The sequence below is a fragment of the Rhinichthys klamathensis genome, unplaced genomic scaffold, assembly GCF_029890125.1.
Source record: "Rhinichthys klamathensis goyatoka isolate OS25496 unplaced genomic scaffold, OSU_Roscu_1.1 h1tg000554l_1, whole genome shotgun sequence".
Classification (NCBI taxonomy): domain Eukaryota; kingdom Metazoa; phylum Chordata; class Actinopteri; order Cypriniformes; family Leuciscidae; genus Rhinichthys; species Rhinichthys klamathensis.
Genome location: NW_026607023.1, coordinates 1,679,599 through 1,967,956, shown reverse-complemented (window position 1 = coordinate 1,967,956; position 288,358 = coordinate 1,679,599). Strand labels below are relative to the sequence as shown.

The following is a 288,358-nucleotide window of genomic DNA, read 5'->3' as shown; positions in this document are numbered from 1 at the left end:
CCCAAGAGAAACCACAAAAATCAGCGATCACATTGCTGTCGTTTTATTGAACTCATTAGCTCCTTCAGAGTAAAGGTGCACCAGTCAACCACATCAACAGTACTACATAATAATGACTTTAATGGGTGGCACAATAGAACAGAATAACTGTAATATTGACCCAGTTGCGATGTGGGAATTTGTGTTTAAATGGGACCAAGATAGATATTTGAATAAAAATCTAAATTGAATGTTATACAAAATCTAACAATCTTCACTCCTCAATGAACAGCATATAGTTACACATCATGCCGAAGGGCTGCATTTTATCGGCAGAGAGACGGGTCATCATCATAATTCATCATTGTGTTAAAACCGAAGGAAGAATGGAACTGCTGCATTTTTGGAATAAGGTTTATCTTTTAGCAAAACAACTAGAGTGGCTCAAGAACAAGAAGTTGAGTGTCCTACACTGGTCCAGTCAAAGCTCAGATCTTGATCCAATTGAGAATCTGCTAAACTATTTGAAAACCGTGGAACTCATGCATCATCAAACAAACCTAAACAACTGGAGCACATCTGTCATGAGGAATGTGCCAAAATCACACCTGAGCAGTATGCAAAATTGGTACATGCTTACTCCAAAGACTTTGATTCTGCCCAAAATCTGGTGATTTATGCAAATATCAGATTTGGTCATATCATTTAAAAGATTACTTCAAAATTAACTATTAATATTTTCTAACTTACATTTATACTGAAATAATTTGTAATTCAACAAAATGAGACAATGCTTTTGAAACAAGCGTGCCGCACAAGCCCTCAAAAGTGAAGCCAAAACGTCTCGATCGCCCCCCAGTGACCGGTCCTAGTATAGGTCATAATCCCCGCCTCCCCGTGTTATTCAACGGGACGCGAGACCAACTAAACAATTAAATTACACTTCACATATCTTTTTTCTAAAGATATTTTCTGTCATTTACTGTAGTTTATATCACGTTGATGTACTTTCAAGTGTTTGTTTTTAAAATAAGTTTGTTTTTAGTTAGTTATTTGATGCTATAAAAACGGTGCTGTGACATGATTGACAGCTGTGATTGACAGGTTCTCTGTGCGAAGTAGTCACTGAAGCACCAACGGACTTTTTTTCATAATGTTGACTATGTGGTTAGTCGTTGTATTTACCTTATTTTAACGAGGTACTGCAATCAGCATACATCATTGGAGAGGAACGGAGCAGACAAGGCCACTTAAGAAAAGTGCAGGGCGTGTGCTTGCGATTGATTCAGCGAGAGTGAGGGCGGGGCCTTGATTTCGTGGCTTTACTTCCTGCTCACTATTGCGCATGACTGGTCCCGAAAAAACGCTACTGCGTAAACTCGAATTCCAATATGTCAGCGCCATATCGGGACACTGGAGGCTTCAGTTCTCTCCAATGGAAAAGAGCGAAGGGGCGTCGTCCATCTTTTTTTACAGTCTATGTTTTGAAAGCCAATGTGTATTAAGTCCTGTAAAGACACACACATGCTCGCGGTTTGAAATTCCAAACATGTTGTACTTTGTCAGCTAAAATATTCAGGTCAGGCAATTGGGCTACAGCTAAATTGGCTATTACACAAACACTTGTCCATACATCTACAACAGTGTGTTCACATTTCAGGGAGTGTGTGTGTGTGTGTGTGTGTGTGTGTGTGTGTGTGTGTGTGTGTGTGTGTGTAAATCCTTGTTAATCCTAACTCTTTCCTGCTGTCATGTTAACAAAAACATATAGATAATTTATCTATGTGGTTGAGCACACGGAACCAAGCTCTGGGGGATTGGTGCATGTCACGGTGACCTCATCTTTGACGAGAAGCATTCGTTTGTCTCATCAGCTAACGCTTTATTTATTCTCCAGGAAGAATGTGCCTCTCCAGGCCTGGCACAGCACATCAGTGAGGAATTCTGTCTACGGGCGAAGCCAGTGCCTGACGTCATTCTATGTCATGGTCATTCTTAGAGATTCACCACAGTGGAATATTTCAAGAAATATTTTGATTTTACTCTTTACTTAATAGTTTTTTTTTTTTTTTTTTTTTTTGAACACGTCCAGAGTTAGTCAAAAACACATTCAACAGGATTTCTTTCATAGTTTAGATGCTCATGTGGTCATACGCATTCGAACAGCCATAAAAGACTCCCTACTACGTGAGCAATATGGGACATATTTTGAGAAAACACACTAAAACAATTGATTAAAGCTTGTGCCAAAACAACTGAAATCGCATTTCCATTCATATATTTTCCATTCACTTCCTTTCCTGTTCACATGTAAGCAGCGTAATGGCTTCATTTATCCAATCGTATTGTGAAAGTGATGTAGAGTGTGACAAGATGAGGGTCTAGACCAGGGGTGTCCAAACTCGGTCATGAACCAGAACCAGAACCAGCTAGTCAAGTTCTTGCTAGGCATTTGTGATGGGTCGGTCATGAACGATTTGTTCATTTTGAACGAATCTTTAATATGACTCGGGACTACCGAGTTGTCTCAGAGAGTGATTCGTTCATTTTTTGTTGACCGCGCATGCGCAACATCCTATGGGTTTTGTATAGGAAACCGAAATGATCTTTCAGGTCCGAGTCTTTCGTTCTTCCTGTCCATCCCATAGAGACTGCTGTCTGTACTGGAAAGAGAAATGATTATGTCACCTCTCGAGTCATCGGGTCTGATTCTTCTGAGTCTTTCTGTCACGTGATGAACGTATGATTCGAACCCAAAGACTCAAAAGATGAACTAATCAATTCTGTATCCGGTACCGACTGCATAGCTCAGCCTATATGGGGCTGTCACGTGATGAACGAATGACTCGAACCCGAAGTCGATAGAAATGTGAACTAATCAATTCTGTATCCGGTACTACAGACTGCATAGCTCAGTTTATGAGGATGTCACGGGATGAACGAACGGCTTCGGGAGGTGAGGTAAACTAACACACCACATACCCTGAAGACCAAGATAAATTAATTAATCGTTTCTCATAATTTGGCCTTTTCCTTGCATTGCAATTTTTTTCTTATTCTAAATGTGATCAACATTTGATGTGTTTGGGGAATTTGGCTAACATGTACCATTTAAAATACATTCTGCTGAAATGAACGAAATGACTTGAAAAAAAGATGTGTTCATTTTGATGAATGAGATTCAAAGATCCTAGTCACTCAGTAAAATGATCTGAACTTCCCACTACTACTAGGCATACTAGAAACTTCCAGGCCGGTGTGTTGAGGCAAGTTGGAGCTAAACTATGCAGGACAGTGGCCCTCAAGGACAGAGTTTGGACACCCCTGGTATAGATCAAATCCGAGCACAAGTGGTCACAAGAGTCATTATAACACGCGTTAAGACCAGGTGTAAACGGTAATCTATCTCGGCTGACTACTTGTGATCAGATCACTGAAAATGCATCTTTACATATATATATATAAATACTTGTAACCAATGTTAAAAAGCATTATAATATTTGCAGATTCCTTGATACATCTGAAATTGGTTGTTTGTCATGTGTTTTTAATGCATTATACTTTCTAAAGGTGTGTTCAATGAATAGATAAGTATTGAAATGTATTATATCTGTGGTTACAATTATTCATTGGACCATACAATGCATTATGATGTGCATTACAAGGCATAATTAATGCATTAAAATTATTTTATGATGCAAAAGGCGTTAAGTAAAGTGTTGCAAATATTGCTGACCTAAATAATTGCACAATGAGGCATTAGGTTTCTTTCTTTAAAAAAGAACAGAATACTTAACAGTGAATTGGTTGACAGCCCTATTGATATTATGATTTTTTTCTGGTGATGATCCTGATTAATTGAATTTTTTTTAACTTTCTTTGACTTTCTGTGTATAACCCAACTTTGCAATGAATAAAAAAAAACATGAAAAAACAGATAAGCAAAATATCACTCTTTATAACCAGACATCCCGCAGTCTTTACTGGGTGACCGTAAACTAGCCTGCCTGGACCTGGATTAGGTTTATTTATTTCCCTGTGTTAATTTTACGTCCTCTTTCCTTGGAGCAGGGGTCACCCATGTCTTTTTTTATAATACCTCCTTGTGCTGGAGTCTGATAAAGAGACAGCGAGTCGCAGAGGGCAGACTGGCGCTCACTGGATTCATGCGCTGCTCAGCCGGGGCCAATAAATCTGAGCGTTAGTGTGAAGGAAGTATGATCCATAAAGTGCTAAGTGAGGCTGTCTGCTCCTCCTCCGTCGCCCATGGCCCAGTGTGGAGGCATTATTGGGACTCTGTGAGTGTGAGCTGTCCCGCTGTCAGCTAAATGAGCTCCTTCCAGCCCCGGTAGTGAGGCGGCAGGGAAGGGCAGAGGTGTTTGGGCTGGGATGAAAATAGATGCTTTAAAAGGCAGTAAACTGTGTGACCTAAGCAGGATTGTGAATGTTTGGGGCTTCGTTTGTAGTACCATTAAATCGCTCCAGACTCCAGATTGTGTGTGAGATGAATGCTGCCATCACCATTTAATGATATTAGTGCAGCAAAGTCTTGGCAGAGTCTTCATTACCGCAATTACTAAATAACCAGAAATTGTCTTTAAATATTCTTAAAGAGATAGATCACTCAAGAATCACTCATGTTTTTCAAAATGCATCAAGTTTGTGTATGTTTAGATATTGCACATCCACATGCTAGGTTTTGACATCAGTGTGTCTCATAATCAATCGTGACACAAGTGTTTATTCGATTCAAAAGCAGAATGGAAGATTTTTCAACTTTTTTCAACAAAATGTCAGTCACATAAAGCTATCATATGGTTTGAGAAAACATAATATACAGTAGTGTGGATTTATTTTACTGTGCTTTTTTGGAGTTTGACAGTTTTGGTTGTATGGATAAGAGCAGCATGAACATTCTACTAAACATCTTTTGTGTGCCATGGTTTTGAAATGACATCTGGGTTGGTAAATATTAGTTATTACAACTTTTGAAAAACTATGCAAAGTACATACCTGCGAACTAGTCGCTTTTCGGCGGAATTTATTCAATTAATTTTTTTCATTTATCGTCATTTATGTGAATCGTGTAGATCCAAAGAGTTATTTTTTTAATGTCAATAAAGACGTCAATAAAACGGCATGTAAACAATGTCACATAAAATCACATTTTCCTCAGAAAAGCCATTCAATGTCCAAAAACTCATTAGTCAGCTAGAAAAATTAACACAGAGAGGAGCATTTTGATAAATACAGGCACTGTATATTGCATATTCATCGTATTTTTTACTTAACTTGTTCTTCAATAGTTAATGTACTGTATGTTTGAATAAATCCGTTATATATGACAGCCACCATTTAAATGTCAAAATGTATTATTATAACATTATTATAAAAAAACGTCCTTATGTGTAATTTAAATGTAAGTAGCCTACAAATCAGTTAATTTTAACCTTAAATATTTGAATGATGTATCAACTGGGATTCCCTGTATCCTTGTTTACAGCATCAGTTAAGAGATTTTTTTGCATGTGCTGTACCTGATACGCCCCAAATTAACTTATTCCAAATCTAATTTAATCGAAATCGAATCAAATCGGATTTCTGAAATGTGTTTCAATGCCCAGCACTAGTGTCAGTAGACGTGTTTGTTTGTTTGTTTGCTTGTTTGTTTTTTACTTGAAGCAACTGTTGTCTTTTTCCTTTATCTTCTTGTCAGAGCGCACCAGAATGCTTTGTTTGCATGTTAAAATCACAAAAAAAAAAGGGTTCTTATGGGGTAGGATGACCCTAGACCCCCCTTCAGGGATCTGAATCATAAAACTTTGCAGGTCTGAAAGTAGTTGTTGTTGTAGAGTAATACTACTGTAAATGTTACTCAAACAGCACTGACATTTTTTACACTAGTAACTGTTTATCCTTTGGCTTCTCACATTGCATGCCCCTATAAACATGCAAACATCTTTTCTGAAGGAAGCCTAGGTTTGTGTGGGTTTCTGTCCAATATTCGTTCAACCAAAAACAGAGCAAATTTTGGCCCTGATGCAATATATAGTCTGAGCTAAATCATGCTTTACACCCTAATCTATTTCTGAATCTCAGAGCTGTATTCCACTTCAGGTTTTTATTTTTTTACTAGATCACGATCCCAACCCCGGATCTGCGGACAGCATTTTGCGGCATTAAAAGTAAAACAATCTACAGGGACAGCATTTGACTGCGGAAATTATTCATTAACAAACTTGGGTTTTACGGTCATATTTTTCTCATGTTGGCTCTGAAAGCGTAACGATTGCCAGAAGAAAAGTTCTTGGCCTGTGCTTGACTCGCAGTGGAAGGATAGAGTGTCAAGAAGGACGGACGACCTGTTTGGCCGGATTTCTATCCAGTTTTTTTTGTGTGTTCCTTTTCCCTCCATTCCACAATCAGAGATCCTGGAAAAGATTTGAAAATAGAACAAATTGCTCAATGAAAAAGTTCCTCGGGCTCGTGTTTGCTGTTTATGTCCTTGCGAGAGAGGCCTTAGCTGGCCTGACCATGTTTGCCCCGATCCACAAGCTGTTCCATCCCCCTCTGGGACGTAAGCCATGTGCTTTGGAGGAAAACCACACAAGAGAGACCTAGCAGGGGGTAGAAAGTTCCAGAAAAAGCCGTGGCCGCTCTGAGCCAAGACACCAGCGAGAAACCCAAGTGGATGTGGTGAAAATGTCAAATTACCAAAAAGGAAATGGAGGGGAAACCTCAAGGCGAATGAGAGCAACTATAGGCGCATTTGTATTTTGCAAAGCTGCATCTGAGAACGAAGGCCTGAGATGATCTGATTTAATAGCTTTTGTTCGTAACACTTTAGAATACTGAATAATGAATAACTACACATGAACAAACGAGTTAAGCACTAATAACACTCTAGTAACAACTATTAACTAACAAGAAACTCTGATTAACAAATTAGTAGTGCTTAGTCGAATGTGGTAGTTCACTATTAGCTAATCAATAAATAATATTTTTCATACCTCCCACAGGACTACTGATAACTAGCTACTATATAGAGGTTCATAATTACCTTGAATAATATATAATTCATTCTAAAGTGAAGGTACTGGCAACCAACTAGTAATGACTCAAGTATTACCAAATCCTTCAGAAGGAATTACTAATAATTTGGATCAGTATTCTAAAGTGAAAACATAAATCCCTAATATTGACTGAAGTCATTGTAAGCTTTTGAGGGTTTTGTAAGGGTTTGGATAGTAATTCCTTCCAATAGATTTGGTAACACTAGAGTCATTACTAATGTGTTACCATCATCTTCACTTTAGAATACTGATCCACATGATTAGTTATTCCTTCTGAAGGATTTGGTAATACCTGAGTCATTACTAGTGGGATCTTCACTAAGATCTTCACTTTAGAACTAATTATACATATTCAAGTTAATAATGAACCTGTTATGTAGTAGTCCTCTGGGAGGTATGAAAAAATAGTAGTTATTGATTAGCTAATAGTGAACTACCACATTCGACTAAGCACTATTAACTACTAATTCGTTAATCAGAGTTTCTTGATAGTTGTTACTATAGTGTTAATAGTGCTTTACTCATTTGTTCCTAGTTATTCATTAATGACGGAACAGCATTCTAAAGTGTTACCGCTTTGGTTTGCTTAAATTGTTGGAAGTATATTGCATATGATTAAAGACCCAAGACTTAAAGGTGAAGTGTCTGATTTTTTCAATGTTAAGAAATGTTATACAATCCCAGAAATATATTTCAAAGTTGATTCCCCTGAAAAGGTCAAATCTGTCTGCCTGAGTACCAAACTGAAACTGAAAATAGTCATTATTTTTGCAATTTCATTTGTTGCCAGTCAAGAGCGATTGCAAAAGCACTTCTAACACATGGCAAGTTGTTTGTGTGTTTGCAGAGTTATGAAAGACAGCTCGAATCTTTCCTTGAAAACAAAAAAACGAACTAACATGCCACAGAACGGCTCCATCCAAGTTTTAGAGGACAGAGACCGCCAACAGTTTCCTCTTCACTCTATAACAAACAGAGAGAGGCCGGGCCCCCGGGGCTTCCTGCATCCCACACACAGCCCGCAAATAAACACAATCACATTCTTTAAACCTTCAACTACTTCCCCTCCACATTTCTTCCCTCTCTTTCTTAAAAACACAGCACGTCCAGCTACGTAACATTTTCTCCGAATTGGAATGCTGCATGCCTTCATCCGCCATCGAGATGACAAAAACACGGAGTGGAACATTTGAAGCTGTCCTGTAAATACATCTAATATTCTGCTCATATTCCCCGGCTGCACGGTCAGAAGTTGAGAAACAGATTTGAGTGCACCGTTGTTACAATGTTTACTGTTAGGTAACACTTTACAATAAGGTTCATTAGTTAACATTAGTTAACTAGTTAACATGAACTAAGAATGAACAATACTTCGTCAGCATTTATTAATCTTAGTTCATGTTAATTTCATCATTTACTAAGACGTTATTACAATCAAAGGATGTATTTGTTAACATTAGTTAATGCACTGTGAACTGACATGAACAAACAATGAACAGCTGTATTTTGTAACATTAACAAAGATTAATAAATAGGCCTACTGTAACAAATGTATTGCTCATTGTTAGTTCATGTTAGTTAATACATTAACTAATGTTAACTAATGAACCTTATTGTAAAGTGTTACCACTGCATATTCTCCCATGCATTCATACATTTTACTCGAAAATCTTGATATGGATGGATGGATGGATGGATGGATGAATAGATAGATAGATAGATAGATAGATAGATAGATAGATAGATAGATAGATAGATAGATAGATAGATAGATAGATAGATAGATAGATAGATAGATAGATAGATAGATAGATAGATAGATAGATAGATAGATAGATTTTGTTTGCTTATAAAGATACCAATGTTACATTTCTCTTTAAATATGGTTTACAGGCCATTTGACTTCATTTAAAAGTCAAAGATTTAAAGTTCAACACAATTTAAACACAAATCCAAACACAAACAAGTTATTTTGCAATAAAAAGTCATTTTCTAAATGACCGTTCACTGGCCCAATTCCTGAATCCTTTGCCAGTAGAAAGTAATATAACCTGTAAATGTCCTGATCTGGCTTCAGCAACGGCTACACTTCAGCCAAATAATTATCGTCTATCTTCGTACTCCACCGCACACTGATTTGTTGAATTATGACCCTGTTCTCCTGTTGAAAGCACAATCTTACTCCTCTGTGTAAAACAAAACCATGAAAGACCTCATTCACAGCAATAAATGAAACAACTGGAAGGTAAGGAATTTTGTTTACTTGTGGGAATAAAGAGAGAAAAAAACATGAGCATGCAAATAAATCCTTAAGAAATATCATGGAATTTGTATGATTTTAATGTTAACTGTCCCTGTTTTGTGTGTTGAGGGTGAGCAGTTTATTTATTTGTAATAAAGTTTCCCTGCAGACATGTTGAATTCAAGAAAGCGCTTTTAGGACATTTTAAACTTATTAGGGTATGAACAGATTCAGTAATAATATAATGACCATGTTCAGGTTTTTTTTGTTGTTGTTTTTTTGCCTGACACCAAAAAAGGATAAACAATGGTAACACTTTATTTTACAGTGTCCCTGTTACACATCTTACATGTACTTACTATAGTAATAACAGTAAGTTATGCATAATTACATGCAACTAAACCAAACCCTAACCCTAATTATGTAGTAAGTACATGTTGATTATTAATATTACTCAGTACTTACATTTATAATTACAATTTAACAAGGACACATTAAAATGAAGTGTAACCGAAACAAATTCCCTCGTTAGTGTAATTATACATTTAAGTAATATTAATAAACTGCGTACGTATATGTACAAGATATAGTATACGCTTTACATGTTACCCACGAGGGAAATGGATTAATAATCATACTAAATTATGTTGTTGTTTTTTTAAATGTAAAAATGCAGAAAGTTTTCTGTGATGGGTAGGATTAGGGGTAGTGTTAGTGTAAGGGGAACGAATATACAGTTTGTACAGTATAAAAACCATTACGCCTATGGAGAGTTTAGCGAAACTGAGTTTGTGTGTGTGAGTAATCCATGTTTCTTTTTTGAAACACAACATTAATCTGAAGTTGAACCTGCCTCCTGATAGGTTTAATTTAACCCTCAATTTAGTCCTGGAGCTCTAGTCGTCCTCCAGGAAAACAGTTTATTAAACTCTGGACTAGACTAGGATTATTTAAAATCATGAGAGAAAGCAGATTTCCGTTAGTCTGGTTAAAAAGGCCATTTTAGTCCAGGACTAGGCATGATCCCTGTTCCACATTTGGAATTTGGAATATGACAAGGTTTTAGATTTTTGTAAAACTTGTCACATGCCTAATTTGTCAGAGGAAACTGAGATTAGACAGCTGTGGTCATGTGACTATTTGCATCATGAATTGTCACATGAAATCAATACAGTGCACTTTTATTTATTGTTGACAGGTCTGTGTACTAAATTACACCAGTTTCAACTCATTGTAGATCCCTCAAACTCAAATGTAACCTGTGGAATTAAACTGGTTAATTTTAAGATTTTCTTCCTGAGAGAGAGAGAGAGAGAGAGAGAGAGAGAGAGAGAGAGAGAGAGAGAGAGAGAGAGGGAGAGAGAGGGGCCAATTTTAGATGTCTGTAACTATAAACTTATGTAAAAAATAAAATAATACAAATATTTGTTTGATACAACATACTTATTGCGTTCATGTTGTATTGTAAAACACTTTTGCTGCTATGAGGTGCGATACGAGTAAGGTTAGGACAGGTTTAGTGCTATGGTTAGGTTTAAAGCAACACTAAGTAAGATTTTTTACCTTAAAATAATGTTTCCAAAATCGTTTCAGTGGTTCATTAAGTCGTAACAGGGTGAAACTCCGCTTTGCGGTCCTATATCTGCTATAACCACGCTATGTAAAATTGCCAGATCGGGTCGCGTTTCTGTAGTTCTAATGAGACAAAAGAAAACTACAAATTTGACTTGCTTTACGTCAAGCGTTATGTTACGTGCCACATGCACTAACACAAGAGAGCGACACCTATTAAAAGGCACCGCCCGGAGTTCCGTCTCCTGCTCCACTAAATCACTCCACAACACAACAAAAGTTCAAGAAAAGTAAACATTTATTTTTCCTTTTCCTTGTAGAAGTAGGGGTAAGATTTGGTTCGCTCAAAACAAAGTGTGAACTGAGAGGATTAAAGTCGGCCACAAAACAACAAACAAAACGGGCGTTCTGACTAGATTTTAGATAGACTTCCCTGGGTTTAGAAATAAAATAAAATACAATGCTTACCTCCCTACTAACCAATAAACAGGAGAAAAGGTGAAAAATAAACAAATGGCCTCCGTCCTCTCAAACAGTCTGGAAAGTAAATCAAGATAACAATTACCGGCCTATACCGCTAACAACATTGGTGCTGCACACAAGCAGCTTACTCTACACCAAAGAGCACTGACACACTATGATCCGACACACTATGATCTGACAATATAACACCGTGAAGCAGGAGGGGGAACTCGAGGAACAGAAGCTTCCACACAGCTTATATCCATTCGACGAGTCCATCAGCCCCGCCCACTTAAACAGCTGCACCTGTAACGCAATTAAGGGACAGGAGAGAGAGAGAGCAAACCCACAAAAGAAACAAGCACGTACACGTTCACTTGTTCTACACATTATTACTTACGTTCTGACACGTAACACTCCTCCCCTCCCCAAAGATTAATGGCTATAGCTCATTGATCCCTTAATCTATTCAGCACTGTGCGCTCTGGACAGCGCATCGGCGATTTGATTTTCAGTGCCGCGCTTGTGGATAATTTCCAAATTGAATTCTTGAAGGGCGAGAGACCAACGCATTAAGCGTTGGTTTGCGTTGTACATGCGAGAGAGAAAAACCAAGGGGTTATGGTCCGTATAAACTTTAATAGGGAGGGTTGAGCCACCCAAATAAACCTCAAAATGTTTCAACGCCATCAGTAAGGCGAGAGCCTCTTTCTCAATAGTACTATATCTGTATTGGCAGCGGTTAAACTTCTTCGAGAAGTAGCACACCGGTCTCTTGACGTTCGTTTCGGATGTTTGTAGAAGGACAGCTCCCGCGCCAACCATACTGGCGTCAACCTCAAGTTGAAAAAGACGTTCGAAATCAGGTGCGGCCAGGACTGGGGCGTTACATAACAGATCTTTCACTCCTGAAAAAGCGTGTTCACACGTAGAGGTCCATTGAAAATTTTGTGTCGGGCGGAGAAGGTCTGTTAGAGGCGAAACAAGAGTAGCAAAATTGCAACAAAATCCGCGATAATACCCAGCCATACCGATAAAACGGCGTAACTCACGTTTGTTTGTGGGTCTAGGGAACTCAGTGATAGCCGCAACTTTAACATCCAGTGGACATACCTCACCTTGACCCACACGTTTGCCAAGATAGGTAACGAAGGCTTTGGCGAATTCACATTTCGTCAAGTTCACGGTTAACGATGCACCAGCTAACCGACGGAAGACGTCATATAACGTTGCAATGTGCTCTTCCCACGTGGACGAATACACAACAATGTCGTCAAGGTAAACAGTACAATCTTGTACATCACGTAGTACCAGCTGCATTAGGCGTTGGAACGTGGACGGAGCATTCCGCATCCCAAACGCCATCACGGAGTATTGACAGAAGTAGTCAGGTGTGACAAATGCTGAGATTTCAGCAGCGCGCGGAGTAAGAGGCACCTCCTAGTAGCCTTTTAGAAGGTCAAGTTTCGAGACGAACTTGGCAGGTCCGACCCGATCGATGCAATCGTCTATTCTTGGTAAAGGGAAACAATCAGGTTTAGTGACAGCATTAACTTTTCGAAAGTCAGTACAGAACCGAAATGACGAATCGGCCTTAGGCACCAACAGGCAGGGAGAACTCCACGCGCTCTGACTTGGTTCTGCTAACCCATTATGTAACATGTATTCAACCTCTGTTTTCATGATACCACGTTTATGCGGATTAACTCTGTAGGGGTGTTGTTTAATCGGAGACGCATCCCCAACGTCGATATCATGGAACAGCACATTAGTGCGAGATGGGACATCAGAAAAAATACTGGGAAAACTGTCAATCAATTTAATAATATTCTCTCTTTGTCGACCTGGCAAGTGAGTAAGGAAGGAGTGCAAATCGCTGAGTATACTAGAGTTACGCAAGCTATCCCCTGGCAGCGCTGGAATAGATCCTCCAATTTCATCCACAATATCGTTCAGGAGAACAGAAGGGGCAACTAAGGTCACGCTCTTAACTGACGCTTCAACTTGCTCTCTCGTGTGATAGGGCTTCAGCATGTTGATGTGACACGTTCGCATTTTCTTTCTACGGTCCGGCGTTCTCAGTATGTAATTTGTTTCATTCACCTTTCTTTCTACAACGTAAGGACCAGAAAAACGGGACTGCAGAGATGTTCCAGGAACCGGTAACAAAGCCAGTACCATCTCACCAGCAGCAAATGAACGAACCCCGCTTTTGCGATCATAATAGTCTTTCATGACCCTCTGTGAGCTTGCCAGATTCGATTTTGCGAGGTCACAAGCGTGTTTTAAACGTTTGCGGAGTGTAGCGACATACTCAGTCACCGGCGTCGGCGCAATCTCGTTTTCAAGAAACTGTTCACTCAAAAGTTTAAGGGGACCACGAACAGAATGACCGAACACCAACTGCGCTGGGCTGAAACCGAGAGAGTCTTGCACAGTTTCACGAACGGCGAAAAGTAATAAGGGCAAACCTTCAGCCCAGTCTTTCCCCGCTTCTACACAGTAAACACGCAGCATGGTTTTGAGCGTTTGGTGGAACCGCTCCAGCGCCCCCTGCGACTGTGGGTGGTAGGCGCTGGACATCTGATGTGACACTGAAATCCTAGATAGCACTTGCTTGAACAGTTTCGATGTAAAGTTAGTTCCACGATCTGTTTGTATTATACGCGGCAGACCAAACAGAGAACAAAATTTGATTAGTTCCCTCACGATCGTCTTAGCTTTTAGATTACGGAGAGGGATCGCCTCCGGAAACCGAGTGGTTGTGCACATCAGCGTAAGGAGATATTGGTGTCCGCTTTTCGATTTTGGGAGCGGTCCTACGCAGTCTAATATTAGACGTTCGAACGGCTCCCCCACCACAGGAATTGGGTGTAAGGGCGCGGGTCGAATGACCTGATTAGGTTTCCCCGCGATTTGACACGCATGACAAGAACGGCAGTATTTCGCGACACTCGATTTCACTCCGGGCCAATAAAAATACTTGGTAACACGTTGAAAAGTTTTATTGATCCCAAAGTGTCCTGCCATTAGGTGATCGTGAGCGAGCTCGAGCACTACTGACCGATAACACAAGGGTACTACAATTTGATAAGTAAGGTCCTCTAAGCCAGCCTTGTCCCCAGATACTGGAAGCCACTTACGCATTAAGACATCCCCATCCCAATAGTAACCCATCCTTACACAAGCAAGTTCATCTTTTGTTTTCACCGCGTTTTCAACACAACGTGACAAAGACGGATCTGCCTTTTGTGCCCTACTAAGCTGCTTTCGTCCGACTATACCAGTTTGGCCCTGAGAACGCACATTAGAGCTTGTCATTAACACATTGTCATCCACTGACAATGACAGCTCCGTAGCTTCCGAATCCGACAGGAACGAGTCAGACAGATCGACCGTGTCTGCGAACTTCCGTGACTGTGAGCGCGTCACCGCACATGCTGGAAGTAGAGGAGGAGAGACATCGAGTGAAGCTGAATTTTGCGCAGGACAGTCGGATACTACAGGAAAGGGAAAAACATTGCCTCCTGCCAAATCATTCCCTAAAATAAAATCGACACCTTCAATTGGTAGTTTGACACATACTCCCACGTTTACAAGACCAGAGACTAGCTCGGATTTCAAAGAAATGGAGTGAACAGGAATTTTCACGCATCCGAGCTCAATTCCACGCACTAATATATCAGTCCCTGTATACGTGTCCGCGAACAACGGGAGTACCTCTTCGCGAATGAACGAATGAGCCGCGCCAGTGTCACGCAAAATGGTAACATGTTTTGACGCATCGTCCGGAGAAATGGCAACTGAACCGCTCATCAAGAAAGGTTTAAACAACTCTGTTCCAGGTGAAAACGTCTCAGCCATCTCTACTTGCGGTTCAAGAACCAAATGCGCAACGCTTTTTGCTTTAACAGCCGCATTCTTTTGTTTCCATGCCCTGCAGTCTGCAATCAAATGACTGGGATCAAGACAGAAGAAACACGCGCGTTTAGACTCTGTGTTTTTAAACGTACTTCTCCCGGGCACGCACGCACGAGTGTCGGTTCTTGGGTAACGCACGTCTGACGAACCCCTCTCAGCAATCCCCCTAACATTTTGACTCTGTCGGGGCGTGGGAAAAATGGTTCGGTGAGTCAGTACGTATTCATCGGCAAATACTGCAGCTTCGGACAAACTAGAAACCTTTTGTTCGTTCAAGTGTAACACTAAGTTTTCAGGGAGACAACCTTTGAAATCCTCCAGTAATATTAATTCTTGGAAGCGCTCAAACGTTGTAGCCTCAGACGCAATACACCACTTCTCTAACATTGCCCTTTTATCATGCGCAAACTCCACAAAGGTTTGTCTAGCCGCCTTAGTATGATTTCTGAATTTTTGCCTGTATGCTTCTGGCACGAGTTCATATGCTCTTAAAACCGCTGCTTTTACTACATCATAATCGAGGGAGTCATCAATGGGCAAGGCAGAGCAAACCTCCTGTGCCTTGCCCACGAAGCTGCTCTGCAACATCACTGCCCACATATCTTTGGGCCAGGCCAGCTTCGTTGCAACCCTCTCAAAAGCCGTAAAGTAAGCATCTACCTCCGATTCTCTAAATTGGGGAACGAGCTTCATATAACGAGTAGGATCAAATTGGTTTGACCTATAAGAACCCTGTGGCTCACTAACGGAAGGTTGTTCTCGTTCCTCCCGTTTGGTTAAACGAACCAACTCCAGTTCGCGTAAACCTAATACACGAGTTTCGTGTTCTTGACGTTTAATCTCTAATTCTAACTCTTTCAATTTAAATGCCACATCAGGATCAAACTCACGTGCAGGAGGTACATCAGGTTCCTCGGTCAAGAGACCAAGAGAGATCATCTCTGACAGGATTTTCTTTTTAATATCAGCTTTTAGTGCCGAAGATGACACGGATATTTTAAAACTCTCCGCAATTTGCAGCAATTCTTTCTTTTGAAAACGATCCAACTGCTCGACAGACGGAGAGCTAATAAAAGCTTCAATCTCCTCTTCCATAATTATTCTCTTCCCCACCCAAAATTATTTTATCTAAAGTTAGATAGGAGAGAAAAAAAAGATTAGTTTTTACTCACCAAATTTGAGGTTTTGTACTTTGACCGAAGAATTATGAACTTTGATGACGAGCCCCCATTATGTTACGTGCCACATGCACTAACACAAGAGAGCGACACCTATTAAAAGGCACTGCCCGGAGTTTCGTCTCCTGCTCCACTAAATCACTCCACAACACAACAAAAGTTCAAGAAAAGTAAACATCTATTTTTCCTTTTCCTTGTAGAAGTAGGGGTAAGATTTGGTTCGCTCAAAACAAAGTGTGAACTGAGAGGATTAAAGTCGGCCACAAAACAACAAACAAAACGGGCGTTCTGACTAGATTTTAGATAGTCTTCCCTGGGTTTAGAAATAAAATAAAATACAATGCTTACCTCCCTACTAACCAATAAACAGGAGAAAAGGTGAAAAATAAACAAATGGCCTCCGTCCTCTCAAACAGTCTGGAAAGTAAATCAAGATAACAATTACCGGCCTATACCGCTAACAACATTGGTGCTGCACACAAGCAGCTTACTCTACACCAAAGAGCACTGACACACTATGATCCGACACACTATGATCTGACAATATAACACCGTGAAGCAGGAGGGGGAACTCGAGGAACAGAAGCTTCCACACAGCTTATATCCATTCGACGAGTCCATCAGCCCCGCCCACTTAAACAGCTGCACCTGTAACGCAATTAAGGGACAGGAGAGAGAGAGAGCAAACCCACAAAAGAAACAAGCACGTACACGTTCACTTGTTCTACACATTATTACTTACGTTCTGACACGTAACACGTTACAATAGTCATTGTTTGGTTTTTCTTCGTTTCTGATGTCGCAATACATCATACTTTCATGAAATCATACAACATACTCTAGCTTGTCTGTGGACATCGTTCATTCCAAAGCCGGTGCTGGATAAACAGCAAGCGTGTGTGCGACAGTAGGCTGCGGTAGGCTAAATTATTTACGACAGCGGTAATGGACAATTCCGCTTACAACCTGTAGGGCGACCGCAGAGGAAAAGTTACTTGGTGTTGCTTTAAGGGTGGGTTAAGATGTAAGGGAAGGGTCGACAGTGTACTTATAGATGTAATTACAGAAATTGATTACAGATGGAATTACATCCCAGTATTTTTACAATCCAAGTAAAATATAACATATGCACACAATAAGAGCACTTTGTCAAATGATTCATTTAAATGTTATTACATATAGTTAAAGATTCCATGTAGAGTGGGTCCAAATACTCCACTGGTGTCACATATTAAGAGATATTAAAAATGTCATAAAGTCAGCAATATACAATGTATATACAAAATATATACTTAGTTGTGGTAATTTGACCTAGTTGTGCTATTCACATTCATTTTAGCTCTAAAATCTTACTGTAGTCTATGTCAACAATTGTTCCATTTGTGTATTATTTACTCTACGAGGATATTTAGGAGAAACAGATGAGACAAAGTTAATGATTGCATAAAACATAAATAAAAACCCAATCATGTCTCAGAAGAGAAACCTCTGGGAGCGGGAGAGATGGAAATGATTCAACTTGTTTTCAGGAGAACTCGCAACAACCAAAGTGACAAATGCAAACCTCGCAGGTGCATATTATCTGCAAGCTTTGTCATGTCAAACTTTATTTAAATGGGTCCTATTATGCTTGTTCAACTTTATTTAGTTTGTAATGTAAAAAAAGATCTACAAAGTTAAAAGCTCCAGACCAAAGGGAAATCTTTTATTTAACAGAATCCACTTTCCAAGAACTACAACGAACAGCTTGTTTGGACTACAAAACCTTTTTCTTTTCTGGGCTTTATGAAGTCATAATGTTACTCATTTAAATAATCCCGCCCACGAAATATGCAAAAAAGCGGACAAGGCCTGGTTGAGCTGCATGCTTTGTCAAAGAGATGCTGATTTTTTTTTCCACAACTGATTTGTTAGACCTTCCTAAGGCTGACGAACTTAGATTGGGTACAATTTATTTCAAACACTGATTATAATCCTAAAATGTATCTGTACGCTGCACATTTTACGGAGAACAGCTTCCAGAACCCCAACTACGCACAAAAGCTTCTTCTGAAATGGAACAGTTTTCACTTTGTCAGGACAATCTGTTGTTTGTGGATCACAACTTGTAAGTATGCCTTATTATTTGTAGTTGCGTTTTTCTATTAACAGTTCCAATTATACGTTTTATGTTTTTGCTACGCTCGCCTGCTAGCCAACATTAGTGTTGATAAAGTGTTGAAGCTTTTGTAAGCTCTCGCTGCCCCTTAGGAAAATCAACCATGGTTTTGTGATCGATTAATGTTTGTTTTATCATAGTATTTTGACAAATATCATGATTAAATGGTGTAACATCGTATATAAAATGTATGGGAAGATTAAAAAAAAACGTCCTGTGAAATCCGTGCATGAAAACTGTTCTGGACGATCCTCTTGTTTGTTAACGTTGTCAGGGTCTGAATCGATCTCAAATTGGTTTGAAATTGCCGCCATCCTTAATATTTACATAGAGCAAAACTCGCAATTATGGAGGGGCGGGACATTTCCCGAACACACTGGGCCAGCTAACCAATCACAGCACATTTCGTATTTCGGAAGGAGGGGGCTTCATTGAAACCGGAACTAAACAACGCGTTCGGGACAGACTGGCGAGTGAGGAGCTGTAAACTTTTATATTCTAGTACACCCCAAAAACAAAATCAGGACTTTGTAAAAGGGCATAAAAGGCCCAATTGACTGGCATTGAGATTGCTCTGTTTGTATACAGCAATGTGCTCAAATGAGCTTCAAAAAATCTGTAAATATTTACAATGCAACCTTTATTTAACACAAAGGCTTCCTTTATTTTACTGCTTCTGTCATTTTAATATTTTGACATATTATGTGTGCATGTTTTGTGTCTTCACATGCTGACATTTCTAGTCACATTTCCAGACATTTTTGTAGTATTTTGTTCTCATACACTGGCAGGGAAAGCCCACCAGGCCACTGGGATCAAACAGTTCCAACAATCACTGCACAATTAGCAATCACGCTTAATGCACTCCCACTAATTTGGGCCAATCATCTGGTATTTCCACTTGATGCCCACATCCTTGTGCTTTCATCCACCCTTGGTGCATTTAGTCAGGTGAATGATTACAGTGCTTAACACCGCTCTCCTGGAAAAAGCTATTTTAGGAAGCACTTCATCTGGCATGTGCTGACAGATGCCGTCATATTTTAATTCAGGTGCATAACACAAAAACAATGCAATGCACAGGATTTGGGGGTTGCGTGGGCGAGAAGAAAAGATCACATTTTGCCAGTTTACACTAATATTAATGTTGTAATTTAGGGCACTGAATTTGCAGTCAGGGGGTTTACGCACCTGTCCACATCTGCACTAAGATGAGCGCTCTTCCCAGCGGGTCCCGTGAGCCTCTGCATCCCACTGAATGACTTTTTTCATCTTGATCTAGTTAACCTGCGACATGCCTCTTTTTCCCTGGTGAAAAAAACATCCTGGATAAATATTTGAGCAGGCGGTGTGAGCGCTCAGTCCCGGCTCTCTCAGAGGCCCTTCCTGGCCCGTGTCAGCCAAGATTAATGTAGATTCACTAATGCACTGGGGTAGGAGGCTCACACACACACACACTTACACACACACACACACTTACACACACACACTTTTTTACCAGATCTCCTGTGCCCAAAGTTTGTGGAAGGACTATGTACATGACTTGGGAAACCGTGGAGAAATCAATTCAGCTGATGTGTTAGGAAAGCAGACCGTGTTTCCAGTAAAAGAACCAAATGATAAATTAATGGACAGGAAAGAAAAAGGTGGAAGCGAGTTATTAGGAATGGATCCTCCTAAAATGGCTTCGCTAAGACACTTTAGCCTTCATAGGCCTACATATTTTTTTAAATGTAAGGAATAATGCAAAAACATTTGCAGATAAAGATAGAGTTTTTTCATACAGCTTGTTCAAAGGAACAAAACAGTTTCTTCTAGAGAAATTGTCACAGAATATCAATGAAAATGGAAGTTGTAGCCACATGAGAAGCTACTGTGGCTCTTTTTTTCAAGAAGTTGGTGCTTAGAGCGCACAGATAAAATGCTCTCATGAACTTTGTGTTTGCAAGCAATCAGCAGCAGCAAATTCTTTACTTTTGGGAATGCATGTCAGACTAATTATTTTGATGACAATCTTTGTCTTCACCATTTGAGATGCTATGCGAAGATGTTGGTCAGCTGATATTTTCTTCACTGAGAGATTTATTCAGTCACATATAGGCACACATAACATTGGATACGTTTTGTTACCGAATATTTTTTTCCATACTTTATAAGTGAGCTTTTTATGGAGATTTAATTGACATATTTATTGAGTCCATGTTATAGATCTTATTGTGAGTAATTTATCCGTGCATATATTAACTTTTTTAAGAAGTTATGACCTCGTAATGCTTAATCAAAAATTCATAACATAGACCTTCAAATGAAAACTTCTTTCTGACGATGTAAAGGTGAAACTCGTAAAAAAATTCACTTTGCATGTAATGAGTCTATATAATATATTAGTTTCACCGTTTAAGTTGAATTACTGAAATAAATGAACTTTTGCACGATATTGTTGTAGCTGGCAGTAATATAATATGATTTACAGTAGCTGGTGATGTCACTTTGTAAAGAAACACTATGCGCCTATAGACTGAACACAAAATACGTCACCATTTTTACAAATTCGTGTGTTTGTACCTTAAATCGAGATGGTAGCAGTATTGTTCTCAAAAACGTACACTTTGAAACTCGTTTTTAAAAGTTTTCGCGTTTCCAGGCACACAAAACGCCGTTGCCATGTAAATGAACAGCCGAAACGCAAAAAAAGTTTTCCGTTTTTATTTGAAAATGGTGTCGTGTAAACTGCCCCTTAGTCCCCACCCTACAGTTTTTCTTTTTCGATAATTCGTTACACTCGGAAATATGTGTCACAATACAGAAAAAATCTATTGCTACTTCTGTTTCGTCACAACTTTAAGTTTTTTTTTTTTTTTTTTTGAGGCACAGCTAAAGGACGGAGAGGAATTGGATCAGGAAAGGACCACAAGCAAGGACTCACCCAAAGCGAGCACTGCCAAGAAGGCTATGGCTCTGAACCATCCAGCACTTTTTATGCAATATCCAAAAAGCACATAAATATATGGTAATCAAAACCTGGCTACAGTGTTGGTGGCGAAGCCGGTACCCAAAAAATTAAACACAGTTTGTGTCGGTAAGTAACTTGCACTGATAGTTCTCAAAAAATATGTATTACATATTTGTAACAAAGTTAAGGCTTAGGGAAGAAGGAGGCGGGAACCGGCAAACGATCAAAGTAAAGTTTAATCATAAAATGAACAACAAAACGAAAGTAAAGCGGCAGCCCCTCAATGACAACTCCATCCAACCATCTTCCAAGCGTTATTCCCGCTCATTTGCAGGGTCCGCTTCACACACACATTTTGATTTGGCACATGTTTTATGCTGTTGTCACTCCTCCTTCCGGAGCTCCTCCGTGGGACTCGAGACCGGTGTGGCGCGCAGGTGATGCGCATTAACACTCGCGCCACCGGCTTTGCTCCGTTCTTACTGCCCTGCTTGACAGAATAATATAACTCCATCCATCCATTCTCCAAACCTCTTTATCCTCCGCAGGGTCGCAGGGATGCTGGAGCCTATCCCAGCATTTCAGGGCACAGGAGGGGGACACCCTGAAGAAATGGCCAGTCCAAATTTTTTTCTTTTTATTAGTTTTCAATTTTATCATGCTTTCTTATGGCATCATACCCCTGACTTTCAGCAACTCTAGCACCATGCACTTAAAGGTAGGTAGAAGAGTTAAACAAAGGAATAAAGGTAAGACTGTGATAGATATTGTTCTTTTTGCGTGCAGATTATGTAGTAACATAGTCATGTCATTGTTTAGCTGTCAAGTCGATGGAAAAGAGGGAGAGAAATCTGAAGCGAAGAACCCACAATATTGTAGTAAAATTATTACAGTTAGACATATGGCTGGGCAAAGTCTGCTCTGAGTGGGCAAACCGTGGGGCTGGACGAGCTGGAGGAAAGGGCCTGGCCACTGTTGTGAGGCTGGACAGAGGTGCCTTTGTCTGGAAGCATCCGTTGCTTAGCAGGTGCTTTCAGCTGCCCCAGGGGGCTCCTGTGTTCAGCCCTTCTGGTGGAGGGACGAAAGAAGGGTTAGCAAGAGGGTTAATGCACGTCTCTTTCAGCTTCCAGACAGAGCGAGAAAAAGAGAGAAAGCAAACAGCTCTCTGATAACAATATGAAAATTGTTCGACATAGTGTTGTCTTTTTTGAAGAACGCTAAAGTACCTGCAAATAATGTACCATACAACCTGACTATGGTAATCATTCAGTACCTTGATGTTACCATCTGATTCCACAGTCAGAATGACTGGACAGAACTGTCAACCCTTATAAACGGTAATCACCTTCTCAATTTAAAAAGCTTGTGACTTCAACATTAAGTAATTTAGAAAGAAAGAGATGTGCACTTTTACCTAACATGTTGTGATGGATAGCAAGACTGTTTTCTAGGAATGGATCTCAAAAGCAAGAGTACCAGAACAAGAAGCCAACACTTCACACACACCTGGCTGATCTGCATTCTTGGGTTACAGACCTCACAGTGTTCCCTTGAGGCATTTTTACCGTTTTCAACAGACTCTTGTGGTGCTTGGGTTGTGTGAGTGTGTGTAGGGTGCAATTTAAACACGACTCTTTTGTTTTACACTTTATAATCACTACTCCTTGGAGATCTACCCCAACATTTATTGGTGTTATGTGTATATAGGCACCAGTTTGACAAAAAACAATCTCATCAGCTTCGGGACTCTTGAATCAAACGAACTTCAGTTGAGTAATTGTTACACAAGCATATTCCATACCACAATGACATGCAGTGGAGATATATTTCAAGCTGTGGTCACCACTTAAATTTGGTTCCTGTTGCGGCATTCCTTTGAACGTCACTGTGGCAAAAGCTTACTCCATCATTACGGCTCAGAGCACAGAGGAATTCTCAACATTCAGAGCCGAGTTTAAAGGAGAATGTGGAAGTGTTGTGTGACATTGCAAAAAACTCTAATTCCTGGATGTTTAAAAGCTCATCTATATCCTATGTTTTCCCACAGCTGTTTTGAAAGTCTTGGAAGATTCTTCAAGGGGTCATAACATGAGAAATCGGATTTTCCTGAAACGACTGCAAAGGAACGAATTCACTTATATGAAAACGCTGTACATTTCAGAACTTCCTCCTCTGTCCAAAATGAGCATTTATAGAACCTAAGCTGCAAAAATCTCATTACAAACGTCAACAACTTACATATTAGAACATATCAACAAATGATTGTCAACATTTATAAACTATTAACAACAACTGGGCGATTAGAAACCCATCCTGTCACAAAAGAGTACGATTATTATTAAACATTATTATATTATGAAAAAGTACCACTTCAATAGCAAAATGCTGTTCCACTGGTCAAATGACACATAAGACTGTCTAAGACACTGAAAAAGAAAACTTTTAAAAATATATATATACTTTAAACTTCGTATGCAATATGCTTATAGCTGTAATGTTTGTATTAATGTTGTTTTTGTATTAATGCTTCAAAAACCCTTTTACAACTAAAGTTCACATACATCATGACTTATTCATGCATGTACCATATGAAATTTTTAAACATGAACTAACCTTTCCAATGACATAAAAAGGTCAAAATCTATGATATTTTACGGATTTAACGGATCTTGACAAACAGTCATAAGGGTCTTCATGGGTCCTCTCTATGATATCACTTCCTGTTTAAGGTTTTTTCCCTGCATGTTTCTGATGTGGTCGTATAACTCAAGAAGTGTATCCATTTTATGTATGAATTGCTTTTTAATGTATTTATGAATAAATTAGTCGATCAGCATATTTGCATATCATTCTGAAGGTTTCCACCATTAAAAACGAGCATCTGAAGTTTACAAATATGCTGATGATTTTAGCCTGTTTTTCACAGTTTGTGTGGAGTATTTCAGCGTTAATCGTTTTGTGCATGTCACAATGTGATCTTTGCGAAGAGAGAATCACGACAACAAACACACTTTGCGAACAAGCTTTTTCTTATTTTACATGTGAAGAGGGTGTTTAAATTAAAGCCTTTAAGAATAAAAAATAATCAAAGAGAAATAAAGAGGGAAAAAAACGGAATAAAAAATAAAATTATAGAAAACCTTTTTTTTTTTATTCAACCTCATTTTACAAGGTATAATGGTTATTAAAGGCTTGGGGGGGGGGGAATAATGAATGTTCAAACTTGGCAGCTTGTGAATTTTTCGCCTGTCATGTATCATGGCATTTGTTGTATCGTGCATCAGGAAGCCAATGTGTGACTTAAAGGATGTTTGTAAAAGTAAGACCGATCGCACCCGGTGTTTGCTCAAGTGTGGTAATCCATAGCTCAGTTTGCTGACAGTCAAAGTTCGTCCTTCTTATCATTGCCAGGACTTCAGCTCCTATAGCACATGATAGACGGGTATGAAACAGGCCATCAAAACACCCCCATTCCCGGGTCTGGGTTCGAGCTTTTTACTTTTAATCAGATTGGCCTAATGCCTACAGGTCGCCCACGCAGCTTGAGCAGAGGAGACAATTGATACATATGCTTGTCCCTTTCCCCCTCCTCCTCTCCGGAGTGTGACAACAAAGCGTCTTTGTAACCTCAAGGAAGGGACACAGTGGACCTTTATCTGTATGTCTAGTGCATCCAAAAAAAGAAAAACCCGCAAAACCTTTGTTCAGTTGCCTTCCTGTGAGGTCATACATATTACATAAGGGCTTGCTTCCTGTTGCACTGACCTGGTGATTTTAGGCTAGACGTTGGATGGTGTTTCTCGGCAGTGGCCCATGTCTGACAACCTTTTGTTGTTATGTCCTTTGGCAACATCCGGTAAAGAGCACATTCAGTCACATCTTTTTCCCTAGAGACAAAAAGAGTTCAAGGACTAGTTCACTCGCAAATGGAAAGTCACTCTTATGGGTTGTAAACCTATGACGTTCTTCTGTTGAACACAAAAGCAGACAATTTTCAAGACTGTTTTTCCATGCTCTTTCAGTGCAATTACAAAGAAAGTTTAAAAAGATACAAAGGCAATTCAATGAAATCAAAGCAAGGTGTGTGCCTTTTAAACTGTTGCAAATTAGAGGTCATTGAATTCGGAATGAATGAGAAGGTAAATGCAACAAGTAGCTGATTTGGTACACAAGAGCGTACCATGTGTCCCACTCCCACAAAGTAAATTAACAAGAGAAAGACTGAATGAATACAACAACCATTTGAATACAGTAATTAAAATATGGTTAGAATCATCTAACATTTTATCTAGGAGCATACATGAGAAAAACATCCAAGCCTCACAAAAACACATGCAACATACTGACCATTTCATATCAAGACAGCCAGTCAATGTTACAACAGTAATTCATGAACTCTTGCCTTACTACAATGTCTCTTGCACCTTAAACAATTTTTACAGGCTGGCTTGAGCTCACATCCTCAACATTGCCCTGTTGCCTCATAAGTGCGGCAAGCTGACCAATTACATTAGCTTACATACAAAAGCCCCAACCTTCAAATCTCTATTCTACAGAGTGCCCAACTCAATTGTATTTGGTCAGCCAATGTTAGACTGTCTTTCACATTGCCTCTTGAATAATCCTTTAATTGAAGAAGGCTAGGAAACTGGTCTTTTGCATTAGCTTTAGAGCTCTCTTCTTGCTACAAAGTCTCTTGCATCACATTATCCTAAATGGCAAAATTACTATCGCACTTCCTTGAATACTTTACAAATGGGGTTATGTTGCTCACTTTCATTTGGGAATGACACTTTGTATGGCTGTCTCTTTCCACAGTACCCTTCAAGGCCACAAAAATGCCCTGAATGTGCAGTGCTGTGGGTCCCCAGGACCAGGATTGAAAACCACTGGATTAGCACATTCTACAGCAGGGTTTCTTAACTCTGGCCCTTGATGTCCACTGTCCTGCAGAGTTTGAAATCAAAAATACAACTGTGTTAAAACTTATTTGTCAAGGATAACTCAATAAAGTTGCATTAACTTATTTCCATTGTGGTCCTTCATTTAAAAAAAATCTCCAACCCTAATCAAACACACCTGAACAAGCTAATCAAAGTCTTCAGGATAAACTCTGCAGGACAGTGGACCTCAAGAGCCAGGGTGAGTTGAGGAACCCTGTTCTACATTCTACAGTCTCTCTCTCTCTCTCTCTCTCTCAAAAAAAGCTTAGAATATGCTACAGGGTGTCTGCCTCTGAAGATGGACAGCCAGTGTTAGACCTGTCTTGCATTAGCAATTGAAATCTCTTCTAACTTCAATTCATTTTGCATACAAACGCACAACGTCACCATTTCCCTTATACAGCCAAATGAGTACAATGCACTGACCAATTGTGCCACTAGAGATGGCCTTTCTGAAAAAGAACACTGTGAGGTCTTACACTGAGTGCAACCTGAAATATCTCAACGGAAAAGTAGCACAGATGTTACAGAATGACTACCTTAATGGCCAGCATAAACTTGAACTTGAAATTCTTGAACTCAATGTCTCTTGCGACCTAAAATTGCCAGTTGAAGCTCACAAAATCATGCTCTGTTGCATACTTCGTTATAAGTACTGCGTACTGCTGTGTAACACCTTATGGGCACTATCTTACACCCGGCGCAATGCAGCGCCAAGCGCAACGTAAGTGTTTTTTGCTAGTTTCAGTCTGACGCAGTTTTCATTTTCATGTCCTGTGCACGTTGTTTAAATAGCAAATGCATTTGCGCCCATTTGTGCTCCCATGGGCTGCTGGTCTGAAAACGAGGTGTGTTCAGGAGCATTGTTGACGTGTTGCTATTTTGAGGCAACAGAAATAGACTGCGCCATTGACCAACTGAAACCTGGTCTAAAGTCAATGGCGCAATATTTTTATCTTTTTTTATTTAAAGAGAGCATTAGTAAAGTGCGCCTATAGGCGGGTCCACAATGCGCGTACACTCTGCTTATTAAACACACAGGGATGCACAGCAGCACACAAACATGCCAAATATCTTAAATAAAAGGATTACAATGTAAAAGGTTTTTATTGTGTTCATAAAGATATGATGGATCCGGCTTGTCCCGTAGATGGTCTGCTTGCGCACTTTTACCTCGCGCACGTGCAGTTCCATTTGCGCCTTGGAGACGTGTTCGGTCTTTTTCCACTATCAAATTCCGTCATGTAAATAGCACATCCGCCATGGCGCAAGCGCAACTGGCATTTAAAGGTAATGGGAGATGAGACTCTCATTGGTTTAACGCACGTAAAACCCAAAACACACCCATTACTCATTAAGAGAATAGGGACAACCCTTTTTGACTATGCGCCGGGCGCGCCGACCATTTTTCCCATCGTGAAACTAGCAAAAGTGGACACGCCCTAAGTGCACTTGCGGCCTGCGCTTTAGACCATGCGCTTAGATCGTTAAAATAAGGCCCTATAAGTTCCTTCCCCAAACTGATTGTGCCACTCAAGCAGCCATCTTAAATCTTTATTACAAAACACTATATAGGGGAATGCCAACTTAAAATGGTAGATTTTAGAATGAGGCTACTTACACCCAAAGTCTTGCTCGATGTAAGATTAGTACATGCTACAGAGTGTACACCTTTTTTTTTTTTGCATAAGCTGTTGAGCTCTTCTTACCACAATGTCTCTTACATCCTAAAACCATTCTCCAGGTGGGGCTCCAACTCTGCTTTGCATGACCGATTACACTACTGGAGACGCCTTTATTGAAACTAACCAAAACCAGAAATCATTCACAAGTCCCAACTTCATAGAAAGAACAACACACATGCTATATATTTTTGCACTTTGATTGAAAATGGCCAGCCCATGTTAGACATTTTTTTTTTGCGTCAGCTCTTGAACTCTCTTCTGATTTAAGATGGAACTCCACAAAAAGTCTTTTTGCAGACTACATTGCAGTCTTTTTGTACTACAATGTCTCTTGCACCCTAAGATCATACTCCACTTGCAGAGTAAAAACTCACAACCTCAGCATTGCCCTGCTGCTTAGCATCTTTCAAGCACTGCGCACTGACAGTTTGCGTCACCAGAGCTGCTATAAACACCACAGGATAAAGGTGAGGCTCAAACTCAAAACCTCACAACCACAACATAGCATCCATATAATTTTATGTGAATGTTTTAAATCTGTATCATAAAATATATGTAACAGATTCAAGCTAGTAAGAGCTGTGTGACTCCCCTGACCTCATAAGGCATGCTAGCGACTTATGTTAGCGGCTGCGGAGTTAGGTGTCTGTTAGCGTGCCCGCCTCCCTTGCCAGAGACGCCGCTTCGAATCCCGCTCAGAGCAGGTTGAGTAGGACCAGTTACATGTGGTGCCGTGACCCGGCAGTGGGGTTTAGGGGAGTGAGCATAACGGAAGCCAGCTAGTAAGAGCTGTGCGGGTAAACCTCACTCCCCTGGCCTCAAGAGGCACACTAGAGACAGATGATGGTTCGAATTCTCGGAGCGAGTCGACTAGGACCATCTTCCTCATATCTGCTCTTTATTGTGATGGTCCCCCAACAGACATTCTACTGACTGTAAGTAACTTTGCAAGTACCTCAACTTATTCTAACCCTAAACCAGTCTACCAATACTCTACTAACATTCTAATGAGAGTTAGTAGACATGTAAGTGCAATGTTACTTATAGTCTACAGAATGTGTTAAAGGGACCATCAAAATAAAGTGAAATTCAAGTTCATCCCATTAATAGTCCCCTTTTTACTTTTTGTGTAAGTGTTTTGGCTTTACCTCTGTGTTGCAATACAGTGCCCCCCAAAAAAGTATTTTTACACTTAGATAAAATCCACATTGAGATGACAAAAGATTGCAAAATATCAGACCATTCTGAAAGAAATATAGCACAAATACGCTTTTAATGAAGCTTGTTAGGTTTAAATTTTAGTAGAAAACCAGATTTACTACTCAAAAAGATTTGGACACTTTCGGGTTATGAAATGTTAGCGGAACATGCCGTGTGAACTCTGACAAAAATGACTCAGAAAAGTACAATTATAAAGTTATCTGGTATATAATGTATAGCAGCAATTGTTTGCAGCAACTGTGTTTTTTTAAAAGCACTGTATATTATCAATTGTATCTAACATTATTAACATTCATTATCATATATAAAGTAAGTCAAAAGATCGCTGACAATTTATTTAAAATTTGATTTATTTATTTTTATTAAAGTCAGCATGAGAAGCTGTGACAGTCCTATTGTCACGTATATATATCCGAGTGAAATGGCTTCTCAAGCAAGAAAAAAACTGCAGCCCTCGCACAAGTAAGCATGTCATTGGAGAAAAGATGTTGCTGCAAGAGGGAGGGGAAGTTCTTAATTAAATCATTTATAATAAACATTGCAATATCCATTTTGTTTTCATGGTGACTTTAACACTTTTTCCTGTCCTTAAAACTCACTATCTTTATAACTATAATGAAGTAAAAAGAAAAGCAATGGGTCGAGGACTTGTTGAGCGTGGTGCAGCTGTCTTCGGTCTGAGCGCCATGCATGTATGAAATGTCTCTGCGGTCGTGTCGGTCTGTACACTAGAGGAAGTGTTTGGCTTTTGACAATGAGCTCCCTAGGAATGCACCACTGCCGAGGCCAAGTGGGCGTGTTGCACTTCTGATATCGAAAGCCAAGTTTGGTTGGCTCTGTCCCCTCCGGCGCCTGTGGGGGGCTGCTGCGCTCAGTGGAGGGGCTGTTTTCCACACAGCCCGCAGATAAGCAAGTCTTGTGTGTGTGTGTGTGTGTGTGTGTGTGTGTGTGTGTGTGTGTGTGTGTGTGTGTGTGTGTGTGCGTGCACGTGTGTATGCTTGCAACAGTACTTGAAGCATCAAAATCTGCAAACTGTAAAACAAAGACAGATTACAGATAATGTTAACACGTAATACAATGTTTCTAAATGCATGCATTCCTATTTTGCTTGTTGCTTCCTGTTCCTGTTGTCCAGCGACAAAAGACGGGGCTTTAGGAGAAAAGGTATTTCATCATGAAGAACTTTTTTATTAGAACATGGCAAATTTATGGGGGGAATGTAAATGAGTATTTGTAAGACAACCTTGCTATGCGTTTTACAACTCTGCATTTGGAGCACTGAAAATCCATTGGGGTTGGGTGTTAGCACAGACCAGGCCACTGATACAGACCGGCAATAAATGGTGATAAGAAGTGCTTTCCGGAGCAGCAGTAGAGAGGGGAAATGATGCAAGACAGTAGCCCTTTGTTTTTAAAAGTTGCTCGCTTGGGTCTGTGCCATGGAGTTTGCAAAATTAGTGTTGCGAGCCGATTGGAGCTGAAAGATTGGGCCGATTCTCTGTGTCTGGCTTTCCTTATTTCTCACTTTTCCTCACCTCTGATGATTTTATTTGTTTCCTACATCACATTTACATTTATGCATTTCGCAGATGTGTCTATCCATGCAAGGTGTACGATCCATGGTAACTATATTTGTTTTGCCAAAAATTTCACTGGTATTACAGTAAAATTCTGGTTGATATTAGGCACCACTGACATTAAAACAAGTAAATAAAAAAATAGTAAATAGACTTAGATATAATTTATTTGTTATATATTTATTCCATTTACATTTCTTGGCAAAAAAAAAAAAAAACATCTATAAAATGTATTTTATTAAAACAAAAAAAATGAATGAGATCCAGCATGATGATTTAATTGTCAATTGTTTAAACCTTTTAAAAACAGCAAATGCTGCTCTGTATCTGTGAGTATAAAAGAAGATATTTGTAATTTGATTATTAAATGATTAATAACATTTACAAATCTTGTTTATTCTTGTATATTTTATAGGCTATTTCAATAATGTTATTAATAATTCACTATTTAATAACACCATTTAGTAACAAGACTAGCCTTTAGAGGAGATTTTCCGGATTTTTTCTTATACAACTGAGACTATACTTGTTGACTTGAACACATCAGACTGGTCTATTTAGCTGTAGTTGTGGGCTATCTAGTAGAGACTTTCTGATTAAACCTTAAAACCTAAACTAAGAAGCTTAAACCACTACTTAAGCATTCAAATGTTTAAATTCCACACATTGAGTATTTCTTTTTGGTTATAATAGCCTTAAAGAGCATTTAATCATGATGAAATTTTATGTAATATTTCTTATTACAGAAAGTTATTCATACAAAATACTGTATAACTCTGAAATATATAAAACACACTTTTAGCGGATTTTAAGCATAATGCGTAGGAATGGCTAAAAAGTGGCTAAAACCACTCATAAATCCTTAGCAATAGCCCTGTCTAGAATGACTCTAATTTTCTTAGTCTAGTATTGTATAACCTTGTTTTAGTTGAAACACATCAGATGATTCAAGTTCAGTCAAATACACTTTTTAGTAGACTTGAGGAGGAAGGGGATGCGAATAAGAATGAAAATGAAAATGAGAGGGGAGGGCATGAGTACAGCACCAGATGTGCTCAGGAGTTTTGCAATATGTCATTCGCAAGAGGACGTTTTCTTGAACCAAGACACCGTGGATGAGTTCACTTCGGAAATGCACATGCAAACCAGGCTCTCAACGCAGACTGAATTGTACAAAATGACTGGACATGTGACTTAGCGAGAGCAGATGCCAGATAGAGCTGCTAGGAGAAAGTTCAGGTCTTTGATGCATGCATTGAGTTGGTTTAAAAGGGCTACTTGGTGATGTTTGTAGATAAAGTGACCCGTTTGGGTAACACTTTATTTCGATAGTACACTTTAGACATTCTATAAGTAACTTTGCAGCTACATGTCAACTAGCTGTCATTAGAGGATTAGTAGACTGTCTGCTTATATCTGCTAACACTTTATTTTGATGCTCCCCCAACAGACATTCAACTTACCATTAGTAACTTGGCAACAAGTCAACTTATTCTCCTAACCCGAACCCTAACACCTAGCCATAACCTAACAGTCTACTGAAAGTCTACAACAGCCTACTAATACTCTAATGAGAGTTAGTTGACATGTAGTTGAAAAGTTACTTATACACTCTAAAAAATGCTGGGTTGTTTTAACCCAATTTTGGGTCAAATATGGACAAACCCAGCTGTTGGGTTAAATTTATAAAAATTGCATTTTTAATCCAACATGTGGGTTTGTCCATATTTGACCCAAAATTGGGTTAAAACAACCCAGCATTTTTTAGAGTGTAGTTAGTGGAATGTCTAAAGTGGACTATCGAAATAAAGTGTAACCCAAATGGGTGGTGTTTCTTTTGCTTTTACTCTGACTACCTACTAACCCTAAGTATTAAACGTTTTGTAACCCACCCTTCACAGATGACATGTATGACACATTAAATTATTTGAGTTGTTGTGGAGAGGTGTCCAATTAATCTTCTGAACAGTGAACAGATTAACGATTTACAAATGGTGGGCAATTAAATGATGTTTAATTAAGAAAGTTCGGGTGGAGCACGTTTAGAGAATCTACCCAATCAGGGGCGAGGAGGCCTATATATAAATAGCCGACTCACCCCTGTCCCATGATAGTGTTCCAGCATCTCTCCTCCACCCAAACTCCTCACTTTCAACTGTTCCTATCCCAGCCAGGGATGGGGGGAGTACTCTGGGCTCGGAGCCCTCGCCCCAGACAGCAGGCCAAATACGCATACTCTTTATTCTATTCGATTGTAAGTGTGAACTAGTGAAATGGGATGATAAAAAATCCTGTAGACCCACACTGAATGAGGGATGCAAGCCATATCTAGACATCAAAAATGTCATAAGCTACGTTTATGCCATTAAGTAATCCATTAGTAATCGGATTGATGGCTCAATTGGACTGATAAGGCTTCATGTAAACACCTCCATCGATCCTATTAACTTCAGCCTGAATTCAATTTTGATCGGATTGGAAAGGGTGGTGTAGACCTGAAATAATCTGGTCAATAGGAAAAAAAATAAGCATGTAAATGCTTGAATACGACTAGTTTCAGATTAAAAAATACCTTGTGCACATGCGGTGATTTTTACGTCTCACAAACATCCATGTTTATTTACGTCTTACGGACTGGTCAGTGAAGGACACTAAATTTTAAAATGTATTTACTAAATATTTGCTTAAAAAGCTCTTCTGTCACATGTGTCAGCTTTCTTTTTAGATGTCATTGAGGCAAAAACAACAATAGTGCTGCACTGAAGACATTTTTTTGTGGGCAAACCCAGAATCTATCTTCCCTCAACAAAATCCCAATAGGATTTTTTCATTGGCTTTTAGATTATTGCAGAAAATAAGCTCTGTGATCAACAAAAATGTTCGATTCTTACATGTTTTTTTTCATCATGATAATCTTCACGAATTAAATTTGAATTCTAAATACCTTCACCAGAAGTACAAACCTAAACTTAGGCTGTAAATTGCATGACTTCAACATCACCACCATTAAGCAACTCTTTCATTCTTTAATTAAAAACCTTTTTCCCTGAATGTTTGAGTTAGAATAGTTTGCAAGAGCACGACTATAAACACAACGAGTAGGTGAGTTTACCTATTCGGCGTGATGACGTTTTATGTTCCAACAACCTCAGTAGTCCCATTTAGCCGCATGCTAGCAACCACCTTTTACAAGACAAAAGCTTTAAAAAATCCCCAGGGGGGTGTTACTGATGTATTCTTTGTTGTAGAATGAAACTATTTTGAGCTTGTGTTCACCACAAATCTTATTTCAGGCCATTCAGGACTAAGGAACCGGAAATGCTAAAATGCTAATTTGTTTCTGGGTTTTGGCTTACAAAATGACGTCGTCCCTGCAGCACTCTATTTTACTCACGGTAGGTGCGGTGACAGTGCGCATATGCTGAAGTTTCATATGCAAATGTAAACAAATTTGTGAATCGAATGGAAGTTCAGGGTTCATTTAAACAGGACTTTCATAAGCTGAAATTGGACTGGATTCATTCAGATTAAAAAATACTAGTGCATGTAAACATACCTATAGAGACGTGGAGGTGATCTCTGTTGGCCTGGACCAATTTGATACCACCTAGAATAACCTAGAACACCCTAGTTATTACCCAGAAATCCTAGCAACTGTAAAGGGTAACTCTTTATTTTACAGTGCCCTTGTTACATATGTTACATGTTACTATAGTAAAAACAGTAACTTATGCATAATTGCATGCTAATAACCCTCAACCAAACCCTAATCCTATCCTAACTCTATAGTAAGTACATGTAGTTAATAAATATTACCTGTAACCAGTAACACTGACACTTAAAATAAAGTGTAACCCTGTATAGCAACCCATACACCTAGAGAATGTGATTCCATTATGTTTTGACTCAAAATAACATATCTGCCCTTTAGCATCCCACATTCATGACATTTTCCATTATGGAGAACTATTCAGCTGCATATTTTTGTGCAAAAATTACTAAACACTGCAATTATCTACAGTCCAAGGAAAATGATTTCATACATAGCTGAACCACTCTCATGTCTTCATCGTGGAATAAAATGATTTCAACTCACTATTTCATGTCCATTTCTTTGGAAAGTAGCCAGCTGATCACTGGATTTATATTGCAATAATAACGGTTTAATTGTATTTTATTTCTTTAACTAAAAAGTAGTTTTTTTATCATTTGAATTTGACCCATTTAACAAATGAAAGTCAAGATATTGTTGTAAAATAACATTGTTTTAAATGATCATGTTTTCCAACAGCATGTTTTGTATGAATGCAGGTTAGTGGACACTGAAGACACGACACAAAGAGTTTTATATTTAACAATATATATTTTCCGATTTCAATGTACATTCCGTTTTGACATAAGCTTTTATTCACAAACAAAAGTAGGCATCTAAATAAATACTATATAAAATAGAACTTCAAAATAAATATATCTATAAAGGGACATTTTCATATGTGTGAGATTTTTTTTTCTTTTTGCTTTTTTAAACAAAACAAAAGCACATTTCTCTTTTCTTTAATCCTCAACATTAACAATGAAGCCAAAAAAAATGCAGAGAGTACAAGCACAGTTTGGAAGGCAGCTTAAAGTGGGTTAAAAAGAATAGGTTTCTAGTGGCCAAGAAACTGTACCACAAAAAGACATAGCGTACTGATGGAAATATCTCAGCAATGGGTTGATAGAAGGAAGATCGTTCAATTACGCGTAGGCCAGATTATTATGTGAACAACCATAAAGTTTCTCTGTAGTCAAGAGAAATGTGAAAGATGGGTTGGGGCAAAAACCAAATAGGATGGAATGTAATGTTACTTGAGAGGGATCCCCGTTCCTCCCAGTTCACGCACAGCAGCTGTATATGTCAATCAAGCACTGAAGATGTTGCACCATTTTAGGAGGAAGGAGGAAAAACAAAATGCTTGGCCACATTCGGGTAACAAAAACCCCCAAAAACGTTACTTTGAGCGTGATGAAATGCCGTTCCTTCGGTGAATGCAATTAAATCTACAGTTTCAGGGGCACTGAGGAACCGGGAATTAGCCTTGCCTCTCTCGTGCTAATGAGGCATGGCTAGCATTAACAGAGGTATTTTTATTGCCTGGCACACTTTTCTAAATCAAGTGCTTGTAATTGAAATACCTAAAACACCCTACCTTCTATGCCACAGCCACATAATCTTAACCCCCACCCGCCCCCAGCCCTCCCAAAAAATATAATAATTCATTTATATACTTTTGTACTGAATTGTAATTAAATTGTACCATGCAATTTCTCAGGACATTTGAAACATATTTTAAGATAGCTAGTTTCTTGAGACTATTTACAAGAACGTGTAACCTGCATAGGTCAAAATCTAAGATATCTATGGTACATTTGCAACTCTTCTCTATGCAAGCTTCTCCATTCAGAACTACTCTGGCACTTATCCACGGGTTAGATTGCAAACTTAAACTTAAACACTAGCCTTAAACATTCAAGACTAAGAACAGTAGTGTATTTCTGCCTTTCTGATTTGTGCAACAAGTACAAACGTTGGAGTATGTGGGACTAAATGAGCGAGGTCCGAGTTCGGTCTAAATGCGTGAACCGTGGGTTTGTGTTGAGCAGGCAGAAAACATTCCCTCGTGCTCCAAGACTCTAGGAATCCTGGGAAGTAGAGCACCGTACCTTTAAGAGCTTACTGTCGCACTAATTGGCTAGAGTACAACAATGCATGCTCACTTGAAAACAAACAATTAGAATTATAAAATGGTCAACGCAAACTCCATGGTGCACTCCTTTGGCAAAATCTCTATACTCTACATATAACAAAAATATATGCGGAGAAAGCAGTTCGATACTAGGGCACGTTGATAGAGCGTTGTGTTTGGTGGTGGTATGGTGCGTAGTAAACTAGAGGAACTTTTCCAACTACAGTGAAACACTTTGTACATGCTACTGTACATAATACTGTGCTTTTGCCTTATTATAATGGTGATACAATTGGCATGTTTAGTTTATTAGCGGCAGAGCAGTAAAAGCTAACTTTATAGCTTCTCCTTTTCCCGTAACTACTGGCCCTATATTTCTCATAGCTTATGAATGCTTGGTGTCTGAATTGCTGTTTTTTTACTTTTTTCCCCCAAACAATTCCACTCCCTGTTTCCTTAACTCTAGTCACCAAACTAGTTCCAAGCTGAATTCACACGCTGTACGTAATTCAGATGAACTGATGATCCCTGAGGTCATTATCTACAACAAATTGAACCGCTTACATTTGGAAGAATCATTATGGAAGTTCATGTATGCTATGGCATGTCATCAAAGGGACTACTTATGAAAGCTATTTCACCTATTTGCCGTCAAAAACAAACAATATGTCCCCACAGAAGATAGAAACATCCTGCCACGTGGTTATGGGTGGTCACCAACGTCTTTCGCAATAGTACACATTGCATTTAGGGACATCAAGGGAACTTAGAATCCTTCAATGAAACGAAATTACCTCCTATGTTTGCATTTCAAACAACAGAAGAAATAAAGCTCTATAACAAGCTTGTAAATGCACTATGCACAGAGATGAAGTCTGGTTATTTTGATTGTGACATGTTATCAGCTTGGAATTCGCTGCAACCTTTCCACAGTGCCAGATCCGGAGAGGGATTGCCAAAGTATAGAGTGTTCTTGAATGGGTGATATTTACTTTGACTTTTCAAAGCCACCCAAAGAGAAAATAAACATCAGAGAAGAGATCAGAATCTTTTTAAAAAAAAAGACATTTTGCTAAAATGCAGCATTCTGTGTTGGCAAGTTCTTTTACTAGGGGCTGAAATGGCAAATACTTTGATCCCGCAGCCATTGTGAGAACCCCAGGAAAAGAAAATGCAGGCCTCTCCTCTGTAGTACTGTATAAACAAGTAAAATAATGGTTTGTGCCCGTTGGTCAGTCAAACACTGCTACTGATTTACGCCAGAATACCTTGAGCGTGAGGATAATGCGTGAACCTTAAGTACCATGATTTTGGGAAGTACACCACTACTGGAGAGGGTCCTGCAAACTTTGCTCACGAGTCTTTTTGTACTCTCCATTTCTGGCACATCATCACGAGGCTTGCTTTTCCAGCTGACAGGCCTTGACCTCCGCCACCTTGCAGGACTGGGTGCTTTTGCAGCGGCAGCCTGGGCGGCTGATGCCATCGTAGCACTTCTGCGAAAGCTTGGCGCAACCAGTGGCGGGCAAATAACACATCAGGCAGGGCAGCACCAGTGAAACGGCTGCCATGAAGGACCATCGTGCGCAACAGTTCGAGTGCGAGCAGGAGCATGGCTTGTCGGCACAGGAGCCTTCCTCGTCCTCATCAGTGCAGTGGTAGAAGACGCCCTTGACTAGACACATGCAAGTGACAGAGTCCACTAGGTTCTGCGCTGAGCACAAGCAGTCTTGGTTGCAAACCCAACAAGAGGGCAAGGCCCGAGGCAATGTGCACTCCGTACATCGGCATTTGCCACACTTGTCACACAATAGCACATGCTTCTTCTCTACTGGCAAGGCCGTCACTGCCTTCAGGTTCTGAGTCTTGGAGCTCATCACCTTGGGTTGCTCTGAACCTAGAGTCCTGCCATGGCCATTGCCAGTAGTGTATGGATCCACAACAGGGGGGGGAGCTGCATGGTCCAGCAGCCGTTGGTCGGAGGAGGTGCTGCTGGAGCTGCTGATGGAGCTGGGCCGACCGCTGAATGAAATCCACGGATGTGTGGTGGCATCTGGGACCTCGCAGCGGGACAGATGAGGATGGTGTGGGGCTCCCAGCAGGACTTCCTGCCCCCTCGTGCTTGCCTTGTGGCTTGGTGGCTGTTGTGAGATCACAGCAGGGGTGTCAATGTAGTCATTCTCCAAATGTAAAGATTTCATTTGGTCAATGGGATAGATAGTTAATGGGTGCTGGAGCCGTCCGTAGGGAACTCGGCTGTCCAGCAAAGGCTGCACCATGATGGAGGAGGAGACTCCAGGAATGTGGTGAGGAACCCTTGACTCCATCTGTAGGTTATGTTCCTCATATACCAGAGATCAGGTCAGCATTTAGCACTCCTGCAAAGATAACAGCACAGCTTAGTACTGAAAAGCACCCTCATAGGATTCTATTCTTTTCACACTTTTTTTTTCTTGCCAATAACAAGATTGGTTTGTGTGTTGGAAACACCTACATCTAAAATAAAGTTGGCCTTTGCATAACAGAGCAAATTGGAGCTTGAAAATGACATGTGTAAAATAATTAGGGTTAACTGAAACTCGTAATTATAAGTAAAAAAAAGAGTGTTTAAACCTTCACATCAACAATCAGATTTATTTGTATCAGTTTAGAGTACAAGCCCGCACTAGTGTTCTGAAGGGAGGGGTTTATTCAGAATAAACCAAACACAAGTTAGTAAAACCACACATAGGCTAAATTAAGAGTTACAGCTTTTTAAGTTACAAATCAAATCGCTACAAGTTGAAGTCGTCAAACCGGGATTCATTATGATTAATTTGACGTATACTCAAGAGTGTAAGGGTTCAAATCATCTCTTCAACGCAGCTGCACGTTTGAAACATTTAATCCAGGGAAATATTTTCGTTGGACGGTCCTGTAAAATGTTACACAGCCTATGTGTCTCTATATGTTTGCTACAGCGCTGAAGATAGCCTCTAACTGTATATGATGTGGGGGGAAAAATCAACCTGTTGCAGGATTTTTGCGTGAGCTATCTAATATATTATTGAAGTGGCACAGGATACGTTTCGAATTAAGGGCTTCTGTGCTTCTCTTAAGCAAGCTTGCACCCTACTGTCGTGTCGTCTATTAAAACGACAGTTTATCCTACATGCTGGCGTGCCTCAATTACAGTTTCATACAAAGCAGTCTACATTCAAACGGCGTGTTTAATACAGACTTTTACATAATTACTACAATATAATTTAAACGCCTGTCTCTGACTAATCTCCGTAAAGTTTTTTACTCATTAAACCAGTGTTAATATCGAATGCGCGAGCTGCAGTGAAGCGTCACGCGATGATATTCGACAGAACGCGAACGAACGAGCTGCTCGCGCGAGCAAATGGCACAGATTCGTGATACGCAACACGAAATCCTGTTGTTTCTCCGATCAAATGAAACGACGTGTACGGTTAACCTCGAATCCTCACCTGTTTTACGCGTCCATTTCATTCTTAAATCGCATAAGATCCTGTCGTGGTTAGTGTCCGTAGTTAAATATTTACACAAGGCACATACACATAGAATGCATGCGTTGCTAAAGAACGGCTGTATCGGCGCTTTGTGATAAACCAGCAAAACGACTCGATTCGAAAGAATATGAAACTCCGTGTTTCAGCGTTGTCTTTGACATTTGTATTATAGTATTATAGCCTATTACAAAAATATAAAGTAGGCTACATGGCATGCACGCACACACACACACACACACACACACACACACACACACACAGGCTATATAGTAATATATATAGCCTAGGCTATATATAAAATAAAAAAACTAAACGAAAAACTCACTTGTATTAGAAAACAGATCATTTCCTTCTCAGATGAACAGATTATTGCGATATATTCCAACAATAGATAGATCCAAACGAAGCCACGAAGGGAAAAAAAATCCGGACGACTATCCGTGCGATGTGCACTGCAGTAAGGACACAGTCTTCTTCTCCATACGATGTTGCAACTACATGAGGGAAATGGCTTTTTATGAATGGGAGGGTTAGAAATGTACTGCGCAGATGCTTTGACAGATTTTTTTGTGAATGGGAGGGCATTACGACTCGGGGGTTACACTTTTATGAATGGGAGAGCTCCGGATTTTACAGCGCATGCGCCATTTCAAGATTTCATGAATGGAAGAATGGGGGGCTTTTCGTCACAAGGGCAATGCCAAAGCGGATTACATGAAGAAGGCGGCCACAACTGCTTTAATTCATGTTTTCTATACATTGCCTTGTGTCTTCTTAAGGTCCTGACCTATTATGGTATGGAAGTATTCTTCTCTTTCAACGAAATTTAATATGTAGGCTATAGGCTACAGGACAAATTTTAACTGCGGTGTTCGTCTGTTATTGTTTGATATGACGCACTGGGAATGTAAAATTGTTGGATAGTTAGATAACGGTTTAGTCCTAAACACTTCCGAGTTTCGTCAACACCTGTTAATTTGTAAGCCGATCCAGTGCACTTTATCCTCTTTTTTTTTTTTTTTTTTGGATAATCAGAAAACAGGGCAGGAACAATCGGCATTGCTTAAAATGAAGAAGAAAAATATATATATATAGAGAGAGAGTTTAATCAGTTCCATTTTGATTTCCTATTTGATTGAGCTCGCGCACTGGAGTAGCAAAAACACGTTTATGACGCAGCAGCATGAGGTCATGCAGGATCAACAAAAGAACAGGATGTTGTCGATTTGTAACGATCCCACAAGCAGGAAATGTGTGTGGATTTCCTTTTTAACACCCCCCTGTCTACCCTTCCCCCCACGGATAATTCCCAGCTTGTGGCTTGACTAATGCTGTCAAATGTTAATGGCAGCCTCCACATTAGCACACATTTCCATGACAACATCTGCTTTCATATTAAAAATACAATCACATTTTTTGATGTGCTTAATTTAGGAGAGAAAGGTTTTCATTATTATTATTATAGCTTTGTTAGGTAAAAAAAAATACTGTGCTAAAATGGTATATCCCTCTAGAAAAAAAAGAAAGCACTTTCAATATTGATTAGATGGAACCTGAGGGAGAGAGAAAGAGCTAAATATAGTGCATGCTCTCTCTCTCTTTGAACACAGTGTTTCCCATTTGGTGCAAACGACCACAAACTGAGAACAGGATTATCAAATGGGGCAATTTAACATCTCCAATACACAATGGGTTACATAGCATACCATACCATGGAAAATCATTCTGCCAAATGTCATATAAATCTAATGACACATCGTGATTATTATTTTGTATTATTTACGTTCTGCCAAATGGCATACAAATCTAATGCTGAATCATTGATTATTTATTTATTTACGTTCTGCCAAATGTCATATTTCTAATGATGAATAATTGATTATTTATTTATTTACGTTATGCCATATGTCATATAAATCTAATGATGAATCATTGATTATTTATTTATTTACATTCTGCCATATGTCATATAAATCTAATGATGAATCATTGATTATTTATTTATTTACGTTCTGCCAAATGTCATATAAATCTAATGATGAATTATTGATTATTTATTTATGTATGTTCTGTCAAATGAGATATAAATCTAATGATTAATTATTGATTATTTATGTATTTGTTTACGTTCTGCCAAATGTAATATACATCTAATAATGATTTATTGATTATCTATTTATTTACTTTCTGCCTAATTTCATATAAATTTAATGATGACTCACTAATGAATGGGTAATTCATTAATTAATTATTTAATTCATTCATTCATTCATTCAATCACCAGTCTATTTTTTATCTCCCAGTCTATTTTGCTTTTCTGACTTTAAAGGGTTAGTTCACCCAAAAAGGAAAATTCTGTCAGTAATTACTCACCCTCATGTTGTTCCAACCCCGTAAGACTTTCGTTCTTCTTCTGAACACAAATTAAGATATTTTTTTTTATGAAATCTGAGAGCTGGATCACTCCTCCATAGGCTGCTATGTAATTACATCTGCCGGCCCAGAAAAGTTAGTAAAAACATTGTTAAAATAGTCTAAGTGACTACAGTGGCTCAACCTTATCAAGCGACGAGAATACTTTTTGTGCGCATAAAACAAAACAAAAATAACAACTTTATTAAACTATTCATCTTCTTCTGTGTGGGCCTCAGAGTGAGTTCACGAGTGCCATGACGCATGCGCGAGAACTGAGAAGATGATGTGATGGGTTTCGATGTAGTGTTTAAAATGGTTCTAAAGTGTGCATTTCCTGGATGTCCGAATCGGTAAAAGTGCCTTACCAATGCCACAAAACGAATGGCTTACCTTTCCCATCAAATGTTCGTGAGCGTTGTCTTAGTTCTCGCAGATGCGTCGTGGTGCTCGTGAACTCACTCTGAGGCCCACACGGATGACAATCAATAGTTGAATAAAGTCGATTATTTTGGGGGGGGTGGTTGCGCACAAAAAGTATTCTCGTCGCTGGATAAACTTAAGGTTGAGCCACTGTAGTCACTTAGACTAACAATGTTTTTACTAACTTTGCTGGGCCGGCAGATGCAATTACATAGCAGCCTATGGAGGAGTGAGACAGCTCTCAGATTTCATAAAAAATATCTTAATTTGTGTTCCGAAGATGAACGACAGTTTTATGGGGTTGGAACAACATGAGGGTGAGTAAATACTGACAGAATTTTCATTTTTGGGTGAACTAACCCTTCAACCCTTGTTTTAGTGTTTAACGTTAGATTGTTAGAGATTTATTTTTGTGCAACCATTCATAAATAAAAGATTATAAATATAATTGGATTGGTAGTTTGTAACTCCAAAAATTCTCACCCTCATTTTTTTTAACAACCCCAATGTATTGCAGTTATAATCTGCTTAAAGTTTTATCACTTAGAGCTGTTCTTTGTAAATGATTTTTTATGATACTCGATGATAAAAAAAATAAAATAAATACAAAATACTCGATTATCACTAACTTAAATCTGTGCTGTTGCTTTTAGGCTAGACTTGAGTAGTGACCTGATTTAAAAACCAGCAGCCTGTGTCCAATTGGGGGGTCCCTCAGCTTCAAGCCAAGTCCACAGGAAGGAGCTTGTGAGAGGGATATATGCAGAGAATGCCCGCCTTTGGAGATCTGGGCCTGTGTGGGAAGAAGGGGAAGGCCCCTTCTGGTCCCCTGCTGATAGGGAAGGGAAAGCCGAGCTCTTGGTGAGATGGTGACCCTCGACCCTTCTTCAGAGAACTGACAGGAGTGGCCCTGAACTCTCACCCATGGGACAAACTAGCGATGAAGCGTGACCTGTTGCTGGGGGCGTGGACCTGCCATTCAGGCCGCAAGCATTCTGGGCATTCCACGCGTCATTCCCCTTACATAGCAGACTCCCCCCTCCCATGAGAACCCACTCCAGTACCCCACTATCCCCATCACAAAGTTCCCATTCCACACCATCAATGCTAGACACCATTACCTGCATTTCCACACAAGCCTTTTATAGGAAAAAGCCAGAAAAGAGGACTTAACGTGTCAAAACAGAAACCAGACAGGACGCTCAAATCCAAAGGTTTGCCAAAGACTTGAAATTTGAGGAAAAATAGTGTGTTTTTCAGCCTCTTTATATGTATGTTTGCATAGATGAAAATCCCCACTTCCTGTGACAGCAGCTGGTTTTCGGCAGAACTGGATAAAATCAAAAGAAATGTGTGAAGCCTGCAATAACATGCCAGCTACTCTTCTTGTTAAACAACCTGATCTTATCTTTATCAAAAGTATAGCAATATATGGACTTCACCATGTTCATGTTATAGTATTTTGCCCATTTCAGTTATATGTTGAAAAAAGGGGTTTGAGTCAGCTGTTATGAATCTGACCATAATGCCAGTCAGTGCAGTTGGGTGGCAAAGTAGGAGGTCAACCTTCATGCTGTCCTCAGCGCTACTTGCTGACATGAGAATGCCTGACCTTCATTAGTAGTGCATCATGGAGTCACTAACAGCGGGGAGCTATATTTGAGACCTGAATCAGCAATGCTGCCCCAAGCAAAGCACAGTGGATCAGCATTATCCATCCCAAGGAGGCCTTTGTTGACAAGCTATCAGCTAAAATAAGCTCCAGCTGGGAGGAGGCACACATTTCCATCAGCAGCCCACTTCCTGTGAGACAGCGTTTTTCTGAATGATGAAGGAGAAGCGTCCACACATCCACCAGACATTACTCTATTTTGTTTTGTGAATAAAACTAATTAATGATTAATGAGCAGGAGGGCTTTGAGTGTCAGGCCTTGTTCACACTAATACGTTTTCGTTTGAAAATGCATCTCTTTCTCTCCATTTTGGCCTTCTGTCCACACATGTTTATTAATGAAAAAGAAGCTTTTTGAAGACGCTCTCCAAAGTTTGAAAACGCCATTTTCACGTTGTAGTGTCGACTGTCAAAACGGTGGTATTTAAAACCGATGAAGTTTGGTCATGTGACGCATACTGTACCAATAGATTTTTTACATATTGTGCCTGTTATTCACTTTCACACTGTTGCTTAAATATGTTACTTTGCACACTCTTCATACCACAGTCCTGCAAAGATGACAGAAAATTTACTCACATTTGCAGTCCTGTGGCAAAACATAAGAGCAGTTGCGTTTTAGGCCAATCATGGTGACTGAGTGTGACCTGGATGCATCAGTGAATGATGAGATATTTTGCTAAATAAAACGCCTGAAAATGCTAGTGTGGACGCAGAGCGTTTGTATGCGGATTAATGTAGACGTAGCCTCAGTCAGTGAAACAAGATTAGGAAGTGCTAACATCCAGAAATATCTACATAATGTGCGTCCTTAGGTATTTGTAACATTTTGCTTGGCAATCTGACCCGAAATCCCTGATATATTCAGAGTTTTTGCTGCTTTACTGCCGTTTCCATTTTGTTAATTAGCCCTATTGTCTGCTTATCAATCAGATTAGCACTGGGGGATCTGGGTGGAGGGTGCTGAGTAGAGCAAGTTTACCCAGGAGGAAGTGCAGGGCTTTGATCTCTGCTAATGAGCTGCCAATACTGCCCTCAAGGGCCACTTCCTGGGGCCAGCTGGAAGCCTGCAAGATAGGCCACCTGAAACAACACGTACTCTTTCCCTTTCCAAGTGCCCTCACCCCACCTGCCCTTCCCCCAGTTTTCTTCAATGGTAACCCTTCCACCAAATTGAACTCTGTGATAATTGGAGATAGAGGTGGGCTACAGTCACCCAAGGTTCTATTGTCCCTAGTGTATTAATACACTCCTTAGCCAGTGGCCTGATGTTCTTGGTGACACTTAGCTTTTTTATTTAGATAAACTTTTCCCTTTTGGGAAGCGTTTGGTAAATGATGGATGCGACATTCTGTTTGTTCTGTCACTCTCCTCAAGCTCAGACAGATTTTTCAAAATGAAATGTTCATAATCAGTACTTTGAAATAGGGTTAATTGAACATTTGAACTAGATTACGATTAATGAAATATTTGTTTTTGTCTGACAATGTTTGTCTTGTAAATATGCTCAACTATTAAAGGTGGGATTTTTTTTTCTAATTAAAGAGTGCATTTCTTATCTTTGTGATTTGAAAATAATTGAAGGAAACAAACTTTGATGTTGGCTTGAGAAAGTGTCGTAGCGCTGCCCACAGTGCTATTGCTCCGACATGACAGCTCTCTTTCTTCAGTTATTGTGTCTATGGGTCATACCATTTCTTAGAGATTTCTGCTTGTTGACACTGCGTTTTTCTTTGGTACAAGCTGCTCCTGTCGCTCAGTTGACTTGGCGTTTGAGTTCTTCTCCATGTTCCTTCCATGCCGCTGACTAGACGGGGCGGAATCACGTGACTACACACGCGGTAATATGTTTTTAAGGGGAAAGTATTAGCAGGATTAAAAAACGAAATAACCGACATGGGAAAATTGCGTAGGTTAGAGGTTCTAAATTTCGGTTTCGATTACTTTTCGATTAATCGTCCCGGCCCTACTCTGAATTATGAAAGCCTCAGACAGATTACTTTACAGTTTCAAAACCAGACATCTCCGTTCCATGGAATGTCCAAACAGGAGTGTGTGATTCTCTCCAAAACGCCCCTTAATCCTCACTGCTTCCAGTAAACCTCTCACTGTTGGGTATCCTCTCACTCCTTTGTGACCGTGGGAGAGGGTTGAAACAGAAAGCTCAGCCAATCCTCAGAAGCTCTGTTTCACATCCATTCTCTTCCTTGATCCAGCTCAGGTACCTGCAGTCCTGGGAAAGAAGCGACTGGCCATGTCTTTCCCCACTGGACATTGAGCCATGCTGAGGTTGATGGCGAGCACACAGCAGCCCCTTTCATGGGCGTGGGGACAGGGCAACACGGGACACTTCCTGGGCTGAATGGCGCCCCGACACTCGACACCTGGGACAGCGGCGCTTCGACGCTGGCCCGGTGCCAACCTCAACGAGGCACCTTTGTGCTCCTGGTCTCAGTAACCTATCCGGAAAGATCTCTCAGTGCTGGTTCCCATGCATCACTCCACTCTACTTCACACTGCCTTTGTGCCCAACTGGCTCGGGACTCTCCTCACTTCCTTTCGCCTCAATCCAGGCTATAATTGCATGGTCCCAGTGAAAAGCAAGTATGAACTTGAAAGGAGGGGTCTAACTCTTGCTTTGCAGTAGCCTTTGGGCTCGGGCCACTGAATACAGTTTCTTGTAAATGTAAAACCATTCTCCAGGATTAATTTGAAGGCATTGTTCAAACATGGCCTATCTGGTGTCCCACTGTCTTTACTGCTGCTCTTTAAATCGTCCTCACAATAAGGTACAAAGTGCTTCATTCTCCTACATAAAGGAAGCACAAGAATCTCTTGTTGTGACCATCCACTATTGCGCTTGAAACAGGACATCAAACATACATAGAAAATATACAAATTTTGCTAGAAATTTTAACCACTGTGATCCAGGCACATAAAAAGGGTGTTGAGCCTGTTGAGATGTGAAATGGCTAACCACAAAAAGCCATACGATGGCAACATGTGCACTGTTCTTAGGTGTTGCCTCCAAGCTCTATGCAGCTCGGTCCAAACCCACCGACCCGTCTAGCTTTTCAGACGCACAAGGCTGTCTCCCCAGGATGGTTTAGTACATTGTACAAAGTGACAAACCCATCAAAGCAGCCGGGCCCAAATAAAAGGTCTTTTTATGACTTTCCTTCAAAGAGCGGCTAGGAGTTCAAAGCACACACAGTGAGAGCGAGTCGATGGAAAGTTCAGAATCATACGGAGAGGCAAAGAGATGTGGGGGTAGGGGGTGGTGAGGGCCTCAAAGGGGATTCAATATTGCTCATGAAAGGCCTCCCCCAACCTGCCATACTCTGTGTTCTCCTAGGCAGTAAATCTTCAACATTAGGTTATCATTCTCCTGTACACGTCACCTTGCCGCTGCACTAAATATATTTCAATTTCATAAACATATGACGTATTCGCGGTATCTTCTGCAGCATATGGCCTGTCTTTTGAAGACGAGGCAGTCAGTGGCTGTACAGTTTAGCCTGCACGGCACAGATAAGAATGCAGCTCAGAGTTGGGAAAAATGATTTTGCTTCCTGCCCTCAATTTGTGCCTCCCTTTTCAGAAACAGAGAGAGCTCTTTAATTAAAAATGGATGTCACTTGTGGTAAAAATCCTTATTTATGTGCATACAGTTGTATGCCTAACATCAAATGCATCTTTGATGTGAAGGCATGTTAAACCCAAATTCGGTCTCAATTTACAGCGTAATGTGAGCTTTCAATGAATGCACAGCTTTGATGACTTGATGGCTGCACTGCATCTTCTATTGTAATCTGAATGCAGTTTCTGAGTAAACCTTGCCATAGTTTCATTGGAATGAAGTGAATCAGCCCAAATTTATTTGCTATCATGCAGTGGTGAGGAATGATGTATCATCAAGAGGACCATGTGTCCAGTTTGTCAACGTCCCTTCTACAGTCACTGGATTTATTTTTGATGAGTCATGTTGAATCAACGTAGAGCACGTTAACGTAACTTGTGCGCAGACAACAATTACATTATATGGACAACTTTACAAGCGGAAACCCTAGAACTAGGACAGACTTACGATGACCCAAATCTGCGTATATCTGACGCTCAGGGGTGAATCCATTGTTCTGCTATAGTAGAACATGTTAGCATGCTGATGGGATAATAATAGTGACTGAAAAAGCCAACTTGGAAATCTTTTTCATTTGTTGAATAACACAAATAAGAGTTTAGAACAATCTCCCTCAACCAAGTCTGGGTAACTCTCCAAACAAACATTAACAGTGAAGCAAAGAATCAACTCCAATCAAATGCAAACTATGAGCATGTGTGTGCGGCCTCACTAATTACAAAGCAGCCTGAGTTTACGTTGGCCGAGCGACAGTGAGCGCTGCGGGCTGATCCACTAACCAGCTGACAGATTGGCCATCCTAAAGTTTGGCTTTGGCAAGTGTCATTCCATTCACTCTGTGCCGATACCATATCAAGTCACCCATACCATTGTAGAAATAAAGGTATGATTTCCGCTCGTAGATATATAATGCAGGTATCTCCTTACCAAGCCCTCCCTTCACACTGGCTTTGTGCCTCCGCAGTGCTCCTGAAATCCCCCAGCCCTTTTAATCCCCACAGCAACAAGGGTCTGTTTCTCTGCTTTATACTGAAGTAGGCCTCTGAGGCCTGCTGTATGCCTGTTGGCTAGAAGCCTCCTGTTTACAATTTCCCTATTCCTGTTTTTAATGTTGCTCTGAGAGCAGCCACAAAGGGCCAGTTTTGTCCGGCATGAACAAGGGAGCCATTAGAACAGAGATGGAGGAAGGAAGGAAAGGAGATTTGGGAGGGTTGGGCTTGGGGGGGGGGGATCAGGTGCCCCAGGGGGGATTAGTTATCCCAGCTGCTCCCTTTGGGGTAAGACATGGAAGGCATTTTTATTTCAGAAGGAATCAAGAGTTGGGGACAGCTATGGATGCATTGATAAAATTGAGGAATGATATGTCCTGATGACATGACACAATTATGATGGTTCATTGCCACTGTCGCCTTTGGCTTGCTTAGTTGGGGACACTTAATATTCGACAATATAATTGATCTGCCTGCATTGACACCATTATATGAGAACTGAACTGAGCTGGACGATGACATCACAGTTTTCTCCAGAGCGGCTCGATATATAAATGAACTGAATTAAAAACTTTTTTACGACAAAAATGAACCATCACCGAACTTACTTAAACTGGAATATGACGCTATTTTCTTCTAGATCTGCTGTACAGCAGAAACAAACTTTGTTGCATTATTTTCTTGTTATTACTGACAAGCTGCTTTGAAACAATCTGAATTGTAAAAAGCGCTATATACATAAAGGTGACTTGACTTGACATGAATAAGAAGCTTATTCACATAAATGTGTAATCTAGAGAAGTACATGTGTTCTCAGAGGTGTCCTAAAGACATGGGATGATAACGCTTGATTTTTGAAAACACTTTGCTCATTAGACACCAAACTGAGATTTAATTTAATTGCAACTAGCTAAAAAACTTAACAAGTAGCAAACACTAGCTAAACTTTTGAAGAAAATATCAGTGTGTTTGTTTGTGGAAATCTATCTATCTATCTATCTATCTATCTATCTATCTATCTATCTATCTATCTATCTATCTATCTATCTATCTATCTATCTATCTATCTATCTATCTATGTACCTACCCATCCTACCATCCATCCATCCATCCATGTGAGCTGATTAGGGAAAAATATGCAGCTAACAAGTGAGTTTACTTTAACATTTGGCAGTTTCCCAAAGCATTAGCTCTGACTATGGAAATACAGACCCATGGCTTTTCTCTGGTCCTATCTATGGAAGAATTCTCCAGGGTAACCCCGGACTGGCCAGCCCTCATAGTGGAAAAGCAGCATGAGTTTTTCTTTTCTCCATATGGCAGCCATTTGTCTCAAAGAGCTCTGTCAAACATAAATAATATGTTATGAAAAAAGGGGCAGAAAGCATTACTTCCTCTGGGATAGGATCTCTGGAGGTCTGGTGTCCTTCACATCCTTGTCATTCACAGAGACAGAGAGCAAGAAAAGAGAGAAAGAAAGACTAGTACAGACTGGCTGCAAATGCATGCACACATACAAGTCTGGAGAACGCATGTAACTCTTAATCAAAACAGGCCCTGAAAACTCAGCCCATCTGTTTGTTTGCAGTGGATACTGGACTCGAGCTATCAGGAAAGGACAGCAATGGAAGAAAAATCTGCAGAAATATCACACAACTCACTCATCTACAAGACACCAGATATCTGTAGATTTGGCCATTTAAAATGGAACTCTAAAATGAGCGTTGCAGTATTTGGTCAAATGCTGTTTTCAACAATAATACATATAGCTCAATGCAATTTGGTATTTCTTTTTTAAAAGTTTTGAAAGTTTTGCTTTTGTTTCAAAGTAACTTCATGGACATCTCAGCACTGATACAGGTGAATTTTCTTTCTTTTTTTAAACAAAAATATCCTGACAAAATGAATCCTTTAACTCTATATCTATTTCTCCCTTTCCTTCTGTTTCTTCACCAGCCCAGGCTCAAGCTTTCCGTGAGTGCCGAAGGGATCATGATTAACATTCGTTCAATTCGCTGAGGGACACGCATTCTAAGCCCTTCCTTCCTGCTGCAAGTGGAATTCTCATTAAGTCATAACTACTTTTCAAGAGCAGCATTCCTGCTAAGGAGTCCCTCCAAGATTCCAGCACAATGATTTTCTTAGCTGCAAATTAATTGCTGAAGACGACAAAGAAAGAGGGTCGTTTTTCTTAGATCTGACACAAGGTAATTTATTACAAGAAAGAGCAAGTATAACTGTCATGCATTAATGAATGAGGTCTTGTCAGGAAGTCAAATCTTTTCATATTCAGACATGCACAGTGTTTAAACTTCTGATATGTGATATCCATCATTTCATTTGTTAAAGTCGACATGAAGTCCAAATAGATCTTATTTACCTTCTTAATCCACGGTCTTACTGTGTATGATGTACAGTGTTCCATTTTTTTCAAGTTTATAATTAATTATAAAAAATGTATGATTAATTTATTTATGACATCATTTGTCATCAAATATAATTACTTTTGAAATGACTTTTCTCTCTCAGCTGATGTCACAAATCACTCTGACTTTTCAACCCTCTGGCTCCAGTTTCCACTTTTCATGATCCCAATGGATAAAATCAAGCCCCGCCCTAAATTTTGTTTCTGTGATTATATGGTTTCTCTTGGAAATACGCCAGATTACGAAAGTAAAATTGGTTGCAAAGAGGCTGCATTTCATGTTGATTAGAAATTATAATTCTAACCAGGGACAAGATCAAATCAAGTCACCTTTATTTATATAGCGCTTTTTACAATACAGATTGTTTCAAAGCAGCTTTACAGAGATAACAGGAAAATAATGTCATAGTCCAGTTTAAGTAAGTTCTGTGATGGTTAATTTTGGTTGTAAAAAAAGTTATTAATATAGTAGTTTATTTATCTATGCGGCCGCTCTGGAGAAAACCGTGATGTCATCATCCAGCTCAGTTCTGTTCTCATATAATGGTGTCAATGCAGGCAGATCAATAATATTGTTGAATATTAAAAAAGCAAGGAACCAAAACTCCATCAGGTGACAGAATGGAGAGAAAAAAAACCCTTTGGAGAACCCAGGCTCTGGCCAACGAACGAATGATTACCTGCATAAAGTAGTTTGGCCATTGAAAACAGAGAAAATAACCGATGGAGCCGCCTGTCCCTAGATTTCCTTTGGCACTGCAGGGCTGGGCACAGGCCTTCTCGCTCTTGGGTGCCCCCCTACTTGACTCATTTAGTAATTTGTCTGGCTCTTTTCCTTCTTCCCTACAGCTTGTAAAATGATCCAGCAACTTAATTTCCCCCTTCCCTAAAAAAAGATGGATGCTAATTCTGTAGGAGAAGGAGAGGAAAGGGCTGTAGGCACTTAAAATCAACCCTTAAAACCTAAAGACTGAAGGCAACCTCTTCATGTAAGAGGGCCTCTCACAAACACACATGCATGTAAAATCTCATGGCACATATTAAAGATCCCTGTGTCTTTACAGTTTGCACAACATTTTCCTTACAAAAAATTACTGTCAAATTATGGTACCTATATATACCATGGCATTTACATGGTACTCCAAATGCTTTAATGTTTTAATGCTTAAAAATCATGTCATTAAAAATATCTTCTTCTAGTTCACACAGGATAGTTCACCCAAAAATAAAAAATACTGTCATCGTTTACTCACCCTCAAGTTGTTCCAAACCTGTATGAATTTTCTTCTTCTGTTATTCACAAAAGAAGATTTTTTTTTGAAGAATGTTGGTAATCAAACAGTTGACGGTAGCCATTTACTTTCATATAGGAAAAAATACTATGGAAGTCAATGGCTATCGTCAACTTTTTGATTACCAACATTCTTCAAAAATATCTTCTTTTGTGTTTAACAGAACAAAAAAAAACTCATACAGGTTTGGAACAATGTGAGTAAATGATGACAAAATTAAAAAAAATTCGCTGAACTACCCCTTTCAATACTGAACCCATGGTATTACCATGAATCCATGGTAATTATTTAAGTGTTTTATCACCATCATGCAATATTTACAATGTTAAAATGCACAATGAAATGCAAAGAAATTGTCAACAAAGGAAAAATACCCGTTTTAACAATGACCCTTTTACAAAAAAAAAAAGTCAGAGTTGGTCTTGGAGACGAATTTCACAGAAACAATGTGATAGTGATAGATGCATTGTCACTGTCATCTTTTTTTTTGCCTGAAATGTTTGCTGTCAGCAGATCGAGTAGCGGTTTTATCCCACTCACAGCCATGGTGCATCCATGCTGGCCGCCGCTTTGCTGATGTGAAGTGGTGCCGGGGACCGGAGGCACACTTCTAGACTTGTGGATGAGGCAGAAAATGCATTATGGTCTGTTATGGTTGGCTGATCGCTCCCATTCAAACAGTGAGCTGCCCACAAAAGGGCCAGGGCCGAGTTCAAATAATGGATCGACTCCCACCCCCCTCTCCACCCTGGCCGCCCCATTTAGATGATCATGAGGCACTTTTGGTGGCAGGGCAGAATCTGTGCCCCGTATCCTGGTCTTGTTGTTGCATACTGGTGATGAACAGCAGGCCTATTGGTTGGACTTCCTGTGTTTCAAAGAGGGTGTTGCTGACCATCAGGAAGGGAATCCTGAAAGGCGGAACATGGATGCAGGGTTGCTCATTCAGATGGAGAGGAGCCCTTGGGGAGGGGAAGTTGGGGATTTACTTCAAAGCATCCACAGACAACTTTTCAGAAGGTTTAGAAGCAATGCCATGCATGTACCAGTCGAGCAGTTCTCATTAAGTGTGTCCCTCGCAGCCAAAACTAGCCGACAAGACTTGTTCTCTTCTCTAAGTTCATGCTAATATGACTACAGACACTTGACTTTTTGTGAAAATTATACGAAAGTCCTTTGGGTTGGGGGTTGGGGGGTGGGGTGACACAACAAAAGCACAACAAAGTTGTAGTTCTGCCACAGCAAAGAAATAAGTGGAAAAGAATGTGGTTTCCAAACTTCCATTTGTCTAAAAATACAGATTTAACTCTGAAAACAAACAATATACATGGTGCTTGCAAGGGTATTCTGTTGAGTTGCCTCAAAAACCAAAGCTCAACAAAATTCTTGAAAATATTTCAGGTGTGAACATTAAATTTCAATTCCTCTTTTATTTGTTGCTTGTCTTAAGGTGTCTCTTATGCCCTCAAGCCATGTTCTTAAATGTCTTTGACTTTAAGCAGAACATTTATGAGACAGCTTCCAAGGCTTAACTTTAATTTTGCTTAAAAGGACATCTTTTGCTTTCCAAATGTAGATGTTTGCTGAGTTGTTCTCCCATCTAATAATGGTATGAGAATCTTCTTCGTGAGAAACTCATTCATTTGTGCCACAGGTGATTTTCACCTTCTGGTTTTCTACCCCAAACCAGGCTACATCTAGTCTGAAACGTACAGGATCCCTAGTTAAAATTGTTTATTTCAGTTCTCTTGCATTCACTTGTGAAACTTTTGCGCTCCCCTGAGAAACTATGGATTCGCCCGCAAAAGTTCTACTACTCTGCTCATTTGGCTCGTCCTGATTTTCCCGAGTTTCCTCCAGTTAGTGCGGTTCATTTAAATGAGTGTGAACGCTGCCATCTGAACCCTGGTGCGCACCAAAAAAACCAACAAACTGGTGCAGTTTGACTGAAATATGAATGCAACACGGACCAAAGACATCTAAACAAACCAAAAACAGAATGTGATGTTTCATACGCTACACTGCCCATTAAGTTCGGTACAGGTGTAGGAAGCGCTGTCTGCTTGCAGTAGATCTTCATTTGTGTGTAACACAGGAATTCCGGACACTGTTTTGACTCCTTTACACATTTTATTAGTTCTCAGCTGGTAAAAATATCATCATATGCATGCACATTTAGCCAGCGCACAGCATTGTTCTGGATGTTCAGTAAGTTCCGTCCAAGTGAACCACACTACAAGTGTGAATATATACATATATTTATTTAAAGCTGCAGTCCGCAGTTTTTCCTCTTTGTCGCCATCTCTGTTCGAAATCTGCAATTGCAGTCATTCGCGGAATTATCAACTTTACGTCAGTTGTACTTCGACACGGCACAGCGCGGATGAACACAATGTTTGAGGAGACTGTGAGGCTGTCAGTCGCCGCGCCGGTGTGGATAATGGCATTCAGAATCACAGATTATTCTTTTTGGAAGTATGACCAACATATTAATTTTCACCGGAAAATGTCATCTGAACAAGTAAGAAACATCCACTTTTGTTCTGGTTCTAACATTGCAGTAAAGCGGGCTGATTAAATCTTAAAATCGCTTATCATATCACGCAAAACTGTGCAAATTATACTTTATTCTCAAATTGTTAATGTTAACAATGTCAGCATTGCGTGACTACATGTAATGTCCTTCCGATATGTATCCTTGTTTTTTCGTATAGGTTCGGTTGCAGTCTCTTTTTTTCTGTGGCCACTCCGAAGTCCGAACGAAGTCTTTTGTATTTTACAGCGGGTGAATCTCTAGTTGTCACTGGTGATTGTCGTTTGAACCTTTCTGGATCCGCCATCAAATTGATAAGTTTAATTATATCAAGTGCTGTGAGAAAAGGCTATTGTCATGAACTGCTCGGTGGAAACAGACAGTGGTGATCCAAATGCAGGCTTTATTGAGAGGACAATCCAGAAACAGGTACGAGACAACAGGCAGATGTCAAAACCAGGTGAGCAGTCCAGATCAGCAAACATATAATGCAAGGATGAGGCAAACGGGAAGACCAGAAACAGGCAGGGAGTCCAGGAACCGTGAAACTAGGAAACACTAAGGAACTAGGAAAACGCTTAGGATGCAGTGAGACACATACAATACTGAGCAATCAACCAAGGGAAAACTCAGGCTTAAGACAGGTGCGCTAAACAAGATAATCAAACACAGGTGCATGAAATCAACCAAAATCAGTCCAGGGTGAAACCTAAAGGAAACAATAAACTAGGAAGGAGTGCCCCCCAGAGGCTCAAGCGGGCACTCCAGCCGCAGATCGTCACATAACCCCCCCTCTAAGGAGCGGCTTCCAGACGCTCCTAAGAGCTCCGGAGGGAGGTCGACGGGGGATGGGATGGAGGGCCAGGCCCGTGGAGAGGCAGGGGGCCAGGCCCATGGAGAGACCTGGGGCCTGGAGACCAGAGCAGGGCAAGAGACCATGGGTGAGCACACTTGGAAGGGGACCAGGACGGAGCAGACTCGGACGGAGACGAGGGAGGAGCAGACTCAGACGAGGGCAGAGCAGACTCGGAGGGAGACGAGGGCGGAGCAGACTCAGACGAGGGCGGAGCAGACTCGGAGGGAGACGAGGGCGGAGCAGACTCAGATGAGGTCCATGTCAGCGTCACCTCCATGGCCCTCACAGAGTACCTACTGCCCCCCCCAAAAAAATACTTGGGGAAATTCACAGGTTCAGGAAAGCCCTCCCGGAGCTTGAAGGGCGCAGGCAGGGCGAGGCGCAGAGGCGGAGCCGGCAGGGCGAGGCGCAGAGGCGGGGCCGGCAGGGCGAGGCGCAGAGGCGGGGCCGGCAGGGCGAGGCGCAGAGGTGGGGCCGGCAGGGCGAGGCGCAGAGGCGGGGCCGGCAGGGCGAGGCGCAGAGGCGGGGCCGGCAGGGCGAGGCGCAGAGGCGGGGCCGGCAGGGCGAGGCGCAGAGGCGGGGCCGGCAGGGCGAGGCGTCTGGGAACGCCCTCCGGAGCCTGGCGAGCCAAACGAGTCCTCCTCCTCCTGCGACGGCGCTTCACTGGGCTTGAAACTTTCACTTGGCTGGATTCACTTGACTTGGAACTTGACTCACTTGACTTGGAACTTGACTCACTTGACTCACTTGACTCACTTGACTCACTTGACTCACTTGACTCACTTGACTCACTTGAAGACTCAGAAGACGATGCACTTGACTCACTGGAAGACTCAGAAGACGATGCACTTGACTCACTGGAAGACTCAGAAGACGATGCACTTGACTCACTGGAAGACTCAGAAGATTCGGCTGGCACGCGCTTAGACTCAGTAGAAAACTCTTGAGGCAGGAATATAACGGAGCTTACGTGAAGTGTTAGAACGTCGGGATTCACATGTTGCGTGGATACGGCGGACCCTTTACGAAGCGCTGGTTCAAGTGGGCTTTCATGTAGCGCAAACTCGGCGGAGCACGTGTGAAGCGCTGATTCACCGGGAGACACTTGATGCGTGGATTCAGTGGGTACCTTGTACAATGGCGAATCGTCGGATCTTTTGTGAAGGAAAAGTTCCAAAAAATCCACAGTAAAAAGCGAACCGCTCATGGAAAAGGCCAGGTCAATATATTGAGTAAGAGTCCAGCTTGAACTCGGAAACGGTATAGCAGAGCCGAGTGGTTCAGACAGTCCTCCCCGAAAGAACATCATCAAACAGAAATCATTCAAGTAGGACTGACGAGCGAGCTTCAAAAAATCTGTCACAAAAACCTTGAGAGGACGTTCTCCTTGACGGAGGCTTACGATCTGCGCTGTGGGATCCATATCGAGGTCCGTGTTCCTCTCAGCCGCTGGATCAGTAGTGGCTCAGTATTCTGTCATGAACTGCTCGGTGGAAACAGACAGTGGTGATCCAAATGCAGGCTTTATTGAGAGGACAATCCAGAAACAGGTACGAGACAACAGGCAGATGTCAAAACCAGGTGAGCAGTCCAGATCAGCAAACATATAATGCAAGGATGAGGCAAACGGGAAGACCAGAAACAGGCAGGGAGTCCAGGAACCGTGAAACTAGGAAACACTAAGGAACTAGGAAAACGCTTAGGATGCAGTGAGACACATACAATACTGAGCAATCAACCAAGGGAAAACTCAGGCTTAAGACAGGTGCGCTAAACAAGATAATCAAACACAGGTGCATGAAATCAACCAAAATCAGTCCAGGGTGAAACCTAAAGGAAACAATAAACTAGGAAGGAGTGCCCCCCAGAGGCTCAAGCGGGCACTCCAGCCGCAGATCGTCACAGCTATAATCTCCACCTCCAGCATCCTCACACGCAATATAGCCTACTAGCCGAGACTCTTCTTTATGTGTACAGATGTGTGTGTACAGATGTGACGTAATGACGCAAAGACATGCTTGAATCTCCCGCGGAAATCCACCAGTAGCACTGGAATTAAAAACATTATTACAAGCTTACCGCTTTGAATCGAGCTAAGGCAAGCAGAGAGTTTTGAACACTGGCTGGTTATGTATTTTCTCAAATATGTATTTTGGATCATTTTTAACCCAAAAAAAGCTACGGACTGCAGCTTTAAGCACTGTGTCACCACTTGATGTCCGATATAAAATCAATATTCTAAAGCAAAACCAATTGAGAAACACCAGTTGAGTGTTCTTAACCCAGCCCAACCGTCTACTTCTCCTGTCTTCTTCTCTCCTTCTCTGATTACAGGGCACAGGCAATGAATGAAGTTGATGTTATCTGGTTTTCCTGCTCTCTCGTCCGTTCTCCTTCTGTTCTTTCCTCTCGTTTACTGTACAGTAACAGTGGTGTCTTTCAGCTCTCGGAGAGTAAATGAAGTTGTAGCCGTGTGTTGTGGGTCCAGCCTGGAGACAGGACTCCCGGCCCACCTCAAGCTCTCAATCAGAAAACAGATAATACAGAGCTTCTGCTGGACACACTGTAATAAAGCACACATGTGTGAACCAGATCCTCATCCTCTCTTTCGCAACTTCCATGTTTTCCCCACAGACTTTTCAGGAGGATATCTGGTCAGTTGTTACATACGCTGTCAGATATGCTGACATGAAGGCATCAAGCCAGTTTTGTAATGGCGCAATGCTGGATTGCAGTATTGTGTAATAAGCCTGTAGGTCATGCTTAGGTGAACTATGCAATAGAGCTGGTTGTTTTCGAAAAACACATAATTTTTAATGATTACTCATAGCTGTACAGAGGGAAGTTGTTATTGTAGCGGTGCTATTATCTAAATCTGGTGGTACTTATGGTGTGGTGGTTTGCTTTTATTTTTTTATAATGAGTACATCTGAGTTCAAGTTCAATGATTTAAACTAACAGGTCAACATAGAGCTGTTTTTATCAATGTTCTGCATCATAGCATTGACTTGTACTGATCTACACTTTTAGGGTCAATCTCATGAAAACATGCAGGTCAAATTTAGAAAAAAATATCTATTTCTGCAAAATATTTTGAAAATAAAGTTTCTCCTATTTCTGGACCATAAGGATTATATGTCAAATTGTGGAATAATTAATTGATGGAATAATAATGCTTTTTTAATCATTGTTTTAAAGTCTCATGCTCATCAAGGCTGCATTTATTTGACGACAAATACACAAAAATGTTTGAAATAATATTACAATTTAAAAGAACTGTTTTCTATTTGAATATATTTAAAAATACTGCTTCATATATTTGTGAAAACTGAGATACCCTACAATTCAATTTTTTTGTGATAGTTAAAAAAATAATAAAAAAAAATGAAAGAAAGAAACAGTGACAGTGAAGACATTTAAAATGCTATCAAAAAAATATTTATATGAAAAAAATGTATCAATGTGTCCATAGAAATTTAAGCAGAAATTATTGTCTACATAGATAATAATAATAAAAAACATTATTAATAATTGAGCACCATTAATAAGTAAGCTCCAAATGAGCATCTTAGAATGATTTCTAGTGATTCTATCAAACAGTATCATTAAATCATAAATGATTGAATACTGAAATAATTAATATATATCAAAATACAGTAATAACAATGTGATTTTTCTTTACACATTATAGTTATGAGAATTGGGGGAGAAATTGTCATAGAAAAAAAAAATTGTTAATATTTGTAAAAAAAAAAAAAAAAAAAATCTTAATGTAAAATGTCCACAGATGCCTTTATCAAAAGAATCTTAAAGTGCATTAAAGGGTTAGTTCACCCAAAAATGAAAATTATGTCATTAATGACTCACCCTCATGTCGTTCCAAGCCCGTAAGACCTCCGCTCATCTTCAGAACACAGTTTAAGATATTTTAGATTTAGTCCGAGAGCTTTCTGTCCCTCCATTGGAAATGTATGTACGGTATACTGTCCTTGTCCAGAAAGGAAATAAAGACATCATCAAAGTAGTCCATGTGACATCAGTGGGTTAGTTAGAAAGATTTGAAGCATTGAAAATACATTTTGGTCCAAAAATAACAAAAACTAGGACTTTATTCAGCATTGTATTGTCTTCCGGTTCTGTTGTGGATCCGCGTTCAGTGCCGCCGCTGACGTAAGACGCTGCTGACGTGTGTCTGGTGCGTCTGTGTATTCGGGTTCAAATAAATATGGCTGGGCAAAAAAATGCAAGTCTTCCTCTGTGTCGAAATCCTTAGACATGTTTGCGAAGATTGTTTTGTTTACAGCGTGCGTCTCCCTCAGACTGTAAACGAAGCTCGGGCGCACCAGACACACGTCAGCGGCGGCACTGAACGCGGATCCACAACAGAACCGGAATACACACACACACACACACACACACCAGACACACGTCAGCAGCGTCTTACGTCAGCGGTGTCACTGAACGCGGATCCACAACAGAACCCGAATACACACACACACACACACACACCAGACACACGTCAGCAGCGTCTTACGTCAGCGGTGTCACTGAACGCGGATCCACAACAGAACCAGAATACACACACACACACACACACACACCAGACACACGTCAGCAGCGTCTTACGTCAGCGGCGGCACTGAACGCGGATCCACAACAGAACCGGAATACACACACACACACCAGACACACGTCAGCAGCGTCTTACGTCAGCAGCGGCACTGAACGCGGATCCACAACAGAACCGGAATACACACACACACACACACACACACCAGACACACGTCAGCAGCGTCTTACGTCAGCGGCGGCACTGAACGCGGATCCACAACAGAACCGGAATACACACACACACACACACACACACACACACACACCAGACACACGTCAGCAGCGTCTTACGTCAGCGGCGTCACTGAACGCGGATCCACAACAGAACCAGAATACACACACACACACACACCAGACACACGTCAGCAGCGTCTTACGTCAGCAGCGGCACTGAACGCGGATCCACAACAGAACCGGAATACACACACACACACACACACACCAGACACACGTCAGCAGCGTCTTACGTCAGCGGCGTCACTGAATGCGGATCCACAACAGAACCAGAATACACACACACACACACACACACACCAGACACACGTCAGCAGCGTCTTACGTCAGCAGCGGCACTGAACGCGGATCCACAACAGAACCGGAATACACACACACACACCAGACACACGTCAGCAGCGTCTTACGTCAGCAGCGGCACTGAACGCGGATCCACAACAGAACCAGAATACACACACACACACACACCAGACACACGTCAGCAGCGTCTTACGTCAGCGGCGTCACTGAATGCGGATCCACAACAGAACCAGAATACACACACACACACACACACACACCAGACACACGTCAGCAGCGTCTTACGTCAGCGGCGTCACTGAATGCGGATCCACAACAGAACCAGAATACACACACACACACACACACCAGACACACGTCAGCAGCGTCTTACGTCAGCAGCGGCACTGAACGCGGATCCACAACAGAACCGGAATACACACACACACACACACCAGACACACGTCAGCAGCGTCTTACGTCAGCGGCGGCACTGAACGCGGATCCACAACAGAACCGTAAGACAATACTATGCTGAATAAAGTCGTAGTTTTTGTTATTTTTGGACCAAAATGTATTTTCGATGCTTCAACACATTCTAACTAACCCACTGATGTCACATGGACTACTTTGATGATGTCTTTATTTCCTTTCTGGACAAGGACAGTATACCGTACATACATGTTCAATGGAGGGACAGAAAACTCTCGGACTAAATCTAAAATATCTTAAACTGTGTTCCGAAAATGAGCGGAGGTCTTACGGGCTTGGAACGACATGAGGGAGAGTCATTAATGACATTATTTTCATTTTTGGGTGAACTAACCCTTTAAATCTGTACCTTTTATCAGAGCACATGTGGCCCAAACAAGTTGTTGACAGATTTCACTCTTCAATATGATTGAACAAATTTCAGCCGTTTGACTGATAACATTTCTCGTGCTCCGCTCTGTGTCTTCACTAATGTAAAACACCTTTGTAATGTAAAAAATGTAAAACAGTCTCAAGCCTTCCTCTTCCTCCCCTTGTAATCCATCTCACAGCCTCTCCTGTCTTCCTGCGCTCCCCTCCTCCTTTCGGAGAGACCGAGAGTTAGTGGCTGATAAGGGTGATGTCATACCTCCGCTTCCTGGGGATGTGAGTAACTGTATATGCTGTGCTGAGGGGCACGGTGGGGAAACCTCTCACACACACACACACACACACACACACAACTCCATGAATGCCGTGTCCACCTCCGTTTCAAAGCTTTGCAGAACATTTCAAGCTCAAACATCCTGTTTGTCTCAAGATGCAAACACAAACGCAGATGCACAGATTGTGGGTTTGGTGAAAATCTCTCTCCCTCTCTCTCTCTCTACACCTGAGAATAGTGATCCTGTTGGTTTTCTTTCCTAAATTACTCCTCTTTCATTTTAAAGTCAACATGAAATAAAATACGGATGTGCCCAAAGCCTAAATCTGAATTTGGGAAGGCACAGAAAACTAATGGTGCATTTTACAGATATAGGCTTGCTTTAGTAGTCGGTTACATTACAGAACATGTGACGAGAGTAAGGAGAGATGACTGACAGGACGATGTCAGAGGATTTGGTGCGCAGCAGACCCTGAGTGTCATTGGCTATATATTATCTTGTAAACTGTGCGGTCAATACCAGTATTAACAACTACCCAACCATATAATTGTGAGAGAATGCAAAAGCATTGAAATATATTTTTTCATCCCATCTTATATTTGTTCCATCACCATGTCCTTTTAAGGGCTCCGTAGAATGCTTAATTTCATTTTTTTTTAACATAGTATTCAGCTTTTATTTATATATTTTATTTATAACTTTAATATATATATATATATATATATATATATATATATATATATATATATATATATCTTTCCAGTTATCTTGTACACGTTCAACCTACACAATTCTCTGGTTAATGTCCTAAAAGGAGGCATCAAATAGAAAACAATTCCTTTTGTCACTGTCAAATGAAAACCTAGGCCCTTTTAAGAGTGTAAACTGATATTTCCCCATTTACGGTACGGAAACGTGAGTCTACATGTGTCTGTCAGCAAGCTGTCCTGTGCCAAGTATCTCTTTCCTGTAAGAGATTACGGTCTTGGAGGTTTGCTATGTAGGTTTAAAAAGATCAGGATGTGGTCCATCTTGTAATTTACACCATGAAGAAGAAGAAGAAGCAAAAAAAAAAAAAAAGAAGAGAAAAAAAAACAAGGTACGAGCAAAGTTGCTCGCAATGGGAAACCAGCAAGTGGTTTAAAACTCAGTGTTCCTCTCTTGAGAATATCTCGAGTCAATCGTGTGTGATTTAAAGAGTGAACGGACAGAAATTCTGCCTCTGCTCCTCACAAACTTTCACCCACATCCTTTTAATTCCACATGCATACAAAGACGCAGGCGAGCAGTGATGTGTGAGCTGGCCTCCGCTGGCGGGGCCCCAAAGGCTCCTGTTCTTCTCTAGTCTACCGTGGAACTGCTCCTTTCACCGGCTCCAAAGGGACCTCTGATTAGAAATCCTTCTTCGCTGCCGAATCTCCTGTCCTCCTCTTGCTGTGGAGTCTGACAGAAAGAAAGAACTTAACAGAAGCTAACACAAGGACAAAGCAAACATTGCATTTCGTGAGCCGTGTCTTCACCGGCCTGGTGTTATTGGGTTCTTTGGGAAGATTCTGACATTATCATTTCTTCTCCGTTTAGGTTACAGCAATGTATGCAAAGAGACAGAATACAAAAGAACCTATATTAAAACTTTAAAAATGTACACTGGTGTGAGAATAGTGTTAGTTTTAGGCAAACTTGGGTTTTATTTGGTTCTGCTTTGCTGTTGTCTTGACACTCAGTGCGTCACTTGTTTTCCGTCAGCTGTGCTCAAGAATCAACACCGCCATAGACGCAAGAAAGAAAAGACCAATCACAATTCAGTGCGCCAATAAATAGTGATGGAAGCTTCGAATCGTTTGCGAATCATTTCGAATCGGCGCTTTGAAGTGAACAAAGTCGTGTGATTTCAGTAAACGAGGCTTTGTTACATGTCATAGCTGTTTCTAAATGATTTGAAATTTCAATAATCACCTCTAGGGGTGATCTCATGAACCAGTATATGATTTTTTTCAATTTGAAGCCCTGCAAAAAAAAAGAGAAAGAAAAAAAAAAAGCCTACAATTGAATAAAATAGCACATATTATAAAGACACTGCATATTTAATGGTATTAGATGAATTATTAATTGAATTTAAATGATTACACCTTCAACAAAACATTTGCAATTTTACAATGAAAACATTGCCACTTTGAAAAAGGTGTTTTTATATGTTTGGACTGAGTTTTTGCTGCATTTTCACTGTTATGACCAGCATTGGCAACCAGTGTGTGGCGCTTCGAAACTACGTCATTTGGCGAAGCAATTGCTCCAGTTGATTCGAAGATTCAAAAAGTTGTTTCACTGCTAATAAATACAAGAGAGAAGACCAAATGCAATTAAGTATGCAAATCTTACAAGAAAAACATCATTGACATTAGATTTTGAATACAGATGTTGCATAGAGTTGCAAAAAGATAAAAGAGCTGGATCTATTCGCAGTTTTCTTTAAACAAAATAAACTCAAAATTACCCTTCTGGAAACAAAAACACAGGAAAGAGAAAAACACTGTATTATGAGACGAGATCTGACAAAGAACAACTGAACCTGAGGGCTATATATACTCAAGGAAACACTCGGGACTAAACGAGATATTAACAAGACACAGGTGAGACACATGAATGCAAACCAAAAACCATGGCAACAGATGAGTATGAACAAAGAAAACTGAACGAATAACCTTTCCGTTTTAAATACATCGTTGCCATGTAAACGTACCCTAAAAGTCGCAACTGAAGCAAAACACAAACACAGACCAGACGTGACAGCAGAACTCGAACTTTAAAGTGTAACGTTTATGAAAAGCCAACATGTAGCGCACTGAAAATGATCTGACAATCTCTAAAATAAACCACTGAATGTAGTCAAGCTGAATTTATACAAAACATTATGGAGAGTAAAGATAAAAATAAACAGTTTGGAAAAGTTCTTGAATATTGCTTAAATACATAGTTTATTGTTATATTATTTATTTGTTTATATGTACAGTATATGTGCAATGTATAGTAATAATATAGATGTTAGAAAGAAATTACTAATCCCAATTCAGAATACCAATAAATACCAAAAAAAAAAAAAAAAATTGCAAATGTTACATTGATGCAAACACTGATGGTTAGATATTTGAAGTATAATGTTACGTTTATTTTTCAAAAATTGCACACACATCTATGAAATGATCTCCAAACAAAATGTGTATGGAGTTTAAGCTGAATTAACCGTAGTTAATTGTATAGCGAAGGAGAATAAAAAGATCTGCCTTCCAAGCACTGTGAAAACAAACAGTCACAGAGGAGTAAAAAGAAAAAGATTACTGAAAGGACGAGTATGGCACACAGTTAGACAAATAGGGAGAAAGAGATCTCTCAGGATCCAGGGACAGCTCATCTCTCACACAGATCTGTGTCCGGAGCTCTCACACACTTCCAGACAGGAAGCGACACGTCTCCCCCGACGGCTTCTTAAAGGGCCCTGCCAGAATACGACCAGTAAGCCTGAAAATCCCCTCGAACCACCTCTCACCACACCCACCTTTATTACACCCCTAGCAGCCTGTCCTACCAGAAACTAACTCTCAATGCAATGCCAACAACACCTGCGGGTTTCCTGACCAACCCATTCCTGTCAATACACAGATGTGTGATCCATTTACACACACAGGCCTAGCATTTTCTGTGTTGCTTTTACTGTATTCTTAAGCTGGAAATTAGTAGGATACAATTGGGAAATAGTGTGCAAGCACCAGGGGCATTTCTAGCCTTTCACGAACAACCTCAGACTTTTTTGTGAACCTGTTTATCAGATTCGATCAAAAGAGTGATTTATTGTCAAATCTGGCACCATTAGTTCTGATAAAACAGTGGATAAAAAACAATCACAACATGATTGCTAAAATATTATCAGCAAAGCAGGACACTTGCCACACGTTTTATAGCCTCCCCCCCTATCACATATTTTAGTAATCATAATGAATTAGTTATCTTTCGAAAGCTTGAAATTGGTCATTGCATTTCCATCGCAACTGTACTTTAAATCCTTGTTGCGGGATCTTCCCCCTGGTGGGCAGTCTCATGTTTCACATTTTTACAAAATTGACTGCATTTTTTTTTTTTTCTAATCTTTACAAAACAGATTGTTGGAAAGATCTGAGATTCAAGGATTCAAATTAGTCCATTGTTCTGTTAAAAAGTGATATTGTTTCAGAAATTCTATGTAATGTGTGTGTCTCACTGTGGCTAATTTTGTTATAGCGCCTGAACAAATTCTCATAGGGAACCACAATTTTTGTGATTTTAACTTCACATTTGGAACAAACCTTGGTTAGACATGGAGTTAATTTTTATAACAATGTTAAAGTCCAAATTAGTTTCTAAAATATATATTTTTCTATAAAATATGCCTTTTAAAGTTTAGTACAGTACATTTGCTCTATACACTTTAAATTTTTTTTAAATGGTTTCACGTCAGCACTTCTTTAAAAAGTGACCACCCTTAGGTCTGTATTCAGTAATTACAACCATTTAAGTTCAGATAGTTCACTTTTAATTCTATGCTCAATAATGGGGGTAAACGGGTCAACTGAAAAGTTCATTGAAAGTCGTGCCATACTTACAATATAAAAGACAATACATAGTACATACAAAATATCTTTAGTCCCTAGTGTGTAAGCCAAGACAACAGTGGCAAGGAAGGAAAAACTCCATTTAATGCTGGATAAACCTTCATTGGGTGAAACCAGGTGACCATTTCTCCTGGCTGTGTAATTTTAGGATAGTATAGTGTGTTTATATATTATGTTGTGTTGTGCCATGTCCTGTCCTGCTTTTAGGATTCCGTGGAAGGATGTTACTCTTTTGTGTAATGTCAGTCTAATCTACTTTTATGAGAACTACATGCATCTCTCCTCCCAGGAAGCATCCGATTATCTGTCCTAAAATTAGGACTTTGGTCAACATGGACTTTTAGGGTCGGGGGAGTGCTTGCGTGGCTTCACTCGAGACATTCTGTCCTCAGGAAGCTGCTCCGTTCCTCCTGCGCCAGACCTGATCCACTCCCACATCGAGACAATGGCCCGCTTCAAAAAGGCCTATTTGTTTGGACATTCCTGTGAATAAGGGAATAATTACAGCAGGTCTCCTGCTCTTTCACAAGAGAGGATACAGCTCAAAAAGAGGCAATGAATGAAGGACAAAGAATGGGTGTGTGTATACATGCATAAGTGTGTGTGTGTATCCTGCAGCATTGACATCGTAAAGGGAAGGAGATGCCTGGGTTATTCTTGGTATGTGAGGCATTCACCATAAATAGAGCCACAAGTCAGTGGTGGTTTTTGTTTGTTGTTAGGTTAGACAGTGACTATTTTAATTCCAATGGGATTCTATCTAGAGAATGGCTGGAAAAGGAAAAAGGAAGTGATGATGGATGTTAAACCAACATTCAGAGGCCACTTTTTTTGTTTTTATAGCTAACCGTTTTTTTCATTTTTTTTTTCATAAGGACATTACAGTTATAGTTGACACTAGGTTTTAAAATTCAATCATCATTGACACATGCTGTTCCAAATTGATAAGATTTGAGTTGTTTTTTACTAAAAAGACGGACATCTAGGCGTCAAACCTGGTGTACCAATATACGTAAACGTGAAACAGAGAGAGCTGAGGACAAGGTAAATAGGGACTGTTCACCCAAATTCTGTCTTTCAATGAAAATTCAATGACTTTTTGGTTTCTTCTGTGGAAGCTTTCTTCTTTAGTGGGTTTTTTTTTTTTTCATACTATGAAAGACAATAAGGTCTGATGCTGTTTAAACAGTTTAACAGTTCTTCAAAATATATTTTCTTTTGTGTTATGCAGAATTTTGAGCAGATTTTCTGTTTAAATTTCGTCACACAAAGCTACTCTTCCTCAGTAGACTTTGAAATATATCACACATATATGTACAAAGTGTACAGGTACCACTTGTATGATACTTTTAAAGTGATTTTGGAGTTTGACATTTTCATTGTGTGGAAAAGAGCAGCGTGGCCATTCTGCTAAATATCTTCTTTTGTGTTCCACATAACAAAGACAGTTAAAGGAATAGTTCACTTCAAAATGAAAATTCTGCCATCATTTACTCATCCTCAAGTTGTTTCGAACCTGTATGAATTTCTTTCTTCTGCTGAACACAAAAGAAGACATTTTGAAGAATGTCAGAAACCAAACAGTTAATGGACCCCATTGACTTCCATAGTATTTTTTTTCCCTGCTATGGTTACAGACATTCTTCAAAATATCTTCTTTTGTGTTCAGCAGAAGAAAGAAATTCATACAGGTTTGAAACATCTTGAGGATGAGTAAATGATGACAGAATTGTCATTTTGAAGTGAATTCCTTTAGGGGGTTTCTTAACCCATTCCTTAACATAGTTTAAGACTATTTCCCCAAACCCCAATGACTGGGCTTCTGGGTAGTTTAAAAAAAAGTGATTATCATAACATGCTCTATATGACCCAGTTTCATGCCAAAAATAAAAACTCTTTAGCACACATCACATAAGAGTGCAGTTTAGATGAGATCAGTCTTTCTGACGGCCACTTAATTATTGAAACTAATGTCAATATCCTATTTCCTGAGGATGTATTACAGCTCATCAAAGAAATGGGACAGGGATAAAAGATTGTAATATTCCATTCACACTCTCCTGCCAAGAGGGTTTATAATCAGGAAGTAGGAAAGACAGGAGGTGGACTTCCTGTTCTTCTGGATGGAGATGTAATAGCTTGCGCTGTATCACATCATGGGAATATAGAGAACGCATCCTGCCGAGAGCCTCGCTTGTGTTAGCGTGACGCACAAAGGGAGAGTACAGCTGCCATGTATTTGTTATCGTAACACCACATTCTTTTTTAGATATTTCAGCGGGTGAGAGTCTTTTTTTAGCTCTTTCCGTCAATGAATCGGTCAGTTGTGTGGATAAGAGCGGGAGGTGTGACAAATGAGAATGTGGTGGGCTAGCTGGGATTCTGGTTGTTATGGAAATCTGACTGATATCTCACAGGAAGAGGAAAAGGTGACCAACACACTGAGCAGAAAATACACAATGCATTCCCAATGAATATAGTCAGTTCATTTCTGTGGGATTTTCTGTTATTATGGAAATACACATTTTTTATTGTATTTAAGGATGTCAGATTGGATAATATTACAAGTTTATGAAATCATAAATAACTCCAAAATGTACAGTTTGGCCCAACATTTCTCTAATCTGGCAGGTCCTGTATTACACAACGTCATTTATTTTCAAAATCGTTTTTTCATCATTATCATTTGTTCATTTACATTAAGGTGATTTGTTTAGTTTTTCCAGCTCGCTGTCATCAGGATACCTTCACAATCCATTTTACTTCCATATTCGTACATATTTTTGAATATTTGATTGGAGAGTGTATGGTGGGTGTTGATTTTTTTCCATCAGAAATGGATTGGATCGTGAAATGTGGTTAATATTTGACAGGTGGTTGGGAGGAAGGGATTGAAAAATACATAAGCTTGATGATGTCAGCCGAAAAGCAAAGTCATTTCAGATGGAGAGCAAGTTATTACATTTTGATAAAATATTCATATCCTTCACCAAAAAGATTTTTTCGCAATGATTAAGAACATAATAGAGTCAATTTAGTGTGTTCTTACTGGCCAAAACACAATAGAAAACACTGAAAAAACGGTAACCTAAAAATGGTAACATCTATATTAACTGATGTTCACTAAATCAACCTAAATACATTCATGTATACCTACGAACTAATTTTTATGGGTTAAATCAGGTAGAAATAGCTACCAGCGTTTTTTAACAATTTTGAACCACCCAGAAGTCCCAAGCAACCATTCAGAACATCTTAGCAACAGCATAGCAACAGGGTCAACGATATATAAGAGCACCATAACATTTTACAGCCTGAACTAACCTTGACATGTCATAAAAAGGTCACATTTTCAGATTTTTTAAGAGACTTATTGACCTTAGCACACACAGTCATGGAGGTTACAGGGGTCAGTGACACGATTTCCTGTTTTATGGGTTTTTTTTCATTCATGTTTCTGCGTGTTGGTTTCATCACATGATTTTGTGTATTGTTTGAATTAATTAACGGTGGGACAAAAATGAATCAAGTCACTAATAACCTGGGAATAACCTAAAAAAAATGGTGTGACCTGGGATAAAATATGAATAAGTTTGCTATTATTAACCAGTATAGTAGAGATGGCATATATTTGTAGGCCTAAACCTGGAAACGAGTTAGCATTTTAGCACTTCCGGTTACATCGTCCTGAAGTCAATGAGTTTTTTGAATGGATGTCTGATATAAGATCTGTGGTGAACACAAGCTCAAGATATTTTCATGTTTTATTCTACAGCATAAAATAGATTAATACCCCTTGTGATTCTTGTCCCTTTTACTGGTCTTGAAAAAGGTGGTTGCTAGCATGTGGCTAAATGGGACATTGAACGTCATCACGCTGAACATGTAAACTCATCTACTCACTAGTCCACGGTCGAGCTAAACTATTCTAACTTTCAGAGAAAATGTCTTTAATTAAAGACTGAAAGAGTCGAAGCGTTGAAGATTCTCGGGATTGTATTTAGGCTTTAAAATGCATTCAAGTTGTGTTCATATGTGATGGTTATCATGATGAACAAAACATGTGTGAATCATAAACTTTTGTTTTTCACAGAGCTTATTTTCTGCAACAACCCAAAAGCAAATGAAAAAAACCCTATTAGGGTTTTGTAGAGGGAACCAGAGTGATGCTAACTTCCGAGGTTGGCCTACGAAAATGTGTTATTAATGCAGCACTCTATAGAGAACCTTAGTGGGCCCGCCACAACGTTCTCCGGTTGTCCCCCGGACGACATCCCTGTGATAACAGTATAAACGAACGTTTAAAGAATGATTTATCTGAAGAATGTGTGCACACAGCCCAGGACTGCAGTTTTGAAAACGAGAAGGCCTGGATCCTAATAAGCCGCTCTCCGAGGCCCTACCGCAAGCATGCGAGGCACACCGTAAGGAATTCGCCATTCTACCCCAATTCTTTCTTCCTCCCTCCATCCTCTTCATATCCCCAGCCTCATAGCTTTTGCAGCCGCTCGGGACGTTGCAAAGTGTTTCAGCAGATGGAAAGCAGTCTTTAATTACAGTGGAATCAGCTGACCGGCATGCATCCCCTCTTTCCGTCCTGGATGGACGGAGGCTGAACAACAGCAAGGTAGAAAAGTAAGGCCGCACACACATGCATTCACGCAGATGTCAACAACACACTCCGGTTTGAGACTCCTCCAGAGGCACGTTGCAGGGGTGTGTGTGTGTGTGTGTGTACTTGAGGTAATGAAGAAGTGTTTGTACAATTTTTAAAGGATTTGTCTTCCGCTTTGACAGAGGTCTGTCAAAGTGCTTTATAATGCTGGTATCTTGGCTGCAGTTGCGCCGGGGGAGTCCCAGAGGAAGCTGTTGCTTGTTCAGTTTACAGTGAATGGCTCCCTTCCTGCTCCAACCATGGCCTCAAAGGCTGGAGGCCAGGGTGCAGGGCTGTGTGTGTGTGTGTGTGTGTGTGTGAGAGAGAGAGAGAGAGAGAGAGAGAGAGAGAGAGAGAGAGAGAGAGAGAGAGAGAGAGAGAGAGAGAGAGAGAGAGAGAGAGAGAGAGAGAGAGAGAGAGAGAGAGCTCCCTTGTGCTTGTGTGGGTGGATATGCAATCGTACATCTGTTTGTTTGATAATGTGTGTGTGTGTTTGTCATTTAACCACACAGATTTGCATTATTAAAACAGTTCTTGGACTTTTTTTAATTCTTCAACTTTTAAAGAAGGGGTCTCATTTCCAACCAATACTGTTGCAATTGGCCATTTGCTTCAGCTGTCCTTCCGTAAAGGTAGTGAGGTACCGTTTTTTGATTTTTTTGCCCATACTAAATATCAGTCAGCAACCTGGAAATAATTTACACTGAAACTCTTACAAGAAAGTTTCACTAATATATTCTGAGGTTACTCTGAAATGTGTGGAGTGCTGCCATTTTCAGCTCAAGTCAACTGAAAAGTGGCTAATTAAATACATACTGCCCTCTGCTGGGGAAAGAACACTCTGTGTTGTGTTCAAAACTATTTATCCTGATAAAATCTACATTATATTGTAACTCATTTGGGTGTGTGTGTGGGGGGTGGTGTGTGGGGTGGGGTGGGGGGTTGCCCATACAAAACCCACTACCATGATACTACAGTTGTCACGTGTATAGGTTCTGTTTTGATTTTATTCTAGTTCCAATCTTCTTTGTTTCTTATTTTCCCGCCACTGGTATGTTTCTATGGTTGTTAATTAGTTCCCCACACCTGTTCTGTGTACGTTCTCATTTGTGGAAAGTGGTTGCTTCCCCAGCTTGTTTTGTGCAATCTTAGATTAAAGACTATTTGTATTATTCTCCTGCGTTGTGTGCTCATTACAGCAGTCCAAGAACGCACCCCCACAACAAGGAAAGTTTCAAAATGGCCTCAAATGCGTCTTCTCCTCCACCCTGAACAGAGGAGCCTGTTGGAGTATTTGGGCTAGGTACTCAAGCACGACGGGATCACATCACCAGCCCCTCTCTGCACCCAGAGAACAGCCAGACACCATCTCGATGCACGGATACGACCCAGTGGGTGAACGTGATTCACCAAGTGCACATGTTCCTGGCTCAACATCTTTGTTGATCCTGGATCAACTTTCCAATCAACCAATCAGATTTGAGGGACAAGTTTACAGGTTATGTCAAGTTTAGGCTTAGAACCAGGGTGAAGTACTTAAACATCAGTGTTATTCACCTTTCATTACTCTCTGATTTTAGGGGAAAGTTATGGGTAGGGTTGGGTTTAGGGGTAGGGATTGGGTAAGAACTACATTTTGGGACAGGAATGTTGATCCAGGACCATGTCTTACTTGGCAAAATCACGGTGACCCTTCTTCCCTCTTTATATAGCAACCAGTCTGTTCTTATAATCCAATCAGAATGACACTGACTTTTACTCATTACACTTTCCCATGTGCTGATGATATGATTAGTGAAATGATGTTAGCTGGTCATTTTGTTTGGCAGCTTTTTGCAATTATTTCTAATTCATCTGATCACTCTGCACAATAATCTAGAAACAATGAGAATCAACACCACAACAACTTAAGCAGCAAACTTTTTTCTGTCAGGGAACTGGGAAGCCAGAAGCTTCATTTTGTGCTCAGTAACACATTATTGTGTTGATTTTGATGTTTTGTTTTGATGGAAGATCCAACTACGGCCCATTATAAGATTTCTAGCAGGTTTTGATTTTTTATCTGTTGGTATTTGCTAGCGACAGCAACATAGTGTCGGCCCAGATCCGGGCCACATCTGGTTCATGTGGATTCAATGTGGGCCGGATCTGGGCCGACACTATGTTGCTGTCTGAGATCAGTGATACCATGTATCTGAACAAGATGTCCAGCTAAAAAATAGGCCCAGAACATTAAAGATCCAGCAGTGTATTTCACCGTGGGCATGGGGTACTTTTATCCCTGTTTGCACCAAACACATCTGCCAAAAAGCTCTTTTTTAAAGTTTCATCTGGCCATATAATCCAGTCCAGTGTCTGTTCCAGCTGTGTCTGACAACTGAATTCGCTGGAGTTTGTTTTTGGATGAGCGAGGAAGATTTTTCTTAAAACCCTCCCAAACAACTTGTGGTGATGTAGGTGCTTTTTGTTAAAAAAATTAAGCTTTCTGACCACAAGACTCAACTAATGTCTGCAATTCTCCATCTGTGATCCTTGGAGAGTCTTTGGCCACTCAAACTCTCCTCCTCACAGTGCATTACGTACATACAGACACACGTCCTCTTCCTGGCAGATTTGTAACATCTTTAGTTGATTAGAACTTCTTAATTATAGCACTGATGGAAATGGGGATGCTTTATCTATTTTCTTACAGTCACTTTCTATTTTGTGATGCTCAACAATCTTTTGAACTATATTCTTTGGTTTTACTCAATGTGATGGATGATTAAGAGAATTTGGACTTTGTGTTTCCTCATATTTATACTTCTGTGAAACGGGAAGTCATGGCTGGACAATTTCATGCTCCTATTTACTCTGATGTGCAAAAAAAAAAAGCTTAATTTTGAATGGGGATACATACTTCAGAGATATTTTACTCATTCGATTTTCTAGGGGTGCCAGTAATCGTTGCCAACATGCATCGGAGAAAAACATTTATTTCATAACGTGAGTTTCCCCACACTTCCAATTGTTTTACTTCAATGAAAGGTTAGAATTTCAATTTTGTGAATTTTTATAATGAAAGATCAAACGATAAACGGATATATATATATATATATATATATATATATATATATATATATATATATATATATATATATATATATATATATACACTCACCGGCCACTTTATTAGGTACACCTGTCCAACTGCTCGTTAACACTTAATTTCTAAGCAGCCAATCACATGGCGGCAACTCAGTGCATTTAGGCATGTAGACATGGTCAAGACAATCTCCTGCAGTTCAAACCGAGCATCAGTATGGGGAAGAAAGTTGATTTGAGTGACTTTGAACGTGGCATGATTGTTGGTGCCAGAAGGGCTGGTCTGAGTATTTCAGAAACTGCTAATCTACTGGGATTTTCACGCACAACCATCTCTAGGGTTTACAGAGAATGGTCCGAAAAAGAAAAAACATCCAGTGAGCGGCAGTTCTGTGGGCGGAAATGCCTTGTTGATGCCAGAGGTCAGAAGAGAATGGCCAGACTGGTTCGAGCTGATAGAAGGGCAACAGTGACTGAAATAACCACTCGTTACAACCGAGGTATGCAGCAAAGCATTTGTGAAGCCACAACACGCACAACCTTGAGGCGGATGGGCTACAACAGCAGAAGACTCCACCGGGTACCACTCATCTCCACTACAAATAGGAAAAAGAGGCTACAATTTGCAAGAGCTCACCAAAATTGAACAGTTGAAGACTGGAAAAATGTTGCCTGGTCTGATGAGTCTCGATTTCTGTTGAGACATTCAGATGGTAGAGTCAGAATTTGGCGTAAACAGAATGAGAACATGGAACCATCATGCCTTGTTACCACTGTTCAGGCTGGTGGTGGTGGTGTAATGGTGTGGGGGATGTTTTCCTGGCACACTTTAGGCCCCTTAGTGCCAATTGGGCATCGTTTAAATGCCACGGCCTACCTGAGCATTGTTTCTGACCATGTCCATCCCTTTATGGCCACCATGTACCCATCCTCTGATGGCTACTTCCACCATGTCACAAAGCTCTAATCATTTCAAATTGGTTTCTTGAACATGACAATGAGTTCACTGTACTAAAATGGCCTCCACAGTCACCAGATCTCAACCCAATAGAGCATCTTTGGGATGTGGTGGAACGGGAGATTCGCATCATGGATGTGCAGCCGACAAATCTGCGGCAACTGTGTGATGCCATCATGTCAATATGGACCAAACTCCCTGAGGAATGCTTCCAGCACCTTGTTGAATCTATGCCACGAAGAATTGAGGCAGTTCTGAAGGCAAAAGGGGGTCCAACCCGTTACTAGCATGGGGTACCTAATAAAGTGGCCGGTGAGTGTATATATATATATACATATACACATTTTTTTATTAATATCATGTACAACATTACCCTTGGCCAAAGAAAAGTTTTGTTTCCCTTGGTTCATTTTGTGATCTCAAACTCCTTAAACTACTTAAAATACATACCGATTGCTGGTGGAAATGATCCCAAACCACTGTAAGGTGGGACGCACAAAGCAGAAATATTTAGTAAAATTCCCAAACTTGTGCTGTTATTACCAAATACTCCTCAAAAGGAGCAATTGACAGGTCCAGAATGAAATCTATTGTTCAGTTGTCTAATACAGTTGGATTTGTTCTTTAAAAGTGTAATTTCACCTAACAACTGTATCTAATTAAATGACTTCTTGCATTTAAATGCCTAATTTTTTTTAAAGCATTTAAATATGTGACAACAGCATGGGAATATAATTTTGGCCACACAATTATATAAAAAATAATACAACCTTTTGTTTCTAATGTGTTTTTAACCACAAAATCAATTGTATTGCCTTTTATTTGATGTTAAATGGTTAAACATGATTTATTGTTGCACTATTGAAAGTTTTTCACAGTCACAGTGAAGCTATGCCATTTAAGATATATTTCAATTCTTTTGTACAGCATAAATATACAGTAAAGTTATTAGCCTATACAGTATATTTACATAGGAAAGGATCAGACATTATTAAGATATTTCTATATCAAAGGCTCCAATAATAACAAAATACTTGTATTGGTTTTAAAAAATACAATAGTAATATTTCTTTTCAACTTTCTTTACATTCACCTGTACAGACAAAATGATCTAAAATAAATATAAAAAATAAATGTTTTATTTTTATATAGACATATATAGATATAATGGTTATATATAGATAATATGCTTATAACTAGGCATTGTCTTCTCATCTACTTATTTAATTTATAATTCTTAATAGTGCCAGGGGTGTTTTGAGAGCCTCGACATGCCAAAACATTACTGTATGCTGCCATCCACTGGAATTGGCAGGAAGTAGATCGCATTTTGGCCCTTGTGTGTTTTGGAGCCGCTTTTTGTCCGCCCATTCTTTCTGATCCCCACGTACCAGTCTCCGTTCTCCTGATACCTCTGTGAACGATATGTGTTGTAGTGGTTCTCCTCTATCTTCTCAATGAAGTAACACTCATCGTTCAACATGGCCTGACACACAGAGATCAGAGATTAGAGCTGTTACAGTTCACAGATCATTTTAATGAATCAGAGTTCAGGAATTTAACAAGTTTAAACATCATGCTCCGGTTTAAAGAACGATTAAGGTGTTAATATGTTCAATTTAATTTGTAGGAACAGAAATATTCATTTTTAAACTTATATCAAAGTCGTGAATTTGCTCAAAATGTAATTATATAACTAACAACTTACAGTGCCATAAAGTCTTCCACATTTGTCCATTGCCAGGAATAGTCCAGTCTCATGACCTCTGATGGCCACCAATCCTGCTTTTACAGCTTTTACCTTCAAAAGAGCTGTCATACAATAATCATAACACATTTATACTGTTGATTGTTCTTACCTATATGGTAAGGTAACAATATGTAACCATGTAACAGTTGTTACAATTCACAGGTTCTTATAAAGTGGCATTTTCCATTATTTTCCTTGAAATGAATTACATTTATAGACAGTGCATGCTATACTCCTATAACATTTATATTGCATAGGTATTACATATGTGCGCCTAAATTACACGTTTTCAAGTGCTTTTAACATTATTTCATAGATATTTAAGATAACTTTTAGCTCTGTGTTAGGAAATAATCAAGAGAATCTCAGTAAGCTTCAAACAAATACTAACTGTAAGCGTCGTTATCTTGTCGACTCGCGTCCACAGTCCCGCTGGGTTGGATCCGGAGATGGTATCCTCCATTTCTGCAGTAGAGTTTTTGCAGAGAATTATGTTTGTAATCTTTCTGGTCGGTGGTCGTCGGTAGCAGTGTGAAAGCTGGGATATCCCGCTCGGTCATGGCGCAGAGTGTTGCTCTGAGATGTGCTGTGCGCACGAACACCCCTGTGACTGAAATGGATCCGTCTTCCGAGCTCAACTACCACTTATAACGAGTGTGTGTCATGCAACCTCCTTCACACTGTCTTATTATAAACAGCCAAATTTGTTTTGCTATTCTGAAACATAATTATAATTATGGTTCTTATAATTTTGGTCCATAAGAAGTATATTAAAAATGTGTGTGTGTGTGTGTGTGTGTGTGTGTGTGTGTGTGTGTGTGTGTGTGTGTGTGTGTGTGTGTGTATAAATAAATATTACAATATTACAACATGACATCATGACTTTGCGTAAACATACACGCCACTTTCAATTCAAGTGGCGCCACTTTCAATTCAAGTGGCGTGTTATCTATACGCATTTTGAGCTATCCGCGTGTATGTCCACGCCGAAATCTTTTGCGTGTATGTCTACGCCATTAAACGTCCGAGTGATTCCGCGTGTATGTGTACGCCGTTAAATGTCCGAGCGAAACGAAGCAAAATCTATATTCTACATCTGTGGAGCGATATTTCTTTTCCTAGGATGGTAGGAGAAGACTCATAAATGGTATTAACCCCAGTGACGGGTAGGTTTAGGGACGGGGTTGGGGTAGGTCATATATTTATATGTACATAATACAGTAATATAACGTAAAGTCAAAGGCGTTGATAAACACGCTGAAAAGCGATTATGCGTGTTGATAGCACGCCAAAAATGGAAATACGAATTGGCGTGTCATACATACGCCATTTCATGAGATCAGTCTGAATATTATGTCACTTTTACGCAAGAGAATCCTTCGATTACAAAACGCTGAAATCTAAAATGCATAGCCAGGGTTGACAGTAGGCAACACATACAAAAGTTTCTCATAATAGAACACATTTGTAATTGTATGTCCTTTCAAGATCCTTTCTTAAAGGGATAGTTAACCCAAAAAAAAAAAAAAAATCATGTTGTTCCAAACCCAAAGGGTTTAATCTTCAAAACACAAACGAAGATATTTTTAATGACACCCGAGTGGGTTCTGTCTCTCCATGGTATCCAAAACTTAGAAGATCCAATTATGTCATAAAAGGCATAAAACATGAATCCATATGAATCTTGTCAAGATATATAATCACTTTTTTATGATGAACAGATTACATTTAGGCTGTTATTCACATATAACACATATATCTAAAACCACATCACATATGGTAAACTGTAAACATGCAAGCTACCATATGTGATGTGCTCTAAGTGTATTTTGTTCCATTTTTGGATGAACTATCCCCTTAAGGCCAATAGGTAGTTTGGTTTTCATTCACTTCAAAGGGCCTCAGCCAGACATCACATCTGAAGTGGTTTGAAAAGCTATCAGAAACATGTTCGGAGAGCATGAGAGAACAAACAGAACAGGAATGCGTTCGGCCTACACCGAGCATATTTTCCAAGCAGCCACTGCAGGGATACATTGCATTTATTGGAAATAGAGCCTTAGTGCCAGACAGGTTGTCGAGAACACTGTGCAAAGCAGCCAGTGTGAATGATGGTCCTCAATGGAGTGCTAATGAACTGGGTTGACCAGCAACGTTTGAGACTTACCTGTGACTTTGTTTCAGAGCTGCAAAGAGAAATGCAGTCTCATTGTAGCTCTGGAACTGAGTTTGTCCTTTTGGTTTTTTTTTACTCTGGATAGTCTGGATAGAGTCAGTGGGCAGGTTTCTTCTTGTTCTCTTGAAGGATGACTAGTATTATGAGATACATCCCAGGGCAAAAAAGGCAGCTTTTGCATACTATCCAGTGCAGTCTATGTGTGTGACGTGGGCCTACGATATGCTCGGAAAACCTGCCTGTGTAACACCATCTGGTTATCAACTGACCTGAACTCTGTTCACTGAGGCAGGACTGCAGTTGATGCGGTCAGATCTGGTAGAAGATATGTGACCTCATCTTTTTCCCAGACAGTGAACTGTATTCATTTCAGGACATTCTATATTTAGATCTGTCTGTATGGTCGCTATTTGTTGCACATTTGTTTACACACCCAGTTTTTCTGAACCTTTGACATGCGGTAATAGTTTAACTGTGTTATATGTTATATGTTTCCATATGTGGTTACTGGATAAGATATTGTCACAGTCTGTCTTGTCTCCGCCTCTTCACTACACTTCCCAGCATCCCTCATGTTTTCGCACCTGCCTGTCATCATCGTTGTCACCTGTGTCTTGTTAATTATCATCATCTGTGTCACCTGTTTCAGTTCATCAGTGTTTGTATTTAGTTCCTTCAGTTCAGTCAGTCCTTTGTCTGTAGTTATTCGTATTTAGCGTGTGTTATCCTGCCTGTCTGTACCTGCCTGAAGTTTCTTTGTGAGTAAAAGTAATTGCATTGGAGTTCTTGCCTTTTCGTCTTCTTTTGCCTGCACCACGCTGTGACAGGACTACAGACCGCCCTAAGATGGACGATGGGGTAAAAATTATCGTCCTGACTGAGAAAAGCCAACACTTCCTCTCGTTGGTCAAGGGGTTTGTCCGCATTGCCATCCACAGCACCCTTGACGACGAGAGGTTGTGTACCTTGTTCCAGCTCGTGGCCATCTTTCACCACCGGATCGTCCTTCCAGACACCACTGGACTCAGCTGGAGGGAGACCGTTATCCGGTGTCTGGAGAGCGTCGATCCCCGATCTGGAACACAACCTGCCAGTCCTGCCAAGACCACTCCTTTAGGGGATCTACACATTCTGGACCAGCCCATTCTCCACATCCTGCCTAAACCCTTGTCTCCAGCCAAGATGGCAGAGCCTTTACCGCTGGTCCCGTCCAGCACAGAGGCTTCACCGCTGGTCCCGTCCAGCACAGAGGCTTCACCGCTGGTCCCGTCCAGCACAGAGCCTGGGCTTCACGTCAGCCACGCCGAGCCTGCGCTCCACGTCTGCCTCCCCGAAACTGAGCCTACTGTTCCCGAGCCTGAATTCCCACCCAGCCTCCCTCTCCCACCTCCTTCCATCTGCCTCTCTACCTTTCCTCCACCACTGCCTGGCAGCCCCTCTGCTCCTGTATATACCCTTGAGGAGGTGGAGTCGCCGAGGATCTGCCTGCCACCAACGCCTTCAGGGTCGGTGGATCCCCGGTCTCTGCCTCCAACCTCCTCAACCAGGACTCTACCTCGGCCCTTCATTCCATCTGTTCCACCTCAGCTCTTACCTCCCTCAGCTCCACCATGGGCCCTCAGTCCCCCAGTTCCACCAGGCTCCCTCGTCCCCCCGGGTTCACTTTTGTCCTTCGTCGGCCTTCCCTCACCTCTGGACTCCTCTCCTCTGGCTACGCTTCGTCCCCTCAGCTCTGTTGGACTCCTCACTCCCCTCAGTTTTCCTTTGGTCCTCACTCCCTCTGTCTCCACCGTGTCCTTCTGTGTCCCTGTCGACACTTCAGTCGCCTGAGCCTTCGGTGTCACCATGTCCCTCAGCATCACCCGGTCTCGTCTGCTCTACGGCTCCACCCGGTCTTCTCTCCCACCTGCTCTGCCCCCATCAGTCGGCCCCCTGGAGTCTTCTGCCCTGTCCCCTCCATGGCTCCTCCCTCCGTCGTCTCTGCCCTGGCTGCCCGCACTGCCTGATCCGCCCTGGTCCCTCTCTCCCTCTGCTGTCGGTCCTTCTACGGCGCGAGGACGCGCCTACCGGAAGGGGGGTGTAATGTCACAGTCTGTCTTGTCTCCGCCTCTTCACTACACTTCCCAGTATCCCTCATGTTTTCGCACCTGCCTGTCATCATCGTTGTCACCTGTGTCTTGTTAATTATCCTCAGCTGTGTCACCTGTTTCAGTTCATCAGTTTGTATTTAGTTCCTTCAGTTCAGTCAGTCCTTTGTCTGTAGTTAGTCGTATTTAGCGTGTGTTATCCTGTCTGTCTGTACCTGCCTGAAGTTTCTTTTGTAAGCAAAAGTAATTGCATTGGAGCTCTTGCCTTTTCGTCTTCTTCTGCCTGCACCACGCTGTGACAGATATAATATAGATAATTTAGTAAAATAATTATATTTGATTTAAAACGCAGTAAAAACAGTAATATTGTGAAATATTATTACAATTTAAACTATATTTGATAATATTTTAAGATGTAATTTATTCCTGTGATGGCAAAGATGAATTTTCAGCAGCCAAGTCAAATCACCTTTATTTCTATAGCGCTTTATACAATGCAGATTGTATCAAAGCAGTTTTACTGTGGTGAACAGGAAGATAATTAATTCAATTCTGCAGTTAAGCAGCTCTAAAAAGACGATATTCAGTTCAGTGTTGATTTGGTTCAGTTCAATAACTCTGCAAACTTCATCAAATATCAAATGAGTTCAATTCATCTATAAAGCAGCTCTGGAGAAAGCACCAGTGTCATCATCTAGCTCATTTCAGTTCTCATCCAATAGTGTCTGTACAGTCAAATCAACAATATTGCTGAATATTAAGTGTCCCCAACTAAGCAAGCCAGTGGCGACAGTGGCAAAGAACCCAAACTCAATCGGTGACAGAAAAGGAGTAAAAACCCTCGGGAGAAACCAGGCTCATGGGGCCAGTTCTCCTCTGGCCAAACGAATGAACACGGAGTTATTATGATTCAAGGCTGCATTACGAGTGAGATTGTGGTTTGATATCATTCAGAATATTTCAAGCATTTCCTGCTTGAAAATCGTGATACATCATGCCGGCATATGAAGGAAGGAGAAGTTGAAGCTGGCCATAGGGTTTCTGTGCAGAGGACTTGGTCCTCATGGTCTTTGCTGAAGACTCCAGTCTTCAGTGTCACATGATCCTTCAGAAATTATTCTACAGCCATGGCCAAAAGCAGGGCCAGCACCACACGGCAATTTGTTCCCCTTCCACCCCCGAAACTGGGTTGATTTTAACCATTTGACGAGTACGATCACACCAGTGTCCTTTTGCACTTTGCTGGCGCTGAGCCAGAGACTGACGTGCTCAGCGCTTTTCATATATGACTTGACTTGACTTGATATATCACAAACTATTCAGTGTTTTCAACCACATAATGTTTTTTTGAGATTTCAGACATTTAAATAGACATTTAAATGAAGTATCAAAACCAACATTTATAGTGTGTTAAATTCAAATTACATACACTGATGTCTATGGAAGCTGCAATATTAGGGTATTTTATTGCCTTCAGATTAGCTCAAGACCAGTGCGTAGAAAGCTTCATGGAATGGGTTTCCAAGGCTCAAGCATCTGCATCCTAGCCTTACATCACCAAGTGCAATGCAAAGTGTCGTATGCAGTGGTGTAAAACACGCCGCCACTGGACTCTGGAGCAGTGGAGACGTGTTCTCTGGAGTGACGAATCACGCTTCTCTGTCTGGCAATCCGATGGACCAGTCTGGGTTTGGCGGTTGCCAGGAGAACAGTACTTGCCTGACTGCATTGTGCCAAGTATAAAGTTTGGTGGAGGGGGGATTATGGTGTGGGGTTGTTTTTTAGTGGTTGGGCTTGGCCATAAGATCCATAAAGACATGAATGAGCGAGTTTGGTGTGGAGGATCTTGACTGGCCTGCACAGAGTCCTGACCTCAACCTGATAGAACACCTTTGGGATGAATTAGAGCGGAGACTGCGAGCCAGGCCTTCTTGTCCAACCGTGCCTGATCTCACAAATGCGCTTCTCAAAGAATGGTCAAAAATTCCTCCTAAACCTTGTGGAAAGCCTTCCCAGAAGAGTTGAAGCTGTTATAGCTGCAAAGTGGGCCAACTCTAAACCCTACGGTTAAGGAATGGGATGTCATTAAAGTTCATGCATGTAAAGGCAGACGTCCCAAAACTTTTGGCCATATAGAGTAGTTTATAGTGTATATTATCATCATTTGCACTTTTTTAAATATTAGTACGATAGCACTCATTTCTTATTTCTTGTTAATTTTTATATATTATTTATTTAAAAAATTTATATTGTAGATCAGTACAGAGTCGGAAATTACTTGTTTGTTACAATATGTGTGGTGCTGTGCTTTTGTGTGTTGAAGCTGCCGTGACAATACAATTTCCTGCAGGATAAATAAAGTATCAACAATGTTTTTACCCCATGTGCCTATATACATCACAATTAATTCAAAGTATAAAGAAGGATAATAACGATCAGATGACATATCATACCTTATAAGGTAACACTTTATAATAAGTTTACAGTAAAAAAAAGTATTTACAAATAATTTGCAAACTATTAGCTTATAGTTAATTAACAGTTTATAAGCTAGTTGATACATTAATAAACTATTTACAAACAATGAGTTCTTCATTCATTGTCACTGATATTAACTAATTATTATTGTTTAATTAGCTCATATATAAAGAGTTAGATAATGATTTGTTAACAACTTATTATGTCACGGAATATCTCAAAATGTCATTAATTAAGTGCTTTAAACCTAACTTTATTGGACATTAATTACATTATCATTAAGAGTTCCTTAAAATGTATACAAATACATTAAGTCTATCTCCTAAGGAAGCGTATTGCATTCACTTGAGGAAAAAAATCTACTCTGTTTTTCTGAATTAACGACTTAATTATCTCAGAATTACGAGATAATTTTTCATGGAAAAAAGTTTTTCCTCTGTTTTTCTGAATTAATGACTTAATTATCTCACAATTATGAGTAACTCATTAATTCATAAAAACAAAGTGAAAAAAAATGTTTTTCAGGAAAAATGTATCTCATAATTCTGAGATATTAACTCGTTAATTCAGAAAAACAGAGCAAAAACTTTTTTTTTTCCATGAAAAATTATCTTGTAATTCTGAAATAATTAACTCGTTAATTCAGAAAAACAGAGTAGATTTTTTTTCCTCAAGTGAATGCAATACGCTTCCGTAATCTCCAAAGCTAAATATAACCACTTAAAAAAAATTAAATAACAAATTGCTGCCAATATGAATACAAAAACTCAATAGGTCACATTGTTAAAATAAATCAGTTAGGATTAGGTTTATAGGGGACAGAATATATACAGTTTGTACAGTATAAAAATCATTATTTCTACGGAAAGTCCCCATAACACATGGAAACCCAGCATGTGTGTTTGTTCGCTGTATTTGTAAAAAATGTAAGGAACTCTTAATGTTCCTATGTGCATTCTAATGTAATTAATGTCCAATAAAGTTTGGGTTAAAGCACTTAATTAATAACATTTTCAGATATTCCATGACCTAATCTAAAGTGAGAACTATTTAAGGTTAAGTTGTTAACAAAGCATTATCTAACTCTTTACATTTAAGCTTAAACAATAACGCTTTGTTAATTACAGTGATTATACTATTTGTATAAAGTCAATAAATGTATTAATTACAGTTTATGAACTATTAATTAACTATGAACTAATAGTTTGCAAATTATTTATAACTATAAGTGCTTTGTTACTGTATTGTTACCCAATATAATTGATGTCCATTTTTAGACACATGGTGGCAGTGTACTCCACATCAGAGATGCAGACAGCTGTGCTGGATGGAACAAATGCACTCATTAATAACAAGACCAGCAGGTATGAATTGATATGAGGCAGTTCTTATGACACTGAGATATACTCACGCCCAGGGAACATTTATCAGCCATCGGTAGAGACTCTCGGAACACGCGATTCAACAAGTTTCCTTTCTTTCTTAACCAGTCAATACAGCCTGCTATATAGCAACACCAAAGTGAACTTCCCCAGCAGCGATGGCAATATGGTATCGGTTCTTCTTTCAGTTTATGTTATAAATATCTGTGCTTTTCATTAGCAGTGCCTTAAATGGCTTCAGGAGATGCTGACAGGTTTGAACAAGATTCTGACTGAAATATATAAGTGAGACAAACCCTGGAGTAAAGTGGGAGCAAGGAATTCAGGATGGTTCGGAAAAAAAGTCTGACCCCGTCTCTGTTCCAGTATTTCTAAGCTGTCATTCACTGTAAAAAAAAGTTATATGATCAATAAATTATGACAACATGTGTTTTTATGTCGCTTAAACTCATCATCATAAGTTAAGCAATTTTCAACTTTAGTTATAAGATTCAACTCATTTTTTTAAAAGTCAGTTTAATGTAAGTAAGTTGAAATGACTTAAAGATCCAAGTTGATTTGCAAGGCAGTACCTTAGCTCAGAGCTCATACATTAATCTGTGCACTACAAAGATAAGTGGATAGCCTGATAGATAGATGGATGGATGGATGGCTGGATGGATAGATGGATAGATAGATATACAGTATATATATATATATATATATATATATATATATATATATATATATATATAGATAGATAGATAGATAGATAGATAGATAGATAGATAGATAGATAGATAGATAGATAGATAGATAGATAGATAGATAGATAGATTTTTACAATGGGTTTTACAGAGGGAAAATGGGTTGGAAAATGTGTCAACTGAACTATGAAATCCTCACATCGTAGTGACATCATCGCTCTTGACCATCCAACCAATCACGTTCTTATCCCGTCGTTCACCGCCCGCTCCGGAATCCCGCGACACCATTGGCCGAAAGACATGCCAATCACAGGATTATCCGCTTCATGGTAGGTTGGTACAGACGCGTTTAAAAACGCCCAAGCTGGAGTCCGCAATTACCGCGTTTTGTTTTATCGTCACCCTACAGACGAACATTATGACGTCGTCATGAGAAGCGCACGGGTATTCCGTGGATTCCCTTGATAGACAGATCGCTTCAAATATTTTTAGATTTTTTTTTTCCAGCAGAGGCTTTGTTGAAGAGATGCACTTGTGATTTTTGTCAGACTGCATCCGTTTCCGACTACAGCTATGTAGTTTCCACTTCTATGCCTTTTATTATTAGTTAAAGTTGCGGTTAAGTTGCATCTGCATTGCATTCCTCTCTTGTCCTGGACCGAGCTGGAGTAAGAATGGGATTGCCTGCGTTAGAGTTCAGCGACTGCTATTTGGACAGCCCGCAATTCCGAGAGAGGCTGAAATCTCATGAAATGGAATTAGAGAAGACAAATAAGTTCATCAAGGAGCTGATCAAGGACGGGAAAGCTTTAATTCAAGCACTGAAAAGTAAGATACATGTTTGCTTTGCTTATGAATGCAGGGGGGACATGCACTTTGTTTATTAAGCTGTAACATATTGTTTATTACACAAGACAACGAAGCAAAGTTCGATTAATATATAGTCAGAATAAGTGATTGTTTTATGTCGAGACATAGTAGGCCTAGAGAGCTTAACATTTGTAAAATTTGTGTTTCTTTTGAATAATCTGTCGATTTTAAGACAATCATAAATTATCATCACATCCAGTTGCCCCAAAAAGTCACACTTAAAAATATTTGAATGTCATTTACATTAACAAAAATAGCAAACTAAATGTTCTCAAAAAAAATTCTCAGGGCTATTTTTTTTTTTGTTGCAATTATTTTAATTACAACTGAGTCATTTCCCTTCAGGTTTACACAGGTGTTCTTGCAGAATTCATTAACTTTGAACAGGTTCAACTAACATTTCAGAAGTGCACCACACAGTCGCAGTGACCCACAGATTCAGACCTGAAGTTTCAAAACAAACACAGCAAATCTGACCCTAGCAGAACAAGCGCGTAACTTACATCCAGTTGGAATTGATACCAAACCGGCTCTCTGTGTTGACCCAAGAGACATGTCCTAAGACGTAAGGTGTTGAATACAATACCGAGGCGTGTCACGGCTCCCAAGTTTGACAGCTTCAAATTCCTCAGGTTTGTTATATAAAGTTGTATAGCTGGAAAAGCCTCCTCTTAGATGTGGTTTCTAATATTGGAATCATCATTGGGCAAGAAGTCCCGAATAATCCCTGAAAATGAAGATGTTTGCTTGTTAAGTTTCTCTTGCTTCTCTATTACACTTTTTGTTGTAATACAAAATATCACCAAATGTATGAGATTTCCACCAATTTGCCTAGCATAAAATCATTACAAATAGTCCCTGTGTTGGATTTCACGTGAGACCGAACCCCTCCTGTCCTCTTTATCCATGGCTGATGTTTTGCTCCTCTCAATAGCTTATGCGATGTGTAAACCTGTCATGAGTGAGAGACTTCATAAACACTAACTTGTTACTTTGTGTGAACATAGAGCTTCTTTCCACAGTCTGAGACCTGATATCATGTTTAATCCCTCCATAAACACTTATCACAGGTCTTGTACTCCACACAGGTGTATTTTTCATATCCTAATTGACATTAAAAGACAGATGATGAGTTGATGTAGGCTCAAAGGTTATAAGCAAATGTTCTCAGCGACTCATGTTTTGGCAACACCCAAAAAATGGCTCGAGGAAGGACTGTTTTATAGGGGAAGCATGTCCTTTTTTGACATGTATGGCATAGGGTAACAGTATGGTATTGTTATTGTATTGTCATTATGGTACATGTATCAAGTTCCCCCCCCCCATTTTGGTCTCTATGGGTCAGATCCTGTCTTCAATATAAGGCTATGGGATTTAAACACAATTGCTAACCGAGTCTCTCTTTTTTAAACATAAAGTTAATGTGTACCAATATCACTGGAGTCACATTTCTTCTGAATGATTCTGGCTTGTAAAGTTGTGAATTGGAGTTTAATCACTACTGTTTGGTTGCTATGTCCAAAAGGATAGAGAATTCACACTTTTTGTAACTTTGTTAGTTTTTATTTCCCAATGCCTGAATTCCCTGAACTCCCTACCCTTCCTCTTTCTTCTTCTTCTTACTTATACGTGTGTATGACATTGTCTTGCTTCATTCCACCAGTGACTGGTTTGTGATTTGCTTGGACTTTTCTCCTACTGTCCTGAGGGCTGGTCACCTCTGAACCCGCAGAAGCGTGCGAACGGCTGCTCTGTATGTCGGTTGAGCTCGATCCATGAGCCCAGATCTGCAGTCCGGTTTGAGCTGTGACTGATTCACAGACATCAGGGACACCGTAACCTTCTATGGGCCTGTGCATTGCTGCAACACAGTTTTTCAGCTGGAAAATGCAGCCTTTCCCTGGAATCATTTTTATGGTTTTTTTTTTATTGTTTTTGGAGTGACTAACATGATGCTGTGGTTCATGGATTGTTGGAAAGTCAGGGTGCAAATTTACTGAGGGGTCTGACCCCCCTAAATAATGTTTAAAGGAGTTATAAAAAAAATTAAAACACCCTGCTGCAGTCAACAATTTTATCCATTAAAATTCATCTTTGATAATCAAAATGACATGTTTAAACTAGGTTTAAACTTAATCGCGATTAATCGCATCCAAAATAAAAGTTTGTGTTTACATAATATATGTGGGTGCACTGTGTATAATTATTTTATATATATAAATACACACACATGCTTGTATATATTTAAGAAATATTTTCATGTATATACTTTATATAGATTTATATATAATTTGTATTATATATCAATATAAATATTGTATATATAAATAATATTTTTTTCTTAAATATACATGCATGTGTGTGTATTTAAATATATAAAATAATTATACACAGTGCACCCACATATATTATGTAAACACAAACTTTTATTTTGGATGCGATTAATCGCGATTAATCATTTAACAGCCCTAGTTTAAACTTTAAACGTTTTTTTTTCTTTCCTGTTAAAATAATTTCTTCATACCATAAAGGGATAGTTCACCTAAAAATGAAAACAAAACTCTGATTACATTAACTACATTAATGAACATTAATTACTCTAATGAAAATTAATTTCTCATTCTCATGTCGTTCCAAACCCTTTAAGACTTTATTCATAAACACAAATTAAGATATTTTGAATGAAATCTGAGAGATTCCTGTCCCTTCAATTTACAGCTACGCAACTAACACTTTTTTCAAGAAGTTCAAAAAGAGATCGTCAGATTACTTCAAATGTGTCAGTTTTGTGAACTCAAAAGAAGAGGAAAGTTCTAAATACTCATAAAAGTTCATTTGATTAAACTCATTTGTTTAATTTAAGTTTACCCTATTTAACCCAAATAATTATTTTGAGCATTAGGGTTTAGCCTATAGTAATTGATATGATTAGCCTTTGGCTCGACTACGTTATCAAACAGCTAATAACGTGTTACTCAAACCATGTTCCCGAGTCAGGCGGCTGCCTTCTAAAAATCTGCATCTTTACACTGCAGTTTTAATGAGAAAATAGTGCACATGTTTTGTCTCAAAGCATATTAAAAACACCACACATACATATAAACAACATTAAAAACTTGATTTTCACCACAGGGGGTCTTTAGAAAGTTGAGTTCACACACTGCAGAGTGTTTCTCAGGTTATGAACTGAAAGAGAACATGCTCCCGGTGGATGAGGCTGTTTTCACACTGCACAGCTGTGAATGGGGAAAAGATACATTCGCTAGTGCTAAGTGAGGGCACATCCACAGACGAATGCACGAGAGGAGAACAAAGAAACAGCGTGTGTGTTGTGCTTGGTGTGTGCTGTGTGTGGAGTGGGCTGGAGGGGAATTAGGGCAGCCTCCTCTTGATGATTATTGTCGCTCTGTAATCTCAGCCCTGTGTCTGGAGGCGACCTATAGCTGGCGGAGCTTCAGTCTCTCGTTGAGCATGAGTAAAGCAGGATTATCGTTATTATCACATATCCTCTTTAATAAAGAAACTGCTCATAAACTCAGGATTACTATCAATCAATCAATCAAGTGTCTTTGATGGAGGCTCTCTATTGCTATAGTAAGCGATGGTGTTGCCTCCAGATGCATTATTAATGTATGGTTGGCATGTTCCCTCTATTAAATTAATTTGTCCTCTGGCTGGTAATTGGAATACATAGTTGCCTTAAATTATTGGTAACGCTTCCTTTTACAGTCCTGTTACCCATGTACTTACTATGTACTTAATATAGTAATTATAATTACTGGGTAATAGGTACTAACCCTGAACCTACCCCTAACCCATGTACTTAACTTATATTAGCCAGTACTTTCTAGGTAAGTACACGTAAGTACTGTACTGTAAAAGGAAGCGTTACCAAATTATTATTACTGGAGAAATATATTATGAAATATAAGTTTGTAGCATGATTATTACTGTTGCTCATATAAGTTAAAATCACTAAACTTAAGTTTTAAACTTTTTTTTTGTTACTTGTCATCCTGTGCCGTCCATCTATATTTTTTATTTTTCACATTTTCTTCAGAAAAGATATATCGGATCCATATCAGTTATAGGCTGATAATATATGGTTGATATTGGATTTGCACGCTCATTTCTATATTTGTGCATTTAGATTACAATTGCACTCACATAAAGTTAATCTTTAAAAACACCTGCAATTTTAAATATAATCTTTTGCTCGTGTCAAAATGAAAATACATTTATATTTTTAATATACATTTTTCATACTGTTCATTATAATGTTGGGATTCCTAAATTCACTTGTAGTAGGCTTATTTTAAATGAATTATTTTTATTTTCTAGTGTTTTATTTTTTAGAAAAACATAGTATTGAATTTTAATATTGTCCATTCATCGCTTATTGACCACAGCATGAAAATAATTATTGTCTTGTCCTATTGGCCAGAATTTTAACATTCGGTGCATCCTCAGAAAATCCCAAAAAATAATTGTTATAAGCTTGTGTTGGTCTTTAGGTTTATAATAAAAGACAGTTTGAGGTTAAAGGGAAAAAAGCGAGGGGAATCATTATGACCTTGTTGGGTTCATTTTAGGCCATCATGCAGTGGAAAAGGTATCGAGCCCCACAGTTTTCAACATCCTCTTTCCAGGCAGGAAAAAGAAACCATTCAAGAATGTTCCAGGTTTTTTTATTTTTTTATTTTTTTAGATAAGCTTAACTTGTATTGAAGCAGGGGCATTCCTGAATGTTTAGGCCTGCTTCTTCTATGCTAAATGTAGCCTATAATCATTTTATTTTCTGTTGAGTAAAAAAAAGAAAAGAAAAACTGCTGCTCACAGCTTCTTTGAAGTGTCAAGAGGCATAACATTTGTGGAGAAGGGGCAGTATATTGACTCATCATGGCTACTTGTTTGTGGCTTTAGACCGTCTGCTCTGGGATAAGCAGTTCTCGTATGCTGTGAAGTACAAGGCCTTTAGGTAATGGGCTGTGATTCAGGAACGCTCCACACTTTTGATGCATTGGTCTCAAACACACATTCTCACTGGTTAAGACTTCCTGTTTAATTCAATGTTTCACAATTGAGTGGCCACTTTGACCAAAACATCCTTCATGAATTCATAGCATGTGTCACAATCTCTCCATGCTACAAATTGAGCTACCAATCTTGTCATCTCTGTCAGCCTCAACCGGGTCAAGTTTTAATTTGTACATTTGAACATTTTAATATTTCTGCCTAACGAAATGGAAGTAGTTTACACAAACATAAAACAAAATCTTGTACATTAACAACAATACATTAAATGTATGTATTTTTCTTGTTGTTCCAGAAACCCAACTTGACTTTCTTTGTTCTGTCGAACACAAAAGGAGATATTTGGCAGAATGTTTAAGCTGTTAAAGGGATAGTTCACCCTGAAATGAACATTAAGTCATACTTTACTCACCCTGGTGTTGTAATGCAGTATGCCGCGGCGCTAATAGAGTCTCACAAATGTGCAGTCGAGCGCAAAAGACCAAGGTCAGGATTTCTGTTAAATAGTACTTTAGATTTTGGTTTGTTTTTCACTAAACCCTATCGTATATCCACAGAACACTTGGAATATCGGGATTTAAATAAAAAAAAAAAGCTTGATGCTGGTCGCTATTCACTTTTTAAATATTCTCCTTTTGTGATCTGAAAAAGAAAGAAGGGGATACGGCATTAGAACAACACCAGGGTGAGTAAATGATGACTTGATTTTCATTTTAGGGTGAACTATCCCTTTCATTTTCATACAATGACAACTCGTTAGATTTATAAACAAACAGATGCGTTAGATGTTTTAATTTAATAATTAATTTAATTTACTTTAATAGTTCATTAGTTTTTTAATTTAATTTAATAATTTAATCAATATTAAATGTAAAAAAAACTGAAATAGATAACATATTATCATATTACATATATATTATATATCATATTTCCAGTTTTGTAAAAATTTCTTCAGAATTATGTAGAACTATATGATTATTCGTTAAAAGATCACGATCCCGATTCAGACAGCCACGCAATCTTATTCCTAAATGACAGCGATTCGCCATTGTCTATTAAACCTTTGACAAAATCACACCAGAACATTTCAATCTGAGTTGATTACAAATATTTAAATGATCACAGAAGTACTGGGATAAAAGTGTATATTTAGCTTATAAACACTGATGTCTACGGTCTACGGTTTGAAAGTAACTTAGCGCTTCAAATACCGATTGTATTGATCACATGTTACGCCGCTAAGTGGCAACAAGCGACTGTTAAAAAATTGCATTTGTCATTGAATCATTCGTTCAAGAGAATCGTTCAAAAACGCTGATTCATTCAATAATGAAACAAGTGAAGTATTTATGAGTGTCATTGAATCATTCCTTCAAACCACTTTCTTTTAAAGTAATTCATTCTAAATAATTTAACATTTTTAAATAGACTGCAGCAAATACTATTTTGTCAGAACCTTTAGTAAATTACGTAACTTAGTTGTCTGTTCAGAATCGTGGGAGTATCGTGCAGCAAACTCTATTTGAAAAAAAAAAAAAGAGTTATTCTCAGTTTATCCAGAATCGTGCAGCTCTAACACGTCTTATAACTCTGCTTAAATGCTCTTCGTTATAACTTTTAATAAAGAGCAGCTTGGACATTCTTCAAAATTGATTCTTTTTATTAGCAATATGAGAGTGGGTAAAGGATGACAGATATATATATATATATATATATATATATATACACTCATCTAAAGGATTATTAGGAACACCATACTAATACTGTGTTTGACCTCCTTTCGCCTTCAGAACTGCCTTAATTCTACGTGGCATTGATTCAACAGAAAGCATTCTTTAGAAATGTTGGCCCATATTGATAGGATAGCAGTTGATGGAGATTTGTGGGATGCACATCCAGGGCACGAAGCTCCCGTTCCACCACATCCCAAAGATGCTCTATTGGGTTGAGATCTGGTGACTGTGGGGGCCATTTTAGTACAGTGAACTCATTGTCATGTTCAAGAAACCAATTTGAAATGATTCGAGCTTTGTGACATGGTGCATTATCCTGCTGGAATAGCCATCAGAGGATGGGTACATGGTGGCCATAAAGGGATGGACATGGTCAGAAACAATGCTCAGGTAGGACGTGGCATTTAAACGATGCCCAATTGGCACTAAGGCGCCTAAAGTGTGCCAAGAAAACGTCCCCCACACCATTACACCACCACCACCAGCCTGCACAGTGGTAACAAGGCATGATGGATCCATGTTCTCATTCTGTTTACGCCAAATTCTGACTCTACCCTCTGAATGTCTCAACAGAAATCGAGACTCATCAGACCAGGCAACATTTTTCCAGTCTTCAACTGTCCAATTTTGGTGAGCTCTTGCAAATTGTAGCCTCTTTTTCCTATTTGTAGTGGAGATGAGTGGTACCCGGTGGGGTCTTCTGCTGTTGTAGCCCATCCGCCTCAAGGTTGTGCGTGTTGTGGCTTCACAAATGCTTTGCTGTATACCTCGGTTGTAATGAGTGGTTATTACAGTCAAAGTTGCTCTTCTATCAGCTTGAATCAGTCGGCCCATTCTCCTCTGACCTCTAGCATCAACAAGGCATTTTCGCCCCCACAGGACTGCCGCATACTGGATGTTTTTCCCTTTTCACACCATTCTTTGTAAACCCTAAAAATGGTTGAGCGTGAAAATACCAGTAACTGAGCAGATTGTGAAATACCCAGACCGGCCCGTCTGGCACCAACAACCATGCCACGCTCAAAATTGCTTAAATCACCTTTCTTTCCCATTCTGACATTCAGTTTGGAGTTCAGGAGATTGTCTTGACCAGGACCACACCCCTAAATGCATTGAAGCAACTGCCATGTGATTGGTTGATTAGATAATTGCATTAATGAGAAATTGAACAGGTGTTCCTAATAATCCTTTAGGTGAGTGTATATATATATATATATATATATATATATATATATATATATATACTTTATATATATATTTTTTTTTTGGATGAACAACTAATCCTTAAATGTGGAAACAGAACCACTAAATCTAGATTTCTTGTTATGACCTGACCTGTGGACCTAGAGGAACTTTTGCTTGAACATGACCTGTGTTGACTCATTGGTGAGCTTTGCCAGGGCTTTTTAATTAGAGAGCCACAGCCGTCAGGGGTTGAGGAACCATGTGTGGTTTGGAAACCATGCTCAGCCTGTGTGAGATTTTGTGTGCGTGTGCCTTTACACATTAAATTGATCTTATTTTAACATTCTCCTGGTGTACCATAAAAGTGAATGAGTTGGAGGGCAGAGAGAGGACACAGGAGATGTTTTCTTGGATTGCTTCATGACCGTGTCCTCACTGCTGTCCAGCTGGTTGTGAAACGCAGTTAGGTACTGTACCTGCACAGGAAATTATTCCAGCAGTTCAGTGAGATTAAAGGAATAAAAGAGCCAGAATAAACTTTTGAAGCCTTTATATGAGAGATTCCTTAAAGAAAAAAACAAAACATTTTCATATTCTACTATAGAATTGTAGTCCTGCTAATATAATAGTAATGCTAAAACTTGAATTATTACACGGAGAGTCCCGGTCTTTGATTCTGATTGGTTTTGCCTTGTTCAATAAGCACTGTGAAGCCACAGTTTACTGTGAATTTAGTTGTGGGGCTAATTGCTTTATTAATCACATTTTTTTTTAAATCAACCCTCAAATAAAAAAAAGCTATAAGGCAGTTTTTATATTAACTTTTCAAATTATGTTAAAGTCCCCCTGTGGTGTAGAAGTGTTTGTTTGTGGTGTTTAAGCTTTTAATGTCGTTTATATGTCTATGTTGTGTTTTTTATGTGCTTTAATACAAACCATGTGCAAATTCATAAGTCGACAGCATTGCTGAGTATTTTCTCCTTAAAACTGCAGTGAACCAAAGACGGTTTGAAAGCGCTGGTGTTTCTGACGTCACAAGCAACCTTGTAACCAATTAGATCAACGTGTGATCGTCAACGAGTGGATCTCTGAGCCGCTGTGAGTGAGTGGAGGCGGGGCTCATTTGCATATTCATAGAACCGCGTATACTAAATGAGGCAAGGGTGTGGAGGTACATTCAATTTATTTTAAGTAGGGTTGCCACCTGTCCCGGTTTTACCGGGATTGTCCTTCTTTTAATAACTTGTCCCGGGAAATTTATGCACTCCCGGTTTTCGAAAGGCTACGTGAATATGTTTAAACTGTGAAGAGACCTTGCGTGTGTGTGCTAATGTGCCTCAAAAAGCGCATGTAAGAAGCGTGCATGTAATCGCCTTCCCCCGTTGGGCGGGTCATCGATATGTAAAGACGCGAATGTAAGATCCCCCCAACCAAACCCCACCCGTTGGGCGGGTCATCGATATGTCCCGGTTTTTTATCAGACATAGATAGCAACCCTAATTTTAAGGCATGAAGAAATTGTTTTTTTTTTTCAAAGAAATAACGTTAAAATATGTCATTTTGATGATAAAAGATACGATTATTGACTACAGGGGGACTTTAAAATACATTAAACAATGAAGACAACAGGTTCAAAATATAATGCATATGTAATATAATGTAACAGATAAAGCGCTGTGAATTCCGGCTCGCGTACCCCGAAGTGATAAAATAAAACAAAATTCTGTATGAAAATTTATAGGCAAGAAAAGTAGTTTGTTTAGGCTGGGTTGTATGAATTACAAACCTGCGCACATATTTTAAAAAGCACATAACTATAGAATTCTGAATGAGCATGTGAACGCCGTCAGCGTTAATCACAGGTTCGCGTTTAAAGTCTGATCATTTCGACGGAGGTGAATCAATCAAAGTTAACTTTAGCTGGAAGTAACATTATTCAAGAACCGCTATAACGCCAAAACAATCTGTTACCTTAAATTATATGTTTATCTCTGTAAAGCTGCTTTGAAACAATTCATTGTTAAAAGCGCTATATAAATGAAGATGACTTGACTGGACTTGACTAATATATTGTGCATAAAATTATCGAAATGCTCCTCTAGAGTTATTTTTTTCTATACAATTAACAAGCTTTGGACTTTGAATGGCTTTTTTGAGGTAAATGTAATGTTGCATTACTGTTTACAAGCTGCTCTATTGACGTCTTTCCACGGCTGAAACAGTGATTGAGCGTTTTAGAGTTGTACTGCTTTTTTTCATCATATCTTCTGAAGTTCACTAATGTTTATTGTTTGTGCTATATAACTATAGGTTCACTTTGTGCTCCGTGCTGCCACTTGATCTGAGTCAAAAACAGCGACCTGTCACACCAAATTAAGGAGCGCCGGAAACCACATTTATTGTTTGAATTTCATTATAAAATTGACAGAATTCGAAAGATTAAACTTTGTTTCATATCAAAGGTAGCAAAGCACAAGGCTTAATGTGATTATTGGATAGTGTAAGCACTAAATTTTTTTATTAAAAACGAAAAATCGGTATTGCCAACCCATCACTAGCTGACATGTTTACCTGTTATAGCTTAGGGTACGTTTACACAACAACTATGAACTAAAACGGAAGAGGTTTTACTTTGCGTTTTTTCAAAACGATCCTCGTTCACACACGGATCCACAAAATGACTAAGAACGTTGTATTATGCTGCCAAGCCAGTAATAATTCATTACATTTATATAAGTAGTTGTTGGCGATGTTACCTTGTAATTAAAACACTATGCGCCTGTGTTCTGAACACATACTATGCATGATGTCACCGTTTTCATTTTGTGATGCGGCACACATTACATAATCACGTTGAAAGGTCACGCGTGACGTAGACGGAAGTACCAACCTAGTGTTTACAAAGCGAACCTACAAAGACTAAGTCAAACGCCCTTTACAAAAAAATAACAAAATAAAAGGTAAAACAACGATGTCGAACGATTTTGAAGTTGGAGGAGAAAATGAGATGTTTTTCACCCTTCGCCCTACCCTACATTTTACGCCTACGTCAGGCGTGACCTTTCAATGTGATTACGTAATGAGTGCCGCATCACAGCTAGTAAAAAATAAATGTTTGTTTTTGTTTGAAAATGGCCGATCGTTTTGCTAGATGAGACCCTTATTCCTCGGCTGGGATCGTGTAGGGCCTTTGAAGCTGCATTGAATCTGCAATTTGGACCTTCAAAACGTTGATAACCATTGAAGTCCACTATATGGAGAAAAATCCTGGAATGTTTTCCTTCTTTTCGACTGAAGAAAGAAAGACATGAATATCTTGGATGACGTGGGGGTGAATAAATTATCAGGAAATTTGAATTTTGAAGTGAACTAATCCTTTAACACAAAATGGGATAAAACACATTTGCTGATACAGACACAATATTTTAGCTGGCTTCTACGTCTTTGAGCTCTTTTATTGAGACTCGTGTTTCACAGGACTCATATTTGAGCCGTGCTCTGCATGCAAAACCCAATGCTGTACCAAGTGAGCTACCGAGCAAGTTTACTACATCAGCAAAACGTGCTATGGTAAAGCGTTTTGAGGTCATAACATAGTATTGTTCAAAGAAAGTGGGAAAGTAAGTCTTTATTTGATAATCTGCCCCGTAATCATAATTTGATATAAAAAGGAATACAAGTTGTTGGCGTTTTGCTGTGGCGTTTCTAGTGTTCATCTGAAAACTGCAGTGAATTGAATAGGTTCGTCTTTGGAGTTCTGAAAACATGTTGGTAGAGGCATGTTTTTCCAATGGGCCTGGGTTGAGGAAAAGAGTGTTGAAAATAAGCTTACAGTTTACCAACACAATGGAAATTCAAACCCAAGTTTTGGCCTCAAGCGGTACATATAATTCAATTCCATGAACTCGGACTTGTGTGACGATGAGTAACCACAGTAACTAATAGCATAGTATCATTATACCACAGGCTCTGTTTCAAATAACAAGTGTCCAATTGGTTAAATGTTCTCTTGTATGTAAAAGTGCGGCAAGGCGTAGAACTAAAACTAAAATTAGCGTGTTGGACGAAGCACTTCTGCATTTTGCTCACAGCTCTAAGTGCAACCCGCCGCATTTGGGCTTCATTAGCGTGTTGCTGAGACTTGCTGTGGGTGTCACGCTCAGCATTTTCCAGTATTTGCTGTCTCATTGGAGAGGAAAACAAAACGCAGGTGTTTTTTTTTGACATGTGATTCAGACAGATGTTGTTAATAATGATTTGTCCTCGTCATTGTGCCAAATTGTCCATTGACAGGCCCTTCACTGTCTGTTGTAAAAACCTCTCTTTGGCTCGGTGACGGCACAGGAACAAAGTGGAAGTGGGCGTTCAGGCAAGAGGCAGTACTGAGTATTGCTAAGAACACAGGCCTTTGTTCCATCTGACAATCCCAGAAAATGCTCTAAGCACTTTGGAATTTCGAAACGTATCTCTCTGATTTCTGCATAACTGATGGATTAGAGATGAACATTACTGTTTGTTCTGTGATTTTTTTGCCTGGATAATATGTATATTCTTTCTCTTACTCATCAGTCACGTGATCCACAGTCACTGTCTCAAATTCCTCTTTTCCAAAGCTGTTGAATGTGTGGGCTTTGGGTAAAGTCCCCTTGGGTTATTTAACTCTCTCTGTCTCTGAATGCTGACCATTGTGGCCCGAGGCTGTTCTCCCATGTCCTAACTCGATGAGTGTAGAACCAGTGAGTCCCCAGGAGGAGCGCAGTAAGACAATGGGCCAGTGTTCACAGGGCCTGGCTGGGCCGGACTGATCCGTTGAGGTCCAGATTGCTTGGAGATGAGGCAGGAACTTGAAATGTCCTGCCAGTGTTCAATAGTTGATTAAGTTCTTCTTAGTAACTTTTCAAATGAATGCTTGATTTTGCTGCTTTAGGTTACAGGTTACACTTTAAACCAAAGACTGCAGGCTCAAACGTTAAAGCTACACTGAATGTTGAACCTGAAGGTCAAGGTCAAGGTCAAGAGAAAGAACAGCACTGTTTTCAAGTAGTTTATTGTCCTAAACTTTTGGTGCCTGAAAGTTTTCAGTTCACACTAGAAGAGTTTCACTAATGAACTGCTGGCCACTTTAATTATGCAGCTTTTTTATTTATATTTTGTGGAATTAAAACAAATAATAATTATAATTTAGCAACATTATGACTTGGTTTCACAGACCGGGCTTAGATTAAGTTAGGATTAGGCCTTATTTCAATTAGGACATTTAAGTACCTTTTATAAACGTGCGTTAGAAGAAAAAAATAACGTTACTGGTGTGCATCTTAGGAAAAATCAATGGCATTGACATGAAACAATGAACCAATCAGAAAGTGACACAAGGAACAAAGAACCAATGAAAATAAGACACATGAACAGGGGAAGCACATGACAGGGTCACATGATGGGGTCAGGGAAATCACATGACAAACCTGGAACATGACACTGGGAAAACTTCTAAATAAAAGACATGAAAAAAAACATGAAACAAAACCAAAAAACAGACATGACACATATATGTAAAGTACTTGAGGTAACACTTTATTTTACAGTGTACTTGTTACGTATGTGTCCACCCATTTTCTAGTGAGGAAATTGCTGATTTGCTGGACTGAGGCATGTGAAAAGGAATTGACTGCAGGTCATTCTGTGAGGGAACCGGATGAATAATTAACCAGGATCGTTGACTGGGTCTGTCATCGGCTCTTATCTTCCCTTACAGACTTTTACTGGCCGGGCCGTCAGTTTTAACAAAAACGCTGTGTCAGCAAGCAGTCACAAGGGGTGGCGACCAGATTCCTGATGCCTTTCAGCCCCAACACAACTATCATTACTGTACAGACTGAAAGAATTCTTGTATAAGATGTGAATTCATAGGGGAAGGGGAGTCTTTCTTGCTCAGAATCATGAGATTGGTTGTAAAAGCTAGTGAATAGACTAATTGACTACATAATGTAGGCAGCACTGAAAGGGAAATATATATATATATATATATATATATATATATATATATATATTTATATTTATTTATTTTTTCAAGGTAAAAAGTAGTAATTGTATTGAATGTGCAATTGTAGTGTACTTCAAATCGTATGAGTATATTTTTGAAGAAAAGAAAAACTGTACTTGCATATAATATAATATTAATTAAATAAAAGTGTAATGAAAGACAGAACAATTTAATGACCTGGGCTGAGTTTCCCGAAACCTTCTTAACACTACGTCGTTCTTAAGTTACACCTTAAGCTGTACCTTATCGTTAATACGTGTTTCCCGAAACGCTCTTAGTTAAGTATACCTTCTGTAAGTCATACGTCCGGAAGGTTGGTCTGGACCACTCTTAGCTTTACCTCATCACTGTTAAAGGTCTATATGAATATAATTCTGAAGTTTTAATACACCCAGACAGTGTTCAGTTAGGCAAATTCAAGTGTTTTCATGCAAAGAATAAAATTGTCATTACACTGATTGTTGTTAGAATTTTAATTATATTATTATATATAATAACATTTTATAAACTTATTTTAATTAAAGAGCGCTTTTAAAGGCCAGTGAAAGCATAGGCTACTGTCAGTTAAGTCCTATTCGGACGCTAATATTGTTTATCATGGGCTCGTACGGTATTTTCAACGCTATCTCACGACCAATTCGTCCGAATTTGACGAGTGATTAAAAGATGGCTAATTCGTAACAATTCGTACGACCTCACTCGTACGAATTTGTACGATTTGTCTAAACCCACGTGATGGGTAGGTTTAGGGGCGGGGTCAGGGGTAGGTCATTCGTACGAATTCATACGAATTGGGCAACTCGTCAAATATGTACGTTTTAGCAAAAATCGTACTAATTCGTACGAGTGAGGTCGTACGAATTGTTACGAATTAGCCATCTTTTAATCACTCGTCAAATTCGGACGAATTGGTCGTGAGATCGGGTTGGTATTTTAAACATTTACAGGGGTAATTCGGTTATTTTAGTGCCGTCCGAATCCATAATATCAGTGTTTTTTCTCACCCAACCCGCGTAAAAATCTCTGTCCAAATTAGTACCTACTGATTTTTGACAAACAGGTCGTGTGGTAAATTAATTGCCGTCTGAATCCACATCTCTGAGTTTACAAGAAGAGATTCAAAATTCACTGTTTAAATCCTTTTTGATCACTGCCGAGCACCGTAGCTACGTGACGTACACTTTTATTACTGAAATGCTTGAAAGTATTTACAAGAACAATATTTCATCGCAGCTTACCTCAGCGAACAAAAATGGGAAAGAGAAGAAAGCACATAAAAAATTTAAATGGTTATTATGGCAGGAATATATGATACAATTTTAAAATATGTAGGCAAGGCTATTATAGGCTGTTATAGTTTGGATTATTTTTTATAATATCCCATGAGTCCTAGTAAATGCAATTTCAACTATTTCTGAAGTGCTTCTTTTATAAAGAACAGCGCTTTCTCAAATAAACAGCCCCTGCTCGAGAGAATAATTGATTCTCGAGTCATCGATATCAACAGATTCAGCAGCATCGCCACGGACAGCACCCGGTAACGTCGCACGTAAGAAGGTATATCTTAAGCAGGTTTCTAAGGTATAGTTCGGGGAACACGCCTAGAAATGGTATACCTTCAGTTAAGTTATACCTTAAGAGTCTTCGTAGCGCGCTAAGAGACAACGTTATCGGGAAACTCAGCCCAAGTTTCTTAACACATAATTTTGAAAAGTGCACTTTGTAATAATGTCAAATTAAGTGTTACTTTAAAGTACATTATAAATCATCATGTCATTTTTTAAAGAAGTACACTTATTTTGACGTGTTGACAGTGGCATGTGTTGACACATACTTAAGTAATGTAAAGTACTTCATTAGAAATTAAATTAAGTCTATTTTACACTTTAAACCATATTTCAAAGACAATAGAATTAATTATGAAATTACATATAATGTACTTACCTGAGTAAAAAAAAAAAAGCTCCCAAAAATAAAAATGATAATTTACTCACCCTCAAGCTATCCTAGATGTATATGACTGAGTTCCCTATCAAGGCTACGGAACTTCGACATTACGAATGTCGTATATGGGAACTCCTCTCATCCTTCACTTCCGCTGAAATCTTATAGGCTAACGCCAGCAGAGCTGGCCAATTGACGCGAATATGCAAATACTGACACCTCGTAGCAGTATATATGCAAGTGAGCGCCAATTCCTTCTTTAGAATCTCTCTCTTCACGCTCAAATCGTGTGCTAGAGAGCTGATACTACTCTACAAACTTTGGATCATTTCGCTGTCGTTGAAGGTGCGCCGGAGATACCTGAACTGTCTCCAGCATCCGATGGCGACCGTTTGCAACCTATGCTCGGGCCCCATAGTGCCCCCAGACATGCACCTGTTTTGCGTCGCGTGCATGGGGCTGGCCCACGCTGAGTCAGGCCTCAGGGATGGAGGGTCCTGCGATCTCTGTGCGGACATGTCCCTCCGAGCCCTCAAGGCCAGGCGGGATGAAGCTCGCGCTGCTGCGGGGATTGGGCCTGCTGCCGCCTCCGTGCTGCTGGCAGGCCCCCCCAGCCGTGGAGTCGAGGTTCGACCCCCGGTGAGTTTCCCCGACCCTTCCTTTCAACCCCCTCGCGAGGTCGCTGACTTCGTGTCCTTCGGGGCGAGTGAGGAGGAAGACTCTATGTCCTTGTCGGCCTCCGAGAACGACTGGGGTGCGGAGCAGGCCGCTCCTCTGGCAACCACGGAGCAAGAGACCCCGGCGGACCTGCAGGAAGAGCTCTTCCGTATCCTCTCGAAGGCCGTCGAGGAATTGGATTTATCGTGGAAAGCCCCCGATGAGCCACCAAAGAGCAAGCTGGATACGTGGTTCCTCCAATCGAGCCGCCGTCAGGCCGCTTCGAGAAGAGGAACACCGTTCTTTCCCGACGTGCATGAGCACGTGGTGAAGTCGTGGGCGGCCCCGCAATCGGCGCGCACCCTCACTTCAACCCAGGCCATGTTTGCCCCCGTGGACGAGGCGGGAGACCATGGCTACCTCCGCATCCCCCCTGTCGAGGAGACCGTCGCCGCACATCTCTGCCCGTCGGCTCCCGCCCTGGGCTCGGACTGCAGCCTGCCGTCCCGAGCTTGCAGGTTTACGGCTCACCAGGCTAACAAGGCCTACGGCGCCGCGGGGAGGCGGTTTCTGCACTACACGCCATGGCCGTTCTTCAGATGCTGCAGGCCAAGCAGTTGAAGTATCTGGATGGCGCCGCCTCTGTCGACGCTGACGCCATCCGGGATCTCCGTTCGGCCACGGACCTCGCGCTCCTGGCCACGAAGCGCTCGGCCCAGGCGATTGGCCGTTCGATGGGGTATCTGGTGATCCTCCACAGACACCTGTGGCTCACCCTATCGGACGTGCAGGAGGCGGACAGGAAGACGCTGTTAAATGCACCGATCTCCCCTGCAGGTCTGTTCGGAGACGCAGTGGAAAAGGTAACCGAGCGATACTCCGAGACGCAGAAAAAGGCGAAGGCGATGAGTCACGTGATTCCTCGGAGGGCGCCGATGCCTCCGCCGCCGCAGCCCCGCTCTCGCTCGTCTTCCGCCTCGGGTCGTCAACCTCAGGCTGCGGCCAGGCATCAGTCAGCGCCGCGCCCGGGACCGGATGCCCGTAAAGGCCGAAGCGGCCAGTGGCATGGAGCGGGAAACAGGAGGCCGGCTCAGAGGAGGCCGGAAGCCCACCGCGTCCCCGGCGAGGCCCAAGCAGTCGTCCTGACCGCTCAGGCAAGAAGGAGAGGAGAGCGCCAGGATGGCCCCGCGTCCAAGCGACGCGCTCGAGAGCACGTGGTCCCTCAGCGTTCTGCGAGCGACGCTTGCAGTTATGTTGTGAATGTTGTGTGTTCAAAAATAAAGCAAATTACTTCTTCACAAACAGAGCTTTTTTCTCCTCTTGCACCACACACTGTGTTACCCGCCCTGCCCTCGAGCAGCGCAGAGTCACGGTCATTAACTATAAAGGCACCTCACGGGAAGCGCGAGTTGTCTATTTCCAGCCCTCACATAGCGGCGATGACCGCAGGTTTAGTTCAGCCCACTCTCAGTCGTTTCCAGACAGCGTGGGAAGCTATTCCGGGCATTTCGCCGTGGGTGTTGAACGTAATTCGGCGCGGGTACACACTTCAGTTCAAACGCAGACCTCCCCGCTTTCGCAGCGTAATTCAGTCATTAACTTTGCCCCAAAGTGCACACATACTGAGACAAGAAGTGTGCAGCCTGCTCGAGAAGAAAGCGATAGAACCCGTCCCCCCGAGCGAGCGGGAGAGCAGGTTCTACAGCCGCTACTTCGTAGTGCCAAAGAAGGGAGGTGGTCTCCGCCCTATACTGGATCTGAGACCCGTCAACAGAGCGCTTCACAAGCGCGCCTTCAGGATGACCACACTGAAGCAAATCCTGGCGCAAATTCGCCCCAGGGATTGGTTCGCTTCGGTGGATTTAAAGGACGCTTACTTTCATATTCAGATAGTAAGGCATCACAGGCGTTTCCTGAGGTTCGCGTTCGAGAATTCAGTGTACCAATACACGGTGCTTCCCTTTGGGCTAGCTCTCGCTCCTCGAACGTTTTCAAAATGCATGGACGCGGCACTTTCACCCCTCAGATCTAGCGGGATGCGCGTTTTGAATTATCTGGACGACTGGCTGGTTCGCGCGCAGTTGAAAGAAACGCTGGTCAGCCATGTGGAAGTCCTCCTTCGTCACTTGGAGATGCTCGGTTTGAAGGTGAACTTCCAGAAAAGTGTGCTCACACCGAGTCAGACTTCCTCTTTCCTGGGAATATGCTTGGATTCGGAGAGAATGAGAGCGCGTCTCTCCCCCGAGCGAGCGGAGGCTCTGAGCTCTTCTCTCGGTCGCTTCAGACCAGGCAGGCTCGTCCCTCTGAAGGAATTTCAGAGACTATTGGGACGGATGGCAGCGGCTTCTTCAGTGTGTCATCTGGGGCTGCTGCATATGAGACCGCTTCAACACTGGCTGAAAACGCGCGTTCCCCCGAGTGCGTGGTATTCCGGCCACAAGCGCATCATGGTCACCCGCGGATGCGCCCGCGCCCTGGCCCCGTGGAAGAACCCCGAACAAGCGAGCGGAACGATCTGGCATCACAGCCCCGGACTGTGGAGCCTTCATGTGTGGCCGCTGCAGGGTCGCTGAGCGGGCGGGATGCACTACATGCGCGAGTTTTGAATACCATCGCGGAAGCGAGAGCCCCGTCCACCAGGCCCCTGTACGCTCTGAAGTGGGGTGTTTTTCTCAAAATGGTTTCAGGATGACGATATAGACCCAGCGAACTGCTCTGTGTCGGTTATTCTGCGCTTTCTTCAGCACAGGATGAAGGGAGCCTTCCATCCACTCTGAAGGTATACGTGGCCGCTATTGCAGCGTTTCACCCCCATGTTGATGGACAGTCTATCGGCAGGCATGCGTCGGTGACTCGGTTCCTCAGGGGAGCTAGGAGATTACGCCCTGCACGGCCGCCTTCGGTGCCGCCGTGGGATTTAGCTTTGGTCTTGGAAGCATTGTCACGACCGCCGTTTGAGCCCTTAGCTTCTATTGCCATTAAGGAGCTTTCGGTCAAAACGGCGCTGCTTCTCGCTCTCGCTTCGGCGAAGCGGGTTGGGGATTTACGGGCTTTCTCTGTAAGTGAGGATTGTATTCGCTTTGGGCCGGGAAACTTTAATGTAACTCTCAGACCGAGGCCGGGCTATGTCCCTAAATCGCTCAATACCCCGTTCAGAGCGCAGATAGTTTCTCTGCCGTCACTGTCTGCTGAGCCATCAACCTCCCAGGGTTCGGATGCTCAGAGTGCTATTTGCCCAGTCAGAGCACTTCGGGAATACATTTCTCGTTCGGCTGCTTTTCGGAAATCGGACCAGCTGTTTGTGTGCTTTGGTGGGTGCAACAAAGGATGGGGAGTCTCTAAACAGAGGCTTGCTCACTGGATTGTGGACGCTATTGTTTTGGGTTATGATCGCCTGGGGCAGGATTGCCCCCTTAACGTCAAGGCTCATTCGACTAGGGCGGTTGCCTCCTCGTGGGCTTGGACTAAGGGGATGTCTATTCAGGATTTATGTCTTGCGGCTGGCTGGTCTTCTCAGAACACGTTTGCCAGGTTTTATAAGTTGGATTTGCCCTCTGTAGCGTCTCGAGTGCTTTCGGTGAGTTCATTGTGTACACAGCATTGAGAGAGCTGCTCTGCGCTTTGCTCATGAGTTGTTCTGTGCTTTTGTGTATTTTTAATGTTGCCACCGCTATGCGTTGGCCTTCTCTTACTGTTGTTGTTGCCCTGTTGTTCTTCAGTGCAAACTTTCCCCGGTTATACTGCTCGGGATATGCAAATTCTGGCAGTGTTTTATAAGCTTGTGATAGGTCCCTTTGGGCCTATCAGAGGTTAGTGGTTCGCTACTGGCCAATCTCAGCCTATCGGAAGCTTGCATGCTGGGAGGGCGGTTTTGTGGTATTGGATCTGTGTCAGTGGTTTGTTTTGGCTACCACGGCGGGATTCTATACTGTTCCCATATACGACATTCGTAATGTCGAAGTTCCGTAGCCTTGATAGGGAACGTCTCCGGTTACTTACGTAACCTCGGTTCCCTGAGAGGCAAGGAACGAGACATTACGCTAGCCGCCGTGTTCGCTATTGATTTTAGCGTTTTGTTCGATTCTAAAGAAGGAATTGGCGCTCACTTGCATATATACTGCTACGAGGTGTCAGTATTTGCATATTCGCGTCAATTGGCCAGCTCTGCTGGCGTTAGCCTATAAGATTTCAGCGGAAGTGAAGGATGAGAGGAGTTCCCATATACGACATTCGTAATGTCTCGTTCCTTGCCTCTCAGGGAACCGAGGTTACGTAAGTAACCGGAGACGTTTCTTCTTTCAGCGAAACACAATCGGAGTTATATTAAAAAATATCCTGACGCTTCCAAGCTGGCGCTTCTCCTACATCCTACGTCATGCGTCGGGTCAGAGGTCACTCTTCCGCCAGAACTCGTGTACGACTGTTACCGAAAGCCAGTGATTATAGTTTATAAAGTTATAAATATGGACATTTTTCTTACAAAAGCGCATCACTTCAGAAGGCCTTTATAACCCCCTGGAGCTGTATGGATTACTTTTATGATGGACGGATGCACATTTTTGGACTTCAAAATCTAGGGTACCATTCACTTCCATTATAAAAGAAGAAAGTCTGAAAAGAAGCTGAAAGAAGAAAGTCATATTCACCTAGGATGGCTTGAGGGTGAGTAACTTATGGGATAATTTTCATTTTTGGGTGAACCAACCCTTTAATTCAATGCTCATTGCAGTTAAGAATACATTTAATTGTAAATAGCGTAATTATATTATTTCCATAATAAGCACTCTTTTAAAAGTATGCTAAAGTGTACTTCTTTTTCCACAAGGGAAGATTATACCATATAGTTTTAAAAGATTTTCATTTTTAATTAGGCTTTTTACCTTTATTATCTAGTTAGCTAGTGTCACCCTAGTCTCGCAAAGCCAGACGTTCAGACTGACGACAGAAGGTCTGGACTCTATCGCAGCTTTTCTTGGCCATGGACCGCCCAAGAGGATGTTTGACTGACATGCAACGCAACCAATCACAGTTCATTTTGTTCCACGTCATGTTTAGGGGCGTGACAATATTATGTCGATGTCCCTACAATAACACACCGGTGTGCATCTAATAAATTATTCATTCAAGAGCGTTGTGCAAGTTTACTGCAACAATGGAGCCGCAAACTTCACATACTTTTGAAAATCCAGCGATTGGTTGATCCTGGTAAGCGCTTATTGTCACAGTTGTAAACACAATGGCTTTCTTCTTCCACGAGGGGTTTTGGCGTCACAGAATTTGTTTCCACGTGAACCGTTAAAGAACGTGACACACGCGTCTCCCGGTCATCCTGTAGAATTCAACCAATCAGATCGCGACTTCGACTTTGAAAAGTGTTTCCAGAAAAGTGTGCCATATGCATCAGACGTTCAGCCAATGGTCCGTGGGCGTGACGTCTGAGGCTGAGACTAGTGTCACCCTGACATTTGGCTAAAAAGAGACTTCAAATAATTATGTGCATTAATGGTCCAAGTTGCTTTTTTAACGTCACTAATGTAAAGGCTGAAATGACAGATGGGTCCCCCCCCACGCCACCCCCATGATCCCGGTGGTCTCTGGAGGAGGAAGGGCTAATGGCTGTGGACTGTGAGCAGGGATGGCTCTCCGCATGCCAACTCAAACAAACCACAACACACTGGCAATAATAGGCAAGCTCCGGGGCCATTTCCCTCTCGTACAGCTCCAAAAATAACCCCTGCTGACAGTTTTTTAATCTCCACACAACCCCCTCTAGGCTCTAGGGGTTCGAGGAATACTGTTGGCCGGAGAGATTTCCAAAATTCAAGCCGTGTGCTTGCTTTTGAAAGAAACTGTGAAATCTGGGAGCGATTTGTAGATCAGCACAGAGTGATTCGGTGATTAGCACCTGCATGTGCACTGATCCAAAACCTCAGCAGCCAAGACCTTGCTTAAGCTCAGTATTGACAGAGCTTTTCTTGATGCATAACCTTATTAAACAGTTTACAAGATGAGATGCATTCAATTCAAGATGAGTCAATTCACAGCATATATATATATATATATATATATATATATATATATTTTTTTTTTAAAGATATCCAAAGCCAATGCTTTGTATAAAAATTCCTTTAAAGAATGCAGTCAAAGGAATGTCAATCTTCCATGTATTATTGTCTCATAAACTTCATGGGATCATATGATTTTCGCCTTATATAATTTGATTGTGAATACAATGAACAAAGGTTCGTATATTGACGTAGCCCATGACATGAGTTTGGGGAAGGACTACCTGATTGTTTGACTAATGTCAGACAGGATAAGTATTTGTGAAACACGTTTAAAACAAGTTTACTGACACCATTTAAAAAGTGACAACCTGCAGCAGAGAGTTTTCTACATGATCTATCCCATAAAAATGAGTTTTATTGAAACAGGGTTGATTCAGTGATGTTAAACGGATAGTGAAGCCATCCTGAAGCCATCCTAGGTGTATATGACATTCTTCCATGACAAGTCCATTCAAGCGCATCCATCCATGATAAAAGTGCTGTGGGGGTTAATAAAGGCCTACTGAAGCGAAGCGATGCATTCTTGTAAGAAAAATGTCCATATTTAAAACTTTATCGACTAAAATAACTAGCTTCCGGCAGACGGCCGTACTCAAGTCGGCTTACGCCAAAAGAGTAACACTTGACGATGTATGACGTAGGATGTAGGAGTAGCGTAAGCTTGAACTCTCGCGGTTCAAACAAACAGGACTGGGCAAACGCGTTCGTCTGTACGTTGTGCGTCAAGTTCAAGGGTTAGTCTTTCGCCGTAAATCGATGCGTACGGCCGTCTGCCGGCCCGAAAGCTAGTTATTTTAGTCGATAAAGTTTTACATATGGATATTTTTCTTACACGAACGCATCGCTTCACTTCAGAAGGCCTTTATTAACCCCCAGAGTCGTGAGGAGCACTTTTATCATGGATGAATGCGCTTTCATGGACTTCCAAAGACATACAGCCTTTCACTGCCATAATAAAGCATGAAAGAGCCAGGACATTTTTTAATATAACTCAGATTGTATTCGTCTGAAAGAAGAATGTCATATACTGTACACCTATGAGTAAATCATGGGCTAATTTTCATTTTTGGGTGAACTATCCCTTTAATGTTTTTGACTTAAATAAAACCAGTCAATATAGATGTTACCAATTTTAGGTTACCATTTGTTTTTTTTCAGTCACTTCAAGCTCCTTTAAATGCACAGCAGCCAAAAACAGACTAACTGTCACGTGTGTGTAAAAATGATTTGGGAAAATATGTCAATTTTTGGCACAAAAACTTTATTAACAATATATTGTACACTATTAGTATTATATTGTACAGTATAAAATTATTGTTTTAAACAATGTAATTTTTTTTAAATATTACACTTAATGTTTTTGAATTATTAGTGTTTTTAATATTAACTTAAGTTTTTAACAACGTAAGTCTGCAGTTTCTACAGTTTTATTTTTCTTAAGTTTGAATATCTCAATATAAGAATTAAGTATATTCATTGTTTTGCTCTATAGCAAACATAATGAGGGCCAATTTATTTTTAAAAAATCATTATTCAAACGTTTAGAGATGCTGCAGTCTCTACACTTTTCTTTTGCTTCATTTTAATAGCTCAGTATATAGCTCAGAAAAGTATATTCGTTGATTTGCTGCACTATGAGTTATTTGACAGTATATTCAAAGTAAATTACTGGCAATTAGTTACATTACTTTCACAGTAAGTTACTGTATCATTTTTACATTAAATTTGGTTTAAGTGAAATGACAGCTGTATACTGTGACCTCACAGTTGTAATTCCATTGTATTACTGTGATTTAGCAGTATGCTCCTGTAAAATGACTTACTTAGTTTTTAACTGTGAAGTTACAGTTAATGACATCGGATTACTGTGATATAGCAGTATGCTGCTGTAGAATGTGTAAACTATATTAGTAACTGGCAACTCAGCCAGTAATGTGCTGTTAATTTACACTTAAAAACTATTGTAAAATACTGTAGATTTTTACAATAAACGTTTTTATCTGTTAACCCATCAATAACCTATAACACTGAAAAGATATGTTAAATTCAAATAAACACAAAAACATGATCAATTTTGTATTGCGGATGTATAATTATGGCCAAATCTTTCTATTATTATTCTAAAGTATTGAGAGATTTGTGACTCCAGTGAGGCATGAAGACTACAGCTGACCTACTAAAGCCTGTCTTCATTCATTATGTCATAAATTGGCTTATTTGACCTGGAACAGAGGATGGTTAAAGTAAAAAAGAGCATAGATGCTTTTTGAAAAAGGTCAGTTATTTTCTTCATGAGACAGGAGCCAGTGAACTTACTGAAGCATGTGAGTTTGCTCTTCCGGCCTATTATTCCTGTGAATCCTGGAGTGCCAACAACAGCACAACACCAAGAGGATACAGGCCGTTTAGCTCTGAACTTGAGCACTTAGTCAGAAATTGCTGTTCGTTCACGTGTATATAAATATAAATGGAGAAGTGTGGAGTGTTGCAGTGATCTCAGAGGTATTTGTGTCTCAGAAAGGGGAAGAAGCAATTTAAAAGGGTTTCTATAGCTGCTATAAACGTAGCTATTTGTCCAGTAGGCTGACAGAAACTCAGCTGTTTCAAAATAGCATGCCGCAGAAACCAGCTGTTTTTTTTTTCTAGTGAAGTAGATGTATGAAAACGCAACACATTAACTTGTCTCAAACCTGGTTTAGTTAAATGAGTCATCTGTATGACAGATTAAAAAAGAATTGTATTAGCTGCATTTTCATCTTCTACAGTGTTTTAGCGTAAGTATATATTTTGCTGCTCATCGTGTTTCTGCTACTGTTATTAAAACCCCTTAACTGTCACCGTCCTTTACTTCACTATATTTCTATTAAATCCTAATCTAATTATGACAAATTATATATCGTTGGCAAGGTCAAAGACTTCTAAATAGATATTCTACCCCTGTTTTGTGTTACAAATTATGTAGGAAGAGTAATTGATGAATTTATGACAAGAGTGCACCTCTTGGTCTGACCTCGAGGTCTGACCTTTGTCACAAAAAGTCGATGCACCCACTTTTAATCATTGAAACTTCTATTTTTATGCTAAAAGTTCATAATAAAACATATAATCTAGTATTTTTCAATAAAAAAAAATAATATAACATTATCCTCTAAAAATTATAATATATATATATTATCCTCTAAAATATAATATTATCTTTTTTATCGCCTTTTTTATTATATCACATATTTTAGTAGTTATCATAAATTAGGTATCATTTGAAAGCTTATAAACTCAGAATTCATCCTGTGAAAACCGTTTTATAATTCGTTACCATAGAAACGGTACTCTAAATTATTTTATCAGGCTCCTCCCCTTTTAGGCATCATATATTTCATAATTTATGATCAAAACCTTTTCTAATCTTGACAAAACACATATTGTCAGAAAGGTCTGTGTCTCAAGGTTCCAAATTTTGTGACAGAATTGATATTTGGACAGAAATGTATTAATTTGTTAAGGCAGAATGTATACAACTAAATGCAATTGAATTCAATGGCACCCGGTGGCTATTTTTGGTACTACGCCTAAACAAAATCTCATGGGAACTTCAATTTTTGTGATATCAACTTCAAATTTGGAACATAACTTGGTTAGATTTATGGATTTGATTATATAGTAATTTTAGACTAAAAAATATATTTTGTAAAATATATATTATTTAAAATAAAAAAATATATAGTACAGTATATTTGATTTACTGTAAATTAAAACTTTCATAACTTTTTCATACTTTAATTTTTTGAAGTTTTCTCACGTCAGCAATAATCTGCTGAGTGTTTTCTTTAAAACAAGACCAAACTTGGGTATATATTCCAAAGCATTCTTGAATTACAACCATTTAAGTTTGAATAGTGCATTTTAACCCCCATTCTCAAAAAGGGGGGTGACAGCTAAGGGGTTAAAATAACCGCGTCGCCTTCAGCTCTTAATGTGGGGCTTGAATTAAGCACATTTGGCTCTAGTAAAAATATTATTGATATAGCTCCGAAAGATCATTATCATAAACAAACCCTGAGTGCTTGTGGTGAACGGCTCCGTTGTTTTGACGCGCTGGTCTCTTTAATCGAATGGAATGGCGACGGCGTTCTGGTGTTCTGTTGCGCATGCGCGACTTTAACTGATACTTCGGGAGAACAGCCATTGTCGTTAATACGTGACGTATATTTTACGTATATTTTATAGTTATGTGGTTTTTTAACTGTATATGTACACTGTAAAAAATAAAACCGTAATTTTTACGGTAAAAAAACGGCAGCTGTGGTTGCCAGAACTTTACCGTCAAAAATACGGTAGCAACATTATTGCTTTTACAGACTTAACTTAAAATTTACAGTAATAAACTGTATTTCATTATCTGATATAATGTTAATTTACCAACGTATTGAAGTATTAATATCTGTTTGGTACCATTGTAATACACTGACAACCAACAATCATCACAGCAGTGATGAGTCACATGATCAATCAAAGCTCATCACAAGCAGCTCTTCCACAAGAAGGTTGATACTTATATAAAGAAGCTGCACAGTGTCATTCACACAAACATTAAACACCATCATGAAATTAAAAAAATGCAATAAACATTAATTTAACAACATTAAATGTAACATAAAACCCTAATGTACATAACTGATTAGAAAAAAAAAACAAGAAAACTATGAGGAAACATAGTTATTTCAACAAAAATACATAAAATGTGAAGTGTCACACAGGGAATTGTGGGAATGTCAATTTATGGTTTTTCACTGTAAATTATAAAATGAGTTACGGCAGTTTACGGTTTACTTCCGGTCGCCGTTGCCGTTCCATCAGCAGCTGTTGCTTATGTCCTGCGGTCCGGATGGAACCATAGACTGTAAAAAAAATATAGATGTAGTGTATGTGATGTCACCCGTAGGTTTCTAAAGAGCATTTTTGAAGCCCAAAGTGGGCGGTGCCGGCCGTCGCCATCTTGGTTCGCAGCGGGTCAAACGAAAATGGGCAAAAAGGCGGGATTAGCTGAGGTGACGTGACACTAAAAGACAGCAGACAAACGGCTAGTAGTGACAGCAGCGGAGATCCGTCAAAAATCAGCCCTTCACAGTTTTCATGAAGGGCAAAATTAGATATATAGACCAAAACCACTTTTAGTACCAGGCTGTAAAGAATATTTTTTCTGCTGTAAAGTTGGGCATGTTAACATGGGGGGTATATGGGATTGACTCTCTTTTGCAGCCTGTCTCTAGCGGCCAATCGATGAATTGCAAGTTAAGTCAATTCTGCGTTGGTTTCAAGAGAGAGACAGCTAAGGTTGCCGCTTGGATGGAACCAAGCCGCCATTTGGCTAACACTGATATAGGCTGTTGTAGGTGGTTGCTAGGGCATTGCCTTGCAGTTGCTAAGGTGGATGCTTACTGGCTCAAATCAAAATAGCCCACCATGAAGTCTTTATGAAAATATAAGATTAATTGATTAATAAAAGAATGCTTGGAAAAGTAATAGCATACCTCTCCATTTTATAAGTTCCTTGTAACTTACTATTGTTATACTACAAGTAGCTTGGCAACAGTTTCAAAGCAGCTTCCCCAGGTCTCATATAGCCTTTCATTGCCTTCTCCTCAAATGGACAGACATTTGGGTTTCATGAAACCCTCCTAGTCCTTCACGGTTGGGGTGTCTGCTGTCTGTTTGGTACAGGCACTTTCCTCAAGCCCTTCTGCCCCGTCCAGATAACAGCGATCACCCGCGCCTGCTTACTAACTAGCAAGCAATCCATGCCAGCACGTCCGTTGGACAGCACCAAGAGTGGCAGGTGTTTATTTTACATTCTGACCGATGAAAAAGCAGCTTATGCGAGCAAACATTCGGCCCCCGATAAACAGAATTAAACACACTCTCTGCAAGAAGTGCTTGAACAGCACAAAAGCAGACAAACACAAGTGAGCGCAAAAGCTCATGCATGTAGGCTTAAAGTTGTCCGTCATGGCTTGCCATAATAATGGGATTTCCCTGCTGACCTAGAATCCTCTTCCTGGTGAGCAGAAGCGGAGATCCCAAGCAAACTGCCAGCATACACTCATCTCGGGACGTGTGCTGCCCTCCCTTTCTCCTGCAAGCATAACACACGCACATGTTCAGCATGTTGGCATGCCGATCTCATGAATAATTTGAATGATTAATTTCTACTTGGGGAAATCAAGCGATGCTTGAAGGAGTTCTAAGAGGATCAAAGGGAATATTGGTTATCCACTCCAGATTTGTTGTATCAGACTTCTCCTTAGAGTCTAATTTGCAGTGGTATCAATTGAAAGACCACAGAAAGGGCCTGAGTGATCATTAGCATAAACACTGTTTTCAAATTAATTAAAAATGACAAGCCAAACAATTACTTGCATCAAACTGTAAACATGTAAAAGTCAACATGAAATCAAAAGTTCCCTATTTTCTTCTGGTGTTCTTCAGTCATTTTGAAAAACATTTTGGTTTCTTAGAATTTGTTACTTCATTGGAATAGTGCGAAACTTGGTAAAGGTTTTGGCACTTGCTATGTGAAAACACACACACACACAAAATCATGATTTAACTTATTATGTTGACAGAGTAATTGTTACACGGATAAACTAAAGAATTACGTAACAGTGAATGATGTAACACGTTATTCCAATATAACCTAAAAGTATATCATCATACGCATTCAAAAAGGTGTAAAAGTAAAAAGTTACGTTAACATATTCACAGTGCATTCATTGTTGACATGTAACGCCAACTATTCGACAGTACTCCATGCACATTTATGTGGAGCTCCTTTTCCCGACGATTCTTTAAAGTTTCCCCATTCATAATGAGAGCTGACGGAAAGAGGTCATGGAGTCACCTCGGAAACCTGTCAGCCGGAATAACGGATGCAGTTCTTTTAGGTCAAGTGCCATATAGATACAGCTAAAGCTGTGAGCCAGGTGCAGGAATGCTGTTTACACCCAATCATTTTATTGGATTAAATGACTCGTTTTAAATAGTTCATAATGACTCTTTTGTATTCCAGCTGGGCCCGAGTACTGTCCTTCCCTACTGGAAATGCTGCCAGATGAGGTTACAGCACCGTTAGTTAGCAACATATGATGAGATTACACGCCCGCAGAAGCATCACTGATCTATATCACGTGTCATAGAAATTATACGATGGTTCATTTAGCACTTCGTTCAACATTTATCGACTGGGAAAACCAGCAGTTTGCATGTTTGTTTGTATCTATATTATTTGTTTAAATCATTTTATATATTTACTTGAATCCTACATTAGATATATACACATAAAAGAAAAACTCTCAGATTTCATTGAAAATATCTTCATTTGTGTTCCGAAGATGAACAAAAGTCTTACGGGTTTGATAATTTAATTTCATGCCCCCATTCTTAAGTTTTATTGTTCTGTGAGGTTACATTCACACAAGGCAACTTTAAATTGCCCATGAACAGGATAGTCTAGTGGTTCAATTATCAGTCATCTGACAAAAATGTTTGCGATGTGTGTGATCAATCTTCGAGCACACTGTTGCCAACTATAGCTTATAGAAACTGTAACTACACCCTATGAATTAAACGTTGTACAATGGACTTTAATTATACCTAAAATCATGCAGCTTGTGGAGGAAAAGGTGTGCAATATCTATACAACAGGGGAGGGGCGGGGAGATAGACCGGATCAGAGGGAATAGTACATACACTCACCTAAAGGATTATTAGGAACACCATACTAATACTTTGTTTGACCCCCTTTCGCCTTCAGAACTGCCTTAATTCTACATGGCATTGATTCAACAAGGTACTGAAAAGCATTCTTTAGAAATCTTGGCCCATATTGATAGGATAGCATCTTGCAGTTGATGGAGATTTGTGGGATGCACATCCAGGGCATGAAGCTCCCGTTCCACCACATCCCAAATATGCTCTATAGGGTTGAGATCTGGTGACTGTGGGGGCCATTTTAGCACAGTGAACTCATTGTCATGTTCAAGAAACCAATTTGAAATGATTCGAGCTTTGTGACATGGTGCATTATCCTGCTGGAAATAGCCATCAGAGTATGAGTACATGGTGGCCATAAAGGGATGGACATGGTCAGAAACAATGCTCAGGTAGGCCGTGGCATTTAAACGATGCCCAATTGGCACAAAGGGGCCTAAAGTGTGCCAAGAAAACATCCCCCACACAATTACACCACCACCACCAGCCTGCACAGTGGTAACAAGGCATGATGGATCCATGTTCTCATTCTGTTTACACCAAATTCTGACTCTACCATCTGAATGTCTCAACAGAAATCGAGACTCATCCAACCAGGCACAGTGGAGATGAGTGGTACCCGTTGGGGTCTTCTGCTGTTGTAGCCCATCCGCCTCAAGGTTGTGCGTGTTGTGGCTTCACAAATGCTTTGCTGCATACCTCGGTTGTAACGAGTGGTTATTTCAGTCAAAGTTGCTCTTCTATCAGCTTGAATCAGTCGGCCCATTCTCCTCTGACCTCTAGCATCAACAAGGCATTTTCGCCCACAGGACTGCCGCATACTGGATGATTTTCCCTGTTCACACCATTCTTTGTAGACCCTAGAAATGGTTGTGCATGAAAATCCCAGTAATTGAGCAGATTGTGAAATACTCAGACCGGCCCGTCTGGCACCAACAACCATGCCACGCTCAAAATTGCTTAAATCACCTTTCTTTCCCATTCTGACATTCAGTTTGGAGTTCAGGAGATTGTCTTGACCAGGACCACACCCCTAAATGCATTGAAGCAACTGCCATGTGATTGGTTGATTAGATAATTGCATTAATGAGAAATTGAACAGGTGTTCCTAATAATCCTTTAGGTGAGTGTATATAACCATACAGTGGGACTCTACAAAGAGACTTCTCGAGCTGGCAACTTATCTAGATAGTTAAGTAGTGGTCTCCACTGAGTATAGAACCTGTCAGATGACCCCCTAAGTGAGAATTTGATCATCTCCAGTTTCAGAAGACCTAAAATGTTGTGTAGCCAGACTTTGATTAATAGTGGTTGAGGAGACTTCCACAATCACAAAATTCTCTTGCGAGCAATAAGAGAGGCGAAGGCAATAACGTTATTTTGAATGGTTGTGGTACGGAGGCCGTCCGGGGGCTTGCCGAAAATAGCGATATGTGGGGTTGGAGTTAAAGTTATGCCTAATATATCTGAAATTGTTTTAAAGAATAGTCGCCAGAATTCAGACAACTTGGGGCATGCCCAAAACATGTGGGTAAGATCACATGGAGCCTGCGTGCATCTACTACAATTCTCATCAAATTTGTCTGGATAGAGCTTTGATAGTTTGTCCTTACTATAGTGTAGCCTGTGGAAGACTTTAAATTGTATTAGTGACAGTCTAGCGCAGCTGGATGACGAGTTAACAACCCCCATGGCTCCCTCCCAGAAGTTCTCAGAAAGATTCAATTGGAGTTCTGACTCCCAGTTCATCTTGATCTTATGTAAAATAGATTCACTGGCTGAGGACAATAAATTATAAAAAAAGAGATATGGCCCTTTGACAGGGTTTTTGCCTCAAGAGCCAGGTCCATCCCGCTGGGAGTTGGGAAGCAAGCTTGTTGAGAACCCAAGTGCAGTTTATTAACAAAACAATCCAAAAACTAGATCAAACGAAACACAAGCACAGCATAAAACTAGAAACAAGAACATAGACTAGACATGAGAGGCTTACAAACAGCGGAAAAACAATACTAGACAAAGACACAGGGCAAACATGAGGGCATAAATACACAAGACTAATAACTAGACAAGGAACACCAGGGAACAATTAAACAATGAACCACTGACAGCATGACACAACAGACAAGGGAACACGTGGCAGGATCACATGACTAGAACAGGGGATCACATGACAGACAAGATCCAGGAACCCAAACAACCCAAAACATGACAAGTATGCAGTGTACTTAAGTGTACTTATTTAAAACACATCAAAAGAATAATAAAGCATAATGATTTAAAATGTACTTAAAAGTAGAACTTTTAATTTGACTATATTACAAAGTGTACTTTTTAAAAGTGTACTTAAGTGTGTTAAGAAACATTGTGATGAAAGTGTACTGTCTTTAAGTACATTTAAGATAACTTGTATTTCATTCATATTATATTATCTGCAAGTGCAGTTTTTTTTAATTTACTTCAAAGATTTGAAGTACACTACAAGTGCACATTCAATACAATTAAGTGAACTTTTTTTCACAAGGGTTAAGATCATTTTATATAAACTTGAATATTTTTAAGGATTTTACTTGGGGTAAACCATGCATGCATAACCAACAGTTGCTCGTGCTGTTTTGAGCACTTTATGGTTTTCCTGTTGCAAACCAGCATTCAGTTTCATTGTAGCAGCGTGTTAAACATGGCAGAAGTCAACACAGCCCGAAGTGCGGGGGAGCGTGCTGCGCTACCGTACAGAACCTAGGAGTTTTCATTAGATTTTTTCGGTGTGACCTCCAAACCACTTTTATCTCTCTGGGTCAGCATCAGCCATGGCAAAAGCCTGAATCCTTAAAGTAGGATTCCGTCAGAGGGGGGAAACAAGGGAGAAAGAAATCTTCCTGACTTTGTTGGGAACCTCTTTGTCGGGGTTGCTAGGAGACTGGGGCTATGTGGCCGAACACTGCAGCGAGAACAGGATGGGGAGGGTAGAGAATAGATATGGGACAGGCCGAAGGACAGAAGAGTAAAAAGAATGAAAAGATGGGTGAAGGCTTAAAAGAAGAGACTCCATTGAGTTAAACTCCTTATTTATTTGTTTTTGCATCTTCACAGTCCTTTTAATGGTTCTTAAATGTCTTTGCTTCCAGAGACTAGACATGAATGCTTGAAGCATTAGGCTTCTGAGCCTTAGAAATGTCTGGTACGCTGAACTGTATTGAATGTACACTTGTAGTGGACTTCCAATCTTAAAAGTATGCTATATAAACTTGCATAATAAATTAATGAAATACAAGGGCGTTTAAGTGTACTTCAATACAGTACATAGTTATGACTATGTTTCTAATCACACTTAAGTGCACTTTAGAAAAGTGAATTCTAAATCGTTGTTTTAATAATCTTTTGTTGTGCTTTAAAGCAGTACACTTATTTTAATGTGCTGACTAACATACTAAAGCACATGAAAAGTACTTGATTATAATTTCAACTGTAGTGCTTTTCGATATTACATTTAAAGTTTAAGTTTATTAACACTCACTGGCCACTTTTACACCAGTTTTCCCTTCTGAACTGCCTTAAGTCTTCGTGGCACAGATTCAACAAGGTGCTGGAATCATTCCTCAGAGATTTTTGTCCATATTGACATGATCGCATCACGCAGTTGCTATTGATTTATCAGCTGCACATTCATGAAGCGAATATCCCGTTACAACACATCCCAAATGTGCTCTATTGGATTGAGATCTGATGACTGTGGAGGCCATTTGAGTAAAATGATGTTCAAGAAAGTTGATTTGAGCTTTGTGACATGGTGTGTTACCCTGCTGGAAGTAGCCATCCGAAGATGGGTACACTGTGGTCACAAAGCGATGGACATGATCAGCAACATATTTTTCCACTCTTTTTTTGCAAAAACTTTCCAGATCTGCTAAACTGCGAGGGCATCTCCTGTCCTCTTCAAATGTCCTATTAAAGTGAGGTATTAAAGTCCTCTTCCTGTCCTATCAAAATGAACAACGTGCGTTATTCAATTTAATAAATCCTTGGGAGCAGAAGTGGCAGTGTGCCGGTTCTTGTTTATTTTGAATTTGATGCTTCATTTGATCGAGCACCTGCCAAACGTTTTTTGGATGTGCGCACAATTTCTTCCTTTTCCTATTCATGATTCCCCCTACCTTGACTAAAGCCCCAGTTCCATTTGAAGAAAAGCAGCCCCAAAACATGATGCTTCACCACCATGCTTCACCTTGGGTATGTTATTCTTTAGCTGATGTGCTGTGTTGTTTTTGCACCAAACATAACTTATACAATTTTGGACAAAAATGTAAATCTTGGTCTTATCAGACCGTAACACATTTTCAACATGGTTTAGGAAGACTGATTATATGTTTTTACAAAGTTTAGCCAGGCTTAGATGTTCCTTTTAGTCAGAAAAGGCTTGTGTCTTCCCACCCTGCCCCATAGCCCAGACAGATGGAGAACATGGGAAACAGTAGGGAGCAACTGAACACCCTTCTCTTCTGTTACAGATAGTTCCACCCCAAATGCATTTCTTTTTTTTTTTCCTTCTTTTTTTTGGGGGGGAAAACAACCAGTATTGCATATTAACTTAAGCAATAAATAAACACTTAAGCTTTAAGGCTGGTTTTTGTGGAAAAATCCATGGCAGTCATGGCAACAGTTAATGATATTTTAAACTGTTCAATGTTGGTCACCAATACAATTTGCTTTCATTTTTTCATGCACACAAAAACACACCTGCTCACTGCTTTTCATGCTGACACTTGCTGGTTGAATGAAAAGCAGCTTTAGCCGAGACAAAGGGTGTGTATCCAGCACATGTTCGACTGCTCTCTTGTACACCACCAACAGATCCATGTCACGAGATCCCTCCTGTTAATCTATCCAGCACAACATGTAATGTTGTCTGTGTCCTCACTTATCACACTTTAAATACACAAAGCAGCTACATCTGTTTTATATACTGTTTTGTTTTGTTTCTTTATACTAATACGAAGAGCACAACTGCTGAATTTGGCCTTTGAGCTTGACACATTCTCTTTATCATACACATTTTTCCCTTAAGTTCACTATGTTGTGACTGTTTTGTTTACTACACCTTTAAGACTAATACATGTAAATGGTCGCTGTTATGATTGGCTAACTTATTTGAATGTGCAATGTGGTGCGGTTCATCAGTGGCTAAATTCTGAATAGCAATTGATTTATTAATGTGCACAGATGTTTGTTAATGTTCATGGTTCTAATGTCATAAATTTTTGACAAAAGATTTGTGCAACTTAGGCTAGTTCTAATAAACGGTCATTTTTGGCTTTTCGATGATCATTTTGGAGTAACGAACGTTACATAGACGATCAAGTTATTTTATTCAAAAGAGCAAGACAATCCTGTTTTTCGTGATATGTCGACTTTAATATTAATCTTTGTTCCTTTGTTTGTCCATGCTTTTCACACTTCTCATCTCACAATTCTTTAAGCGACCAATTGACTATGTTTATACAAGTGAAAGTAATTAACAGGATATTGAGAGGTATAGAGAGTGTTGGGGTTACAGACTTTTTCATTTTGTGGTCTGTATCTGTGTTGATTTACATTTTGGCCTTCAGGAAGCAGCCGGTTGGGGGGGAATTGGCCCGAACTCTGTGTTCGGAACAATTACCAAGATCAGAGTCCTCTCCCCGGACAGCATGCCAAATACGTTTACCAATTTATTCTATCCGACTGATTTGTAAGTGTGAACTCGTGAAAACATAGTCTTACACACTGGTGCAATAAATTCAAAACAGCATTTCCAAAACTGGTAAGTTGTTGCTTGTGGTTTCCCCCCTCACAAACCTTTTCACATGATGAACACAAAAGACACAACCAATGTATAACTAATGAAAACTCTGTATGTGAGGCAATTTGATGCATTTCTTTTTTTTACAGTAGTATAGTGCAACAGCTACAGTACATGTATGTGTTGTAACAGCACATAGTACCGCTCTCAAAAAATACAGTAGAGAGCAGTCTGAAGCACATCTACCTGTTTTTCTCCCTGAAGGTTCTTATGATTGAGGCAACGGTGAAGCGACTCAAATTTGGCCTTACTCGTAGCCCAGCCTCCCTCATAGTCATACCATGGACAAAGACATGGGCAAGAGTGGCACAAATTTTATCCGAGACTTGTCTCCTTGCCCTGGCCCTTCACCTTCCTCCTCCTCCTCCTCCTCCTCCTCCTCCACTCCAGTGTCCTCAACCTCTTCCTTCATGTCTTTCTGGATCCATTGTTCCAAAACCCAGTGAACTGACTCTGGCCCTTTTATCTATTGATCTATTTATCTATTGAAGGTTCTGATTGTGATCAATTTTGACTCTTAGTGTTTCCACTTGGGTAATTGTGTGCCAACTGAGCTGAAGCTGTGCTGACTTGAGTGAACAATATTGAATGCTAGTGCTTTCTAAATGACAACATGGTGTAGGAAATGAGAAATGAAGGGATTTGTGTGTAGAGTTTGGCTGATTCCCTAGAAGTGTAAACTCGCTGGTGCTCTGTTTGAACATCCCAACCAGCCTGACGCAGCAAAATTGTCTTGAACAGTGGCATGAGTTTGGAGCAGGGTTATCTGCCTGGAGACAGGGGAGTGTTCAAGAAATCATTGAAAGTGGTTCAGAAATTACATGATTACATTTTAAAATTAGGAAGTGAAAAACTGGCAAATCAAATATGAATATTAGATATACATACTCATGTCTACAGAAAAAGTATAATGGATTTTTTTGTATTTGACCATAAACAAAAAAGACATACTACAGTAATTGTTGACATAGATGAAGGTGGAGCTAGATGAATGGAGGGTCAGAGTGACACCGTAGGCTTGGAGGACCAGTGTGGAGCCGGAGGATTAGAGGACCGAGGTGAAGCCGTTGGGAATGAGGACAATGGAAGTGCTGGAGGGGATAAGGGCCCAAGTGCAGCCAAAGGCCCAGAAGTCCATGGTGGAGCCAGGGGGGCGACAGACCAAGGAGAGACAGTGGGACAAGGGAACCCAGTGGAACAAGATGAAAGACAGACTACGGTGGAACCAAGGGATCAACAAGCAACGGTTGAGCTGCAGGATCGGAGGGTCGAGGAAAAAAATCATGGGCTCAGAGCATCAAGGTGGAGCAGAAGGGTCAGATCTGTTCCCAATTCCACAACTCCCAAGGCCATGGTGGCTGAGAAGAGTCGGTAGAGCAGGAGGATGAGGAGGAGCCAGGGAACTGGATGGAACCAGGGAGTTCACATGGCTGGCAGAACCAGTGGATGAAGAAGGGCCAAGAAACTGGACGAAATTATAAAGTCTAACAAGCCGGATGGGACCAGCAGAAGAGGAAAACTTTAGGGGTGGTTTTCAGGCTAAGAACTAACTCCTGGTAGGACAGGTAAATGAGCGCTGGCTCCAGGACAGACATGCAGCCGGAGGTCCATGTCTGTGTCCTCACTTATCACACTTTGAATACACAAAGTAGCTACATCTGTTTTATATACTGTTTTGTTTCTTTAGACTAATACTAATACACATTTTTCCCTTAAGTTCACTATGTTGTGACTGTTTTGTTTACTACACCTTTAAGACTAATACATGTAAATGGACGCTGTTATGATTAGCTAACTTATTTGAATGTGCTCTATGGGCACCCAGGGTCTCGAATTCTCCTCCTCACCTACTGTGAAAGTGGATCCACATTGAAGGAATACCCACTCACGAAATATCCCTTGAGGACTATCCTTGGGCAGTCGTGCCTTTGTGGGTGGTTTGAGTCTAGCACAAAAAAACACACACAGAGGCAATCACCGGGGTAGTCAACGATGTCACACGTGTGGTCCTCGGAGGAGGATTTGTACCACTGCTAGATCCATTTTGGTTGGTTATTCTGTCACATGTAGGCAAGAACAGTTGAGGTGAGGATCTAATTGAAAATGCTGTCTTTAAAGGGGTCATGAATTGAGAAATGAAAGTTTCCTTGATCTTTTGACATGCAAGAGGTCATTGTACTATAGAAATGTCCTGCAAGTTTCAGAATTCAAAACTTCCTCATTAGTAACAGCTTTTATAAAAACCAAGCTCCTAAAATGACTGGTTTTGGATTTTGTAACAGTATGATGTAATACTACAACAAAAGACCTCCTCTGCAGACAATCAGCGTCAGCGCCTTATTTTACATCATTGCCTCTTGAGCCGCGCCCACCAATTTGCTCATGTCATGTAGTAGTAAATACGAGAGAGACACAAACACAGGATATATGGAAAATTATATTATTTTCGCTAATCCGCTCCATGTTTCCCCGCTCACTCCCCAGCATCACTCAGTCTGTGCTCTCTGGAGAGTGGATATGACGGTTACAGAATGTCGTCCCATTGAGAGGTTGATTCCAAATTACAATCCACATTGCAGACAGTAGTAAGGGAGTGACACAAGCACGGCGGCGGCGGCGGCGCCACATACAACAACAACAAACCAGCATGGAGGAGGCTATCGGAATGTTCCTGTTCTGCCTTGCCGGGAGCTTAATAACGAGTACGAACGGCGGCGTTTAAAGACTATGCTTGAGTTCTGTACAGAGAAACACAGAAGACGAAGGCTCCAGCGTAATATGATCTTAAGTAATATAATGGAAGAAGATAGAAGAGCAGAGCGCAGGAGGCAAACAAAACGACGGGTAAGTTTAGCAAGCATAGCAATTAGCTGGTTGAATGCGTTATGTTTGTCTTAAGTTATGAGCTAGCATAGCCTACACAGGCGAATTGCAACAGACAGTGAAGAAAATGTGTTGACAGTGGGCGTGACTTATAAGTTGAACCAATCAACGTAGACCTAGGGAAAGGGAACTAAAAAAGTCCTCGCTCTAGACTAGGTACTGAAAGAGTTATAGGAACTACGGTCTGAGGAACTAAAAAATCCACAACTTAGTCCGGTCGGAACACGCAAAAAAAAGGTTATAGGAACGTTAGGTTCTAGGAACTGCAAAAGTCCCTCCGGTCAGAAAGCGGCTATAGCTAACAACTTGTGCATAATATCCACATGGAAGATAATTAGAATTCATGTCTAATAAAATTATTTTAACCAATCTGATCTATAAATAACACCAAATTTGTTGTTGTCGGCACACTTTGTAGACAAAAAATAAATAAAATTGCCTTCACAAAAAAGAATAGAGAGAGAGAAAGAGCGAAGGGAGGCTGCTAAAACCTGTTCAACATTGCATGCATGGATTCAAAGCTCCAGCATGTCAGCGGCTAAATCATCATATAGAATATTTAGCAGAAAGTCGTAAGGTATATTTCCCATTATAATCAATTGTCTTAGTTGATACAAGAATCTATTACATACATCATATTTATAATATTTTATTAAGACCATATCAATAGTATACATGATTAAAAAAGGTTATATACAATAGATTTTCAAAAATGAGAAGTATCTTAGCATAGTACAGTATATAATATAGATTTATGCTGTATAATGTTAAAATGAATTGTCTCATATTTCCATTCAAGATGAGGCAGAGGCAGGCTCAGAGAGTGAGGGAGAGCCCACTGACTGAGCATCTGCCAAATCAGACAGTTAAACTGGCTGACAGTAAAGGAATATGCTAGAGTGTGATAAGAAGAAAGATAAACATTGAATTATTTGAATTGAAGAGTAATTGCAACAACATAAATTGAATTAGCACTAAGACTAATTGAATTTACAATATGATTGTAAAAGGTTTGTTATTCATTCTCTATATTAAGATCATTCTGCCTTAGTCGACTCAAGAGTAATAATTTAAATATGTATTTTTTAGAAAATGCAATACTGTATAACACCTTGTAAATGTCATGCCAACCACTATTTCATGTGTAGACAGTATATTTGCAGAACATCTGTCCACAGAGAGTAAAGAAAGAGGGCACAAGAATGACACAGAACCAATATGACCAAAGACAAACCAGAGACAGCGTTTGCTTCAGGGCTACTTGCTCTTGCTTTGCTAATTGTAATAATAATATCCTAGTGTATAATTTTGACTTGTTTGATGTTTTGATCATATGCATATGCTAATGACTCTGATTACTGCCTTCTGAATAGTCATAATCTCTCCACTAAGTGCTCCGTGCTGATTACACTTTAATTTTAATTCCATGAATTATTAATGTTGCACCAGCCATTCAGTGTATGGTGGACAAAGGGATTATGCAAATGTAGGTTCATAATATCTGGCATGAAAACTGAGACATTTTAAATGTCGTTACAGGCAAATTTTTCCAATGAGCAATTTTCCATTTTAGCACTGATCTCACTCAAAGTACCTTTAGACAAGTCATTTCACTCGGCGGCCATCTTTGAAACGCCTCTCGGGCATGCAAGTGCAGCTCCTATCTCTTTGAATGGGAAACCATCAAATTCTCCAAAACTGTTCGCCAAGCTTACAATTAAATTTCATATTTGAAATCACCAATGAAATCTGACAACAACTGTCTCATAAATTTTGTTTCTAAACTCTCGAATCAAGACAGAAAACAACAAGCGCGTGTCTGACTGTTTCTAAAGGAACTGGAGCTTCTAACGGTGTCACAGTTGTGGTGCGGGTCGAAGAAGGAGGCTGAGGCAAAAGCTCCAATGCAAACATTTACTAAGTGTAAACTCAAAAACAGGTACAAGCAGGCAAACAGGCAGAACAACTCACAACACTATAAGAAAGACTAACTACTGACAAAGAGTGACTGAACTGAAGGAACTAAATACAAGTACAAATCAAACATAACAAGGTGAAGACAGGTGACACAGATGATGATAACGATGAACAGGTGGATGATTGAGGGAGTGAATTCAGGTGTGGAGACAAGGAGGATTCTGGGTAGTGTAGTGAAGACAAAGACAGACAGGTGCAGACGAGGACTGTGACAAACGGCAGCTGCAGTGATGCGATGACTTTACCAATCGGCGATTGGCTCTTATTTAGAAGGCGGGACTTATTTCGCCCTATTGAGCGTTACACTTTGTTTTCCCATTCAAAACAATACGAGAGACGAGTCTTGTGTTATTCTTTAGTCTGATACTACTTTTGAGATTTCTACATTTCTAGTGTAATTCTACTTCTATGTAACAATATTACTTATGGATGATTATGAGTTATGAAAAAGTATTGCTCATTCTTTTGTCACGTGTGTTCACAACTCACTTGCTCAGTGAGTAGATCAGAAAATTTAGGAATAACTGCACTACCAGGTGAGCTACAAAATACACTTTTTTTGCACTTCACATGCTAAAAAACAAACATATATATTATAGCAAACCCTGAAGAAACAACTATGCAATGTTGAAGGCAGACGGACCGCCAACAAAATAAGTTGTTTAGCAGTTGTTGACATCTCTTACCAAAATAGTGTTGGTTTGAGTCTACTAGTGGGACAGGGCCTTTAGTGAGTTTGTTGCAGTGATTCATGTGTATTTGCTGACATTGCAGGGATTAAGTATCCGGTTGTAACTCACTTCCTACCCTATCATTCATTTCCTTTTCCTGTGGCATACCACCGTCCTCCTCTCTGAAGGACGCGTGCATCAGTGTCGGAAATCCACTTTCATGCTCCATCGGTACTCAATCAAAATCCACTTCATCCTGTATGCATGTTACTACAGCAGAGAAAACACAAGATTTATTTCATCGGTATTTACATTTTCGGAGAATTTCACTGACATTTTTTTGTTTGTTTTTCGCCTTGAGGGCTGCAAATGGAGGAAATGTATTCCAGCGTCCGTTTCTGGAAGGTTAACAAGTCATTTCATGCTCATTGAGTTGCTAACACTGCTGTAACTGTACTTCAGCTGCAAGCGTCAGTCAGCGCAGCGGCCACACAAATCCCAGATGCCTGCAGCTTTCATCTTATCTTGCTGACTAAACTAAATGAGCAGGAATTGCAGTGCTCTGAAATGGACCCAAAAACAACAAGAGTCAATTCCACAGAGGTCAATTAGACTAGAGGATGTAGAGTGAAACTGCAGGGCTTCATTCTTTGAGCAACTGCTCATCTGTCTCCTTCATGTTTGTTTACTGTGTTGTCGACAAAGGTGTCGATTTAAAAAATGGATAATTGGCCTTGTTTCAAAAAGATTTCTCCTTTTCTGTGCTAAAACAATAAAAAATACAAAAGATAAAACTGTATAAACTTTGTAACGCGCACACTGAGGAGGCTAGTGTGTGGTGAAAGCGGTCAAGAAACATCGATATTTCATCCCGAAATCAAAGGAAAAATCCCCTTAATTCTCAATAGCCTTATGTACAAGTAGCCAGATGTTTCTAGTTGACATTCACATTAGAGTATCAGTGAAATTGCAAAGTTACTAAACAATTGTTGTCGTTCATCTTGTGCAGTCGTTTTTTGTTTGTTTGTAGATTTGAAATAGACATTATCCTTAACAGTGTGATCTATCGCAATGGCATCATTATAAGTATGACTTAATGTTTATTTCCCTTTGTTTATACAAATTCCCATTTGTATGTGCAACATGTTTGGTCTTTGACAACCCTGTTATGGTCCATATGTCAGAATGTGTTTGTTTTGTTATGAATGAACGAACTCGAATGCATATCTGCATCTTCTTCAAATTATATCTAAATTGATTTGCTCCTATAAGTGTTCCAAGTAAAATATCTCACTGGATATTATAATGTGTGTGTGTGTGTGTGTCCAACAGTGATGTGGCTGTGTTTTGCTGAGTAGACTTTGGCTTCTGACTAGCTCTCACTGTGTGGCCCAGTACAGCTCCCTGCTTGTAAAGTGCTGTGTGTAATGGAAGCTCTGCCGTTTGGACCATCTGGAGAGATGTGTCTTCCAGGTCTTCACTGGCCTCCATTACTAAGGCTTTTATCACATATACTGCTCTAGATGTGACATTTTTTTCCCTCAGTATCAGAAAGAATGCAAATAGATGGAAACAAAATTACCCACAGAATTGGTTATTGCTTATTTATTATTATATTATTATATGAAAAGATGTATTTAACTTGGCTGCCAAGTTAAGTATTTTTTTAAGTCTTAAGTCTTCTGTATTCATTTAGCTTAGTATGAGGAATAGACCAACATTTACATTATTAATATTCATTCATTTCCACTGTAGCTCTCAATTCAAATGAGAACCTTTGGGAAAAGAATGTGCTTAAAAATTAAAATTTATATTTAAATATTTAAATAAAATTGAATTGCACGTTCATCATTACAAATACAAATATATTTAAATAGATGACATACAAATTTCAGTAGAAATTGTGTAGGCTAGTAATTATGTTCATAAATGTTTGCCAGTACAGTTTGTCGGCTGTACACTTTAACCATATTTCAAAGACAAAAAAGTATTTATGAAATGACTGTACATATAAAGGTATACTTATGTCCTACTAACTTATAAAACTTAATAAAAAACACTCTTAAGTTTAACTAATTGCATTGATATATAATTGTATACAATAATACATTTTAATTTAATTGTACATAACATGCAGTTCGTTTTCGAAAACATTGCATTCATTTCTCACTTTTTCCGTAACAAGTAGTCTTTTTAAAACGATAACAATAACCAATTGTGTAGTGTTACAACATGTAGACAGATCTCCCTCAGAAAGTTTGTGGTTTTTAGGTTAGCATCTAGTTTCTGAATACATAACACACATGTTTAACAGAGCTAGTGGGTTGTTCAAAGTGACTGCTAAGTGTCTTCCGTAATGGTCTTCTTGAGAAACAAATTACACTCCTTCTTCACTTGGCTGAGGCTGAGTTATGTGGTCCTGGACCTCAACCAATGGCTCTGTTCATGACATCTTTCTGTTAGCATTCCAAAACACTTCCAGGTTACAATCCAGACATTTGCATTGCAGAAATTTTGGGTAGCATGAGAAATATTGTATGTTTGGAAGAAACTGCAGTTCACTAAGCTTCAAGATACTCATAATTTCATGTATTTAAACTACAAGCTACCCATTTGATAACAGAGCTAGCTGCACTACTAGGAAAAAGCTAACTACACTAAAGCTAGGGTAGCCAGACCTTCTGCCGTTAGTCTGACAGTTTGTTTTGTTCTGCATCATGTTTAGGGGCGTGAAAATGTAAAGTTGATGTCCCTACGATAACAAACCGGCTTGCATCTACTAAGTTTACTGCAACAATGGTGCCTCAAACTTCCCATACTTGTTAAAAATCCAGCATTTAGTTGATCCTGATAAGCGCTCATTGACACACACAACTTCGCAAAAATCCTGTAGAATGCAACCAATCAGATGACGACTTCCAAAATCCCAAAGTGTTTCCCATTTTGCGTTCCTTATGCGTCAGACTGTCCATGGGCGTCACGTCTGAGGCTGAGGGGCTGTTTACACGACACCGCTTTCTACAAAAAACAAAACTTTGTATGCGTTTTGGCCGTTCATTTACACGGCAAAGCCGTTTTGGGTGCCTGAAAACGCAAACTTTTGAAAACGGGTTTCAAAGTGCACGTTTTTGAGTCTCTGAAGACGATGACGTCATGACGTCCCAACCCTGTTCCTGGAGGCACACCAACACTACACATTTTCCAACTCTTCCTAATCGATCACACCTGAATCAACTCATCAGTAGAGATTTCAAGACCAGAAATATATGGGTCAGAAAAGGGAGACATCCAAAATGTGCACTGTTGGTGTGGCTCAAGGAGCAGGGTTGGGAAACACTTGTCTATAGTGTTACATCGCAGAATACAGCGTTTTTAGTCATTTTCGTGGATCAATGTGAATGGGGATCGTTTTGACAATGGCGTCGTCTGTACGAGAAAACCTCAAAGGAAAAACTTCTCAGTTTTAACCATATTGTTGTCGTGTAAACAAAACAAAGAAACCAAAGATTCACTAAAATAGATTGCACCTCCAGACACTACGGTAGAGAGATTCTAGGAAAGCGAGTAGATTCGGCATGTAGCAATGTAGGATTTTTCCATAAAAAATTCTTACTGGAAAAAACGAGTTTTTTGTTGTTGTTGTCATTCATGCTGCTTAAAAATGTAGGCACTTTTGTACAGTTTTAGTTTTTAGTTTTGTACTGTTGCTGGTTTTAGTTAGAAACCTTGAGCTCATCTGTTAGTCTTTGTATGATTCATTCATCTCATTTGAGAGATTAAAAAAAATGCACATGTTCAGGAACATCCGAAATAGTTGATGAAGGATGATGAAGGATTTGGGAGGGCCGGATCCCTCACATAAATGGGAGGTCCCTGCAGACAGCAGCTGGTATCCGTTCCACACCAGCAGCGGTCTGTCTCATCCCAGTGCAGGAAACTTTCCAAACAAGGCCAGATTACATACTTTAGTGTTTCCATTTTCTCACTGTCACTGCGGACATGTTCACACTTCAGGTTTTGGGGGTGACAACCACATTCAAATGCATGTTATTGCTCATTGTGTGTAAAGAATACAGGAATCACTCCCACAATTTTTTTTTTCTGTGTATGATATTTCAGTATTTTTATGCAATTCAAAAAACATTTGAATGTATTTTGAATACATTATAAGATAAAATGCTATTATGTACAATGAACTTGAATACAGCTTGAAAACATTTCTAAATTAGGGGAGTATAAAGTCAAAAATGGCTGGGTGGCACAAGTGTGCTGATATATTTCAGTAAAAAAGCCTCATTAAAAGAAAATAATTCAGGAAAAGAAAATCCTTGTTTGGAGGAAACTATTATTATTATTTCTTAGGGGGAAAAAAGTGGTTTTGTTAAAGGGATACAATTTTTAATTCTGTCATTTACTCATCCTCAAGTTGTTCCAAACTTGTATTTATTTTCTTCTGCTGAACACAAAAGAAGATATTTTGAAGCATGTCGGTAACCAAACAGTTGATGGACCCCATTGACTTCCATAGTATTTTTTTTTCCCTCCAAACTATGAAAGTCAATTTGGTCCATCAACTGTTTTCTTCAAAATATCTTATCTCAAAATAAATGTATACAGGTTTGGAACGACTTGAGGGTGAGTAAATGATGACCGAATTTTAATTTTGGGGTGAACTAACCCTTTAAAATATTTGAAAAACTTTTATGTGGTGTGACCAAAAGAAGCCATGTGGTGCGCACCAAACATGTAGGACAAAAACTGAAAAAGGTTTCATCAAGAGAACTAAGAAGTCTCTTGTGAAAATGAAATGGACCTTTTTATGACAGGGCATGGTTAGTTTAACTTTAGATTAAAAATGCCTCTAAAACTTAGAGGAAATTTACTAAAGTTTGTTAACTAAAGTTTCCGGGTGCACTGAGCCTTCAAGCGTCAGCAGAGTTCCACTGGAGCCTTCGGAAACAAAAAATGCTGCAAATTTTTTTTTATTTGATTTCCTGTCTAGTTGGCTTGTATTTGCGAGTGTTTGTGCGTACATACACAACTGTACGTGTGCATTCCTTCCGGGCGCTTGGACGGCACTATTGTGTCGCTGGGCAGAAGGCAGGAAGCAGGGCACACTGGAGGAGACAAATTGTGGGGAATTCTGTGTTCCTGGAGGACATGTGGAGGAAAAAGCTTGTGGATGTCAATAGAAGCTGATTATTTTTAGCGCCGGTTGCTACTTAACAATTCATTCTTGGATTCCCGGGTGCTAAAATAACTGTCCGTAGATACCAAGTGGAAGATTGTTGGAAAGTAGCGTTGTCACTTTACCAAAATCAACAGTCGATCCCAATGCTAGTTAAATAAAATTATTATTGATGCCACGGCAAAAACGACTATGCTTTTGATTATACCCATGAGATGTCATAACTTCACTGGTAATTGGTGTGAATTTTTTTTTATGAGAGATTCATGCAGATTTAACAATTTTACAGTTTTGTTCATGCATTTTAAAACGGCTTGTAACCTCGTAGCTTGGTAAGCCAAAAAGTGTCGTATTTCTTTCCGTGAAGAACTGGTTCAATTTGTTTCACAAGATGTAAATGTATGTCCTAAAGAATTTGTATGCTGGCACACTTACAACTGAGTTGATCATTATTACTTATGTCATTTGTATTTGAGAGAGTTTACACACAGGGAATTAAGTTTGCCCAAAATGTGCTTTTGATTTCGACACGTTGACAGTCACACACACAGAATGTTTGGCTCATATCGCTGTGAGTGATCCATTCTTTTGAAAAGAGCTGCCAAGCCAAATCCTTAAGTTTATTTATTTATTATTTTTATTGGCTTGGATCCACAAGCAAGTTGTACATTTTCAAAACTTTTAGTTATAATCTGATAATAATAATTAAAAATGTACTTTTATTTTTTCAAACATCTCAGCATATTTTCAATTGTTAGTATGGTGCACAAAATTACAAAGCATGCTTTCCACTACATATAATATGTTTAATCTATATCAACTTTTCATTAACAGGAACTATTATGTTAATACTATCAGGACATTATGTTAAGATAAGATGTCTTATCTAGTATGACTCACTCACAGTTAGACAAGGGGAAACCAGTCTTACTTTTCGGTATCAGATAAGGCCAATCTACGTTCTTATGTAACTGATTAAAAGTTATGAACGCTCTTAAAAAAAAACATTTTTATGTCTAACTTGTAAGAGTCTTAGCGGTCTATGCATCCGACAGCAGTTTAATACATTTGTCTATCATTTAATCCAAGTGATCTTAATGATTAATCATTCATTTGGAACATCTATAGATTTCTATAGATAATTGATTCTATAAAACTGGTTTGCAATTTCCAAAATAGATAACCAAATGTAATGAATTATTGTTAAAGTATATGCGATTTACCTCAAATGATAACTAAAAAGTGCTACAGAGGTTGACATCTAGCTCGACTCATTTGCGTGCAAGTTTTTCTTTTGTTTGCTATTTTGAAGAGGATTTTTTTCCACAGTTATGACAATCTAAAACCAAGGGGCCTGTCTTCGATTTCTAAGCTGATCTGAGCAGCCAAATTCTCATTCCATGACAAACAGTATTTATTTTTAGGGTCTTTTTGGGCTCATTCTGTCTCTTCTTAGCTTTCTTTCTTGGACATTTCCCCCTTGTAGTCTCTCTTTCTGATTCCCTCACAGAACTCTCACTGACTTTGTCAGTCTTGAAAGACCCAGGCAGCTCAAAGTTTCCAAAGTCAAGTACATGTCTCTCGGTTTCTGACTCACAATTTGTGGTTTTGTCACCCTGTGTTATTCTCGTCTCGTATTCTTTTAACACATCTCTTAATCACATCTTTTGCAGATCTGTCCACAGCAAAGAGAAAGTTTGCAGAGTCGCTGAACGAGTTTAAATTCCAGTGCATTGGTGATGCAGAAACAGATGATGAGATATGTATTGGTAAGATCACAACATTGCTTCTTCTGAATGTTTGTTGTTAAGGTCAGTGTAATGAAGAAGAAAAAAAAACAGCTTTAACTTCAGCATGAAGTATTATCAGCATTAAACCCCAAAACTTTGTTCAATGTACTGTATGCTATTATACATAGAACATTTGTCGAAAGCATATGTGATCTATGAACTCAACCCTAAAAGCACCAGCTTCATCATTGTTTCTCTAAAGGGAATCGGTTGAGTACAAATTGATCCATGGCCATCTGATTCCACTCCAGTTCTTACACAATATATTCATTACAAGCTTTTAACTCAAATAGACAGATTTTACTGAGCGCCATTTAATTGAGCCCCGATTAAACTAAGCTCAACTTTTATGTATTTGCCATAATTTCACTTGACGGTGTGGCATCAAAGACTTAAGTGTTGGAACCTGTGGGAATTTTTGTGGCTTTTTGTAAGTCCTGGCACCTTACATGGAAACTTGCTGAAATCCTGCTTGGCTGAATCTGAAGAAGGAACAAGTATGGACTTGCCTTTCTTCTGATCTCATCTTCAATTGCAGCCTTGCAGTCTCTTACTTTCTGTTGACAAGTTGAACATTAAAACCATAGGCCACAGCAGAGCCCACTTTATTATATCTGGACTCTGGAGTTTTCTTAGTAAATGCATCCAGTGCATGTCTGAGGTTGAGTATCTTGAGAGATTTGATGAGTTAGCTGCTTTAGTTTCGATGTTCTAGTGCCAAGCAATGAAAGGCAAGCATCATTATTACGACTGCACATAGTTAGACATACATGTTTGCTGCAAGGTGTTTTACTAGTTTTATAACAATTTGATGTTTTTGCCTGGTGGGCAATAAAACAGGCAAAAAAAAAAAAGAAAAGAAAAGAAAAATCAACCAGACTTGCACTAAAGTAAGGACCTAATCAGTATCTAGGGACCAACATTTTTTCTTTCTTTTTTTGACTTAGTATAGCATCATGCAAATACCACCCTAAAACCTTAGCAACGCCCTGGCAACAGTCCAGCCCTTGTGTGAAAAAGAAGTGCACTTTAGTGTACTTCAAATCTGTTTCATATTAAAAGTTTGACTTTAAAGTACATTTTAAATCATTATGTTCAAATAATCTGTTGTATGTTTTAAAGAAGTACACTTATTTTGATGTCTGGACTAACATACTAAAGCACAGTAGCTGAGTATGATTTTAACTGTAGCGTGTTATTTGATATTACATTTATAGTTAATAGATTTTACATGTGCTAAATTGCTATGTCATCATTATAAATGTGTAATTACAATATATTTAGATACATCACATTAAGTATATTTGATTTGACCATAAATGTCTGTACATTCGGCTGTACACTTTAAAAGATGTACTTAAATCCTTCTTAAGTGGGTTAAAAAGCAACTAATTGCAAATGTAAACGATACAATTTCATTAAAATGCAAATGACAAGCATTTTGCAAGTTTCTGAAAACATTACATTCAGTTCACGATTAAACTTATTTGAAAGTATATATATATTTGTAATAAGTACTTAAGCATTATGTTTTGCATGGGCAAGTACCTTACATTTTTTTCAGAAAAATAACAGAATCTAGTTGTATTTATTATTATTATTATTTATTTATTTATTTAATTTTACCATAGGCACAGATACAAACATTTGGTTAATTTCAGGGACATTTTTTTTTTTTTTTTTTTTTTGTCCTTTGTTTTTCTAGTGTTAACCCTCTGGGGACCAGAAACGCGCCGGCGCGTTTTGCTTGTTTTTTTTCACATAGCAGAAAAATAGACTTAAAGTACTACCATCATTTCTGTTCATATAGAGTTAAGAAATATGAGAAAATAATCTGTTAAATGTCTACTTTTTTATGTGCCCACATATAATCGAAATAAAATATTGTGCTTTTGTAAAATAAAGAAAATAAACAGGGTGTGCGTTCTGCCTCTCGGTCACCGTGAACTTTTTTTCTGGAGCACGTCTCTAATCTTCAACACAACTCAGCTAATACTATTCACCCAGCCATAAGCAATATATCTTTTAAATCATTTGAGTTTGTACTTTTAAATGATCCGATTCAAAACTAAAATTATTATTCTCCGTTTATGTCATCTATATAAAAAGAGAGACGTGTCAGCCCGTCTCATTATCGTTCTCTCAGCTGATTATCCCTGGTAATGTGACACGCCCACGGAGAGCACGCGCTATTCAAACGCAAATATGTGAAGCAACACATTGAGACACGTTACGCCCATAAACTCTGAAAACACACATTATTTTTTAGTCAGATTAATCTACTGTCGTCTTGCGCGGCTATATGAGGAACAATCCTGGGACATTTACCACTGGGTTTATTTTCACTTCGAGGATGAACAGATTCAGCTGAGAAGTAAGTGTTTTTTGCAAGTGCTTTGTTCTAATCGCGATATAGAATAACGTAGTGTCTGTAAACGGAAAAATAGCATACTGTTAAATGTGAATCATGTTTGTGTGTGTGTGTGTGTGTGTGTGAATGAATGAATGAATGAATGAATGAATGAACGCACAGACATGCACTGTTACAGACTAAATAACAGACAACATTTCGTTGACTCGTTTTGGATAAAGTTTTTACTCTAAAATAGACATCAAATAAGCTTTTGTTAGGAGTTTCTGCTCATATGTTAAATATATAGTATGTTTTGTCAATAAACTAATCAACTAAGATGTTATAGTGTTTGTTCAAGCTATATCAAAATAATGAATCCTCAACTTTGAAATATGTATGATCAAACTAAGACATTTATGGAGAAAGACAATTTTCTTTTCAAGATGTTTCCAACTCTAACTTTGAACTTTGAACTGAAATAAAACCATGTCTATATGGTGAAGGGTGTGTGATAGAAGTGTCCAGACGTATGCACCCTGTATTTTCCTTATATAAATCCAAACAATCTAAAAGCCATTCTTTTTTAAATCTCCTCATTCTTTGTGCAAGGCTCCTGTAATGATATGGCCTGTTAGCACCTAATAGGGCCATGAGGGGAGGGTCTTTGTCTTTCTCAGGTGTGGAATGCCATACATATTAATGAGAGATCACGCCTCCTGCATAAAGCTTTCTCAAACAAAACACGTCATTAAAAATGTCAAATACTTTATTGACTTATCTGAATGAGTAGTCAGGATGATTCTCACATAGTTTTGGAGCAAATATTCTAGGCTATGTGATACAATTTTCAAAAGTCTTGTGAAGAAATTATCAATATGTGTTTTGTGGTCTTATTTCAGCAACTTTCATTTTTATTTTTTTCAATAACCACGCATAAACATTATTCAATTAAAAATACAAACATGTACATACATGTTGCTCAGATCTCATGGTAGCCAAGTTTGTGCTATATAGAGTGAATTTACACCTTTGCCATTAACATGTTTATAAATAACTGAAAAAAGCACAAATGTCAGTGCATGTCAAAACATCCCAAGGGCCCCAAAAACACTCTGGTCCCCAGAGGGTTAAACACAGTCTTTTCAGAAATGTTGGTATTATTTGGCCACTGGTATTTTGTAAGAGCACTAAACACATGGTAGATCTGTGTTGTCACCTTCTCATGGTTGTCACACGGACATATTATGCTTGTTGAACACAAACCTGCTGTCCTGGTTTCTGTGGTAAATTATAAAATGACAAATGTCTGACTTACTGAAGATGCCAATTAACGTAGTATGGCTAAGATGTTGTGTGTGTGTGTGTGTGTGTGTGGTCACCAGTCTCATATTTTTTCTTTCAAAGCTAAATCACTACAGGAGTTTGCTGGAGTCTTACAGAACCTGGAAGATGAGAGGACACGAATGGTGAGCTGGTTTCTTCATCATCATCATCAGCTTCATTTTCATTATGCTTATCACTAATATTTTAAAGGAATAGTTCATTCAAAAATTAACCTCATGTCGTTCCAAACCAGTTCCATTGGACAGTATGACGATATATATATATATATATATATATAGAGAGAGAGAGAGAGAGAGAGAGAGAGAGAGAGAGAGAGAGAGAGAGAGAGAGAGAGAGAGAGAGAGAGAGAGAGAGAGAGATTCTGCCATAGCATTTATACCATGGTGCTACTGACAAAATCTGACATGAAGGAGATAAACAGCTACTTTGTACCGTGCTAACTGTCACATTGTAGGTAGGGTTAGGCTTTGTGAGCTTATGGATGTGATTTTGTTTTTTCACACTTGTTAGATACTGTGTAACTGCAGGTGGTTCACAGTTTCCAAGCAAAGTTGCAACTTGATGCAACTTGCTGATGCGTGCTTACACCATCATACAGTATATATCCGGTATCAATATATATCATGAAGTGCATTAAACATTAAAGGGATAGTTCACCCAAAAATGAAAATTAGCCCATGATTTACTCACCCTGAAGCCATCCTAGCTGTATATGACATTCTTCTTTCAGACGAATACAATCGGAGTTATATTAAAAATGTCTTGGCACTTCCAAGCTTTATTATGGCAGTGAAAGGCTGTATGTCTTTGGAAGTCCATCAAAGCGCATCCATCCATGATAAAAGTGCTCCTCACGGCTCTGGGGGTTAATAAAGGCCTTCATTTTTGGGTGAACTATCCCTTTAAGTCAGGGCTTCCCAAAATGGGGTTTGTGAAGGAACACCAGGGAGTTTAATGAAAAGCTAATAATTAAATAAATCATACAAAATTTCAATTAAAATATATAACTATAAAATAATTTAAAAAGTGTTTTAAAGACAAAAGCCTTCCAAAGACATAGCGGAGGTTAAATGACCTACTGATAATTCAAATAATATCAACGTGTTCATCAGGAGTTGATCGGATATGCAATGTTGCAATGCTGAGAAAATACTGAGAATCAAATTCATTTAACTAATTCATTCATTCATTCATTCATTCATTCATTCATTCATTCATTCATTCATTCATTCATTCATTCATTCATTCATTCATTCATTCATTCATTCATTCATTCATTCATTCATTCATTCAATTAAGGAGAATCAAATAAATGATAAATGGTTTACTGCCATTGTGTGAAAAAAAAAATGTAAATTTATGTCTGATTACGAGTATTTAAAAAAATATAATCTAATTACAAGTGCTTATTTTTTGGAATCTGATTATGTAATCCAGATTACATGTAATCAATTACTACCCAGAACTGGTCACGCACTTTTAAATTTATAAAAAAAGATCTGTTACTTTTTCACATAACTAACACAAGTTCATTTGTTTTCTCATGAATTGCCTGACACCCTCTACTTGACCATGGTGAGAGCAAGCTGAAGTAAAGGTGCAAAAAGAGATTCAGTAGCCTATTCCTCAACATAAATAAAAACAGTCAAATTCAGATTATTACGCAAACCTGCAACAATTAAATATGTTAAATTACACAAATATGTTATGTATTTAATCTCACTTTATTAACCAATGTCTTTGCTGCTGACTCTTGATGATCTAATTCAACCATACGAATAAGCAAAAATGACTAGGAAAACATCATATTTGCAATTTCTGCATCATATTCTTCTGTGGTCCAGAATGGCAGCACATCTGAAAGGTTTGTTTTAGCTGCGCCCTCTATTGTACAGGAGTGAATGTGCATGGCACACTTCATGTGGACTAGTGGTCTTGTGGCCTTAAATTATTAAAAAAAAAATCGTTATTAAAAACAAAACAAGCAATTGATTAAAATTAATTACTAAGACAAACTATATGGCCATATAATAACTGTGCTTTCACTGAAGAAAATGATTGAGTGTGCATTTTCAGGCCTGGCACATGTCATGCTGGTGAGTAAATGTTGACTGAAATGTCAGTTTTGGATGTAAGTAATGAAAGGAACTCTGCGACTTGTGTCTCTTCAGATTGAAAATGCCAATGATGTGTTGATCTTGCCGCTGGAGCGCTTTAGGAAGGAGCAGATCGCAGCTGCAAAGGTGAGAGTAGAAGTTCAAACCACTTTATTGTGTTGCTGAACTCATCACGTAACAGTTTAGTTAGCAATGCCGTTGAAGAAGTACCCTGTTCAAAGGCAAATGTGTCACTTATGTTTAATGTTACAGAGTCAACGCGTGGAGATTCCTTGTGGGCCGAGCAAATACAGATCATAGTGTTTCTAAGAAACTGCCTTAACGTTTTAAACAGCACTGCCATCTGTTGGTTATGTTGTGTAAGCACTTATTATGGTGTTCATGATGAAAATAAGATACAATTAATACAATTAATTGTATTAATCTGCTTAATTTGATACATTTAACAGGCTGTGCATTAAAAACATTAAAATTGAATGCCAAACTGTGTTGAAAGTACATTTATCAGAATACAAATGGAATGCATTTAGGGCATAGTATAAGTAGGCAAATTGGTTTATTTCTGTCACTGTTTTGCCTGTGTTTCTAATCTAGTTCATCATTAGTTGTCATGGTTTCTGATGAGTTTCACACCTGTTTCTTGTTCTGTTTATCATTCCCTCTGTTTATTTAAGCCTTCAGTTTTCTCCGTTTCGTGTTCCGCTTTAATGGTTTATGTGTAGTGTTTTACGCTCGTTGTGTTTATTAAAGACTATTTCATCGTTCATTCTGTCACACATCTCTCTTGTGGATTTACAACACGCTCATCAGTGACAAAAGCATGAGTATTAAAACAATAATTTAAAATGTACTTTAAGTAAACCTTTTTTATTTCATACTACTAAAGAGTGCACATTTTTCAAAACATTTAGTCGTGAAATTACTCTCTTTAAGCACTCTTTAGTGGTCTTTTATTTCATTCATTTTGTATAAAACTATATTTTACATGTACACATACACTACATACATGCAAGTCGCCTCATATAGACTAACTTTACAGCTGTTGTCTGTTTGAGTTGACTCAAGAGTTTGCATTTTTATCCCATAGGAGGCCAAAAAGAAATATGATAAAGAGACAGAGAAGTATTGTACAGTGTTGGAGAAACATCTCAGCCTGTCCGCCAAGAAGAAGGAAGCACACCTTCATGAAGTATGTTCTGCTCTCAGTGCCAATCTATGTATACTGAAATGACCGTTTTGCATGCGGTTAAGGGACCAAAAGCCACAAACCCCCAATTTGATTTCATGTGGATTTGTTCAGTTGTGTATTCTGTCTGATTTCCTAAACACATTTCCCCACAGGCGGACAACCAGGTGGACCACGTGAGGCAGCACTTCTATGAGGTCTCACTGGAATATGTCTTCAAAGTGCAGGAAGTTCAGGAAAGGAAAATGTTCGAGTTTGTGGAGCCGGTAAAACCTCATCTCATTTTATTGCAGTGGTTCTTCAAAAATACATGGTATCCCATCCCAGCAAACATTTGGACGTTTAATGACCGTTGAAAAGACGTCCCCCCGACACGTCACGGTTGGAGAAAAGTTCCAAAGTGAAAGTTGAACGGACGTCTTTGACGTTATCTGTTCTGTGTTACATCTTTTTACCGATTTATGCCGTCCTACCGCGACTATTTTTGGCCAGGGACACGACGTTGCCGTCGGACCAGTGTTTGCTGGGATGGTACAGTCTGGTACTTTTTTGTTAGTAAAGCTCTTATAATTTTGACTGAAATTAAATTATTAAATATGATTGCAATTATACATATTTAAATTAAATTGTATTTCCTGTTCACGACAGCTGCTTTCCTCTTTGTTGTTGTGTGTAGTTGCTGGCTTTTCTACAGGGTCTATTTACATATTATCATCATGGGTACGAACTGGCCAAAGACTTCAACCATTTCAAGACAGACCTCACTATCAGCATTCAAAATGTGAGTCCATTTCTTACAACAGACCCTCACAGATGTTGATATTACACATTTTAAAAAAGCAGAGTTAGTTCAGTTTATAGCATTAAAATTCTGTCATTAATTACTCACCCTCATGTCGTACCAAACCCGTAAGATTTTCTTTCATCTCTCGGAACACAAATGAAGATATTTTTAATGAAATCTGAGAGATTTCCATCCCTCCATTGACAGCTACGCATCTACCACTTTGACGCTTCAAAAAGTTCATAACGAGATCGTAAAACTTATCCATATGAATTGAGCGGTTTAGTAAACATTTTCAACATTTGAACAGATTGAATTTAGGCTTTTATTCACATATAAACATTGATCACCTCTCACATCAGTTGTGGTTAACGGAAGCTCAAGCATGTTTGCTTGACATGTGAGAACCAATGAGGCTCATTCTCGTGTTACGCAGCACGTTTGTGCTTCTGCAAGAACCAATGAGATTCATTCTCGTGTTACGCAGCACGTTTGAGCTTCTGCAAGAACCAATGAGGTTCATTCTCGTGTTACGCAGCACGTTTGAGCTTCTGCAAGAACCAATGAGGTTCATTCTCGTGTTACGCAGCACGTTTGAGCTTCTGCAAGAACCAATGAGGTTCATTCTCGTGTTACGCAGCACGTTTGAGCTTCAGCAAGAACCAATGAGGTTCATTCTCGTGTTACGCAGCACGTTTGAGCTTCAGCAAGAACCAATGAGGTTCATTCTCGTGTTACGCAGCACGTTTGAGCTTCTGCAAGAACCAATGAGATTCATTCTCGTGTTACGCAGCACGTTTTAGCTTCTGCAAGAACCAATGAGATTCATTCTCGTGTTACGCAGAATGTTTGAGCTTCTGCAAGAACCAATGAGATTCATTCTCGTGTTACGCAGCACGTTTTAGCTTCTGCAAGAACCAATGAGATTCATTCTCGTGTTACGCAGAATGTTTGAGCTTCTACAAGAACCAATGAGGTTCATTCTCGTGTTACACAGCACGTTTTAGCTTCTGCAAGAACCAATGAGATTCATTCTCGTGTTACACAGCACGTTTAAGCTTCAGCAAGAACCAATGAGGTTCATTCTCGTGTTACACAGCACGTTTAAGCTTCAGCAAGAACCAATGAGGTTCATTCTCGTGTTACACAGCACGTTTAAGCTTCAGCAAGAACCAATGAGGTTCATTCTTGTGTTACGCAGCACGTTTGAGCTTCTGTAAGAACCAATGAGGTTCATTCTCGTGTTACGCAGCACGTTTGAGCTTCTGTAAGAACCAATGAGGTTCATTCTCGTGTTACGCAGCACGTTTGAGCTTCAGCAAGAACCAATGAGGTTCATTCTCGTGTTACGCAGCACGTTTGAGCTTCTGTAAGAACCAATGAGGTTCATTCTCGTGTTACGCAGCACGTTTGAGCTTCTGTAAGAACCAATGAGGTTCATTCTCGTGTTACGCAGCACGTTTTAGCTTCTGCAAGAACCAATGAGATTCATTCTCGTGTTACGCAGCACGTTTAAGCTTCAGCAAGAACCAATGAGGTTCATTCTCGTGTTACACAGCACGTTTAAGCTTCAGCAAGAACCAATGAGATTCATTCTCGTGTTACACAGCACGTTTAAGCTTCAGCAAGAACCAATGAGGTTCATTCTCGTGTTACACAGCACGTTTAAGCTTCAGCAAGAACCAATGAGGTTCATTCTCATGTGTTACGCAGCACGTCTGAGCTTTAGAAAGAGGTTCATTCTCGTGTTACGCAGCACGTCTGAGCTTTAGAAAGAGGTTCATTCTCGTGCGTTAAGCAGGTTCGGTTGAGTTTCTGTTTATGTTCGCTGATCAATGTTTAAATGTGATAAAAGCATAAATTAAATCTGTCCATCATATAAAGCGATCGAGTCTCTTCAGAAAATTTGGACTAAAACACTCAATTCATATGGAATAGTTTTACAATCTCCTTAAAACCTTTTGGAGTATCAAAGTGTTAGTTGGTATCAATGGAGGGACAGAAAGCTCTCAGATCTTAATTTGTGTTCCGAAGATGAACGGAAGTCTTATGGGTTTGGAGCAACATGGGGGGTGAGTAATTAATGATGGATTTTTCTTTTTTGGGTGAACCATAACCTTTAATAATTTGCAAATGAGAATCATCACCATGTCATGTTCTGTTAAGTCCATTAAGGATGAGTGTATGTTCACTGGACAGGATCAACATGACCCCTGACCCCTGATGGGAGCAGTCAATGTCCTTTTGCCAAAATATAAATTACAACTATGATAAAACTGGCCACTTCACAATGAGCCTGGTCAGATATGTGTTATATTTAAGCAGAAGAGTAGTTTAATGTAAGAGTTTTTATTTTTGGATTGTCTTTGTGGTCTTTCAGACTCGGAACCGGTTTGCGAGTACACGTTCAGAGGTGGAATGTTTGATGAAGAAGATGAAGGAAAACCCACACGAACACAAGAGCATCAGTCCGCACACAATGCAGGGATATCTGTTTGTGCAGGAGAAACGTAAGTTGAAAAGTGTGGAGCTTCTCTCTTGTTTCTAAGACACAACTGATCACACTGACTTGTGGCCTCTGTAGAAGTTAGTGTGATTTTATTTTTCATTAAGTTTAATTTTCAATTACTAATCAACTACACTACCCACAATACTAACCCAATACTAATGCAAACTTCTCTGAATGTTGGGTCGCCATACATTCAGAGAAGTTTGCATGGACACAGAAATTGTTAATTGAAAAAATTGTCACAGAAACAAAGAATGTATTGTATTTATCAAAGACTCTAATTCAGTTGTTTCATATTGCAGGCAACTGTTGTTATATTATATGATGTTTCACTATTCACAGAGCTTTGTTGCAACCCAGGCTCATGAAAAATATGTGCCTGCGGTGTCATTTTTGCGAAAATATTACTTGTTTTTTGCATGGTTCATGGCAGTTTCCAACTGAAATGTTCTGAAACAAATAAATATAACTGTGCCAACATTTTATAAGATTGATTTATGCACTCATTGTGCCAGTTTAAAGGAAATGTGCAGTGAGTGGTAATGCTTTGTCGTGTTTGAGGATAACATAATAAAGTGCTTTGGGAAGTTTGCTTGTGTCAGTCTAAACATGAAATGGAACACACTAGGGTTATTTTAGCATCAGGGTTATATTAGCATAAAATATATTCTATTATAGCAGTGGTTTTAATTCCTGATCCTGGGGACACTCTTCTCTGGATATTTTAGCAGCGTCCGAATATTTAAAGTGTACCTAAAGTATATTTGTAAATGTTCCATTTCCTGTCCCCTGAGATACCTTCATCTGATCGATTTTTGAAGGCAACATAGATGTATCCTTCACCGCCTTAGATATCCCACAATCCTGTGCTTTCCATTCTGTGACAGTTGAGCTAGAAAAAGAAACATGGCATCTGAAAGTTGCAGTTGCTGGTCAGTTTGTGTGTAAATGTATGTTTTTGATCAATGTTTTCCGATTTTGATATCATTTCCAGTAAGAAATTTCTATTGTAGTAAATTAATATTCGAGTTGATTTGCTCTATTTAGAATCTCCATAGAGTTCCTATAGGCCCCTCTAGTGGCAATTATCACAAAATGCAGATTAATGTAATTTTTTTCCACAAAAGGGTCAGCAGAGACACACAATGACTGAATGCGAGACTTATTATGATGTATTCATTAGAATTGGACTGGAATGATGTCTTTTATTTTTTGTGAAATAATGTAAAACGCATACTTTCAATTAAAATAGTAAAATTCAAGGATTTAGAGGTAAATCAAATAAAAATCACACACATAAATATCAAAGAGTAATATTTTATAATAATAGACTGGTATTAAGATATCTGGACAACAACAAAAGCAGTGGGGACATCTCCTTGTGGGCCAAAATGACCTGGAGACTTGTTACACTACTTTTTTTTTGTCCAGATATCTTAATATCAGTCTATTTTGATTAAATATTACTCTCTGATATTTTATTTTATTTGCCTCTAAATTCTTAAATTGTATTATTTCATACTTAATACTCTTGGAAGGAGAGCTTTGTGATCTGTATCTTGTGGTCTAACTGTCTTTTTCTCATGTGGCTCGCTGCTTTGTACCAAATCAGGTCCCTTCGTGTCCACATGGGTGAAGTACTACTGCTCCTATCACCGAGAGCCCAAACGCATGACCTTGATGCTGTTCGATCAGAAGTCTGGGGGCAAAAATGTAGGTTTCTCTCTCTCTCTCTCTCTCTCTCTCTCACACACACACGCACACACACTCTCTCACGTACAAACTCCCTCGCACCCTTTCACTCAGCAGCATGTGCAACCTTTGGAATGGAGAGTGTATTCTGGCACTGGCCACGTGCTTGTTCCCCATGCTGGCACTGACACGACTCTTATCCTGCACAGAAAGCTGTGTGTCGCATGGTTGAGCTGGCACTAATGTATGCACCTGGCTCTGTGCCCGTCCCACTCTCCACAGCCACACACACACACACACACAGGGTCAATAGCACGAATCTCACACAAGGGACTGCATGCGTCCTGATTACATTCCGACCACTTACAACCAAACTAAATACACAAGCCTGCCAACCGCAAGAGAAAAGCAAACAGAACAACAGTTTTATTATGATTGTAAATTCAATTCAGAATCAAATTGTTTCTTGATTTGTATGGTTTATGTTATTGCTGACATATTTCCTTAAAAATGCACGAAATTCTCCTACATTCAATTGAATATAGGCAAATTGCAGAATGAAAAAAATTGCTTTCGATTCTTGAGTTGGAATTTGAATTGCTGTCACCCACTGGAGTTTCAAGTGGAATGGCAGGAAGAGCAATTTACCGAATTTCAATTTTAAACAATTCAACAACAGAGGAGTTCCATGAGTCCAACACGTATAGCTGCACGATTAATCGTTAATACATAATGACCTCGATTCGATCACCCACCTGATCTCATTCCTAAACGACAGCTGTGTTAAAATAATTAAAATGTTTACAGAAGTACTGGGATAAACGTTTATAGATTGGATATAAACACTGATGTCTACAGTAGAGATTAAAATAGAGTGACTCACCTTCTGAAAATATCTTGACAAGTGACTGTAAAAAAAATGTATTTGTCATTGAATCATTTATTCAAAAGATTCATAAAAAAATGATTCATCCAGTAATGAAACAAGTGAAGTATTAATGAGTGAGTCATTGAAAATCAAATTTGAATTAGAATAATGTTTGCAGTCTCAGTTCAATACAGTTCAAATTCATTATAGATTACAGAAGCGTGTGTAGCCGCTTCACACAAACACCAATTCTAAATAGAATTAAAAGATTGAATTTGTAATTGATGTACATTAAATATTCATATACATTCCAGTCATTTTTTCTAGTTTTTTAAACCTAATGTTTCACATCTGCGAAACCAGTCGACTGCCTGTCCGCTCATCTTCAACATATTTGGCATGATATTTTAGTGAGCTATATATTGATAATATTAATGAAAAATTAGTTTTAGAAGAGAAGTCAAATCTGGCACCAAAAAAAAACAAAACAAAACATTGAATTAAACATGCAATGTGATGAGTTAAAAATATAACTTTACACAGACAAAGCTTGATAAGCAGAGGTTTTGCTAAGGTGGTTACTAGGGAGTTGCTAGGGTGTTCATTGGCTGCTTACTGGTCCAAGTCAAGTATTTTCGTAATAAAAATTGTAAGTGTTATCAATTCCAGTAGTGATAGCTCACTGCACCTCAACAAAGCACACAATATGATAATTCATGTTTATAGCACAAACGGTGTGGTTGAATTATGGACCAAAATGAAATACTTCTGGTTAAGGGTTCAAATTCTAATAATAGGAAACATTATTAAATAACCTAGAATATTCCTTAACACATGCCTTTATCCCTAATTTTGCACTTAAAGTCTTGCACACTTATTGTAGACTAGACTGCAGAGTGTCCCATTTGTCATTTTTAGTTTCCGATGAGTGCTAACATGAGCTCAGTTTGTTTAGTCTGCAATCGTTAACGCTAGCTTTACCTTATCACCTTTTCTGGTATGATAAGAGAGACAGAAAACTAGAGAGAAGTCACTCAGTAGAGTGGGTTGATAGAAACAATTAGACTGTAAGTGGAGAGGTCACTGAAATAAAGAGAACGCCAGCGCTCTGGTAATGAACTCCAGAGGCATGTGTGTAATGTGTTGTTAGTCGGTAAAGGAGTTGTGAAGTGTTGGAATAAAAATAGCTGACCGCATTTGAACACCCATTCCTTGGCCAGACTTTGCAAGAAGATATGGAGTAACCTGACACTTTATCATACATTTATATAATCATTTATGTGATGACAGTGTAGTCTGTAAATATAGAACATCTGGTCATATTTTCCTGTCAGCTGTCCAGGCTCACGTAAAAATCAGTCAAATAGTGAGAATTTGGTGCCTATATTCAACCTTGTGTTTCTCGTTCAGGGAGATGAGGAAAGCTTTACGCTCAAATCTTGCACCAGAAGGAAAACGGACTCCATTGAGAAGAGGTTCTGCTTTGACATTGAAGCCGTGGACCGGTGAGTTCCCGCCACCAGATGGCGCTTTAGTCCACATAACATCCAGCGGGAGTCACACTTCCTGGCTGCTGCTCAGGAAAGGGGGTGGAGATTTTAACTAGGTCTGCCAGGCATAAAAAGAGTACACTGCAGATAGCTTCAACCTGTCATAACTGTTGCAGTAACTAGGAATGCAGAGGTAAAGTGGCCATCTCATGGGTTGAGGGTAGGAGAAAGCAGGCGATTACTTTATACTTTAGGCCAAAATGTCCTCAGCCCTCCTCAGAATGGTGATGCAATGTTGGACTGTTAGGTAATAGCCCGCTTTGCACATTGCAAAAATATATATCTTGTTTTCCAGCAAAATTGTATTTCCACAGAATATATATCTTGAATTAAATCAGTTTTTCTTTCCCCACTAAGATTCAAGTATATACCTTGTTATATTTGCGTTTAAAGGCACAGTATGTAATATTGACAGCTAGCGGTTGAAATGGGTAATGCAGTTCAAATTCAAAATATTTCAGAGAGTTGTTGTTTCCCCCGCCTCCTCCTCAGACTCGACGCTCGCGCAACAGGAACGAGCGGAATTTACAATGGAAAGCGACGAGCCTTACAACACAGTACATTTATCTGCATTTTAATGTGTTTTAATATGCCTCTGGTCATAGAGCGGTAACACTTTACAATAACTTTAGTTAACATTAACTAAGAATAGACTGCACTTCTACAGCATTTAATAATCTTGGTTAATGCTAATTTCAACATTTACTAATACATTATTAAAATTAAAAATTTCTATTTGTCAACATTCTATTTGTGAACTAGCATGAACAAACAATGATTATTAACTATCATTATGACAGATTAATAAATACTGCACCGGCGGTTCTGAAATGAAAGCTGGGTCCAACCCTAGCAAGGTGTACATAATAAAGTGGCCAGTGAGTGTATGTCTGAATTCACTAGTCTTTCTTACTGTGGCCATTTAGTAAGCAAAGAATTTCAGTTTATGTTACCTAATGATTCAGCACAGTGTCAATGTGTCATGATGAACATGATTTCCAGTTTTCCATCTTCTCTTTCCACACTGACTGCTATTCTCAGATGGTGTAAAAAGAAAATCTTATTACCGTATTTACCCGACTATAAGACGACCCTGAATATAAGACGACCCCCCCATTTTCCAGACTTATTTTTTGGGGAAAAATCTGGTTTTCAACAGAAAATTATTTTAAGAGCAAATTTCCGAGGCGTTGTTCCAAACGCCTCGTATCACATGTGCCTCGTGTAGAGGGCCGCTCGTCGGCGGAGACCGGCACATACGCGCTTCCTGATTGGCCATGACTGCGGCTGCCCTGAGTGCGACGGGATGGATTTGCGACTGGCCGTTTTCGTCGACGATCCGGCTCCCGCTCTCTCTCTCTCTCTCTCCCTCTGCTCGAGCCGCGCAAGAAAAAGCGCCGTTCACAGAGGATGCCAGAGCGGACGGAGACAAGCGAGCAGAGACCCGCCCCCCCCTGTTCACATATCGCGTAAGGTCCTTATTTTTAAAGGTAGGAGCGCGGTGTGCGTGCTCATAATGAAAGCGACACGCTCGTTTTTCCAAGAAAAAGGCTATCATTCGATTGCTCCACTCGAATATAAGATGACCCTGAATATAAGACGACCCCCCCCATTTTTCAGCCTATTTTTAGGACAAAAAACCTCGTCTTATATTCGGATATATACGGTACTATAGCAACCGATGTAGCTATCACGGATATTGACAACATTATTTGGACAAACGGATCAGATTTCAGGATCTGCTAAATAAGAGTATGAACAGTCCTTTGACAGTCCAATCAGTGCTCTGATAAAGTTTTTTTGCCAAGCGAAAACCTTTCTGTAATTCAGCATACACCGGTCCTGTATAGCCCCTGCTCATCAATACCTGTTATAGAAAACGTCTTGGTTACGTATGTAACCCTCGTTCCCTGAAGGAGGGTTAGGAGACGTTACATCAGAACGGCTGATGAATTGGGATCTCGTCTGAGAGCCAATGCACATTGGCATGCGAGATTTGCATCGTACACTCCGCCCCGCAGCGCGGGTATAAATATGGAAGCGTGTGCGCTCGCATTTCAGGTGTTTGCTGAGGAGCCGAGCACCGGCCGCTCAGTGGTGGTACAGCAACTGTGGCGACGGGACGTAACCTCTCCGTTCCCTCCTTCAGGGAACGGGAGTTACATACATAACCGAGACGTTCCCTTTCAGTCACATCTTGGGACTCAGCCGTTAAGCCAGTGCTGAGGCGGCCTCATATGAAGCAATCCGAGCGGCAGCAGATGCCATATGCCCCAGGAGCCTCTGTGTTTCAGTGGGGCCACTGTCATGCTCCTGAGTGAATTCAAGTAGTTCAACACAGACCGAGCACATTCCTCTGTGAGTCCAACTCCATAACGAGAAAAGAGATCCTCTGCACAGGGGAGAGTTTGCTCTTCTCCCAGTGGACCCGAAGTCCCAACTGGCTGAGGTGCCTGAGCACCAGGTCCCTGCGTTCGCACCACCTCTCTTGTGACTGGCCCAGTATGAGCCAGTCGCCGAGGTAGTTGAGGACGCGAACGCCGTGTTCTCTCATGGGAACACGGGCCGCCTCCAAGACCTTCGTGAAGACGTGAGGCGACGGCGACATCCCGAAGGGGAGGACTTTGTACTTATATGCCCGACCCTTGAACTCAAAGCGAAGGAGAATCGAGATATGAAACTTTCTGGTCGATCGCTGCAAACCAATCTTGGGGACGCATTCGAAAATGCGATTCTGCGCTATCATTTTGAATGGGAGCTTGTGAAGGGCCCAATTCAAAACAGACTGAGGCGCAGCTCACGGTGGCCTGGTAGCACTTCGGAGCAGGCTTTTGATTGCCCGAAAAGACCACCTTGTGAGATGGGAGCATCGAGAAAGCGCACTTTGTCGACATCTCGCACCCCTTCAAGGTTTAGCCAGGGAACACTTCTGGACCACCAAGGCGGACATCGTCCGGGCCGAGGGCCCGTGCTGCGACTTGATCACGGTCATTCATCACGCGCAGTTCCTGCATCAACCGGCGGCTCGCCGGCACACGACACGGTGAGGAGTGGGAGGTCCACCGGGATTTTGCCCGGCGGATAGACTCTCGCTGAGATCCTCGATCTCCCAAGGTGTCAAGCAGCGGCTGGTCAACAGCAGAGGGGACTCCAGCTTTCCGGAGAAAGAAGAGTCGCGGTCATGCGAAAACATGAACCTCCCATAAACTCCTCGTTTAGTTTACACTCGATAGTGATTGGGCACTCAGGCGAGATCCCAATTCGTCAGTCGTTCTTCTGACGTAATGTTGAACGTGATTGACTGAAAGGGAACCACAGACTTTCACATGTGCTGGTCACTCTCGGACCTTTATTTCTGAAGAAATATGGCTGTACCTAGCATACAAGTAAAAGCCAGTGCACTGTGCCGTGTGTTGGAAAACCTCTTAATATTTCAGGATGGTTAGCTCTATCAGTAAATCAGTAGCACACACTCGCACACCATTAACCCGTGTGACAACTGAAGGTGAGGCCATGTCGGGTCAGGCAGAGTGATGGTAATAGAACTGGGCTTTTTAAATGAGTTTGTGGACAGAAGCCACTGATAAATTTACAGTGTGTTAGTGTACTGGTGGTGTGGAAAACAATGAAATTTTGTCTACGTGATGTTCTTTTCTTATTGGCTAATCCGACATATGGGAAGGTGTTTGGATAGGGTTTTGGTGGGTTTGCAATCAGAAAAACAAACAAACATTTTGTAAAACTGCAATGTGATTTGTATAAAATATATTTGTGAATAGTTGGGAATAATGGGTGTTTCTTCAACTATGAATGCTTTTGTCCTTGTTAAAAAAAGTACACTTTAGCACACGTTTAAAAGTTTATTACAGAAATAATATACTTTAAAAGAATATACTTTTTGACCCACTTACTGTAAGTAGGACTTAAGTACATATTTATATGCAATTTAATACTTTCTTGTGTTTGAAATATGGATAGTGTACTGTCAAATGTACTGACAAGCATTTAAGACTTCTGTCATGTATTTTAAATATATTTGTAATTTCACATTTTTTAATGATGCAGTTATAATTTACTACATTAAAATATATTTACTTTTAAAAGGGGCAGTAAGTGATTTCTGAGAAACGCTGTTGAAAATTTAAATCAACATTTAAACAAATAATTTTGCCAGTGTTTGCTAAATGTCTGTTCTGTGTGTGTGTTCAAAAAATATTGTGTTTGTACTTTGTACATAGTCCTTGCTGTGTAAACAGGAGAGAAAAACGATCCACGGATCACTAAAACACTCTTGCAAGCAACACAGAGGTTGCTTTGTTTCTGCTCAATACGTGATTAACATTGGTTTTTGCTATGTTTCACAGAACCAAGATATGCTGTCGTAGTTAAATTGCAGCTGATTCATCCACACTTGCGCCAGCTGTCTGAAGTGGTTAGTCATTGTCTGTGTTGCATATCGTACAATGAAGGAAGGGGTGTATTTCTTTTAGGTAGGGGTGTTTTTGTTTGGGTGTCGATTTCAAATATCAACAGTGTTTCTCAGAAATCGCTTACTGCTCCTTTACCGCTGGCCGCATTGAGTTCTCTTTCACACTTGAACGGACAAAAACACACACAAGAATGCCAAAATGCCCGCTTTGTCGAGTGTCCTCGTAAGCACAGTCTTAAATTAGTTAAATAAAGTCTTAAATGATCACAAAGAGTTGTCAGGTCCGCGTCATGTGCGGCAGGTCTTAAAGTGACAGCAGCCTAATAAACCTGCTGCTGTGATGTCTGTCATTTATGTAAATAAAAGAACAAAAGACAAAGAGAAAATCACTCACTGCTCTTGACTGAATAACTTTTGTAGCTTTAATAAGGATTCATCTATTTTTAAATGATAATTTATGCAGTGAAGACTGTGTTTGATAACTTTATATTATTATTCTGCATTTGGAGATTAACTGTGAAATGATTACAATATAGAAATATATTAAAAACTTTGTTAGGTGTGATTAATCGCTATTACAGAACAATTTGCAATTAATTACTACTTTTTTTTTAATCGCATGCATCAGAGGTGTATGCGTGTGTGTGTGCGCATGGATGTGGACTGTACCCCTGTGACAAAATGTCCCCAAAAAGATGACAATATCCAGAATATTTGTCCTGGTGGGGAAATTCTTTGGTCCCCATGAGGAAATCGGCTTATAAATCATACTAAATGCAGAACGTTTCCTGTGATGGTTTAGGGATAAGGGACAGAATATACAGTTTGTACAGTATAAAAATCATTATGTCGATCCCAACACGTGTACGTGTGTGTGTGTGTGTGTGTGTGTGTGGGTTGTACCCCTGTGCATGCCTACGTGTGGACATGTGTGCATGTTTCAGGCCTGGCGTGATCACCATGCAGGCGCTGTCAGAAGAAGACCGCAGACTCTGGATGGAAGCCATGGACGGAAGAGAACCGGTACTCTATCTGAGAGATCATACATTTTTTTCGCTTTCAAATCTTAAGAGTGTTTCACATGCTTGGCACTGCTGTGCATCAGATAAAGTGAATTCTCGTTTTGAACGCATATTCATGAGACTCATTGCGCCTCATAAATATGCATGTTAAGGCCTTTAGCCTGTGTTCTCTGATCTGAATTCCCATACATTGGTTTAGTTAAATATTTGCTTCATAATTGAATCTGCAATGTATTGTAGGATGTTTTAGGCTCTGTCTTATAACCTAGTGATCTGCCTTGCTTGTCTGCTGCTGCCTACATGTTTAAGGGCAGCATGCTAACCTGATTAGACCAGAATCAGTGACTGATGAAACACTCTTTAGGCAACATCATAAATAGTGCTTATCACATAAGAAATAAACAACGCACAGGACAAAAACCTTCGACAGTTGATTTTAATAGTTAGCTGTTAGCATGCTGCATAGCTAATCAGCATAAAAATCTATAGACCGCACAAATATTTTGTAAAATAGTGAAAATTTTATCAAATATTATTTGGTTTTGAATCAATTATACATTTATAATCCATTTTCCAGTTGTCCGCCATGCCTATGAAGGCAGCTCACTAGGTTTTGAAACTGATAACGTGCTAGCCTAGCATGCTGAATGACTCTTTAGTATGGTGAAGCCTGATTTCAAAAGCACTAACCAAAGAGATTATACATGTAAAATAGTGCAAATGAGGCGTCTGCATTGTGTGCGATGATGGCTCGACTGGTAAAAATAAATTGTACTTGTTAAGTAGGAGATGATTTTCTGTGTTAACAGCCACAATCTTAACCACAATGTCTTCTCACAGGTGTACACCCTCAATCGGGATAGCCAGAATGAAGCCAGTAAGTGTGGAGCCAGTTCAGTCATCTCAATTTGAAAATCATAATTCAGTTGAAACACAGAATTGCACACTCTTATCATGTCATTTTCATGAACACTTGTATGTTTTATATTACTGTTGATTTTACCATGAACTCGTTCTGATGTTTTCTTTGTCCCAATGTACTTTCTGTTCAAGTGGCCCAATTAGATGTCATCGGCTTCAACATTGTCACAAAATTCATCTATGCCGTAGAAACCAGAGGTACCCACCCTCATATTGTTTTTTGTTCAGAAATAAAGGTCAGATGGTGACCAGAACATGATTAAAGCTACGTCCGAAATCACATACTCTCTTGAGTAGGTACATATTTTGAATAAGTAATTACTTCACGACCGCTAAATAAGTATGTTCTATATATAGTACGATTGAGTGTAGTATGAATGTAATCCAGCCATATTACATGTACTGTACCATGATGTCATTATCATGTGACCTACCAGCGTCAGTTACGTCGCGTCACTGCCGTTCATAAATCCTCTCCCGTGGCCTCATGGGATAGTAAAGTGTCCATCATATGCACACTTCAGAATCTCACTGGAAGTAGTTGGTACTTTCCGCCTACTCTTTTATGAGTACTGTGAATTCGGACTTACTTAAGTATGCGATTTCAGTAGTCTGACAACCTTTGGTTTCCTATAACAGGTATTGATGAACAGGGACTATACAGGATCGTCGGCGTCAACTCCAGAGTGCAGAAACTACTCGGCCTGGCCATGGGTGAGCATCAGCATCTGCTGCTCGTCATTTTGCTTTAGTGAATTTAGGAAATTAAAATTAAATGAATTTCAGCCATAAATGTCACCTATACAATTTCTCAGCCTTAAAATTGTTTCAAGTAACATATTAGGGCCTTTTCACACATACCGTCTTTAATGTGAAATTACCATGAAGAGATTATGTGTGAACAGGATCTTTTCATAAAAAACGGTAAATTTGTTCTGGCAAGTTTCTGGTATGAAAAGTTGTGTCCTAAACCATAATGCTCTGTTTGAGCTGTTTACAGTAAGATGTAAACATACGCTAGACAGACGTCTGACCATCTCGAGACCCTGCCTTCTTGTCCATTCATGAGCTTTGCGAGCAAACATGACGTTCTCAGCAAGATCTTCCAGCAATGCCAAGATGTGCCATCCTCAAAACAAGTTCAAAAGCAATACATTCTTTAGACATTACAGACAAGCTTGTTTCCGCCACTGAATTTAAAAAAATAATAATAATAATTGCGACTTTTTATCTCAAAATTGCGAGATATGAAGTCAGAATTGTGAGAAATAAAGTCGCAATTGCGAGATATAAAGTCGCAATTCTGAGAAATAAAGTCGCAATTGCGAGATATAAAGTCGCAATTCTGAGAAATAAAGTCGCAATTGCGAGAAAAAAGACAGAATTTTGACTTTTTATCTCACAATTCTGAATTTTTTCTCACAATTGCGAGTTTACATCTCGCTATTCTGACTTTATAACACATAATTGTGAGTTTATATCTCGAAATTCTGACATCTTTTCTCAGAATTGTGAGATATAAACTCGCAATTGCGAGTTATCAGGCCAATTCTAAGGAAAAATAAGACTAATTTTTTTCCTCTCAGAATAGTTTACATCTCACAATTCCGACTTTACAACACGCAATTTCGACTTTATATCATGCATTTCTGACTTTATAACACGCAATTGCGACTTTATATCACGCAATTCTGACTTTACAACACGCAATTGCGACTTTATATCAATCAATTCTGACTTTATATCTCGCAATTCTGACTTTATTACACGCAATTGCGACTTTATTTCACGTAATTCTGACTTTACAACACGCAATTGCGACTTTATATCAATCAATTCTGACTTTATATCTCACAATTTATATCTCGCAATTCTGCCTTTATAACATGCAATTGCGACTTTCTATCTCGCAATTCTGAGAAATTCTGAAAGATGTAAACTCGCAATTGTGAGAAAAAAAGTCAGAATTGTGAGATAAAAAGTCGCAATTACCTTTTTTATTTTTCATTCTGTGGCGGAAACACGCTTCCATAGACGTCTGATTAGCCTGCTGTACACATGCGTATCTGCGTCTATATCCAGATACTTATATATACATATTTTACTGGTTAAAAGCTTTGAAACATTGCTATTTTTAATGTTTTTGAAAAAAGTCTCTTCTGCTCATCAAGCCGGCATTTATTGGATAAAAAAAAATATTTAGTGAAATATTATTACAATTCAAAATAATGGTTTTCTTTCTATTTTAACATACTTTAAAATATAATTTATTTCTGTGATGCAAAGCTGATTTTTTCATCAGCCATTACTCCAGTCTTCAGTGTCACATGATCCTTCAGAAATCATTCTAATATGCTGGTTTGATACTTAGTTATTAACAATGTTGGAAACATTGCTGCTTAATATTTTTTTTATAACCTGCGATACTTTTTTCAGGATTCTTTTAATGAATAAAAAGAAAAAAAAGAACAGCATTTCTTTAAAATAGAAATCCTTTGTAACAAAATACACTACCGTTTCAAAAGTCTAGGGTCAGTAATTTCTTTTCTTTCTTTTTTGAAAGAAATGAATGATTTTATTCAGCAAGGACGTGTTCAATTGATAAAAAAGTGATAGTAAAGATTTATATTGTTAGAAACAAATTCATTCATACGCATGCTTCGTGAATGAGACCCAATGTTGTCAAATTAGACAGTTAGTGAAACTAAATAGATAGCATTGACCATGTTGTCTATTGGTACCATGGTATCTAGTTTTATTGTAATGTGAGGGGTCTGGTTGTCACGTTGCGTCATTGATTTACACTGTAAACTGTTCGTTGATTATAATGGAATGTATCTAGGTTTGCCACATTCCAGTTTGCCACATGTGCAGACGGATTTATTGATTACAGTGTGTCATGCAGTGCTCTTGTACAGACAGATATGTTGACTACAACCGCAATGATCTTTTTTTTTTTTTTGGGATCGTTTGCATGGTAGACACATTTTCTTTTCTCGGATCAGCTTGTCAAATCAAATGAAAATTCGGATAATTTAAATCCTACCCAGCTTTGAATACCTTGACCTTGTTCTTTGCAACCATGCGGAAATCCATGTTCAAGTCTCTCCCATATTACAGTGTTCTTACTGTACTTTCAAAGAACATCTGCCTCATTTGTGTATAAAGCTTCACTTTGCAAGGAACCGTAATTCTGCTTGGTAATTCCGTACCAATGTTGAGCAGAGGTAACCATACGATACTGTAATCCCTCCTCTAGACCCCAAAACCTGTGCAGATGTGGAGTTGGACAGCACAGAATGGGAGATCAAGACCATCACCAGTGCAATAAAGCACTACCTCAGGTACCAACATCAACGTCCCACTCACACATGACCAGAGGGGCATCAATCCAGTTATAACAGTCTATGCAGCACAAAATGTGTTTTACCTACCTCGCTTTGACTAGCCCCTGTAGTATTTCAAAAGTTAGCTTGACCGCTAAAGCAAGCATCATTTCTAGTAATCCTTCATTTATATACACCGTTATTTATATAGCGCTTTATCCAATACAGATAGTTTCAAAGCAGCTTTAAGGGCCGTACACACGGGGACGAATATCGGCGCGCGTTATTCGCCAGCGTTTTCAACGCGTTTTTTGTGTTCACACCCAAGCGATTTTCGCTGACGATGAGCCGAGTGAACACGCAAATTCATTCCCTGACATTAGATGGCGCTTAATGTAAAACAGAAATAGTCCTATTTTGTAGTCGCTGTCGCGTTTGTCATATAGTTCTTTATGTTCCGACACCAACAAGACCAGCAGCTCTACATTCATCTTGCCTTGCATCACTTGGCGTATATCTTCTTCGCCGTTACGTATGTGTGCTCGGCAAGACCGTTTGGTGTTTGAGCGCCCTCAAGTTGTGTTTTACTGTAACTTCAGAAGCTCCAGACACGTGAGCAAAAGCGCCAATCTCATTGGTCGGATAGTTTTTGACGTGGCGCGTCAAACCAAAAAAAACGATTTTCTGGCGTTTTTAAAAAAATGACGCTTTTACGCTTGGCGTTTTTCGCGTCGGTGTGCACCCTCACATTGGCGCCCTTTGTTTAGTCACGAGGCGTTAAACGTCGGCGAATATCGCGCGCGAAATTCGTCCCGGTGTGAACAGGCCTTTACAGTGATAATAGGAAATTGAGATTGTTTTGGCTGTACAGCAGCTCTAGAAGAAAGTCATTGTCCAGTTTAAGTACGTTTTTGATAGATTCATTTGTGTTGTAAAAATCATTAGTTATTAACTTAGCGCTTACACGACATCGTTTTCAACGGGAAAACAGAAAACTTTTAATGCGTTCTGGCCCTTCATTTACACGACTACGCCGTTTTGGTGGCCTGAGAACGCAATCTTTGAAATATGTTTTTTTTGAAAGCGATACCGTTATCATCTCCTTGTAAACTTCAAAAACGTGAATCTGTGAAAACAGTGCCGGCATGCACGCGCGCACGACGTGTTCAGTCTATACCAAGACAGCAACATAGTGTCGGCCCAGATCCGGCCCACATCTGGTACGCGTTGAATCCACATGTACCAGATGTGGCCCGGATCTGGGCCGACACTATGTTGCTGTCTGGGTAGGCATGCGCGTTTGAATGCGTATGTTCGCGGGCGTATAGTCTTTCTTTACAATGTGACATCGCCAATTACTTGTCTGGCATTCATAATACAGCGTTTTTTTGTAGTTTCCGCTGATCCGTGTGAATGGGAATCATTTTGATAACGTTTTCTTCTGTTTAGATGAATAAAACTTTTGTCTCGAGTTATTAACTTAGCAACCATGCAAAACACCCTGGCAAAAACAAAACAATCTGGCAACCACCCTCAACATGCTAGCACTGTGCCATCAAGTTTTGCACGGGCAATTAACACATTTGTGTTAGAAAGTGTAAAAAAATCTATAGTCATTAATGTTGTAAGCATAAGATGTTTTCCAACAAACCGTCTGATCATTCATATTATTCAACAGCATTGCTAATACACTACAAATTAGCCTCTCGGAAGTTAGTGAATAAGTAGTGTACAACTTTAAAACCGGTCAAGGAAGACCTTCATGGCTTCAAACGCTCTCCGGTTATTCTTTCTGGACGCCATGATTCCTTTTGTCTTTGAGTCTATTTGTCTGTTATCTTTTCTCTTCTTCTCTCTATCAGGATGCTGCCGGGCCCTCTCATGACATACCAGTACCAGAGGAACTTCATCAAAGCAGCCAGTGAGTCTCTCTCTCCAGCTGTCAATCTGATCTATGAATCTATTTCGATTGTCCGATACTATTTGACTACAGTTGGACCGTTTACAGAGTAGGAGTGCTCAAGCTAGTAAGACTCAGTCCAAAGCAGGAAACCAGGGTGCAAAATAATAAAAAATGGATTCAGAGCGTGGCGGCTGTTTTCCGAGACCTCGAGGGATGCTGTCCCTCCACAAGATCTTCTTTTTGTAGACCTTAAACTTTCATTTTCACACTGCAAAAAATAACTTCGATTTTAGCTTTAAGCACAAATTTTCTTGATCGGTATTTTGTGTCTAAGACTTGTTTTCAGACATTATTTTCTTGTCTTAAGCATAAGTATACAACATTTAGTGAAGTTTATTCTTAAAAAATACATTGATTTTTTTAATAATATAATATACACATAATGGAATATTTTTATACTGTTTTATAAATAAATAAAGCTGTGGCTAATTACCTATAAAGCAATGGTTGAGCTACAGAAATATATTAATGCACGACATATTCCCCCCATTGTCAGCCTCTTTTATACCTCTCTCTCACTTTATATTTTTACTGGGGATTATTAGTGTATCATTCATATTTGAGTGATCTTCAGTCAGAAATTTCACACTTCACCAACTTCATTCAATTTGATCTTTGCTTAAAACAACCGTTTGCTAAAATGATCCCAATTATTTGGTAAAATATTAAAATGGTTAATTACAAGCATTTTTTTGTAACTACTGGGGGAAAATGATTATAAATTTATAAAATATTAAATTATACATTCTATAGGGAAAAAAAAGCATTTTTAATGTAATTTTGCTAGTAAATTTATAAGGATGTTTGAATATTTTGTTCAGGAAAACAAGACAAAAAAAAAAATGATTAACAAGATATTTTTTTCCCCCACATTGTATCTCATGCTATCTTCATCTGATCTCGGTTTGCTCTCTATCATTGTTTTCGTTTTTGTTTCTGTTGGTCTGTCTTTCTCGCTGCTTTTTTCCCAGCCCTTCAGGGTGACGTTAGGCCCTTATCCTCATATGAACTCGTTTTTTTCGGAGTGCTCCACCCCTCCCTTTCTGCCTTTCATATTCACTCTTTTTTTCCACCCCTCCCCTCGTTCATTCCTGTCTATACGAGCCGTTTATGTGGTAAAGAGCAAGGTACCATCTGGAGTTTGCCCCTCATCAGAGAGAGAGATGGGAATATGGGAGTGAGAGACGATGTGAATGTGGATGTAACTGGAGAAGACTAAATCAAGAGAGAGAAGAAAGTGTGAACATGTTTGTTTACAGTCTACTGGTTCAGTTTCTGTTCAGCACAATGAATACATGTCTGGTCTGGTTATGTGCTATTTTTATAAAACTGGGACTTGCAGTTTAATAGTTGCAGGAGATCATTTCCTTTATCTGTATTTTGTGTGTAAAAAAAAACAGTTGATTAAAATATATTTTTGAAATTATTAACTAATTAAAAGCATTTTTAACTAATGGGGAAGGAAGAAATAATTATAGATTTGTTTTTAATGCTTTATTTCCAACAAATAGCAGTACAAGGGTTACTTTTATATTACATCAGAAGAACATATCACATGCTTAACAATACAATATAAATGACCAAAAAAGAAAGAAAAGGGGGGAAAAAAGCACAAAATAATTATAGATATACGGTACAAGTTCTGAAAAACACATTAATAATTTCTTTTTTATACTATTTTATCAATAAATAAAGCAGGCATTGTTTGTTCGAATCCAGGTTGCAGCATTTTTTTTATTTTTTTTTAAGCAATGAATGTGAGGCTACAGAAATATAATAATCCACAATATATTTTCTCCCTTGTTATGTCATCTATATACTCTTGTTACTGGGGATTATTAGGATATCAAGGCAGCCGGTTAGATTACTCTAATGTTTCAGTGACCTTTAAGAGCCGCGTCTGGTGGCTTATCCTTGCCCTTAAACACTGCTGCAGCCGTCACGTGCACTAGGTGGCACAGTTTCTGTGCTTTTACATCCAGACAGACACAAACACACACACACGAGCATTAATATCATTTTAATTGGAATAATGCGTCTGTGTTGGTGCAGACTGTGTCAGCAGCAACAGATGCAAATTTTCAGCCCTCAAATCTGTCAGTGAATGTTAAAGTATACATCAAGACTTGCATGGCTGAAGCCAAAGGGACTGGAGTCTAGTTAAATACAACAGTACGACGCTAACAGTTCATGCGGAACAAAAGGAAATGTGCTTGTTTTCCTTTGCAAACCCCTCACTCTCTCGCTTCCTCTTTTCTCGGTCTTCCTAGAACTGGACAATCCCGAGGCGAGGGTGGCGGAGATCCACTCCATAGTGCACCGTCTCCCAGAGAAGAACCGCCAGATGCTGGAGCTTCTCATGAAACACTTGGCCAAGTGAGTTTTGGGGTTGACGCCCCTTTTTACACGGCGTTACAGAGCCAAAGACCTTAGAGGATTGCCATTGTAAAAAGCTCAAGCATGCTGATGGCAATAAAGGCCTCAACTTCCCCTTTGTGTTTGTCCAGCTGAAAAGAGCGGCTTGTTTTCCTCCACCTGTCCTTTCGTCAGTCTCCTTCCCTCCTGTACCCGGCTCCGTTTTCTTTTGTGCGAGTCTAACTTGACACCCTGATTGCCGAGCTCTGCAGAGTCGTTTCTCACTAATGCTGGCAGGTTTGGGAGTTTTACAGAAAACTTCTGAGCGAAAATCCTTTTTAAAAGATCAGATTCATAATCCGTGAGAATTTTGGGATGCAGAATTTGAATATACCCAATTTATTTATTTGCATAGCCTTTATCGCTGGCATTGAATGCCGTCCTCGTCGGTTGGATATGATCTTGTCATGTGGAATTTTAATAAATCTCTTCACCTGAGAATACCAGTGAACACAATAGCCAGTGTGCATAGGATTCATTCGGAAATCTTTTGCTTCTGTTTACACTAAATCATCATTTAGTGTTGAGTTTGCTCATCAAATTCACACACGCACATACTCGGTTTTGCTATCTTTGTCTGGACTCTCCATAGGCGTAATGGTTTTTATACTGTATCTTCTAACTTCTATCCCCTTACACTAACACTACCCCTAAACCTACCAATCACACACAACTTTATGAATTTTTACATTTTCCAAAAAACATCATTTACTATGTTTATTAATACATTTTCCTCGTCGGGACCGCTGGCTGATCCCCACAATGTAGGTGATCTTAGGTTTTACTATTTTACTTGTGGGGACATTTGGTACAAAGTAATATAAACCTGTATACACACACACACACACTGACATACAAGACCATTGACGTCACACAGTTTGTCTTGGCTTTTACCCAATATTTCATTAACCCTATAAAGCCTACTTTATCATATTTGATATGCAAATGTCCAAGTCCTCTAAATTATTAACATGACCAGCTTAGGTTTACTTGATCATCCATACAGCACCTTTTTTTTTTTTTCATTAAAATGTGAGTATCAAATATGGTTTTTGAGGAAAGCTTATTTGTTCATATCTCAAAATAACAGAGCTTTGATAATAAAACTAAGCATTTAAATATCATCTTACAAAGACATATTATTGGGATATATTGAGTGACAGCTGATACTTATATGCATTTTATTAAAGTAGTCTGCTATACTGTTCCAAAGATAGAATTGATTTACATTACAAGCTGTAAGAATTTCATCATACTTTTTGGCCATAAATATCAGCAACTGCACCAAATTGCATTTTTTATTCTAATTTTGGCCCACTGAATAAAACTGAGGTGTGTTGTTTTTTTGTTCCTTTGTGTTTTGTTTCAGTTCAGTTTGAACTTAATTACTCCCTGTTAGTTGCCTTGGTTTCTGATTGGCTCCACCTGTGTCTCGTTTAGTTCTCCCTGTGGTTCTGTTCCTAGTCGGTTCTTGACTTTGGGGCTGTTTATACAACGTAAAACTTTTTATGCATTTTGGCCGTTCGTTTACACGACAACGGCGATTCGGGTGCCTGAAAACGCAACCTTTTGAAAACGGGTTTTGAAAACTTTTGTGTGTGTGTTTTAGGATTTCAGTTATAGTACATTTATAACATAAATTTGATGTTTAGGAATGCATAATATATTACAGCAAGTTTTAAAAGGACAGCAACATTTACTCATGTGCTGTTTTTTAGAATGTAAATGATCCCATTATAAGAATAAAAGAGTACATTATGAGTAAAGAATTTGTTCTTATACTTTAATTGACATCATGAAATTATTTTTTATTGTTTAGTTAATGCAGCCCCATTTTTGTTACCCTGTAAATAAAGCTAAATATAGAGAAAAGCACTACACTATAATAATGAGATATGTTACTCTCTCCACAGAGTGGCCAGTCACCACCAGCAGAATCTGATGACGGTCGCTAACCTCGGCGTAGTGTTCGGCCCTACACTTCTGAGGCCTCAGGAGGAGACCGTCGCAGCGATCATGGACATCAAGTTCCAGAACATTGTGGTAGAAATCCTGATCGAGAACCATGAACGGGTATGTTTTTTATTCCCAGCTAATAATTTTGAGTTCCCAGAACGTTCTGGAAACGTTAGTTTCTGGTTCCCAGAACAGATAGAACTAACGTTCTCTGTTGGTTAGCCAGGAAAGTTTTCTTCACGTAAATATAGCGTTCTCCTAAGTTCTCAGAACGGTCCCAGTAGGTTTTCCTAACCTCTTTACTCTGATATCATATAGGATGGATGGACGGACGTCAATAATCAGTATAGCCTACTACTGTCTTGTTTTGATCTATTGTTTAACCAATAGGAATAATCCAAGCACATAAATAGCACATTATATGGAGGATTAAATAAGATTAAATTTGACCATTAAAATGTAAGATTTCATAGAACTTTTATGTACCACAATAACCCAGATTTTAAGTTTCTTCAGCACCAAATAACAACTTCAACACATTAGGGTTTTTAAAATATGAAATGTATTCACAGGCATTCAAAATGAATAAACTATTATTTATGGAAGCTTGTTTCCACCACAGAATAAAAAATTTGAAAAGATAATTGCGACTTTTTATCTCACAATTGCGAGTTCACATCTCACAATTCTGACTTTATAACACGCAATAATATTTTAGCTATGAAATTGTATTTATCTGATCATTATAATGCGTTTACCTGATCTAATTTCCACTCTTTATTAAAAGCTGTATTCAACTCATTTCAGACATGTAATTCTGCAAAATATACTTTATGGTTAATAAAAATGACACATTTCAGCATTAGAATAATCTCTGTATTGGTCAAGTTTACATAGTTATGAAAATAAAACATATAACCTGCAAGGAGCCTTCTGGGAAGGTTCTCTTTAGAACCTCCCTGCTACGTTCTGGGAGTTACAAAAAAAAACATAACCTACAGAGAAAGTTCCTACGTTATTTGGTTCCAAAAGAAAAACCTCAAATGGGAACCACATGGGAACGTTGGGGGAAAGTTCTGTGTTTACTGGGTTGCTTGTAAGATATGGATACTAGCTGACCAGAATAGCCAGTCATAGACTATGAAACTTGGGTTAAGCATGTTTCTTTCTTCTGAACCTTTGGTGATGATCTGCACAGATTGATTTAATCAATTTGTCACCGTATTCACCCTAAAGGTGCTCACACCAAAGTGTGAAAGAAGGATGTAATTCCTCTATTAAAGGAGGCGGCACTGATTCAGCAGCGAGACCCTTTTTAAGGGACACACTCAGACCATGTTTGCTGTAACAGGTAACTTCAAAGCCAACAGGAGCTTAAGGGTAAATCAGCTTAGAGTAGTTACCATGGCAACATGCAAATCGGCTCATGGCTGATTCCTCAAGCTGACCCCACAGTCACATGACACAGAGCCACTCCCCCCTGCCTGAAGGGGTGAAGTAGCCTGGGTAAGTTTTAAGATCAAGGCTGTCACCACGTCCTGTGCACTTAACCTTCCCATGTCTCGTCCCCGTAAAGACATGGCATGTGGTTTATGTGACTCTGTGAATGAGGTTAACCTGTAATGAATCCTTCAAGCATTATAGGCTACCTATCCTATATCTGTCAGCATGTATACACAGTTATGTACACAGGAAACAAACAGTAAACTGACTGTAACATAAACCCGATCCTCAAAAATCGTTTCATTTACAAACACGTACAGTAATAGACTCTTTTTGCATAAAAACTTGTGACCTTCATTCATTTTGTGTCTCAAGAGAAAGGGATTTTTCTCAGCATTCTTAATAGCATAGTTCACCAAACAAATTATATTTTGGCATCTTTTACTCAATCTTATGTTGTTCCACAGTCATATGAATAATTTTACAGAATGCCCTAACTGTTCTTTTTCCTTGTACTCCATTCACTGAGGCCAGAATAAAATGTAAAATCCCTCTGTCTATTTTCTTAATGGATTTTATTGGTTCATTTGTTCGATTAAAAAACGCATTTAGTCATTTAGTGTGCTTAAAGGGATAGTTCACGCTAACAACATGTCCTAACCAGACGCAACGCCGTGACGTGATAAAAAGTACCTTTTTAATGTTAATCAGAGTTTTTGTCCCAACTAGCCATGGCGTCGACACGAGATGCTTCTTTTTTAGAAACGGTTTCTATTTTTCTGTGACGTCGCGACAACACAAAGTATGATAATCACAGATACTGTTTGTGCTTTATTTAATGTTACAGTTTTTCTCAATCGATTTGACACATTTCTCCAAACTCAGGTCACTGTTCTCAAAACAGTTAACACAGTAATCTGAACACTTTGTAATTTTCCTGAACAGGTTGTACATTTTACTTAATTTCATGCACATGCATCACACTGTGCACAAAATTCTCACATGTTTTCACAGTAGTTCATACAGCCAACCAAACTTTTATACATCAGGAAAAAACAATTGCAACTTTTTTTATTGGCTTTACAAAAATCACAATCACACACATTTGTGCCCCATTTTCCCAAACACAACAAACAAAACTCTGTTATTTGTTAAATTCTCAGTTGCACTTGGAATGTTCTCAATAAGCCCCAAATCTGCTGAGTTAGTAATGCACACAACACAGGAAATGCAAATTTCCTAACTGTTTACATAGCTATCTCAATTACAAAAACTACAAAAGGGGAAAAGAAAAACAACAACAAAATAAGAAGAATGGGAAAAGGAGGAGGTGTTAAGCTGCGTTTCCTCCGAAATTGCCTGGAACAATTTGTCCGGGGAACTTTTTGTCCCCCAGACCTGTTGCTGTCTGCGCTTCCATCGTGGTCTAAAGTACTGTGAAGATTAGGCAAATTAGTCCGGTGACGTAGGACTACTCGCTACATCCTATGAATTCAAGCTTAATAAAGCCTGAACCTCGTCGGCGGCCCATCGGTCATATTTTTTAAACTCCATTGTTGATTCGAATAGCAAACAACTCTTACTGCACGCACCGCAACTGACTTCTAAAACCACCCCGGAAAGTTCCTGAACTTTGAAAAAGTACTACCTCGTGAGCAGGGACTTTCTGAGGGGGAAATTTTTAACCAGAACTTCGTTTAGACACTTGTTCCTGTGGTCGAAACACACCGAAGTACCACCCCAAAGTCCCTAGTTCCTGGGGACAGTTCCTGCGGTGGAAACACGGCTTAAGGGTGAGAGGTTTTGGAGAGGATAGAGAAAGGGAAATATTGAGAGGGAGAGGAACAGTGGAAGAGGTAGAAAGAGATGAGGGGAAAGGAATAGATGGTATAGGAAGATGAGATGGAGCAAGAAGAATTGAGGATGTAGGAAGAGGGAGAAGAGAAGGTTGAGTGGAAGGCAATGGTATTAGTAGAAGGAGCAAGAGAAGAAAATATAAGAAGACATGGACAGAGGAGAAGTGGAGAGCAAGGTGTAAGAGGAGGGAGGAGAGGTACAGTATAAGGATAGGATACAAACAGGTTTCAAATGAAATCAGAGCCACCCTAATTGACCATGATAAAAATGATGGTCTTTCCTTGAGGGAAGCTGAACAGAGAGTTCAGCCCAATATAAACATTGTGCCACAGACTAGTCAATGTCCCTGGTCAGCAAGTGCTGCAGTCCACTGGTGTTGTGGCACACAACACTGTCTTTGGGCCGCACAACACACAAAGGCTTCTAACTGTGAGCCGGAGAGAGCGTCAAAATGGCTGGAAGTCATTCATTTTCAATGTGAGCCGGCGGCGAGCTCCAGTGAGGAGAGTTTAAGTCAGGTCAACTTTATGGTAATGAGCTATGACACGATTCGGCGGCAACCAATCGGAATGTAGAAGTCCTCCGCTTGAGAGGATTCCAGAGAGCGCAGTCAAGTAAACTTTGGTTCTGACCACATTAGTTCCAAAGCAAAATGGAGGAGAGGTTGATCATGTGAATTTGATAAGATGCGCAACACTATTTATAGGCAATATTTTCGCGCTAGAACACTCGTTTTTCTGCGGGAATGCAATTAATTTGCTCAGATCAACACCGACCAATTGCATTAAGGCTACACTTCAACCTGGACAGTTATTGTAATGTAGGCTGCACACAAATTAATGTTAATTAAAGAACAAGGCAAGTAAACGTCTCCTATAAACTCCTATAAATGTTGAAATTAGACTAGCACTTAACCATGAACACAAAAGCCACATTACACACATGGCTTTAAATTGGTTTATTTCTTTAGCAAACATGTAACTATAATTGTTGAGTTCTTTCCATCGCTAATTTTTTTCCTTCTACATTTAAAAGATTTCATGAGGTTAACTTATAACCTACTTGTGGTCAGTCTGCACAAATATGCTTCAACATGCTTGTTTGCTTTGCTGCCCCTTTAAATAAAAGTAGCAAAACCAAGCATTCGATCTACGTCAGAGCGTCCAGGAATCTTTCTACGGCGTTGTTGGCAGGGCGGCGGATGCGAATTTTGACGCGCTCTGTGGTGGCGAAAATTTTAAACGAAATTGTATAGTTGTTTTGGACAATTTTCAAATTCACCATTTAGCACTGGTGCAAGAGTGGTTTGAGCATCACACATGTCAGGATGGTGTTCCTTCCGGCAAATTTTCCTCTTGGAGATGGAAAGTATGTGTTTGCAACCCTTAAAACAAGTAAGTCTTCTTCAAGCGATAGAAGAGCCCTTTGGAGAAGCTGAGGCACAAGGATGGATCCAGCATTCACAGCTTTTTTTCCCACAATGCATGACTCGTGAAAATATACACTCACCTAAAGGATTATTAGGAACTAGTGCTGGGCAACGATAAAAAATTTTAATCGCGATTAATCGCATGATTTTTTGCGATTAATCGCGATTAATCGCATTGTTACGCGCAAACTTTAATAATGAATTCTAAAGTAGTGTATTACTCACTTTTGATTTAAATGTACTGCTATATACACAAAAGTGTAATAACATGTGGTTTGCAAAAACTTTAAACAAATAAGGTGCTTTATACCAGCAGTATTCCCTTTACACAGCAATAAAATATTTATTGTAAATCTCAACTTAAACATTAATGTAATCAAATCAAATATTAAAACAAAGCTATTTGGCACTGCCAGGGCATTACCTTTTATCTAGCTTGTTAAAACGAGTCCAGTTTCCTTTTTTTTTTTTTTTTTACAGGTATCAACAGGTGTCTTTTAGCAGCAGAAACAGTCTATGTAGTCAGAGGTCATGAGATATAAGTCGACCAACGTTACTTCTCTGATAGTAGCTTAGGTTTGGTCATGCCATGGTTTCCCACGTACACTAAGATTGCATTAAACAGAGGTAAAGCCCAATTTATACTTTTGCGTCGAACTTACGTCGTACCCTGTGCACCTCTCCAAAAATGTAACAACGCGTCAATTCAACGCGTACCGCAAGCGCTGTGATTGCTAGAACCGCTCCACGGGTTTCACATGCTCCCTCTGCATGTGTAATTGCGCGTCAACGCGGACAACGACGCAGAAGTAAAACCAACCAACGCGTAGTGTATAGCGTAAGTCCGACACAGAGGTATAAATCAGCCTTTTAGAGTGAGGTGAATTGGTCGAGCGCAAGGTGCAGCGACAAGCGGGTGCGTTCTGTGAAACTGTTGCGGTCATGCTCGCCCCACGCGCTCGCCTCACGCACGCGCCCGTGCCCGCCCGTTGCCGAAGTTGAATTGTCTAAAAGGACTTTGATTGTCTATAACTTTTTGTACACACCGCGCAGTACAAATCATTGGAAGAGAGACTGATCCTCGGCTCGCTGTTTGTGAGTTTCCAATATTTAAATAGTTGTCAGGACATCAACAGAAGGGAATTCACATTGCAGAGCATCCCCGCCAAACTACACGCAGGCACATCAGGTAAAGTTATGTATAATTTTAATTTAAGTTAAAAAGACTACAGCTGCGTAGCGCACAGAAGCCGTTGCCATGGTTACTATCCATAGAGTGCCTGTCATTCACTCGCGGAGCGCTGTCTCCCTTTCTGTTCACCTGAGAGAACCTGCCAAAGCCTCTCTCCACTGCTGGTTTGGGTGGGTTATTTGCTGGCTGACCAACATCCCACCCCTCCTGTGATCCATGGTTTGACTGTAGGCCTATGTCCTATTCATAGCCAGTGTGCAACGGACTTTCAAAAAAAAAAAAAAAAAAAAAACTGCGTTAACGTGCGATACAAAAATTGTCGGCATTAATTAATAAATGTGTTAATGCGATAATAACGCGTTAACTTGCCCAGCCCTATTAGGAACACCACACTAATACTGTGTTTGACCCCCTTTCGCCTTCAGAACTGCCTTAATTCTACGTGGCATTGATTCAACAAGGTGCTGAAAGCATTCTTTAGAAATGTTGGCCCATATTGATAGGATAGCATCTTGCAGTTGATGGAGATTTGTGGGATGCACATCCAGGGCACGAAGCTCCGGTTCCACCACATCCCAAAGATGCTCTATTGGGTTGAGATCTGGTGACTGTGGGGGCGATTTTAGTACAGTGAACTCATTGTCATGTTCAAGAAACCAATTTGAAATGATTCGAGCTTTGTGACATGGTGCATTATCCTGCTGGAAGTAGCCATCAGAGGATGGGTACATGGTGGCCATAAAGGGATGGACATGGTCAGAAACAATGCTCAGGTAGGCCGTGGCATTTAAACAATGCCCAATTGGCACTAAGGGGCCTAAAGTGTGCCAAGAAAACATCCCCCACACCATTACACCACCACCACCAGCCTGCACAGTGGTAACAAGGCATGATGGATCCATGTTCTCATTCTGTTTACGCCAAATTCTGACTCTACCATCTGAATGTCTCAACAGAAATCGAGACTCATCAGACCAGGCAACATTTTTCCAGTCTTCAACTGTCCAATTTTGGTGAGCTCTTGCAAATTGTAGCCTCTTTTTCCTATTTGTAGTGGAGATGAGTGGTACCCGGTGGGGTCTTCTGCTGTTGTAGCCCATCCGCCTCAAGGTTGTGCGTGTTGTGGCTTCACAAATGCTTTGCTGCATACCTCGGTTGTAACGAGTGGTTATTTCAGTCAAAGTTGCTCTTCTATCAGCTTGAATCAGTCGGCCCATTCTCCTCTGACCTCTAGCATCAATAAGGCATTTTCGCCCACAGGACGGCTGCATAATGGATGTTTTTCCCTTTTCATACCATTCTTTGTAAACCCTAAAAATAGTTGTGCGTGAAAATCCCAGTAACTGAGCAGATTGTGAAATACTCAGACCGCCCCGTCTGGCACCAACAACCATGTCACGTTCAAAATTGCTTAAATCACCTTTCTTTCCCATTCTGACATTCAGTTTGGAGTTCAGGAGATTGTCTTCAGGAGAAAGCTCATTGTTATACAACTAAACTCGTCATTAAAGGCATTTGAAGAACAAATTCGCGAAAAACATACATATATATATATATATATATATATATATGTTTGTGTATATACAGCTGAATTTGTGTATCTACAGCATTAACAGCAAGCCAAAGAGGGCAAGGTTTCAACTGAACTATGCATATTCATTTTATGCAATTATGTTATGTCTTGCTTCATCAATGCAACAAGTCGAGTCAAGTCACATTTATTTATATAGCGTTTTTTACAATACAGATTGTTTCAAAGCAGCTTTACAGAGATAACAGGAGAATAATGCAAAAAAGTTTGTTTCCAGAAGAAAATAGCATCACCGTCCAGCTCAAGTAAGTTCAGTGATGTTTCATTTTTGTTTAAAAAAAGTTATTCATTTATTTGATTTATATATATAGAGCCGCTCAGGAGTAAACCGTGATGTCATCGTCCAGCTCAGTTCAGTTATTGTATAATAATGTCAAGAAAGGCAGATCAATATTATTGTTGAATATTAAATTAAATGTTAAATTTAATGTCAATAATTTAATTCACGTTCTTAAATGAGCGAGGTTTTCTAGCATATTTCATGGTATGATCCATTTTAGTGATGGCCAAACGGCACTTTAAACTCAGTCAGATATATAAAAATTCATATTCATATTTACAATTTTTGATATACACTCACCGGCCACTTTATTAGGTACCCCATGCTAGTAACGGGTTGGACCCCCTTTTGCCTTCAGAACTGCCTCAATTCTTCGTGGCATAGATTCAACAAGGTGCTGGAAGCATTCCTCAGGGAGTTTGGTCCATATTGACATGATGGCATCACACAGTTGCCGCAGATTTGTCGGCTGCACATCCATGATGCGAATCTCCCGTTCCACCACATCCCAAAGATGCTCTATTGGGTTGAGATCTGGTGACTGTGGAGGCCATTTTAGTACAGTGAACTCATTGTCATGTTCAAGAAACCAATTTGAAATGATTAGAGCTTTGTGACATGGTGGAAGTAGCCATCAGAGGATGGGTACATGGTGGCCATAAAGGGATGGACATGGTCAGAAACAATGCTCAGGTAGGCCGTGGCATTTAAACGATGCCCAATTGGCACTAAGGGGCCTAAAGTGTGCCAGGAAAACATCCCCCACACCATTACACCACCACCACCAGCCTGCACAGTGGTAACAAGGCATGATGGTTCCATGTTCTCATTCTGTTTACGCCAAATTCGGACTCTAACATCTGAATGTCTCAACAGAAATCGAGACTCATCAGACCAGGCAACATTTTTCCAGTCTTCAACTGTTCAATTTTGGTGAGCTCTTGCAAATTGTAGCCTCTTTTTCCTATTTGTAGTGGAGATGAGTGGTACCCGGTGGAGTCTTCTGCTGTTGTAGCCCATCCGCCTCAAGGTTGTGCGTGTTGTGGCTTCACAAATGCTTTGCTGCATACCTCGGTTGTAACGAGTGGTTATTTCAGTCACTGTTGCCCTTCTATCAGCTCGAACCAGTCTGGCCATTCTCCTCTGACCTCTGGCATCAACAAGGCATTTCCGCCCACAGAACTGCCGCTCACTGGATGTTTTTTCTTTTTCGGACCATTCTCTGTAAACCCTAGAGATGGTTGTGCGTGAAAATCCCAGTAGATTAGCAGTTTCTGAAATACTCAGACCAGCCCTTCTGGCACCAACAATCATGCCACGTTCAAAGTCACTCAAATCACCTTTCTTCCCCATACTGATGCTCGGTTTGAACTGCAGGAGATTGTCTTGACCATGTCTACATGCCTAAATGCACTGAGTTGCCGCCATGTGATTGGCTGCTTAGAAATTAAGTGTTAACGAGCAGTTGGACAGGTGTACCTAATAAAGTGGCCGGTGAGTGTACATAATAATCATGATACATTATACTCCCCGGTTTCGGTCGTGTGATTGTCAGTCTCTGCTTTTCCACTATATACTGAAGCCGCTTTTGAGTGTATAACGCGCAGGCTTACTTTCAGCTAATAAATACTTTTTTGTTTTTGATTGGTTTGGGCTTTCTACAGCGAATCAGACTTCTCAAAATACAGCCTCCCTCAGATTGTGTTAAGACAATGCCAAATAGTAAAAAAAATATTAACAGGATCTGTGCCTAAATTCTGATTGGGTGGACAAGTCCGACATTTGGTTGGGCTCAGCCCACCCCTGCCTATGCCTAGATCCGGCCCCAATTGACAATAATTATTTAGTTTGAAGTCACCATTGTTATCAGCCATTGTAATATTTTTAAGTTGGGAACTTCAGCCTTTTGCAATTATAATTAAGTCTCTTCCAGCTAACGCAGCCAACTTAGGAGAATAACATTAGATTATTGGCTGAGTTTAACTCGACTTCCAATCCATGCTTAAAATTACAGTGTTGAATATCTATTTTAGATTTCTGACTGTTTGCAAATGGAGCCTTGAAAATAGTTTAGAATACAAAACTGCAAAATCACAGTAATTCCATAGTCAGTATCTCCAAATTGTTTAATGCTTTAGTGCTATTTTCACAAACAAGTGGTACATTTTCTCTATTTCTTCTCTCTTAGATCTAATCTCACAACAAAAATTCACTTTTCTCAGAAATGTTAGCATATTTTCAATTGTTAATACAATATACAAGATCGCAAAGTATTCTTTTCACTACACATAATATATATACATTTCATTTATGAATATTCATTTACATAAACTTTTCATCCACAGTTATTGCCTTTCTTTCTTAATGTCATTACTATCAACTTTTCAATTGCATAAAGGTATAAGGTATATTCTCCCAGGATCAGTAGCAGCATTTCAGTCTGTTCTATTTTTGTGGAGACACTCATCCCATCATTGTGGCTCTCTGACATCTTTATGCTGATTTGAATTTCCTCTCGACTCTGCAGATTTTCAAAGACATGCCAGTGTCTGGAGGAGGGCAGGGCACCACCCAGCTCAACCTGCCCAGGCGGAGAAGTGCAGACGCCAAGGCCCCGTCCTGCAGTGAGAGACCCCTAACGCTTTTCCCCACACCCACATTCTCAGAGAAAGACAAAGGTACACCAGCAAGTGCTTTCTTTAAAATATTTAAAATTATAGTTCTTTAGAACTAAAAAAAATGCTAGAATACATGACTCTGTACATGACCTTCATGACTGTGTAGCCAGTTCTATTTCATCCCGGTCAACACGCTTCCATATGGGTCAGCCTTGCTAGAGGGCAAGCTGTCAGGAGATCGTATTTCAAATTAAACACGCTCCACCTGCGCAAAATTAGGGCTGTCAAATTAAAATTCGTATTTCTAATATTATTTCAAAAACATTAAAACCCAACAACGACACTTACATCGCCATCATTGCATATCGTGCACCACTGATAAGGCTTCCTGTCCTCAAGTTGCCTGTTTTGGCAGTACCAACGACATCTGTTTTTGTTAGAGGCTCTCATCGTCAGAAATCCGAAGGGCCGAAGAGCTACAGTCTTCCTGGAAGGCACCACTTGTGCTAACGCCTTACCCAAAACACAGTTAGTTTATGTGTCGGGGCTGGATAGCTGTGGCCTTGCCGCAGTGCCTCTGGTGGGACCTACATTTGATATGTTGGCTGAAGCAACAGCAAGAGCAGATAGAGACAAAATCATCGAGACAAGCGCAGCAGGGCTGTGGATGTTCAGCTGTGTAAAGCTTATCAGGCATCAGCTTTAGCGGCAAGGCTTTCTGGCACAAGTTTCCAGTCCATGGCTTCAGTGGTCCAAGCATGCCGCCAGGTTTGGTTATTAGAAGCAAATGTTTCTGACCAGGATTGTGCAACAGTGGTAGTTGTACCAGGGGAGGTTTTTGGCCCATCATCAGGAGCAGCCCTGGAACAGGCACGGAAAGCAAGGGAGTTAACTTATGCAGTGGGACAGATGGGGCAAATGGGACTGTTTTTGGCAACAGGAGGCTAGGGTCGTTCAACCTCATCTGTCCAAGACTGGGGAGGTTCACAGCGTACTTTCACCCAGAGTTCCTTGGCAAACCCAAGGAAGGGCAACCGCCACTCATTTTGCCAGCAGCAGCCAACAAAGCAGCTAGAAATGCGACTGTTAGGATCCCTGGGTACTCAATACACTAAGATCAGGATACAGGCTCAGTTCAGAACCAAGCCACCAGATTACCAGGGTATTGTTCCAACAGTCTAACAGGGAAATGCGTAGTGCAAATCCCTCTCGACAGAGGTCTCAACACTATTGCGGAAAAGAGCAATAACACTCCTGCCCTCAGAGTCAGTAGGGCAGGGGTTTTATTTGGCCTACTTTCTAATTTCAAAGAAGGATGAAGACTGGCGTTCCATCTTTAATCTGAAACAGTTCAATTGGTCTTTAAAATGTCTACCTGTTCGAATGTTGAACCTGTCAACCCTCTTCACGAGCATAAGACAAGGGGGACTGGTTCACTACTAGGGTTGGGTACCGAAACTCGGTGCCAATAGGGAACCGGTTCCGACGTAAACGGTAGTAACCAGACCGAATAAGAACGAAAATTTCGGTGCCTGATTTCGGTGCCTAACTTCATTATGCACACACGCACACACACACACACACACACACACACACACAATGTCTCTCGCTCTCTCCCTCTCCGCCGTGCGTGTGCTACACAGTTTGGAGCACAGTTTCTTCTGTCTCGCATGCGCGCTCTTTCTCGCAAGGTTTGGCTGCATTTCACGTGTAAAATTACGCGTCAGAACGCCCTCTGGGTGTGCCGATAGTCTGAATCCCATATAGAATCAAGCCAATTCATTGGCTGATGGCGCGGGCGCCGCATCGACGCACATCGACATTACGTCGTCATATGTTGGCGCGCGCGCCATCTGCTCCTCTGATTTCTCTGCCGAAAAAGGAAGCTGGTCGGCAGCGCGAGGAGCTTGGCAGCGTCCCGTTCCCTATTGAGAGAACATAGGTTACACCAGTAACCAGAGATGTTCTCTTTCATAGGTTCACTCAGCGCTGCGTAGCTAAGAAGCAGTGGATTTGTATTTGTAGGCTGCTGTATCACGTGCCGTTTGAACTGACGCGCTACAGCGATCTGTCACATTTCAAAGAGCCAAAACGTTATTTATTGTGTGAATCTCGTAAAAATATTGACAGAATCTGACAGCTGTGGATTTGTTCCATATCAAAATAAGTAACCTTCTCTGTCTTGTAGGGGTGGGGGAAAAAATCGATTCTTAGATGCATCGCGATGCGGACGTGGACGATTCTGAATCGATTCACAATTGTCAAAAATCGATTTTCAAAAAAAAAAAAAAATTATATATATATTTATAATAACGTAATATTGACGGAACGCGAAAGACGGAACTCTGAAGCGCGGAAGTGCAGTGGCCGGACCGTCTGTGGCGTGCACGTAACAGACGCGGACGCGATGGCTGAGCGCCAAATCCAAACACCCTCCTCGTTAAAAGCTGACGTGTGGAAATATTTTGGCTTCTGACGTTGAAGGGGGAAAGGAGCTGGACAAGAGCCACACTAGTTGTAAGCTTTGTAGAGTAAAACTAAAATATTTCGGAAACAAGACACATATGAGAAGCCATATGACACGTTTCCAGCCAGAGGAGGAAAAACACTCGGCTGTAACGTTACCGGTCGTTGTTATATTATTAATTTACTACAAATATGCTGCTGCTAGTTCAGACACACATGTATTTTCCTGTTGGTTCTTTGCAATGTTAATAAAATATATTGTACGTTAATTCTTTATGGGTCATTACTTTCTACTTTTAAAGCAAAGTATTTATAGTCACACACACACAAAAAAAAGATTCTGATAATCGATTTAGCATCGAATCGCAGCCCTCTGAATCGTAATCGAATCGAATCGTGAGGTGCCTAGAGATTCCCACCCCGACTGTCTTGTCTGTCGGTGTCAGTGTACTCTTTGTCCGCGATTTCTCTGTGTGAAAAGGGTCATTTGCGTGAGTCTCACGGTCAATGCGTGAGAGTTGGCAGCTCTGCTAGTAATCTCTCTTAATCTCCAGTATTATTACATTGTTTGATACAATATTGTTTCATTTGATATTATGTAAATATGAATTTTTATTTTATATTGGTCTTATTATTACCATATTTTACTTGTATTTATATTGTTTAAAGATTTAAGTTAATATTGTGTCCAGTTTGGCCCTGTAAATTAAAGGGTATTATTTTTTGATAAAGTGTGTGCGGTTTCATTTTCTTAAGTACCGATTTAAGAACCGTTTAAGCACCGGAACCGTTTAAAAAATACCGAGTAGGTACTGGAATCGGATAAAACCCAAACGATACCCAACCCTATTCACTACAGTGGAATTCTGAGATAAATTTTTTCACATTCCCATCCACAGTGATCACAGAAAGTACCTCTGTTTTTTCTTTCAAGACAGCTCGTAAGAGTACAAGGTTCTTCTTTTTTTAACTGTCTCTGGCTCCTCAAATTTTTACCAAGTACATGGATGCAGCACTCATTCCTCTCCGTTGGCAGAGAATGTACATCATAAATTACTTGGACGATTGGCTGATTTGTGCTCCAACCAAACAAGCGAGGAGAGACACAAAAGACTTGGCTTGATGTTGCAAATGGATCCAGAGTATATCCCAACCATGAGATGGTGGTTTTCAATGTCAGGCCTCCAGCAAGGGGTCTGGGTCAGGTTTGTTCAAGAGAAACAATAACTACTGATGCATCCAAAATTGGCTGGGGTGCAATGTGGAAAAACTGCCCAGTTAGAGGCAGCAGGTTGGCCTCTTGGACAGGAGTTCATATAAACCTGCTGGAATTGAGACTGTGCATCAAGCCTTGATGCATTTTCTCCCAGACCTGGGGAGAAAACATGTCATTGTGCGCACAGACAGTTCTCCACAGTGGTGTACTACATAAACCTGTACCATAACCACTAATTCTCTATCTCTTCCTGGCAAGGCCTAAGAGCTCCTCTTATGGGAGCATCCAAATGGTATTTTGCCTTACATCTTCAAGTGGTGGGCAATGTGGCTGCTGACCGCCAACCCAGGAGAATGGCACCCAGAGACTGAGCAAGTCATTTGGGCTTGATTCGTAAGGGCTCAAGTGGATCTCTTTGCCTCTGGGGGCAAATGCCCTAGCACACGATTGGCCTCGGGGCCTTCTATATACTTCCCCCCCCTTTTCCTCTTCTATCAGTAGTATTGGCCAAGATTCAAGACTCACAAGCCAGAGTCCTGCTCACATGCCAGAGTCCTGCATCCTGTCGGTATGGCCTCACCACATTTCTCTCCTGACTTTATTCGGTAAGCTTTTTACCCATATGGTGGCGTGTTGACCAGGATGAAACAGAACAGGGGTTACATAGGTAACCGAGGTTCTATGAATAAAGTCAAACCGCCACTTAACGTGGTCACTCTGGGACTATGTGGTGCCAGTCGACAAAATAAGAGAATGTGCTGGTGCTGTTTAAGTCTGTTTAGATTCATTGTGTTTTGGTTTTGTTTTCATTTTGTTCCCAGTTCTGTTTATTAGTTAGTTTCCTTAGTGACTGATTACTGTCACCAGAGTTGTGTTTAGTTTTCTTGTAGGGATGCACCGAATGTTCAGCAACCGAAATTATTCGGCCGGAAATAGCAAAAAAAGCACTTTTGGTGTTTGGCCGAATAAACAAAAAGACCGAATAAATTTTACCGAACAATTATGTTTTTGATGACGCGATCAAATAGTAACCTTACTTGCAGCACTAAAGTGACAGCTCGCCCTCTAGTGTGGCTTACCAATATGGTTACCTACTTAACACTCAGTTTTTAAGCCACGTTTGTTCTACAAATAGGACTTTTGTTGTTTGAGGGAAGTTTTCTGAGACCATACATGACCAATTTGATGTATCTTAAAAAGGATATCTAGAGATTTTGGATGTTTAGGGGTTAGGTAGAGTCAACTTCCTCTTTTATATATATATATAGATATATATTTCACATCAAATATTGTTATATACACTCATGGTCAAAAGTTTACATACACCTTGCAGAATCTCCAAAATGTTAATAATTTGAACAAAATAAGAGGGATCATACATGTTATTTTTTTTGCAATGTTATTGCAAATAAATGCATTTTATTTATTTAGTACTGTCCTGAATAAGATATTTTACATAAAAGATGTTTACATATAGTCCACAAGACAAAATAAAAGTTACATTTATAAAAATGACCCTGTTCAAAAGTTTATATTCACTTGATTATTAATACGGTGTCGTTACCTGCATGATCCATGACTATTTTTTTGTTTTTGTTTTGTAATGGTTGATCATGAGTCCTTTGTTTGTCCTGGGCTGTGTTTCCCAAAAGCATCGGAAGCCTAAGTTGCTCGTAGAGACCATTGGTGGCAATTGTTCAATGATCAACTTATGCTTATGATTCTTTTGGAAAACGCAGCCTGAGCAGTTAAACTGCCCAATGTTTTTTTTTTAAAAAAAATACTCCAGTTCCCGCAAATTCTTTGGTTTTACAGCATCTTTTGCATATTTTACCCTTTCCAGCTGTGATTGTATGATTTTGAGATCCATCTTTTCACACTTAGGACAACTGAGGGACCTGTATGCAACTATTACAAAAGGTGAAAACATTCCATGAGGCTCCAGAAGGAAACACAATGCTTTTAGAACTAGGAAGTGTGAACTTTTTGAATTTGAAGATCAAGATAAATTGTACTTATTTTGTCTACTGGGAAACATGTAAGTAGCTTCTGAAGGGCAGCTCTAAGTGAAAAAAATATTATCTTTAAACAAAACAAAATGTACACATCTTTATCTTGTTCCCGTTTAAAAAAGTTTTCACCCCCTGGCTTTTAATGCATTGTTTCTCCTTCTGGAGCATCAGTGAATGTTTGCAGCTTTTGTAATAGTTGAGAATGAGTCCCTCAGTTGACCTCAGTGTTAAAAGATAGATCTCAAATTCATACAGTCACTACTGGAAAGGGTTCAAATATGCAAAAGATTTTGGAAAACCAAGGAATTTGGGGGACCTGGAGGATTTTTCTGAAGAACATACAAGGGACTCAACCATCACAAAACAAATATATTACAGCATTTAACATTTGTTAATATTAGTGGTAACACTTAACAATAACAGGGCATGAATAATCATGTACTAATACCTGAATAAATAGTTACTTTAACATGAGCTCATGATTAGTGAAGATATTAACTAATCATGAACCAATGAAGAGCGATCCTTAACCACGACAGGAGTAATAATGATTAATGCATGAATAACAGCAGCCTTAAACATGTTAGTACATGTTTGATAGTTAATTCATTAATTAACGTTTAGGGGTAAACTAAAACAGTCAGGCTCTGTAAGAATAAATATGAAATATTTTGACTTTGAAACACATCTAAACAATTTATTAGTCATAATTTAAACTATTGACATCAGCAGGTTCGTCATAAACATAACTGAAAGGCACAGGATTAGTATTTCATTGTAAGTTTATGATAAATCATCAGCTGAAATTGGTAAGTAGTTAACAGTGAATTAATTATGATGTGCCCCCTCAAGTAAATTCATGCCATTACTTTATGTAAGTGTATGGGGTAGTTAATCATGAATTAGTAATGATGTGCCCCCTCAAGTAAAGTCATGACACAATGATGCACTTACAAATCATTAACTAAAATATGAATAAACACATACAATAAGAGTACCATCCTTATTCCTTTACAGTTTACACCCATGGTACAAAAAAAAACAAAGATAAAAATTATGCATAGTTATTTTATTTTTATTTATACAATTAAACATATATGGACTTAAAAGAAAGCCCAATCATACCTGTAAAGACACACATATGGCACCTTTACATGTAAAATAGGGCATAAGCTAATGCTAATCGAAGCATACATTTAAACAACACAAAATACAGTTATTGTACCTAACCTCCTTAAAACTCCCAAATACAACATACATGGAAACAGGTCTTTAATTACTAATTCTGTTTACCAAAGCAGTCAACATTTATGAGATTAAAATGCCAGCATTGCCATAGGAACACAACTAACGTGCTGAGCAAGCACCCAGTGCACCACTAATAAGTGTCCCACCAGAAACAAAACCTACATCAGTAATGCCAACTATTTTCAAAGGAAAGTAGCTAAGGCCTTCCCTAAAAGTCGCTAAATGTCGCTAGATGACGTCATACGTCAATTAGCATATTATTGACGTCATCGCGTCGTACTTGCGTTCTGTCAGCCTAGTGCGTTTTCTCTCTAAATTAATGCTCTATTCAATATAATATAGCCGCATGTCAAATAAAGCTGTTATCATTTCCTATTTTTTTGTTGTCAGACAATTGAACGAGTAGCTATAATATAGTGAATGATTATATTTTTTATAGGCCTATGTGGAACATTATCTGAATTGAGAGAGTTAGGGAACCGGATGAACTAAGCTCTGTGCTAGTGAGTGTTACAAGTAATAAGCACAAGAAAAGAAATAAAATTAAAATGGTCAAACTAAATTCTTTAAATATAAAACAAAAGAAAAGCAGATAAGTGATAAGTCCATGGAAAAACACTGCTCATTCGCGTCTGTCAGCGGCCGTGCGCTCCTCTCAGCCATTCCCTGAACAGGAGAGACGCAGCTAGAGAGAGTGACGACAGGGAGAAAGCAAGACCTCGCGCTCGCAGGACAATACTGGCAACATTTGGAGGTTACTGAGGTTTGTCCAAAAAGTCGCTAAAATTGTCGCTAGTCGCTTTTTTGAAAAAATGTCGCTAAAGGGGTCTGAAAAGTCGCTAAAAATAGCGACAAAGGCGCTAAGTTGGCAACACTGACCTACATACTGTAGTTCCGGGAAGAAAAGTAGCTATTACTAACGGAGGCCTAAATGAACTATAAAATTCAGAAAACAGTTTAGATCAAATAAAATTTATTAGTGGTAGTTATTAGTCTATTTTCCACCTTGATTTAGATGGATCTGTGTAATTAATGGCTAAATAATCATGTGCCATTCCAATTATTTGTCACAAAGCTGCAGATAGCAGATTATGATATTACAGTTAAATTATGACTGTATTAAATCATATGTTTAATTCAAATTTAGATTACTTCTTATTTATTCTTACAGAGCCTGATTGATTTAGTTTACCCCTAAACGTTAATTAATGCATTAACTTTTAAAGATGTACTAACATGTTTAAGGCTGCTGTTATTCAAGCATGAATCATTATGACTCCTGTTGTAGTTAAGGATCGCTCTTCATTGGTTCGTGATTAGTTCATATCTTTACTAATCATGAGTTCATGTTGAAGGTAACTATTAATTCAAGTGTTACCATATTAGTTAATAAAAGGTTAATGCTCACAGTGCATTAACTAATGTTAACAGATAAAATGCTTTTGTAAATGTTGAGATTAACATTAGGATGAATAAATGCTGTAGAATTATTGTTCATGTAACTAGTGTAGTTAGCTAATGTTAACAAATGAAACCTTAATTGTAAAAAGGAAATCCCAAAGATAGTTTTGCATTCTCCCAGTAGGTTGTTTACATGCAAACGGTTTTACATTGCTAAGCTCTGTGCAGCAGGTCAGCCGGAGAAGGAAATTCAGTTTGAGGTCTATAAATTGTTGTGCTATAAATGACAATGGAATCAATTATTGAAACAGTTTCGGGTTTCAAGTTGGCACACCTACCGTATGACCAGAAACCACCCTGTTCGCAATTACAAAAAAATGCTGCCAACCCCTTCTGGGCATGTGACAATTAACTAGTCCACCAATATTAGATTCCATTTAGTTATTGTCTAAAGACAGGAGTCACTAGAAGTGTAACTTGAATTGCTTATTGAAATACAAACCACCATTAAAAAAATAAATAAAAAATGCAAACCACTAGATCCCACCAGGCCATGTTTTAGCCACAGGCTGGAGTAATCATATTAGCATACCATTAACCCTTCATTAGGATAACAACATTTTTGCTTTTCCATCAGCAGTGGAGAAGAGGAACAGTGTGGTTGTAAACTCCAGTGCAGACTCAGTAAATTGCAACAGCACACATAACTGGACTCGACTCAACAACCTGCCCACCGGAGACGGAGATCATGATGGGCTTCAACTAGCCAAACCGAGTCAGCCTAATTCACTGTAAGTGTACAGTACATGCTTTAAAGCAAAAGTGTGTTAAAATACTGTCTCCCATTCTCCTCGTTGCCTCTGTTTATTTGAGCAACACAGCCAGCCCAACACAACAACATTGGCCGAACCAATGCCATGAGTTTGTTCAACCAACAGAAGGTAGGGGGAGTGTTCAAGAAACTTATTTAAAAACCATCGTTTTTCAATCATCAAACCAAGCAGCTTTTTAATGGTCAGTGCTTGTGACCAACTTGGAAATCTGTGTGTGGAACTTTTTCGCCCTCACGCAAAACTCTAGATCATGCAGATTCCTATTGGAATGACTGGATTTTGATAAACTAATTCATAATTGGTTTTCAGATGGATTTTCCTGTGTAGACTAAAATAGTATGCAATTTCTCCACACACAAACACATTCTGTTTATCAGCATCATTATTCCAATATCAAGGGCAATAATTGATAATAATGATGCAAAGCATCTCAACTGGAAAAAAACCTGCTGCGCTACCAAAACGCTCTCAAGCGCCCACAGCTAGGCGTTTTCAGCAGAGTGCCTTGCGTTTTCAGACGTGCTTTGGTGGACACGTGGCCTTAATGCAAAAGTTCATTTTTGACCCTGGTACATCTGACCCCACACCTTTAGTCAGGGTTTCTTGCACCAAAAAGTTGTCAGAATCTAGTTTTACTTGACCATTTAAGACTGCACCTGCACCTTTCTTCCAATATGCAATGAGGTGCAGCAAAAATGTCAATGTTAAAAGCAAAATTGAGATGTATTTTCTAAGTAGATTTGCCGCAAGTTGCAGGCCGGACTTGAACCTTTGTCGCACACATAAAGCGTATGTGTTAACTTCTGTTAGATTTTGCTGTATTTGGCCGAGCAGTGGTTTGGGTGGCTCGCCAATGTATTCGATTTCTCCAATACATAAAATAAGTAAGCTTGACCAGAGTTCTTGTGGGGAGAAGAATTTATTGAAGGTTTGTAGTGTAGCAGTCCTTCAGCAGCGATGTTAGCATGTCACCCTTCAACACCCTTCAAGTGAGACAGAACTTTATACATGAAGACATAGCCTATGGGCTACAAACAATAGAAACCTGTTAGGACCTCCCACAGGAGATCGATCTAACTTGCTAATCCACTCTGAGCAATGCTGATTCTTTTTATTCATTCACACCAATCAGTTTCTATGGGCCATACATCTGAATGGGCCATTCATCTGAATGGGTCATTTGGCACACACCTTTGCAGACACAGACAGAGTGGATTACATCTGATACACAGTCACAATGTAAATGAATCTGATGACTGAAAATACAAAATCTATCTCTGCTTTGCTGTTGGTTCAATGTTAGAGCACATCTACAAAATAGATAAAACATAATAGATCTTTTACTTCCAAAGTAAAAAAAAATCCTGTTTTCCTTGATACATCCCCTTCAAAGCAAACATATACCCTCTCACATGGGCTGCAGTAATGATTTTCCCTGTAACCTGTCGAATCTCCTACAGCCCTTTTCCGCTGTTCGCACTTTCTAATTCACACTGTTTGAAGTATGCATCTCACTGTCTCTGGTAGGCCATGGGTCGGTAATGGATTTTTGAACCACTATCTTGGGCCCATTTTGATAGCTCTTAGCTGTGCACAGCTATGGCAAGAGATGAGGGTAGTTTTTTTAATGCTGCTTCTCTGCAGCATAAGCACATACGGAGCAGATGTTTACTTCCTTCCGAATGGCAAGGACAAACATACAAAAAGTCCCCATGTTCTCAAGATCTTGATCTCAGTGAAACACGCTTATTGCTTTGCTTTTTTTGGAAACCTATTAGAAATCTGAATGCAAGCAATTTTCTCAAAGATTTTACTCTGCTGACTGTGCCGAGGTCAGTTTAAACTTTTTTTAAAAGTTTGTATGTTGTTAGTGGTGTTTGATAAGGCAAGCATTTCTACATGCGTTGTTCATACGGTGGATTTGAAAAATTCCAAAATTCGAATTATATTTTGGTGTGTGTCTTATAATGCACTGTTTGTGCTACAGATATGAATGATATCAAGTCAAGTCACCTTTATTCATATAGCACTTTATACAATACAGATTGTTTCAATGCAGCTTTATAGTGATAACAGGAAAATTATGATGATTTCAGCTGAAGTCAGTTCAGTGTTGATTCAGTTCCATTGTAAAGATCATCAATTATTAAAGCAGTTCTGCAAAAATCTAATGTCATTTTCCAGCTCAGTTCAGTTCTCACACAACAGCGTCAGAACAGTCAGATCAATAATATTATTGAATATTAAGTGTCCCCAACTAAGCAAGCCAGAGGTGACAGTGGCAAGGAAGCCAAAGTGACAAGGGAGAAAAAAAAAGCCTTGGGAGAAACCAGGTTCAGTCAGGGGATCAGTTATGATGTGACTATGATTCAGGCTGCATCACAAGTCAGAAATCAGATCAGGATGGGTAGTATTCAAATATTCATCCAAGTTCTTTAGCTTCAAAATCGATTTCTAGAGTTGAGAACAGTGTGTTCAAATAGATGCTACAAGGTTCTCTTATCAAAGTACTGAAATGGGTGTTCCACAAGGGTCAATATTCAGACCGCTTATTTTTACATTATATATTATGTATTAGATTATATATTATTTATTATAGACTAGATGTGGCATTAATATTTTATTATAACACTTTCAGCAATTAATTGGACCAAATGCAATGATTGGATACATATTAATATTTAGACCACTTCTATTATTGATTGCTATCGGGATGTGAAGAGTTTCTAGAATAACAAAGTGTTTATAAAAAAAATGCCAACCCTAACATTAAATTATTATTTGTTGTTGCTGTTGTTTTCACATATATGTTATTCATGTGTTTTGAATTTGGTTGTTGACTGTTATATTTCTTAATTTCTGCAAATCATCTATTATCTAGAAGCATATAGAGGGTATTGTCCCTGTCAAATGAACAATAAAATAAAATAAATGAAATAGAGACATCATAGAGCAACCACCCAGAACATCCTAGTAACCACTATAGTAGCAATGCCCTAGAAACCACTCAGAACACCTTAGCAACATTCACTTATGAATCACGATTCTATCTTATGCAATTCGCAGAAGACTGCCATTCATATGTGTAATGATTGCAGTTAGCTTTGACATTTGTTTTATAATGTTGGGTTGACTAAAATGGGGGAAAAAACCCAATACATTTCAAGGTTTACAATTAATTCAGTGAGATTTTTTTCTTTTTCTTCTAGACCTATTAAACTGTCTACCGCAGTCAAATAAGAAAGGTAACACAAAACAGTAAATCACCCCCCCGCCCCCAAATATTTATAATTTAGTTTATTTCATTATCCTCCTGTTTAATATGTTTCATGCAGATGTATGCTTTGAAATAAATCAAAGAAATCAAATTCTCCATCTATAAACTATTTTGATGAGCCGAGTTGCTTAATTTGGGCTTGTTTTGCTTGTTTTGTTTTTGGCAGCACTGGCCTCTCTTTCTCTTTTTATTTGGTTAACATCACTCTCTTTGTGGAAACCAAATAGCACAGCCAAATCTGCCACGTTTAACAGAGCAAGCTCAAAACTCTAGCATTTCCCAGTACCAGAGGGCTGCACAAGCCAAAAACATGCACAAGAACATACATAATTAGAAGTAAACAGAGAACTAAGTATCAAATGTGAATGCATAATTAATAAGCATGTATAATTTAGATTTTATTGATCTAATGTGTGAATTCTGGGTATTCGGTATTGGCAAGTGCTATTGCTTTTTTTTTCCCCTTTGTGATATTTCACTATGACTCAGTTTGACAGGAAAATAATAAAGCCAGTTGCAACAAGTGAGTGATAGAGTTGTATCTCTCTCACTGATAAGAAGTTTCATATGAGATCAGTTATGTGGATATCAGGAACGTTTTGTCCGTAGAGGCATCTGAGGCGGTGCTTTTTCAAATAAGTGTCCAAGACAGAAAAAAGACACCAAAGACATGTTACAAAATATTAGATCAAATAGCGTGTGTTAAAAATAATTTCTATTCAGCAACACTAACAATAACGTTTACGTGGGAGGCAGCAACTCTCCCGACTCCCTCGAGTTTACTGTGTTCTCACTGAGCTCCTGAAGCATGGCGTGAATGTGAAAAGAGTAACTGAAAAATGTAGGTTAAAAAAAAGTTATGTGATTGAATGCTGATTACCCTGTCTATCATCATTGCAGCCGATCCACAAATTGGCCTAAATGAGTCAAACTGGTTTAAATGTACAGACTAATGTACTGCCATCACGATGTCATGGCGATTCGTAACTATTCTGCGGTTTGGCAAATGGGTGGCTTATTCATATGAATTCGTAGAATCTCATTCATATGTTTCCGCCCCAGTCACATATAACTGTTTCCAGTGAGATCGAGTTGTTACTGCAGATTTGTTGACAAATGGCCTGAAAACAAGGTGACTAATAAAAATAATGTAGTAGTAACAAAATCTACACAAAATATGCTTTTTACAAATGTTTTGTTGTTATTATAAAAGAAATGCTGATGAGACTTTGAAGTGACCTGTTTGTCATAAATAGTATATTAATATGAACACTATAGTAAACAGTACACTGTATGAAACAATCAAAAATGTATATTATACAAAAACACTTTGAATTCTCATTTTCAGAAGTATTAATAGGATTGATAGTTTAGATAGTTCCCATTGTTTTTATAACTCAGCCATTATAGAGGAACAGAATAAAGGTTAAACCATTTAACCAATTTTAGATTAAAATGCCAAAATATTACTTACTGCTGTGAAATGCAGAGACATTGAGCAAAATAGGATGGTGGCAGTATGATGACAGTATGACATTAAATATTTTCATGGATTAGGAGAAAAGATCCTGCTTTTGTAACATTGAAATCTATTTGTTTTGTAGTCATTGAAGGTTAATCCAGATAAGCCATATATCCATGATATTAATGGATTAATAGTAACAGCACTGCTGTGTGGTTCAGGTATTTTCTATGTTGTAGGGAGAAACCAACCCCACAAGGATAGTAATACCAGAAATGTTTTATCTTGTGTGAACATTTTTCATCCATATGATGAAAACAGCTTATGAATTATACAAAATTATTAATATTATTATTATGGTTTAGGGCAGTGGTTCCCAAACTTTTTAGAGTGGAGTACCCCCTGAGACATTTACCATCCTTCTGCGTACCCCTTCTCTTTCAGTTAGACCTCAGATTTCCATTAAGAGACAATATTTGCCCCCTTAAATTGATTTTGAGTTGTTGTAACCCTATTAGATGTATGTCATGTTTTATGTCAAATTCTTAAAATTCCATTCATTTAATTGATGTAATAAAATAAATTAAACTAAATCAATAATTGCAATCAAATGAAATCAGTATCAACAAAAGCCATCTTTGCACTGCAGTGGCATAAGCTGCATCTAGATATATTTACACACTGTTACAATACAGTTGCAGTTACAATGGCATAAATAATGTTATGAGATATTTTAAATAAAAAATGTTAAATAGAGAAATAGGAAATTGTGGTAAAACCAAAGTGATACTTTTAAATATTAAACTAAAACCGCCTGTAGGTGGCAGTGAGTCACTGTCTTAATGAGTGAGTCATTGAATCATCGTCTCTGCTAATTTGTTCAAAGTTGGAGATTCTTTCACTAAGAAAACACCGCTGTGTGTTGCTTGGGACATATGCACTCTGCTTATGTGGATGCAGTCTGTTTTGGCCACAAAAGATGAGGTAATTTGATTGGATGTCATGTATTTGAACTTTTACGGCACTACCATTTTCCTGTTTTTACACTACAGGCGGCATTTTGCCAGTTAGAAATACATGCTCTGTTTGGGGTAGAATTAGATGTACGCCAAAACTCAGCATTTTGTTTGTGCACCGCCTCTATCACCTCACGAACACCCAAGGCTAGGCATACCCTAGTTTGTGAACTACTGGGTTAGGGGATATTATATACAGTTTGTACAGTATAAAAATCATTATGTTTTTGGTAAGTCCCCATAACACCTGGAAACACACGATGTGTGTGTGCGCTCGTGATCGGTGGTAAAGGTCTATATATCAGCTGTGAGGATCAGTGGTTCAAAGCCACAAGACTGAAATGAACGCTGTCATCTATATATAGACATATATATATATATATATATATATTAATTGTGGCTGTGTGCTGATATACCCACCTCAAAGGCCCCAGAGCACCCGGCAGGCTGCAAATCAATGGTGGCCTGAGATTGATGAACTACTTGAGAAAACGTGTTATCAGTTGAATTATGTTGGCCGAGGCAGCCAATGTCACATTCTAGAAAATTAAAGTGGTGCCTTGAATGCAAAGGCCAAGTGTATGCAATTATCTACAACAGGGGTGTCAAACTCAGCTCCTGGAGGCCCACAGTCCTACACAGTTTAGTTCTAACTCTGCTCCAACACTGTATTTTTTGGATAAGCCTGAAGCACTTGTAAGACTTGAGAAATTCAAAAATTCCGGGCCGTCTGGTTAAGGAACGACCAATCCCAGAGAAGACAAAGCACGTTTCTGGAAATTAACATTTGAACTTTCTCTTGCGAAATCACCATCCCCATCCGAGGCGCACCACACCAAGCAGTTCGCACCCCACCCTTACAGACTCCTCATTACCCATCCCAGTTTTTAGGAGTTTAGAGATATCTTGCTTACAGAGGAGGGTGGGTCTTTCATGCAAATGGCATCCTGCCCTCGAAAGGTGTAAACTCTGGAGACCGTGATTAATGCAAATTCCCATTGTTAGCACATGTTTAGGTTTCTGTCGTGGTCTGAATTTATAAAGAAATGTCTCAAGAAGCTCAGGGCGGTTTGTGATGAGAACAGCCCGTAATGCTAAATGTCTTTCAGACACTTAGCATTACGTATCCTTTTTTCCTGAGTCAGCTATGCATCTTTTATTCTTTACCTCAGAGTATCGATCATCTTTGAATTGATTCTGTAATTGGTATGATACATTTACCTGACTAATAATCATTTGTTACATTTGATTTTAGTCTGACTTTTGTAACTTTAGTTGATTACGTTTACGTGGCACATCTGGTGGCATTCTAGATTTCTGACTAACTGCTTGACTTTAACTAAGTTGTTATGCAATCGCATTATAGAAAGCTAGATACAAATACTATTGGGGTAATAATAGCAAGCATTGGAGTGGCAGTATCTTAATGCACTAGCCATAACCTCTGATTATTGTTTGGCCTTTAACTAAGTTGTTATATAGGCGACTGTAGGGGGCTAAATGGGTACCTTTTAACAATAGCAAGCATGGGCGGCATTGTTAAATTGCTTTAGCCATAACCTCTGGTTATCAAAGAGTTTGTAATCGTGGGCACGCATAAAAATGAACGGGACCCTGTCCGACTTTGGCACCTGAATGAACAAGTACAATAAGAGTAAAGAGTTAAATAGAATAATCAAATGTGTAGATAAACTATCATATAAATGACCAATAACCAATTGGCACTCCAACCTAAATTTGAGGTTGTGATAAAATGGAGTCGGATAAAAGTTTAATTGGAATTAAACTACGTTGTCCACAAATTCTGTGTTGTGAATTTTCTAGTAATCAAATGAAGACATGATAAAACATTAATTTAATTGATCTTTTATATGAAATTGAACTTTTTTGTCAAATTACATGTGGCACAACTGAGCTTTATACTGTTAAAATTACAACATAGAAGAAAAAGTGTGATTATTCCTTAAAAAAATACATTTTTGATAATTTATTATTATTAGTGTTACTATTATTATTAAATTGAGATATCTAAATTCTACTGTACAACAGTAATATATTATCAAGTTAAACCAAACTTTTATTTTGATGGGTTGTGGTGAAGACCTTTGAGTTTCCGTGTGTTAATGATGTAACGAAAGTTTTTCTTAAATGAAAAAAAACAAACATGTGCAAACGTAGGGGTAGTCAAGAGAACATAAGTCACTAAGAGCAAATCACAAACAATCCTAAAATGGCTGTGACCAGATTCACATGGTATTTACAGATCAATGTTCCAACGATAGGTATGTGTCATTAACAATACATTTCATGTCAATACATAGAAGTAGTTTCTGAGATAATGACCAATTTCCTCTTTGGCAACTTTTGCAAGGATGCATTAAATTGATCAAAAGTGACAGTAAAGACATTTACAGTGTTACAAAATATGTATTTCTATTTCAAATAAATGCTGTTGTTTTGAACTGTCATGTGAATCTGACTGGAGTAATGATGCGGATTAGCTTTGATAACTAGAAACATGTTTTTTTTAATATATATATATATATATAAATAAATAAAACCTAAAACTCTTTCACAATATTACGTTTTTTTACTTTCATTTTGATCATATAAATGCAGCCTTGGTTAGCAGAAGAGACTTTCTAAAATATACACAGTACAAATTACTAAAATTACAATTATAAAATATCCTTTAGACTGGTCTTTTTTTTTTTTTTTAAGAAAATTCCTTTGGTTTCATCCTTCTGCTGGAAAATATAGTCCTCTGAAAGTTTATAGGCTGCACAGTGATACAAAAAGTATCTAGATAAACAGATATTTAGCGTTGTAGTCGAATATTATGTTTTAGCATGGTTAAAACACTCTATTGACCAATGAGCACCGGAACTTTCCATCGTTCCATCGTTTAAACAGGAAATACAGAATGGTAAGGACTAAATGTGACAGCATAATGTATTTTCACTGAGTGAGTGTCCATTAACATTGCTAATGTATGGACATTTAGATTATTCAAGTTAACTCGTCACTTGAAGTCACACTGTTCCCATGACAACCCGACTATCTACTGCGAGTAGTGTAATGTTAGGTACAACGTACTTCTTGTGTTCATGATGCTATTGAGATGGGCTACGGGTAAGGTTAGGGTTAAAGGAAGGGTCAACAGTGTAATTATAGAAAATGAAATAAATTACAGCTGTAATTACATTATTTAAAGATAAGTACAATGCATAGAACATGTATGCACACAATATGTGCATTGTATCAAATATTTCATTGAAATGTTATTACATTGTAGTTAAGGTGGGACTGTATGTCCATAAATGTTTACAATGGAGGTTAAAAAGGTTGCTTTTGTCTTGCTGAATGTTTCTGACGTGTAAAAACAGTCGATACAGCTGCTTTCCCTCTGATAAAAGGTGAAGTGTGTGGTTTCTGTGCCACTAATGTCACCAAACGGAACTGGAAAAATAATGAATGTTTTAGGTCATGCAGGTTTCTCATCTTACATTGGTTGGACAAACAGATAGTTACGTCCCAAACTCATGCTATTGGTTGAGTCACTGTTGGAAATATTTAGGAAAGCCCGAGGCCAGTGGGAGAGAGTTTCTGGCCAGTTGATGGAACTGCTATATCTTACAGTATTTGATCATGAACATTACACTTAAACTACTTTTTTTTTGTGGTATTGTTATTAAACTTGTCAGCTATGCAACATGATATAACTGAATAACATACTGTATATGAGATGTTGTCAAAGCTTGAAGAATGATTTGAGATCATGTAGCATCAGTAAGAATGGGTTAAAATTACAAACCAATCACTATTGTTTTGACATGTATGCCATTATCATGTGTTTTTTTCCTGCAATTGTTGGACATTTTTTTATTTTAAATAAATATATATATACATTTCTCATACAGAGTGAAAACTGTATAAAATAAATATTTTTAAATGTAAAAAAAATATATACTTATACTTTTAAAGTAAAAAAAAATGTAGCAATAATAATATGTGAAAATGTCGGCAGAGCTAGAAGTACTTGCCTGACCTTGCAAGGAGCAAGGCTAAGATAGCAAAAATTATTTTAACTTTTTTTTCTGTAATTTACAGTCAAAATCCGAAGGTTCGCAGCAGTATGTCAACAAGGTAAGTTGATCAAGTTTGGGAGCCAGCATTGATGTATTTTTGGACAATTTCGAGAGAGAGAGAGAGAGAGAGAGAGAGAGAGAGAGAGAGAGAGAGAGAGACCTCACTCATTGTGCTACATTAACAAATTATCACTAATGTTTTACTCAGGAACAGTTCCACTAAATATGAAAATTCAGTCATCATTTACTCACCAAACCAGCATCTGTATGACTTTCTTTGTTCAGTAGAAATCAAATTAAGATATTTTGGCGAATATTTACGCTGCTACAGTATTTGTATGCAAAAAAAAAACATACAGTAACAAAGGGCTGTTCTTTCTGGTGCTTCACTGTGTGCATTTGTTGCACAAAGATAAAAGCTCTTTTGTGTTCACACATTGGAAAGACATGTTGTGTAAATGATGACACAATTGTCATTTTTGGCTGAATGGTACAGTAAGCATGAAACTCTCAAGCATGTTTTACTGTGTTTATGTCTATTTCTTTATGCTGACTTCCTCTTAAAGTCTCTTGTGAAAGTTCTAACTCAGCAGCTGCTATAACATAAACATTGGTGCTGGGATGTGTGTGTGTTTGTCACAGCCCAGCTTCACCCAGTCCCACTTCACCGCGCTCCCCCTCGTGGCCGATGTTCTCTGCCCCCTCCAGCCCCCAGCTGGCCTCCAGCCCCTCCAGCGAATCCTCCCCCCTCAGGTGTGTGTCCTGCTTTGGCCTGCTTAGATCACTATCTATAGCGGTTTTCTAATCGTTCAGTGTTAAGCTTCAGCTTTGCAAATTCACACCTTCCCCCTCAAGTCTGAATGTATACACCAACTCCACTAATATTAGTTTTTAGTGCTATATTTAATTTTTGTTAGACAAAACAGAATCAAATTTTAAAAACCATTTATCGGTTATTAGCTATAACATGAAAATAATTATTAACATCAGCCCATATTTTCATATAGGGGCATCCCTATTATATATTGTTGTACAGAATGATTACTGCATTTTTGTCCTATAGTATTTACAGTACTCAGCATAAATGACTACACCTCCTCTGAAAGTTAATAAAGTTAGCAATTATTCTTTATGTAGAAGAAGACATATCTTCCTTGAAGATAAAATGTTCCAGCAAGTCTGCTTGATCAGATTTTAGTATCAAAGGGATACAATGTTGTGTTGCAAAAATGAGTACACTGTCCTAAGAGTTAAAAAATAAAGATTTTCTTTTGCAAGTTCAAAGCAATTTTTTAATCAACGTGAGTATGTTAAACCAAAATATTTTAATACAAGCAATTTCTCGACAATTAACCCTCTGGGGTCTGAGGTGTTTTCGGGGTCCTTGAGATGTTTTGGCATGCTCTGACATTTGTGCTTTTTTCAGTTGCTTATAAACATATTAATGGCACAGGTGAAATTACACTCTATATAGCACACACAGGGCTACCATAATATGTTATCAACATGTATGTACATGTTTGTATTTTTGAGAGAATATTGTTTATGCGTGGTTATTGAAAAAACTAAAAAATAAAGTTTCTAATATAAGGCCACAAATAACATACTAAATATCTGTCCACAAGACTTTTGACTAGTGGATGTTGTCGCCTAGAGTTTTTGCTTCAAATTGATCTGAAAATCATTCTGCCTAATCATTCACATAAAACAATAGATTGTTTTAAATTGTGAAAAAAAAATTTTTGTTTGCAAAGGCAATATGCGGAATCATGAATATATATCCCCTCATGAATAATTAGGCAGTTCTCACCTGAGCAGACTGCATACTAATGAGCCTTTCATTCAGGGGTGTCACACAAGAAAGAATGCAAGGACAATATATATATAAATAAATAAATATTTATATACACACACACACACACACACATATATATATATATATATATATACAAACAATCAAAATATAAATGAAAGCCAAAAGCACATTTTTAGTCACACCTTTTAGCAATCCACCGCGGTAAAAATAAACCAGTCGCATTTCATAGTCGTACGCGAAATGACCGCCAGGTGGCGCAAAGGGACATTTAGCAAAACGTAAGTGGGGCTAATGTCTATTAACAGTAGCCTGAGGATGAAATACTACAAGTTATGGTAATTTCCAAATAAGCCTACAACAAATTGATGGTATAATCTATATAAGATATAATCTTTTAAAACTGTAAAAGGCTAAAGTATAGGCCTACACTCACAGGCTAAAGACAAAACGTTTTCTCGCTCATGTGAGAAACAAACGTTTTGGTATTTCTCAGTGAGAAAAATCATAGCCGAGCGGTAGAACTTACGTTTCATCATCAAGATGACACGGGTTCAAATCCCGCACAAACATGGTCTGCTGTAAATTTTATATTTATTTAGATTTGTCTAGCTCTAAAACTCTGTTACACCATACAGTTTTTTTGCTTATATTTATAAAATACAATTATCATGCATTTCCATTTTACACTAAGAAACAAAATAGTATCCAACAGAACGACTTTGCATCTGTATAATAATAGGCTACCAATCGTAATTTAAAAAGCAGTTCTGTAAAAAAATAAATTATATATAGCCTATATATATATAGGCTATATATATATTTTTATTTGATTCCAGGCTCTCACGCCACACCCCCGATTTCTCACGCTGAAGTGTCAACCCGGTCGGTCAAATTCCTGAAAGATATAGTTTATCTATAGATCTACCTGTTGAGCCACTCGTGATCGACTAGTTATACCGCAAATTAGTTAAAATATCCCGTAATCTATCTAGAGCGAGCGTGCATGCGAGACAGATATTGTGCTCCAAACCATGCGCGCGCATGGCAGAGAGGTCTGTTCCCTACAACCTAGAGTTTTTAAAAACATGGTTTTAAGTAAAGTGTGATTTGCCAGGGGGGACTGGGATTTCCTTCTGGTCTAAGCATCCCTGCTTCTGCTGAATTATTTTAATCCCCACACCCCTCCCTCCACAGTTAATCAATGCTATAGGCTACTTCACCAATATCAAATATATAAAATAGAGATATGCAACAGGCACGTTTAAACGACAAACAATAAAATCAAAACCAGCGTTTCAGTTGTTCATTAGTTCCAGTGGCCCTAATGCATGCACGGCTTTTCAAAATTTCACAAAGCGTGTTGAGATTATTTTGAATGAAATATTGAAGTTTATAATTAAGTGTTTTGGCACACCACGCCGAGTGGCCCAATGCATTTTTCTAAAGTCGGGTTTTATTCTGGCATCGTGAGTTAGTGTTCGACAAACGCGGTGGAGCATTCATTTAGATTAATTTATTTTTCTCATTATTACAGCTAAAATAACTTAATAGGCGACTCCGTAATTTTTTGGTCATACAGATAAGAGTAGAGTAGCTTACATCGTTCAAAACTGTAAACTTGTATTCATATTAGGCTAACGACAAAAACAGTATGTGTCTCTGTCTCCGGGAACTGCGCATCACAAAAATGAACCGAAAGCCACTTCAGCTCAGTCACGATAAGAAATCGGCTAGGTCTAAAGCCTTTAAATGTCTAAATATTTAGGCTAATAAATGTTATCTGATTGTGTAGGCTAATCCATATGAAAACGAGAGGTAGGCCTACAGAGGATCTACTCAAACATGCCTAATGTAAGCGCTTCCCAATGAGAAAATGACAAGACAAGGGTGAAAATCTCGCTCTAATTAAATGTAGGCTAAATCGCCCTGAATTAAAATCTAAAAACAGATCAAATAATGTATTTGTCGAAATGTTGCGATATTGTTTCATTTAAGTTCATAATTATTATATAAATGTTATTTAATTTAGCAGCATTACCATGAAGCACCGTGTTTCGATATTTATTTGAATAATACAAAATAAAATAAAAACTTAATTCACAAATTGCATGCCTGGTTGTAAGGATCCAAAGATCCCTGTAGACTTTAATATTGAGTTGAACATTTTGTTCATGATTTTGTTTTTCAGATTATATTTAGTTTTGCTTGGAAAAAGCTGTCCCAAACCAGTTTTATTTCATCAATTATTGAAATAATGAAATATTTAGTAATAAACTTGACAGAAATATCACTAGGCTACATGTAACTTAAATAATTTAATTCCTTCATTATCAACACTGTCTAGAATAGCGATTTAAGTGTGAATTGCGACTTCTCTTTGTGTTAAGTCAGCCTCAGACTCAGATAGCCTGTGGGGGGGTTGGAGGGACAGTTGCTGGACAAAGGTGTTAATGTTCCTCTTTCATATGGAGAGTGTCGGATAGCCAGCCTGATGAGCAGGCAAAATTATTGTAAGGATAAATCTGTGTCCAAATGTAGGCCCCATATCTTATTAAATTATAAATATTGTAGTTTATTTATTGTAGCCTATTTAAAGTTTTTTTCACACAAAATTTCAATTGAAGTTATTGTAAGGTGAATTCAACAAGGCATGCTGTGTCTTTGAAGCAACAATTAAAGGCTAAATAATTTTTTCGTGATTTGTATGGCTGACACGCAGCGACATATACAGTATTATCAGCTGTATGATGTGTTTTTACCCTGAAATGTTTAATTTCGAGAGAGACCCGGTGCGCGCAGCGAGGGAGACTAAATAAACTTGTTAAAAAGAGATCCAGCGCGAGAGAGGCAAAGAAAAACGCATGTTTTTAATTTAATTATGTTTCTTTGGACAATTTTCGTTTTGTACTGTTTTAATTGTTTAATTTAGCTGTAATTTCTTTGGCAATACAAATTTAAAATGTCGCAAGAATAAGATTAGCCTAGTGTTTCTTATTTTGCATCGCAAAAGAAATAAACTCTAAACCCGATGCAACCCTGTTTTAAATTAAAAAAAACTGTCCCGACCCTTTATTTAAACCTTTAAATGTTCGAACTTGGTTTCAAACTTAAGTAATTTTAGTGTTCTTTTACATTACACAATAATTTAGCAGACTAAAGACGAGCTTCTTCATTTTCATTTTCTGACGCAATCGGCTGACAATCTTCCTTCATCAGTTTGTCGTTTGTGCAGCGGCTGCGGTTCTACAGGAATGTAGCAAATTTATGTTGTAATGATAATTAAACAAAACTCTTGACTTTAAATAAGTAAACAGTTATAAACAGTTACTATTTAAGCATCAAGGTGGTAAAATATAAACGCTGTAGGACAACATCGGTTAACAACATGTAGGCATATGCTAGGCCTACATTGAGATTCGATCTCGGGTCGATTGAAGCTCCTCGAAGCTCGTGTTGTTGCGTTGATCACTGAGCTGTCTTCTGTATGCTGTTAAAGTTGTAAAGCCTCATTGATGTAGCCTAAATGTTTTTATTGCAATGTTTTATGTTGAAATGTTTTCATTATTTATTCAATTACATTTCAGTAGCCTAATTTCAGTATTGTGATTATGAATTATTTTAGCTACGTTTCACTTGTTGAATTCATCTGCTACCAGCTTTCAATCGCTCTGAATCAGCGCGGTGTGGCAGCAGATAACGCATTAGGGAGAATAAACCGGAATAAACGAACACTTTTATGATTGTAGCGCCTCTTAGCGGTAAAAGGCAGCAAATACACCACACATTTTACCTCCGCGGTGGAACGGCTGATGTGGGCATTGTCATGGCTTGCCTCGACATTTGCGTTTGAATAGCGCGCGTCCTCCGTGGGCGTGTCAGATTAACGCGTAATGAAGTGTAATGAGCTAGGGAAAAAAATACTGACAGCACTCTCTTTTCATACAGATTGCATAAACTGAGAATATTTGTTTTTTATATAAATTACTTCATTTAAAAGAAGAGAATTCAAGCTTCATAAAGAAAAATCTCTCGTGCCTGTGTGACAAGTAATCGCGGAGTTACAGTTAATCTTAGGACGCGTTTCAGAATGGACTTCACTGACAGAGAGAACGCAGAACTCGCATCATGTTTGTTTTTCTTTATTTGGTGAAAAGCACAACACTTTGTTTTTATTGTGAGTATCCACAAAAAAAATAGAAAACTTAACAGGATCTAATGATGTATAACACTTAAACGTAAGATCAAAATAAACCGAGTATTTTGAGTCTCTTTTGCACTGATAAGAAAAAAAGCGAGCAGATCACGCCGGCGTGATTGCCGACCTCAGAGGGTTAAAAGTGTTATATAGACTGTTGAATCCACTTGGGATAGACTTGTCCAGATTTTTGTATTTCTTTTCACAAAAGAGGACAATGGTACAAGAGGATTCCCAAAACACATGTGAAAATATAGTTAAAGAAACAGAAACTCAAAAAGAATGGACTTGTGACAAAGTCCCTGAAACAATCATGCCTTCCCCTCAAGCTTTAATTTTTTTGATGAGTGATTTTTTTGCTAAGAAAAGAGCTGGAGAAATGGCAGCAAGTGTCTCAGAGCTGACAAAAGCTGTGAGAAAAGTGATGCAATGTGCAAAAGTAAAATGCATTGTTTCCCTTTCAAGGGAACTCAATGCTGCGTAAGAATGTTGATGCTATGGGAACGCTTCTGCTACTTCAGCCAGAAGTACGTTCTGTGGTTTCTTCCGGACTGAGTGAGGCCCCGGGGTTGGCTATATCAGAGTAGGCTATATCCCGAAGAGAACAAAAAAACAGTGTCGCTTTTTTAGACTCCCTTCAGAGAGACTGGGGGTTGAGGTGATCAGGGCCGAAGCCTTCCCAGAGGCAGACAGATCTGAGGACTGTCATCATCTCGAGGAAGGCTTCAGGCAAGAAGTCCTGACGTCTGAGGGCTCAGGGTGTCGAGGACAGGCTCCTCCGAAGTTGCCCACTCCAGGGTTAAGTGTGCCCAATTTTTTCTCAGTGCCCTCGGGAGGCCGGTCTGCCAACAACACCACTTCGGGTGTCCTGGGGCGCAGCGGTCTCCAGCGAGTTTCTCGCCCAGTCTTTGCCCGGGTATGTTGTGAAACTGGGGTGATCGCTCCCTCTGGGGAGGGTATTGGGGAAGTATTTTCGGTCGTTCTGTACCGGCATATTACCGGCAGCATGGAGACTTCTGCCAAATGTCTCATTGGGTTATGCAAATTGTAGAAAAGGGTACAGAATTCAGTTTGGTTTTCATCCCCCATGCTTAAATGGAGTACTGTCCACTGTGGCCAGCTCTGAGCAGACTCAGGTGTTATAACACACTCTTTTTTGGCAAAAGAAGCCATAGAGCGTGTTCCCTTTTCCCGAAAGAGACGGGTCCTCTACAGCCAGTACTTCATAGTTTTGAAGAAAGATGGGGATCTGCTTCATCTGAACCGTACTGTGCGGAAACTTATTGTCTCTCAAATCAAGCCCAATTACTGGTTTGTGACAATAGATGTTTAGGATGCTTCCTCATTTCCATCCTTCCTTAACACAGGAAGTTCCTCAGGTTCGCTTTCAGGGGCAAAACTTACCAATATCGAGTACTTCTGTTTGCCTAGCCTTGTCACCTCACACCTTCACAAAGAGCACGGATGTAGCTCTGGCTGTGTTGTGATTCCAGGGCATTTGTGTACTCAATTACATCGACGACTGGCTGATCCAAGCTCAGTTCAAAGAAATGGAGATTCGGCATTAAGATATTGTCCTCACTCTCATGAGGTGTTTGGAGTTAAGACTGAACTCCAAGAAGAGTGTGCTTTCTCCACTACAGAAAACCACTTTTCTAGGGGTGATTTGGGACTTGCATTGACTACAAGGCAGGCACATCTGTCTCCTGCTGTTATCAAGTCAAGACTTTCAGCCGTAGGCAAAATCAGGCTAGGCCAAGCTGCTAACGACAGACACTTCCCTCATGGGCTGGATTGCGGTCCTAGATGGCCGCTCAATTCAGGGTCTGTGGAGAGTTCTTCATCTTTCATGAAACATAAATAGCTTGGAGATGATGGCTGTATTTCTATACTTTTGCCCAGATCTCAGAGGCTACCATGTCCTTGTCCATTCAAACAACATCAGTAGTCTCATACACAAATCACCAGGAAGGTCTGCGTTTGCACACTCTCTATGCAGATTGCCGCAACAGATCGTCCTCTGGGCCCAGGGCAAGCTTATCTCGGTGAGGGCAGTTTACATCCCTGGGCATCTAAATCAAGGACTCCACCCAGAAAAAGGTTCAGCCAGGCAGAAGTGGACTTGTTCTCATCAGAAGAAACGGCACACTGTCTGCCCTGGCTCTCCCTCAAGCGAATCCAGCTCTTTTGGGGTTGGATGCCATGGTTCAGACTTGGCTGAGGCTATGTCTGGTCTCATTTCCCCCAATCAATCTGCTCCTGGGAGTTCTAGAGTGGTTTTGCAGGACGGGGTTCGTCTGTTAATAGTAGCCCCATTCTGGCCGTCCCAAGTTTGGTTCTTGGACCTGATGTCTCTCCTGGACGGCTCTCCATGGGAGATTGCCGTCAGGAAGTATCTTATGTCTCAAGTAGGAGGCAATATTTATCACCACAGTCTGGAAATATGGAATCTGTGGGTTTGGCCCCTGAGGGGTAATACACTCTTGGATCTCTTGTCTCTCAAACGAGGTTGTGGAGACCATCCTTAACTCTAGAGCTCCCTCCAGGAGGAAACTTTATGCATTTCAGTGGTGACTCTTCACTTTATGGTGCAGAGAGCATAATTTGGACACAACTGCCCGGTTGGTTCAGTGCTGGAGTTCCTTCAGGATTCCATTTCTGCTGGGTTAACACCCTTCACATTGAAGGTGTACGTGGTGGCCATTGCTGTTTACCACACCTGCCGGAGTCTTTGGAGAGACAAATTAGTGTCTCATTTCCTACATGGTACTGTACAGCTGAGGCCTGCATGTTATGCAAGAGTTCGGCCTGGGACTTGGCCGTAGTACTATGACACCCTTTGAGCCTTTAGAGTCAGCTGCAGAGAAATTTCTGACTCTTAAGATGACATTCTTACTTGCAATTACCTTGTTTAAAGGAGTAGAAGATCTGCAGGCCCTGTCTGTTTCCTCCTCCTGCTTAAGGGGCCGATATACTCAAGGCAAAGTTATTTTTCGTTCTTCCTTTTTAGGTAAAATTAAGGTCGAAATACGTGAGCAGCGATATACAGTTTGTGAACATCTGACACTGCCCAAACTGCTGAGAGCAATGGTTAGATGAATATGTAAATATGTGCTGCGCTCTTTCCTCTTGGTAACATTAAATACACAACAAAATTGAGAAAACAGCAAGCATTTTTTTTTAGTAATGCATAAGAAAAGAATCTAATCATAGAAATGTGGATATGTTTGCACAACCTCTGCAATTCAGCACTCTAGTAGTCACGTCACGTTTATATATATAGAACTTTATACAATAGATTGCTTAAAATCCAGTAGCTTTAGCGTATTAAACATAAACAGTGTCAGTGTCTTGTTTCATCAGAAGTACAACTTCATTTTCTACAATAAAGCAGCTCCTCCAGTGTGTTCATGTTTTGACTCACGGATGTCTGATCTCAACAGACTTGTGAGGAGAAATAAATGAACTGGAAAAGATTATCCCAAATTTACTAAAAAGTTTTGAACACCACAAACTGATGATTGTGGTGTCAGTCTCCACAGTGAAGTTCGGTGGTAGTAAAGTTCTTATATAGGGATGGATGTGGGGGAGTTGTGCCTAATCAATAGTGTCATGAATTCACACACCATTGTGTGACGTAATTGAAAATCTTGAACCCAACCCTAACCAAACCTATAATTCAAAATCTAGAAACAGAAGATGCAACTCTGAGAACTCTCTCCTTATTCCTTGCATTGGTGGGCACTTTTTCAACATGACAATGACTCAATACATACTCTCAAGGTGAAAATACAAGGTGAAGTGAAGGCCAAGTATGGTAACCCATATAATAATCGGAAAAAAATGGTAACCCCAAATAATCGGAATTTGTCCTCTGCATCAAACATCAGGGTACTCCTTCACGAGTTCAACAGAATAGATGTGACAATTTGTCATAAACTTGTACACTCAATGCCAAGAAGGGTCAGAGAAGTATACTTAGTTATGGAGGACATACTAGAATAGGGTGCTTTTTTTTTTCTCTTGTGCTTTTAATTACCGTAACTTTTATTTTGTTTCTTGCTTCTTTGTTTTCTTTATTCTTGCTTTGTTTTTTGTTTTGTTTTTCTCTTATTTTCCTGTGCAGCACTTTGGCCAACCAAGGTTGATTTTAAATGTGCTTTATAAATTTAAAAATTTAAATAAATTAAAAAATGTTATTTATTCCTGTGATCAAAGCTGAATTTTCAGCATCATTACTCCAGTCTTCAGTGTCACATGATTCTTCAGAAATCATTCTAATATGATTTGATGCTCAAGAAACATTTATTAATATTTTAATAATTATTATCAATTTTGAAAACTGTTTTTGCTGCTTAACATATTTGTGAAAACAAGGATACCATTCAAACATTAGTAAGATAAAAAAAAAAGAGTTGTTCATAATTCTATTCATCAAGGATACATTTAATTGATCAAAGGTGACAGTAACGAACATTTATAATGATACAAAATATTTTTATTTAGTAAATGCTTTAATAAATGTAATAAATCAGTTTAATAAATACAAATAAATGCTGTTTATCGAACTTTGTATTCATCAAAGAATCCTGACAAAAGTATCAGCACATCAACAAAAATTCAACATTGATAATACTATCAATAATAATAAATGTTTCTTGAGTAGCAAAGAAGTATATTACAATGATTTCTGAAGGATCATGTGACGCTGAAGACTGGAGTAATAATGCTGAAAATTCAGTTTTGCCATGAGAAGAATGAATTCTATTTTAAAATATATTAAAATGGAAAACACTTCTTTTCATTTCTAACAATGTTTCGCAATATTTGTAATAAATAATATTACTGTTTTTACTGTATTTTTTATTAAATAAATGCAGCCATGGTGAGCATAAGAGACTTATTTTAAAAAAAAACATCTTTTAAAGTTTCTAAACTTTTTACAATTGTTTAATGTTTAATACATTTCAATTTTGTCATCTCTCCATGAGTTGTAATAGTGATCAAGAAAAAAAATATATATATATTTACATTCCGAGGGGTGTAATTTTTTTATGAGTCCTGCACATGCTATCCGAAGGTACTTCAAAGACTTGATATGATTTTTTGATTTTTCTGGTAAATTTACAAAGAAATAAACAAAATGTGATTACACTAATGTCCCCTTAAGCGTACATTTAAACATACATTTATGCACCCTTAAACGTGCATACATTTGGAGCCATTTCAGCTTGAAGTCTGCAAACTTAATAAAGCCTTTTTCATGTATTTTTCTGAGCAGATACTGATATCATGCATTTAATTCAATTAAAATGTTGAATTCATTACTAGCCCTAACAAATGTTCTTTTCTTTTCCAGCACTCCGCTCCGAAAAGCACGTGCACTCTACGCCTGCAAGGCTGAGCATGACTCTGAGCTGTCCTTTATCGCAGGGACCGTATTCGACAATGGTACGTCTCCGTTTTTAAACCTCAGTATCTGTACTATATTTGGTTAGTTAGGGAGGTTGGAGCCTTGAGCGTTGGCGTAGGAGCAGCAAATCGATATATCTGCTTTGTTCCAGCTCCTGCCCCTCAACAGGTATCAGAGATCGCACCTTCCACGGTTTGACATTTGACACTGTGGAGCAGTAGATTAGATTAGTGTTTAATGAAACCTCAGGCGTGCTCTACTGCAAGATTCAATAGAGGCTTCAAATTCTCCAGATGATTTTTTTGGGGATAGTCAACTTCTATTAGAACTCAGGGATGAGTCGACGGTTTTTTTGGTGGTGGTTAATCAACATTAAGCAACAGATGCCGCACATACTGTAGAGCTTAACTTGAATCTGGAACACTTATTCCTTTGTGCACTGTGGAAATAAGAGGATAACTAGAGGATAAAGTTGTCAATGCGACCCCAAAACAATCTTGCTTTTTGCATCTTTGTCTCATAGTTCATCGGTCTAGAGAACCAGGTTGGCTGGAGGGCACCTTGGATGGGAAGACGGGGTTAATTCCGGAGAACTACGTGGAGTTCGTTTAGACGCTGTTGGTTGGAGTCGATGCTTGGAGTCTTTGGCGAGGCAAAAAACTGGACTTTGACAGAAAAGCCACATTAGCATGCCTGAGCGTGTCTGTCCGATGTTATGGGTTTTTGGCAACTGTGGCATTTCTCTAGCGCATCATTGGGACCCTGGGACCAAGTTGTCGATGCCGCTTCGGCCACAATCAAGAAACTCTTAGATTTTCAAACAGGGCTTATCATGATTTTTTGGGTTTTTTTTATAAATATGTGAGCACTTCCTGGTTCACCATGATGTAATATGTGCTGTTTCTATGCAGTCTGGGGCTTTTTGAATGTGTTTTTTTGTGTCTTTCATGTCCTCATAACTGTTTTGTTTAGAACTACTAAGAGATAACTGTTAATTAGGGGGGGAACTATTGCACTCTTTTGTATATCAGGAAGCAATTAAATCTTCTTTTTTTTTTTAGAATTGAATTTTTTCTCCTTTCTTAGCATGTAAGTGGAAAAGCGTAAATTATTTCTTAATGTGAATTAACGTCATGTAAACCACTCTTATTTAAGCATTATCTCTGATGAGATTTGTGTTCTTTTGGAGTGTATTAACATTGTAAATAAGCGACAATTGATAAAGTATAAAAAATTTTTGTAAAATGTGAATTATATATATTTTTATTGTAGCAAACTAACTTAATTTTTTTGATAGCCCAATTGATCTTTTTACATTAAAAAAAAAAAAAAAATCGTGTACAATTTTATGAGCCTTAACATTCTTTAGAATATTGAATAAATAAAAACATGGTTCAGTTGTTTTGATTTTTTTTCTATTCAATAAAAATGTTTATTGTTCATTTAAATACAAATTTATGTTTATTTTTTATTTATTTTTTATGGGGGGGGGGTTAGAAATTGCTTGATTTAATTGGAATACAATTGGTTCAGAAGAAATATTGTACAGGTCTTTTTTGTTGGTGTTTTTTTTTTTTTTTTTTAAACGTCAATCGGTTTCTGAACATTGCGGACCAGATATAGGATTGAGAAGAAAATAAACCAGCATGTCCAAGTGTAGATTTGTGTTAACATTCAGATACAATGGGGAAAAATAGCAAATTAGCACATTGATCTCACAGTATAAAAACACACAGTCCTCCTCTGAACAAATTTTATCCAACATTTAATCAAATATGTGTAATGATCGACATTGACTACAGGAGAGGTGTAATACAGAAATCATACAAAACTATTTTTCAAACAAATAGACATTGTATATCCTTTACATTGGATTACTTTTATATAACTCAAATGCAAATGCAAAAAAAAAAAAAAAGACTTTAATGAAAGCCATATACCAGTGAAATATGATTTGCCCTTAATCTTTAAAGATAGTATTTGCATGAAATTTTGTACAAAATATACTATGTCAAGCCAGTATTAGGGTAGTGCAAATTCTCAGGCTCTGATACATTACTTTTACACACAGCTTTATTTTATATTTTATTATTATTTTTTTTTACTAGTTAATTTTACAGCATTATGTATGAGACCAAAGCCTAAATCTTTATAAAAGAAATAGAAAAGGATAAAATAAAGTACTAGATTTGGGTAGTAAGTGCTACTGTAAAATGTAACTGCTTTAAATATTTCTTTTTCTCTCTCTCGTTTTTTTTTTTCTTTTCTTTTTTTTTTTTTAAATCTGCGTTGCTTTGGTCACTCTGTTCCACTATACAAACTATACTCGCGACCCCCGACTTCTACCTTTAAGCTCTCATTCTTTAAAACAGTGATTACTTGTATATTCCCTATAGATTTATAGAATTTACATTTACATATAACATCTGCAATACAGTTCTTGACACAAAAAAGATAGCAATACAACTTTATGTATTAAAATTTTCTTGTAAAATGATGTGTATATCAAAGTGTATCTGTAATTATATTTTCATTTAAGTTACTTTTAAAAATGATCAATGATTACCAAACAAAAAAAAAAATATTTTTTTTTAGACACTTCAGCTTTTTTCTGAATTTATACAACCTCTGGTTTATGGCTCACAAACTCCCTTTGCAAGGCCTATTGTGAAACAATTAGAAAATGCGTCATCTCAGAAACCTAGCGAGAAATTTGTAAAAAAAAATAGTCTCGTAAAATACGCCAAAATATGTGATTGGGATTTTTACCGCGTACATTTCGATTTCATGTCATATTAATGAAGCTGTTGGAAATTAGCGTTAAACAAACAGTGGCTTGGTAACACACCGAACACTTCAACACACACCGGATTATGTGACGACACTCGGCTGGATTACTGGAAATGAACCTTTAACCCTCTGCTCACCATGAGAGTTTTAATACTGTACATGACCATAGCGGCTAAATAAATGGCGGAATCTTGTTAAATGACCAAATCTAGTTGTATTATTTTTTAAATAACATTGTTAGTTCAATCTTTGAATGTTCAGTTGTCTTATACACTCAAACAATGGGAATTCCAGAAATGTGCATGATACTTAAGTGCAACATGTATCTTAAAAAAAGGAAATATTTCACCCAAAAATGTCAATTCTGTCAATCACCTTCGTGCCGTTCCGACCCCGTATGTTCAAAGAAGACATTTCGAAGAATCTTCACACGGCACTTTTCAATACAACGGTTCATAGCGACAGAAAAATAACAGCATGAGTTTGGAACAACATAATGATGAGTAAATAATGACAGATTTTTCATTTTTTAGTGAATTATTCCTTTCGGCTAATAATGAAGCTTAGCTGGTGCAGACACCCTAAAGCGCAGTAACACACACACTCGAGCACGAGAACAGCAAATGTTCCTTTTGTTCTGATGTTACCAAAAACAAAAGTGGTCACAAATAATCCGAGGTGTCCGAGACGCACTTAAACAAACGCACAAACATTCACACAAAGACATGAACAGACCACAGTCGAGAGGAGGGGAATGCTGGGATATGCTAATCTGCTGAATATGGACAGGAATTTGACAAAATAACCCTGAATTATCCACTGATTCCAGGACTTACCAAGTGCTGATGGTCATTTATTTTACGTGAACCTGAGCTAATAATTAACATAAAAACTCAATTAATTTTAATAATTAACTGTCAATATAATATGTTTAAATTTCAGTTAAATAAAAAGTTCACCCAAAGAAAAATCTTTTTTTTTTTTTTTTTTTTTCAGTGTTATTTAAGTATAATTGAGATACTATTACGTATTTCCATTTTAATTGTAGTGAAATAAGTTAGTTTGTAATATCTTATTTAAAATATATATTAAAATGTTTCTCACCCTCATGTTATTCCCGTATGAATTGCTTATTTTCGTGGAACACAGATTTTTATTTATTTGATTTTTTCAAGATAATGATGATCAAAATCATTCGTGAATGATTCAAATTCGCAAATGAATGATTTGTTTATGAATCGGACTAGTCTGTTCTCATCGAAGTGGTACATTTTCAGTTTTGCTCATCCCACCATGCTATCTTTTGAATTCATCAAACCTGAAACACACAACATAAGTGGTATATGAGACACTTTAACAATACATTTATGGCGCTTTTGTGTATTTTTTGAAGCTTGAAAGCTCCAGCTGAATTGAAAACTGACCAGGGAATTATTTCGAATTCCTCCTTTTGTGCTCCATGGAGTAAAGAAAGGCATACAAGTTTGGAACAACACGAGGGCGAGTAAATGATGGAAGAATTTTCATTTTTGGGTGAACTATTTTAAACAACTTAGTATTCGCTGCCAGTCATGGAACAGATCTTGATTCGAGTTGAATTATCATATGGCATTTCCACGGTGGAACTTCAATGAGATTGAAAAACAAAAAAACAAAAACAAAAAGGGTCTCATGTTTCATGGGCTGCTTCAAACTTTTGAGCACCTCAGAGGACCGTTAAGCTGCCACCCTACAGAGAACCATCTTTGACAAGAAATCAGACGTGACGAATGGGAGTCGTCGACATAAAGTGTGTATGCCAAGTCATTGCGTTAGCCTGAGAAATGTCTGAAATTGATTTCGCAAAGCGCAAAAAAGGCACATTTCCCTTTTTTTGATATACCTTTGTAAACATTTCAGCAGTGTACATGCAAAAAAAGAGAAAATATCACTAAAATATGTCTTTCTGAAAGTCATATTCCGTCTGCTCCGAGTACATGACTCTGCTTTGTCCTTTGTCCTGCTCCACAAACATTTGTGAAGAGCCAACTTCACCTCTCTCCTCTGAGAATCAAGCAGAAGCGATTGCTCAATTCATTCAGGATGTTTGGGGGCAAGCGGGCAGGTTGGACTGGCGCTGGTAAGGGAAGGGTGGCGTTAAGGCATTGTTATGATCTAAGGCAGTCATTTCTGATGGAACAGAAGAGGCTTGACACTCCCATCTTTAAATTTTGGTAGCTGATGGCTGATGATCTCTGCCAACATCTCAGGAAACTCCACACTCAGAGATTTATTCACAAACGTGTAGAAACAGAAGTCGAGAAGCCCTTCCACCATCTGTGGACAGAAGTAGCATTTCAATAGAGCTTTTACATACATGGCACTAACAATCCAACCGCAGGACAACACGTGTCCTAAAAAATGTCAGTGGTACAACTGTCCCGATATCATCATGAAGAGAAGAGCCTAATAAAAAAAAAAAGGGGGGGGGGGGGGGGACCTAGTTTTGCATGTTTTATTATTGCTTCTTAGAATTTTTTGTTGTTGTTGCACCAAATCAAGTCATGTGGCGCAACCGACATAACATTAACATTAAGTAGTAGCATAGGGAGGACAACTGCAGACCCTCATGACTGTCTGTCAAGGTCAATAAGTCTAAAAATTTCACATAATTTAAAGTACATTTTATATGAGATTTTTATGAATGTTTTGGTTTGTTTAGGTCAGTGGTTCTCAACCCTGTCCTGGCGTACCCCCAACACTAGTGTTGGGGGTACGCCAGGACAGGGTTGAGAACCACTGGTTTAGGTAGTAAAATGTCATGTGGTACAACCTCCAAGTTAATCTAATTCATAATATGTGTAAAAAAAAAAATCACAATAATGGCTAAGGTGTATACATTTACAAGTAGTGGTTGAATGATATTTCGCCAAGGCTGACGACAAGTTTTTCTGTTGGGCTGTTACGTGTTGTAAGCGGGACTTTTATTTTGATAGCGCCGAGAAACCGTCTTCTGTAGTTTACAGTCTTAGTTGAACAGTTCTGTCTAATAAAAAAAAGGCAAACACTATAATACTTTTTAAAGTATTCTCGGCATTCAGTTTCCCCGGAGGCGCATTGCTTGTCGGTTGAGTCATGTAAGGTGGTGTTCAAATTTCAGATAATCACAGCACTGTTGTTTTGTTCCTGAATGAATCAGCGTTTTTGAATGTGTTAGTTGAATGACTCGCTCATAAAGAGAGTAAAAAGCCACTATTAACCTATCACAGTCATGTAAAGGAAAGAAAATACCATCAGAATCTTAAACAACACCGTTAAACAGGTTTTGGGTCGTACCACACTACACTAGGATCTTCCTGCTAAATTCAACTCCAACCCTAATCAAACTGAACCAGCTGATTAAGATCTTCAGGAACATCTGAAAGTTGCTGACAGGTGTGTTTGAGCAGCTCTCTAGCTCTCTATGGACAGGGTTGGGCTTTAAAGGGATAGTTCGGCCAAAAATGATATTTAACACATGCATTACTCACCCTCAAGCCGTTCGAGATGCATATGTCAATCTTGTTTCAGACGAACACATTTTCAGTTATTTTAGAAAATGTCTTAGACCCTTCAGTGGATATAATGTGAAGCAATGGGGTCCAGCTCCTTCAAGTCCCAAAATGTGCATACATCCTTCACAAAAGTAATCCATCCGGCTCCAGGGGGATAAACGAAGGCCTTCTGAGGGTAATCCGTGCGGTTTTGTCGTAAAAATATACATATTTAAAACTTTATAAATGAAAATATCTGACTTCCGGCAACGATCGACGCGCGTTCACGGGTGATGGAAGTCGGCGTACGAGGTAGGACGTAGCGTCGGAACCGTCGTGACGTAGAACGAACGCGCCTGCGCAGCCAGAGAGCAGAGCAAAACAACGTCTACGTCACGACGGTTCCTACGCTACGTCCTACCTCGTACGCCGACTTCCATCACCCGTGAACGCGCGTCGATCCTTGCCGGAAGTCAGATATTTTCATTTATAAAGTTTTAAATATGTATATTTTTACGACAAAACCGCACGGATTACCCTCAGAAGGCCTTCGTTTATCCCCATGGAGCCGGATGGATTACTTTTGTGAAGGATGTATGCACATTTTGGGACTTGAAGGAGGTGGACCCCATTGCTTCACATTATATCCACTGAAGGGTCTAAGACATTTTCTAAAATAACAGAAAATGTGTTCGTCTGAAACAAGATTGACATACGCATCTCGAACGGCTTGAGGGTGAGTAATAGATGTGTTAAATATCATTTTTGGCCGAACTATCCCTTTAAAGGATTAGTTCACTTCAGAATTAAAATTTCCTGATAATTTACTCACCCCCACGTCATCCAAGATGTTCATGTCTTTCTTTCTTCAGTCGAAAAGAAATGAAGGTTTTTGTGGAAAACATTCCAGGATTTTTCTCCATATAGTGGACTATGGGACAATGGGAACCAATGGTTTGAAGGTCCAAATTGCAGTTTCAATGCAGCTTCAAAGACACCAGGGGTGCCCAATCCTGCTCCTGCCGATCGACTGTCCTGCACAGTTCATCTCCAACCCTAATCAAACACACCTGCCTTTAATTTGCAAGTGATCCTAAAGACCTTAATTGGCAAGATGAGACCCTTATTCCTCGGCTGGGATCGTGTAGGGCCTTTGAAGCTGCATTGAAATGGCAATTTGGACCTTCAAACCGTTGGACCCCATTGAAGTCCACTATTTGGAGAAAAATCCTGGAATGTTTTCCTCAAAAAGCTTCATTTCTCTTCGACTGAAGAAAGAAAGACATGAATATCTTGGTTGATGTGGGGGTGATTAAATTGTCAGGAAATTTTAATTCTGAAGTGAACTAATCCTTTAATGCAGTATGTGCAAAAAGCAGAGGTGGGAGCAAGTAACGTGTTCAAGTCGCAAGTAAGTCTCTAGTCCCTACTATCAAGTCTCAAGTAATTCTCAAGTCACAGTGCAGACAAACCAAGCGCGTCAAGTCGAGTCCTGCTAAGGGTCAAGTCAAGTCACGTCACAGTACCAAACAAGAAACAAGTAGCCTAGAGTTTATATTGGCCACGACCTGCTTAACTTCCTTAATTTTACATTTATACCCTAATATTAATGATAATTTATTATAATACATATTTATAATTATAAATGTATCAAGTCCTTAAATTTGCGACTCGTATCAAGTCATGTGACTCGAGTCCCCCACCTCAAGCAATAAGTATGTAGGCCAGACATTTGCAATGTGCTGACCACACGGTTCCATACTTGCAAGAAGCGTTTCTGGCCTAGCATGTTTTTCTCTCTTGTATGCGCAATAATTCCGTCAGTGCCGATAATGTCTCTTATTTGCATTTGCTGATTGTAAGAGATGCCCTCTTACCTCCTGCATGGTGTCCAAAAGCTTAGTGAGCTGGTAGAACCTCTGCCAGTTCTGGCTGGAGTTCTCCTCTCGTTTAACAATGGCTTTTCCAAGCTCCTTGATGTACGACATGCGGATTTCATCAAACACAGCTTGGCTTTTAAGGCCATCCTTTGGTACTGTGAAAACAGATGGGGTCAGGATTAGACGTTAACATTACATTATTGCCTTTTAATCAAAGTCGTAGCAAAGTCTGTAAGTCATTATGTCATTAAAGAATCAGAATTAAACAAATGCCAATACTAAGAGTGTATTAGTATTCACACTCAGGAAAGGTCTGACAGAGCATTTCACTAGGAACATATTAACCATATTTTTCAGAATTGCCCTACTGACTAAAATCGGCACATCAATCTTCATCTTCAAGTTATATGTATATATACACCTTTGTGCGGAGACACACCATAAAGCTTATTAAAAGAGACTACACCATATGTGAGAGTTCCTCTTGCAGCGGTCCTACCGGCTCACATACAACTCAAAGGAAACTATGGAAAGCTGGGTCCCTGAGGCGTTCAGATAAATGGCGTATCAGCCAGGGATATGAGGCCCAGGGATGCTGGCAAACACAAACGAACCTATGCAAAACGCAGAAGACGTTGATAGTCTTGGTGGAATTATATCCTGATCTCTAATCATATAAGACAGCAGGACTTCAACATAGAGAGATCTGAGGCTCATCGGAAAGTATGACTGTTTGTCAGGATATTTACTGAATTTTAAGCACTATAAACTATTGCCAACTATGTTTAAAACGGAACTGAAAGTAAAACAGAATGCAAGCATGCAAAGCATTCCTTCTACATTGTTCTCGTATAACATTACTATGTGCATGTTCAATTCAGCACTGGTGTCCAGTTATCATCTGGGTTATTTAGCTAAATCTACCCGATTTTTCATATCAACAGAAAAATATAGCGGGATAACCTGGCTCTCGAGACTCCCCTGCTAGTTCACTGCTAATGATATGCTAAAGCCAGCCAGCACATTGACGTGATTGGTGTAACGACTGAGACAAATCAGACACAATTATTTGTTACATTTAACAAATGATCTTTAAAACTCACTGTGGGATCTATGGTCCCATCCCCCCAACAAGACCAAGAAGGGTCTTGGTTAACATGACTACGATCAGATAAGTTGGTTTTATTGCTGTTAAAAATGTGGTCACGTGGAAAAAGCAGAGGCCATAGAAAAGACCCACAGCCCTTAAACAGACTTTCCTGGGCATTAATGGACGAACTGATCTATAAATGAACATGCACCCCAGAACATTGTGTGAATGATTTACTGTCCAATCGTGGGAGGGGCGTCCGACCGTGTGACGTCACACGGTCAGACGGCTCGATTTGAGACGGGGAAAACATATATAAGGAGATAAAAAAAAAAAAACACTGGATGGATTTTTATCATTATATGATGGTTGTGTACAGGCACTGCCAACACACATTTCAGTACAATCAACTTGTAAAAGTGCATGTACCATTATATGACCCCTTTGATAGGACTTTAGTGTGAAATAAACCTCTCCTGTGTAAAGTTAAATACAATTTTACAACTTTGTTTGCAGAATTAACTGCCATAAACCCTAAAACGACTGTAAATACGATGGTTTAAGGGGGTCATGAAGTGTATTTTTTATTTCGTTTCCTGAGGACACGTTGTTAGTAGGATTTTTACATCAAAAACTGTCAATTTAGAAACAAAAATAAAATGTTCTACCCTGATTTTAGCCCTTTGATTTGAGCACTGTTTAAATGGGCTTCTCTTCAAAGTAAACGCCCACTGCTGTGATTGGGTAGCATTGTTGCATATGAAATAAGTATTACATGTGGAAATCTTGACTAGTTTTTACGATTACAGCTGCCTAGATGAACTAAAAATGGAAAGTCTTGATTACAGCATTATATTTAAATAAATATACTCTAAATAAAACATTGCAGCACTAAGCATTTTAGCCAATCACAGTCATGTCTATTAAACACACAAATGAGCTCACTAGTACTACTTGACTTTACTTAACTTTCACAAATACTTTAATCATAAAACTAACACAATGCAAGCACAATGTAAATATACGATATTCATTGATCAGTGTAGACCGTGTCATTGATTTTAACCAGAGTTTTGGAAAGGGCATGGTAAAAGGAGCCTTCTTTTTCCAAAGAATCCTCCGGTATAACTCAACCTCACGGTGAAAGCCCTGCACAATTAATTCCATATTGCAACTAGTTATTTATTGTTTGTTGCATATTTGTTTGTTATTAGCTGTCTATAGACCTAATAAAGTTACTATTTTTTTTTATGTTTTTGAAACATTATATTTTATACTAAAATAATATTATATTTTTAAAATAATATATATATATATGACATGACACATGTCATGAATATGAAGGAGCTATCATGCATGTTTATGACAACTGTCAATTAGTGTCATTCGCTCAATTATGACATTTTTAATGCAAATATGACATTGTTTGAGATGGCTTGGTAATGAAACCTTGACATAAACCAATACATCATAACCCGCAGTGTCTTTGTCATGACAACTTGACATTACTAAGACAACACAACCTGTCATAAATATGTCATAAACATGACATAGCAGATTATTGATCAAACTTAAGAAATCACTTAGCTTTATGGGTTAACATTACATTCAACTGTCAGGTAGTTTTGTTTTGACATTGAATTTGTCATTAAAATGTTAAAATCGCCTCATGACAGCCAATTTGTACCACTGTAGTTGAGGTCAAGAAAAATATTCATGACAGTTATAATGGCCTCATGACAGCCAATGTCAAAACCAACCACCTGAGAGTTTAATGTAATGTTAACCCATAAAACAAATTGGTTTCTTAAGTTTGATAATTAATCTGCTATGTCATGTTAATGACATATTTATGACAATTTATGTTGTCTTGGTAATGTCAAGTTGTCATTACCAAGACACTGACAGGTTATGATGTATTGGTTTTAGAGATGCACCGATTACAATTTTCTAGGCCGATTCCGATTTCCGAGTTTGACCTGCCGATACCAATTTTAGCCGATTCCGATTTCATTTTTTCTAACCACTTTACAGCACAAACAAATATTTATTTTCTCTCTTTTCTTCAGTAGAACATTTTACATTTTGCATAGAACATTTTTGAACAGTAATAGCTATAAAATAGGACTATATAAATGACTCCTGGTGTGGGAAATTCACACACATCTAAAGTGCAGTGTTATGAAAGAACCATTTCCTTCTTTTCACTTAAAAAATATCCACTTAAAAAATTTGTTCATTTCAAAAAGAAAATTCATTTTCTTTTCAGACTTATACTCCAGTTCTTGTTAAAACACTCCAGACATGCAAATTCTGTGCATTTTGGGCACTTTTGTGTGAAATTATATTTATTTTGTCCATCAAAAGTGTGCTTTCACTTAATTGAGCGTGAGCAGCGCAGCAAAAATAGACTCTGCGCCGCAACCCGCGCTTCACCGCTGCTCCTGCTCGACTCTCACGCGCTGCTACTGCTCCCGGTGTGAATGCACTCATTGATTAACATGCACACCGAAAATAATACGCACTGCTCACGTTTGCGGTGTGAAACGGCCGAAATTCACGAGGTTTCCTACATGTGCGTTCCGTGTGCACGTGTGATGCTGATGTTGCGCGATGTTAATCATGCGGCGCCCGAGTGCATTCGACCGGCATAAAATCGGCATATGTCAGACTGACCGGCCGGTCGCCGATCACGTGAAAATCGGCCAATTCCGGTCACCAGCCGATCAATCGGTGCATCTCTAATTGGTTTATGTCAAGTTGTCATAACGAAGACATCTCAAACAATGTCATATTTGCATTCAAAATGTCATAATTGAGCAAATGACATAAACATGCATAAAACCTCCTTCATATTCATGACACGTGTCATGTCATGATTATGAAGGTGTCAGGTCTTATGCACACCCCTTCAAGTAAAGTGTTACCACAAAGACACTGTAAAATAGTGTCACCATATAACCAATATACCATGGAAAATAGGCATAGGACAGTAAAACAGTGGCCTGAAAATCTATTTGGACACTGAAGTCACATGACTGCATTAATTCACCTTACACAGGCATCCTAGGAAAGTATCCACAGGTGTATTTCATCACATTAATTATGAACATGTTCCACTGTTGTCTGATAAAGTGTCCGAATACATAAACTATACATTGTTTTATAATTTGAAACCACAAAATTGTGAAATATGTGCTTTCTCTAAAATAAATAACTTTTTAAGGACTTTGGTGTCAAAATACTTTTTTGAGGTCACTGTAAGTGCGATATACTTGTGAATTCTGATGACAGCTGGTACAGTACCTGTGCTGAGGAGGAGAAGCACTTTCATGCAGAGATACTCGTCGTAGGACACCTGCAGCCGGACCAGCTCACTGGCAATCTTCAGCATCTGGTTACACTGGTCACCCATGTAGGGCAGTTTCATCCTCTCCCTTTAACACACACATATTTATATTCTAAAAGCATTTCACAGCACCAAAGAGAGAGAGAGAAGGCCAAACATCATGGCAGACAAAAGAAACGGTTCAATCATGACATCTTGAAATGGTTTTAGCATGATAATGAATATGGCAATGTTAATGTATTTGGTCTTGGCGGACTAGATCTTCTACGCTTCAGCTGCACAAGTATGAACTTGCTACTGCTTATAGATACGGAGACACGCTGCTGTGAACATGTAAAGTATGTGTCAGGGCTCTGTCACTTCTGTCTAGTTTATATCTTGGTTTGGTGACAGAGCTCTGAGTGACACTCCCGGTTTGTCATGTGCTTGTGTTATAGTCCTGTATGTTGTGAGCACATGGCTTGTCATGTGTTTCCTTGTGCCATGTGCTCTCCTGTCGATTGTCTAGCCCCTCCCATCTTGTTATCTGATTATTGATTCATTTGCCCCACCTGCCTTCCCTTGTTACCCCTTTTTATTTGCTTCCCTATTTATTCTCCCTGTGTTTGCAGTCCTGTGCTGGTTCGTCATCTATGTATCCTTGTGTTCTTGTGTCCTGCCATAGTTTCTGATGTATTTTGATGCCTGCGTTGTTTTTCCCCCACAGGGATGTTTTGTTTGTATTTTGTTTCCATTTTGTTATAATTAAAGATCCTTCCATTCTCACACTTGAATCCTCGCTTCACCATTATTCCACCCGTGACAATATGTTGCTGCTGCATAAATAGACATACATAAATCCCGTAGCAGATCTAGGCAGGTGGAGCTGGGGAAGGTGAAGGGTTTTACTCTACAGCAAACACTGAACCAGACTATTTAAATGTTGGGCAAGCAATCTCATTGGCTGCAGGATCAGCTGAGACAGCCATGCGGTAATGATGTGATTGCTTGCAGATTTCATGTAAAGGACAAACAGCCTGCGCCATCTAGAGTTTTATGACTGAACTAGATATTTATTCTAACATCCGATCATTTTATCTTTGACATGGACATAAAGCAGCATGCCTGTGAAATTATACAGGTTTAATTGGATTTATTGACGATAGGATTATATATATTGACAGAAAAGAATATGCGATATAATGTGCAATTCCCAAACTGACAAATGCAACATGTAGGATTTGCATTTCCTAGTTGTGCATCAAATGTTTAATACCCAGAAGCTGTCATTTCATTGTCATTCAATGCAATACATATGACTAACTAATATAAATAGAACATATTGTGTAATTAAATATTATTCACTTTTAAAAGTTTTTGTAATGCAAATTGTATTATAAATATGCAATAAAGCTCCTAGGCTGCTACGATAAGCATGTCTGAGAAAGAAGTAGTTGACGATTTGCTAACTTTTGCGAAGTTCAATGGATTGAATATTCACACACCATGTCCTTTCTTTGTCCTATTAAATTTACATTTCCGTCCCTCTAGGACCAGAGCTAACATCTCAAAAGTCAGCGCACAGCCCTGCTTTGCTCATTATTCAGATATCAAAAGACCTAGATTTTCATTAAGAATAACCCAAAGGAAACACTTACATTGAAATAGAGCACATATAACACTTACAAGACAGGTCTAGGGGTTTTCATCATTAAACAAAAGTCTATTTAAAAAGACAAAAAAGAAAAGTCTGATAACCGATAGAGAAAGATAATTGACTTATGGTCAATATAGTCTGGAAGTTTAACAATGTGTGTTGAAAAACACATAACCTGGCATTAAAAGCCAAAAGATTCCAACTGTGGGTAGTAAAGATGGGCTCACTCATTGATGACGAGGTCTGGAGCGAAACACAGCATGCCTCCATCACACTGCTGGTAGGATCTCCAGCCCAAGCCGAAGGACATGAGGAAGAGCCAGGAGCACTGCAACAGTGTCATCTGGTCATCCAAGTGCAGGTTTCTGAAGCCTGAATATGACAGGGACGTTAACACTATAGGAAGTATACACTCTTAAAAACACCATAACTCAAGAGTCCGACACAAGCAAAACAGTTCATGAAATAAAGAACATTCTCTGCTGAACCAAAGAGCTGCAAAGAATCATCGAAGGGCCTCGTTTCAAAATGTAAAATGGTTTGAATTACACTTTGTTTTTGAGATTTAGCCTGTACAATATTACACGACTGCTCTTGCTTCAGATCTCTCTGAAGCAACTTCATAATTACATCTCTGTTCTGATTTTGATGGCACTAAAATCAAAACCAAACCTTCTTTCCTGACATCAAAACCCTCCAAAGACACTGGGCTTTATTCATGAAACTGGAGCAGAACAAATTTGTGTAAATTGTTCGTGAAACCATTGTTACATAAAATGTCAGATTCAATTGAATGAAATAATCATTAGGGCCAGATATACACATCACATAAGAAAACAGAGAGAAATCATTATCTTTGAACTTCCACATGTGTGTCATGTTTTCAAGTCGTGGCCTAATGGATAGAGACTGGTAACCCGAAGGTTGCGGGTTTGATTCTCGATACTGGCAGGAAATGATGAGGTGTTCTTGAGCAAGGCATCAAACCCCCAATCGCTCCCCGGGCGCCGCAGTGAATGGCTGCCCACTGCTCTGGGTGTGTGTGTCCACGGTTTGAAGTGTGTGTGTGTTCACTACTCACTACTCCTAATGTGTGTGAACTAACTTGGATGGGTTAAATGCAGAGGACAAATTCTGAGTATGGGTTACCATAATTGACCATCACGTCATGTCACTTGAAAAAGAATTACTGTTGTCAGAATGCTAAAATGGCTATAGTATAATGTTTTCTTCTATATGTCTCTTTAAAGGGGATGTACAGCTCGAAATGAGTTTGCTCGACCATGTGGTTCTTTTTGTAATCCTTTTCCACAAGCATTTTTGCCCAGTAAGCCCATGACACACTGCCAGAGCAGAGAATATCATGTGCTTCTTTTCTCACGCCTTTGGTCGGTGATGACTTTCTAGTAGCCCATTCATTGAAAATAAAGTAAAGTAAAATAGTGCTGTCAAATCGATTAATCGCATCTAACATAATAGTTTGTATAATATAATATATGTGTGACATAAATATAATAATAGATATACACATATATAAACACTTATATATGTTAGATGCGATTAATTGCGATTAATCGATTTGACAGCACTAGTTCTGGCATGATATAAGGTATGGGTAATTCTGAGGGCTCACCAGGAAGGGCTTTGGCCCACTTGACTGCAGAGACGACTTGACGGCCGCCCAAGCGGTTAAGTGTCGTCATGAGGCGGGTGGAGGTGTCCGGGATGGTGCTGTCGTAGCCCGAGTAAATGATCTCCGGCTCAATGGCTTTGAGCAGGGACAGCATGGTGGGCACCAGCTGGGGCATGGCCTTGGGCACCAGCGAGCACATGTTCTCTTCGGGCAGAGTGGGCGCCTGCTCACTTGAGGACGAATGTCCCCGCAACCGCATTAGTTTCTTGTTTTTTCGAGCTGAAATAAAAGAGAGAAATGTGAATATTAATGAATCAATGAAGACATTGATCTAAAAAAAACTATTTAATCTGAATGTTTAATATGGCTAGGCATTGGCACAAATTTCATGATTCGATGCGATTTCAATTCACAAGCTTGCTATTCAATTCGATTTCAGTACAGTACATGGCAAAAGATATCTCCCAACTAATGCTGTAAACTATACAGGAAACCCAGTTGGTACATCACTATAATATTAAAGGTTAAAATTAATTGATTTGTATACTTACTGTACATTAACACATAAGGACGTTTTTTATAACAACGTTTAATAATACATTTTTATTGACATAATTAGGTTTCTACTCATTTATGAACTTAGTAAACATTTAAATGTTGGCTGAAGAATGTATTCAAACACAATTAAATATTAAAGAACAGGTTAAGTAAAAATACAACGTATATGCAATATAATATATATATTTAGCAAAATGCTCCTCTCTATGCTCATTTTTTTCTAGCTGATTAATGAGTTTTTGGACATTGAATGGCTTTCCTGAGGAAAATGTGACGTTACATGACATTAGGTGCACTCACTCCATGTCGTAATTACCGTAGCGATTCTGAACTGTAAAAAGCCTTCACGTGCTTGTAGAACTTGTAATTACAACGTGTAAACTCGTAGTTTTCCGAGAGCAATGAATCGTGCCGCGCGGCCGCTGTACCACCTGATCACTGCAGATTTAAGATGCGTTCGACTCGAGTACCGCGAGAGCGATTCAAAAGCATACAGAGCTAGCCTAGAAATCTAGACGCACCCTAGCGGCAGCAAAAATTATTTTGCAGCAAAGTGTGGTCTAGCAACTCTCCGTTGGCTTTTCGAGCTGGAAAAACCAAACTCTGGTCAGGCCAATCACATCGAGTATAGAGTTGGTGGGCGGGCTTAACAATGACGGCAGAGATGTGACGGTTCCGCGTGATTTCCATAGGTGATTTCCCTGCTAACGTTACTTGAAAACAAAGAAGATGCTGCTGGCGAACAGCGGTCTTTCGAATCGGATTTGGCCGCGACTCTGGATGACTTGGAGTTAAGAGAACGTAACTTAAGTCATTCTTAAAAAAGGAAGATGTGTTTTGAGATGAGTTTTGACGATCGGATACGGCAAAAGATTAATATATCAACTAGCTCCGCTGGTGGGAAAACGCATGGGACTCACACAGCCACAGCCGTTCGTTGCTCTGGTTGGTTGTAGCGCGGTCCTATTGCGTGCCGAGGGATATTGAAAGACAACAGTTTATCCCGCCCCTCGGATTGAGGTATGCCAATTGTAAGTTCCCAGACTTAACATCTTGATGTAGGTCTGGCTTGCCAGGCTAATACAGAGCTTTATTTACGATAATTACAACATGGTATGAATGCAGCCAATGCATTGCTTACAATCTGTTTTATTGATGACTTTCGTGATTGAAACACTGATTGCGCGATTACATGAGACATAATACGGATTTATGTAAGTTGCACTGTATCTTTTAACATACCTTTTGATGTCCATTCATGTTATTTTTTGTTGTTGCTGTAACTAGTAGTAATGCGGAAGAGATGATTTGTTCACGTGAGCTCCGTTCTGCCGCTTCGCTTAAACTGCTATGCAATGTGTACGCGCCACATTAAAGAGCGCCAAAATTGTTTGAATTTCACAATAAAAATGACAGAATTTGAAAGCTGAGACTTTGTTTTATACCAGAAGTAGCGTAGCACAAAGCTTATTGCGATATATTGGATTGAAGGCGCGATACGAAGCTTTGTTCATTCATTAACTGGAAACAACACAGACTGAAAGATCGATTCTTGGGATTTAAGTGCAGACACCTACATGACTAAATACTTTTATCTTTTATCTTGATACAGCCTTTGGGAAATTCATTCTCATATATTCTGTTGCTGTTCAGGTTTTGCAAATGATTCAGTGACACTGATCTCAAAGATGAAAGATCTAGTTTAAACCACATGTGCTAGTTCTAAGAACAATCATTGCTGAAAAACATTTGCATCTTCAAAACAAGTAAAAAAAAAAAATCATATGGTAAAACCTTCAAGTACAAAGTAAATTTCCTGTGCACGTCGAGTCAAATTTATTTACAATAAGGTTCCATTAGTTAACATGAACTTGCAATGACAAATACTTTTAAGCATTAACTCTATTAATCTTATGTTCATTTCAAGTTTAAGCATTTAAATCATTAAAATCAAAAGTTGTATCCAACAATATTATTTATACTACGAGGCTGTTGAATGCTTGAATCTGATTGGTTGACGAACGCTCTAAGGTGTGCAATTATTTTCAGGGAAACGCATGGCTAAAGTAGTTCCAGCCAGGTCTTGACCACATTACAGTTCCATATCACTTCGCCAAATGATTCCAGTTATTTCGAAACAGCAATAAAAAAAAAATTTTTAAAAAACACAACACAACAACACTGACCAAATAAATAAATATCGTAAAACAATAGGATAAAACCGTCAAATTATTTCCATGTTTTTTTGCAACAAAATTAAGTTTTACTATGTACGGAAAGCATACTCTCTTTCACCCGCTCTCTCTCCCACTCAAACACACACACACACATACAGTACACACACACTTGGCAAAGTAATAACGATCCTGTTCTTGGAGCAGATGAACGTACAGTTTCGCTTTTAGTATGACACCGTTGAGAGACGCACACAGAGACTCACAGTAATTCACATACGCTTAATCTCTTTCTCTCTCTCTCCATAACTGCATTAATAACTGCTATCAGTGGCTGAAATGTCGAAATCGGAATGGATTTTGACGTTGTTATTGAAATTGGGTCTGATAAAATAACTTTTTGGCAACCACAGGTAAATAAAGAACTGTCCTTTGGGCATATTGGACAACAAAAATATTATAATAATGTATGATTTAAACTAAGAACATATTCATTGCAGAATTTTTTTTATATAAACATATCTGAACAACATATATGTATATATACTGTATATATATATATATATATATATATATATATATATATATATATATATATTTATATATATATATATACTGTATACTATATATACACACATATAAATGAACGTCATGAAACCAAAAGCAGAAGCCCTCTGTCCAAAAAGCTAATTAAAATCAACAAATCCAGATTCTAATGTTCTATATTAAAGACAATGTTCTCAAGTGACGTAATGACTACCACAAAATAAGAATTAGCATGTGCTTTTTAGTCATTTATTGTGAATTCATACAATTATGGAGTTCCTATATGAAGGAATATTCCAGTGAATCTTTCAAATTTTAGCACATAGACTATATAAAAAGAGACATGAACGCCTGTGTGTTTTGATGTGCGAACGCCTCTTGAAGGTTTTCTCTCGGAAAATCGCAGTTGTTGATTGTGAGCTTACCATCAAGCACAATGTCATTTTGTCCCACTTTCTAAATTTTCTGCCATAAATGTTTCTATGGCAACTAAAAGCCTCTCTACAACCCCAGATTTAGTTAGCAGCTCCTGCATCAAGGTCTTTTTTTTCTCCTGTTTCGGTGCTTCACGCAAATAAGTCACCCATAATTTTAAAGGCTTGCACAGAGATGGATGAATCCTGTCCAATATCTGTGAAGTACATCAGCACGCTGTCAATGAGGCACTGCTGCCTTCTTAAAGCTTTCTGGCCATTTGAGAACTTCCTTCATCTTTTGCGCATGAAAGAAAAATCTGCACAAACAGTCTTTGGTCTCACCGTGTTTTCTACCACCTACTTAAGGACGTGCACTGAAAAAAAAAAAGCGTATTTGTTTCAAAGAAATACTGGAACTGGATTATTTGATGACATTTGTACAGTTGACATTTCTCGATCATTGATGCGAAAAGTGTACCATATTAAAATTGAGTTTTTCCCTTCAAAGCGGTTCAATCGAAATCTATCATTTTTGAGAAACTCCTCACAAATGTCACTCCTAGTAACTTGCTGGTTTGCGCTCCTGTGCTGTGGCATATAAAGGTCATATAAATCACTCAAGTGAGCCACATGACAACCGCTCATCAATCCATCAGAGCATCCTCACCTTCCAGATTCATGCCGGCCTGAAGACACTTGCGGAAGCGGCATGCCGGGCAGTTTTTCCTCCTTATCTTGTCGATAATGCAATCATTTCTTCCAGCGCAGAGATAGTTGTGCTGCCCTGGAAAAAAAGAATTACAATTGCAATGAGCGCCTCTGGTGTTTGGGGTTATAGCATCACCCCCCCCCCACGCCCCCCCCAGTAAAGTGATGACTGAATCCATAGTTCTGTAGATTGAACTTATTTCCCTGTAGAATCAGCAACAATCAGGAAAAGTGACACACCGATTAAGTGTCTTAAAAGTAAAAGTAAAAGTAACTAAAGGGGCTTTCGCACCGGAGGAACCTTTTCATAGTTTCTAGAACTGATGGGAGTTTTGGTTCCTTGCCACTGTCGCCTTTCTTCGCGTTTTGCTTACTTAGTTGGGGACATTTAATTTTATATTTAACAATATTATTACAACATTATTTTCCTGTTATCTCTGTAAAGCTGCTTTGAAACAATCTGTATTGTAAAAAGCGCTATATAAATAAAGGTGACTTGACTAGAACTATTGGCGGAAGTTCCCGGATTTTGGCGTGTTCGCACCGCAGGAACTAGTAACGATTTTAGTTCTAGGAACTCCTTTTGGAGGAACTAACTCGTACTTCAGAGTCGGGTCTAAACCAGCACTATAGGAACTATCCGTGAAGTTAGTGTGCGCTGATTGGCCGAACGCACGCGAAACACCGGTACCCACCATTTTTTAAAAAGCTGTGATTAATCACACAGATTATAGCCTATATATTTACTCCAGAAATGAACTCTACGAACATGGAAAACAGTGATAGATGGACCTCTTAACCTTTACCTATGAAGAAAAATCCAACGCAACTTTGAGGGAATCAAGCCAAACATGATTATGTATTTCCGCTCAGCTAGCAAACACTGGACATCAACCACACGGCATTCGCTAATAACTTTTCATTACTGTCTACTTTCTATGTAAAACAGTTCTATTTAATAACGTATTAGACAGGACTGTTAGACAGATTGTAAACTATTGAACACTGAGAATGCGAGCACTGTTTGTTTGCTCAGGCTCTGGCTGGCGTTCTCAGCACTGTCAAAATAAAGGTCCGCCGCGCTGTAAAAATAAAAGTCACAACAACGAGCGCGGCTTACGTCACTTCAGAGTTCCTACTGGCAGTGCGAATGCAACCAGGAAAACGTTCCTAAGGGAACCATTAGTTCTCGGGGAACCACCCTGGTGGGTAGCTCCTAGAACTGGTTGAAGCATCCCTGTAAAAAGCCATTCCGGCACATGCTGTACACATTATGAGAACATAACAGTCACATCTTTATTCATTTCTACAAACTTCTGAAAGCTTTAAGTCAGACATGCTTGGAATTATTACAGACTTGTACGCCAAAACAGATGAATAATCAAACGCCACCTCTACCAATCTACTGCCAAGCACTCAGCCCTTTGAGGATCCCTCCATTTGGTGTGGAGAACATGCCATCCAACAGTCTGTAGAGACCCAACTTACAGAATTGTTCATTTTGAAGCATTTCAAAGCATCCAATTGCCAAGTATATGCTGCTATTTAAAAACAGTTTCTGTGTCTCTTTGTTCTATTTCTCTCTAACTATAACATTGCAGGGAGGATTTTGTGTGACAACCTAATTAGAAGCTAAACATAATGTTCTCTAATTGTTATTTTTACATTATATTTAATAATGAACAGTGCTCTGCTGTTTAGTTACTACCTATTTGTATGTGTATATGCATGTACTATATGATACATATGTTTGATGCTGTGTTTGTGTACAACGACCTTGAACTTGGGAAAGGCGCTTTATAAAAAAAAAAGATTATTTTTATAAAAACTAACATTCCCAAAACATTTTGGGAACCATGCATGGAAATGCAAGTAGTGACAATTATATTTACATTACATCTGCATAGAGAAGATTGAGAAAACTTTACATAATATATCTTCGATTAAGCATATTTTTTATTTAAGCTTATTTTTCACCTGATAAATAGAGCTTGGAAATCCATTTCTGTCTGCCTTTCAACTAAATAGATGAGGAAAAGTGATCAAAAGACAATTTAGCTTTATCCTCATTTCCCAGAACACCGCTTGACACCCAACGTCCTCTTTTCATTAACTGTTCAAATAAAACAATAATGCCCCAAACATGTTTAGCAGGCTTTAGCACTCTGACTCAAATGTCTTCCCATTAGTCATAGTAAAGACACATCAACAAAACCGATCAATGCAAATGGACTCATACACCAACTGTGATGCAAGCAAAGTCAAGTCAAGTGCAAACTATGATGATTATCAGAATGCAAACTAGATACTAAAAACTAGTGCAGTTAACATGCCTGTGAGCAGGGTCAGAAATCAACTTGGGTTGAATAACATAGTGACAAATATGTCCTAAATAAATATTAACTGTATCAGAGGCAAGTGCTGTTCTAGCTAACTTTTAAAAATTCAAACATTAAGAAAATATTCATAAACTTAACATAGAGGTTAGTAGATTGATGTAATCAAACAACACATGTGCCCGCCAATTATTTCAAATATATATTTTACGTGTTCATTGTGTTATGATATCATGTGCATTATTGTCAGCTACTTGAATTTAATGCTGAATTGATTTTACACATAATGGCCATAACTGAGCCATAATAATGGCCAATAATGAAAATAGGTTGTTTGACATAATTGGAGAAACCGTTTTGGTAACACTTTATAATAACTGCATGCTATTAATCATTTGTTACGCATGAGTAAACAGTTAATTCATCATTTATAAAGCATTAATAGACATTAATAAGCAGTTTATAAATACAGCTATAAACACTTTTTTTCTTGATTTATAAGCATATCTATAATGCGTTTAATAATTGTATTTTCATACTTTGTTAATGATCAATTAATAATTTCTAAATGAAGTACAGCATTATTTATAAACCAGTTATTTAAGAGTTGTCAGTTATTCATAAGATCACTTAGAAAGTGTAAGTAAATGTAGTAAATACAGGTAGTTATAAAGCATTTAGTAGTGGTCAGTTAACTATTTTGTGAGCTAATCTAAAGTGAGGACTATTCATGCCTTGTAAAGCATTTATAAAAGGAGATTTAAAGGCTCATCAATCTTCTAAACAGTAAAATGTAACAAACACAACACAGTGATACACAACATAGAAATATTTAACAGCCTTTAAATCTCCTTTATAAATGCTTTACAAGGCATGAATAGTCCTCACTTTAGATGAGCTCACAAACATAGTTAACTGACCACTACTAAATACTTTATAACTACCCGAATTAACCCTGAATTACTGCATAAATACATGTTAATAAAGCACTTATTAACACACTAAGTAACCATCACTATATGTCTGAATAATAAGATGTATGAATGTACATTTAAATAGTTTATTAATCATTTACTTACACGTTCTAAGTAATCTTGTGAACCACTGAAAACTCTTAAATAACTGGTTTATAAAAAATGCAATTAATCATTTAGAAATAATAAATTGATCATTAATAAAGGATGAAAATACAATTATTAAATAAATTATAGATATGCTTGTAAATCAAGAAGAAAGCATTTATAGCTGTATTTATAAACTGCTTATTAATGTCTATTAATGCTTTATGAATGATGAATTAACTGTTTACTCATGCTTAACTAATGATTATTAGCGTGTAGTTATTATAAAGTGTTACCCATGTTTTTATTTGGTTCGAATGAAAAATGTCCTGATAAAGGTTAATAGAATAAAAAAAGGTAAAAATAAGTCTAGCTAACCATTCATTTCTGACAGTGCTTGTGGGTGATTTCTTTTCCCGCTCCAAGGATTGAGCTTCATTGTACCAGTGTTACTACTATGAATTATTAGACAAAAGCATTTAAGCACAGGTGCATTGTGGGGCGACTGTTAGCAAAAGCATTATTTAAAGTGAATTTATTTACCATCAGTGTTTTGTCGTGCTCTCCATCCTTCACCATTGCCAGAGCAACCGAAGAAATCAGGGAAGAAAAACAAAAATAACAGATATAAATGTATCAAGTGCTGAAAACACAGCTCAGTTCATGCTGACACTTTGACAACAAATGATGTTGGTTAGCGAAAGTTAATCATTTCAGTTTAGCTACAACTATGAATTTTACAATATGAAGAATCCTCTATGCAGGACACATTCATATCTGTTATTTTTGCATAAAAAGAACAGAGGCTTCTCGCCACAAAACCAGTCGTTTTACAAAACCACCACCTTCAAAGAGTGTCCACACAACTAGTCTTTTAGTCACACTAAATGCTAATACTGTGCAACCGTTGTTTTTATCTTAGTTTCGTTTTCAGGGACTTTAAGTTTCTGTATCTTTAGTTTTCTGGTTTCCTTTGTTTGACTTTCCCAACACTCTTTAGTGGTGGGAAAGATACCCACATGGTTTTAACATGGTTACTGAAATGATTCATTATTTTAGTTCTGCTGTATTTCATTTATTTACCTTGTTTGTACTACTACTTGAGGTCCTCCTTTTCTTTTGTTTAGTGTCTGGTCTCGCCTGTGTAATAGTGATGGGGAGTTCGGATCATTTTACAGACTCTCTATCGCTCTATCTCGTTCATCAAAATGAAAGAATTTTTATTCGAGTCATTTCGTTCATGATTGAGCGGCTTTAAATGTTAAACTTTTAACAGCCAAATTCCCCGAACACATCCACCTTGATCATATTTTGAATGAAGAAATCATTATAATGCATCCTTCCGAGTCTTTTGTTCATTTGTCATGTGCCAGACGCAATGAACGGATCATTCATGAATCACCCATCACTACTGTGTAAAGAGTGTTTGCACCAACCTTTTGTTCTGTGGCTATGTGAATTATTATTAAAACTTTGTGATGAAACTTCACCATCATCTGTGTATTTGCCTGCAAGTTGCAACACATCGTGACAGAAGACCAGACCCACAATTGATTATGCAGCGAAATTGACTGTATTGGCCCGGAGAGGACTGGAAATGATGGACTTTACAGTGGAGTTTTGCAGCCTCGCCGCCAGCGCTCCTTTTGACGACGAGACCATCAAGTCATTGTGTTGGATCAGGGCAAATTACCATCATCCTGTAGACATCCTGGAGAGCACCTACCCTCGATCCAGACTACAGCCAGACCCAGAGCCCAGCTCACCACCACCCACCACCCTGGAGATTTTGCTAGAGCCCCCCTGCAGGCGGAGAGCTTCCGCCCCGCCGCGATGAATGAGCTCCGCCTCAGCTGGATACCAGCAGCCCTTCATCGTCCCATGTGATGCCTTGTGCTGTTGTGAAGCCTCGGGTCGTGCATTCACCAAGCGAGAGGATCCCTCGTCTCCGCCTCGGCCTCTGATCCCCACGCTCCACCACGGCCTGTCGGGTCCTCCTTGGCCTCTCCCACCCTTGGCTCCACCAGACCCTCGGCCTTACGGCTCCACCGGGTTCCATTCCATTGCCTTACGGTTCCATCGGGTTCAGTCGTCACTCTGCCTGCGCCATGGACTTGCAAACCTTCCGCTGCACTCTGTCTCTCCATCCCTACGGCTTCAGCAGGTTCCTACGGCTTCAGCAGGTTCCTACGGCTTCAGCAGGTTCATACGGCTTCAGCAGGTTCATACGGCTTCAGCAGGTTGGCTTCAGCAGGTTCATACGGCTTCAGCAGGTTCCTACGGCTTCAGCAGGTTCATACGGCTTCAGCAGGTTCATACGGCTTCAGCAGGTTCCTACGGCTTCAGCAGGTTCCTACGGCTTCAGCAGGTTCATACGGCTTCAGCAGGTTCATACGGCTTCAGCAGGTTCATACGGCTTCAGCAGGTTCCTACGGCTTCAGCAGGTTCATACGGCTTCAGCAGGTTCATACGGCTTCAGCAGGTTCATACGGCTTCAGCAGGTTCATACGGCTTCAGCAGGTTCCTACGGCTTCAGCAGGTTCATACGGCTTCAGCAGGTTCCTACGGCTTCAGCAGGTTCCTACGGCTTCAGCAGGTTCCTACGGCTTCAGCAGGTTCATACGGCTTCAGCAGGTTCCTACGGCTTCAGCAGGTTCATACGGCTTCAGCAGGTTCCTACGGCTTCAGCAGGTTCCTACGGCTTCAGCAGGTTCCTACGGCTTCAGCAGGTTCCTACGGCTTCAGCAGGTTCATACGGCTTCAGCAGGTTCCTACGGCTTCAGCAGGTTCATACGGCTTCAGCAGGTTCATACGGCTTCAGCAGGTTCCTACGGCTTCAGCAGGTTCCTACGGCTTCAGCAGGTTCATACGGCTTCAGCAGGTTCCTACGGCTTCAGCAGGTTCATACGGCTTCAGCAGGTTCCTACGGCTTCAGCAGGTTCCTACGGCTTCAGCAGGTTCATACGGCTTCAGCAGGTTCATACGGCTTCAGCAGGTTCCTACGGCTTCAGCAGGTTCCTACGGCTTCAGCAGGTTCATACGGCTTCAGCAGGTTCATACGGCTTCAGCAGGTTCATACGGCTTCAGCAGGTTCCTACGGCTTCAGCAGGTTCCTACGGCTTCAGCAGGTTCATACGGCTTCAGCAGGTTCATACGGCTTCAGCAGGTTCATACGGCTTCAGCAGGTTCCTACGGCTTCAGCAGGTTCATACGGCTTCAGCAGGTTCCTACGGCTTCAGCAGGTTCCTACGGCTTCAGCAGGTTCATACGGCTTCAGCAGGTTCCTACGGCTTCAGCAGGTTCATACGGCTTCAGCAGGTTCCTACGGCTTCAGCAGGTTCCTACGGCTTCAGCAGGTTCCTACGGCTTCAGCAGGTTCCTACGGCTTCAGCAGGTTCATACGGCTTCAGCAGGTTCCTACGGCTTCAGCAGGTTCATACGGCTTCAGCAGGTTCATACGGCTTCAGCAGGTTCCTACGGCTTCAGCAGGTTCCTACGGCTTCAGCAGGTTCATACGGCTTCAGCAGGTTCCTACGGCTTCAGCAGGTTCATACGGCTTCAGCAGGTTCCTACGGCTTCAGCAGGTTCCTACGGCTTCAGCAGGTTCATACGGCTTCAGCAGGTTCATACGGCTTCAGCAGGTTCCTACGGCTTCAGCAGGTTCCTACGGCTTCAGCAGGTTCATACGGCTTCAGCAGGTTCATACGGCTTCAGCAGGTTCATACGGCTTCAGCAGGTTCCTACGGCTTCAGCAGGTTCATACGGCTTCAGCAGGTTCATACGGCTTCAGCAGGTTCATACGGCTTCAGCAGGTTCATACGGCTTCAGCAGGTTCCTACGGCTTCAGCAGGTTCATACGGCTTCAGCAGGTTCATACGGCTTCAGCAGGTTCCTACGGCTTCAGCAGGTTCCTACGGCTTCAGCAGGTTCATACGGCTTCAGCAGGTTCCTACGGCTTCAGCAGGTTCATACGGCTTCAGCAGGTTCCTACGGCTTCAGCAGGTTCCTACGGCTTCAGCAGGTTCATACGGCTTCAGCAGGTTCATACGGCTTCAGCAGGTTCCTACGGCTTCAGCAGGTTCCTACGGCTTCAGCAGGTTCATACGGCTTCAGCAGGTTCATACGGCTTCAGCAGGTTCATACGGCTTCAGCAGGTTCCTACGGCTTCAGCAGGTTCATACGGCTTCAGCAGGTTCATACGGCTTCAGCAGGTTCATACGGCTTCAGCAGGTTCCTATGGCTTCAGCAGGTTCCTACGGCTTCAGCAGGTTCATACGGCTTCAGCAGGTTCCTCCTCCGGACCAACGGACTTATTTCGGATTTTCCTTTACCTTTATTTTTTTACATTTCCATATTTCACATCAACATTATGAGTTGTTCTGCAGTAAACTGTACTAGTCGATTCTGCGGGAGTGTGGGCTGATACCTGATACCGAGGCTCCACTTCACGCTCACTACTGCGCAGTCTCGGGTTCCGAATCAGCGCAATATGTCAGCGCCATATCGGGACATTGGTGGCTTCACTTTTCTACAATGGAAGATAGTGAATGTGCATCATCCATCTTTTTTTACCGTCTATAATTCAGATGCAAATGCTTTTCTAATTGATGGGTTTTTCTTCAGGATTATGGGTAATGTAGTTCTCCACTGTTGTTTTTTTTTTAATGCAACGGAAATGACTTTGACTTGTGTGCATAGCTTCCACAGAAACACCATCACTTCAACCTCTGAGTACATGGAAGGTCTGTTCTGAAAGGTTTATAAGTAATCTAATTTGAGGAGAAAATGAATTGTATTTTATTTTTGGAACTCTATTTTGTGCTCTTCAGAGAATGGATAGTGGATAAAGCCAAAGGAGTAGATATTGCAGTGAATATTATGCAGGTGCACTGCCCTGTAGTTCAGTATTCGGATGGAGCATGTGTTTAAACAGTAGGGTATTTTGTCAGGTAGCCAAGCACACATGCCTTATTGCTGCATGCTCTTTTTCTAGACACATTCTGTGTTACAACTCTAAAGAAATATCTTATCTCAAGGTAACACCTCCACAGGAAACCACACTTTGACAATGTTTCAGTTTTTTTTTCTTCCTGTGATTAATTGAGGCAAACCCGATCATCTGTCTACTGAGGTTTACAGAAACTCTGATTGATGGAGTAGATCACACAGAAATTACTCAAACGATATAGATTAAGGTCATGCTCAGTACACAGTGTAGGTGACTATTAGGCGAAAAAAGCAGTGGTTCAGAAGTCTGAGTAAATGAGAAATATTTCAGATTCTCCACTGTTTCTAGGTCATGAATTCTATATTAAATTTTAATATAGAATCATGCTCATGCTTTCAAACACAAGCTGTATTGAGTGATTTACAAAAGGATCACAATAATAAATCCACACCTTGCAATATCAGAATTAATGCACACATATTAAATGCACACTCACCGGACGATATAAAATAATATCATTAATGATTGTATTATTTAACTTTCATTAAATAATACATAAAATAAATGCTCATTTAATTTCATCAATTGTCTGTGCAACTCATTTGCTACGTACTATTTGATGTCTTTCCAATATAAACTAGAGGTTAGAGCATTAAATATCAATGGGCCTTGTGCTATAAATAAAAATGTTGTGTACATTCCAAAAATAAATCACACTTTTAACATATAGATGGCCTAACAGACATGGACGAAAATCATCAAAACTAAATTGAGTGTCCATATGCCATCATTTTATCAGCCATTGTACGCTATTCAAAATGTATTCGACAGGACAACCTGATTACATGCAATTCGTTTGTTGTTCACTGTATAATAAAATGAGAATCAACGCATTTATCAGCCCAGTGCCGTCAAAAAGGAAGATGACGTAGTAAGTGTAAGTCCTGCAGGCTCACCCTCTACGGCTCTTTTGAAGAAAACCTTGCAGCTGCCACAGGTGAGCACACCATAATGACATCCAGAGGCCTCATCTGAGCACACCAAGCAGATCTTATGGCCGTTTCCGCTGGGCTTGACTGATCCGGACGGATTGGAACTGCTCACTTCAGGCCTGGCCAAAGAGGAAAAAAGAATACAAAGAAAAAAAGTTGAAGGCATTTCAAATGAAATTAAATAGCTCTTCTAATACAATCAACAAAAGACCCATATTTCACATTGGACATTAAGTGGCCACCTAACAAAGTATTTAATATTGAGTTTAATGTAGCCTGCTATTACCAAGTCACAAATGAATTTGCACCAAAAGAAACACATAAAAAACACAAGTTTACTAAGAAAGCGCAGCACGAGCTCAGAACAGATTTAATTTCGGGCCGATCTCGATCTCGAGAGCTGGGAGATCAAGTGAGAAACTGTTTGAATTCGCCACAGTATTAATAACACTGAATCGAGATCTAGTGAGAAGCATTCAAACTCAGTGCAGAATTCTGTTATAAACCATAGATAGATATCAAAATAAACAGCGTCGACGTGGAAATCGGGAGAAATGTGTCATGAGCGAAACAAACAACTTATAGAACGCTTTTCAGTCCACAAATAACCGACATCCACAATGGATTTAATGTAGAAACATTAACTGTAACCATGGTATTGTGGCAGAAATAATATTTTCAAGGTTCGTACAACCTTTAGAGACTTCAAATTCGAATATTATCAAATGTCTAAATATTATCCCATTATTCAATTTAAATGTTATTTTAATGTGATGACCAAAAACATTATTTGTTCATCCTTCAAAGATTGTTCCCATAATTAAAGGTTTCAACTCAAGATGTAGGAAAACTAACACTTCGTGGCAAACAAAACACTTTTATTTAAAAATAAAAAAGACTAGGAGGAGCAATCATTGGCTTATTAGGCAGAATATATTTTTACACAAGTTTTGCTTTTGGATTTATATTTAGACATTAGAAAAGTCACTATTATAAAATATCAAATCATCAAGAAATATTTTATTGTCAAATTTGGCACTTTTTTGTACTAAAGTATAAAGTAGAAAAAGTCAAAAAGTCTCACGAAAAACAAACTTTTCTTTAACTTGCAACTGAATTACACAAAGCAAGAGCTCTCCTTTTATAATGACTGAAGCTGTCCGTCAGTTCAGTATGATGCTATAGAAAAACAATGGTACATTTAATAAGTAAAATATTTCTAAAACACATTTCTGTTGTTAATCAAAGTTAATTTGATCTGCATCTCAACTCAAGCTCAGTGCTTTGCTGTCAAATGTGCATTTCCAAGACATAAACGTAATATTATTAGTATCTGTAGAAACTAGTGGCACCGGTGCTACTGCTCTCGAGTGTTAGTCTGAAGCCCTGGGCAAGGTGCATGTTGTCTCCTAGCTAAGAAGGGCATGCTTGAACTGGAAGGAACATGAACCTGATAACACGTAAAACTCAAGTGACAAAAGAAGGTACATTTAAAATCAGTTATATCCTAATCTTCAATTAAATTCAAATAATGGTGTAGCAGTCTTCGTCAAATGTGGTACTAAAAACAAAACAAAAATGGATTTAGACATTGTGGACAAATCTTTCCAAATCTAGAAACACGGATATAAGGAATTTAAGTAACTCCATCAAACAAAACATATCTTGCAAAGATTATATGGCTTTGGCAAATCCAGCAACTATTTCTGGGACTTTTGTTTCACCCAGAACCCTGATTTGACCAGCTCATTGCCATTTTAAGTCTGGAATACCTAGACAACTTTTACCCAAATGTCTGCCCCGATTTACAGTCTGGATAAGTCGACGCTTGTTGCTGAGAGTCGGAGCATGTCTGTAGACTTGAGCTGACAGATTTCACAGGAGGAGAAAAAAAATTCCCAGTCGTAGGACATCAGAAATTTTTTTGAGCCGATTTTAGAATTTTTTTTTTTTTGTCATGCAACGATGCACGTTTCTACACGCGTTTGTTCCATGATGTGATATATAAATATAATCAAACCGTTGAAATAGTGTTTTCAGATTTCATCGGGGCCCTAAAATAATAATTGTGTTCAAATTTTGATAAATTGTTGCTAAATTATAGAATATGTCATGATTTCGATTATTGATTACTGAAATTTAATTTAAACATTAAAACAGAAACCAGTAAAGTTCTAATAAAACTGATTTCATAGGGCCCCTGTTAAGTGTATGCCCATGCCCAGTGTTTTCCTCTGTAACCAAAGTCGGCAAGTGTATGATGCCTTGTGTTTTCAGATGTGTTCTATTCCAGCGTTCAACATGACGCCATCTGAGGGTTAACACACCATTAATTATCTGGCAGGAGATGCTCAGGACAGCTAATAATCATTGGCGGAATAGTGCCACTGATCATCAACAAGTGTTAGAGCAATTTCACTCTCCCGATAGAGCTTCATTTGTGCTGGTTTACCGCTTTGATGATCTGCTTTTTGGTATTACAAATCCCTGACACCTTCTCAGGTAACCAGAACTGTCTGACAGGTTAGCCAACATGCCGCAAGCTGCCATATTTAGCTCCCATCTGCATGAACACATTAAGCTGTATGTCAGCTGATTGACAGGCTATTCGGAGCAGAGCAATACATACATTGTTGCAAGTAATACCTTCACACCCATTTAAAAACGACACCAATTGCAATAAGGGTTTCGGGTTTCAGAATACTGTAATACCAGGCCCCATGTTTAGCTCACAAGAACGCTTGTATTCTCAAGCCCAACAAGTCTGACCTAAAGTTAGAGTAGAGGGGTCACTAGAAAGATGACACCGCTCATAAACCGGTGAGGCAGGCTCTTTCATGTCAGCCAAAATTACTCACGCTATACTGCAATTCAGTTCAACTGACATGTAGTATGAGTAATCGTTTCCTTTAAACCTTTTTTACTCCCTGTGAGTTACAAATGCTTATCAATCAGACGACTGTGCCTAATGATCTTTGATGAGATTCAAAGATTTTGGATCTTTTGGAAGCATCTCCTTCCATAAACCAGCAGTATTCAATTAGAGCTCCAGGTGGTCCATCGCAACACTTATTTCCCAGCAAACTTGTGTATGGCTAAGATGTACATTTCAGAGCTAGGCTACTTATTGTTTGTTTCCAAATTGGCAGCAATAGTAAGAAAAAGAATAAACCCAGTCATACAACAAATCTCACAATATGTAAGATTTTTAAATTAAAAATATCCAATGTTACATTATCCCAAATGTTTCCAAGTGTTTAAATCCAGAGAAATTAGCTATTTTAACCAGTGTAATCCGCAATATCCGTGCTACCCTTGATTTCCAATTTTTAATATATTGTGTTTAAAAAGACAGGTGAGCAACTGTTTGGATACTTCTATAGACCGAAAACTAAATCATTGTTATATAGCTCAACACAGAATTGTTGTTTGAATCCCTTGTTTTACCGCGAGCAACATGTTCGTACCATGCCTCAGAGACAACACTATTTTGTCAAGTGGCTAACACAGCATAATCAGAAAGATCTAGTTTCAAGTGTCAAGTTTATTTGTCATATGCACAAGATGTCAGTGACAGTTTGAACATTGAAATGCTTGTTGTGGGGCTCAGGCATTCAACAGCAGCAAATACAAATACAGATACAAATAAAAAGAGTAAGATGTGTGAAAAGAGTAAAGATGTGCAGTATGCGATTTTTCAGAATCGTTGTTGAATACTGTTGGTATTTGAAATCAACCCAAACAAACACACCCCTCCCTTCATTGCACATATATATTTCATTTGGATAAGATGTGATTAAATTTGTGTGCATATGCGGTTCTGGTTCATGTTTAAAGCACTAGAGCATATTAAATATGCTCATAAAAACTTGAAACATGCTTGCTCCGGTCCGTAAACGATCTATACAATCCGCGTTGTTTCGAGCGTTGTTCCAATCATCGTGACGTTCTTCCTCCACTGTAATGCGATCGCATGCGTAATACAGCGCAGTAATTGGGTTAAAACAGTTCATTCTCATGGATAAATGCAAAGAAGCACTCAGAAACTGCTGACGGAGAATCGTGCCGGCAGCCAATCACACACTCCTAAAGTACGCTTCTACCTCACATACCGTGACGTTGCTTCGTTTTCAACCCAGAAGAACGAAAGTGCTTTCAGCGATGTGCATGTTCTCAAAAAATGTGTGTTGGGGTTTCAATACCCTTTAAGGAGTTTTTTCTTTTACTTGTTTTCATTATCTATTAATATTAACCAATTTCAAAAACCATTAACGGTATTCAAATTTCCTTTAAACTGCAAAACAATTAATGGCAGTATTAATGTCAGTTTTGCTACATAAAGACAGAAACAAAATTAGATTTAAATTAACCAGAAAAACAGGTACTAAAAACCAAAGGTTCTATTATGAAAACGCCACCGCCATAATTACCACTTTATGCACACTACTAATATTATTTGCTCATATTTTAAACAAAGTTATGTCAGCAATAACATAAAATAAATAATAAACAAGGACTGCAACACGTATTGCACGTTTCTGCACTGATGCAAAATTTGTGGGCGATCAAATAATTGTATAAGTTCCAAATAAAAAGAGAAAATTATCAAATTACCGGTAGATTAATTACTTTTCATTTGCAAAGTATTTAATTCAATGGATTATAGTAACCGAAACATGGTGTACGATTACTTAAGATTGAATTTCTTTTTTTTAAAGATAAATAAATTCAGATTTGGGTTAATCCACCCATATGTATTTATATTAATAATATTAGTATTTTTCAACAGCAGAATACATTCTGTATAAGGAACAGCTCATCCAATGTGATTGGGGTATAGTACTTCATTTATAAACGACATGCGTTTGTACCAAGCCTGTCATTTTCTACATTGTGTAGTATATTTTTGCTGGATTGCGTAATCGAGCCTCCAACACTGAGAGTTATAGTCAAACGCTGCCAAATCCAACGTGTGCCTGCAGGGTTTGTTGGTTTTCCCCTGCAGGATTTCGGAGATGTCGATTTGAGCTCCATCCAGCAGGTGGTGTGTGACTGTCTCTCTTCTTCTTGATGTATTTCCTTCCACTCTCTGCTTGCACAACAGCCCTTTGAGAATCCGAGACCTTCTCGGCACAAACACACACAGCTCCACATCATGAGAATGTAGTTCACTGACCTCAGCAATTAGTTGCCGCCTACTTGTTTGCAGGCCGAGCAGAAAAAAAGATATGATCATAACCTAGCACTGAGCTACCTAAACACTTTTAATGTGAGCTACTAAAGTGTTTTGGCACCACTGATAGTGAAATAAATGCAAGTTCACTTGTGCCTCCGGAAAGCTCTGAATCATTTTCCAGACTGAAATGCTTCATTGCGTTCTAATAGTAAGGCTCTGAGGGCTGAACGTAGGCCACTATGGCAGTACATGTGTTTTTTCAATGGACACTTTATGTGTAGAATTTTAGAAAATAAACACTTTCACACTCTCACTAGTTCAGTTCATTTGTAGCCGTGTAAATTATGTATCGATCTTGTAGTTTTCTGAAGTGGAAATGACGAAGATTGAAACCTAATTTTATAGCTAACATATTACGTATCTGTAAAAAATGAAATAAATGAAATAATGTTTTCACAATTTTTGAAAAAATTACAGCTTGATTGGGAACGATGTAGAATAAAATGTTCTGCTATCAATTAATATTTACCTTGATTTTTGTTTTCTTTCATTTCATATCAAGAATGCTAATAACTGTCGCCTCCTTGGTAAATATTACAACTTACCATTTTAATATAGAATTCAATAGACATGATCATGGGATTGTATATCAATATCTTGTGATCTAATCACTTTATCAGGGCTTGGTATTGACACAGATTTCACAAATCGGTTCGATTCTGATTCACAAGCTCTTGATTCGTTTGGATTCAAATTTTATTTGTTTCGATACAGATTTGTTTGGATAGTTTTTTCTTGAGGAAAACATTCTTTCAACTAATCTCTTAACTAACTCCATTACTATAATAATAAAGGTTAAAATGAACAACGGTCCAAATCCAATTTGTATTTATTTTTAGATATAATAATCGACATTCAAATAAAAACAGTTGCATACAAACATTTAAATTGCACATTTGGGATCTATTAAATCAACTTTTTCATGATGTAGTCATGTTTCTATTCCAAATTAGTTGTTGATCAAATGAGACTAAGTATTTAATAATCTATGGTATACCTTAAAGTTGAAAGATATGATTGTACTTATATACAATGAAGATTGCACTATAGTTTATAGCATGGTCATTAAATAAATAAATAAAATGTCACCAAGCAAGAGGTTTGCTGATTTAGTTCTTCTAATTATGAACTATTCGGGTCAATTTGAGTCTTTCTTTATAATTCAATTGTTACAGTATAATGTGCAACTCTATACAATATGATTATGTACTGATTCAAGGATCATCATCTATGTCTTTAACCATTTGAGAATAATCTTATCTTTTGTTTGTGTCCATGATTCTTGTCATGAATATTTGACTGAGGTTAAAGAAAAATGCAAACTATTCACCCAAATGCTAGACTAACGGGGTTGTATTACATGTGATCCCCAGTTCGTATACAAGGCGCTCCCTTCTCCTTCACTATTTATTTTTGGGAGATGTTTCTTGCAGCAAGAGATCCAAAAGATACTCATCTCCCAGAACCAAGTACACACTAGCAGCGATACAGCCGCGCACACACACTCCTCGTGACCTGGGACATCCAGAGATCCGGAAATATCGTCCCAGGCTAAACATGTACCAAAACTACCAAATGATTATTTGGGAAATTTGATCCGACATGTGGCATACAGTTGCTGCCTTCACAGATTCGCTTCTCCTCTCAAACACAATGCTCTGAAGTATTAGACACAAGTAGGAGGCATGCGTTTAATAAATGATAGTCACATTAGCCTTTCGCCTGAGGCAAAGTGTCGGATCCAAGCAATCCCCGGCTTAACCAACCAATTTTGCTAAATCAATAGAACATTTAACAACTATTACACCAAGAACTTCAATTCCAAAACACCCATTACAATTTGAGAGTCCTTCTGCGGGACCCCTTTGTCTTCATTCTCGAAAGCAAGTCCTTGAATGTTGCGGGTAAGTGATAAATAAAATATGCTAACAATACAAATGAGGAACGGAGGGGCTGTTATCGCCAAGAATGCTCGTCCAACAGGAAAGGCAAGTTTCATAACAGTCATGTTGCTACACAAAATTCCTGATACGTCCCATTAATCACAGCGCCCCATTGGCTGTGAAGTGCAAAGATGCAGTGCGAGCATTTCGCATTTGCAAGTGGAAATGTGTGCGAAAGTGGAATATTATTGGGCAGACCTATGACACCCCAATCAAAACAGACAAAAGCTCCCTAATTCAGCAGTTTTTCACTGTCTTACACCATGGAAGTTGCGTTTTTTAGGCAATGTGTCAACATTTTCATGGTTGGACTCTACAGCCCTGATATCTGCAAGGTTTGAAAATCAAGTCTTTTTTTCTAAAACTCGCACTGTAAAGATGTGGACCTTGTGGCCCACACTGTACAAATCAGCCGAATTCCGAGATTGGTCCGGATCAAAAAACAAACAAAAAAACGTTGTCTTGTTCCGCTTAGCGCTCAGATTAGCATTTTTAACACCGAATCTACAGATGCCGAACCTAAAGGCATAGGGATACGTTCACAACCTGATTGGTCGGCTTTTATGACGTATTGCCTATTTTGAGACGGAATTTACCGAACATCCAAAACAATGCTGTGTTCTTGAATAAATGCGCTTGTTGTATGTGCGCAGCCTACATATGATGGAGACGCGGTTCTGACGCCTGTACCGTTAATCTTCCTGTTTTTGGTTCGTTTGACATGTCTTTGGTCCATGTTGCATTCATATTTCATTCGAACCGCACCCGAGTTCGTTTGGAAACAGACCGAGACCCGTCTTTTCAGGGGTCTCGGTCCGCTTGTTTGGTGCGCACCAGGGTTAGGATGCCAGCGTTCACACTTATTGAAGTGAACCGCACTAACAGAGCAATCGACCAGAGTCCGTTTTAATGTAACCACACGTGCCAGTGCTAGTGCATGTGAAGCAATAGCACAATGAGTGTTTCACAATCAATATAGGAGTTTGAATCAGAGTAAGTCTTCACCTCTCCTTGTTCGCGACAGGAATATGTGTAAAAAATTGAAGAAAACTAATCAAGTCAAGTCAAGTCATCCTCATTTATATAGCGCTTTTAACAATGTAGACTGTTTCAAAGCAGCTATACAGAGATAAACTTAATATAATTTAAAGTAACAGAGATTGGTTTGGTTTTATAGCGGTTCTTGAATAATGGTTATCCAAGCGGAGAGGAGAGAGAACTTTGAAACTGACTGCAGCGAAGAGCACATTCTTTTAAAACTGGATTGGTGACTGTTCTGAGCTGAAAAGTGGAAGAACTGAAACTGAAAAAGTGGAAGAACTGAAACTGAAAAATTGGCGCCTGAAACGAACTTGGCACTTATTGCACTTGGAATCCCATAAGAGAGAACTTTAAAACTGACTTTAGCGAGGACTGCATGGTCTTTTAAAACCGCAGGTTTTTGTCTGAGTGTTTTCTTTCATATCCAAATCACCCGAACGGTGTCTGATGAGCTGGAACTGAACAAGCCGGAATAGCGCTTGAGAGTGCTTATAATTGAGTTATTATAAACATATTGAACTGAGAGGGTAAAATCCTGTCGATTCACTGAAATACATTGTTACAATCCCTGAAAGGATTACATTGTTTTACAGATTGTCTATTTCTTGGTGGCACTCCAAAAAAAATAAAAAAAAATAAAAAAATCACTGGTTAAAGGAGAACTCCGGCGCAAAATGAACCTTTGGTCTAATAAAACATTGGTACCTAGTCAACCGTTCTCTGAGATTTGTTTTCATGATAATCGAATGTAAAGAGTTTTATCTCTAAAAACTGTTTAGCGTATAACGCTAGTAATGGGGGCATTTAATAAATAAAAAGAAATCGCTAGTTTATACCACTAACAAGGCTCAAAATAGCCCCACACGAACACAGTAACATAATGAGGATGTCTACATGCAAAACGAAGCATTGAGAACTTTGTAAGTGTACAGACCGTTTAATAAGAAGATATTTTATAAAGACAGTCCACTTCGTGTATACAGACAGGAGCCATCTTTGGAAAACAGTCTCGACTAGTCAAACCACGAACGCCATTCATACAGTTCAGAAGTTCACTGAACTTCATACAGTTCAGCTCACTTAGCACGTCGTTCGTGGTTTGATTAGTCGAGACTGTTTTCCAAAGATGGCTCCTGTCTGTATACACGAAGTGGACTGTCTTTATCTTTATCTTCTTATTAAACGGTCTGTACACTTACAAAGTTCTCAATGCTTCGTTTTGCATGTAGGGACCCTCATTATGTTACTGTGTTCGTGTGGGGCTATTTTGAGCCTTGTTAGTGGTATTAAGTAGCGATTTCTTTTTACTTATTAAATGCCCCCATTACTAGCGTTATACGCTAAACAGTTTTTAGAGATAAAACTCTTTACATTCGATTATCATGAAAACAAGTCTCAGAGAACGGTTGACTCGGTACCAATGTTTTATTAGACCAAAGGTTCATTTTGTGCCGGAGTTCTCCTTTAAATTTGCTCTAAACCTTGTTGATTCAACTTTTAAAACACAATTTTGTTTAATAAACTGTAAAAAAAACGAGTTTGAGTCTTCATTCTTTTCTGCAAGCTTTTACTCTTGCCTATATTTTTATCCATTTTGGGTGTTCTTGCTTATAATTTTTTTTTTGCCTTTGCCTATTACTGTTGCCTCTGGTTTTACTGTAGTAATTTCCTGTGTGTATTCCCAGAGCTGTGTTGCCAAAATGACCCAAAATGGGATTCTATTTTTTTTAAATCATGTGTTCGATTCCCAGCGAAATTAACATTCTTGAACTAATAAAAATGTACTACTCAATAAGTAGAGGTCAATTGATAATGGATATTGCTCATACAACACAAATGTATATTTTAAAAAGGTAATTATTGTGATTATATTGAATGTGTTATGCAATGTTCTTAGTCTTTCTTTACTGTGATGGGGCAGCCCAGAGAAAAGCTACAAGAGTTTAGGTAACACTTTATTTTAGGGTGACGTAGTTACATGTTACTACATGCTATAGTAATAACAGTAAATTATGCATAATTACAAGTAACTAACCCTGAACCAAAGCCTATCCCTAACCGTAACTCTACAGTAAGTACATGTAGTTAATTAATTTTACTCAGTATTTATATGAGTAAGAATAATTATGTCACTTCAAAATAAAGTGTAACCGAGTTTATGTAGAATTAAATGCCAAGCATCATTTATTGTGTAACTAAAATACCAATAATAACCAGAAAAAATAACTTTCTTACAATTATAAGAAAGCCTGAAATTCACCAGGACTCTTATTTTGACATTTCCATGATTTACTTCCAGCTGCTCATTCAAAAAGATGGACTTGATTCAAAAGACAACCATCTACAACATATTAAAATGTGAACACCATACAACATTATCATAATTGAGCAACAGTAGATCATAACCAATCATAAAAGTGTGGTATCCACTGATTGCAAACTGTTCTGAAGCTGCAGTGTAAAATGTGCAACAGTGTGGCGTTTTTACTTGGCAACATTTATTTTATTAAATCATAGTCTTTTAAAGTTTAATAATTACATTCAAGTCCCGGCTGAATCACTATCCATCCATCCATCCATCCATGTTTCACATTGCTTGTCCTGTAGGGCCGCGTATGCCCTGTATATCCTACAGTTCTCCAATGTTTTTGTTCGTTTTCAAAGTGCATGCATTTGTATATTGTGACTAGGGATGTCCCGATACCACTTTTTCACTTCCGATACCGATGCCGCAGCTTTGGCTTTTGCCGATACCGATATTAATCCGATATTTTTATTTTATTCTTAAACTAATAAAAAATATAGCAATTTTCTCAATTAGCCAGCTAAAATATACCTCCTATATAGTCCACAACAACAGTTGATTATGAAAGATTGCCACCCTTTATTCAAACACTACAAAAAAAATAAAGAAATATATAAATGAAAGAAAATACAGGTACTTCAGTACTTAAAGCTAGCTAGCTACCAACAGGTTTAAAGTTAAAACAATTTAAACAGCAGCATTCTACATTGTAAATACCAGTACAGTTTTTGTTTTTTAAATCAAGTAGAATTTCTATAACTGTGTGTTAAACTGATTATCACTCTTGTGTGTGTTAAACACAATCTACTTAATACAGACAGCTTCATTATAAAGATAAACAACAAATCCCCAAAATATATCATCATAATCTATGACAAAAATGCTATTATAAACTAGATTAGTGGATAATACACATGGCTCTTTTTATTGTTGTAAAATACATTCATGAAAAACAAGATAACAAAAATGAAAAAGATAATTATTTTAGATATAGCTAAATCTGCTATAAAATTGAGACATGTTTTAAGTGTATTGCACAGCTATTTAATGAGGCAGCAACATTAATTATTATTAATGTTAATAAGCTTTAATTGCGTCACTGCATTATGATATGAAAGGCTCCAATACAGTGCGGCACAAAGCGCTTATGCGCATCCCGAGCGGAGAATGATGCGCTTGAAGCCACGTGGAGTTACAGCGCGTCGAGTCCGCTTTGAAAAGTTCAAAGCACAACGGAGATACATATTGATGGACAGTGTATTATACAGTATCTATCTATGCAATCATTTATTGAGCCTTTTCTTTTAACAGTTTTAAATTTCAGTTACTGTGCGCGTGAAGAACAATTATAGTGCTCTGACTCTAGTGTTGTGATCAAACCGACAGCGTCCGACACCCGGTAGAGAGTAACACGATTGAGTTACAGCAATAAAGTCCAGCAAGATAAAGTTGTTTTATGCGAAAACATAGACCTTTATCTTACAGATCAAGTATAATAGTATTAACATTGAATCATCTTGAAGATAGTTTCATCATTGACTGTAACCGAACGCGACGCGCTGTTTGAATGCTGAATGGAGAATGACTGACAGCCGCGAGAGGGAAAAGTTTACGTGAACTTGAATTTAATGACTTAAATATTAATTTATATCTCACATAATGGCTTCAGAACACTTATAATAGAGTGCACGAAAACGTTATGGTACTTTAGAATGTTTTTGTGCCTTTTGTGGGGCTTAACAATAACACATAATAGTATACCCACAATATCGGATTTGGATCGGCCTCGTCTGATCGATGCTGATCGATACCCGATCCCGCAAAAATGGCAGTATCGGATCGGGACATCCCTAATTGTGACACAATAATATTGTAGTCTTAAAAAAAATTAACTTTGTCTCTGCGTTTAAAAATGGTCATGAATGCTCCTTAACAAAAATGTAAAGCCCTGGGTACAATGTTCACTGTAGTGTAGCCGATGTCACATCCATATCACATGTGTCCTGGTAGAGGGAAGGGCCTAACATTTGACTTACCCTGAGGAGAAGACATCAGCTCTTTGGCCCTTTGAGTGAAAAGAGTTCTCACGAGTCTCACTGAAAGAGTGTATCGGAGAGACTACAGAGCCCTGCCCTCTCTTCCCCCCTTTACTTTCGCTCCAGCTCTGAGGTGCTTATATAATATCTAAACTAACACTATGGCTGGACTTGCAAAGCTTGAGCTGAGCCAATCCTGCTACACATGAAAAATAAAAAGGAGGCCACATGGATCATGGGATTATCCAATTTATCCGCCAACAGAAAGTCAGAAACACAAATGTAGAATTTTCTATCATCTCTCTTTGTACTCTTATGGCAAATCTTTTTTCTTGGGCAAGGGACCATAGTGCCATAAATGGTGCTTCTGTCAACTTCCAGTAATGTAATGTACTGATTTAACAAATAATACAGTTCTGGACTGGAAATGAGTTCATAAAACGACGATGGAAACAACTTTGTGCATCAAAAACACTCAATGACACTCAATTTTAAACGTCAATGAATTTGCGACTGACTGGCTTGTCAAAAATTGTAGGCCTACATGTTACAGTCTCTGAGTAACATGTCATTTACTTAAGCAAATAAATAAACTTCATCTTGTAAAATAAGTATAATGAACTAAGCAAAAAACATGCAAAACGTCTCCAGCGCATTTTATAATTACCCAAAAACCAAACTGGTTTGGTAAAAAAATGGTGGCCTGCGCAGCTTCAGAGACGATAACGTGCGTCATACTGTACATAACGTGAGCATAATTTGTTCTTCACTCGCTGAAATTGAATGGGAATGATCAGGGAACTGAGTGAAATACTTCACACTGCATGCTAAAGGGAATAAACACCAATCCAATTGAAAAACTTTGCTGTGTTAGTGACCATCATTCAACGTGTTTGTTTTGACGGACATTTTGCATGCACAAACTACGCATTCTCATTCCGGATTTGAATATTTTCAATAATTTTCTATTCTTGACTGATTTTATTTTCATAATTTTGTCAATGAAGAACTGTTAAATGAGTGATCTTCAGATGAGTCCCTGTAGTCGTCCAATTTGACTCTCACATGCTGATGTAATATATATTATACATTTTACAGGTGGTTTTTATCAAATGTAGTTTGATCCCTATTTTCTCAACTATTTAAAGGGTTAAAAGGCAGTTATCAAAATTAGATAAAACGTCGTTTAATTTTCCAATAAAATATGATAAATCTTTTACATCATTTGTTACATTCAACCCCTTAGCAGATTTTGACTTTAATCTTTGTAATTTAATAAAAAAAATACAGCTGTTCATTGATTTAAAAAATGTATTAGTACATGTTCAAGTATTGTTCATGTTAACTAATATAGTTAACTAATGTTAACAACGAGAACCATATTGTGAAATGTTACCAATTAAATGTAATTGATTGAATGAGCAGCATTAGATGATGGAGAAGATAATCAATGTAAAAATAAGGGAAATGAGAATGCACAAATACACATACAATACTGTTCAGTAGATATACAACATTGACTGATACAATTAATAATAACATTAATAACTCTAATTCCGGACAATAATCAACATTTACATTTCTGCATTGGCAGATGTTTTCATCCAAATGACTTACTTTGCATTGAAGCAAGGTATATCAGTACATGAATTCCTTGTGAATCGAACCCATGACCTTGCCGTTGCAAGTAGAGTTTGAGGTCCAGGAATGCTAGATACCAATATATATCATGCTTCAGTAGTCTAGTTAGCTGAACAAATTCCCAATAATAGCAGCCAATACAGCACTCTCAAGAGAAAAGAACTTCTACTTCCACTCATGTTGATGTTTGCATGTTTTATGTTCATTCTCTTTGGCAAATAAAGCGTGATTAGCCAAACTTGCCATGCTTCTCATTACCACTAATTTCCACAGAGGCTGCCAACAGAACAAAGAGCTCTCATGCTGGAAAAAGAATGGCTGCTATACCAGCTAAATATGACACCATTTGTCATTCATTACTGCACAGTGTGACCTAATAACAGTCTAACCCTACCTTCACAGTTTTATACACTGTAAAACAAAATCCAATTTGCAAACTGTTAGCTCAGTTTATAATTCGAAAGTCAAGTGGATACATTTTTGAACACAGTGTTGAGTCTTATAAAAACGATTTTTTATGTCCAATGAATGTAAACAATTAAGTTGAGAAAACTCAATATTTTAATTTCTTCGTTCGACTGTTTAAGTTCCTGTCATTGGGCATACTGTACGCAGTCTGTTGTCGGTTCTTCAACCATGCTGGCGAAGGGACTGGATTTCATCTGGTTGATGTAAGTTTTCTTTTAGTATTATTATTGAAAATAATCTAAATAAATTGCACACCTGGATTGTAAAGTGCACCTAGATTGTAATGTTATGTTGCAAAAAGACTAAACTCATTCTAAAGCATGTGGTTATATTTTCAAATGAGCTCAGACAGCTAGTTAGCAATCTTCATAGTTCAATCACCTGCTAACATTTTAAAGGCATGTATAAAAACATACGGTTAGAGTGTCAATCAATACAATAATATGTATATGTGTTAATTTCGTTCATTAATGTGCATCCTTTTTGATTTTGTCATGCTGTACGGTGCAGAAATCACGTTCATGATCAGTTTTTGATCATGATCAGGAAATTAGATATCTTTGCGGAGCTGTTTTAATAAACTTATCCAGCAATTATATCACCGATGATAAAATCAATTATTAATAATAATGTATTCAATGCATTCAACTAGGGGTGTAAGTTAACGGATCATAGTTGACCAGGCCCCACAGTATGGCACGCATGTGATTTGAGGATTAATTGAACAGTTTAGCATGTATTTCTAAGTCTTGGCAATTTAAACATTAAAACGATTTTAAACCATTCAAGCCCAAGAAGAGCTGAAACAACTCAATTCAGTTCTCACGCGCTGTTATCACTGGATCGACTTCTCTTCTGCGTCTCCTTGAACGGAAACATACACACAAAATTATCTCAAAATACCCGTCTCGACAAGTATTCTAGTAAACAAAGTTGGTTATGCCTTAAGTGAATGTAAACAGTTGAGAAAGAAAACGGATGCATATCATTATTCTGGATTCATGCATTAGGTTTTAAAATGACAGCAGCCTATAAATACCTGTTGCTTTCTTGATCATTAATGTTAATCAAACCACAAAACACAGCTTAAATATTAATCTATATTTCATTTACACACTGAACACACTAGTGCTATTTTACATGTCATTATTACATTTCTGTACCTGAATACTGTTAGACCTTACATTATTTGTAACTATTATATTGTATTCATCTATGCTTGTAATGTGTGTAGTTGGTCTTATTTTATTACAGACTGTTCACTTGACTTTAATAACCCCCCTTTAGAAAGCAATGAAGAGGCATGGTCAGAAGAGACAGGAGATCCAATGCCAAATCCACAGTAGCCGCACTTCCATTACCATTAAAATTGCGCAAATTGAAATTGTGATTTGAAAATATGCAAAATTTAGCAAAGACATTTTTACGCTCACATGAGGTGGTTTTTCAGGCAATTCAAAAAGGAAAACTGCAATGGGAAACAGCTCTTTTTTGCATTTACAGGTCACCTGGTGTACGTAAAAGTCGATCATTCGTTAAATATGACGCACTGTGTTTGTACAGAAGACTAGACAGAGTTATTTATTAAACTCATAAAAGACAAAAGTATCAAGGGATTCTAAACAACAAAGAAATTATATTTGATATTGATATTTCGCAATAGTTTGTTATCGACATTTAAAAAACATCGCAAAGGTAATAGAAACCAGGCTAGTCAAATGTTACAGATAGCACTGTTTCTGTAATTCCTTTCTGGACCTGTAACAAACTCGTATCCAGAGCCTGTAGACTTTACAGGGCTAGAGCGTAAACTTGCATCATTGATCCTTTATATGCAGAGAATTTTGCATGTTTCAAAAAGTGCAACTCAGGAGATATTAAGTTGGATGAGTGATACCTTTTCGCTGTCTGGGTATACAGCAAAACATTCGATCAGGGATCTTTTAAGAAAATACGAAAGCCACACTGATGAGTCATTGGCAGAGGAGCTTGCTGAATTGATATCAGCCGAAGGGCTTAAAACAAATCCTGTTTATACAGCCACTACAAAGAAGGGTACACTCTCAACTGATTATAGAAGGAATGCTTATTTTAAAGAGCATTTTAATTGATTCCTTGGGAGTCCCATTTTGATAGGCTACACCAAAACACTTTTGTGTATGTCTCAGTTGTTGAAGTGTTACTCAACAGAGCATATGTCTTGGAAAGAGCTGTTTTTGTTGAGGAGGAGTTACCAGAACAGAACACATCTACTCGTAGTAGGCAGTATTAAAAGGAAAACCAACGTTTAGGTGTTCAAAGTGATTGCATTGCAGTTGGTGTCTACATTGATGATTTTGAGGTTTGCAATCCCCTGTAAACTTCGAAAAATATTCACAGCTGTTTATTGGGTGCTTCTAAATTTGCCAGTCAATTTCCAATCTACACTTCCCCCAAAAAAACGTATTTTACTCAGAATAAAAAGTAAAGTGATGTAAAAAAAAATATCACTTTTCTTTTTTGATCCACGGTTAAAAGACATGCAAGACATGGAGCAGCAAAGAGTGTTTGTTGAAGCCTTGAATGCACGACTTAGAGGAATGGAGTATTGTGTATGTGCTGGCAATCTTGGGGCTCGCAGTATTGCTGGTTTTCAATAAACCTTTCAAGTTGAGAACCTGTGTAGATTTTGCAAAGTCAGCACAGATGAAATACAGACACGAGATCCCAGTTGTGTTCAGCTTTGAACTGTTAAACAGCACAACTCCATTACAGATTAACTGAGAAACCACCATGAGCTCTTTCCCCCAATGACTGGGTTCCCACCAGATGTCCAACATGACACATCGTAGGGAATTGTTCTATTTTAGTTATCAATTTGCTTGAAAGAACTCAACACATTTTACTCTGAACAACTGTATTAAGTCCTTTCCTTACAATGCCTCTTGAGTAAACAGACCCCCAGTAATTTCCCAGTCCAGCTTTTCAAAGAAAACCATAGGTGGAAATGGGCATGAGAATTGGGCATTGCTACGCTTATTACCTTTAATGATTGGTAACCTTGTACCCAATTCTGAGCTTGCTTGGGAAATTTTGGAAACTTGGGAAATGGACTTGAGAGACAGTGGAGTTGTCAGTCCAGTTATCAGAAGCCAACCCAATGCTTTTTTAGAACACTGACAGCTACTCAAAGACAGACACATTCCAAAACATGAAATTGTGACCAAAACACCACTATGTGTGAAGCACTATCCGCACTTGATTCGCTGCTTTGGGCCATTAAGTCAAGCTCTGAACAATCAGATTTGAGACCAAGCACACCTATTTCAAAGGTGTGGTGGTCAGTGACGTCCACAATTAGTTTGTTTTTACAGAATATGTGATAATATTAGGAAGTTGGATATTTTGAAACATCTCACTTCAGTCGAACACTTGAAAAGAATTCTTGAAGTAAGGCTCGAAATCAAGGATGACTTTCTGATTCGATGTGAGGATCCTGAGTTTGAAAATAAACTCTGTAACTTGACCTAAATAGCAGAGCTTCCACCAGATGCTGAAGATACTTTATAAAGTACCCGAAGAACCAGATTCAGAGGTCTCCATTACCTCTTTAGACACTACCAGTATCATCCCCATCCAACAGTTCAAACCAGAGTTCACCTTCTGTGACTGTCAGACAGCGTGAAATTTCTCTTATGATGTTGAGTTGCGGCTTGCCAAAGGGAATGAGAATTTTCAAGAAGATAAAACACTGCTCACAATGCCAAGAGAAATGAAAACTGACATCTTAGATAGGATAGTTCATTAATCTTTTTTTTTTTTTCATTCAAAGCTTATCCAAACAATCAAGAGTTAGGCTATAGTCAGTGTGTCTGCTGCATTGATTGAAAAGCATCCAAGTGCTAAGGTCCTTAGGAACAGGTAAACTATGAGCATCAAATATAAGGTTGGGAACTACCACCAGGTTGCTCTGAAGTCGCTGTAAACCAGAAAAGAGCAAAACAAAGATTCTAGACGCTTGAAGAAAGCAAATAGATGTGAGGTAAACTTCCTCCCAGACAACACAGTTGGGCAGGCAAATTATTCCCTACAAAGGAAAGAGATGCACTACAGGAAGATTTGAAGAAGAAACAACTCAAAAATGGAACTGACATTAGAGTTAGTTGACGAAGAACCTTTTTCGACTGATGCCCTAAAACAATAGCCAGTAATGTTTTTTGGAAGATCAGGAGAGTTTTTAAAGATGAATTAACTTGTGAGGTTTTTTAAACATTAATCAACTTGTGTACACTTTATTCTTACAGTTAAAGGGTTAGTTCACCCAAAAATCTAAATTCTGTCATTAATTACTCAACCTCATGTCGTTCCAAACCAGTACGACATTCGTTCATCTTCGGAACACAAAATTTATTTTTGATCAAATCCGAGAGCTTTCTGACTTTTTGGACTTTACCTTTCTTTTAGTGTGTAATGTAGGTATTTGTGAATGCAATCGATCTGCAAAGTTACAAAGCACAAAGTCCATGTCAAAGTTATATGATCACTCCAAAAGAAAACACCTGCCTGAAACGCCTAATTTGTAGTTCCTAACATTATTTCCATCACTTATCTACCAACATGTAACACTTTTGCATAATATACACCTAAACTGGCTAGTATATTTCTGTATTTAGAGAGAGGTACAAAATAAAATCATACCACTGTGAAATGTCCTGCACAAGTTGTGCTTGTGAAGGTGGTTCGGATCAGCTTGTTCTTTTTGAATGTCATTATAGGACAAAGGCTCAAACTGATACGGCAAAACTGATGCCATAGTTAGGGTTAAAGGTAAAATAGTGGCATCTTTGTCAAGCAAAGTCCCATGCCTGGTTGGATATAACATGCATATCATTTGTTCTTTGTTTTTCTGTCTTTCAAACCTCCAATGTGATTGATCATAGAAAGGCTACACCTCACAAAAGGTCTACCTTTGTTTATGAGGGAAAAGCCTGGTAAGATGTGTGTTATTAGCATATAGACTCCTACCTGCGATCCTTCACTAGATCCTGTCACGTCATAACAGTTTTGTCTGTTATCTAAAACTAATCAACTAACTCTTCTATCAGCCAAGAGACAGGGGAAAGAGTAGAAAGGAGGAGACAAAAAGTGATGGCAAAAATGTATTGAACAATCTTAGTTGAATCTTTCTCAGTGATCAGTCTGATTTCAGCTGACAGCACAAATTCAACAAGTGTTATACCAAAGCAAGACAATGGAAAAGTACTGCTTTAAAATGATTGTTACCCTAGCACTTTAAGAACAATTGTGTTACTCCAGGACTTTAAAATTATATATGTTGTATTATGCCAGCACTTTAAAAGCATTGCAAGATGAGAGGATAAAGGTCTTTTAGCCTATTAAGTTTTTTTTTTTTTTTTGTATTTCATCTTGATGATAGGAGTAGAACATTTCTGTACCTCATGCTGACAGAAAATGTACAATTTTGCAGAATCGCTGGAATGATGACAGTCTTTTACATTGTATTAAAGTATGGTTTGTAATCCCTGCATTTGGATTGTTACTAACAGGGCCTGTTACCAACATTAACAGGGCCATACAGGAATCTGGGTGAGAAAATTGGATGTAAGATTTAAAGCTATCAATTAAAAGATATATAAAAAAAAGGCAACCAGCTGCAAAGCTTTCTTGAATTTACTGAACTTCAGGCCTATATTTGTGCCTACTCATTTCTTAAAGTTCACTCAACCTATTAAATTTTCGAAAAACTCAATAGTTTCAGTGAACTATTAAAAATGATTTGGTACAACTTTAACCACTGAAGTTGAGTAAACTCAAAAATGCTTTGCGGCTTGTTACTTTATTTTTTTTTAAGTTAACAACTTTTTATTTATTTTTTATATAAAAGTTTCATAAATGTTTCCAATAGATCTCCACAACCCTTGATCGAGAATATAAAAAGAATTTAAATGCAGTGGGCATGACAACAATCCCACAGTGTCCCTTTTGTGCATCCAGTTTGGGTATGGAACACTGAAGAATGAGCTTTCTGTTTCCTTCACAGCATTTATGTTCAAGAATATCATTTGGACTCATTACGGAGTACCATCTGACCTTGCACTTGCTATATTTTAGACCTACCATGGATACATCAATCTCTTCAAGCAATGGCTGCATGGTGTTGTCCTTTGTATATGTAATGCTATGTGAAAAATCTTTGTTCTACATTAAGTGAACAGACATGATCTCATTAAAGTGAATCATACTGTATCCATCCCCTGTGTTAACCACACATGGTGCAAAGAAAGAAAAAGAAGCAGTTTCACTGAAAAAAATGATCAAATTTTCACTTGGAAACTGCTTGTAAAAAGAAACACAAGTGTTGCATTGAACTAAACATGGAATTTTGAAGTAGAAAGAGTGAAACGGTCTTGTAACGTGTAATAGGATAATCTTTCATGAGTTCACTCTTAAATATAATCAGGTGTAGTATAAAATATGTCTATTTGGTGTGCTGTCTGGAGAGTAGGCTTAGCGCTCTGAATTCAGCCCATATGGTTTAATCCATGGTGCCATTTCTGAGTGCCATATTTAAATCTTTATCTAAAAAAATGCACTTAAAATTGCATTTTTATAAAATATTGTGCATAAAATAAGCAGTACATTTCTTTGAAAAATCTAGTCAGCACTTAAAAAAACCTATACCAAAATACATTTATTTTATACTAAGTATACTACAAATCCATTAAAATATCACTTGAGACTTATTGAAATATTATAATTCAACTTTATTTGGAGTATTTCTTTATTGCACAATGCATATTAAGGTTAAAATGTGTTTTAAAATCACTATTAGTAAGGATAGTATGATCACTGTATAATATCAGTCTTTAAATGTGAGATATTTTAACTGTACCTAAAGTATATTTGCAATGGTTCCATATTAGCACAATCAAATATACATATTTTTAGTTGGACCTCAGCACTAATTTCAAATAACTAAAGTACATTAAGTACAAAATTAGCTGTTCCAATTTAGCAGACTTTAAGTATATCAATTTAGTATACCAAAAGTACAATTGCAGGATATTTTTTTTAAGTACATAAACATGTAAATGTATTTGTAGTATACTTAATATATTTCAAATACATTTTGTATTTATTTTTCACAAGGGCAATGGGTTAAAAAACTATGTTTTGCACATTTTAAACACAGAATATTGACTGCATTTTTATAGCCAAGCAACATGTTGAATACAGCAGTGGGCCAGTTATGTCATCTTTAGCCTGTCACTCCACAGCAACGCTATCACTATAGAAAGTCCACAGTTCCATGTGAGTCATCACTCTTTTAGCACATGTGTAGAATCATGTTAGAACGATAAAATTAATGAACAGTAAGAGATAAACACGAGGCAAAGACAGCTTTGGCTTTTTTGCAAAATGCCTTCGGCTTCCATTTTAGAGTCTTGACAGACACAAATATCTGCAGTACGACACGAGGCAGGCCAAGGGCAGCGCGACGGGCCAGTTGACAGCTAGTCGTGACGGAATTTTACCTACCAAACACCTTTCTGAAACCTCGAGGTTATTTAAGTAAAACAGAGCTCCTAAACACAACCGTTTTCTCACATTCCCCCAAAAATGCAAGCTCTGGCATTTTCAAGGACGTTTCAGTGGGTTGTGGTGACACTTCTATCACTCCAGTTTGCAGGGTTAATGTTAAAATGATGCTGCTTTTCAGTCCCACAGGGCAGCAATAAAAGAATTCATGGATTGGGTGCAAAGAAGCCAATTCGATTAACACCTGACACGTCCTCACAGTTAAAGCAGACGGATGGCTAGGGAGTCAGTGGACGCTGCCATTTCCTTCGCTTTTATGTGATTAGCCTTCATTTAGAACATTACAGCTACAGCGGAGCTAATGGGAACACATTGTTTGTACACATTTGACATTAAAGCAGCCGGGCTCAGATTGCCATTCGCTTTTATTCCTCCACATTTCGGGGATTTCCGTAGCTGTTGGTTTCTGGCTTGGGAAAAAATAAAGAAAAGTAAATGCTTTGGTGCTCTTCAAATCCTAGCTTATGAACAAATCAATGTTCAAAGCTTTCAATCTAGGTTAGGTCAACAAAAGAGGGGGGGGGGGGTCAGAAACACTTTTTCAGAGAATAGTCATGTTAGTATAAAATTCAAGGTAAATACTAATCTGAACAGCAAATTGTTAAGAAAAACGAGTGGGAAACGAGTTCCGAAAAACATGCACATTTAGATAATATTCTTGTTTATTGAATATATTTTAGTATATTGCTAAAACTGAAACTACAATTATAAGTGTAATATTCCAAACATAATTCAAACATTCCATCTGCTATTGGTTTAGCAAACAGCCGATGCTGGAGTGTGTTTCCTGTACAACAACATAACTCACCTATTAACCACCATCGTCACATTGTGGAGAAACTAACTAGTTAGTCATAACTGTTTCCTAAACCCTAGTAACATGTTCTCACCGCTGTCGTGTCAACCACATTGGTTGAACATTACAGGATTGGTGTTAAGGACATAATGTGTAGGTGGTGGAGAAAGAACTTCTAATGTCCAATCCTTAAAGTTCATTCCACTAACAACAGAAAGTTCATTTAAAAAAATAAATAAATCATGTTAACAAGGAGTAAGTGAAAGCTAAAAAGATTTTTGAAAACAATGAGCATGATGGGAATACGTGAGTCTTCTTGTCTGTAATTTAATTATAATTTTATTAAAAATATTAACATTTTATTAGTGAGGCTTGAATTTTTTGTCATACTTTATTTTATAGCATAAAATTGATATTTCCCCTGTAGTCAGTTCGATTACTTTTCAGATTGGGTTTAGTAATGCCAAAAACATAATATCAGTCTGGTAACAAAACCTTCAAAGCACAGAGCTATATGACAACACATTTGTGGAAATAAAATTAAAAGCGCTGTATGTCATTTTTTGACTGTGCTAAAGCATAAAAATACCATGTTTGCAGATATTTAGGATGCATGGCAAGTTCACATACTTGTTTCTCCTAAAAACAATACTACAGCCAGTTATTCTACTTTGAAATGTGTGTTCCGTGTCGAAATGTCTATTGTTGTTTTAGGCAAATTTATCAGAGTATTTCGACCCCCCGAGGTTTTTAAGCCTATTGCAGCCATGAAAGCCAGCAAACAGACTGGGTCTGAGACATTGAAAACAAAAACAAAAATCCAACAAATATATGATTTTTCAAAACTCTAATAACCCTTAGTACTTTCATACTAGAGCTGGACAAGTATCTGTTCTTACTTGAAAGACACAAATGAAAAAGGTTCCTCAACACCATTTGTCTTTTATTTGTTAGCATTAGCCTGCTGTAAACAACCCGAGCATCATCCGTCCCGAGCAGTCCACCTGGCAGGCCCTCAGGAAGGGCAGTAAAACGCAGGAAGTCTATGTCCTCAGATGGAAGCATTTACACACCTGTAATCAACATGTGTTTGTAAAGGCACAACAACATGCTGATAAACCTCAAAAAGCCATTAATGGGATATTGCAACATTCCACCTCTGTGAAACATTTAAATTGTGAAGTCTTTGTTTGATCTAACAATCATGAACAGGATTTCTATAGTGACAGGTCAGTACAAGAGGAAATAGAAAAGAGGTCACCTCTGTGGAGGATGCATCACTCTTCATGTGTGCATGGCATGCTTTACTTCCACCCACCATCTCTACCCACCCATGAGGCGGCACGCTCAAACGAAACAACCGAAAGGAAAGAAAAACTGAGTCAAAGCTTCTGCTAGAACAAGCTTGCAGAACAGTTACTATAAATTTACTTTGTCACAACAAAGCAATTTTTGGATTCAGTTTATGTCTCATATTTCTTCCTCCTTGTTCTCATATTTCTTCCTCCTTGTAATGGCAATTAGCCCAACTCACCAGTGGATGACATTGTGGTTTTAAACAGTTAGTTCGCTCAAAAAATGAAAATTGTCATCTTTAACTCATGTCGTTTCAAACCCATAAGAATGACGTTTATCTTTCAAACACAAATCAACCCTCTACACACTCTGGCTAGGATTTTGTTTTACTCGACTCACCAGACTTTTAACAAACGCATGCAAATGTATTACGCATTCTAAATCAAATCAGCTTCTCTTCACAAAATGACAGATATTGATATGTGATAACATTTAACATAATAACCAGGGCTGCCCCCGACTAAAGATTTTCCTAGTCGACTGTCAGTCGTTCATTTAAATGGAACCAATTATGACCCTTTTCACAAGATGTAATACTCGTCTCTGAAGTCCCCAGAATGTGTCTGAAGTTTCATCTCAAAATACCCCACAGATCATTTGTTATAGCTTGTCAAATTTGCCCCATTTTGGGTGTGAGCAAAATAGAGCAGTTTGTGTGTCCCTTTAAAGCTGCAGTCGGCAAGTTTGGCAGATTGAGTGGACTTAGGCAAAATTTTGAATGTTTACAACTCTCGTGCCCCTCCCCCACTATCAACGGATACCCTCCCACCGAGTTCGTGCTCGTCAGTGCGTGTGCACCAGGTTATCTGTGAACGCGCCCGTCTCATCAGCATCCATCAACACCATGGAGTATTGGAGGCAGGGGTCCAGACTAACTTTTCTACTGGTTGCACTGGTGCTACCAACTTTCTCAGTTGGTCGCACCAGCATATGATTTGGTCGCACCTTTTTTTTTTTTGCTACATGCCATGGGATTAATCAATGCATGCTGATGAATAGTGGTTTTAATGGACCAAGGCTAGCAAAGGCTTTCTGGGTTGCAGCATAAATACCTGTAATATATTATATTAAAAAAAACACATGTAATATATGATAATTATCATTGCCAAATTTCAGGATTTTCGTGGATTTTGGACAGTAATTTTAATCTGTAATTTTAAGCATTTTACATTTGAATTATACACTCTAAAAAATGGTGGGTTGTTTCAACCCAAATTTGGGTCTAATATGGACAACCCCAAATGTTGGGATGAAAATGTAATAAAAAAAATTACAGTTGGAAGTGAAAGTTGAAGTTGGGTTGAAATTTTTAATTACATTTTTAACCCAACATTTGGGTTTGTCCATATTTGACCCAAATTTGAGTTTAAACAACCCAGCATTGTTTAGAGTGTATACATCTATCTATTTACATTTGAATTATATTCTATCTATCTATCTATCTATCTATCTATCTATCTATCTATCTATCTATCTATCTATCTATCTATCTATCTATCTTTTAAAAATCATTTAACATTCAAATTTATGCATTACATTTTAAAAGATTAGAGTAGTATAATATGCTGATACAGATTTTCCGTTATCAAAGTTTATAGTTGTAACAAAAATCAGAAATCTCACACTCCTTACCTTCTGCATTTTATAATAATTTTCCTCTGTCGATCGATTACTATCATCTAACCGCTGAAAAGACGTAGGAAGGGGCTCGGTATTTCGTGAGACCTTTTCATTTTAATATGCCTTAATTCCTGAATTCGTAATTGGCGCGTTTCACCATCAGTGTGCAATGCGCGTGACGTGTACGTTCGTCAATAAATAAACTGCACGTGTCTTGCGGAAGAACACTGTAGCCGGAGCTACTTCTCTCCGTTAATGTCTATGGCGAGTCACGCAGGCACTGGGCAACTCCGCAGCCGAGCCCGGGATAAAATAGTCAGAATATAAACACTTATTATAAGCGTACCGTAGGGATTCAGGATAAATCAAAAACACGGTTTGGAAAATGGATTCATGATGTACTCGTTCATTTTGAACATAAGTTACGGACTGCAGCAGCTGATACAACGGCGTTCTGTTGCGCGAGCGTCCACTCGCACAAATGCGACCACATACAATTTTAACTCGCACATTCTCAAAAAACGGTCGCATATGCGACCAATTTGGTCGCAGTCTGGAACCCTGATTGGAGGTATGCTGCCCTGGCTAATCTACCGATAGATAGCAATTGCTAACGTCATTTATACTCTAAATGAGCTTACTTGATTTGTTAGTGTTTTGAAAGCGAGATACATCCGCCATCACTCTTCGTTACTGCGCGAACTTCAGGCGTGTGCATGTGATTGTAACGTGTGCGAGGGGGGGCGTGTGCCCGATCTGTGATTGACAGTCAGATCTCACACCCCCCTGCGCTGATTGGACCCGATGATCCGGGAGCTGTGGATTTTTGCAAAACAAATAACACGCTCCAGGTGGAGTTAGAAGCTCAGGTTTTTTTCTAAAACGACTTTATTTATGTTGTTCTGTCGGATTATAGTGTCGATTTCACTGAATATGATCAAAAAAATGTTGCCGACGGCAGCTTTAAATGTAAATGAGCTGCTGCTCCCAGCTCCCTTTCCTGAAGAGGGCAGAGCCTTTACAGCTCGTGCTTCGGATACTCCGGAAACAACAAAACTAGAGAATCTCACGTAGCCAAAATGTCAGAAATTGCCAGTAGCTGTGTTCAGACTTGCATGTTCAAACCGGACTCGGACACTGATGGAGACACTCAGGAAGAAGTTACAACTTTTAGAGTGCAACTGGACGTTTCTGAATGGTTAGTGGGTACATTGATGTAGTTGTGGAGTTGAGTTGATTCAACTTGATTGGTGTGTCCCGGCCTTTAGGGGCAGCCCTAATAACAACTAAACTTTTAAGAAAACATCAATCAATTAGCCATTTTTATTATGACAGAACATTAGTAATTAGAACTAGGCCTAAAACGTGCCATAGCCTATTAAAATGCATATTTGTCATTAACCCTCTGGGGTCCAAGGTGTTTTTGGGGTCCTTGAGATGTTTTGACATACTCTGACATTTGTGCTTTTTTCAGTTGCTTATAAACAAATTACTGGCAAAGGTGTAATTACACTCTATTTAGCACAAACAGGGCTACCATAATGTGTTATCAACATGTATGTACATGTTTGTATTTTTGAGAGAATATTGTTTATGCGTGGTTATTGAAAAAACTAAAACTTAAAGTTTCTGAAATAAGGCCACAAAACACATACTAAATATGTGTCCACAAGACTTTTGACTAATGGATGTTGTCGCCTAGAGTTTTTTCTTCAAGATGATCTGAAAATCATCCTGCCTTATCATTCACATAAAACAATAGATTGGTTTAAATTTAAAAATGACACTTTTTGTTTGGAAAGGCAATATGCGCAGGGGTGTGACCTGCTGTGATTCACACCTGAGAAGACAATGGCCCGCATAATGAGCGCATAATGTGGCTGCATACTAATGACCCTTTCATTCAGGTGTGTCACTGAGCCACAAGAATGACAAAAAAAAAAAAAAATATATATATATATATATGCCTATATAATACAAAATTGGTTCACAGTTCCAATTATTTATTTATTTTTCAAATTGTCCTTGCAAATTGTATAATATCAAATGTAAACATTTCTAGTAATTGTGCAGTTAATTCTCATACTGTTTTTACAGAAAGTTTGGGAATATATCCCAAATGTGTCACTAATAAAACACAATACAAATAATTTAAAGAGGAGGCTTATATTGAGCTTTTAAGATTTACCTAAGATTTATTTATATGTAGCCTACATATATTTTTGCTATTTTAATAAAAAAGTTACAATTACAACAACAATTAAAATTTTAACTATATTTCAAATGTACTCTTTCTTTGTATATATTAAAGTTTACATTTTATCATACATATTTCACAGTTGCGGATTAATTAGTTTGAATATAGCCTACAATCGAACAAACACTATAATAACATCTTAGCAAACAAGCTTATTTGATGTGGCAGTATTTTACAGTAAAAACGACATCTTGTCTTTCATATGTACATCGTTTTTATGATTAGGACATATAAATGTTAATTTGCAGTTTAATACGTTGCTTATACAAAAATATTTTATTTCAACATATTTCAGTCGATTTTTACTCATCTCAGTATTGGAATATAGTTAGGTAAAAGCTGTTCATTCATTCACACATAAAAACGCGATTCAAACAGTCTTTTTGTTTACAGACACTATTCCATATCGCGATTAGAACAAAGCACTTGAACATAAAGAATGTACCTATTCCTCAGCTGGATCCGTTGCTCCTCCAAATGAAACTACCTGCACTTCTGAGGTAATTTTTTCCAGGATTATTATTAAGATAGTATTATTCCTCACAGCGTCGTAAATATGAGCCTCTTTCGGTGGGTTATCCAGCTGATGTGGGCGTGGATCGCCTCAGAGCATTTGTGTTTGAATAGAGCGCGCGCTCCGTGGGCGTGGTCAAATTAACTTTAATGAGCTGAGACGAGAACGACTATCATCTCTCTCTTTTCGTACAGATTACATAAAATGAGAAAAAAAAATTTTTATATAAATTACTTCATTTAAAAGAAGATAATTCAGGCTTCATGCCTGTGTGCCTGTATAACTGTTTGACTGAGTATTTGCAGAGTTACAGTTCATTTTTCGGACGCGTTTCAGAATGGACTTCACTGACAGAGAGAACGCAGAACGCGCATCATGTTTATTTTTCTTTATTAGGCGAAAAGCACAACACTTTGTTTTTATTATGAGGTTCCACAAAAAAAAATACAAACTTAACAGGATCGACTGATGTACAACACTTATATGTAAGATCAAAATTAACAGAGTAATTTGAGTCTCTTTTGCACTGATAAGGAAAAAAGTGAGCTGGTATCGCCGGCGAGACCGCGGACCCCAGAGGGTTAAACTGAACTTATAGAATTATGAGCTGATGGTGGTGCTGGAGAATTATTGGTAATTTAATGATGGCTCATGACTACTGTATTAATCAGGTTGCCTGCGTTCACTGCATTGCTAAAAACAAACTGGACGGTGATAATTCCAAACTCCATCTTGACAGGAAAAAAGACAATAATTTTCAAGTAAGATCCTTGCTTTCTCTCTCTTCGTGTTTGTGAGCGTGCAAGTCTATGGTGTGTCAGAGAACACTGAGAATCACAGCAGTCTGTGGTCCAATTTAGTGTATTTCCATTTTATTTATATTTAGAATGGTTCTCAATGAGCTTATGCATTCTTTCTTGTCAAACGCTCAGTGTTTCAGTGTGTAGGCGAACTAAAGAGGTCAGAGCACACAACACAGTGGAAATATATCAATGCTAAACTTATTCTTCTCTAACTCAAATCACTTACGAGAGAAATATAATGGTTTATTAGCCTGTAACTAATGGCATTCATTATTTAGTCACCTGGAGTGAAATCCTAGTCACATATGTGATTGATTTAATCGTAGAGATTTGTATCTCTCCATTGAAAGTGAATTCCACCAAAATTTTAACTTTAAAACATTTATAAAGATATCATAAGTATATCTGTGGTGGTGCTGCTGGAGCGATTGAACATCAGGAGGGACGGAGAGCTACCGTGCTCCTGGGTTGAGGCGGGGTGGCTACCTCACATACGGAGAAGTTGCCACCATTCTCCAGAGGCCAGTCCTGCTGCGGTCCGGCATGATGGGGGAGGACCAGAGAGTTAACTGCCGGGCGCTTGTAATGGAGGAGCCATCGTTGTCCTCCAGGAGATGGAGTATCCAGCTTTCCACCGAGGAGCGTCCAGTACCATTGCGTGGCACCACGAGGGAGGGCCTCTCGGCTGGTTGAGGACCCAGCAGCAGTGTGTCCAGGAACCGGACCAAGAATTTTTTTTTACTCTCTCGTCTCTGTCTCCTCTCATACTTCAGTCTCCTTTTCTCTCGCCTCGTCTGTCCTTACCCACAGGTGCTGCGGCTGCCATGACGGGCCAGAGTAGAGCACAGTCTCGAGGGAACTGCCCGGGCAATGGGGCAATGGGGGTACGTGGCAAGCAGGACGGGGCCGCGAACCGTGGGAAAGGAGTGAGGACAAGAGGACCAGGGCCTGGACTATTTACCTTGTTTTGTTTGTTTGTGCGGCAGTCTTCTGTGAGGAACTGCCGCTTTACTTTTATTTTGTGTTCGTTTATTCTGAATATTAAAGTGAGTTAAACGTTCGCCGGTTCCCGCCTCTTTCTTCCTTGAACTATTAAACCTTGCTATTCACATTATTACGTAATAGTGAGGAAAAAACGCCTCTGCAGAAGATCAAAGCCTACTTTTAAATCATTGCCTCTTTAGCACCACCCACCAATTCACACGTCATGTAGTAGTAAATACGAGACAGACGCAAATGCAGGATTACTCAAGCAACAAAACCAAAGAGACGTTTTGCAGTGCAGAGTTGAGGAAAAACAGTCTTTGCATCGCCATCCTTGTGATCCTAGAAACCGTGAATGAACTTCATTTTTAATGAAGTTCCAATCTGATCGCGTCAGTAAGACATTGTTCGTTTGTTCGCTCCATTTCACTGCACATTTCTTTTTTTAAAAAGACACCATTTTGCACAAGCTTCTCAAAGACACTGAAAATAAAAGATGATGCAGTGACATTGGATCCGACAGTATTGTCGCAACACACAGATGTGAGTAACAATGATTTTACCACGTGTCACTATTGCTTTGTCTAAAAGTTAGTTGTGAATAGTTGTAAATAGTTGTGAAAGCTGTGATTTGCTGTTCTTTCCTCTGGTTCGGCATTCATGTGTTGGATTATCAGATACAGAAGAAAGCACGTAGCGAACGCTGCTTTTGTTATCGATTTGAGCAAGGCCATCTGCTGTAATCCTGAATAAAAGCGTCAGTGAGCGTCATCTTCTGTTTTGTCATCAGCAAGACATTACAACACGTTTAATTTTATTTCAAACACGACACTGCACTTTATTTGCCACAGCCATATGTAACTCGCATATGTTTCACATTTATCAGAGCTTCATCAACCTGATTTTAACCTCTTAGATGGGTCTTCTGGCTCAATTTAGCCATTGTTACAGCCACACCAGTTCATTTGTGTGTGTGTATAATAATGTGTTGTAACAAGATATTTTTCAACATCGGAACGCAATTTAACAAAACAATTCCACTCGTGTAATGGCAGGAACTCTGAAAATTATTTTAATATGCAAAACTGTTACCCAATCATTTCAGTGGGCATTTACTTCCAAATCTTGAATGCAGAACACCCATCAAAACAGTGTTTGAAAGACAGGTTCCAAAACAGGACAGAAAATAGGCTAGCTTGTTACTTCTAAATTAGGATGTTTTTGATGTAAAAATATTGATAACGTTATAAGTGGACCTCAGAGAACATTATAAAATAAAATATAAAAATGCAGTTCATGACCCCTTTAATGAAGATCAATGAAACCCTAAACAGGAAGAGGAAGCAACAAGAAATAATCTCAACCGTGAAATACTTAAAAATAATGCAAGACTATCCAGCTTGCACACAATGGGGTTTCAGAAAATGTGATGTAATGTTTTTGCCATTGCATAACATTTGACATGTAGTCATGCCATGAAGTTGATTTGCCTCCTATACAGCAAAAAAAAAAAAAAAAAAAAAAACAACCTGTTTGCACATTTGCAAAAGAAAGTCCCATTTTACAACTAACTCCTAACCAACACAGATGTAGAAGGTGATGCACGTCAAAACTGAGAGCAAGTCTGCATGTTTGTAAACAGTCTGCTCTCCGGTTTGCGGTCTTGTGTGTTACATTCAAAGCAGCCTTTTGATTATGATTTCTGATAAATGGGGTGATTGAGTTTTGCAGACTGCTGCGTAGAGTGGCTAGCTTAGGGAAACTCAATTAGCTGATTTCACTTCAATTTGTGTCTAAGAAACAGTAAAGAGGTGGAAAGGGCCTAAGATAACAGGATACCAACAGTGATAAAGTGGAAATGTATGTGGGGGTTTTCCCCACTGAGGGCTCAGTAGAGGTGAAAGATGAAAAAAATATGCATGGTGCAAAGCTCAGAAAAATTCAGATCTCAGCTCATATTTACATTACATACCCAATACCTGAACTCAACAGATCCAGCAAACAGCAAACGGTTGCCAAATGGAATTAAAACTTCACACATATTCATTCATTTATTTCATCAATACAAAATTAAACATCTTTTTTTTATTTCTCAATTTAACCCTCTGGTATTGTTCATTTGTGAGTCACACTTGTTTTTTTTACAGTCAAAAGTGACCGAACACCGGAAACTTTTTTTCTTTTCTGTAAAATCGATGTAATATATTACATACATGACATATATTGTCATGTAATATTTCGTATTTTGAGAGAATTTTATGTTACTAATTAATATACATGCAATAATTATCAATAATATCAATGACTACGTTTACATGCAGCCAAATTTCGGGTTATGGTCGGGTTAAGGTCACTATTCGGGTTTCTGAAACATTAGGGATAACCCGTTTACATGCGTGAGCAGAGAGAGTTACTCCTGTATACATGGAATTGCAATATCCCGATTTAAACGCGACGCGCGGTTAGCGTCTGGACGTACGGACAACCTTAAGACGCAATATGCGTCATTTCCGATTCTTCTTCCTGTATCCAAAGACAACAACAACAGCAGCACGCGGATAATGAATAGTTCGGGGCTGATAGCGATCGCCTTTGTTTGCGCTTTGGTGCTGGTAACGTTACTGACCTCGCTCCAAAAGTATGCTGTGCTGCGTCTCGCCATGTTTGCTTCCGGTATACTGCACGCGGGGTTTTGTATGCGCCGAGAAGTTTCTCTACTCAAAAGACCAAGATTCCTTGCGAATAGAACATGCGCAGAACACACATCACTATGGGGATATGCCGATGCACGTTTACATGACCAAAAATTCGGGTTAGAAAAGGGGTACCCCAGGTATAATATCCCGGTTTTTAAAATCCGGGATATGAGCATATTCGGGTTTTTGCCGGTGTTTACATGGCCGTTCGCGACCGGGTTATTGCTAATATCCCGGTTTTGAACGGGTTATTGGCTGCATGTAAACGTAGTCATTATTTTTCCATTGAAAAAAAATTAAAGCTGTTTTTCATGTTAAAATATAGACAAGAATATATACCACTTAATTAAAATATAACCACTAGATTCCGATATAGCTCTATATAAAGAGGCTTGTAAATTCTATAGCTGGTTTTAGACATAAAAATGTACTTTTATTAGGTTGTGGATTTGGATATTTAGACATTCTCAAAGACTACTTTGTCACAGAGACAGAGTAAGACCTTTTGTTACACATAACATGTGAACAGGAATGCTTTATCAGAGCTTCATCAACCTGATTTCAACCTCTTATTCGAGTCTTCTGGCTCAATTTTGCCATTGTTACAGCCACACCAGTTCATTTGTGTGTGTATAATAATGTGTTGGGTGTGTGTCTGTGAGTATGTGTAAGCGAGTGTGTCTGTTTTGTACTAGAGTGTAACTCCTTTCTTGCTGTCTGTTTTTTATTTTATTTTATTTTTTTATACAGTATCTTATAAAAACTTGCCTTGTGTTACAGTCACACCAGTTAATTTATGTTTGGGGATGGGTGGAGTGTGTGTATTTTGCTGTCTTCATATTTTAATGGCTGATTTGTAGATTGTACCACAAAAAAAAAAAATCTATCTTTTTTCATATTTTCAATCATTTCCTACGGCGGTCATTTTTTACCACGAACAACACAAGTGTGACTGTTTTTTTACGACCATTTAGCTTTTCGAATCAAGTTCAAACCGTTCCGATGAAGTGGCAATTTAACAAAATGTAACCCTTTTTTTTCTTTTTCTTTTTTTTCTAAAATGACCAAAAAACACCAGGGTTAAGCTGATTTTTTAAAATCCTTTTTATCCTTCCTTTGTTTGTCGAACCAGATGAGGAGAACGTTTGAGGAAACCTGTTTGAAAACTGTCAGAATTCTCGCAGTTCGGTTTGGTGACACTACTTGCACAAAAATTACAAACTTAACCTCCAAGAAATGTAAGCAAATTACCCTGAAACAGAAAGTCTAAATTAAGCAAACGTAAGAATACCAAACCTTGAACTAGTGATGTACATAAAATCAAATAAATGTACATTTCAGTTCACTGTCTCACCATTTCAATGCAGTATATCTGTGTGTTTCGAAAAACAATCTGAAATACGAGTAGAAAATCAAAAGACAAGACAAACTGCAGCAGCTCCATTATCAAACTGAAGAGTCTCACGCATACACTAAATGCTTATCGTGGTGTGAAACAAACTGAGGTGGTAGTGTGTGGCATTCATGGGAGTTTCACACCAGCTAGAGTGATGACCACATAAAAGTCGAGAACAGACAGGAAGTCAGAGGTAAACATGAACGTTCACAAGACCCTGAGCTTCACCATGGCAACCAATGCATCAGTGGAGACCTGCATTAAAATCAATAACTGGTGCTCTTACAGGTATAGCTCTACAGCTCGTAGATCTGTTTTCAGCTATTCAAATGTCATTTTTTTTCTTAATTTCCAATTTGTCATTTTTATTCAAATAACCTTTAAAGGCGACAGATTTACTTGAGAGGCAGTTCTGTAAAATAATACTTTATATCATGAATATATCTTATGTTTATTTTTTTTATTTCCTTGTTGAAAATTGTTTCTAAGCAAAATCTTTATTCATTTTATGCTTTAAACAAGAACGAATCAGGCAAAGTGGTATAATAATATATTATTGCCTTTGGCAAGCACCACTAATGATATATTATAAAAAAGCCCAACTTGTATAAAATTACACATTTTTGTTTCTCAATTGCTTCCTGTTTTAATGGCGTTTAGATATTTTAAATAAAAAAACAAGACAGAAAAAAAGCTGATTAAAAAAAAAAGGTTTTTCTTTTAAAAGAAGAATTGTATAATTGTGTCATTTGTGCTATAAAAATTAGCAAGGCAACTGTTAAGAACATATTACTTTTCTCTTTTCAGTCAAAGATGTACTTTTTATGATGCAGGTAATCTAGTTTCTACTTTTGATCCAAAAGAGGAAAACTAATTTTGCAGAGAAAAACACGTCTCGTTTAGTGGTGAAAAAACAAAACAAAGCTAAGTGGAGTGTAAATCGGCGCTAAATGTTGCTCTTCGCAGTCAGAGGTCAAGGACGCGACCAAGATGTTCACTGCAGCAGTGCAAAATTGACCAGGACAGGACAGAACATTGACAATAATTACATGTGAAAGAGGCCACAGAATACGCAGAGGCCTGAAAGACAAATGGACAGAGAGCAAGAGAAATAGCCTAACACTCTGTATGAAAGAGAGAGATTTCATTAGTTGCTTATTAAGAGATGCTTCTGCAATTGAATAATTTATTATTTCAAATATACTTTCAATCGCTGTTCTGCTAATGTGTTCCTAACCAAGTAGACAGTAAAGATTTTCCAACCGGTATAAATCTGTGTGTAAGGTTGTGAAAAAAAAAACAGTGCAAAATATTCCAATCACATAAAAAATCCCCACGAAAGGAAGGCATGTCTTTATAATAATGTGTCATCCACTGCTAAGCCCCGCCTCCTTAGTTACTGTTGCCATCTCTGTCATGCTTTCCTTCTAGCAAACACGAAGAGGCAGAATCAGACTCATGGTATTTAATAATGGCAAAGGTAATTCACTATGGATAAACCATGCAGTTTTATCCAGTAAATACACACAGATGCCAACAGAGCTTAAAGTGCCTTGGAAGGTCATACTGTATTCAAAGCGTGAAATAAGGGAAAAGAAATGCCTAACGGAGAAGGCAAATGCTTATGTCCGAGGCTCACAATAAAAAAAAAACAATGTCTATCAGATCAATTATTATTATCCTTATTATTATTAATTGTGGTTTCATACTGGACCACTTTTCATGAAAAAAAGTGTTTGATCAGAATTTTAATGAACACCTCTTTAGTGTTTGATCTTTGCGAGGCAATGCGAATGTTCTCTCTTTCACAACCATATCCTGCTGTACATTTCCTGACTTAGAGCAGAGGACATCTGTCTAAGCACTAATCTTTAGATTGGGTTTTACATTTGGGGGGGAAACACACACCGCTTGTGTGTATATAACAAACCACAATTCAATGAGTTTGCCGTGAAAAGTGCTGAAGTGTGGATGAGATTTCCACAGGATTCAAGAACTTCATTCCACAGAGTGCAATAACTCGGCACCCGAGAGCAAATCCATCCCGAGCTTCTGGAAAACTCAAAACAAACAGAGAGAGGGGAGGAATTCACGGAGCTTGAGGGCGAAGTTGCAACTTTAGTCCAGCTGGCTCCAAGCCCACGTACAGTACAGCTCGACTCCTCCTCCAATCATATCGAGGAAACCAGGCCAAGGACTCCCACTTGAAGAGCAGAGCCAGAACGCAGGTCTTAAAGGAATAGTTCACACAGAAATGAAACTTAATCCAAACCCGTGTGACTTTATCTTCCTCTTTAGTGGTGATTTTTTTTAAGACTGTTCTGGCTACTCTTTTTACCACCAAACACACCATGACCGTATAGCTTTCCCGATCAGCAATGTTCCCTCTAATTTTTTTGTGCTGAGTAAAACTTTTCTATATTGGGCAAACACTTTGGCCACCTGAGCAAAAACATGTTTTACACCTGACCTGTACAGCGCACGTTCACACAAAAGATGGTTACATCATGCGGTTGTAGCAAGGGTGTAGATTTGGTTTGAACATTGGGGGGGTTGAAGTTTGGGTATGCCTCCTGATATTGTGATCATGGTATAAATAATGGGGGGGTTGTAATGCATAGATTTAAATATTGGGGGGGTTATATCCCCCCCATCCCCCCCTACAAATTACGCCCCTGGGTTGTAGCGTTTAACTTTAATGTGCTATTTCTATTTGATTTGACCCTTGATATAACTTGGTGATATTAAATCATATTTTTTGACAACAAGCAGTTAATTTAGAAATTACTAAATGAAGCACATTTACCAAGAAATTCTATAATAATAATAAAAAAAATTAAATCTCACGCAGAACATTTCAATTATTTGAATATGACTAATATTAAAAAAAAAATTAGCAGATACAATGAGTGGTTTGGGACAATTATAATGTGTTTTTGAATGGTCAATGGTTGGCAACAGACCACATTTTAGCAAACTTCAGTATTTAAACAGATCTAAGTAGCTAAATATTTTCAAAAAACGTGAACATGAGAATTCTTCTACAGTTATCTAAACATCCCATAAACCCACACACTACTCTATAACTGAGGTATTTTGAGTGGAGGGTCTGTAATTGTAAATGTCGCAGAGTTTTGTTTCTGTGCTGTGGTTATTTCCGCCACTTAATAAAGCCACTCTTCTTTAAAACATGATTTTACAGGTCTTTGCGTTTCGCATTGCCCCTGGTATTTGGTCCGCATTAACGTACACCTTCAGTAATTCTCTTTCTATGAATCCAACTCTATAGTGACACTAACTCTATACGGCACTGACTAGAATTTAATGCTGTTGTTGATTATTTAAAATATCGAATGGATGAACTTGCGCCTCGATCTGACTCATTAATTTAATTATGTGCTATCAATCGTGGTAAAACTTCACGGTTTTATGGACACCGCCATGTTTGACACTGTCGCTATGGTGACCGCTATGGTTAGCTAGAATACGGTGTGAGAATTGTGACTTCAGCTGAATTAGCATATTCAAGCAGCTACTTCAATCTGCTAAATAAACGTAACATTTCAGGATTATTCAATTAATTGAAAAAAATAATCGATAGAAAAATAATCATTTGTTCCAGCCCTAATGTTATCACAGTACTCAGCTCAGCATATCACTTTTTTTTTTTTATCGCAATAGTATCGTATCCTGCCTTAAGTATCGTGATGATATCGTATCGTGGGGCATCTGGCAATTAACTCCCAACCCTAATATAGATGATACCCTCGATATAACAAACAAACTGACCACTTTGACAGTAACCGATTCATTGTGCAGAAATTACGAAGAACTGAGATGAGTGACAGCTTTTTAGTGATTATAAAGGGAGCGCACTTTGCACGCTAGGATATATGTAATCCATTCAGAATTTAAATAAAAATGTGTTTTTCATAATGCTAAGAGGAACAACGGACAGGCACAAGCTCCAAAGTTTCAGAAGTGACATCTACATCTAAATGCGGGATTCACTCTCTCTTGCTATTCTTGTCATAGTGCTGCTCCGAAGCCATTGCATCATATCAGATTGCATTTGCAAAAAATTAAGTGCATGTTGTGCACATGGCCTACTGATGTCTCTATTCTTGCTGAATAAGTACTGCATTGAACAAATGGGGTTAGAAAGGCAGTCAAAAAAGGATGCGTGTTTGTTGCTGGCACCAAAGTAAGTCACCCACATTCCACTGCTCAGAAAAATGTACTATTTCCCTTTGTCATGTTCTACTGTACAATTAGAACGCTTTGCATCAAACAATCTGTTCCTAGAAATCAGCTTTGCAGAAAAGTATTGCCCCACTAAGCCCTAATACAAGCTTATTCAGATTCACACAGGACATGTATGATTATTAAATAAAAACTGAAGCTAATGTTTCTGGAGAAAACCAAATAATAACAAATCTGTTTTAACCATATGCACAACAGTGTTTTGAAATATCAAGCAGTTCTTTTAAATTAAGATGCACTGTTAAGTATGTATCATTATATGTTAGAGCTGCACAATTCTCGAAAAACTGAGAATCACGATTTAAAAAAAAAAAAATAGAGATTGCGATTCTCCCATGATTCTGAAAAGACCACTAAACAAAATAATTCATTTGATATTTTTTTTTTTTCGTTTTTTTTTTTTTTTCGTTTTTGAATGAATGATTCAATGACTCACTTATAAAGACTTCATTCCTGGATGAATCAACATTTTTTAACGAATCTCTTGAACGAACAAATACCTTTTTAACGGTCATTTGTCGCCACCTACTGGTGTAACGATGTAATGATATGATCTATATTTGAAGCGTCAAGTTACTGATTCACTTTATTTTGAAAAAAGGTACAAAGCGTCACTGGGGCAGTACCCTATAAGGTACAAAAGCTAAAAGGTACTAATATGTACCTTTAAGGTACTATTGTGTACCATTTGGGGGTAATTAAGGCACAGAGATGTACCTTTTTTGCTTTTGTACCTCAGGGTACTGCCCCAGTGACAGCTTTGAACCTTTGAGTATACCGTAGACCCGTAGATCAGTGTTTATATCCAAACAATTAACTTTTATCTCAGTACTTCTGTGATAATTTGAATTATGTTAACACAGAAACAATGATTCTGTGTGGTTGAAAAGACCACTGTTTGTTTCATACCTATAAAACTTCTCTCTCTGGCTCAGCGGCAGCGTAAACACATTTTAATGCGCTGTGATTGTACTTGTCAAAGGTTTAATAGACACTGGCAAATCATTGTCATTTAGGAATAAGATTGCGTAGGTGTTTGAATCAAGATCGCGATATGTGTATAAAAAAATGAAATAGTGTATCAATAATTGTTTAAATGCACCCATCTAAAGACAGACTGAAATGGACAAAAATAATAATAATCACCAGAATTTAATCCAAAATAAAAAACTCTGTGACCAGTACTCACATTTTTTTAGGTCGTAAAATATGGTGGGTATTTCAGAGTACGTACATTAACGAGTATTGAATAAAGAATGATATGTCTGAAAGGACTTGTTTTTCCCTGATCAGTTACACAGATGGCTCATTTTCTGATCCCATCCCCGCATAATTAATGTCACCTCCCACATAGTTTCTATCCAACAGAAATAAAAAAGGCCAAAAAAAGTTTTAAAAAAATACTAATAATAATATTATTAATAATAAAATAACTGAACAGCATTACTGTTGACAGAACCATTGCTTGAAAAATATGTTTCTGAACTTTCACTTGCAAAGAAAAATAATACCAAAAGCAGAAAAAAAGTTAGAGTGGGCTGCTCGAAGGTGTAAACTCGCAACTTCAGAAGAAACACCAATTATTCACCGTCCGCCTGACTCATGCATTCTGCATTTGGTCAGTGTTCAGTGGAATGAGTCTCATTTTCAAGTAGAAATATTCTTCAGTTTGTAGAAACACGAGCAAACCTGTCATTTAGATTACATCACTATGCTCATTACTGAGAATTAGTAAATAATAAAACGAGAAACTATTTAAACGTATTTTACTGTATGTATATCAGATCAAATTAACAAGTGACACAAAAATGAGAATTTCAAAAATGTGATCAAATAAATTCTAGGCGTAAGACATGAATACAGCAAAAGACACTAGAAGCTATTTATAAATGATAAACTTTCAGAATTATCAAACACTGGCGCAAGGAATGTTGATACTTAAATTAGAAATCCCATGGGTTGTCCTGGAGGGCTCTAATCTACGAATGCACCCTCTAGAAGTGAAATGAAGAGAGTCAGTGGGGGTTTGTTGCGAAACGTGACGCTCAATATTCACAGCATAGTGAGGCAGGAATTCTTTCAGCACAGCAAAGTGAGAATTGGTTCCCCATAGCGTCAACACCAAGACACAGCGTCAAAGCTCCACGTATGCAAACCTGATCCCTAAGAAGGGGAATGAGACTGTCTTGAGTTGATGACGCGTAACTCGGGAACCCTTTTATATTGGCGTGTGACGTCACAGTCTACCGTCTGCAAATGAATACTGGTGTGATTATTACACCAGCTTCAGACATCGGTCATGCTGATGGCGTTCTTCATAGCGTCAACACCAAGACGCAGCGTCTCCTTCCCCTTCTCAGGGAAGCGGGTTGCAAACGCAACCTGAAACGTCTTTTTGAACTAAATAGTATTTGATTAATTAAAAAATAAGTTCATTCATTTTTTTGTTAATATATTGATTTAAAAATCGTTTGTCTTAGTTTCCACTATTGGTAAATTAAAACATTGATATTGGTAGACCTGTAATGTATACCCTATAATACTCTATAGGGTTTATAACCCTGTCAAGTTCGACAAATTATTCTCAGATGATATCATTTACACTGATCCATTCCTAGATATTTATTTACTAGAACTCCAACAGCTATAAAACTACTGTTTGACTCCTTCCCAGAAGACCTAGACTGTCTTTGACCTTTCCAGAGAACTTCCATCTGGGGGAAATTAATATCCAAATTAAACGCTTTAACGTGAAGGGAAGCAACAAACTTGCCGGTATGTTGCCCACAGGAAAGAGAGCAGAATAGACCGGTATGGACAAGATATTTCTTTTTCTTCTGTTGAAGTATGAGAGAGAGCTACTAGTATTAAGGCCTGCAGTTGGAAATTCCATTGATTCTCAGATTAGAAAACAAGTTGAAACAAACCTAAGAAAACAGATGTTGGTATTAAAGATTATCAAAGGTGTGATTTAGGAAACCACTAAAGTTAACAAAACAAAGTCTAAGTCAAACATTACTCACTGGCACGGTTTAAAGAGATTACTGTTTTGAACATTAGACCAAGTTTTCTTGCTACACTGCAAATGTACAATTATTATGACTGTTTCTCAAGAGTTTTGTAACCTTTAAAGCCACTTATGCAATCAAAAAAATTTGGTAAAATTACTTTTTTCAGATATACACATTTAAAATGTATAGGGCAGCCAAAAGGGATGAAAATCTTGTTTAATTTGTTTACTTAAATATTACTAATGTTCAAATCATTTTTTTTTTTCAAAACAATGAAAAGGCATAAGTGTCTGTAAAGAAAAGTGTGTAATACTTAAACGTTGATAAAACAAATATGAGGGCATTAACTGCATCAACAATTATAAACAAAACAGCATTGTGTTTTTAGGCACAATATAAAGCAAAAGAACCTGACCGCTCACAAAAGTGCATAGAAGCCTGTTCTTATTATATCAAATCTCCAAGAGACAGTGTTATGTACCGCATTAGCCTATGTAAACATGAAAACTGTCAGCAGTTTTGACATCAACACTCCAGAAATTAAAGTGCCACACAGCACTAAAAAGTTCACACAGAATGCAATTTTGATTTTAAAAATGTGAAATGCAGGGCAGCGGAATGAGGGGAAAAGTTCTCAAGACATGTTTAACTCAAAAAACACACTGCTCATGCGCAAGACAAGAACAATGCATTCATGATACATTGAATTGAACTGGATAAGCTAATGCAAAACATTAAGATGCAACCATGAAACCAACATGTCTTTGTTAATAACTGGTACATCTGGCAGACACACACCTACCATTTAGCATTTGAATGTGATTTTTTTTTTTTTTTCACAAATATTCAAAATTGTAATTTGACAGTCATAAAGTGTAGAGACTTCCTCTTCCAAGGAAAATGGACCAAAATCATTGCTGACTCATCTGGAAACCAGGAAAGAAAATTGTATTTACTCCCACTAATAGCAAAATTACCTCTAATTCAAATGAGCAAATGATCCATGAATGTGATGTAAACTAAAGGCTATTGGCTATTTAAACTGTATTGGCTGTATCAGTACTTTTAACATTGTAACTTAGGCCTTATCCACACTAATACGTTTTCTTTTGAAAACGCAGATTTTTCTCTCCGTTTTGGCCTTCCGTCCACACTGAGAACGCTTTCCCAAGTGGGTAAATATGTAAACGCCGTTTTCACAATGTAGTGTGGACTGTGAAACCGGAGGTATTTGAAAACGATGACGCATGTTTAGTCATGTGACTCATATTGACTCGTATCTTCATATCCTGCAAAGATGACAGAAAATTTACTTGCAAAACATGAGACCAGTTGTGGTTTAGACCAAATGGTATAATGGTATATACACTCACCGGCCACTTTATTAGGTACGCCTGTCCAACTGCTCGTTAACACTTAATTTCTAAGCAGCCAATCACATGGCGGCAACTCAGTGCATTTAGGCATGTAGACATGGTCAAGACAATCTCCTGCAGTTCAAACCGAGCATCAGTATGGGGAAGAAAGTTGATTTGAGTGACTTTGAACGTGGCATGATTGTTGGTGCCAGAAGGGCTGGTCTGAGTATTTCAGAAACTGCTAATCTACTGGGATTTTCACGCACAACCATCTCTAGGGTTTACAGAGAATGGTCCGAAAAAGAAAAAACATCCAGTGAGCGGCAGTTCTGTGGGCGGAAATGCCTTGTTGATGCCAGAGGTCAGAGGAGAATGGCCAGACTGGTTCGAGCTGATAGAAGGGCAACAGTGACTGAAATAACCACTCGTTACAACCGAGGTATGCAGCAAAGCATTTGTGAAGCCACAACACGCACAACCTTGAGGCGGATGGGCTACAACAGCAGAAGACTCCACCGGGTACCACTCATCTCCACTACAAATAGGAAAAAGAGGCTACAATTTGCAAGAGCTCACCAAAATTGAACAGTTGAAGACTGGAAAAATGTTGCCTGGTCTGATGAGTCTCGATTTCTGTTGAGACATTCAGATGTTAGAGTCAGAATTTGGCGTAAACAGAATGAGAACATGGAACCATCATGCCTTGTTACCACTGTGCAGGCTGGTGGTGGTGGTGTAATGGTGTGGGGGATGTTTTCCTGGCACACTTTAGGCCCCTTAGTGCCAATTGGGCATCGTTTAAATGCCACGGCCTACCTGAGCATTGTTTCTGACCATGTCCATCCCTTTATGGCCACCATGTACCCATCCTCTGATGGCTACTTCCACCATGTCACAAAGCTCTAATCATTTCAAATTGGTTTCTTGAACATGACAATGAGTTCACTGTACTAAAATGGCCTCCACAGTCACCAGATCTCAACCCAATAGAGCATCTTTGGGATGTGGTGGAACGGGAGATTCGCATCATGGATGTGCAGCCGACAAATCTGCGGCAACTGTGTGATGCCATCATGTCAATATGGACCAAACTCCCTGAGGAATGCTTCCAGCACCTTGTTGAATCTATGCCACGAAGAATTGAGGCAGTTCTGAAGGCAAAAGGGGGTCCAACCCGTTACTAGCATGGGGTACCTAATAAAGTGGCCGATGAGTGTATATTGGTGACTGAGTGAGACCTGGACGCATCAGTGAATGGGGAGATATTTTGCTAAATAAAATGATTCTGCCAGAAGAATAGGCAAAGCCAAGGCAAGTTTATTTATATAGCACATTTCATACACAATGGTAATTCAAAGTGCTATACATAGAAATAGCATTAATAGCATGCTATTCTCTGGCGTAAAATAGCATGAAAACTTTATTATGTCTGTTCCATCTAGAGATGTTCCGATACCCTTTTTCCCTTCCCGATACCGATACCTGGACTCAGGGTATCGGCCGATACGAGTACTGATCCGATACCTGGGTGTGTACAGTATCTATACAGCTGCAATTCACACTAGCACTGTATGAATTGATAGAATTATTTTATGGCGTGTTTCAGACTTATCCTAATTAAACATGAACAAATACATACTGTGAACTAGAGTATTTTTATTATCTGACATTCATTTCACAGCAATATATTATTTATCTTTCTTAAGTGAAAAAGAACTTAATGCAACCACACATCTAATACTGTAAACTGAAAAGGGTATTTTAGTTTTACAATATAACTGCATAAAAAAAGTGCAACAAATAAATCTAGGAATCTAAAAAATGATATATGAACAATATAAGAAAATAATCTCTTTATAATTTAAAGTCCATAAACAATTTTGTTAAATAAACGGCATTTCAGATTTGACCGCGGCTGGACATCCAGAACAATAAACTCAATACATGTTGTCGGTTATATTTATCGCTCGTTGGCTGTCTTTTGAAAACTTTTCTCTTTGTTTGAATGAAGCTTTCAGAGATTGTTGATTCTGGCGCGGCTCATTCTTCTCTGCCCTTGCCTTTGTGTAATCGTGTTCTGCGGGGTGACGCGTCTTCAAATGCTTTAAGTTACTCGTGTTGAAGTTGCTAATACGCAGTATGGCATACCAGACATGTCACCGTTTTCCTGGCTGGTTGGTCCAGTCTGAAATGCTGCCAAACAGCGGACATACTGCTATCGCGCGCGTTTTCTTCTTCGCTGCTCTAAACAGTGGTTGCTTTTGGCAACAGCACAACTTCCTGTGTCGCCACAAGCAACCACTGTTTAGAGCAGCGAAGAAGAATTGATCTCCGATTTGCAGCGTTATGCAAAGCTAGCGTGCATAACTAGATATTGTTTAAGAAAATGGTATCGGATCAGTACATGGGTAGAAGTACTCGCCGATACCGATGCCAGCATTTTATTGGTATCGGCGGCATTTCCGATACTAGTATCGGAATCGGAACAACTCTAGTTCCATCTGTATCATCTCAGAGAGCTAAGGTGAATTTAGTGTTTTCCGACGTTTCAGTGTGGATGTGAAACTTTGACGGAGAGCGTTTTGAAACAAATGTATCTTAATTAATGTATACTTAGCCTTATATTGAGTTAAAAAGTACAACAAAAGCAAAACACATCCCTGACCTCCAGCAAAACAAACCTGCACGACTGGTAAAATCATTCGAAGCAAACTCGTCAAAAATACAGCAAAAATGTCTACAAGATCAACAAATTAAGACTTAATGACTAAAAATAACTAACTACTAACTAAAAAATTTCACAAAAATTGTCTTGGTGGGTTTTCTTACGTAACATGATTGACATCATTTTTTTTTTAATGCTTAAAACACTTCCTGACATTTCCTGAGTTTTACTAGTGCTCGCAAGGCACTGAAAGAATAGTTTAAGTTTGTTGGCTCTGTGTAAATGAAATGTCACATCAGAGTCGCTTTGCTGTTGTCATGACAGTCAGAGCATGTCTTGTTTTTGTTGCTGCACACAAAACGTGCAGTTTAAAGACGGTTGAATATGCAAGAAAGACAACCGTTAATAACAATTCAGCACACAACTTGGTGTAAGAAAGAAGACCAATCGTAATTCAGTTTGCAAATATCAGGCTATAATGCAGGCATCACTGCTGGTTACGTTTTAAATGCATTTAATCAGGGAACGTCAGGGAGATTTTCAGACTTTAATCTGGTGAAACGTCTTCATAAGAACAAAGTCTATGAAAAGCAACAGCAAAATAGCACACCTAAGGAGTCTGTCTGTTTAAACTGAAATTCCAGTGTTACAGATATAACTATTAAGTAAAAACTGCAAAAATGTCTAAGATGTGTCCATAAAAAAAAAAAATGAGTCGGGTGAGACTAACACCGATACGTTTCCCCTAACAGAACTACAGTCCAAGTTGGTTTAGTGGCAGAATCATGTTGACCCAGATATCTCTACATTGGCTTCCTAAGTAGACTGCCAGATTAACATTCAGGACGGCCAATGGGAAAAGTTTTAAGGTTTTTCTTGCGCAAATGAGATGGCACAGTGGATCAAGTTGGATGGGGAAAAAGTTTCCTCTTTTCACGCTTTACCTTGACAGATCAATTGTACAGATCAGAAAGGTGAACAAAAGCATAACCGGGAGGTCATGAATAGTCCCTATCTTTTAGGATCTGCCAGAGCGTATTCATTTACACCTAAGTAGAAGGGTTGGCCATAAAACACCACTATTTATTCAATCAATTTCATATTTACTCAGGGAATTTTAAGACATAATGACTCGTAGCTTCTGGTCCTCTCCACGCTCACCGAAAAACAATATCACAAACTCCAGCAACAGCAATAGAGGTGAAGTGTTCCACTCGATGATTTTATTGAAGCTTAAAGCCTCCTGAAACGAGAAGAGGTGTGCGTGTGTGCCGTCCTGGGCCGAAGAGAGCTCCACGAGGCCCATGTGTTTGCTTAGGACAGGCAACGCACCAATACAGATACGCACTCATGGGCTCCTGGGAGAAGAAGCCGACCGGCACTTGCTCTGTTCAAACTAATTAAAGCTGCAAACAACAGCTTTATCAAATATCATGCAGTTATGAGAAGTTTTGTAGCCAGTTTTTCAAAGAATACTACCAGGCAAATGAGTCTGGCAGACAGAGAATAACTCCACATTGCCATCACTCTTGTCTGGATCATGATTTATTTAATCATTTTATTGAAATGACACGGTCCACAAAATGCTATTTTTAGCCAGTGTATATTCACCATAAAAACTTCAAAAACGTTTGGACTTATGAAAATTGTATTCATTTCCATACTTTTTCCAAGTCTGGAAATCACAGTTTTAAAATTCCCCCCATAAGTTTTCCATGATGTAGAAATCTACATCAGTGGGCATGTCTGCAAAACGCATACTGGATTTTATCAAAATATGACCCATAGGGCAGGATTTCCCATAAAAGCCATAACTTTCCAGTTGATTAAATCTCTTACAGCTCAGCATAACTACAAAATGTATATTCACTACAGAAAAGATTTGATTATTTTCCATATCTTTCTCAGGCCTGGAAATCACAATTTTGAAAATTTCCATAAGTTCCATGAGCGTAGGAAAACCTCGTGTTAAAACAAGCAGATATGCTAAATGATGTGCACAACCTCAGCCCCATTTCATTTTAGATCTAATTATTCACTATTTATCCATAGCATTGTTTATGATCATAAAGCTGCCTTTTAAAGTCAATCCTACCTGCTGAATGGATAGGTGGACGGAAGTACTGTCTCATTGGCTCTCTGCATCCCAGATGAATCTCCATATCCATTTCCTCTACCCCAGCCGTCACTAAAGCCGGGTAAGTGAGCAAACAGGCCGAACGGAGGTTTCTGATCGGGTAAACTCGCAGCTGAGGAGGTGTTGCCTCCATAGTGGTATCCCGGGCTGCCCATATCTCCCAACGCGGTGGGCCCACCGTGAGACCCACCCATCCCTGACATCTGACAGTAGCTCCGCCTCTCACTTTCCTGTTTGATGACACCCGGTGTGCAAAGCTGGATAAAGTCTGTCTCTTTCTCCGTTTTTATGACCGGCATGTTGACACTGGCTTCCACCATCTGCTGCCGTTTCCCTGTGCCGTTCACATTTGTACACGCTGCACTGTTGCCAGTGACAACAGGGCTGGTATCCTTCATCAAGTTGCTTTCTGCCAACAGGGCATCATCCACTGCCAGCGAGGAGAGAAAGGCAGTCTCGTCCGTAACGTAGAACTCATTCAGGTCAGTGAGTGAGTCAGGTAAGTCCAGATCCTTTAGGATGTCCATGGTGTTGTCTCCAATAACCCTCTCGTGACCCGCCATTTCCTTCTCCATTTGGCCATAGGGCGGAAAGTCCAGCCTCTCTTTCTCCGTGGGGGACAGCTCCTCCATTTTCACTTTAAAAGTGTCCAGAGCCTGGATGTCAGAGTCACGGTTTAAGTCGGCAATGCTCTCGTCCAAGAGTGAAAAGTTCTCCCCAATGTTGAGACTAAGGGGCTCTTTTGCCTTTTGCTGGTGCTGCATTCTGAAGGGTTTCAATACTTTGACATCTGGTTCTTGTGTGTTACGTCCCATTAAGGATGGATCTACCATAGACAGGCTTCTTTGAACGTCACTACCACTCAGTCCGTTTGAGAAATCTTTTGATGTATTTAAAGCGGGCGCATTGACACCAATTTCCGGAACAAGGCCTCTCTCAATACATTCCCCAAAAGTTAAATTATCAGTATTGTTACTGCTGCGTTTCAGTCCACGATCCATATCTCAATCCTGTTGTATAGACAGAGAGAAGAAAAGGGCAAACCTCAGTTAATTTGATAAAAAGTTACAATATGTTTACTTATAAAATAGAGCAGGAATTGTTAATAAATTATAGTATTTTACATAGCACTTATGTTTACATAAAGCTGTTGTAAACCAAACTAAGTTTTGCACCGAGGCCTCCGACGTTATTTGATGATGCATTTATTCAGAAAATATTATTCAGACTTTGAATCGTACGTCTGGACTGGACTCCCACCTGAAGTTCCTCTCAGCTCCAAACAAAATTAAACTATATAATATGAAACTACATTTCTATGCATATTCTGCCACAAAAGCTCTCTTGCGGTGATATAACGAATTGGTTATGCAGATTTTAAAGACTTTTCAGCTAAACATCGAGTTGTTTTGACCCTTGTACAAGTAATTTCTCCTGACAACTTATTTGAATCAATAGTCTTCATTACAGCAGTAATAAATACAGTTTCATAAAACTACAGCAAAGCATTTAAACTCATCCCACAAAATGGAGCTTGATGAGGCGATTGTTTGCTCAGATAATGAAGGCTTCAGGCACGTAGAGACATTAAAACTCATACAAATCCTCCAAATGCATTAGTCGATGCACCGCAGTGCTGCCACCTGTCAGTTGAACTTGGCTACTGCATCCAAAATGAACTTCAGTCTGACAAACCGCTTTAGTGTACATTAAAGCTTGCTAAACATACATAAATATCAAACAGAATGCCAATACTAAATTACTTAACGAGAATTAAAAACAATTTTAAGGATATGGTTTAAACGTAAAAGAGGCCTGGAGTGCCCAAATGACGCAAATTTTCAAGGTAGCAAGAGAAGCTTTGAAACATATAGGCTATATAGGAGCTATATGAGCAGCTATATGGGTTGTTATTCGAAATTTAAGCCATTAAAACAAGATAAATATGCAGTTGGTATGTACATTTAAAAAAAAATGCACTCTGCATTCACCACGCATGGAAAGCAATGACCCCAAGTACATGAGACAGACTTACCTTAACAGATTTATGACGAAAAATGCATTTCTATACAAGTCCAAAGCTGTCCATGCGTTTAGGTGGCGTTCACAATAGTTTCTCGTTTAACTTCCCGCATGGTCAATAGATTTAACAGGACGCGCTGCAGCTTCGACACTATTTAAACAGCAGCGAGTCGCAAAAACAACTAAATGCGCCGTTATGACGACGCACACAAGTCTTGTCACAAAATAAACTTAGCCGCGCTCTGAATACTCGTTGTTGTTCTTCGTCTTTTGAGGTCGAGCGGGGAATCGCCAGCATTACATAAGCAGCTTGTCAAACTCCCGACAGCCCGTGATCTACCCGTCAAAAAAGCTTCTGCTAGCTTCAACACGGTAAACGCCCCTCAAACACGCACACACACACAAAACTCCAGTACAAGTTACCCTTCAGCCATTCGAATACAAATCACAATAAAGGCTTAATCAAATCCGCGCCGAATCGACAAACGAGCTGATGCTAATGTCAAGTGTCACCGAACATACAAATGCAGCCGCTTCAGACAGTTGGATGCGGTCAAAACAGAAACGCTGTGTGAACACTGGCGTATGTCATTCCCTCGATGTCATTTTAAACCGACGACACCGTATACAGACTGTCAACCGTGGATAAAAAGCATATTTGTACTAAAGAGTTTGATTAGACGGGCTCGACTGCGCTAGCTAATGCACATTAGCAGTCGCGAGAGCTGGGCGAGCGCTGCAACTTTCGTATCTCATAATGCAACTTTTGCATGCGCGTCACAACGAGCTGAACAAACTCTGTATACGAAAATCTCTAGACAGATATGCGTGGTGGAACAAACGACGGAGAGCTGAAGACTATGAGAGAGAAGCGGATGGCGCAGTTCAGTCCGTGAATATAGGGGCAAAGGGCACATCCACGGGATAAAACCGAAATACAAGCGAATTGAGACAAAAAATATGGTTATACCGTCTCTATCTTGGGATAAATCGAGTAACAGCTGTCCAGTATTGCACTGTGTCCGCGTATTAATCCACATCTGCTTAAC

At 38.9% G+C, this 288,358-nt stretch overlaps 4 protein-coding genes across 9 annotated transcripts; 1 reads left to right on the top strand and 3 right to left on the bottom strand.

Annotated features, from left to right (window-relative positions):
* Window positions 1–37,747: 37,747 nt before the first annotated feature.
* Window positions 37,748–40,762, bottom strand: spry4 (sprouty homolog 4 (Drosophila)). Its single transcript, XM_056239126.1, has 2 exons — window positions 40,531–40,762; window positions 37,748–39,068 (listed from the first exon to the last, which is right to left on the bottom strand). The coding sequence occupies exon 2, from the start codon at window positions 39,015–39,017 to the stop codon at window positions 38,082–38,084; it is 936 nt and encodes a 311-aa protein (XP_056095101.1). The 5' UTR covers window positions 39,018–39,068; window positions 40,531–40,762; the 3' UTR covers window positions 37,748–38,081.
* Window positions 40,763–77,239: 36,477 nt separating this feature from the next.
* On the bottom strand, window positions 77,240–78,438 carry fgf1b (fibroblast growth factor 1b). The gene is made up of 3 exons (XM_056239129.1): window positions 78,188–78,438; window positions 77,755–77,858; window positions 77,240–77,532 (listed from the first exon to the last, which is right to left on the bottom strand). Exons 1-3 carry the CDS (start codon window positions 78,354–78,356, stop codon window positions 77,329–77,331), a joined length of 477 nt encoding a protein of 158 aa, XP_056095104.1. The 5' UTR covers window positions 78,357–78,438; the 3' UTR covers window positions 77,240–77,328.
* An 8,488-nt stretch (window positions 78,439–86,926) lies between these two features.
* On the top strand, window positions 86,927–208,158 carry LOC130073607 (rho GTPase-activating protein 26-like). 5 transcript variants are annotated; one of them, XM_056239121.1, is made up of 24 exons: window positions 86,928–87,433; window positions 136,129–136,224; window positions 140,003–140,064; window positions 142,114–142,185; window positions 143,147–143,248; window positions 143,401–143,511; window positions 143,922–144,026; window positions 146,410–146,539; window positions 148,151–148,251; window positions 150,509–150,603; window positions 156,022–156,100; window positions 156,940–156,976; window positions 157,153–157,218; window positions 157,660–157,734; window positions 160,280–160,364; window positions 162,209–162,267; window positions 164,580–164,685; window positions 166,638–166,797; window positions 177,000–177,150; window positions 186,074–186,224; window positions 196,132–196,167; window positions 196,752–196,862; window positions 207,480–207,571; window positions 208,057–208,158. In XM_056239121.1, exons 1-24 carry the CDS (start codon window positions 87,280–87,282, stop codon window positions 208,143–208,145), a joined length of 2,325 nt encoding a protein of 774 aa, XP_056095096.1. In that variant the 5' UTR covers window positions 86,928–87,279; the 3' UTR covers window positions 208,146–208,158. The 5 variants fall into 5 exon arrangements, with proteins under 5 accessions (XP_056095099.1, XP_056095096.1, XP_056095095.1 ...); XM_056239120.1 differs by having other exon boundaries at window positions 186,071–186,224; XM_056239122.1 differs by lacking the exon at window positions 196,752–196,862 and having other exon boundaries at window positions 186,071–186,224.
* A 4,260-nt stretch (window positions 208,159–212,418) lies between these two features.
* LOC130073590 (glucocorticoid receptor-like) lies at window positions 212,419–288,114 on the bottom strand. Of its 2 annotated transcripts, XM_056239098.1 has the most exons (10): window positions 287,323–288,114; window positions 285,246–286,297; window positions 237,127–237,281; window positions 231,766–231,792; window positions 227,785–227,901; window positions 223,424–223,702; window positions 222,018–222,162; window positions 220,112–220,242; window positions 215,713–215,870; window positions 212,419–212,639 (listed from the first exon to the last, which is right to left on the bottom strand). In XM_056239098.1, exons 2-10 carry the CDS (start codon window positions 286,286–286,288, stop codon window positions 212,487–212,489), a joined length of 2,208 nt encoding a protein of 735 aa, XP_056095073.1. In that variant the 5' UTR covers window positions 286,289–286,297; window positions 287,323–288,114; the 3' UTR covers window positions 212,419–212,486. The 2 variants fall into 2 exon arrangements, with proteins under 2 accessions (XP_056095073.1, XP_056095074.1); XM_056239099.1 differs by lacking the exon at window positions 231,766–231,792.
* Between the last annotated feature and the right edge of the window lie 244 nt (window positions 288,115–288,358).

Bases quoted from the DNA above. Each gene is read 5' to 3' on its own strand.
- spry4 (XM_056239126.1), bottom strand. From the start codon at position 39,017: ATGGAGTCAAGGGTTCCTCACCACATTCCTGGAGTCTCCTCCTCCATC.
- fgf1b (XM_056239129.1), bottom strand. From the start codon at position 78,356: ATGACCGAGCGGGATATCCCAGCTTTCACACTGCTACCGACGACCACC. The intron at 77,859-78,187 runs GTTAGTATTTGT...ATTGTATGACAG, and splicing joins ACAAGATAACGACGCTTACA to CTCTTTTGAAGGTAAAAGCT. The intron at 77,533-77,754 runs GTAAGTTGTTAG...TCTGTGTGTCAG, and splicing joins GTGGAAGACTTTATGGCACT to GCCATGTTGAACGATGAGTG.
- LOC130073607 (XM_056239120.1), top strand. From the start codon at position 87,280: ATGGGATTGCCTGCGTTAGAGTTCAGCGACTGCTATTTGGACAGCCCG. The intron at 164,686-166,637 runs GTGAGTTTTGGG...CTCTCTCCACAG, and splicing joins CTCATGAAACACTTGGCCAA to AGTGGCCAGTCACCACCAGC. The intron at 207,572-208,056 runs GTACGTCTCCGT...TTTGTCTCATAG, and splicing joins AGGGACCGTATTCGACAATG to TTCATCGGTCTAGAGAACCA.
- LOC130073590 (XM_056239098.1), bottom strand. From the start codon at position 286,288: ATGGATCGTGGACTGAAACGCAGCAGTAACAATACTGATAATTTAACT. The intron at 237,282-285,245 runs GTAGGATTGACT...CTCTTTGGCCAG, and splicing joins TCCACCTATCCATTCAGCAG to GCCTGAAGTGAGCAGTTCCA. The intron at 220,243-222,017 runs GTGAGCCCATCT...TGTGTGTTAAAG, and splicing joins CCAGACCTCGTCATCAATGA to GGAGAGGATGAAACTGCCCT.